General features: G+C 42.2%; 3 protein-coding genes across 6 annotated transcripts; 1 reads left to right on the top strand and 2 right to left on the bottom strand.

Moving 5' to 3' along the window:
• Positions 1-27692: 27692 nt before the first annotated feature.
• On the bottom strand, positions 27693-154049 carry LOC140727870 (transcription initiation factor TFIID subunit 4-like). 2 transcript variants are annotated; one of them, XM_073045749.1, is made up of 15 exons: positions 153437-154049; positions 150261-150415; positions 150055-150171; positions 146392-146508; positions 134092-134214; positions 129323-129412; positions 118436-118639; positions 116276-116411; positions 115500-115617; positions 98858-99026; positions 94162-94293; positions 85510-85635; positions 76140-76196; positions 72062-72181; positions 27693-31042 (listed from the first exon to the last, which is right to left on the bottom strand). In XM_073045749.1, the coding sequence occupies exons 1-15, from the start codon at positions 153810-153812 to the stop codon at positions 30884-30886; spliced, it is 2199 nt and encodes a 732-aa protein (XP_072901850.1). In that variant the 5' UTR covers positions 153813-154049; the 3' UTR covers positions 27693-30883. The 2 variants fall into 2 exon arrangements, with proteins under 2 accessions (XP_072901850.1, XP_072901860.1); XM_073045759.1 differs by lacking the exon at positions 146392-146508.
• A 4913-nt stretch (positions 154050-158962) lies between these two features.
• On the bottom strand, positions 158963-187902 carry LOC140727875 (proteasome subunit alpha type-7). Of its 2 annotated transcripts, XM_073045774.1 has the most exons (7): positions 187747-187902; positions 187097-187223; positions 180504-180628; positions 178707-178829; positions 174894-175013; positions 165785-165847; positions 158963-160361 (listed from the first exon to the last, which is right to left on the bottom strand). In XM_073045774.1, exons 1-7 carry the CDS (start codon positions 187846-187848, stop codon positions 160269-160271), a joined length of 753 nt encoding a protein of 250 aa, XP_072901875.1. In that variant the 5' UTR covers positions 187849-187902; the 3' UTR covers positions 158963-160268. The 2 variants fall into 2 exon arrangements, with proteins under 2 accessions (XP_072901875.1, XP_072901882.1); XM_073045781.1 differs by lacking the exon at positions 178707-178829.
• A 1086-nt stretch (positions 187903-188988) lies between these two features.
• ss18 (SS18 subunit of BAF chromatin remodeling complex) lies at positions 188989-242125 on the top strand. Of its 2 annotated transcripts, XM_073045726.1 has the most exons (11): positions 188989-189231; positions 200009-200085; positions 201544-201628; positions 202348-202501; positions 214748-214963; positions 217509-217673; positions 219561-219662; positions 226303-226395; positions 227101-227220; positions 234250-234380; positions 237962-242125. In XM_073045726.1, exons 1-11 carry the CDS (start codon positions 189163-189165, stop codon positions 237971-237973), a joined length of 1224 nt encoding a protein of 407 aa, XP_072901827.1. In that variant the 5' UTR covers positions 188989-189162; the 3' UTR covers positions 237974-242125. The 2 variants fall into 2 exon arrangements, with proteins under 2 accessions (XP_072901827.1, XP_072901818.1); XM_073045717.1 differs by lacking the exon at positions 226303-226395 and having other exon boundaries at positions 189001-189231.
• The last annotated feature ends 8568 nt before the right edge of the window (positions 242126-250693 follow it).

The raw sequence follows: 250693 nt of genomic DNA, 5'->3' as shown, positions 1-250693 counted from the left end.
TTTTGTTTACTTGGTTTTGAATTGTTTTGGGATGACTTCCATGAAAGATGTGATCAGAAATATAATTCTTTATTCAATCTTTCTCTGATCTCATTAAAGTCTTAAAGAAGATTATTATCCTCCCAGTTAAGCACAGAGTGGGACAAATCCACACTGCACAGAAGCACCATTAGGCAAAGAACACCTCCTACAACTTATTTATATTCTATAAGTTTATTTTTTGATTTATGTTGTTACGCTTTCCTAGGCATAGTTTAGAGTTGGCTTGCTCAGTCACCTGTTGAATGACTGTCATCTGGCTTTCAATTGAAGGCAACAGAATGAAATCAAAGTTCAAGTCAGGAGATGCTGAAACACTCAGCCAGTCCAGCAGCATCTGAAAAGACAGAAACCGAGTTGCTGTTTCAGGGCAAAGACATTCAATCAAAGCAGGTGAAGTTAAAGAACAAGCTTTTGCTGAGTTGCGGGGAGAGTTTCTGTGCCAGAATGGGATCAGGAGAGACTGACAGAAGTTGGAAATGCAGTGCGGTCTGAAGGAGGTGGGTGAAGAGATTGTGGAGCACTAGTAATGATCTTTCAAGAATTAGTAGTTTCTGGCATGGTTCCAGAGCACAGGAAAATTGCAGATTTCACTCCACTCTTCAAGAAGGGAGGGAAGCAGAAGAAAGGAAATTATAGGCCAGTTAGTCTGACTTCAGGGTGGTTAAAGATAAGGTGTCAGGATACTTGGAGGCACATGATAAAATTGGTCAAAGTCAGCCTGGTTTCCTTAAGGAGTAATCCCGCTTGGAATTGTTTTAATGTTGGAATTCTTTAAGGAAATAACAAGCAGGTTAGACAAAGGAGAATCAGCGGATGTTGTTTACTTGGACTTTCAGACAAGGTGCTGCACATGACTCTGCTTAACAAGATAAGAGCCCATGGTATTACAGGAAAGATACTAGCATGGATAGAGTAGTGGCTGATTGGTAGGAGGCAAAGAGTGTGAGTAAAAGGAGCTTTTGCTGGTTGGCTGCCAGTGACTAGTGGTGTTCCGTAGGGATCAGTGTTGGTACTGCTTCTTTTTACATTATATGTCAATGATTCAGATGATGGAATTGATGGCTTTGTTGGCAAGTTTGTGGACAATATGAAGATTGGTGGAGGGGCAGGTAGTATTGAGGGTGAAGGGAGGCTGCAGAAGGACTTAGACAAATTAGGAGAATGGGCAAAGAAGTGGCAGATGGAATACAATGTTGGGAGGTGTACGGTCATACACTGGTAGAAGGAATACATGCATAGTCTATTTTCTAAATGGGCAGGAAATTCAAAGCTCTGAAGTACAAAAGGGACTTGGGAGTCCAAGTGCAGGATTCCCCCAAAGGTTAACTTGTGGTGAGGAAGATGTGGTAAGGAAAGTAAATGTAATGCTGTGGCTTTATAAGGCACTGGTGAGGCCTTATTTGGAGTAATACAAGCAGTTTTGAGCCCCTTATATAAGGAAGGATGTGCTGACATTAGAGAAGGTTCAGAGGATGTTGATGAGAATGATTCCAGGAATGAAAGGGTTATCATATGAGGAGCGTTTGATGGCTCAGGGCCTGTAATCACTGGACTTTAGAAGAATGAGGGTGAATCTCATTGATACCCATCAGATATTGAAAGGCTTAGTTAGAGTGGATGTGGAGAGGATGTTTCCTATAGTGAGGGAATCTACAACCAGAGGGCACAGCCTCAAAATAGAGGGATGTCCATTTAGAACAGAGATGAGAAGGTATTTCTTTAGCGAAAGGGTGGTGAATCTGTGGAATTTGTTGCCACAGGGTGTATTTAAGGTGGAGGTTGACAGTCGGGGTGTGAAAGTTTATGGGCAATAGGACTGAGAGGGAAAATGGATTTGCCACAATGAAATGGTGGAGCAGACACCATGGCCAAATGACCTAATTCTGCTCCTATCTTTCTTACAGTCTTATGGAAACGGCAGCTTACCCATTTGGAGGAGAGGGGAAAAGAAGGAATGCTATTACTCAATTTAAGGATAAAGATTAGATTTTTTTGTCACATGTACTTATAGTGAAACACAGTGAAATGCTTCATTTGTGTCAATAACCAACATAATCCGAGGATGTGCTGGGGCAGCCCACATGAGTCACCATGCTTCCAGCACCAACATAGCTTGTCCACAGTTTACTAAACTGAACGTCTTTGGGATGCGAGAGGAAACTGGAGCACCTGAAGGAAACCCCGCAATTACGTGGAGAACGTACAAACTCCTTACAGACAGCAGCAGCAATTCAGTTTCAGTCATTGGGACTGTAAAGAGTTACATTAACGCTGCCACCCCAACACTACCGTGCCACCCCATTTCAAATCTGCTGGCGATCTGAAATAGGAACCAGAACTCTGTAGAAGGTTGTATCAGATATGTCTTATAAAACATTGGTTAGCTCACCGCTCGAGAAGTATGTTTACCTGGGGTCCACACGCTCTAGGGAGTAAGCGACCACACTGAAGAGTGTGCAGAGATCCACCAGGATGTTAGTTGGGATGGAGCTGTTCAATTAGACAGATTGGGTTTGTTTTATCTGGAGCAGAGGGGGCTGAGGGGAACCTGACACATGAAGGGTATAGATCATAAGAATCAGAATCAAGTTTATTATCACTGACATGGGTTGTGAAATTTGTTGTTTTGTGACAGAAGTACAGTGCAAGACATAAAAGTGACAATTTATATAAATAATTCAATAAATAGTGCAAAAAGCGAATAATGAGGTGGTGTTCATGGATCATACACAGATCTGATGGTGGATAAGAACAAGCAGTTCCTGAATCATTGACTCTGCATCTTCAGGCTCCTGTACCTCCTCCCCATTGGTGGTAGCACAAAGAGGGCAGGCAACACTTGGTGAGGGTCCTTAGTGATGGAAGCTGCCTTTTTGAGACATCGCCTCTTGAAGATGTCATTAATGGCAGGGATGGTTCTGCCTATGATGGAACTGTCTGAATCTACAAAGTTCTGTAGTCTCTTTTGATCTTGTGCATTTGAGGTTTCGTACCAGGCTGTGCTGCCACCGGTCAGAATGCTCTTCATTGGACATCTTAGAAATTTTGGCATAAGTGTTCCAGATCGGAGGGGATAGGCTGAAGGTGGGGTTTAAAGGAAATACAAGGAGGACCTCTTTCACCCAGAAATTGGTTGGAACATGGAACACACTGCCTTGAAGGAGTGGTGCAGGCAGAGACTCTCAACATTAGGATATATCTGACAAAGCACTTGAATCACCAACATACAGAAGGCTACAGACCCGATGGTGGTAAATGGAATTAATGTAGATGGTCAGTGGATAAAGTGGGCCGAAGGGATTGTTCCTCTTTCTGTGGCTCCATGATTTTAACTCTAGGTTAAGCAGCATCTAGATCATGGAACAGCATAGTACAGGAACAGGCCCTTCAGCTCACAATGCCTGTACTGACTATGATGCCAATCTAACTAATTCCATCTGCCTGTATATGCTCTGTGTGCTCCATCTGCCTCTATCTACCCTGCGTGTCTGTCCGTCTGTCCAAACATCTCTTGGGTGCTGCTAGCATATTTGTTTGTACTACTTCCCCTGGCAGCATATTCCGAGCACCTACCACTCTGTGAATATAAAAACTTGCCTGGTAAACTTCTCTCCCTCACCTTAAACCTATGCCCTCCACAATATGACATTTCCACCCAGGTGTCTGGCGAGAGGGGAAGGGAGCCCTGACTTCCAGCTCAATCTATACATAGAGTTGCCCCTTCATCTGCAATGCCAGAGAAACAAGTCAAATTTGCCCAATCTCTTCTTATAACTGAGGGTCCTGTGAGCAACTTCAGCACCCTCTCCAAGGAACCAACAACTTCCCTGAATTGCACACAGTACTTCAAATGTGGCCTAACCAGTCTTGGAGAAGAATATAGTTAGCATCTCAAGTTGGGGACCTTTCATAAGAACTGGCAATTCAACAAGAGATCAGTTTGATCCACGTCTACTATCCATCCCCATAACTATACAATGCTCTGTCTGGCAGAAATCTTATCCACAGCTGAATTTGTTTCCTAAAGATTACAGAGCTTCAGCATTTACCTTCACCTCCAATGATCACAACCCCATTCACAAGTAAGCTCACAAAATCAGCTGTGAATGAACTATCATAAGGTTAAGATCAAGACCATCCCTTTAGCAAAGTGCCCAATGCCTGTTCCTGTGTCGTCATCTTATGAATATATGTTTCAGAACCAGAAATATACATTTCATCTGCATTTGCACTGAGGATTTTACTCTGAGGAATGTCACATAAAGAAGGGGATAAATCTATCTTTGTCTGCTAGTCTGAAACTGAAGTCAATAGATCCGGACGCGCAGAGATGAACTCAACTTTGTAATCCTAAGTCATACACACCACAGAAACAGGCCCATTGGCACATGATGTCTATGCATTACTTCAAGTACTTAATTATACTGATCCTATATATTTTATTATAGGCCAGTGAGTTTTACATCAGTGATGAGTAAACTATTGGAGAGGATTCTTAGAGACAGGATTTCTGAGCATAGTCTGACTAGGGATAGTCTGTATGGCTTTGTGAGGAGAGTGTCATGCCTCACAAACCTAACTGAAATTTTTTGAGGATGTGACAAAGCACTTTGATGAAAGTAGAGCAATGGATGCTAGTAAGGTGTTTGATAGGGTTCCCCATAGTAGGCACATTTAGAAAGTCAGGAGGCATAGATCCAGGGAAGTTTGGCTGCGGAAGGCAGAGGGGAGTAGTAAATGGAGGGTACTCTGCCTGAAGGTTGGTGACCAGTGGTATCTGTTTTGGGACCCCTGCTCTTTGTGATTTTTACAGTTGATTTGGATGAGGAAGTGGTAGGGTGGGTTTGCAAGTTTGCAGATGACACATAGGTTGTCTTAGGTTATAACGGGACACTGACAGGAAGCAGAACTTGGCTGAGAAGTGACCAGTGGAGTTCAATGCAGAAGAGTCTGAAGTGATGTACTTTGGAAGGTTGAAACTTAGAAACATAGAAAGCCCGCAGCAAAATACAGGCCCTTTGGTCCACAAAGTTGTGCCGAACATGTTCCTACTTCAGAAATTACTAGGCTTACCTCTAGCCCTCTATTTTACTAAGCTCCATGTACCTATCCAAAAGCCTCTTAAAAGACACTATCGTATCCGCCTCCACCACCTTTGCCAGCAGCCCATTCCACACACTCACCACTCTCTGAGTAAAAAACTTACTTCTGACATCTCCTCTATACCTACTCCCCAGCACCTTAAACCTGTGTCCTCTTGTGGCAACCATTTCAGCCGTGGGAAAAAGCCTCTGACTATCAACACGATCAATGCCTCTCATCATCTTATACACCTCTATCAGGTCACCTCTCATCCTCTGTCACTCCAAGGAGAAAAGGCCGAGTTCACTCAACCTATTCTCATAAGGCATGCTGTCCAATCCAGGCAACATCCTTGTAAATCTCCTCTGCACCCTTTCCACAGCTTTCACATCCTTCCTATAATGAGACGACCGAAACTGAGCACAGTACTCCAACTGGGGTCTGACCAGGGTCCTATATAGCTGCAACATTACCTCTCGGCTCCTAAATTCAATTCCACGATTAATGAAGACCAACACACCATACGCCTCCTTAACTACAGTCAACCTGCGCAGCTGCTTTGAGCATCCTATGGACTTGGACCCCAAGATCCCTCTGATCCTCCACACTGCCAAGAGTCTTACCATTAATCATATATTCTGCCATCATATTTGACCTACCAAAATGAACCACTTCACACTTAATTGGGTTGAACTCCATCTGCCACTTCTCAGCCCGGTTTTGCACCCTATCAATGTCCCGCTGTAACCTCTGACAGCCCTCCACACTATCCACAAAACCTCCAACCTTTGTGTCATCAGCAAACTTACTAACCCATCCCTCCACTTCCTCATCCAGGTCATTTATAAAAATCACATAGAGTAGGGGTCCCAGAACAGATCCTCGAGGCACTCCACTGGTGACTGACCTCCATGCAGAATATGACCCGTCTACAACCACTCTTTGCCTTCTGTGGGCAAGCCAGTTCTGGATCCACAGAGCAATGTCCCCTTGGATCCCATGCCTCCCTACTTTCTCAATAAGCCTTGCATGGGGTACCTTATGAAATGCATTGCTGAGATCCATATACACTACATCTACTGCTCTTCCTTCATTAATGTGTTTACTCACATCCTCAAAAAATTCAATCAGGCTCACAGGGCACAACCTGCCCTTTACAAAGCCATGCTTACTACTCCTAATCATATTATACCTTTCCAAATGTTCATAAATCCTGCCTCCCAGGATCTTCTCCATCAATTTACCAACCACTGAAGTAAGACTCACCGGTCTATAATTTCCTGGGCTATCTCTACTCCCTTTCTTGAATAAAGGAACACCATCTGCAACCCTCCAATCCTTGGGAACTTCTCCTGTCCCCATTGATGATGCTAAAATCATCGCCAGAGTATCAGCAATCTCCTCCCTCACCTCCCACAGTAGTCTGGGGTACATCTCATCCAGTCCCGGCGACTTATCCAACTTGATGTTTTCCAATAGCTCCAGCACATCCTCTTTCTTAATATCTATATGCTCAAGCTTTTCAGTCTGCTGCAAGTCATCACTACAATCACCAAGATCCAGTGAATACTGAAGTAAAGCATTCATTAAGTACCTCTGCTATTTCCTCCAGTTCCAAACACACTTTCCCACTGTCACACTTGATAAGTCCTATTCTTTCATGTCTTATCCTCTTGCTCTTCACATACTTGTAAAATGCCTTGGGGTTTAACTTAATTCTGCCCACCAAGGCCTTCTCATGGCCCCTTCTGGCTCTCCTAATTTCCTTCTTAAGCTCCTTCCTAGTACCCTTATAATCTTCTAGATCTCTAACATTACCTAGCTCTCTGAACCTTTTGTAAGCTTTTCTTTTCTTCTTGACTAGGCTTATTACAACCTTTGTACACCATGGTTCCTGTACCCTACCATAACTTCCGTCTCATTGGAACGTACCTATACAGAGCTCCATACAAATATCCCCTAATATTTGCCACATTTCTTCCATACTTTTCCCTAAGAACATCTGTTTCCAATTTAAGCCTCCAATTTCCTGCCTGATAGCCTCATAATTCCTCTTACTCCAATTAAATGTTTTTCTAACTTGTCTGTTCCTATCTCTCTCCAATGCTATTGTAAAGAAGATAGAATTATGATCACTATCTCCAAAATGCTCTCCCACTGAGAGATCTGACACCTGACCAGGTTCATTTCCCAATACCAAATCAAGTACAGCCTCTCCTCTTGTAGGCTTATCTGCATACTGTGTCAAGAAACCTTCCTGAACACACCTAACAAACTCCACCCCATCTAAACCCCTTGCTCTAGGGAGATGCCAATCGATATTTGGGAAATTAAAATCTCCCATCACGACAACTCTTATTATTACAACTTTCCAGGATCTGTTTCCCTATCTGTTCCTCGATATCCCTGTTACTATTGAGCGGCCTATAAAATACACCCAGTAAAGTTATTGACCCATTCCTGTTCCTAACCTCCACCCAACGTAGACAATCCCTTCATGGCGTCCACCTTTTCTGCAGCCGTGGCACTATCTCTGATCAACAGTGCCACGGCCCCACCTCTTTTGCCTCCCTCCCTATCCCTTCTGAAACACCTAAAACCTGGCACGAAGTAATCATTCCTGTCCCTGAGCCATCCAAGTCTCTGTAATGGCCACCACATCAAAGCTCCAAGTACTGATCCACACTCTAAGCTCATCCGCCATGTTCACAACATTCCTTGCATTAAAATAGAGACATCTCAAGCCTTTGGTCTGAGTGTGTCCCTTCTCTATCACTTGCCTATCCTCCCTCTCATACTGTCTCCAAGCTTTCTCTATTTGTGAGCAAACCTCCTCTTCCCCAGTCTCCTCAGTTCAGTTCCCACCCCCCAACAATTCTATTTAAACTCTCCCCAGTAGCCTTAGCAAACAACCCCGCTAGGATATTGGTCCCCTTGGATTCAAGTGCAACCCGTCCTTTTTGTACGGGTCACACCTGTCCCAAAAGAAGTCCCAATGATCCAGAAATCTGAATCCTTTCCCCCTGCTCCAATGCCTCAGCCATGCATTTAACCTCCACCTCAACCTATTCTCATTGTCGCGTGGCACAGGCAGTAACCCCGAGATTACTACCTTTGCGGTCCTGCTTCTCAACTTTCTTCCTAACTCCCTGTAGTCTGTTTTCAGGACCTCTTCCCTTTCCCTACCTATGTCATTGGTACCAATATGTATCACAACCTCTGGCTCTTCTCCCTCCCACTGCAGGGTATCTTGGACGCAATTTGAAACATCCCTGGCACCTGGGAGGCAAACTACCATCCGAGTTTCTTTCCTGTGTCCACAGAATCACCTTGAACTTGAAGACAGAGTACAAAGTTAATTAGCAGTGTGGAGGAACAGAGGAACCTTGGGGTTCACATCCACAAATCCCTCAAATTGCCTCACTAGTTGACTGGGTATTTAGTAAGGTCAGCTGGCCTTCATTAGTTGGGGGATTGAGTTCAAAAGCTACAAAGTAATGTTGCAGCTCTATACAACTCTGCTTAGACCACACTTGGAAGAACTTCGTGACTGGAGTTTGTCTTCAGTTCTGGTCACTTTGGAGAGGGTGCAGAGAAAGTTTACCAGGATGCTGTCTGAATTAGAGAACATGTCTTATGAAGATAGGTTAAGCGAGATAGGGGTTTTCTCTCTGGAGTGAAGGAGGATGAGAGATACCTTGATGGAGGTGTACAAGATGTTAGGAGTCAGCCTGAGACTAATCCAGGATGGAAGTTACTAATACAAGCGAGTACCATTTTAGGTGATTAGAGGAAAGTATGGGGGGGATGGGGAGGTGGGAGGTGGAGAGAAGATGTCAGAAGTATCTTTTTTATACAGAGAGTGGTGAATATATAGAATGGCTGCCAGAAGTGGCAGTAGAGACAGATAAATTAGGGACATTTAAGATAGATTGGATGAAACAAAAATGAAGGGTAATGTGGGAGAAAAGGGTTAGAGTGATCCTGGAATTAACATAGAAACATAGAAAACCTACAGCACAATACAGGCCCTTCAGCTCACAAAGTTGTGCCGAACATGTCCCTACCTCAGAAATTACTAGGCTTACCTATAGCCCTCTATTTTACTAAGCTCCATGTACTTATCTAGAAACCTCTTAAAAGATCTTATTGTATCCGCCTCCACCACTATTGCCGGCAGCCCATTTTACGCACTCACCACCCTCTCAGTAAAAAAACTTACCCCTGACGTCTCCTCTGTACCTACCCCCCAGCACCTTAAACCTGTGTCCTCTTGTGGCAACCATTTCAGCCCTGGGAAAAAGCCTCTGACTATCACCATGATCAATGCCTCGCATCATCTTATACACCTCTATCAGGTCACCTCTCATCCTCCTTCGCTCCAAGGAGAAAAGGTCGAGTTCACTCAACCTATTCTCATAAGGCATGCTCCCCAATCCAGGCAACATCCTTGTATGCACCCTTCCAATGGCTTCCACATCCTTCCTGTAGTGAGGCGACCAAAACTGAGCACAGTACTCCAAGTGGGGTCTGACCAGGGTCCTATATAGCTGCAACATTACCTCTTGGCTCCTAAATTCAAATCCACGATTGATGAAGGCCAATACACCGTATGCCTTCTTAACCACAGTTGTTTAAAATGTTGGTCAACATTGTGGGCCAAAGGGCCAGTACTGTACTGTTCTATGTTTTCTTTGGACTGCAAGTTTCATGATTATACGGGCTCATCTAGATGCTTATAAAATATACTATATATTTAGGGCTAGTGACCAGAGAAACAATTTCTCCCCCAGGATGGGTGTAGTGGGTCACAGGTTCCAATCACTGTTTTGATCTTGTCATTGCTTTATTATTGGCTTATGTACTGAGATATAGTGAAAAGTTCTGTTTGCAAACCATCCATACAGATAATTTCAAAACATATGTACATTGAACTAGTACAAAGGGAAAAATACTAACAGAATTGTTAACACTTCTTGATTTTAAATCTCCCCTTTATCTCAAATGATCCAAGATGAACAACACCAGCTTCACAAGTCTTGAGATATTCACCTTCAAAACCTTTGTGCATATAGCTTTAACACTGAAAAATGCAAGCAGTAAGCATCATTGGCCCCAAAACCATGATGTATTGGAGCTCCAGCTTTGTAATACAGTGTGTTTCATTCAAGTGTCTCAGGGTCGTAAAGTACGTATGTTTTTATGAGTGGGAAGTAGGAATGAAGGAATGCTTACTCAAAGCAAAGGATCATGCTCAATGCAGCTTGGTTAGGCTTAATATAACGGATCTTTTCCAACAACGTCAGAGGTAGGGAATGGGGTCAATACTGAGGGCTCCAATTTCATATTCATCCATACATTAAAATGCAACCCTTGAATAAAATATATGATCTTTATGGTATTAAGTACAACATTCTTAAGTACTATTGTACTGTTCTTTGATCAAATCACCCAGGATCTTATGGAATAGCAGGAAGAGCTCGTGGCTGAAATTGAGTTAAAGAGAAAGCTGCTCCAGAAATATTACAAGGGAATGTAAAGGGAATGAAAAGGGATGAAAGGAAATTATTCACCCAGAGAGTGTTGAGTACCTGAAAAACACTGCCAGAGAGTGTGGTGAAAGCAGAGACAACATTTCAGAAGTGCTTAGAGGCGTTGAGGACAGAATCATGGAGGGAAGTTGAGCAAGTTGGGGTTTCTTTTCCCCCCCTTCAGAATGCAGGAGAATAAAGGGATCATCAGAATGTTGCTGGGATTCGAATATCAGTTACAGGGAGAAGTTGAATAAACTCAAGTTGCTTCCTGTGATACAGTGGATACCTGGTAATAGTTTATAGCATTATAAGATGCATAGACAGGGTAGACAGCCAGAATCTTTTTTTTTACCCCCCAGAGTAGAAATGTCAAATACTAGAGGGCAAAGGTTTAAGGTGAGAAGAGGAAAGTTTGAAGGAGATGTGTGAGGCAATATTTTTATTTTTGTTTATTGATTTATTTACACAGAGTGGTGGGGGTCTGGAATATGCTGTCAGGGAAGGGGGTGGAAGCAGATACAAAAACAACATTTAAGAGGTGGCAGACACATGAACAGACATGGAATGGAGGGAGTTGGGCCATGTTCAGACAGTTGGGATTAGTTTAAACTTGTATCATAGAGATACAGAGTAATACGACACATAATACTGGCCCCTCAACCCATATTCTGGTGTTATACTATTGTACTGTTCTTTGATCAAATCATCCATGCTCTTATGGAATGGCAGGAAGAACTCGTGGCTGAAAAGCCTCCACTAGCTCCTACATCTTATAGTTCTCACTGTAGCCAAAAAGTGGCAACTCAGGGTGCCAAGGTACTCCAGTGGCTAGTATCCTTCCACAATCTGCCACTCCAGTTGCAAAATCACCGTCAACAGGCAGACCACGGACAGACAAGTGTAGGATTGGAATTATTTTCCAAGCTGACAGATGATTTGTTGTCATAACTCTGTACAGATATATTGTTTTCTTCTCTTCTAAACAACACTAAAGCACTATCATATCTACTGTATAAATCTTGAATCTATAAAGGAAGTGGAAGTATTTCATTATCAGTCACTGAAGGTTTTATGCAACCTGTCACCATTAATGGGAGTGGGAATATGGAACCTACCCTAAACAACTTATTTTTCTATCACAAGCAATGCATATTTTAAATAAATGTTTAATTTGAATGTTTTGGGTGGTGACACCAGCACTACTTTTATATGCATTGGGTACAGATACAGATCCTTCGGCCCAACCGCTCCATGCTGAATGAATTGTCCACACACCTAGTTTAAATTTCCTGTTTGGCCCATATCCCTTCAAGCCCCACCTCTCCAAGTACCTTTCCAAGTGCTTGCACCTACCCCATCCTCTTCCTCTGGAAGCTCATTCCATATACTCACTACCCTCTGTGTGAAAATGTTGCTCTTCAGGTTCCCTTTAAATCTTTCTCCTCTTACCATAAATCTATGCCCCCTTCATTTGGACTCCCATGGCCTCAGGACAACAGTGTTGCCATCCATCTCTCATAATTTCAAACAGTTTTATAAGGCCACTGCTCATTGTCCTGCATTCCAAGGAATAGTATTGATTACCAAAAACGACACCTTGGCAATTGCAGGAATGACTTACAGCAGACTGAAAAGCTTGAGCATATAGACCATTAAGAAAGAGGATGTGCTGGAGCTTTTGAAAAGTATCAAGTTTAGACGAGTCACCAGGACCAGACAGGATGTACCCCAGGCTACTGTGGGAGGCGAGGGAGGAGATTGCTGAGCCTCTGGCAATGATCTTTGCATCAACGGGGATGGGAGAGGTTCCGGATGATTGGAGGTTTGTAGATATTGTTCCATTATTCAAGAAAGGGAGTAGAGATAGCCCAGGAAATTATAGACTTGTGAGTTTTACTTCAATGGTTGGTAAGCTGATGGAGAAGATCCTGAGAGGCAGGATTTATGAACATTTGGGGAGGTATAATATGATTAGAAGTAGACAACATGGCTTTGTAAAGGGCAGGTCGTGCCTTACGAGCCTGATTGAAATTTTTGAGGATGTGACTAAACACATTGATGAAGGAAGAGCAGCAGATGTAGTGTATATGGATTTCAGCAAGGCATTTGATAAGGTACCCCATGCAAGGTTTATTGAGAAAGTAAGGAGGCATGGGATCCAAGGGGACATTGCTTTATTGATCCAGAATTGGCTTTCCCACAAAAGGCAAAGAGTGGTTGTAGACGGGTCATACTCTACATGGAGTTCGGTGACCAGTGGTTTGCTTCAGGGATCTGTTCTGGGCCCCCTTCTCTTCATAATTTTTATAAATGACCTGGATGAGAAAGTGGAGGGATGGGTTAGTAAATTTGCTGATGACACAAAAGTTGGGGATGTTGTGGCGAGTGTGGAAGGCTGTCAGAGGTTACAGTGGGACATCGATAGGATGCAAAACTGGGCTGAGCATATTTGTGTGGCTCCAGATTTCCAGCACCTACAGGCTCCAGTGTCTCCAGACCAGTCAATTCCTCAGAAGCTCTCCTTTTTCTGATTTAACTCCTCTCCATCGAAATTCCAATGAATCATAGGTCCAATCTGCTCAACCTCTTCTCACAAGGCAACAGCATCATAGAAGGCTCACCAGGTTAATCCCTTCAATGCACTACATCAAATGTGTCCTTCCTTAAAGTTCAAAGCAAATTTATTATCCAAGTACATACATGTTACCATATATAACCCGGAGATTCATTTTCTTGCAGGCATTTATCGTAAATAGAAGAAATACAACAGAATCAAAGAATGATTGCCCAATCCAACTTGCAAAAGACAACAAACTGTGCAAATACAAAATAGAAAAAAAAGGTAATAATAAATAAATAAATAGATAGATAAATAAATAAATAAGCAATAAACATGGAGAATATGAGATAAAGAATCTTGAAAGTGAGTCCATAGGTTGTGTGAACTGTTCAGTGATGGGGTGAGTGAGATTATCTCCTCTGGTTCAAGAGCCCAATGGTTGAGGGTAAGAACTGTTCCTGACCCTGATGGCGCGAGTCCAGAGGCTCCTTTACCTTCTTCCTGATGGCAGCAGCAAGGAGAGAACACGTCCTAGATGTTGGATACTTTCCTGCAACAGCGCTGGGTAGATGTGCTCAATTATGGGGAAGGCTTTATCCATGATGGACTGGGCCATATCCACTCCCTTTTGTAGGCTCTTCCATTCAAGGACGTTCAAAAAGTAGTGGATATGAACCATGAAGTATCCACGATATGATCCATAAGCAATGGAACCGGAGCAGCCTCACAATGTTGTGTAAATTTGTAGCAAGATTTCCTTTCTTATACTTCATAAGATATAGGAACAGAATTATGCCTTTTGGCCCATCTGGACTGATCTGCCATTCAGACATGGCTGATTTATTTTCCCTTTCAACCCCATTCTACTACCTTTTACCCGTAACCTTCAATAGCCTTACTAATCAAGAACATATCAACTTCCACTTCAAATATACCCAATGACTTAGCCTCCATAGCTGTCTGTAGCAATGAATTCTACAGATTCATCACCCTTTGGCTAAAGAAATTACTCCTCATCTCTATCCTAAAGGAACATAGAATTCTGAGGCTGTGCCAACTGGTCCTAGACTCTCCCATTATTTGAAACATCTTCTCCATACCCACTCTATCTAAGCTACTCAATATTCAAGACGTTTTAATGAGATTCCCCATTCTTCATTCTTCTAAACTCCAGTGAGTACTGTACAGGCCCAGAACCATCAAAATGCTCGTCATATGTTAACCCTTTCACTCCCAGGATCATTCTTGCAAGCCTCCTCTGAACCATTTCCAATGGTAGCTCATCCATTCTTGGATACAGGGTCCAAAACTGCACACAAACTCCATATGGCCTCTGACCAATGCCTAATAAAGTCTCAACATTGCACCCTTGCTTTTATATTCTAGTAATCTGGAAATGAGGGACTGCCTTCCTTACTGACAACTCAACCTGCATTAACCTTTAGGAAATCCTACACTAGGACTTCCAAGACCCTTTGCAACTGAATTTGCTCCACAGTTAGAAAATAGTCTGATACCATGACACAGTGGTGCCAAAAGAACAACCTCTCCCTCAATGTTGAAAAAACAAGGGAGTTTTCAAGTCAAGTCAGCTTGCTTTTTATTGTCATTTCGACTATAAACTGCTGGTACAGTACACAGTAAAAACGAAACAATGTTCCTCCAGGACCCTGGTGCTACATGAAACAACACAAAACTACACTAGACTTAGTGAGACAACTCAAAGCAGTACAATAATTAATAAACAGGACAATAGGTGCAGTAGAGGACAAATTTCAATATAATAATAAATGATGTAAATGTCAGTCTAGACTCTGAGTATTGAGGAATCTGATGGCTTGGGGGAAGAAACTGTTGCACAGTCTGGTCGTGAGAGCCTGAATGATTCAGTACCTTTTGCCAGATGGCAGGAGGGAGAAGAGTTTGTATGAGGGGTGTGTGGAGTCCTTCATAATGCTGTTAGATTGCAGGAGGAACGGAGACAGGCTAGCCCCTGTTGACATCAATGGGACTGTAGTTGAGAGCGTAAGAAGTGTTAAGTTCCTCATTATACACATTACTGAAGATCTCACCTAGTCTGTACATACTGGCTGTGTGGTGAAAAAAGCACAACAGTGTCTCTTTCCCCTCAGACAGCTGAAGACGTTCAGCAAGAGTCCCCAGATCCTTAGGATTTTCTACAGGAGACCATCAAGAGCATCCTGATTGGCTGCATCACTGTACTTCCCTCAATCACAGAGCACTACAGAGTGTGGTGCAGAGAGCCCAGCACGTCTGTGGATGTGAACTTTCCTCTATTCAGGATATTTGGATATTTACAGTAGCAGGTGCGATAAAAGGGCCCAAAGGATTGTCAGGGACTCCAGCCACCCCAACCACAAACTCTTTCAGCTACTTCCATCTGGCAAACTGTACTGCAGCATTAAGGCCAGGACCAACAGGCTCCGGGACAGCTTTCACCAGGCCATCAGATTTATCAATACACATTGATTGTATGTCTGACTGTACACACGTGTATACAAAACATTTATGTATACAATCTTAGTGTTTGGGCAATATCCTCAAACATTTCCCTTCCTTATTGCTTGTACATTGCGACAGAGATGCAACATAAAGATTTTTACTTCCTCATGTTGTGAGATGAATGTATGAAATGAAATTTTAATACTAATTCTAAATAGTCTGTTTTAATTCCTTCTATTCAAGTGCATGACAATACACTTTGCCCATTATCGTAATCTTTTTAAATCCTTCTGCAAACTCCTTTCTTCCTAAACATTGCCTGCCCCTTCATTTATCTTTGCATCATCTGCAAATCTGACCACAAAGCCATCAATTCCATTAACATAATGTGAAACGTAGCAGACCCAACTCAACCCCTACTTCATCCCCCTTGCAATAAAAGCCAATGTCTCATTGGCCAGCCTAATGCCCTACTGTACTTGCATGCCAACACTTTGTGTCTCATGTAATCCTGACCTTGTGCCACAATGTTCCATAGCTTTGCTCTGTGTAAGAACAATTTGCTTTTTCATCCTTCCTTTCAAAGTGGACAACCTTATACATCATCTCACTTAACCTATCCATATCTTTTTGTGGCTCTTTGTGTTCTCAAAGCTGATTTTGTATTTGAAAGAAATTTAGCTATAGTGCAGTCAGTCCCTTCTCCAACCTATTGCATGATAAGATATATCCTTGACTTCACAATCAGCTTCATCTTGGCCTTGCACTGTATTTGTCTGCCTGGACCCCTCTCTTTGTAACTGGAAATCCGTATTCTGCATTGTTATTGCTTTTACTTTGCAATACCTCAATGTACTCATGTTTTCAAATTATCTGCATGGATAGCATGCAAAACCAAATTTTTCATTGCATCTCAGTAGATTTGACAATAATAAACCAATTACACTGGACGACAAATGTTTTTGAAAGTGTTGCTTTCTCAGAATTATTTTTTTATGATAGACTGCTTGAAGCTGAACACAAATATACAGTGCCTATAAAAGCATTCAACCACCCCTCCAGAAGATTTCATGTTCTACTGTTTTGCAACATTGAATCACAGTGGATTTAATTTGGCCTTTTTGACACTGATCAACAGAAAATACTCTAGTGTCAAAGTGACACCAAATTTCTACTAATTGGTCTAAATTTATTACAATTAGTAAGCACAAAATAATTGATTGCATAGTTACTCACCCCGTTCAAGTCAGTATTTAGTAGAAGCACCTTTGACAGCAATTACAGCCTTGAGTCTGTGTGGATAGATCTCTATCAGCTTTGAACATCTGGACACTGCAAATTTTCCCCATTCTTCTTTACAAAACTGCTCAAGCACTGACAGATTGCACGGGAATTGTGAGTGAACAGTGCTTGTCAAGTCTAGCTACAGATTCTCAATTGGATTGAAGTCTGGACTCTGACTTGGTCACTCTAGGACATCAACTTTGTTGTTTTTAAGCCATTCCTCTGTAGCTTTGGCTTTACGGTTGGGATCATTGTCTTGCTGGAAAACAAATCTTCCCCCGAGTTGCAGTTCTCTTACTTCACAGTAGGGACGGTGTGTACAGCAACATAGCATTTAGTCTGATATCCAAAAAGCTCAATTTTGGTTTTGTCAGATCATAGAACCTTTTTCTAGCTGACTTCAGAGTCTCCCATATGCCTCCTGGCAAACTGTAGCTGAGATTTCATGTGAACTTTCTTCAACAGTTGTTTTCTCTTTGCCACTCTCCCATAAATCTGCAACTGGTGAAGCACCCGGACAACAGTTGTTGTATGCACAGTCTCTCCCATCTCAGCCACTGAAGCTTGTAACTCCTCCAGAGCTGTCATAGGTCTCTTGGTGACCTCTCTCACTAATCCACTTTTTTTGCACAGTCTTTCAGGTTTTGAGGATGGCCTGCTCTAGGCAAATTTACAGCTGTGCCATATTCTTTCCAATTGATGATTGACTTAACTATACTCCAAGGGATATTCGGTGACTTGGAAATGTTCTTGTATCCATCTCCTCGCTTGTGCTTTTCAATAACCTTTTCACAGACTTGCTTGGAGTGTTCTTTTGCTTTCATGGTGTAATTTTTGCAAGGATTCTGACTCACCAGCAGTTGAACCTTTCAGATACATGTGCTTTTTTTCCCCAACTAGAATCAATTGAAACACCTTGACTGCACACAGATGATCTCCATTTAACTGATTATGTGATTTCTAAACCAATTGGCTGCACCAGTGATGATTTGGTGTGTCATATTAAAGGAGGTGAATACTTATGTAATCAATTATTTTGTGTTTTATATTTGTAATTAATTTAGATCATTTGGTAGAGATCCGTTTTCACTTTGACACAAAAGAGTCTTTTTCTGTTGATCAGTGTCAAAAAACCCAAATTAAATCCACTGTGATTAAACAACAAAATATGTAAACTTCCAAGGTGGGTGAATACTTTTTATAAGCACTGTAATTTCAGACTGCTTGTATCACATAGGAATTTGGAGAAACAAGAAATTGATATTTACTGAATATAATGTGTTTAATTGCATAACAGTGCTGAAACTTTGCAATAATTCAACTAAGCTAAAAATGTTCTGTTGATGATTTTCATGTGTACTCAGTATCTTAGGCTTCTCGCTTAAGTGTCCAACAATAATCAGCCGGCCTTGATGGATCCAGTTGCCCTGATACCCTTTCTACATGACTGCAATGTTCTGGTGAAACCTTTCAGCCAAGATTTGTAGGGAAGAAGTCTAAATGGGAATGCAGGAAATGAATCTTTAGTGACATGTTGCGCGTCATGGTTTTATGTGCTTGAAGAAGGTTCTCGACCAGCTGTACATAGTTGGTGCTCTATAGTTGCCAAGAAAATGTTCAACAACCTTGAATGCCTTCCAAGCAATTTTTTCTAGTCCCACTAGAAGTTCTTCATATTGCCTGTCATTGATGACCTGTTTGATTTTTGTACCGACAAAAATGCCTTCCTTAATTTATGTCAGAAGTAATGATGCCAAGATTATGAATTAAAATAACAAATATAGGCAGTTAAAATGGTGCAATAGGGAAATATCATGATTTACATTGTTCAACAGCCCAAATTCCATTAGACACACCTACAAGTATTCAGGAAGCAAAATTGTTGTTGTCCAGTGTTACCCTGGAACACCACTGATCACGAGTTCCATACAGAATCTACTACAGTACCACCCTCAGCCTTCTAATGGCAAGTCAATTCTGAAGCCACGCAGCCAATTTTCTCTAGATCCCGTACCTCCTGACTTTCTGAATGAGCCTAATGTGGTGAACCTTGTCAAACTCCTTACTAAAATCTATATACACTGTATCTGCTGTTCTACCTTCAATTTTATTTTGTCACTTTCTCAATGAATTCAATCAGGCTTGTGAGGCATGAACTTGCCCTCACAAAGCTATGCTGACTACCCCTAATTAGACTATGCTTCCCCAGTGCTCATAAATCCTAATAGTTTGCCCACTGCTTACGTAGGAGTCACTGTTCTATAATTCCGAGGGTTTTTGCTATTACCTGTTTAGAACAAAGAAATAACATTTGCCAGCCTTCATTCATCTGGTACTATACCCGTGGCTAGTGAGGGACACAAAGATCATTGCCAAAAGCACAATTTCTTCCGTTTCTTCTCATTGTAACCCAGGGTAACCTGTCCGGCCCTGGGACTTAACTATCGTAATGTCTTTCAGAAGTTCCAGCACATCCTCTTTTGTAATATCAACATGTTCCAGTATATTAACTTGTTCTACACAGTCCGCACATTCATCAAAATCCCTCTCACTGGTGAATACTGAAGCAAAGTATTCGTTAAAAGTCTCCCTACCTCCTCCGACTCCAGGCATATTTCTCTTTTATCCTTGCTTGGTCCTCTCTCACTCTAGTCATCCTCCTATCATATATATGTAGAACACCTTGGGGTTTTCCAGCCTTCTCATGACCCTGCCAGCTTTCCTAAGTCTGTTCCTAAGCTCCTTCCTGGTTACCTTACAACTCTAGAGAATCCTGTCTGATCCTTGTTTTCTAAACCTTAAGTATGCTTCCTTCTTCCACCCGATTAGGCGTTCTACTTCTCTTGTCAACCATGGTTCCTTTACCCTACAATCCTTTCCTTGCCTCAGTGGGATAAATCTATCCAGACGCCCATGTACGTGCTCCCTAAACAATTTCCCCCATTTCCATTGTTCATTTTCCTGAGTACATTCGTTTCCAATTTACATTCCCAAGTTCCTGCTTTAACTGTGTCATAATTTGGCCATCCCCAATTAAATACCTGCCCATACTGCATCTATCCCTGCTCAAGACTATGGTAAAGGTCAGGGAATTGTGAGCACTGTCTCTGAAAGGCTCACCCACCGAGACTTGTCACCTAACCAGGCTCTTTGCCTAGTACCAGATCCAGTAAGGCCACTCCTCTAGTCAGCCTTTCTACATATTGTGTCAGGATTCCTTCCTGAACACACCAAGTAAGTTCTGCACCACCTGAACCTTTTGCACTAAGGAGGAGCCAATATTCGGGAGGTTCATGTCTTAGGAGACATGTCATAGGTGACAGCAACCTTTCCAAAATCGGCATCCTAATCCACTCATCAGTCTCTCAGTTGCTATTGGGAGTGGTGAATAGAATATTCCCAGTGGAGTGATTGCTCCCTTCCAGTTTCTGACTTTCACCCACTTTGACTTAGCAGACAATTCCTCCAGGATGTCCTCCCTTTCTATAGCTGTGATTTATCCCTGATTAGCAATGCCATTCACCCACCTCTTTTACCTCCCTCCCTGTTGCTTTTGAAACATCTAAACCCCGGAATGTTCAGCACCATTCCTGGGCTAATGATACCAAGTTTCTGTAATAATCACATAATATTTCCATGTACTGATCTATGCTCTAAGTTCAAGGTGTAAAGATCACAGGGCACAGGGTTCAGAATCAGAGAAGGTGATGAATTTGATGATTTGTGGTAGCAGTATAGTGAAAATAAATAAATAATGCAAAGGAGGAATAGCAAGGTCATGTTCATGGGTTTCATAGACCATTCAGATATCTGATGGCAGAGGGGAAGCTGTGCCTGAATTGTTGAGTGTGGGTCTTCGGGCTCCTGCATCTCTTCCCTGATGGTAGTAATGTCTCGAATGATGGAGGCCTTTAATGATGAATGTCACCTTCTTGAGGCACCGTCTCTTGAAGGTGTCCTCAAAGGTGAGGAGGGTTGTGCCCGTGATGGACCTGGCTGAGTCTACAATCCTCTGCAGCCTCTTGCGATTCTGTGTATTGGAACCTCCATACCAGGCTGTGATGCAATGTCAGAAGAGTTTAGAGAGGAGAGAGGCAGTGAAGTTTCAGGACAGATTACAAGAGAAAAACAGAAGAGGTCAGAAAGTGAGAGGTCAAACTTATTTAAAAAGCAGGACCGCTGATCCCCTGACCAATTACAGTGATTAGGGGTTACACAGCCTCAATATTCTGCCTGGTCTGTTTAATTTTCCTATTTATCTCTTGCAAGGAATGGAACAAATGAGATCACGGAGGTCAAAAGGACACCATATGAATAATAATTCTAATCTTTAGCCCCAAGGTGTGTAATAACAGTAAATGGGCAATGAATAAATTGAAAGAAATACCTAGCCCAGCGATGTACACAGTACGTTTGCAGTACGTACTACAGTGGGAGAAGAACATCAGTTTTAGAAAAATGAAATGGAGAAATCTATTCTGGCAAAATGATACTGTGATCTCCTAGTTTTAATCTCTTTGAACTTAGTTTTAATTTGGGGAGAAGCTCCGAGAAGTTACAAATCGGAGCAAGTCTTGAAAATGCCATCTTGATGGAGTCTTCAAGAGGTGCTGCTTCAAGAAGCCAACAGCCATTATCAAAAAAAAAACTCCCAGCATCTTGGCCATGCCATTGTCTAACAGTTACTACTGGGCAGGAAGTACAGAAACCAGAAGTCCCACAGTTCCAGGTTCAAGAACAATTCAACCATTCAATTCTTGCAGCAGTCGGCCCAATCCTGATCACTACCATCTCACAAAACTTTGATCAGTGGTCTAATTGTGTTCTTTCCTGTAAAAATTGTCTATTATTTATGCTACATTTGTTTTTTTTCTTGTGTATGTTGCTACCAGTAAGTTTATCATTGCACCTGTGTATATCTTTACTGTCCAGATGCTTCAGCGATGAGGGTAGGATCAGGGGAATGGTACCTGCGAATTGATGTGGGTTGAGGTTGCCTGGGAGGCTGGAGTTAATGCACGTCATGACCAACCTCATGCTACTGCAAAACGACAGATTTCACATCATGACACAGCGATGATCTGACAGCTGCGAGGTATCACGGTACTGGTAGGATGGACATAGACATGGGAAGATTACAAATATAAGTGTCATTTAGTAAAAACATCCAAGCAAGAAACCTTCCCCCAATGGTTCACTCAAACCTCTTCAGATGCGCTATTGGAAACATCTTGATGGGTTACAACTCACTCTGATGTGGCAACCGCTTGGCTCTGCACCAGTAAAACCTGCATGGAGTGGGACGTACTGACAGTCCAACACAGGTTTATAACTGCCTTCCATCCAGCCCATCTCCATGGTGCACTGCTGCCCTGCTCATTCCCTTCACTCTCTTTTGCCTTCTGGGAGAAGATACAGGAGCCTGAATGCCTGGACAACTACACTCAAGAACAGCTTTACCCCACTGCTATCAGACTTTGCAACCATAAGACATAGGAACAGAATTAGGCCATTCAGCCCATTGAGTCTGCTCTGCCTTTCCACGGCTGATTTATTATCCCTGTCAACCCCATTCTCCTGCCTTCACTCCGTAATTCCCTGCTTTTGATGCCAACTAACCACGAACCTATCAACCTCCACTTTAAATATGCTCAGTGACTTGGCCTCCACAGCTATCCATGGCAATGAGATTCACCACTCTCTGGCTAAAGAAATTCCTCATCTCTCTATTCTGAGGCTGTTCCTTCCAGTCTTAGACCCACCCACTATCGAAAACATTCTCTCTCTAGGTCTTTCAACATTTGACAGGTTTCGATGAGATCCCCTCTCATTCCACTAAATTCCAGTGAGTACAGGCCATTGAAAACTAATACATTAACCCTTTCATTCCTGAAATAATTCTCGTAAACCTCCTCTGGACCCTCTCTAAAGCCAGCACATTCAGCATTACATCCTTGCTCATGTATTTTAGTCCTCTTGAAGTGAGTGCTAACATTGCATTTGCCTTCCTTAGCACTAATTCAACTTGCACAAGGACTCCCAAGTCCCTTTGCATCCCATTTAGAAAATAGTCTATGCCTATACTCCTTCCACCAAAGTGCATGACCATACATTTCCCGACACCATATTCCATCTGCCACTTCTTTACCCATTTGCCCAATCTAAGTCCTTCTGCAAACTTCCTTCCTCAACACTACCGATCACCTCTTTCACATCTCCTTCCCAGTGTTGCTGCCACACTCCTAACTCTACCTCTTCTGTTATTGTCACTTCATTTCTTTTTGCACTTTTCTGTTGTTTCAGAATCATCGCTATACTTACCGTTACCATGTACACTGCTTACTCTGTGAGCTTCATGTGACCAAGAAATTTTGTTGCACCCTGGTGTACATGACTGACCTGACCTGAGATCTGAGAGGTGGAAATTTAGTGCTCCCTCCCCCAAAATTGACTGAGGTGAATATCAGAGATGGATTTAATTGGAATCTGGTTGAAGATGAATTCGGTGGGGGGGGGGGGGGGGGAGTTGCAAGAGATGGGTGTGAAGGAAACACAAAATTCTAGGATCAGAGCACACAGCCTCAGAATAGCAGAACATCCCTTTAGAATAGAGATAAGAAAGAATTTCTTTAGTCAGAGGATGGTGAATTCATTGCCACATATGGCTGTGGAGGGAAAGTTAAAGCAGAGGATATATTTAAAGCAGAGGCATCAAAGGTTATGGGGGAGAAGGCGAGAGAAAGGGGTTGAAAGGGAAAATAAGCTAAGGAGGAGTAGATTTGATGGGCCAAATGGCCTAATTCTACTCCTATGCCTTACAGTCTTCTTGAATTTATGTCAAGAAATAGTTTTAGGCATAGACTTAAATTAAATGGAGGGATAGATTTAAATGGGAGGGGAGTTACTTTTTGTACACAGCCAGCGATGGGTTTATGGAATGAGTTGCCAGAAGTGGTCGGGGCAGGTACAATTAAAATATTAAAAGACTTTAGGACATGGATAGGAAAGGTCTCGAGGTATATGGGCCAAATGCAGGTAAATGAAACTAACTCAGATAAGTATCTTAGTCAGTGAAGTTGAACTGGGCTGAAGAGACATGCAACACAGAAAACAGGAACTGTGGCTCTACCTGCTTCAGTTGCCCTGCTGGGATTTTCAGATTGAAGTTCTTCAGATTTTATACCATTGGGAATCACCTTGGGTGGGATACTGGACATAGATTTTATTGGGGACCAACATTTCTCCATTCTAGTAGCAGTCTGGAACCCGGGAGTTCTAAAACCAGGGATAAAGGGTGCTGTCAAAATACTCTGATCTTACCTCAATGCTTTACTGTAATGAGAAGTGATTCAGATGTGTTTGACTTCATTTTGGGACTTGTATCCAAAGCTAGCTCTTTGCACCTGACCTTGACATTTATGATGCAATAAAGAATCAATTCTATGTCTAATCATAAAACAGACCAACTGGATCTCAAACTATCCTTTGGGACCATTGTCTAAGAAAAGATGTGCTGGCATTGGAGAGTCCAGAGGAGCATTTGACATCTCTGGGTGGATACTTGAGTTTGCGGGGGGGAGAGAGACTAGGAAATCATTGAAACCTAACAAATACAGAAAAGCCTGGCAAGAGTGGATGTGGAGTTGATGCTTCCATTAGTGGGAAAATCTAGGATCCGAGGGCACAGTCTCAGAATAAAGGGACATCCTTTAGAACCAATGAGAAGGAATTTTTATGCCACGGACTAATACCATTAAGCAAGGGCAACATACAGCTCGAATCATCAAGTTCACCGATGACACAACCGTGGTGGGTCTCATCAGCAAGAACGACGAGTCCGCATACAGAGAGGAGGTGCAGCGGCTAATGGACTGGTGCAGAGCCAACAACCTGTCTCTGAATGAGAACAAAAGAGATGGTTGTTGACTTCAGGAGGGCACGGAATGATCACTCTCCACTGAACATCGACGGCTCCCCTGTAGAGATCGTTAAGAGCACCAAATTTCTTGGTGTTCACTTGGCGGAGAATCTCACCTGGTCCCTCAACACCAGCTCCATGGCAAAGAAAGCCCAGCAGCGTCTCTACTTTCTGAGAAGGCTGAGGGAAGTCCATCTCCCACCCTCAATCCTCATCACATTCTACAGAGGTTGCATTGAGAGCATCCTGAGCAGCTGTATCACTGCCTGGTTCGAAAATTGCACCATCTCGGATCGCAAGACCCTGCAGCTGAGAAGATCATCGGGGTCTCTCTTCCTGCATTACAGACATTTACATCACACTCTGCATCTGCAAACAGCATTATGAAGGACTCCACGCACCCCTCATACAAACTCTTTTCCCTCCTGCCATCTGGGAAAAGGCTCCGAAGCATTCGGGCTCTCACAACCAGACTATGTAACAGTTTCTTCCCCCAAGCCATCAGACTCCTCAATACCCAGAGTCTGGACTGACACCAACTTACTGCCCTCTACTATGCCTATTGTCTTGTTTATTATTTATTGTAATGCCCTGCACTGTTTTGTGCACTTTATGCAGACCTGGGTAGGTCTGTAGTCTAGTGTAGTTTTTTTTCTGTGTTGCTTTTTACGTAGTTCAGTCTAGTTTTTGTACTGTGTCATGTAACACCATGGTCCTGAAAAACATTGTCTTGTTTTTACTGTGTACTGTACCAGCAGTTACGGTCGAAATGACAATAAAAAGTGACTTGACTTGACATGGAATCCAAGTTTGGAACCCCTGAGCCAGAGGGTGAGTGGTGAATCTGTGCAATCTGCTCTCACAGACGACTGTGAAGGCCAAGCCTTTGAGTGTACCTAAGGCAGCGATTGCTGGGTTCTTGACAGGTAAAGGGATTAGCTTATGGGAAGAAGGCAGGAAAATGGGATTGGAAAATAAAAGCAGCCATGATTGAATGGCAGATAACACTATCAACAAGATGGTGCTGGGAGTGTGGAGATTCATCGCAAGATGCTCTCTGCAGATTCCCTCATTAGTTACATTATAATCATTCTACATTACCTTCTACTATTTCAATGCTTATTGTAACAAATTGATCTGTACGAACACTACCCATGAGGAACTTTCACTATGCCTTGATACATGTGACAATAACAAACCAATTTATGGCAGAGAAGGCTCGATGGGCTGAATGGCCTAATTCTGCTCCTATAATTTATGGTCTCAGCACATCCATGTGTTTCTGGGACCAAAGAGAGTTTAAAATCAAATCTGCATTTGCGGGGAGGCTGAAATAAAAACAAAAGATACTAGAAATGCTCAAGTGGCTGAGAGCACCTGTAGAAAGAGAAACAATTGGTCAGGTCAAAGATCCTTTGTCAGAGGTGCTCTAAAGAGTGAGGGTGAGGAAGTTACCACTGATGGAAAGACGTTGGATGATAAAGGGTCAAGGAATTAGCACAAGCATCAAAGTGTTTTCACTCGGGGGGGTTCAGAGCCTGAAAGCTAGCCAGCAAGGTGGTGGTGGGTGGAAACTGATTCAACTGAGGCCTCTTGCAAAAACGAATTGGACAAGCAAGCGTGTGAACTATCAGGGAGGAGTGGAGGGTTTCAAGGGGCTTCCACAGGCTACACATATTCAAAATCCTAGAAAATAAGATGGATGTGGAAGGAAGGAGCAATTTGTCTTGATGTATGACATTAGTTCATAGACACATGCACAACTACTCAGTTTCATGTTGTACTTGTTTTGCTTTAAAGAATTATTTCACTGAGGATGGTGTAGGCAAATGCAAGTATGGGATGGGGCAGGATGGTATACCCCAGAATGGTAGCTTCGGCAGCAGCTTTTGCAAGTACTCCAGTGTCTGTTCCTAAAGGTCACAGGTGCAGACTGGAGGAGCTTTCTCTCTGTTTGGACAGCAGACGTACCTCTGCCTTGTGGTTGAAATGGGTTAGACTGCCTGTATCCCATGTGGAAAAGACCTCTTTTTTGAGTTTTTAATTGATTCATTCTTGCAGGTATCATGAGGCAGGAGGTACAGAAGCCTGAAATCCCACACCACCAGGTTCAATAACAGTTACTTCCTTTCAACCATTTAGTTTCTGAACCAACCAGTATAATCCTAATCACAATTTAACACCACTTTGCACTACAATGACTTCTGCTTTGTTCTAATTGTCCTTTTTTGTAAAAATGTCTGTTTTGCTTGTGAATGCTTACATGATAAAATGTGTATTGCACCTGTGCATATATATGTATACACATACAGACAACTCAATTTTGACTTTAAGAAAACCTTTTAAATTTTCAGGCAACTGCCTTTGAAGACGAGCATGAGTATTGAAAGCTGTAAGGCAGCAGGAGATGAAGGGCGTTGGGGAGCTCTGGTGAATTAAGGCCAATTTTTGGTCCCTCAATTGCTAGTTTGCAGAGAGCGACAGCAGCTGGAATGGGGTGACCCAAATCCATTTTATTCTCACCAATATTTATACACTAGGGGCAATTTACAAACCTGCACAGTTTTTGGGATGTGGGTGGAAACCAGAGCACCTGGGGGAAGCCCATCTAGTCATAAAGGAACATGCAAACTCCATCCAGACAGCACCCGAGATCAGGATTAAACCAATGCTGCTAAACAGGTGAGGCAGCAGCTCCACCAGCTGCCCATTGTGCAAGTGAATGTACATCATACAAATGAAATGGTGAGAAGCATATTGGGAGTCCACTGTAGTAAAAAGAATACAAGTACAATTATATTCATCTTCATTTTTAATTTTTAACTTTGATATGCAAAATCAAATATATATATCCTCAACATTCTTCCAAATACTCAACAGAGGACACTTTAAATATAGGCACATCAGAATCAAAATGTCATTCAAAATGGGTACAAAGCTCTAACATAGCTCCAAAAAAATGCATCTTATATACAGATTATTTAATAAAAATAATGTTTTCGTAGCATGTGCATCAGCTTATATACAAATGAGAACCTGATATCACAATGCACATGGGTCCAAATTTTTCTTTTAATATATATTTAAATATTTCTATGTCTTGCATTTTATGTTATTATTTATACCTGGGTCCAATACTAGGCTTTGTCAGATTCAAGGAGTTGTGTGTTGTATAAAACACAGATAATATTATATTGCCTACCACACACTGTGATGCATCTCTTTTTTAACCCCAAGTGTTTAAATTAACCACTTCACATAAGGCTACCCATCCTCATTATAGGCAACAAAAATCAGTTTACTTTATATATTACTGAAAATGGCATCAAAATTATACTTTTATTGCTGAATACCCCCCAGGAGGTTTTTAAATATGTATATAACATCCACTAGCTTGACAGAAAACCTCAGAACTCTGCCAAAGCAAGCAGAAAATATTTCAAATGTTAGGTTACCAGCAGACTTCAATGCGATTGCTGCAACTATTTCTTCTGTCAAGTTCATTTGAAGGGAATTTAGGTGGCGAGAGAAAGAAAGTGGAAAAAGAACATGTCAAGATGGATGACACTTAGGGTAACCTTTAAATCCTCAATTAAGCACATTCCACAAACATTTCTGTGAATGGAGTTGAAGTGAGAGGGAGGAAGGGAGGGACAGGGGAAGGTCACACCTAACAAAGGCTTCCCCTCCTGCCACTTTATTCTGTGGTGGACCAGTCTGATACAGACTTGTAAACAATACTTCCTCCATCCATGAGGAGATATGCAGTGTGCTATCAGTAACACTGGTAATTTGAGTTCTCCCAAATAGCAAATGGAAAAACTAATCATTCAAAGAAAAATAATCAGTACACACTGTTAGGTCAGGAGTGGTGCAGTCTTCCAATGGTTATAAGCAGGAGTATCCCATGCTTCTGTATCTCCAATGTAGTAATTCTTTTTTTGTTCACCCACCCAACTTGGGGCACAGATTTTGGTAAATCCCATTTTCAAATGTTTGGAAAGTCTTATTCATTTTGCCCCACCTCAGTTTTAAAGAATGGGGTTGGAATCAAGCACAGTATAGCCTCACTAAATACTGGGCAATGAAGGCAGTCAGTTTCTGCGAGTAATTAAAGCCTTTGGCATTTCCAAAGACAGAAGGCTTCACCACCTGCTCAGGGAAATACAAATCCTTCCATATTTGGTATGACTGCCTAACATGCCAGAATTTCCTGTTTGAGAGTAGAGTAAACCTCCACTTAATTTCTTTCTCAGAATTATGTTAAAGCTATACTTGGCCTTGTCCACAAAATCTCACCCCAACACTGCACCACTCACTCACTAGAGATATCCAAAAGCATTCCAATCTGCACTAGTGTTATGGAATCACTGATGCTTCTTATACAAAGTCCCACCAGCAATAACCCCCACAGTGCACAGTCAAGCAGTTTGAAAATAGTCAACCATTAGACGAACATCAACCTCACACCTATACCCTCTGAATGACTCCATAAGTAATGCAGTTTCAATCTGTGTTGGATCCCATTTGCGCACAGATGTGGCAACAAACACATGTCTATACTGATGATCCCATTTTTGACTTGCCCCTGTAGGAACTGACAATATGAGAAAATGATAAACATAAAACACAGAAAATTCTCTACACAAATCCAGAAGCAGTAATGCATTCTGATCCAACAACTTCACACACGCTTATACCTTCATTGGCAGAGTCCAGCACCTGACTTGAGCCCAATGAGACCCAACCGCATGCTACTGTATCAGCATGGGTTTACATTCTTAGGTTCAGTTTAGGTTGGCTGGCTCAGTGTACAATAAATAAATATATTATCAAAGATTTTTGGCAAATCAGTGTGTCCTAAGGTCTCTCAAAATTATTTCCAGTTAGCTTCATTATTACCGCAGACAATGAAAGGCCAAGAGCCTGAGAGGGGTCTCCAATTGCATGTTTGAGGTATCTACAGTGATTAGTGGGTTGAGAATAAAACAGACAAATTCTTGGTCTAGGATTGGGCAGGGTTTTAATTCTATATCTGAGCAGACCTGGTGTTGGTGTTAACCCTTGCATCATTATTGCTGATTTAATTCAGAGTTAAAGATGTGATTATTTTTGAAAGTGGGGGGGTGGAATGGGGGTTGTAGCGGAGGGAAGAATTCAGCATGAGTGACAAGTTGGTCAGGTCAAGACATTTGTTTAATCTAATGATGTCCAGCAGTGACAACAAGGTCACTGCCAACTTAGCTCATTCTGGAGGAACTTGGTGGATAAAAGACTGTAATTCCTAAAAAATTCATAGCTCTCCAGAAAGCTTAAATTCCACTTCTCAGGAGGTGAAATTGTGACTGAGACCCTGAAAAATAAGTGAACAATACAGGAACAGCTGCAGATAAGTTGATGCCATGTTTGCTGTTGATAGAGGAAGAAAAGTGACAGATAACTTGAATTATTAAATGATTCATAGAAAATCAACAACTGAATTCAACAAAACATATTTGCCACAGTGGCTGAATTTTCTGACAAACAAGTGCGGCAACTTTAGCACAAAGAAACAAATTGTTTAAGCACAAACACTGAAGGAGATGCAAGTTTAACCTGATGAATGAGGAATGTACACCACAGATGCATTTAATGAAAAAAAACATTCATGCCATTTACATTTCACAGTATCAGAAGGGGTTGCTAACTTAGAGATGGATCAGATTTTTGAAAATATATACAAACCATGAAGCATCGTGGTTTTCCACATCTTCGAACTGGAGGGAACTCAGTTTCACAAGATATACTGCGAGGTCAACTGAATCGAGCTCTTGCCTTCTCAAGAATTGCAACAAAACAAAAACTGTACCCGTCAATATTGGTTTTTTTAAAGTCATAACAGTAAACAAGGATGATAGTGTTGAGAGTCTTGCTTGATGAAGCAATGCATCAGTTATGGTACTGCTTATGCAACCATTTTTCTTTGGGTTCAGTGCACGGATCCAGTTCGTACCACTTACTTCATTTGAGATAGGCTCGGTACAGGAGCAGGGAATGACTAGCTGCTTGGTCCTGCTCCAGGCAGAGGAGGAGATCCCTGAGATTGACTCGTGTTACTTTCTGTCGCAGGAAGGGTCGAGGCCGTGTAACACCAAGTGCGTTCCCACCACTGTTAAATCCCTGGAAAGAGAAAAAAAAAGGGATTTAAGCTTGAAGTGAGACTAAACTCTGCAGTCCATGTCCCAACTCACTCAAGCTCTATTTACTCATTGCCACTATGTTCCCAAACTTCTAAATCTTAAAAATCTTTGTTTGCCAATTCATCCATTGCTTCCATCCTCCTTACTCCAACATCTGTGCAGGTCTTTTCATTATACCTTCAGCACTGAGTTGCCAACGATGTGTTATTCTTTCTGTTGGCTTGGACATCAAGCCTGACACAACCTTAGTCAACATAAATTTGACCAGAACCCAAGGACCAATGCTTTGCTGACCTGACCAGGAGAGGTTTGCAATAAAGAGCAGTGGAAGTCTCGTGTTGGCGCTAGTTATTGATCAAAAGGACCCATTGGTCTGAGCTGGGTATGATATCGAGCAGGAGCCACAAAGCCTGACCTTAAGTACTGCACTAAAACCTAGCTCATCAGGCTTAGCACTATCCTGTAACAACACTGAGCTTCCTTAAGTAATACCACAATAGTATTAAACTAAACAAGCATCAAAATGCAATATCAAAGTTGCTCAAAGACATCAGTCTGAGTGATCTAGTGAACCCAGTTCAATGCTGACCTCAAGTGCTGTTTGTGTGAAGTTTCCCGTGCTCCCTTAGATCGCGCGGCTTTGCTCTGGGTGCTCCAGTTTCTTTCCTCATCCCAAAGATGTGCAGGTTGATCAGCTAATTAGTCAATTTACAGAAAATTGCCTGCAATGTGTCAGTGAGTGGCAGAAAGTGGGAACTGTGAAGGGGAACGTAGGGGAGATCAAAATGGGATTATTGTAACTAAATGCTTGGACAAAAGGGTCTGATTCCATGCTGTGCGACTCTGTGAAACAATCTGGAACTCCAATGAATACAACTGCTCAATGAATTAGTTTCCCTTAAGCAGCTGAACTCCAGGATTCAACAGCCGAAGAACTGAAGTGAAGCAAAGGATGTACACTGAGGAAAAGAGCCATGAGCCACCAAGCTAAAATATTTCACTGATAAACTTCACACTTAGAATGTTTCGAATAGAAAAGGTTTCAATTTAAGCAATCTTAAAACTGCAACCACATCAGTTCCTTGGATCGAAACATTAAACTACATGAAGGGCTTTATCCAAGTGTGAGGTGCAACAATACAATTTTTATAGATGGCATGCAAAACAAAGCTTTTTCCACTGTTCCTCAGCACAAGTGGCAAAAGTAAACAGACTTACCAATCAAGGTAACATCCCCAAAAATATACAAATTTGATTTTTTAAAAATCAATTCACAGAAGTCATCCATCAACAAATGAAGGCTTGATGTCCCTTGCAGTAGGAAGCTACACAGGTCCAATATTCTTGAAAACCTCCTTTTTCACCCAGTAAACATATATGCATCAAGTGTTACAAATGTATACAACTAGGCTTTACAAATGTAAATCAGCACATTTTACAATCAAAGCTTAAAGAACCTGTACAAAGCATTAACTGTTGAGCTTAGGCTATAGTGACACTGTTAATTCAATACGGGATGCTGCAATGTTTGCATTGGTACGCAATTGGTAACTGAATGGTCTACTTTTATTTGCCAGACCAAACTCTACAGATTAGTGGGTGTTGGATTGAAAGTGGTGTCTGAAGTGATAGAGAAGCCACACTAAACTCTTTGAACTCATTCCCTTAAGGGTGGTATGGTAGCCCTTATTTGTACATGTGACAAAAAAAGCTAATTTTTCAATCATTAAGTGAGCTGTGGTATAATCAGTTTGGAGTTGTGATGAGTGAAGTAGGACAATCACTGCTCCTGAGCCTGGCAGTGTATTTCTATAGCTATACGATCAGGCTCAACTATCAGTGGTACATGATAGCTGAATATTAGCATTAATATGACCTCCCTGTGAAAAAAAAATCTTAAGATGGTCTTTAGTTCTTAACTTCTAAAGTGGTGTTTTGGGTAGTCTAGTGTATCACTGCTGTCCCCTTATCCTGAGAGAAATTATTACCAGGTTTAATGGCTGCATTTAGAAGAGGCACTACTGTCAGGTCCCTCTCATTCAGGCAGTGACTGAATTGTTACAGGACAGTCCTGATGGGTTGTTGAAAATCCCCAATGGTTGTGCTTCATTTATAACATTGCCCCAGGCACCCCACTCCATCCTGTTAGATTGACCTCCTTTTCAACCCTGCACCGACTGTTGTGCAGAGCGCAATTTTCTTTTGACTGCTTTCTAGTTAGCTGTGTCATTCCCCAGCACCCCCGACAGAACCATAACCTTTTAAAATTCTGTCTGTTGAGCCAGCTTGGTGCTAGATATACACAGGTATACGTGTGAGTGTGTATGGCAGCCTTCCTCTTGTGATGACCCTGTGTTGTTTGAGAGGCTTGGAATAACGTTTTCATAGAAGATGGAGCAATACAGCACTGGAACAAGCCCTTCAGCCCACGATGTTATGCTGAAATAATTAAACTAATGCTTTCTGCCTAAACAATTAGAATCAGATTTATTATCAATGACTCGAGGCACGACTGTGCAAGCGCATGGATGCTAGCAAGTTAGACTGGCGGGAAGGATTTAAAAGAAGACAGTTTTTTCCTCAGCAGTTTGATCGAGGCACGACTGTGCAAGCACGTGGATGTCAGCAAGTTAGACCGACGGGAAGGATTTAAAAGAAAACAACTTTATAGAGGGCAATGGAAGAGCAGGCGACAGAGTAGGAGGGCTTTGGTTCAATGGGGCTTAAGCAATAATGGATCGAGGCGAGGTACGTTACCCGTGTAGAATAGAACCAGGAAGAATGTCTGTGAGGCCGGTGCTCTGTACAGGGTGTCAGATGTGGGAAGTCCGGGAGACTCCCAGCCTCCCAGACAGCCACATCTGCGTCGAGCTGCAGCTCCTTAGAGACCAGGTTAGGGAATTGGAACTGCAGCTCGATGACCTTCGTCTGGTCAGGGAAAGTGAGGAGGTGATAGAGAGGAGTTGTAGGCAAGTAGTCACACTGGGGCCTTGGGAGACAGATAAGTGGGTTAACAGTCAGGAGAGGGAAGGGCAAGAGTCAGATACTAGAGAGTACCCTTGTGGCTGTCCCCTGAACAGCAAGTACTCCTGTTTAAGTACTGTTGGTGGGGGGGAGGGATGACCTACCGGGGGAAAACAAGAGGATGGCAGCAGTGATAGGGGAATCTATAGTTTGGGAGTCAGACAGGCGATTTCTGTGGACGGAGGAAAGATACACAGATGGTAGCTTGCCTCACAGGTGCCAGGGTCCAGGATGCTTTTGATCGCGTCCACAATATCCTGAAGTGGGAAGGTGAACAGGCAGAGGTTGTGGTACATATTGGTACCATTGACATAGGTAGGAAAAGACAGGAAGTCCTGAAAGCAGACTACAGGGAGTTAGGAAGGAAGTTGAAAAGCACGGCCTCAAAGGTAGTGATCTCAGGATTACTGCCTGTGCTATGCGACAGTGAGTATAGGAATAGAGTGAGCTGGAGGATAAATGGAGCAGGGGGTAGGGATTCAGATTTCTGGATCACTGGGACCTCTTTTGGTTCAGACACGACCTGTACAAAATGGACGGGTTGTACTGAATCCGAGGGGGACCAATATCCCGGCAGGGAGGTTTGGTAAAGCTACTGAGGAGAGTTTAAACTAGAATTGCTAGGGGGTGGGAACTGAACTGAATGGGCGGTTGGCTCACAAATAGAGAAAGCTTGAAGGCAGTGTGAGAGGGAGGATAGGCAGGTGATGGAAAAGGGATGTGCTCAGACTGATGGTGTGACGTGTCTATTTTAATGCAAGAAGCATCATGAACAAAGCGGATGTGCTTACAGCGTGGATCAGTACTTGGAACTATGATGTTGTGGCCAATACAGAGACCTGGATGGCTCAAGAACAGGAATGGTTACTTTGAGTGCCAGGCTTTAAATGTTTCAGAAAACAGGGAGGAGGCAAAAGAGGTGGGGGCGTGGCACTGTTGATCAGGAATAGTGTCACAGCTGCAGAAAAGGAGTAAGTAATGGAGGGATTGTCTACGGAATCTTTGTGGGTGGAAGTTAGGAACAGGAGGGGGCAATAACTCTACTGGGTGTTTTTTTTATATATATATAGACCACCCAACAGTAACAGGGACATTGAGGAGCAGATAGGGAGACAGATTCTGGAAAGGTGTAATAATAACAGGGTCATCATGGTGGGAGATTTTAATTTCCCCAATATCGATTAGCATCTTCCTAGAGCAAGGGGTTTAAATGGGGTGGAGTTTGTTAGGTGTGTTCAGGAAGGTTTCCTGACACAATATGTAGATAAGCCTACAAGAGGAGAGGCCGTACTTGATCTGATATTGGGAAATGAACCTGGTCAGGTGTCAGGTCTCTCAATGGGAGAGCATTTTGGAGATATGGATCATAATTTCTATCTCCTTTACCGTAGCATTGGAGAGGGATAGGAACAGACAAGTTAGGAAAGTGTTTAATTGGAGTAAGGGAAAATATGAAGCTATCAGGCAAGAACTTGGAAGCATAAATCAGGAACAGATGTTCGCAGGGAAATGTATGGCAGAAATGTGGCAAATGTTCAGGGGATATTTGCGAGCTGTTTTGCATAGGTACATTCCAATGCGACAGAGAAAGGATAGTAGGGTACAGGAACCTTGGGGTACAAAGGCTGTTGAAAATCTAGTCAAGAAGAAAAGAAAGGTTCCAAAAACTAGGTAATGATAGAGATCTAGAAAATTATAAGGCTAGTTGGAAGGAGCTTAAGAATGAAATTAGGAGAGCCAGAAGGGGCCATGAGAAGGCCTTGGTGAGCAGGATTAAGGAAAACCCCCAAGGCATTCTACGAGTATGTGAAGAGCAAAAGGATAAGACGTCAGAGAATAGGACCAATCAAGTGTGACAGTGGTAAAGTGTGTATGGAACCGGGAGATAGCCAAGATACTTAATGAATACTTTGCTTCAGTATTCACTATGGAAAAGGACAATGGCGATTGCAGGGATGACTTACAGCGGACTGAAAAGCTTGAGCATATAGACCATTAAGAAAGAGGATGTGCTGGAGCTTTTGGAAAGCATCAAGTTGGATGAGTCACCGGGACTGGACAAGATGTACCCCAGGCTACTGTGGGAGGTGAGGGAGGAGATTGTTGAGCCTCTGGCAATGATCTTTGCATCAACGGGGACAGGAGAGGTTCTGGAAGATTGGAGGGTTGCAGATGTTGTTCCCTTATTCAAGAAAGGGAGTAGAGATAGCCCAGGAAATTATAGACCGGTGAGTCTTACTTCAGAGGTTGGTAAATTGATGGAGAAGATCCTGAGAGGCGGGATTTATGAACATTTGGAAAGGCATAATTTGATAAGGAATTGTCAGCATGGCTTTGTCAAAGGCAGGTCGTGTTTTACAAGACTGATTGAATTTCTTGAGGATGTGACTAAACACATTGATGAAGGTAGAGCAGTAGATGTAGTGTATATGGATTTCAGCAAGGCATTTGATAAGGTACCCCATGCAAGGCTTATTGAGAAAGTAAGGAGGCATGGGATCCAAGGGGACCTTGCTTTGTGAATCCAGAATTGGTTTTCCCACAGAAAACAAAGAATGGTTGTAGATGGGTCATATTCTGCATGGAGGTCAGTAACCAGTGGTGTTCCTCAGGGATCTGTTCTGGGATCCCTTCTCTTTGTGATTTTTATAAATGATCTAGATGAGGGAGTGGTGGGATGGGTTAGTAAACTGCTGATGACACAAAGGTTGGGGGTGTTGTGGATAGTGTGGAGGGCTGTCAGAGGTTACAGTGTGACGTCAATAGGATGCAAAACTGGACTGAAAAGTGGCAGATGGAATTCAACCCAGATAAGTGTGAGGTGGTTCATTTTGGTAGGTCAAATATGATGGCAGAGTATACTATTAATGGTAAGACTCTTGGCAATGTGGAAGATCAGCAGGATCTTGAGGTCCGAGTCCATAGGACACTCAAATCTGCTCCCGCAGGTTGACTGTGTGGTTAAGAAGGCATACGGTGCATTGGCCTTCATCAACCGTGGAACTGAGTTTAAGAGCTGAGAGGTAATGCTACAGCTTTATAGGACCCTGGTCAGACCCCACTTGGAGTACTGTGCTCAGTTTTGGTCACCTCACTACAGGAAGCATGTGGAAGCTACAGAAAGGGTGCAGAGGAGATTTATCAGGATGTTGCCTGGAATGGGGAGCATGCCCTATGAGAATAGGTTAAGTGATCTTGGCCTTTTGTCCTTGGAGCCACGGAGGATGAGAGGTGACCTGATGGAGGTATACAAGATGATGAGAGGCATTGATTGTGTGCATAGTCAGAGGCTTTTTTGCCAAGACTGAAATGGCTAACATGAGAGGGTACAGTTTTAAGGTGCTTGGAAGTAGGTACAGAGGAGATGTCTGGGGTAAGTTTTTAAAACAAAAACGCAGAGGGTGGTGAATGCGGGGAATGGGCTGCCTACGATGGTGGTGGAAGTGGATACAATAGGGTCTTTTAAGAGACTCCTGGATAGGTACACAGAGCTTAGAAAAATAGAGGGCTATGTGTAACCCTAGGCAATTTCTAAAGTAAGTACATGTTTGGCACAACATTGTGGGCCGTAGGGCCTATATTGTGCTGTAGGTTTTCTATGTTTCTATGACTCAGCATTTAGAATTTGTTGTTTTACAGCATAGGCAATGCCCATATCTCTCCACTCTCAGCATAAACATGAGACCATCTAAGAGCCTCTTTAACACCTCCATCGTATTTGCCACCATTGCCACCCCTGGCGCCCACTACTCATGTTTTCTAAAAAAAAACTTGCCCAACCATATTTTGAACTTAACCCTTCTCATTTTTAAGATGAACTTACATCCCTCTAGTTTTCAGGTTTATGGTTCTGAAGTTCAAAGTTACCATATACTTTCCTGAGATTCTTTTTCTTGCAGACACTTAATGGCAAAATAAAGAAATACTAATGGATTTATGAGAAACAATACAAAATGAGAGAAAGATTGACAAACAACTGATGTAAAAGACAATCTGCAAATAAATAAAAATAATACTGAGAACACGAGTTGTAAAGAGTCAGAGGCTAGTATAATGCTTTACAGAACCAGTGATCTGGGTTTAATTCCCACCACTGGCTGTAAGAATTTTGTATGTTCTCACTATGGCTACATGGGCTTCCTCCAGGGGCTCTGGTTTCCTCTCATGCTCCAAAGACGTAGGGGTTGGTGTTAATATGTACTGGGCATGCTATGTTAGCACCGGAAGCATGGCAACATTTGCCAGCTGCCCGTAGCACATATTTGGATGGTGTTGGTTGATGTTGCAAACAACACATTTCACTGTATGTTTTGATAATTTGATGAACATGTGACAAATAAAACTAATCTTTAGTCACCACTGTATTTGTTCAGAAGCTGCTGAAAGCTAAAAGAATCTGAGTAATTTTAGCATGGAAGGAAGTTATACAGTTCAAGCAAGTCTGTATTTGCTCAATGCTCACTCTGGTCCCCCAGCCCTTTCCCCAGAGCCCTGAAAATTCTTTTCTTTCAGATAATTATACAGCTCCCTATTGAACAGTGCAATTGAATCCACCACAGCTCTTGCCCCCTGGCATTGCATTCCAGTCATGAACCCAATCAATGCAGGAATTACTACATAGCAGAATACATTCAGTGCCGCATAGAGAAAGGTACTACAGGTCAGTCTGTTCAACCTCTGAGGTGGGGATTGTTCTAGAAACAAGCAAAGACAGAGTTAGCAGTCATTTGGATTTGGAGTCATAAGTTATACAGTGAATAAACAAGCCCGAGCAACACACACAAAATGCTGGAGGAACTCAGCTGGCCATGCAGTATCTACGTTTCAGGCCAAAACCCTTCGGCAGGACTGGAGAAAAAAACTGAGTAGATTGTAAAGGTGGAGGGAGGGGGGAGAGAGAAACACAAGGTGATAGTTGAAACCTGGGGGGGGGGAAGGATGATGTAAAGAGCTGGGAAGTTGAGTGGTGAAAAAGACAGAAGGCCATGGAAGACAGAAAAAGTGGGAAGGAGCACCCGAGGGAGGTAATGTCCACCTCCCTTCCTTCACCATTTCCCATCTCCTTGCCCACCCATCGCCTCCCTCTGGTGCTCCTCCCCCCTTTTCTTTCTTCCATGACCTCCTGTCTCTTTCACTAATCAACTTCCCAGATCTTTATTCCTCCCTCCAGGTTTCAGCCATCACCTTGTTTCCCTCTCCCCTCCCCCAACTTTTAAATCTACTCTTCAGCTTTTTTACTGCAGTCCTGCTGAAGGGCTTCAGCCCGGAATGTTCAGCCTGCTGAGTTCCTCCGGCATTTTGTGTGCGTTGCTTGGATTTCCAGCAGCTGCAGATTTTCTGGTTTGTGATTGAATAAACAAGCCCTTAGGCCTGATTTGTCCATGCTGACCAAGCTGCCTATCTGAACAACACACACGCAAAATGCTGGAGGACATTATCAAGTCAAGCAGCATCTATGAAGGGAAATAATCTGTTGACATTTTGGGCAAAGATCCTTCATGAGGACTGGACAGGAAGGGGAGCAGTTGCGAGAATAAGGTGACGGAAGGGTCGGGTGGGTGGGAAACTACTGGAAGCTGGAGAAATTGATGTTCTTGCCATCAGGTTGGAGACAACCCAGATGGAGTAAGATCTTGCTCCTCCGGCCTGTGTTTGGTCTCATCATGGCAGCAGAGGCAGCCAAGGAGCTGGAAATGGAAACTCAATGACATACAAGATATGAGAGAGTGGTTGCATTATTGAATGGTATGGAAGCTGCAAGATATTGGATTGCAAGACCCTACATTAGATAGTAAAAAACTGCTGACAGAATCACTGGGGTCTCCCTCCCTCCTATTTGTGACATTTACCTGGAGCATTGTAGATGATGGGCCTAAAGCATTAACGATTCCTATCACCAAAGGGAAGGAAATCAAAAGCATCAGGGCTAGGACTGCCAGAATGGGTAACAAGCTTCTTCCCTCAGGCTGTGAGACTAATGAATGCTCTGCCACCACCAAGGATAGTGAGCTATTTACTGGACTATCATAAACACAAGAACGTCTGTAGATGCTGGAAATCCAAAGTAACACACACAAAAGTCAGGCAGCAAATGAATAAACAGTTGACATTTCGAGCCGGGACCCTTCTTCAGTCCTGAAGAAAGGTCTTGGCCTGAAACATTGATTATCTATTCATTTCCATAGATGCTGTTTGACCTGCTTAGCTCCTCCAGCATTTTGTGTGTGTGTTACTTTGTTTACCTTTATATTTGTTTTGGATTATTTTCATTAACTTACTTATGGTAATATTTTATTTTATGGCAGGGAGTTTGGTACTCTTATAGCCCGGGGGAAGAGGATGTTTCCCATCCTAATGCTATGATACCTCCTTCCTGATGGTAGGGAGTCAAAGACTGTTAGACAGATGGGAGGGACACTGACAATCCTAAGGGCCCTGTGTTTGCAGTGCTGTGGATAAATATCTCTGATGGGCAGAAGAGAGATCCTGATAATCCTCTTAGCAATTCTCGCAATCCTTTGTGGAGACTTGCAGTCAGATGCCTTGTAATTCCTGTACCAGACAGCAGTGCAACTGGTACTCCTGTAAAAATTGGTTAGATGGTGGGAGGCGCAGGAAGGGGGAGAAGGGAGTCTCCTTCGCCCCCATCTCCACAGGAAGTGGAGAGACTGCTGTGCCTTCTTGACCAGAGAGCTGGTGTTGAGGGACCAGGTGAGATCATCCACTATGGCACTACCAGAAACCTGATGCTCCTAACTCTCCCCATGGAGTTCATGTGCAGTGAGGAGTGGTCAGCTTGCACATTCCTAAAGCCAACAGTTATCTCATCAGTACTGTCTACATTGAGACTTGTGTGCTCGCACCATTCTACTAGCTGCTCCACCTCCTCTCTGTACACTGTCTCACTGTCATTGTTAACAAGGTCAATCACTGTTGCATCATCAGTGAACCTGATGATTCAGTTGAATTGGATCTAACAATGCAGTCATGCATCAGCAGCATTTGGGGTTGCCAGTGCTCAGCACAATAGAACTAGAGATGTTTCTGCGAACATGGACAGACTGACCTTTGCTAGGAAGTCCAAGATCCAGCTATAAAGAATGTTTCCTTCCATGGTAAAAACCTGAACTAGGGATCACAGTCTTATAAAAAAACAACCTCCACCCCACTTCAGATGGTTGAGACAATTCTGAGGTTTGTGCAAGTTTTGGAATCCTTCCACTGAATACCTTAAAGCATGGGGAACCAGACAGATTCTTGATAAGGATGGACAGATGGGTATATAGACATAACACGAGTCACCAGTGACAAAAATGGCAGAGTAAGTTGGAGATGTGGAATTCCCGTAGGTAGAATTAAGGATAAAAAGAACCTGATGCGAGTTATATACAGACCTCCAAACAATAGCCAGGATATGGGATACAAAATATAATGAGGAATAGAAAATACACGTAAAAAGGGCAACATTAAGATAGTTGTGGGGAATTACAAGTGCAGGTAGATTGAGAAAAATCAGGTTGATGCCTACGAGATGGCTTTTTAAAGCAGTGTGTGGTTGAGCCCACTAGGAGAAAGGCAATTCTGGATTGGGTGTTGTGTAATGAACCAGATTTGATTAGTGAGCTTAAGATAAAGCAACCCTTAGAGGGCAGTGATCATTATATGATGGAATTCACCCTGCAATTTGAGAGGGAGAAGATAAAGTCAAGTGTATCAGTATAACAGTGGAGTCAAGGGAACTACAGAGGCATGAAATTTAAGAGACTACTAGACAGGTATATGGAGGAATTTAAGGTGGAGGGTTACATGGGAGGCAGGGTTTAAGTGTCGGCACAACATTGTGGGCCAAATGGCCTGTACTGTATTGTTCTTTATGAGAGGGGAGCTGGCCAAAGTTGATTAGAAGGGGACACTAACAGGGATGACAGCAAAACAGCAATAGCTGGAGTTTCTGAGGGACATTCAGAAGGCACAGGATAGATACATCCCAATGATGAGAATTTTTTTTTAAAGGCAGCATGGCATAACCGTGGCTGAGAAGGGAATTCAGAGACAGCATGAGAGCAAAAGAGTGGGTGTATAATATAGCAAAACAAAAGACAATTAAAAAAACCATAAGGAGAGAAAAGGTGAAATACAAAGTTAAGCTAGCCAATAATATAAAAGAGGATACCAAAAGTTTTTTCCCAGATAATATAAAGAGTAAAACGAGGATTTGATTGCTCTGGTCCTTTACTTGCTGGAATTTAGACGAATTAAAAGGATCTCACTGAAACCTATGAAATATTGAAAGGCCTAAATAGAATGGATGTAGTGAGGATGTTTCTGATAGAGTCTAGGATCAGAGGGCACAGCCTCAGTATAAGGTATGACCATTTAAAACAGAGATGATGAGGAATTTCTTTAAAAATAAGAGAAAATCTGCAGATGCTGGAAATCAAAGTAATACACACAAAATGCTGGAGGAACCTAGCAAGCCAGGCTGCACTTATAGAAAAGAGTAAGCAGTTGATGTTTCAGGCCAAAACTTTTCATCAGGAATTTCTTTAGCCAGGGGATAATGAATCTGTGGAATTCATTGCCACAGTCAGTTGTGGAAGCCAAGTCATTGGGTACAATTAAATCAGAGGTTGATAGGTTTTTAATTAGTCAGGACATCAAAGGTTACAGGGAGAAGGCAGAAGAATGGGGTTGAGAGGGATAATAAATCGGCCATGATATCATATGGAGCAGACTACATAGGCTGAATGGCCTAAGCTTGCTCCTACGTCTTATGGTCTTACAGTTGATCCGCAGTTTGGACAATTTAAACACTGGCCCAGATAGACTGAAAAAGCAGGGTGTTGAGAGTCGAGCAAGGTTGAATCAATCCGGGCACCAAGCCGATTTGGAGAGGTCAAGAACTGCTTGTTTTGCAGTGATATCTAGGCCTGGAGTGATTTGCCGAGGCAGAGTCCAGGTCCTAGTGCAAGGTTTGATCCGCAGTTCGGACAATTTAAACGCCGGCCCAGATGGTCCGGGGGGCTCCTCGCTCTGAGATGCTAAGGCTGTGAGACTGTCCCCGGGTGCTGTGCTTCATGTCTGCAAACTTTGCAGCAATTTGCCCCACTAATATGATGAACTGAATACAAAGGCTTTGGGCCTAGTCTGGGCTGCTCTGGGGATTTGGAACTAAGGACTCAATTTAGTTCATAGTGGTGTTGTTGTTGCTGCTCACTTCTATTGCTTGCATGATTTGTGTTTATTTTTCTGTTTCTTTGTGTGCAGGGAGGGCTGGGGATTGGTCTTTCTTTTTCTTTTAATTGGGTTCTTTCGGCTTCTTGATTTGTGGTTTTCTGTAAGCAAACAAATGAAGGTTGTACAATTTATACATTCTTTGATAATAACTGTACTTTGAATCTTCCATCTCCTAATTTCTATGTTAAACTACATTCAACATTTTGTTTATCAATAAAAAAAATCAAAAAGTTGAATAAAGGAAAGCATTACCTCAATTCTGAGAACATGCTAGAAATGGGATCAATGATGTATCTTTATCCACGCAGTGCAAATTGGCAAAAGAACATGGAATACAGGCTAACAAACAATAGAGGTCTAGCCACATCACAAGGTTATCATACAATATCCATCTTGGACTATTCTTGCTGGGCTTATTCAATTAGATAAATATTTCAGACAAGAATTAAGAATATTTTTGCAGGAAACCTATCCTTTGGGCAAACTGGAATCCATTAGCAACAAAAAGTTGGATGTTCTCAGTTACCTGGAAATCCAACTTCACAGCCACACCATCTACACCCAAAGGGAATCAACAACCACTTACAGAAATTTTTAAAAAAACAGATAAGGTAGACTGCTCAGGGTAGGGGAGTCCAAAACCAGGGGGATTAAATACAGCTTGAGAGGGGAAAGATTTAAAAGGGACCTGAGGGGCAATTTTTTCAAGCAGAGTATGTTGCACATATGGAACAAGCTGCTAAAAGAAGTGGTTGAGGCAGGAGTAATAGCATAATTTAAAAAGCATTTGAACAGATACATGATGGGGGCTTAAAGGGATATTAGTGCAGCAAATTGGACTAACTAGATGGGACTGTGGTTGACATGGAACTGTTGGGCTGAAGGACCTGCATTTGTGCTGTATTGCTCTACAGCTCTATAGGAGATGCAAGCCCTATGTTCAATGAACTTTAAACTTTAAAATGGTTTTTCATGTAATGTCAAGTTCCAGTAATTTTCCATACCGCTATATGGAAATTCCACACTCCTGGACTCATTAGAGAATTTATTATATCATAGTGTAGCATCTTACACAAGTAAATTATAAGTGTGTTGAGGTATTAATAGGAACAACACCCAGTAGTGCAAATAATCTGCTGTCTGGTATGCAGGCTATTGGAGTTTTTACTGTAACAGGAGATTTTAACCCTTTGGATCAATAATCAGTTTGCATTAGAACAATCCCAATCATTCCTCTGCAAATAATTCTCCCTCAAGTGAATCTTATAAAGCACAAGAAAGGAAATCTAATCGGGTGCTTTAATTACTTACAACATCTTTCTGCATTTCACCTGAACCAAAGGTCCTAACTTTTACCAAGTTTATCCTTGCACCTCTGTAGTCATTGGTCTTTAAAACATCATTTCAATAAAATAGAGGAGCTTAAGTTGTTAAACTGTACAAGGATTAAACACTGGAAATTACTATGTTCAGGCCAGTGTCTAATCCCAAGGTACTACTTCTGAAGTGCAATCATCACCCAAATGCTGGAAACAGAAGATGCCAATTTGTGTATGGAAAGCTTCCACAAACAGCAACATGACAACAACTTGTTTCAGTAACACAGGCCAATCCACATTGAACAGTACAGCTAGGGCATGCCATTCAACACACAATATTTTGTTGATTTGATGCCTATTTATACTAAATGTCTTCCTTTTTTGTATTATCTATATTCCTCCATTTTCTTCATATTCATGTGTCAACCTAAAAGCCTCATAACTCCACCAAACTGTCTGCTCCCACTATTATGCCTAATCCAATCCAGGCACCTGTTACTCTATGACAAAGACTTGCCCTTCCCATCACCTTCATACTTCCCCTCTCTAACCTTAAAAGTATGTTCTCTGGTGTTTGACATTTTACCCAGGGAAAAGATTCTGAGCATCTGGCCTATCTACATCTTTATGATTTTAAAACCTCCATCAGGTCTTCCATTAGCCTCCAATGTCCTTGGCAGAATAACTCAATTTTGTCCAACCTCTTCTTACAGCTCACATCCTCTAATGCAGGCAGCATCCCAGTAAACCCCTTCTGCCCCTTTCCACAGCTTCCTCCAGTTTACTGTAATGGCGTGACAAGAACTGCACACAATACTCCTAGTGCAGTCTGACCAAAATTTTATAGAGCTGCAGCACGACTTCCTTATTCTTACACTTAAAGGAGCCCCAAGGGTATCAATATCCAAGTGTTAAGAAACCACCCTGAATAACTCTTTCTTCACTTCCAGTGTTTAAAATCTAGCTTGCTGCCTGCTCAATGAATAACGTGTTGATCTTCTTCCTGTACCTATTTGGTAACACCTTGTCCAAAAATACTTCCTTCAAGTCAATTTTCACCACATCTACAAAGTTTCTCTCAGCCATCACCTCATAAGATAACCTTATTATTTGGATTGGACAATAGATGCCTGCATTGCCTGACATTTGCACATTCCATGAAGAAAAATAGGCAAGTCCCATCTTCTTTCCAAATCATGTCATGGGCTCTTTGAAATCAAACAGTGACACTAACTGTGTTATTAGCTTAACTATTCACACAATGATACTTCACTGACTACAACTCTGAACTGATTCTATGAATTACAGGCTCATTTTCAAGGACTCTTTTACAGCTTATACTGTCTTTTTTTAATTGCACAATTTGTCTTCTTTTGACCCTTGGTTGTTTTCAGTCTTTATGTATGATTATTTGTAGATTCTACTGTATTTCTTTATTTTTTTTCTGTAAATGCCTGCAAGAGGATCAATCTCAAGATAGCATATGGCAACAGATACATAGTTTGATAATATATTTACTTTGAACTTGGAGCTAACAAAATTGTGAGCTCAAAGATAACTCTGGAGATGAACTTTGTAAATCTGCTTCTTGAATCCTTCAGATTTAGTACTTGAATCTATTATATTGTAATATGAATAGCTTTTCTAAATAAAATAACAATCACAACTTCCATATTGGGATGAAAAATGGTAAGGGGTTGAATCGCTTTTGTACTCTTAAACAGTAGAACCTTGAAACACACATACCAAACAGATGTCCTTGAGTGTTTAAAACATTTCAGAATTTACAGGATGATAAATAACAGGAGCTCTACCAACTGAATTTTTAAGTCAACATTAACGTAAATACTAAGTTTTCCAGTGCAAATGTCCTCTATTAAAGTATATTACATGAATGACAAATAATCAGCAAAGCTGCAACTATAATTCCCAAAGTTACCGAAATCATCATCTAACATTCTGAAACAGAATAACTTGAAAATTTTACAGATTGATCCATTTCAAAACATATGATGTTGCAATGATGTTGTGCCATAGCCAGCAACAACACAAATTCTACACCTGTACCCCCACTTAACATCAACCACCTCTGCTAGATTGCCCAAGCAAATACTCTAAGCCCATCCTACAAATCAAAACTGAGTGAAAACAAAACAGTAATTCAGTCAGCAGAACCGCACACCTATCTATCCAAGGTCAGATGCTTTATTTACTGACTGCTTAATTAGAATGGTTGCTCATGACTGATTCAATAAAAACTTAATAGTTGCTCATTCCTCCCACCTCCCCAAACTCCAATAAATCACCAGAAACCAGTGAGCAGGTGGAGACACAAGAGATTGTAGCTGCTGGAATTTTGGTTAGGAAGACAGCATTGTGCTATGGCAGAACAATCTCTTCACGATCTTTTCAAATTTACTAAAGGATACTGTGGAGGCCCAGTTGAACAATTATTCAGCATAGAACACAGTACAGGAAGAGGCCCTTAGGCTTATCATGTTTGTGCTGAACACAGTACCAAATTAATCTAAACTTTTGCCTGCACATGACCCATATCCCTCCACTCTCTGTCTATTCACGTGTCTATCCAAAAGCCTCAAATGCCACTATCATATCTGTATCCATCACTATTCTTGGCAGCATGTTTGAGGTACTTGTGTATATAAAAGATGCTTGCCCTTCTCCTTTCAACTTACTCCTTCTCATCTTAAATGCATGCCCACTAGTACTTGACATTTCTACCTCTAGATAAAGATTACAACTGTCTGTCCCATATGCCTCAATTGCATAAATGTATCAAGTTGACTTTCAGTCTCTTTGACACTGCAGAGAGATATGTTTTAACTTTCTTTTATAGCTTAGATCTTCTAATCCAGGTAGTATTCTGGTAAACCTGTTCAGCACCCATTCCAAAGCCTTCACACCCTTCCTCTAATAGGTGACTAGAACTACACGTAGAACTCCAAGTGTAGTCTAACAAAGGTTTTATTTCGTTTAAGATAGAGTTTTACAGACACATTTTAGGAGAGCAACATTGTGCAGCTGATGAGTTAAATATCCCCAAACCCTACCCCAAGTTTGCCAATGTGTGGCCAGGTACAACTGATCAATGAAAAAGCACACAATAGGCGTTAAAATCTTGGCTGTACTTTCTGCGTCTTTTTCTCACCACTGTTGCCAATTAAAACAGCCCTCTCTATAAATGCAGGTTTCAATTATCTTTTCAACTGGTTAGCTTCACTGTCATGTAAATTGATAGATCTGTAAAATTGAAATAACAAGAACTTCAAAAACTAGCTGACAAAGTCAAGGGAGCTGACAGCACAAGGAGTACTTTGAACATATGATGAAAAAAAAGACAAATTGAAGCCTCTGTGGGTCAACCTCAATTTTACATCTTTCTTATCAAATTTTGAGATAATTACTTAGAAGGAACATGGGAATAGGAGGACATTCAGCCCCTTGAGCTTGTTCTGCCAATTAGATCTCAGCAGATATGTTACTCAAACTTTGTGTCTATTAATACCCCAATAAAATAGACCATAGTACCAAGTTGTGTCAAACTCCATTCACAACAGGTTAATGGGAAATTCAAGCCTTCAATTCCCTTAGGGAATGCATTGCCCAATTTCACATGGGAATTGCAGATAATACTCCCAGTTGATGATCCCCAGAGGAAGCAACTTAATCCTATTTGAAAATTCTTACATCAATTAATCATGTAAATTCAAATACCAGTCATCAAGCTTAGGTAATCTGTTAAATTAGACTTTAAAAATGAACACACTAAGTTGACTTTCAGTCAGTATTCAGTAATTTTCAGGGGTAATATCATGAACCTTAATTATTTAAAATGAATCACTTCTCATATTTTGAGTGCTTTCTCTCTGAAAGGTGTTCAAGTGAAATTCACCATCATGTCCTTCGGTCAATTAAGAAAATGGGAGTTTGAAAATCAAGATCTCAAACCTGGCACAAAACTCAAGTCTCTGGGTAAGTACAAATGAGACCTGGATACCTATGGCAGGCACTTCAATGCACTGAAGAAAATACGAACAAAGATCTCATTGGAAAGACAGGCTAACATCATAGGCATCAAGACTGTACTTCAACTCTATTATCAGAATGGTCAGGCTGTGTATTTACATGCCCAAAGGCAAACTACCAAATTATATCTGAGATGTCAGGGGAAGAAACTACCAGACGGACAAGATTTTCTCAAATCCTTCTTGGTAAATATTCTGAGTTGCACTATTCATGACAACTCTTGATAACTGGAGACACAAGTAAATGCAAATAATGCAATCTGGAGAGAGGAAAAAAAAAGAAAATGCTGGAGAAGCTCAGCAGGTCAGGCAGCATCTGCTGAGGAACAGAGATAGCTGATGAATCAGGTCAAGGTCTTTTGGGAATTCTTTTTGCCCATAATTGTGCCAAGTGGAGAATGAGCATTTGGAATGGTATTGAGAACTTTGCTTCCTTTGGTTTCTACACCAGGAAACACATCGAAGTCGTACATAAACAAGAGTGCACCTCACAGACTACCTCCTGTCCCATATCATCCTCGATCCTAATAGGCTGCACATAGTTCAGCAAGAACTGAGGCACCAATTTGAATTCCAAACCCATGAGATAAGAGCATCAGTCTTTATCTTAGAATCATAAAATAATACAGCATAGAAATATGTTCTTTTGCCCAACTGATTATGCTGACCAGTTATCCGTGTTTTCCCATAAGTCTCCAAGTCCTCCCCCTCTATCTAACTATTCAAATGCCTCTTGGATGTTGCAGTTGTACCCACTTTGACCACTTCCACTGACAGCTTTTTTCAGGTACTCATTACACACTGTGTAAAGTTGTCTCTCAAGTCCCTTAAATCTCTCCCCTCACAATTTTATCTGTGCAAAAGCCCAGAAAAGCAAATAATAACACAAAATGCTGGCAGAACTCAGCAGGCCAGACAGCATCTATGGGGGGAGGTAGTGACGATGTTTCGGGCCGAAACCCTTCATCAGGAAGGGTAGGTGACGGAAACCCTCCTGATGAAGGGTTTCGGCCCGAAACGTCGTCACTACCTCCCCCCATAGATGCTGTCTGGCCTGCTGAGTTCTGCCAGCATTTTGTGTTTTTATTTATTTCCAGCATCTGCAGATTCACTCGTGTTGCCCAGAAAAGCAAACAAGTTTGATCACTCTGTCACTGACATTGGAGCCTTAGCTGCTGAAAACACTTCAGTTTGGGAAGTTGAATGCCTTTCTGCCATCTTTAAGAAATTATCCAAAGTCCACCTTCCCAAGCAAGCTTTTAGTCACCTTTTTCCCAAATACCATAGCATGCCTTTGAACGCTCATGCAAAATGTCTTAGGATAATTTTCTATATTAAGGCATAATACAAAGTAGAATACAATATTAGAACAGACAATAAAGGGGAACATCAGGAGGAACTTCTTCACTTAAAGAGTTGTGAGTGTGGAACGAACTGTCAGCACAAGTGGTGCATGTTTGCTCAATTTCAATGTTCAGGATGTTTGGATAGGTACATGGATAGTAGGGGTATGGATGGCTATAGTTCACAGTGCAGGCCAATAGAACTAAGCAGTTTAAATGGTTTGGCAAGGACCAGATGGGCCACAGGGCCTATTTCTGTGAACCACAGAACATTACAGCACAGAAACAGGCCTTTTGGCCCTTCTTGGCTGTGCCGAACCATTTTTCTGCCTAGTCCCACTGACCTGCACCTGGGCCATACCTCTCCAAACCCATCTTATCCATATACCTGTCCAAGTTTTTCTTAAATGTCAAAAGTGAGCCCACATTCGCCACTTTATCTGGCAGCTCATTCCACACTCCCACCACTCTCTGCATGAAGAAGCAACCCCCCCATGTTCCCTTTAAACTTTTCCCCCTTCACCCTTAACCTACGACCTCTGTTTTTTTTCTCCCCTAGTCTCAGTGGAAAAAGCCTGCTTGCATTCACTCTATCTATACCCATCATTATTTTATACACCTCTATCAAGTCTCCCCTCATTCTCCTATGCTCCAGGGAATGAAGTCCTAACCTATTCAACCTTTCTCTGTAACTCAGTTTCTCAAGACCCGGCAACACCCTTGTAAACCTTCTCTGCACTCTTCCAACCTTATTAATATCCTTCCTGTAATTAGGTGACCAAAACTGCACACAATACTCCAAATTCGGTCTCACCAATGTCTTATACAACCTCACCATTACATTCCAACTCTTATACTCAATACTTTGATTTATAAAGGCCAATGTACCAAAAGCTCTCTTTACGACCCTATCTACTTGTGACGCCACTTTTAGGGAATTAAGTATCTGTACTCCCAGATCCCTCTGCTCTACTGCACTCCTTAGTGCCCTACCATTTACCTTGTATGTTCTACCTTGGTTTGACCTTCCGAAGTGCAATACCTCACACCTGTCCGCATTAAACTCCATCTGCCATTTTTCAGCCCATTCCTCCAACTGGTCCAAATCCCTCTGCAAGCTTTGAAAACCTTCCTCACTGTCCACTACGCCCCCAATCTTTGTATCATCAGCAAATTTGCTGATCCAATTTGCCACATTATCATCCAGATCACTGATATAGATGATAAATAACAATGGACCCAGCACTGATCCCTATGGCACACCACTAGTCACAGGCCTCCACTCAGAATAGCAATCCTCCACTACCACTCTCTGGCTTCTTTCATTGAGCCAATGTCTAATCCAATTTACTACCTCTCCATGTATACCTAGTGACTGAATCTTCCTAACTAACATCCCATTTGGGACCTTGTCAAAGGCCTTACTGAAGTCCATGTATACAACATCCACTGCCTTCCCTTCGTCCACTTTCCTGGTAACTTCCTCGAAAACTCTAATAGATTGGTTAAACATGACCTACCACGCACAAAGCCATACTGACTGTTTCTAATAAGTCCCTGTCTATCCAAATACTTGTAGATCCTATCTCTTAGTATTCCTTCCAATAATTTACCTACTACTGATGTCAAACTTACCGGCCCATAATTTCCCGGCTTACTTTTTGAGCCTTTTTTAAACAACGGAACTACATGAGCTATCCTCCAATCCTCCGGCACCTGACCCGTGGATATCAACATTTTAAATATTTCTGCCAGGGCCCGTGCAATTTCAACACTAGTCTCCTTCAAGGTCTGAGGGAATACCGTCAGGTCCTGGGGATTTATGGCCTCAGTAGACAAGCCCTCTAATCTGTCCTGCCGAAGCACTGCTGTAATATTTTCCCTGACTAGCAAAGCCACCCCCCACCCTTCATCCCTCTGCCTCTATCACGTCTGAAACATTTGAACCCTGGAACATTGAGCTGCCAGTCCTGCCCCTCCCGTAGCCAAGTTTCAGTAATGGCTATGATGTCATAATTCCATATGTCAATCTAAGCCCTCAGCTCGTCTGCCTTTCCCACAATACTCCTCGCATTGAAATATACACACCTCGGAAGATTATTACCACCACACACAACCTTACTATTTGTGTCTTTGCATGAACTACTAACATCATTTATTTTTACCCCCGTTCCACTATCTACTCTGGCACTCTGGTTCCCATACCCCTGCAAATCTAGTTTAAACCCTCCCCAATAATACTAGCAAACCTTCCTGCAAGTATATCGGTCCCCTTGTAGTTCAGGTGTAACCCGTCTCTCTTATACAGGTCCCACCTGTCCCAGAAGAGGTCCCAATGATCTAGAAATCTGAAACCCTGCCCCCTACACCAGTTTCTCAGCCACGTGTTCATCTGCCAGAGCATCCTACTTTTACCCACACTGGTACATGGCACAGGCAGCAATCCAGAGATTACTACCCTCGAGGTCCTGTTTTTCAACTTCCTACCAAGCTCTCTGTACTCACTCTTCGGGACCTCCTGACTCTTTCTACCCATGTCATTGGGACCGATGTGTACCACAACATCTGGCTGATCACCCTCCCACCTCAGAATGCTGTGCATGCGATCAGAGACATCCCTGACCCTGGCACCCAGGAGGCAACAAACCATCCGGGAGTCTCTGTCACGACCACAGACTCTCCTGTTTGTACCCCGACTATGGAGTCTCCTATCACTACCGCTCTCCTCTTCTTCCTCCCTCCCTTCTGCACTGCAGAACCAGTCTCAGTGCCAGAGATCTGGCTGCCACAGCTTGTCCCAGGTAAGCCACCACCATCCCCCCCCCCACAACAGTATCCAAATCAGTATACTTGTTTTGGAGGGGAATGGCCACAGGGGAACCCAGCACTACCTGCCCTTTCCCCTTCCCTCGCCTGACGGTAACCCAGTTACCTGTGCCCTGTTCCTTAGGTGCAACTACCTCCCGGAAGCTACTCAGTCTCCATAATGATCCAGAGGTCATCAGATCCTGCTCCAGTTCCCTAACGTGGTCTGTTAGGAGCTGCAGCTGGATGCACTTCTTGCAGGTATTGTTGTCAGATAGACCTCCGGTCTCCCTGACTTCCCACATCCTGCAAGAGGAGCATTCCAACATCCTGCCTGGCATATTCTCTAGTCTGAACAAGAAAAAAAAGAAAAACAGAAACTTACCAGAACCTACCCTCGCCTCTACCTGTTTCTCGCCGAAGCCGTCCCACTCTGACTCAGTCCACTCCAACAATGGCCGCTGTATATGGTGGTCTTTCTTTTAAACCTTGGCGCGCTACGTCACATGCCTGTGCAGTCTAGCCTCTTTTCCCTGAGCTGTTAAAGAAAAACGACCTTCTCTCCACGATGCCTTCAGTCTTCCACTCTCAGTCTCTTGCTTCAATTGAAAAATATTGTGCTTATATTTTTCTATGACTCCTTGACTCTAAAGCATAGGTACATGCCCCTTGGCCCATGATGTTGTGCCAAACTAATTAAATTACTCATCAAATGCCCACTAAGCTAATCCTTTCTGTCTACACAACGTTCATATCCTTCTATTTCCTGTACATTCATGTGTCTATCTAAGAACCTCCTGAATGCCTCCATCACCCTTAGTAGTGCATTCCAGGCACCCATCACTCTCTGTGTACGAATACTTGCCCAGCACATCTCCTTTGAACTTACTCCCTCTCACCTCAAAAGCACCCCTTCTGGTATCATGCAATATTCTTACACTATTGGCCAACTCAATTTGAGGAATGTTATCAAGCAATCTCTAATAAAATAAAGCGGATGAAGAGTGTACCAAGTGTGAAATGGGATCTTTATTGCTCAGAAGGGTGTCACTTCAGTTCATGCCATGCCAACTTTCTGTAGGTAGAAACTATTTCACCCCATTTTCTCATAGCATTGATGTCAACAGGGAACCATTTATAGAACACAAACTGACAGAAGTTTCACATTTGATGATAAAATGAAAGAGGACTGCAGCAATGATAAATGATACTCAATTGCAGCAAGTGAATCCAACCAAAGCACAATGCACTGCCAATTTTCTAAACCAAGCCCTTCACCAACAAACACAGTCCTATTCAATGTCAGTAAACCATTTCTTTTGTTGGCATGACAGCAAGCTACAAAAGAGTTAAAGCAAGGTTACTGGCACATCAACATTGTCTATATAACAGACATGTGTTATAAGGAGCAGACAAGAGGAATAACATACATACATTTGAAGGGAGGCTAAACACAAAGGACAAAGAATTTGGATAGGTGGTTAGGAATGGATAAAGATAGCCTAACACTATTTATTAGTATTATTACATTGAGTGAATTCACAATGTGGCCACCACTGGCAATACAAGCATATACTGTATATCCTGGTTGACCTTTGATCCGAGGCAGCATTTGAAAATTGGCCGCATTTCTAGCTTTTGAATCAAAGGCCAGACTAGGCAAGAAAACCAGATTTTTTTTTAAATGACAATGCAGGAATTCCCCCTTTACCAATAGGAAAATCAGTCAAATCATTACAGTATAGAATTGGCTTTTCGGTTAACAACCAAAAATAGGTGTGTTCCAGTGTTCAAGGGAACCTTGATCAGCTGGGTATGTGGGCCGAGGATTGGCAACTGGCTTTCAATCCAGATAAATGTAAAGTATTACACTTTGGAAGATCAAACTAGGGTAACCTTGAAGTGCACGTGCATAGCTTATTGAAGTGTTGTCACAGGTAGATAGGGCGGTGAAGAAGGTGTCTGGAATGCTAGCCTTCATCAATCACGGCAATGAATATAGGAGCGAGGAAGTTATGTTGCAGTCACACAAAACATTGCTGAGGCTGCACATAGACTATTGTGTAGAGTTTTGGTCACCCTGCTATAGGAAAGATGTAGTAAATTAGAAAGAGTCCAGACATGATATTCCGGGATATTGCTTGGACTTGGAGGTCTGAATTACAAGAAGAATATGTAGTCTACGACTTTATTGCCTTGAATGTAGATTGAATGGTGACCTGATAGAGATATACAAGATCATGAGAGGCATAAACAGGGTGAAAGCAGACAGACTTTTTCCCATAGGGATGGAACAGGAACACAGGGACTTCGACAAAGGCGTGGAATTTTAAAAAAGGACATCAAGGCAGCTTCACACAAAGGGGGATGCGTATTTGGAATCATCTACCAAAATCAGTGACTGAGGTGGGCACATTAACATATTTTAAAGCCATCTAGGCCAGTATGTCGATGAGAGGTTTAGAGGGCTTTGACTCAAATAGGCAGATGGTACTAGCTCACTTGGCAACACAGTTGGCATGGACAAGTTGGGCTAGAGTCTGATTCCATGTTGTATGACTTTATAACCATTTATATTAACCCTATTTGCCTACATTGGACCACAAAACCATAAAATATGGGACATTAGGTCTGTTACTTTCCATTGCTTGGCTATTCAAGGGATTGTCCAGATGCCTTAGGTGGTAGAGATTATGAATGTACTCTCTTCTATCACCACTTTTGGCAGTAAATTCCAGATACCAATTACAGCTCAAGAATTTTTTTTAAAGAAAAATCTTAGCATTTGAATTTAAAATTTTTCTCCTGTTAATGGTGGGAATCAAACCTTTACCATTTGACAAACTTGAGTAGAAAGAAAAAAAATTGTAGTGCATAGTAAACCTAGTCCTATAAATACAATCTAATAGATTTTATTATCATGTTATGGGTGAGTGAAACATATATATGTCCCACAAGGAGGCAAAGAACAAAGGAGTCAAATACTTAAGATTTTTTTTTGTTAATGTTCACCTATTGGTTGTTAAGTACATGGTATCACCAAGCTCTGATTGCTCGTAATTTTATTAAAAAAATGTTATTACACTGCAGGGGAAGCTGCAGTAATTTATTCCTATTGAACATCAAAGGTAGTACTATCTAGTGGAATGTATCCTTGATCGCTGTATCATAGCTTGCAATAACGAAACAGGCAGCTGGATATTTGAGTCAATCTTAAAATACTGAGAGAGTTATCAGTGTCAAGTTATGTGCAGTTAAATTGCTGTTCTGGAAAACCATCAAGGAATTTAATCATTAAAAAGACGAGCACTAGTTATGAATGCTGGATGGAAATGATCCATAAATGCAGTCAGTAATTCTCCATCTTAATGGGATGGAATTAAGGATTTATGAAATACTAAAATGGGCTTGAAGAAACAGCATCTGGTTGGTCAAAGTATGATTCCAATATATTTTGTAGCGCAACATCTATAAACCAAGTACAATTGCCAAGAAGAATGGAAAACAATTTAAATTAAAATGGCTGCTGTGTTTCCATTCTTTATTCTACGGCCCATTGTCTTGTATTAGATATTTTTCCTTCAGCCCTTTACCTCATCAACCCATCCCCTCCCAGCTTCTCACATTAGCCCCATCCACCATCCCCCTCATCTGGTCTCATCTTTCACCTGCCAACTTGCGCTCCTCACCCCTCCCCATCATCATCTTATTCTGTCTTCTGCCCCCTTCCTTTCCAGTCCTGATGATGGGTCTCAGCCAGAAATGTTGACTATTTATTCCCTCCATGGTCCCTGCCTGACCTGCCGAGTTCCTCCAGCATTTTATTTATTATTCAAAATTTCCAGCATCTGCAGAATCTCTTGCAGATTAATTAAAATGATTATGGTGTCAATTTACATTTAGACTATCCATGCACTAATCATAGGCAAATGAAGTAAATAATATCACCTCTGTGCAGAATCACCATACTTAGTGCGAAAGAATTAAAGGCAACATGTCCAGAGTCCATTTCACAATGGCTTCGTTTGTAATTTTATTTTAATGGACGAGCACTATGCTGAATCCACGCGGATGAAGTGATCTGTAGGCATACCCTGTTGTAGCCTCCCACCATTTCACAGATCCTCAGTCTCTTTCCAGCACTTGTTGTTTGAGCATTGTTCGCCTCGCGTCTCATTTGTTTGTTACTTGTGCTGTGAGCAAGAGGAAGGAGTTTAAGGCTAGTAAGGGACGGCTGGCTAGCTATGTAAAGCACTAAAGCCTCAAGAACTTAAAAGATCACAGGAGAATCGGCATCGGCTGATGCTGAGGTAGCATCAGCTTTCCCAGAAGAGCTACGATGGTTGCGTCTGTACTGAACATGTACAGACATTTTTTATCATTATTCCCTAAACAATACAGTATAACAACTATTTACATAGCATTTACATTGTATTAGGTATTATAAGTAATCTAAAGATGATTTAAAGTATATGGGAGCATGTACGTAGGTTATATGCAAACATTACGCCATTTTGTATAAGGGTCTTGAACATCCACGGAGTTTGGTATCTGTGGGGGGTCCTGGAACCAATCCCCCGCGGACACTGAGGGACGGCGGTATTTTATACCTCTTTTCTTTTGGCATATTAAATCAGAAATGTGCCAAGCTCCAGCAACAAATCAAACTGGAATCAATCACGATATGTTGGAGCAACACACACACAATGCTGGAAGAACTTAGTGGATCAAGTAGTATCTACGGAGGAAAATGAACACTTTACATTTCTTGGCCAAGACACTTCATCAAGCATCTGTAATCTCTATGGTTGGTAAACAAGTTTTTCCAGAAGTATGAAGAACTAGACGATAGAAGTAGCTTAACATTTGATAAACGCTTAACAAACATAGTCTGGTAAATTGACAAAGAAATCTCATTAAGTGTAAATATTGCATCCACACCTAACCACAGGATTCTTAGTCACATAATCATACTCTATCAGACTATTTGAGGTAAATTGCTTTGTACAGTAAACTGGATGGTTGGCTGCATCTTCGCTTGCAGAGATCCAGAGGGAAGATTGTTTCGCCTTCTCCATTGCTGTAGGGTTTTTTTCTTTTCACCTGCACTGCATGGGTTTATAGTGAGGATCAGTGCGCGTGGACAGATTCCACTCTTTAGGCCTAGGGATGTTCCACAATGGCACAACAAACTGTGCCAACTTTAGGTTGAGCATCGTAGTTTTCCTTCATCTAGACAGACGGCCTGGCAAGGCCATGACTTCCATCTACCTGGGCCTGGAATCAGAGTTGTTGTCCTCCTTGGCTAGTTGCCAACCAAGGCTAATAAGCCCAGCTTGCTCGTGCAGTTATACCACTGGACACTCTGTCGCGCCATGACATAGAAAACTCAGTAAGAATAGGGACGCTACAGCAAACTAAACACCAAATATCAGCATGCCATTAACTTTTACCTGCATTTTTAAGCACAAAAATATGCCCAGGAGGGCAGGGAAGACGCAAGAAGGACCAAAACTTGGGTCGGAAGTTGGCTTTGATGAACTTGGGACAGTGGTAAGAACAAATTATGGGGAAGATTCAAGCTTTCGTAGGGGTGCTAGTATGAATGTCAGCAGTTATGATAATAGGTCTTCTACATATGGAAAAACATTTTTGGAATCAGTATTACATTCAAGGAACTATTATCAGTGGGGCTAGAACTATTGCCTCACACCACAACAGCAACAACATTGCTTCAATTGCAACCTCTCATGCCATCTGCATAGTTTGCTTGTTCTCCCTGTAGCTGTGTGGGGTTTCTCTTCTGTATTCAGGTTTCTTTCCACAATGTAAGGATAGTGCTAAAAAGGTAATTGGTCACTGCAAACTAGTGCTTAGTGCTGTTAAATAGGAAATAATCCAAGTAAAGTTGATGGCTATGTGAAAGAATTAGTATCAGTGACACAGGGAAATGAGCAGCAATAGGGATTGTTTTGGTGGGAACCAGCATGGATCAGGTGGGACGCACGGCTTCCTTCTGTACTGCAGTAAGAAAGAGGCAGTGGTGCGGAGTAGCGAACTGGCCTTTCTTTTAAATGCTAAAGTGTAAAATTAGAATGTATGCAATTAGGTAACAGCAGAATGCTACGACAGGAGTGCAAGCTTAAAAAGAGGGGGAAAAAATAAACTATAGCTATTATAGCTGTGGCACAATGTTTCTAAAAGCAAACAACATTATCACTGACATACAGCAATGTGCACACAGCAAAGTCAAACAGACAGCAGCGAAGGAAAAACTGGTTATTGTGTGCAACAAAGGGAAACGTCCCTGTTCATTTTCTTGCATGAGAACAGTAGCTGTGTTTCAAAAGTACCTGATTGGCTGCTAAGTGCTTTACAAACTTCCCAAAGTTGTTTATCACACCAAGAATTTAAAATCTTCATCAAATAGTAGCGTGGATCATTGAATGGAACCCTTAAAGATGGAAAAAAAACTAGTAGCAGGAAACACAAAGTAGTCATATAGATTTCAAAGGGAAAGTCACACTTGGTCAGTATCAGCACATTCTTTGAAAAGGGATCAAGGATGAGACATTAGAAGATTACTATTAGGCCCTGGACATGGCATTAAGTCACAGATTCATGACAAGGCTCAAAAAGTAGAATCAGGGGACCAATAACAAATGAATATAAAGTTGATTACAAACAGAACACAGAAGGTAGTAATGACAGTTGAAGTTCCACAGAAAGGAGAGATTTTATGTGTGGAACCTCATTCAGGCAACCCCTGCCATTGGACATCTTGGACATAACTGTCCGAGGGACTGATGATACAGAACTGCTTTGCTGGAATAAAAGCAGTGAATGCTGGGTGTTCCCTGCATCTTTTGTTATTTCACAGTTCCATCCTTAACAGGATTTTTTGGTTTGTGATTTACTCCAAGTTCAAAGTAAATTTATTATCAAAGTACATATATGTCACCATATACTATCATGAGATTCATTTTCTTGCAGGCATTCACAGTAAATATGAAGAAACACAACAGAATCAATGAAAAACCTCACACAAAAGAGATGGACAAACAACCAATGTGCAAAAGGCAACTAACTATGCAAATACAAACAGAAAAGAGAAAATAATCAGGATAAAAAAATAAATAAGTAATAAAAATCAAGAACAGGAGATGAAGATTCCTTGAAAGTGAGTCCATTGGTTGTGGGAACATTTCAATGATGGGGCAAGTGAAGCTGAGTGAAGTTATCTCCTTTGATTCAAGAGCCTGATGATTGAGGGGTAGTAACCCTTCCTGAACACGGTGGTGTGAGTCCCGAGGCTCCTGTACTTTCTTCCTGGTGGCAGCAGTGAGAAGAGAGCATGTCCTGGTTGTGGCTGTCCCTGATTACTGCAACAGCATTCCATGTAGACGTGATCAATGGTTGGGAGGGCTTTACCCATGGTAACTGGGCCACTACTTTTTGTAGGATTTTCTGTTCAAGGGCATTGGTGTTTAATATATTCTCCAGTTCACATCTACAGAAGTTTGTCAAAGTTTTAGATGTCATGCCAAATCTCGATAAACTCCTAACTAGAGGCGCAGCTGTGCTTTCTTCATAATTTCACTTGCGTTCTGGACCAAGTCAGGTCTTCCAAAATAATAACTTAAGAATTTAAAGTTGCTGACCCTCTCCACCTATGATCCTCCGATGAGGACTGGCTTATGAACCTCAGGTTTCCTCCTCCTAAAGTGAATAATCAGCTCCTTGGTCTTGCTGACACTGAGTAAGAGTTTGTCGTTATGACACCACTCAGCCCAATTTTCAATCTCCCTCCTATATGCTGATTCATCACCACCTTTGATTGGGCCAACAACAGTGGTGTCATCAAACTTTAATATGGGATTGCAACTGTACTTAGACACAAAGTCATAAGTTTAAAGTGAGAAGAGCAGGGGACTAAGCACACAGCTTTGTGGTGCACTAGCACTGATAGAGATTGTGGAGGGGATGTTGTTTCAAATCCAAACTGACTGGGACCTGCAAATGAGGAAATCCAGGATCTAACTGCACAAGGAGGTATAGAGGCCAAGGTCTTGGAGCTTATTGACAAGTTTTGAGGGGATGATGGTATTGAATGTTCAGCTGTAGTCGATAAAGAGCATTCTGATATATGCATCTTTGCTGCCCAGATATTCAAGGGTTGAGTGGAGAGCCAATGAGATGGCATATGCTCTGGACCTGTTGCTCCAGTAAACAAACTGAAGCAGATCTAAGTCGCTTCTCAAGCAGGAGTTGATGTGCTTCATCACCAACCTCTGAAAACACCTCATCACTCTGGATCTAAGTGTTACTGGATTACAGTCATCGAGGCAGATTAGCATGTCCTGCTTGGGCACTAGTATAATTAAATCCTGTTTGAAGCATGTTGGTACCTCAAACTGCCAAAGTGAGAGGTTAAAAATATCAATGAACACACCAGCCACTATCAGCAGAGATACACACCACCAGGTTCAAGAACAGTTACTTCCTTTCAATCATTTGGTTCTTGAATCAGTGTACACAAGCCTAACCACTACCTCATCATTGCAACATTATGACCATTTTGCAAGACTGTTGGGTACCTAGATTATGACCAAAGAACAAAAAATGGCTGAAGTCACTTAGCACTTTAGTACAACAGTGCTTATTAGATGTGTCAAAGATCAAACTAGCAAAAATAGCAAAAAGAAAACTGGCAATATTTACAAAAGATCTCTTTCAAAAAACACAATAATAACTCTGTACTATTTTGACCAGTTTGAACTCCTAGCAGTCCTGATCCCTCTCTGCTATTGAGGCACCAGGTCATACCATCTTAAATTACCCACAAAGTTAACTTAACACTACACGTGAAATTAGAATATGATGCACCCCAAAATGTAGTTACAATCATATTACAAAACAAACAGAAGTATTTACCTTGAATACAGTATACAAACATATACACATCTCTGTTACAAAGAAATGAGATATTCTGAAGTGTATGGCGGGAAAGGCACCATAAAGATTAGAATAGAAAGTTTATTAGAATATACCAGCGAGAAGACATTGAAGTGTGTATACTCAGCGTGGCGACAGCAGAATGACAAGGCAATGTGTGGTGTATAACGAATGTGTTACTGAGTGCTCTCTGTCACAATTATAGAAACACAGAAAACCTACAGGCACAATACAGGCCCTTCCACCCACAAAGTTGTGCCAAACATGTCCCTACCTTAGAAGTTACTGGGCTTACCCATAGCCCTCTAATTTTCTAAGCTCCATGTACCTATCCAAAAGTCTCTTAAAAGACCCTATCGTATCCGCCTCCACCACTGTTGCCGGCAACCAATTCCACGCACTCACCGCTCTCTGCATAAAAAACTCACCCCTGACATCTCCTCCGTACCTACTCCTCAGCACCTTAAACCTGTGTCCTCTTGTGGCAACCATTTCAACCCTGGGAAAAAGCCTCTGACTATCCACACGATCAATGCCTCTCATCATCTTGTACACCTCTATCAGGTCACCTCTCATCCTCCACTGCTCCAAGGAGAAAAGGCCAAGTTCACTCAACCTATTCTCATAAGGCATGCTGTCCAATCCAGGCAACATCCTTGTAAATCTCCTCTGCACACTTTCCACAGCTTTCACATCCTTCCTGTAATGAGACGACCTGAACTGAGCACAGTACTCCAACTGGGGTCTGACCAGGGTCCTATACAGCTGCAACATTACCTCTCGGCTCCTAAATTCAATTCCACTATTAATGAAGACCAATACACTGTATGCGTTCTTAACCACAGAGTCAACCTGCACAGCTGCTTTGAGCATCCTATGGACTCTGACCCCAAGATCCCTCTGATCCTCCATCTGCCAAGAGTCTTACCATTAATAGTATACTCTGTCATCATATTTGACCTACCAAAATGAACCACTTCACACTTATCTGGGTTGAACTCCATCTGCCACTTCTCAGCCCAGTTTTGCACCCTACCAATGTCCCGCTGTAACCTCTGACAGCCCTCCACACTATCCACAACACCTCCAACCTTTGTGTCATCAGCAAATTTATTAACCCATCCCTCCACTTCCTCATCCAGATCATTTATAAAAATCACGATCAGATCCCTGAGGCACACCACTAGTCACCGACAAAGCCATGCTGATTATTCCTAATCATATTATACCTCTCCAAATGTTCATAAATCCTGCCTCTCAGGATCTTCTCCATCAACTTACCAACCACTGAAGTAAGACTCACTGGCCTATAATTTCCTGAACTTTTTTTATTACTATAATGAACTTCTTTTTATTCTGTGTTTTTCCTTGTATAATTTGTATTAATGTTTTTCTTGTGAATGTTGTGTCTCTAATCATATGTGCCTGGGATAGAAGAATGAGGGATAACTCTATAGAGCTTTATAAAATCATGAGAAGTATAAGGTGGGCAATAAAGCTTTCCCCCAAGATAAGAAGATCTAAAACAAGGGGGTACAGATTTAGAAGAGAAAGATTTAAAGAGGATCTGAGAAGCAATTTTTTTCCATGCAGAATGTGGTGAGTAAATGGAAACAGCTGCTGAAGAAGTGGGTGAGGCAAGTACATTAATAATCATTAAAGAAACACTTGGATAGGCACATGGACGAGTGAGGGTTAGAACGAAATGTGAAAGCTGTGGAAAGTGTGCAGTGTTATATTGTTCTATATGATGTTGCTGTAAGCTTTTCATCCTGTGTTATTACCATCAGTACAGGAGTTTGAAGACCCACACACAACACTTTAAGAGCAGCTTTAAGCCCTTCATCAGATTTCTGAACAGTCCATGAACATTACCTCATTTCGCAGTATTTAATCATTTTTGTAACTTAGAGCAATTTTCGTGACTTGCACTGTACTGCTTCCACAAAACAATAAATTTCATGACATATGTTAGTGATAATATCCCGATTTTGATGCATGTACTTGTGCACAGACAAACTTGACTGACTTTTAGGTGGCTAGGTGCTTTTAAACCAAGTGAATGAACAGTAGTGAGCTGGCAAAGCTTATTCTGGAAGAGGACAACTTATTCATTTAATCTATTATGACACAGAAGGCCATTCAGCTCAACATGCCAATGTTGTCCTCAGAGCAATCTGTTCTTTTTCCTGCCCATTAACATCCAAGCCTTCTACCATGCACTACACACAAGGGGCAATTTACAGTAACCAATTAACTTCCAAACGAATATTCCTTTGGAAGTAAATCTAATATAAGGTCAGACAAATACCAGTCACTAATGAATAGTGAAAGATGTAGAACAAACACACGATTTGTTCTCAGAATACAAGATTTAGATCCTGTTTGCAAAAGGCAGTAAAAAAAGAGGCAGCGATTGAATTATGATCCTCAAAAGCATTCTCTTCAACACAATCCCAGTAGGAAAGCTAACTGGGATAAGAGGTCATGCTAAAGCAAGTTATTCTATCCTTTGTCATCTCTGCTAACGGTAATGATACTTACTTTGTAGCAACCTTGCTTTTAAAAGCTCTCTGTTCCCACAACACCAACCATCCATCTGCCAATCAGGATAAAAATAATTCCAAGATTTTGGTCCCATTTCATGGTAAGGAAATAGACTGTTGGAACTAATGGTTTTCCCTTTAGATTTTGGAAAAAAAAGCTGGTGGGGGTGGGAGAAAGAGAAGATGATCGAGGTCTTTTAAATGCTGAGGGGCATGGATAATGTAGATGTAAGCAGGTTATTTCATTTGGACTGAGCACACAGAACTAGAGGACGAATATAAAATTAGTTGGCCTTGGGCAAGCGAAGAGATTAGAAAAAAATATATTTTTCCCACAGAGCAGTGGAAATGTGGAACAGACCTCTGGCTAAAGCAGTTAATGGTTTCTCGATTAACTCTTTCACAATGAAGAGAATTTGCACATGGTTCAGTATTGACTCGAACTTGAGAGGGGAGCAAATGATCAGCGCTGTGCAGTTGCTCCTAAATTTATGATGCATCCAAGAATTATGATACTGGAAGCAACACTATTTTAAATGTTGAAAATTCAAACAAGATTTCCCTGCAGTATGCTATCCATTCAGTAATAATGCTTCATATTTCACAATTATTTCATTTCTAAGGCTAGATAAAGAGTGACACTAGCAGGTAGATTATAGAAAGGACAGCTTTCAGTTTGTAATCAGTAGAGTTGTCAAATCTCCAAGAATCTTAAGACTGACATTGAACTAAAGATTTCTTTTTTCATTTTCAATAAACAACTTTGTCCATTATGTAAACTACGAAGGGAGACATTGTTCTTATTTAGGCACATGAATGCATAGAGAATGGAGACAGAAAGCATTCATTGAGTTAGGTAGTTAATTAGCTCTGCACAACGTCGCGGGCCAAAGGCCCTGTTTCGGTGCTGTACTGTTCCGTATTCCATGTAGTCATATGATCACTCACGTGATGAAAGTTTTAGGTGGTGGTCCAATGAGAGTTGGCAGACATTTAGATTCAGATTAATATTCTGACATTTGAATATTTACTGGCCATGGAGAGAAGATAAAGAACTTAACTGTCATTGTTGAACTAATCAATGACCAGAAGAACAAAAGGAAGACTAAATCCGTGTAAACTAGTCCCAAGACTCTAAAGAGCTATCACAGGGCATAGGCATCCAAGAGAGTCAAAAGCTGAAATGCAAAGAGTGCTTGTTAGATGAAACATTAGATAAAGGTAATTTATGTGGAAATTGAAACAGGAACATCTGTAAATAAATCAGCAGGCAAGAGTGCATGAGAGAACTCTGATTAAAAAGCTACAAAGTAAGCAGCTAGGTTAATCTCAGAGAGCAAGGCAACATCTAAGGTGACTGGTGTCTCTCTGCATGAGGTAGCAGTAAGGAGCTGGGAATGACTTTACTGAGCCCAGTAAGAAGAATATGAGTTGTCCCAAGTTATAACAGCGATGAATGTTTTCAACTGACTACTATTCAGTTACCTGACCCAGAGAAGGAAGGAGGTATTAAACAAATAGGTCATTGGGAAAAAGCCATTATGTTGGCTACGGCCCATGATGTGTCAAATATTGTGGAAGGTACAGACTGAATTACTTCTTTGATCTATCCTTCATGTGAAGCAGCAACTGGTGTAGAATTTACCATAGCAGAAGGCAAATTTATTTAAAATGATTCTTTGGGAGTTCTTTAAACAACCAAGGAAGGAGATAAACACACTGAGAACATGAGCAAAAGAAATCAGGTCACACAAATCCAGTTACCATGTTAGCACAAGTCTTTCTTCAAAATAGAGAACAAGGTATACCAATTTAGCTATTTTTAGCGAAATGCTGTTCAAAACTGGTCAGAAATAGAGTGGGAATTGGAACAAAAGCCTAAAAAAAATTCACAAAAGGTCAAGTGTAAAATGAAAGATTTCAATCAGAGAAAGAAACTTCCTTTAATTTTGTTGGCCAATCTATTAAGTTTTGGTTAAGGTGTTTTAACTTGAAATTAGCTTGACTATTTCAAAGCGCTGTTTTAAGAGATTCTAAGAAGGACCTAGCCATGAAAACATAGACATATAAAATAAACACAATATATACAATATCCTGAAAAGGGAGGGTGAGCAGCAAGAAATCATGGTACATATGGATACCAACAACGTATGTAGAAAAACAGAGGAGGTCCTGAAAAAAGACCATGGGGGGTGAGGAAGGAAGCTGAGAAGCAGGACCTGAAGGGTAGAAATCTCAGGATTACTGCCTGTGCCATGTGGCAGTGAGGATAGAGTGAGGTGGCAAGATAAATGCGTGGCTGAAGAATTGGAGTGGGGATAGGGATTCAGATTTCTGGATAATTGGGACAGGTGTGACCAATACAAATGGGATGAGTTGCACTGGAATCCAAGGAGGACCGAAATTCTTGCGGGCAGGTTTACTACAGTTGTTGGGAGTGGTTTAAGCTAATATGGTGGAGCTGAGTTAGCAGGTTTACGAATAGATGATAGATGTAACATGAATGTAAGGAAGGACAAGCCAAAGATTGGGTACAAATGCAGACAGAGCAAAGAGTAAAACTGTACCACAGAGGGAACATTCAGAAGGGCAAATAATGCAGGACTGAAGGTGCTGTATTTATATATGCGTAGCATTTGGAATAAGGTGGATGAACTCATGGTGCAATTAGAGATTGGTTGGTATGACGTTGTGGGCATCACTGAAATGTGGTTGAAAGAAGGCCATAGTTGGTGGTGTGCCTCTGTTGGTAAGAGATGGAATTGCATCTTTAGAAAGAAGTGACATATGGTCAAGAATGTTGAATTTTTTTGGGTGGAGGTAAAAAAAGATTATGGGAATCAAATAGAAGCCAAGATGTGGGGTTGAGATTGCAAAGGGAGCTGGAAAAACAAGTAATAAGGGTAATGACACAATTCTAAAGGAGGACTTCAATATACAAGAGGATTGGGAAAATCAGGTTGGTGTCAGATCGCAAGAGAGGGAGTTTCTTTAATATCTACAAGATGGCTTTTTAAGAGCAGCTTGCACTTGAGCCTACTTAGGGAAAGGCTATCTTAGATTGGGTGTTGTGTAATAACCCAGATCTTATTAGGGAGCTTAATGTAAAGGAACCCTCAGGAGGCAGTGAACATATGATTGAATTCAGACTGCAATTTGAGAGGGAGAAGCACAAGTCACACGTATCTGTATCGCAATGGAATAAAAGGAATTACAGAGGCACGAGAGAGGAGTTTGCCCAGGTAGATTGGAGGAGGATACTGGCAGGGATGATGGCAGAGCAGAGATAGCTGAAGTTTCTGGGAATAGTTCACAAGGCACAAGATAGTTATGTCCCACAGAAGAAGTTGTTCTCAAATGGCAGAAGAAGGCAATCGTAGCTGACAAGGGAAATTGAGGACTGCATTAAAGCTATGTAAAGGGCATATAAGGTAGCAAAAGTGTGTGGGAAGTTGGATGATTGGGAAGCTTTTCAAATCCAACAAAAGGCAACTAAAAAAAAGCCATAAGAGAAAAGATGAAATATGACGGCAAGCTAGCCAATAATATAAAGCAGAATACTAGAAGTTTTTTCAGTTATATAAAGACTAAAAGGGAGGTAAAGGTTAATATTGGATCACTGGAAAATGATGCTGGTGAGGTAGTAATCGGGGACAAAGAAATGGTAGATGAACTTGATGGGTACTTTACATCTGTCTTCTCTGTGGAGGACACTAGCAGTGTGCCAGTGGTCTGTGAGCGTCAGGGAGCTGGCGTGAGTGCCATTGCTACTACAAAGGAAAAAGTGCTCGGCAATCTCAGAGGTCTTAAGGTGGATAAGTCACCTGGACCAGATGGACTACATCCCAGAGTCCTGAGAGAGGTTACTGAAGAGATAACGGATGCATCTGGTCATGATCTTTCAAGAATCACTTGATTCTGGCATGGTCCTGGAGGTCTAGAGGATTGCAAATGTCACTCCACTCTTTCAGAAGAGAGGAAGACAAAAGAAGGGAAATTATAGGCCAGTTAGCCTAACCTCAGTGGTTGGGAAAGTGTTGGAGTCTATTATTAAGGATGAGGTTTTGGGGTACTTGGAGACCAATGATAAAATAAGTCAAAGTCAGCATGGTTTTTGTAAAGGGAAATCTTGCCTGACAAACCTGTTAGAGTTCTTCGAGGAAGTAACAAGCAGGATGGACAGAGGAGAGTCAGTGGATGCCAAGGCATTTGATCATGTGCCACATGAGGCTGCTTAACAAGATCAAAGCCTATGGTGTTGCATGAAAGATACTGACATGGATAGAGGAATGGCTGACAAGCAGGAGGCAGTGAGTGGGAATAAAGGGGTCCCTCTCTGGTTTGGCTGCCAGTGCCTGTGGTGTTCCTCAGGGGTCAGTACTGGGACAACTACTTTTTAAATTATTTGTCAACGATTTGGATAATGGAATTGATGGCGTAGTGCCAAAGTTTGCAGATGTTACAAAGATAGGTGGAGGGGTAGGTAGCGCTGAGGAAGCAATGCGATTGCAGCAGGACTTAGACAAATTGGAAGAATAGGCAAAAAAAGTGGCAGATGGAATACAGTGTTGGGAAATGTATGATCATGCATTTGGTAAAAGGATCAATAGTGCGGACTATTATTTAAATGGGGAGAAGGTTCAAACACTAAAGGTCCAGAGGGATTTAGGAGTCCTCATGCAAGACTCCCAGAAGGTTAATTTACAGGTTGACTCTGGTAAAGAAAGCAGATACACTGTTGGCATTCATTTCAAGGGGAACAGAACATAAAAGCAAGGGGATACTGCTGAGGTTTGACAAGACACTAGTCCCACACTTGGAGTACTGTCAACAGTTTTGGGCCCCATATCTCAGAAAGGATGTGTTGTCATTACAGAGTGTCCAGAGGAGGTTCACCGGGATGATTCCGGGAATGAAGGGGTTAACATATGAGAAGCGTTTGGCAGCTTTGGGCCTGTACTCGCAGGAACTTAGAAGAATGCGGGGGGGATCTCACTGAAACTTACTGAATGTGGAGAGGATGTTTCCTATGGCGGGGTTATCCAGAATTAAAGGGCACAGCCTCAAAATTGAGGGGCAACATTTAGAACAGAAATAAGGAGGATTTTTTTTTTAGCCAGAGAGTAGTGAATCTGTGGAATGCTCTGCCACAGACAGCGGTAGAGGCTAAGTCGATGGGTATATTTCATTGATACTTTCCTGATTGGTAAGGGCATCAAAAAATATGGCAAGAAGGGAGGTGCACGGGGTTGAGTGGGATCTGGGATCCTTCATGATGGAATGGTGGAGCAGACTCGATGGGCTCAATGGCCTAATTCTGCTCCCATGTCTTATGGTCTAAGATGCATTTTCACAAATAACACTGTTGAGGAAGATCACATTTGAATAACTGCAAGTTGTCAAATATTTAGGGCAGTGAATGAGCTATATTCTCAGAGAGGTCTATAATGTAAATTAATAACTAATGACACCCAACATGAACAATTCATTTCTGAAACATTTCTAATGCCATTATTCCTTCAGGAAAGCCTTATATGAGGTAAACCACTGAAAAAACTGGAAGAGGAATTGATTTCTAAATGCCACATCAACTCCAATTTTATTCCTATCTGAGGCGTATGCTGTACACTGCAAGACCAGTCTGTTGAGAAGCCAACAACAGAACAAGCTAGTGCCTAGATTGAGAGCTATACAATGCAAAGGGATTAATTAATAAACTTCTTGTGCAGGTTGCTTTAGGGATGAGTGATTCTAAAAAAATACATATATACAGTGGAAGATGCCTGGAGCAAAAAACAATAGATAGGTACGCCACAAGCAGGGAATGGAGGGATATGGATCACACACAGACAGATGGAACTAGTTTAACTTGGCATAAAGCTGTCTGATCCAAGACTGAGGTCTGTGGATTTAAAGAAAAGAAGCTGAAGGAACCAAGACCATGTTATCTATGGCAGGCTGGAGAGCTTCATTGAAAAGGCATTATGACAATTGCTAACAATTGAGGAAAGAATTATTTGCTGAAGTGAAAATATAAAAGGAACAACCACCCAATTTTAGCTTTCAAAAAAGTTAAGGGCTGTGTTATTGGAAAGGATGCAGAGAAATAAGCGTGGAATTGCTAGCAGACCAATCGCCAAAGACTTGAGTTTAATTCTAATCTCAGGCACACTGTGCAACAAATTTGCATGGTTATCCTGAATGGGTTTCTTCCCATGTCCCAAAGATGTGCAGGTAGGAGGGTTAATTAGTTGCTCCAAATTGCCCCTAAAAGTGAGGGCAAGTAGCAGAATATGGGTGGGAGGAAATAGTGGATAAGGTGGACAAAATAAAATGGGATTTGGTAGTGTTAGTGCAAATGGGTGGTTGATGCAAACTTTGTGGGCCAAAGGACCCATTACAGTGCTGTCTATCTAAATCAGATCCAAAGACGAAGTATTGCAAGATTACTGAATAAGAAGGTTCCATACATCTTTTAGAATTCCCCTAAAAGGTACATGTTTGAGAGGGGAAACAGACAAGAGTAAATTTGCACTGACCATAAAAGTGTATTGTAAAAACTTGTACATGTGAAAAGAAAAACAGAACTTCGAACATAGAAATTTACAACACTTTACAGGCACTTCAGCCCACAATGTTTTGCCAACCATGTAACCTCCTCTAGAGACTGCCTAGAGGAGTCTGCCTAGAGACTACCACATACCTATGCACCTACCTAAGAGGCTCTTAAACAACCCTATTGTATCTGCTTCCACCGCTACTACCGGCAGTACATTCCATGCACCCACCACTCTGTGTGAAAACCTTACCCCTGACATCCCCTCGGTACCTATTTCCAAGCACCTTAAAACTATTCCCGTTCATGTTAGCCATTTAAGCCCTGGGAAAAAGCCTCTGACTATCCACATGATCAATGCCCATCATCATCATCTTATATACCCCTATCAGGTCACCTCTCATTTTCTGTCACTCCAAGAAGGCCAAGTACACTCAACCTATTCTAATAAGGTACACACTTCAATTCAGGCAACATCCTTGTAAATCTTCTCTGCACTCTGTCTATAGTATCTACATCCTTCCTGTAGAGGTGACCAGAAATGACACAGTACCCCAAGTGGGGTCTGACCAAGGTCTTGTACAGCTGTAACCATTACCTCATGGCTCTTGAACTCAATCCCATGGTTGAAGAACGCCAATACACCTTACGCCTTCTTAACAACTCTGTCAACCTGCGTAGCAGCTTTGAGTGTCCTATCGACACTGATTCCAAGATCTCTCAGATCCTCCACATTTTACCATTTACCTCCTCCATCTTACCATTTATATTATATTCTGCCTTCAAAGACTAATGAAGACAAATATAGGTCCCTTGCAGTCAGGAAAATAATAATGGGGTAAAAAGAAATAACTGAACAATTAAAGAAATGCAGTCTTTGACTAGAGGAAAAATGATATAATAGAACCCAGAAACAGTAGTAAACCAAGAACTTAATGAGAAAGAGGAATTAAAGGAAATTAGTATGGGAAGGGGGGAGAAAGAGTGCTGGTGAAATGAATGGGATTAAAAGCTGATAAAACCCCTGTGCCCAATAATCTGCATCCCAGTGAACTAAACGAGGTAAGCCTCGGAAATAGTAGCTGAAGGCCCTGTACCGTATTGTACGTGATTCTGATCACAAGGGATGTATCCCAGTGGAAAAATGGTGACAAATTCTGTTCTGTACCTCATTTCCTGTTCCGAGACTTGGTGAATCTGGGGTTTTCCTTTTCCTTGGTCCAATGGCTGCAAGTGCTGCGAGATTTGCTTCCCGCTGTGCCAACTGTGCAAGTTCCAATTGTTGCATCTAGTCAAAAGGCAAGAATTGATTTAACATCAGAAACTGTCAGTTTTTTAAAATGCAACACAGAATTAGCTCATTTGGCAAAATGATCCATATCATCTTAATGCACCAAGGATATCTCCTAGCCTCCTTTATCCAATGGCATTCTCACTTCACTCTCTCCTTCGAGTTTATCCTCTTTGAACTTTGCTACTCACCTGGAATGATAAACTGCGGAAGTGTGCGTTACATTCTCTCAGTCTGTTTCTGAATTCTCCATTAGATTTATTTATGACCTTTTATGGTCCCTAGCTTTACTAAGTCCTTTCCCCTAATGTGAAAATGTCACCACCATGCCACATCAGTCCTCTTGATTTTAAAGGTCACTCACATTACCTCAAGCTTTGGAGCTCCACCTTCTTCAGTCCCTCTCATGAATAACAGAATAACACTCCTCTGCACCTCCCAAACAGTTGACAATGTGACAGGGAAATAACCTGCTTTGGAGAATGTTGTGCATAGATCCATGTACTTGCAAGGTCAGCCTAAGGTCACAATTTTCCCCCCAAGAAAAATAAAAGTACACTTTCACACTGAGGAGACAATCACTGTCTGTATAAATACAGCAACCCATTTCCCAACAAGTTGAGCCAGGCCGTTTCCTGTTCTGCACCTTTCTAACAGAGGGCAGCCTCAGTATACATAGCTGCATCTTGCGATTCAAAGTCACCACGGGTTTCAATGTTAGTTAATGCCATTTCCAATCAGGTAGTTAAATGTTTGGCATTCAACACCACTGTACTAATCACCAAGCTTCTAAACTTGGGCCTCTATCTCCTGCTGCAACTGGATTCCTGAGTTCTTCATTGGAAGACCATAGTCAGTTCAGATCAGTGATAACATCTCCTTCTTGCTGACAATAAAAAAAATGCGTAACACAAGGATGTGTGCTTAACCCACCACTCAACTCTCTCTACACTCAAGGCTGCTCAGCTCAGATACCATTTAAAAATTTGCACATATTACCACTGCTGCTCGTAAAATCTCAGATACCAAAGACGTTTTGTATAGGAGTGAGATAGACTGGCTGGTTGAATGGTTTGCTTTCACAACAACCTCATATTCAAAGTCAAAAAGACCAAGGAATTGATTGTAGACTTCAGGAAGGTGAAGTTGGGAGAACATACACCAATCCTCAGTGAGGGGTCAGTGGTGGAAAGGGTGACAATCTGTCTTGGGCTCAGCACCTTGATGCAACTATGAAAAAGACATACCAGTTGCTCAACTTTGTTAGGAGTTTGAGATTAAGGAGATTGGTATGAAGGGATATGAAGAGGTTAAAAAAGATCTGGAATGCTAACTGCAGACACAGAAATCTGAAATAAAAACAGAAAATGCTGGGACAACTCATTCAGGCAACATCCGTGGAAAATAAAAGCAATTAACTTTTGAGGTGAGAAATACTTTTCATCATCTACATTTCACTGCTCACAGCAGTGAGATACAATTACTACCTCAGAAGGTAATTGGTCTATAGAATTATTTGGAAGGTTGTTGGAAAAGTGTGAAAATGCAATTGCTTTACTCTGAGCTGGTACCATATTTGATTGGGTGAACAACTGCTTCAGGAGCCGTGGTAATTCTGATTTATGGAAATGGAATTATACTGCCCCCATTTTAATGGGAAAGCGGTCTAGTTCAGTCCTTCCAGTGTGCAGCCTGCAACAAAAAAAGACAAGGAAGATTGAAAGGAGAGCAGTAGTGCAACTAATTGATATTGTCTCAGATCCAGTGACCTGAGCTCAACCCTGACCTGTGGTTCTGTCTATGTGGAGTTTGTATGTTCTGTGGGGTAAAGTAGGTTTCTAACAGGTGCTTCATTTCCCTCCTGCATCCTAAAAGGTTTATAGGTTACCTTAAATTGCTGCATGTTAGTTGGTGGTAGAATCAGGAAAAAGTCAGTGGATACAAGAGAGAGAGAATAGGCTGAATAGGAAAGGTGGGGACTGGGATTATTCCAAGAACTTTCATAGGTTTGATGGATTGAATTACTCAAATTTTGAGAGAACTGAGAGAAACAATATTGGAGTAATAAAAATCACAGCATATCAGGATGCCATTCATGTCTATACTCTATCCTTGAAACAGTAGCAGGGTTAGTCCTACAGCAGGGGTGGCACGGTAGAGTAATATTTTACAGCGCCAGTGATTGGGGTTCAATTCCCTCCTCTGTCTAAGAAGTTTGTACTCTGGTTTCCTCTCACATACATTCCAAAGATGTACAGGTAGTAAGTTGTGGGCACTGGAAACATGCTGACACTTGCAGGTTGCCACCAGCACATCCTTGGACAGTGTTGGTCGCTGAACAAACAACACATTTCAGTGTATGTTTCAATGTACATGTGCTAATCTAATTACTTATACATATCTCCACAGCAAATCTTGCATGATATATGCAAATGTTTTTTTAAAAAGACTTATGCAATTAACTTCTCAGGAGTGCTCAAGATACTTGGACAATATGGGGCAGAAAAGGCCTTTGCAAATCTGTAACCACTGGTGTTACAGGTTTGGATACAAAAAGAGTAGTCCGCACCTTGAAGGCATCAAAGTCATCACTTGACCTTCAGCAGCCCTGAAAGTATAGTCCTAACTTCCCCTTCTTTCTATTTGTCAGAGTCACAAGTTTTAGAGGAAAACTCAACAACATCCAATTAGTGTGGAGATAAAATGACCAGCCTTCCAGATGTGCCGATGGTTTTGTGGGAGATGATTCTCAGAAACATGCAGAGAGAGCAAGCAGCCCTTGAATAAAGAGACAAATGTCTGAGCTACTCAAATGAAGAATCCGTTTAAAAAAAAAAGAAACCTCTTCATCTGAGACATGCACTTCCCATGGAGAATATCAAAACAGAAACAGCTACTTAAAAAGTTGCTTTATTAGCTGCAGGGCTGGTGTTAGTGATGGAGGTGGTGTCCATGGAAACTAATTTTTTCAGTTCCTTGGCTTTCATCAAACACTTGTATTGTCTTTATTAGCATCTGTCGTCAAATCTTTAATCATGAAACGCGAATAGGCTTGATGATTTATTCAGCAGGGAAAAGAATCTGTAGGTCAAGTGAAAAATTTCACACACAGCATGAATGTTGGGTACTTTCATTTGTTTCCATTCCCTGACTGCCAGAAGCAAACACAAGTGAGCTCTAATATTAAGGCTCAATTAAAATTGGGTCCAATTAGTGGAGGTTTTCCTCCCGGCAACCAGTGCCAGGAAATGGATATTGGGAAAAAGTAAAAGTGGGCTACTGTGCATCAGCAACAGCAGACATGAAATGAACTTATTTGTTGGTTTCTTCAGTTGCCGTGCAGGACCCTCTGGGAGTAAAAGCTTAAACCAGTCTAAGCTATAAAATAAAAAGCCCTGGAGCTAAACATGAACTGTGTGAAACAAGGGCTCCATCACAGAACAGAAAAAAAAACTGCTGGGCTTAGAAAATTAAAAGCCAGAGGCGTTTTCCATTTACAACTAAATCCCAGTTCCACCTCTAAGCGAACGAATTATAAACAGCAACAGATTTACAAAATGAGTATTTATCCAAAAATATGTAACCCATTGTGATATTCCCAAATAACAAATCCTAAACTTTAATGCAAGAAATAAATTCATCTCTCAATTATACATGCAGCTGGAATTCTTAAGATAACTTTTTTAAAAAGACAAAACCAAGTAACCCTGGGGCTGCAAAGAAATTCCCACTCCCTCCTGCTTGATGTGATATTACTTCGCGAGTCGCCCTTGCCTTCAGCAGTTCCTGTCCTTGCCCAAGGCCTATGACCTCCACACAGAAAAAGGCACACAATGACTATACAAATCATGACCTAAATACCAGGAGATTGATGGTCCCACCCTGCAAAGAAAGGTCCATGTGCAAAAACAAAAGGAAAAGAAAAAGTGAAGAGGATAGTTGCACTAAAATTCACCTCTTTGGCTCTTTGTTTCAATCGAAGTTGTTCTGGATCTTCATGCTTGGCTCGACTCTGGTGATTGAAAGGAGAGGGAAGATGAATCAGATAAGCAGTTAATTTTCTCCTTATATTCAATGTATCACCTCAATATTAACCATTAACATTTAGTACCTTCAGACTGCAAAGTAAAATAGATTGGTAGACTAATACTTATTTTTATCACATGTATAGTGAAAACCTTGTCTTGCATACCATCCATACACATCATTTCATTACAGTAGCGCATTGAGGAAGTACGAATAAAACAATAACATAACACAGAATAAAGTGTCACAGAGAAAGTGCAGTGTAGGTAGACAATAAGATACAAGACTGCAATGAGGTAGATTGGGTGGTCAGGAGACTATTTTATTGTACAAGAGGTCAGTTCAATAGTCTTATAAAATCAGGAGAGAAGCTGTCCTTCAGCAACAAATTTTTATTTAGAGATACAGCACAGAATAGGCTCTTCCAGCCCAGCAAGCTGCACTGCCCAGCAACACACCTATTTAACCCTAGCCCAATCACAGGACAATCAGGTACCTGATTTACCTGCTAACCTGTAAGTGTAATATGGGAGGATACCCGGAGCATCTGGAGGAAACCTATGTGCTTCATGGGAAGGATGTACAAACTTCTTGCAGAATGTGTCAGAATTGAACTCAGACACCCCGAGCTGTAATAGCATAGCACTAGCTGCTATGCTACCATGATGGTAGTGTGACCACTACCATCAAGGCAAGATTCAACGAGAAAGTTACATATTAACAAGTATTCTCCGCAAGATTCATAAGGATTTTGCGTGGACTCACGTTCCAAGGATAGACCGATTCCGCTGCTACCTTTCTTCCCATGGAGTTTAGGGGGACATATATATAAAACCATAAGGGACACAAACAGGTGGATAGTCACATCTTTCTCCCCAGGGTAGGGGAGTCTAAAACTAGAGTGGACTCAAGGGGGTGCGTTTTCTACCACACATTCCCTTCTTAACACACGCACACAGAATGGTGAGTATATGGAACAATCTGCCAGTGGAAGTGGCAGAGGAGGGTACAATTACAATGTTTAAAAGAGATTCCAACAGTACACAGATAGGACAAGTTACAAGGAAATAAGCCAAATGCGATTAGTTGAGATAGGCATCTTCCTTGGCATAGACAAGTTGGGCTGAAGGGCCCATCTCCATGCTGTATAACTTTATGAATCTATACACATTCACACAAAAATTGAAGTTAAACAATAACAAAGGATAAATTAAATTTTCACTATAGTTCATAATTATACTGACAGCACAGACTCTTATTGATCTTGTAGTTATTTGAAATGCAGCATTAGTGCCCACAATTTGACCATTAAGGCTATAAAGGCTTGTTCAAAGCTTTTCTTTTGGGATCTAGATTCCCTTCTGAAAATTCACGAATCTGTTGCCACTGTCCCTTCAGGCAGAGCATTCCAGATCTTAAAATGGGTAAATTGGTTTATTATTGCCGTATGTATTGAGACGCAGTGAAAAACTTGCCTTACATACCATTCACACAGATCAATTTATTACAACAGGACATTGAGTTAGGACAGGGTAAAACAATAACAGAATGAAGAATAAAGTGTTACATTTATTGCAAAACTGAAGTGCAGGTACATAGTAAGGTCCTAGAGCCAAAATGAGGGAGATTGGAAGGTCAGGAGTTCATTTTATCATAAAGGAAGCATTCAATAGACTCATATGTCCTTGGGCTAAGTGGTATGTGCTTTCAGCTTTTTTATCTTCTGCCTGATGGGAGAGGGAAAAAAGAAAAATGTCCAGGATAGGTAGGCTCTTTGGTTATGCTGGCTGCCTTATTAAGGTAGCTATAAGTATTGACAGAATCTATGGAGGGAAGTGTGGTTTCCATGATGTGCTGAGTTGTATCTACAACTCTGTAGTTTCTTGCATATTTGGGGGGGGGGGGGAAATCCCAATCACCTATCTGGTTCTTCCACACAGGACCATGAATCCTTATCTTGGGTCACTAGCCTCTGCCCTGAAATGATAGTAGAGTATTTTACTTAGTTCAAAACCTTTCATGATTTGGAAATAACTTAGAAAATCTCTTTTCCCCAAGTCTGGCAATGGTCAGATGTGCTGGCATTTGTGCAACATGGGTACAAATAGCTCAGAGTATGTAGAAGATGGTATGTTTACTAGCACTGATAGGTTGACAGACTTTCCTGTACCAGAGTCTTACAGTTTTAAGTCACCAACAGCCTCTAAGCTGTTGTTATAGCCACTGTATCTCTAAGATACGTCCAGCTAGATTTCTGGTCATTAGTGACCATCAGGATTTGATGACAATGGCAATGCCACTAAATGTCCAGGGTAAGTGGCTAGACTCTCTCTTATGGAAATAAGAAAAGCCAGGCACTTTGTTACTTGCAGTCCACCGTCAAATGCTCCATAATCATGCTGTATACAGGAATGAGTTACTTTATTTTTGAGGATCACTTTGGACTAACAATGGAAGATTACTGAAGCTGCTGAAGGTGGTTGGTCCATGGATGTTCCCGAGGTTCTCCTATGGTGATGTCTTGAAAGTAAGATGATTGACCAACCACAACCATCTTTCTTAGAGGAGGTTACAATCCAAGATTTTTCCCTGATGCTCATCTGGTTCATTTTTACCAGTAATGTAAACTCCAGGATTTCAAGTAGAACAGGGTAATGAGATTGATCCACAAGTTGAAAAATTAAGATGTAGTTATTTTAAGCAATTTCATGCAACTGATCATTGTCCAAAGCAATAGTCCAAACAAGGAGATTTTTTTCTTTTATTCTGCAATGGTAGAAACATGGAAGAGACCACCAGCAAGAGTAATTCACCTATTCTAATTCTACACAATGAAGAAAACCTGGAGAACTTTGGAATTAGTTTATTATCACATGTATCAAGGTAGTGTAAAGATTGTCTTGCATACTGTTCATACAGAGTAATTAATTAATAGTGCATTGAGGTAGAACATGGAAAAACAATAAGAGAATGTGGACTGAAGTCAATCAAATTATCGACAACATTAAATAACTCAAATTTATGAGCTTGCCATTGAAGAGGTTAGAAACAATGCCATTTTAAACATGTAAATTTCCAGTTGTTTAACCTAGTAATATACCATTCATTCCACCAATACAGATGATTAAAACAAGCAGCTTCCAATTCTTTCATGTAGAGCTGCTAACTTGTCTTGGATTGCATGCAAATCATTAGGAACCAAGACTAAATATTTAGAGCAGTAAGGCAAGAAAATTAAAACTGACAGTCAAAGAATATTTTTTCTTTTTTTAAAAAAAATAAACAACTTCATTTTTTAGAATCAGTGTCATAACTCAGAAATAGATATTTCTGGCCCACTATAATCCATGCTGACCATAAATGTTCCATTTACACCACTGCAATTTGCCAGTTCTTCGTTCATAACATTCAATGCCCTGACAATTCAAGTATTTGACAAGACACTGAGATGTTGAGAGTACCTGTCTCCACTACTTCCTCAGGTATAGAGTTCCAGATTGAAAGCACCTGCTAAATGAAAAACAATCCACTTTAAACTTTTCCCTCACCCTAAACCCATGTCTTCTGACATACATGATGGAAAGTTACTAAATAACTTGTCTCTTATGCCCCTCAATTTTGACCACATCAGCATGGAAAGAAAACAGATCAAGAACAAGCTTGCACGTTGATAAGTACAAATAAACATTATGTGTATTTGTGATTGCTCAGTTGGTAGGACAAGGCAAAAGTTGTGGATTAAGAATGGAAGTTCCAAGTCTACTTTAGTGATCTTGGTGCAAGAAACTGCAAAGAAATTCCAGGGCAGCTCAATGCTATGCTATGTTATTGATGGTTGTCTTCCCTGTAGTTGCAATAAGAGTTCCTACTGTAACATTTTATCCCTCCTGGTCAATAGTTATCCCTTGAACAATATTAGTAGGAATAAATTACCTGTAGAAAATTGTTGGATTCAACTTGGCTGTTGTGTTTCCTTCATTAAGTCAAAAAAGCAATGTTTCAAAAGTATTTCATTGGTTAGCAGAACTGTAGACAACTAGATTTCATTAAGGGTACTATAGAATTCCAAACACACATTGACCTTATTCTTTACCTTGCTGCAAAACCATAAAACAACAGAGCACAAGAACGAGCCCTACAGCACACCAAGTTGTGGCAAACTAATTAAGCTAATGATACTTAACTAAACTAATCCCTTCTGGCTGCACATGGCACAAATCTCCATCAGCACAGGTACACCACAAGGTTGTGTGCTTAGCCCCCGCTCTACTTGCTTTACACTTATTACTGTGGGGCTAAGCACAGCTCCAATGCCATATTCAAGTCTGCTGATGACACCACTGTTGTAGGCTGAATCAAAGGTGGTGATGAATCAGCATATAGGTGGGAGACTGAAAATCTGGGATAAGTTATACAAGTAGCTTGAAATGAGGAGGGAAGAGGAGTGAACAAAAAGGTCGGCAATTGGTGAAGGAGAGGGGACAGCAACACCAAGAGAGGGTGGAACAAGCATATAAAAGGCCTAAGAAGCATAAATAGGACCAGCAGCATTATCAGACTTAAGAATGGAATTGTTGGGATTCTAAAAAACAGAAAACACTGAAAGTGCTGATTAGCTGAACCATATTGAATTCAATGCTGAAAAATATGATTGCCCAATCAGATGCTGACTACGTTGAGTTCCTGTGAATTGCCAGCTCTGTTAAATGCCTCATGCATATTTTATTTTATTTAGTGATACAGCACAAAGTAGACCGTTCCAGTCCATCGAGCAGTGACACCCCAGCAACACTCCACAACCCCAGTTTAACCCAAACCTAATCATGGGACCATTTACAATGACCAATTAACCTACCAGGTAGATCTTTAGACTGTGGGAGGAAACTGCAGCAGTCAGGGAAAACTCACACATTTCACAAGGGTAACGTAGAGACACCTTAGAGGATTTTGGTATTGAACTCTGAACTTCCAAGCCCAAGCTGTAACAGATTTTCGCTAACCACTACACTACTATGGCTCCCATTTGGAGAATGGTGCCATCAGCTCCCCCAAAGGTAACCTAGTTCACTCATACACTCTTAGTTCTAACCTGTTCCTAATACTGTCTTCAACATACTTAAAAATGCTATATGCAGGAAGTAGAAACAGAAACAAAAGGAATTTGCAAGAATTAAATAATACCTTGCAGCCAGATTTTAAAATCACTGCAGCTCTTTCAAGATAGTCAGCAGTTATTTTTGTTCAAAAATAATAGAATTGGCTTTTACTCACTAGCCTCAAGGCAGGAAGAGGAACAAAAACTACAGATGCATTTTGGATTCACATTGAACAAAGACAACAAACAGTCCAGTGCTATGGCGGCAAGAAGCACTAGTAATGAGGCACAGAGCCCATGGAACTCCACTACTGAGATATGCCAAACCACATCAGGACATTATCTAGACATGCAGATACTGCAATTAGAATCAAATAGTTAGATGCTTTAAAATTGCTCACTGTTTTTGCCCTAGTACTAATGGCTTCTTGAACACAAGTTATTTTGAAAGGCGCACACACACACAAACAGAGTCAACCATGTTGCCAAAGAGTGTGTGAGTGTGTGTGTGTGTGTGTGTGTGTGTGTGTGTGTGTGTGTGTGTGTGTGTGCGTGCGTGCGTGCGTGTATCTTCTCCTGCACTAGAAAAAGGATTAAAGTTACAGAAATCAGATTGATGCAGAATTCAAAAGTCAGGTAAGGTGAACTACTTCAGTTGAAGTAGTTTGCTGTGGGATCTGTCCCATTATTTTACAGATTATCCATCTTGGACTTAAAATACAGAGCTGGATCAGTCATGACCTATTTTCCAGGATTTAAACCCAGTATTGAAGTGCCATGTTTTAGTTCCCACGTCATGTGAGGAGAATATGCAGAGTTTAATCTTTTTATCTAGGGTCATGCCTGTAAGTTTGTTTTTAAGATGACAGTGAGCATTGTGTAGTTTGGAACATTGATCTCTAACCCCTCTTCTCAGGCTCTGGCAAAAATCGATGATGCTAGTGAGGCAAACCTTTTGGGGGAAAAATATTTGAAATGCACAAGGATCAATGTACATTCACTCTGGAAGGTATGTGCCTTCAGAGACCAAGTATGCATCACAATGACTGGTAGCACTTGTTCCAAACTACTTCAGTCAACATTAGGTAATAGTGTAGAAAACACAGCTGTCCAATTCTGCACAGGCCATAACTGGGGTAATCCAAGTTGCTCACTCTAGAATACTGCCATTCTCAAAATCACACAAACATCTTGTGGCTTGGGAATCTATTGCCCAAATCTTTACAGCATTGTAGAAGAACCTTCATGTTGATGGCTGTGATTCAAGCCAACAGTTTATTATAACCTTAAATGGCAACATGCAAGAATGATAGGTTGGAATAAAATATTGCACACACAGTGATCCACAACTTGAATATTTGAATCATAGTCTAGAGTAGTGCAGCACAGAAACAGGCTCATCTAGTCTGCGCCAGACTGGACTTCTGCCTAGTTCCATCTATCTGCACCATATCCCTCCATATCTCTCTCATCGTGTCCCTATCCAAAATTCTCTTGTGTAACGATTGAAATCACATTTACCACCTCTGCTGGCAACTTGCTCCACACACAACCCCCTCAGAGTGAAGTTATCCCTCAAGTATCTCACCTTTTACTTTAAACCTATACCTATAAGTTTAAAGGGAAAGGTGACACATTTACAGGAAGCTAAGTGGAAAAAATATTAAAACATTCATGGTATGTCCCTCATAATCTTGTATACCTTAATAAGATTTCCTCTCTTTCTTTTATGCTTATTCTTCCCTGTAACTCAGGTGTTAAGTCCCAGCAATATCCTTGTAAATTTTCTCCGCACTCTTTCAAGCTTATTGATATCTTGATTTCATTGTGTAAAAACCCTGTTATTTTCTTTTTCAATATTTTTATTAATTTTCACATAGAAGAATACAGAGTACATGAAGTTATATTATGAATCAAAAAAGATAGACTAGTACTGAATACATTATATTTTAATCACACTTGCAATCGCAGTACCCTATATTCATAATCAAACACGTACATTACCGTAGATTCCGGACTACAGAGCGCACCTGATTAAAAGCCGCAGGCTCTAATTTTAGAAATAAAATCAATTTTTTAATTGTAAAGGCCGCACCGGATTTTAGGCCGCACCGCTACTTTTAAATATACATACGTATCGGTAACACAAATTACGTTGCATATACTTTTTTACTGAACAGCACGAACAACATTCCAATATCTCCTAGCGACTGGTAAAAATATATATACTGCAGCCTACCAGGAAAAGTTATTGATCGACTTTAACTTAAAAGCAGCGTTTTCGCACGGGTCTAATCGGGTCTGACGCGCTTGCGCAATGCGATCGGGTCTAATCGGGTCTGACGCGCTTGCGCAATGCGATCGGGTCTGACGCGCTTGCGCAATGCGATCGGGTCTAATCGGGTCTGACGCGCTTGCGCATTGCGATCGGGTCTAATCGGGTCTGACGCGCTTGCGCAATGCGATCGGGTCTAATCGGGTCTGACGCGCTTGCGCATTGCGATCGGGTCTAATCGGGTCTGACGCGCTTGCGCAATGCGATCGGGTCTAATCGGGTCTGACGCGCTTGCGCAATGCGATCGGGTCTAATCGGGTCTGACGCGCTTGCGCATTGCGATCGGGTCTAATCGGGTCTGACGCGCTTGCGCAATGCGATCGGGTCTAATCGGGTCTGACGCGCTTGCGCAATGCGATCGGGTCTAATCGGGTCTGACGCGCTCGGGTCTTGCTTTTCTTCGAGTATTTTCCATGTTGATGAGGGTGAGTACAAATGACTGATTTACAATAATTTAATTGTGAAAGTGCGCTTGATTTATCGTACAATTTCATTGGACCTCTGTGAACTACTCATCAATTTTATTGGTCTACTGTTACGAGGCAAAATGTTTACGAGGCGGCATGAAAAAAAACCATGTATTAGCCGCTCTGGATTATAGGCCGCAGAGTTCAAAGCTGTTCAAAATGTGGGAAAAAAGTAGCGGCTTATAATCCGGAATCTACGGTAATTAAATTGTAACTTGAATTGTAATAATTTTATTATAAAAAAATCTAAACCCACTCCCAAGACTGAAGCTGTTTGGTAAAGAAAGAAAGACAGAAAAAATTCCTTATCAGGTAGTGATATATGTTATTAGCCAACATCTGTACGTTAACACCAAATCAAAGGTTTTGAAAGTAGTTCAAAAATGGTCCCCACAATGTTTACCTGTCATTTTCAAAATAGATACCTACAGCAATTACCAGATCTATTGTCATAATACAGCTCAACACCATTTTTACCACTGCACTGTATTTTTTATTCCCAACTTCAGCAATCAGTCCTCCAGCTATTTTCTTTCATCTACTGCCATCACATTACATGAGAACAGAGACTTCTGGCCAGGTACATTCTCTGAGATTCTGCCTTCAGTCCATTGGTCTGCAAAGTTATTACAAACCCCTTAAGGCTCCTGGGTTGTGACCATGAGTCTGCATTAATTTTGCTTCAGAGCTGTGTATAAAGATATATTTGCATCTGGTTCAGCTGATCTCAAAGTGCTTCACATACTTCTGAAGTGCAACCAGTGCAGAGATCCAAGAAACAAGGCAGCCAATTTTCACACAGCAATCTCCCACAAACTACGTTAAAGATGAGATCATCCATTTTTGTGATGTAGATTAACACTCAAGCATTGGACAGAGTTCCTAGATAAGAACATGGAAAGGAGATGCTTAGAAGGTTCTGGGCAGATAGGACTAGCTTGCAGGGCAAGGTATTTGGATGAGTTGAGCTGAAAAGCCCATTTCATGCTTTATAACCATGGCCAAAGCTCCAATTAATTACTGGCATTTGATTCTGTGTTCAGCTGGGCCCATGGTTTAATTGCTTCAGTGGAAAGCAACATATGTGGCCAGCATAGTCAACAAGTAAGCACACATTTCAAGAGTGGGGCCCCTTGTCAGGACTGGAAAGGAAGTGGGGGGGGGGGTACAGAAGCCAGAATAAAGACCCTTTAGTCCTGATGCAGGTTCTCTGCTTGAAACATTAACTATCCCTCTGCTCCCACAGATGCTGCCTGACCTGCCAAGTTTCTCCAGCAGTTTTTAGCATTTCTAAACTCACATGGCGAAGGCAGACAACACAGGATGTAGAATGTGTACAGATGCTTCATGGCACCATTAAGCTTCTTGAAAACATCTGAAGTTAATTTCTAAAAATCCTTACCTTTGCCAATCGCAGCATTGTTTCTCTCTCATCCTCATCTTTCCGCTGCTTCTCCAGCCGATCCAACTGCTCAAAGAACTTCAGCTGTGATCGGGTGTCGCTTAATAAGCTGTATTGGTCATTGTCCTGCAGAATGGGAATGAACAGACTGAGAGCCAAGCTGGAAAATGCAGCCCTGGTCAAAACTGGCTACGTCAAACACTTCACCAACGAATTCCACCAAAATGTTTTAATAAGTTTCCAGAATTAAGTGGCAATTGATTTAACAGCTGCCCACCACACTGAATTTACCCAACTGTTTTTACTAATGAACTGGACTTAATTGGATATTGTTTTTGGAACATGTTCTATATCTAATGCATTGTACAATAACTTCATTTCAGACTCACAGACTCTTGCTTATGACACTAATTTTGGTTCCACAAGTCTTACCAATAATGTGAAGGGAAGTTTTTGAAAAACCAGATTGTTATTCATTCAGAAATTTGGGAAAGGGAACATCATTTATTCCCAAACCAGCTCAAGTGCTTTGAAGGTTATGCTTGAGATGCAAATTATCCTACCAATTTTGGATCTACACAAAGGGAAGTAAAAGCATAAATCAATCCCATTTTAAAATTCTTCAGCTAGCTATCAAAAAGGCCCCACACAGAATTAGCAACCATGGAATGGATGGGTTTCCAAATACAAAATGTCCTGGCTCTGACTTTCAGATAATTTTAGGTAATATTTCCTTGCCCTAGATTCCACCAACAATAGTTCTCCCCTCCATCTATCCCAGAAACTCATTTCAATATTCTATAACATCACCTTAAGATTCTATTCTCAGATCTAATAAAGTCATGGAATTACACAGCACAAACACAGGATTTCTGGCCCAACTCATCCATGCTGGCCAGGATGACCACTGTTTGAGTTAGTCCCATTTGCAAGTGTTTGCCTGTATACCCTTAGGCCTCACCTTTTCCTGTACCTGTCCAAATGTCTTTTAATATTGCACCTCTATCACTCTCTGGCAGCTTGTACCATATATCCACCACACTGTACTCCTCAGTTCCAATTTCCCTCTCACTTTAATCTATGCCTTCGAACATTAGATCTTCCTACACTGGGAAAAATAACACTATCATCCACTACCTAAAACCCTTGTGATTTTATGCATACAGTAGTTATAAAGGCTGCCTCTTACAGTTCAGTGAAAAAAGTCCCAGCTTATCCAGTCGCTCCTTATAACTCAAGCCATTCAGTAACAATCTCGTGAATCTTTCCTGCACCCTTTCCAGATTAATGGCATCCCGCCCAAAGCGAGGTGACCAGCGAGTCATTGGACGCCACTGCACAGAAACAGGGCCTTCAGCCCACCTAGTCCATGCTAACCTAATCATTTCCCTAGTCCCATCTACCTACACCCAAGCTATATTACTCCAAACCCCTCCTGTCTGCTGTTAAATGATGGAATAATTAAACCAGTACCTCCAACTTCCTCTAGTAGCTCATTCCATACTTGCACCACCTTCTGAGTGAAGAAGTTTTCCGTTAGATTCTCCTTAAATGCTTCACTTTTCACCCTAAACCTATGACTCTAGTTCTACTTTCACCCAACCAAAGGAGAAAAAGCTGCATGCATTCACACTATCTACAACCTTCAATTTTGTATATCTCCTCATTTTCATGCATTTGTTCCAGGGAATGAAGTCCTAAGCTATCCGATCTTTTTTCTGTATTTTGGGTCCTCATGTCCTAGCGACATCGCTGTAAATTTCCTATGCACTCTTTCAAGCTTATTGATACATTTCCTATTGGGAGGTGATGGGAACTGCACATAATACTCCAAATTCAGCCTCCCCAAGTCTTGTACAACTTGAACATTACATTCCATCTCCTGGAAGTCTTGATATGAAGGCCAATGTGCTAGCTCTTTTTATGACCAGAAATGCATGCAACACAATCCTACATTATTGAGCCTTTCCACATAAGACAACCTGCCTTTGTGTTCTCTCACCTATGACTTGAAAGTTTTTAACAATTCCCATTCATTATTTCTCAACCAGTTCATTCCCAGGATGTGAGTGTCACTGGTAAAGACAACATTTATTATTCAACAGTTATCACTGAACAGACCAGGTATTTAAGAGTCAAGAATATTGCTTGACCACAAGTTCTACTGTGCAGAGTGGGCAAGTTTGGCAAACTTCATTCTTGGAATGGCATTAGTGAACCAGACAACCTTAGACAAAAAACTCAATATTCATGAATAACATTATCAAGTACTTTTAAAAAAAAAATTCCAGAGTAATTACTTACATTTGCATTTCCCATTTGCCATGAGAAGATTTGCACACTAGTACCTGGACCACTGATCCAGAACTCAACCTGTGAACTATTTATTATCAATTGACATTTCTTCCTTGGCGATGTCTTGCAACTTGTTTGTGTGTGATTGCTTTCTTCAAAACTGATTATACTGGAGATTTAATTATAAGCAACACACACAAAATGCTGGAGGAATGCAGAAGGCCAGGCAGCATCAATGGAAAAGAGTACTGAAGTTTTGGGCCGAGACCCTTCAACAGGAATGTCGACTGTACTCTTTTCTATTGATGCTGCCTGGCCTGCTGAGTTCCTTGGAATTTTGTATCTGTTCCTTGGATTTTCAGCATCTGCAGATTTTGTCTTGTTTGAGATTTAATTTTAAAACTATTACTACACAGAATTATTTAATACCAGTGCAACGCTCTTCAATTTATATTTTAATCTACAATGTAGAAGTAGGAAACTTGACTGTTCAGGTAGTTCAACAAACAACAAAATTACTTTCAAAGTGTAATGACTTTTGTATAATCTTCAAAGTGCCAGTCTCATGCAGCAGAGTCCAAATGACTCACAATACAAGATCCTGTTGCTGTTCTCTAAACTTATAAACAATATAAGCACAGAGGCAGATGACAGCATTGGATCCCCTTGCCTGCATATCATACCTCTTGATTCCCATCACAAATCTAAGAGTCCACCTACCTTTGCCTTGAATACATGCAGCAATTTCAGGAATTATACATTCAGAATTTATACATTTGGTATAAATTTTGAGAATGCACTATTTAGCCTCTAAACACCTCTTGGATAAAGAACTCCAAAGATTGATCACTGGGTGAAAAAGAAATCTTTAGATTTTTGTCCAAATATTTTGTGACTGTAACTTACACAAAATGCTAAAGGAACTCAGCAGGCTAGGCAGCATCTATGGAAAAAAGTACCGTCAACGTTTCCGGCCGAAAAGACTGGAGAAACAAAGCTGAGTAGATTTAAAAGGTGGGGGGAGAGGAGAAAGAACCACCAAGTAATAGGTGAAACCTGGAGGGGAGGCTGGTGGTGTGGTAGGTGAGGACAAGAGCATCCCCTTCGCTTCAGAATGAAAAGCCTCATCCTGAGAGCAGATGCGGCAGAGACGGAGGAATTGAGTAAAGGGGATGGTGTTTTTACAAGTAGTAGGGTGGAATGAGATGTAGTCTAGGTAGCTGTGAGAGTCTGTGGGTTTGTAATAGACATTGGTGGATAAGCTGTCTCCAGAGATTGAGATAGTGAAATTGAGAAATGGGAGGTGTCAGAAATGGACCAAGTGAATTTGAGGGCAGGGTGGAAGTTGGAAGTGGATGAAGTTGACGAGTTCAGCACGGATGCAGGAAGCAGCACCAATGCAGTCGTCAATGTAGTGCAAGAAGAGTGCGGGACAGTCATCAGTGGAGCCTCCACGCCCAGACATAACTCTCTGAAACCTCCACCACCTCCAACGGGATCCCGCCACCAAGCACATCTTTCCCTACCCCCACTTTCTAATTTCCAAAGGGATCGCTCCCTACTCAGCTCCCTTGTCCATTTGTCCCTCTCCAATGATCTCCCTCCTGGCACTTTTCCTTGCAAGTGGAACAAGCGGAACCTCCTCCCTCACTACCATTCTGGGCCTCAAACAGTCCTTCCAGGTTGAGCAACACTTCACCCGTGAGTCTGTTGGGGTCATTTAGAAGTTTTGGTGCTCCTGGTGTGGCCTCCTGTACATCAGTGAGACCCAACGTAGATTGGGAGACCAGTTCACTGAGCATCTACACTCAGTCTGCTAGAAAAAGCGGGATCATCCATTTTAATTCCTCTTCCCATTCCATTGTGTCCATCCATGGCCTCCTTCACTGTTGTGATGAGGCCACATTTAGGTTGGAGAAACAACACCTTATATTCTGTCTGGGTAGCCTCCAACATAATAGCATGAACATCGATTCCTCAAACTTCTGGTGATGCCCTCCAACCACACCCCCCACCCCTTCTCCATTACCCATCCTCTTTTCCCAGTGTCACCTCATCTCACCAATCAATTTCCTAGCTCTTCACTTCATCCCTCCCCCTCCAGGTTTCACCTATTACCTGGTGGTTCTCTCTCCCATCCCCCAATCTTTTAAATCTACTCCCCAGCTTTTTTTCTCCTGCCCTGCCAAAGGGTTTCGGCCTGAAATGTCGACTCTATTCCCCCCCCCCCCCCCATAGTTGCTGCCTGGTCTGCTGAGTTCTTCCAGCATTTTCTGTGTGTTGCGTGGATTTCTAGCATCTGCAGATTTTCTCTTGTTTGCCACTGCAACTGTTGGCTTTGGACAACTAATAAAGCACCACCGCACCCATTAATATTTTGCCACCTCATTCTTCTAATCATAAAATAAAGCCTAATTTGTTCATTCTCTCAGCAACACAGGGTTTCCTGCTACATTCTAAAAGACTGAGGGTTCTCAGTTAATTGACCACTGTGCATTGTGTACAAGAGAGTAAGAGAACCTGGGGGGAAGTTTATGAGTAAGTGGGAAAAATGAAGACAAATGCAGAATTAGTTGGCGTACATATGTGGTTCATGGTATGGGTGGTGAGCTGAATGGACTGTTTTAGTGCAGTATGACCAACTCCTACAAGCTACACTCATGACTTTATCTTTTGCTGTCCTCACTCTTTTGTACATAGATCCTTCTTCATACAGGGAGGCCACTCCTGTGCACAATGTCAAGGATACAGTTTCACCAAGGTACTATACAATTAGAACTTTACCTCTACTATTGTAATTAAGTTGTGCAATATATACCAACTTACTGTTTGCCTCACTGTTAACTTTGTGTACGAGGGTATCACTGTTCTTAATTCTCACCATTTATAGAAAAAAAAATTCTATGCTTTTCTTTATTGTTCTACTAAACAAGACGGCTTCACATTTAAAAATCAAAATCAATTCCATTAATGGTCAGGACTTTGAAAATCAAACCCAACAACAAAGTGGAGCAACAAAATCTGGTAGAAGAACTCAGCAGGTCAAGAACATCTGCGGAAGGAATTGTCAATGTCGTGGGTCCTAATTTAATGCATTAAAAAAAACACATCTCTAAATGCCCTCAAAGTGGTGGCAAAAACAACATCGTGAACAGTTACATACTGTGCACAAGGCTATTCCTCAATCTTGTTGCTGAGGGTTACAGGTCATTGGTTTGCATCCAACCAATTAGTCCTGAATATTGACAGCTTTGCTCCAGGTCATCATTGGAAGCAAATGCCATTAACTCCAAATTTCTCTCCTCTTCCCTTACATTCATTGTCTCTATGGCCTTCATTACCAATACTTGCCTCCATTCCACTCCATTTGCCTTTAAGGCAGGCTGATAAACTCCCCCAACTCAGGTAACTTAATATTTAACCACAGGTCTTGCACACACTAATTTCACTTCACTCTACAGAAAAGTGAGCATAAATCGCACACCATTTGTGCTTCACGTCCTGTGTGGGCTGAGAGTTCCAATCAGATTGGGGAAGTGAGGCCAGATCAGCTGCTAATTATTCAGGCGCCTCATGATCAAACATATCATTGATGATGAATTTCATAGCACAGAACCAGCCTTTCTCTTCACCCAATTTAATCTGATGCCACTGACAGATCTTCCTGTACTTTCTCTTATATTTATCCAGCTTCTCCTTAAATGCATTCCTGTGGGAGCAGGATGCATAATCTCCCCACTAAAGCTCCTCCTGAATTCCCAATTGGATTAATTAGTGTGTCTTATATATATATGGCCCCAAGTGCTGCTATCCCTCACAAAATGGATATATCATCTCTACATGTACCCTATTGAACTTCACAATCATTTTGACAAATTAGTGTCATTCCATTATAAACAAGAGCTCATATTTATTTATCCTTTTCCTGGGAAGGTCAGTCTGCACAGGAGACAAAAACAAATGTATGACCAGCCCTGGTGACATGTGGCAGTATTCATGAGCTGCTTTAAAGGCACTTGAAATAAATAGCTCCTTTTCTTAAATTTTAGTGATCCTTTCCTCTTTGTAAATTATTTCAGCAAGCTATCATTGTCACTTTAGAGTTAGGCAGTTAAACTTAATGCAAATTAGTTTTGAATTTGAGATCTAGATTGGTGATGGAAATACTCAATACATTACTCTGAAACATCAAAATATAGGCTTTAAAGACAAGCTGAGAAACTTGGAATATGAATATCAAATGAATTCCAGTCTTTCCATTTATAGCTGTAAATGCTAGTAAGATGCTTCATAGAATCAAAAATTTACAGTGTAGGAAAGGGATCATCCAGCCAAGCCCATTGCATCCATAGCTGGCCTAAACTGAATTCATCTGCTAATTCAGCCCCCAATTAAACAAGAATCATTGTTCTACACCTTGTATCAACACCTCGGGCTTCCTGAACCACAATTTACACTTCCTCAGTGGGGAAAGCCACGTCCTCAGCTGTTGGCACTTCATACTCAGGAAACAGTTCTTTTCATCTCCTTTCTCATTTACCACATTGCTCAAAAAACTGTTTAGTGAAACATTGTTCCAATTTCTGTACAAAAAAAATTAACCTCCAATCCTTCATAAAGTACTTATCTAATAACACAACAGCCCTTGCAAGACTAAGAGCAGCAGCTTGAGTACTCTCTTAAGTATCTCCCACAAGCTAAAGAAGGGCTTCTGACCTCCTAATCTACTTCACACTTTATCTATCTGTTCTACACTCTCTCTAATTGCAACATTCTATTCTGCATTCTACTTTCTTATTACTAACTCCATGTCACAATCTCTCTAGAGGGTTTGCAAAACAAGCACCTTGATACGTGCGACAATAATGTGACAAGACTATAAAACACAGGAGCAGAATTTGATCATTCGGACCCATTGATTCTGCTCTGTCATTCAATCATGGCTGATTTATTTTTCCTCTTACTACACAGCTTGACACTAATTTGTCAAAAAGATTGTGAAGTTCAATAGGGTAAATTGAGATAACTTGCCTAAACCACATAGTATTGGCAATGATCAAACAAGTAGATGATGGGGATATTTATGATACAGCTTCAAATAAACATTTGGCAAAGCCAAAGAGCTGGATACAAGTACTAGGAGATGTACACATCATATTTTGCTGCAAGGGCCTTCACTATTGTGGTCACAGAAAGGCAAATAGGACATCATAGGCATCAAAATACAGGCTGGTGCGGTAAAGTAGCAAGTACAGATCAGAAGTGCTATCTACACCAGTTAATATTTTTATACCAGTGCTACTGGTAAGAAATGAAATGCAAGATAAAGTTTAAAACAAAACAGACAAAAATCTAATTTGAGCTGCAATTTGGAAATGTAAAAAAGCCAATTTTTGAGGCAACAAAAACTATACAAGTTAACAATCATAAGGCAACAAGACATAGGAACAGAATTAGGCCATTCAGCCCATCGTCTACCCCCATTCCATCATGACTGATATATTGTCTCTCTCAAATGCATTCTCCCTCCTCCTCCCTATAATCTCTGGCGCCTTTACTCATCAAGAACTAATCAACCTCCACCTTAAATATATCTAATGATTTGGCCTCCACAGCCATCTGTGGCAATGAATTCCACAGATTCACCACCCCTCTGGCTGAAGAAATTTCTCATCTCCGTTCTAAAAGAATATCGTTATATTCTGAGACTGTGCCTTCTTGTTCTAGACTCTCCCATTATTGCAAACATCCTCTTCATGTCCACCCCTAACCAGGCCTTTCAATATTTGGAAAGTTTCAATGAGATCGATTCCACCAACTCCCCCCCCCCCCCCCCACCCCCCGACCCCCCTCTAAACTCCAACGAGCATGGGCCTAGAAACATCAAATGCTCCTCATAAATTAAACTCTTTCATTCCTGAGGTTATTCTCATATACCTCCTCTAGGCCCTTTCCAATGGCAACACACCTTTTCTTAGACATGGGGTCAAAACTGCTCAAAATACTCTGAATGCAGTCTGACCAATGCTTAATAAATCTTCAGCAATATACCAATAAGAATTCCCATGAAGAAAACATGCTGAAATTACAGGCATAAACAAGAGGCATCCCGAAAGTGAACCACCATTTCAGAGGACAAGTGAAAACCATTCTGAGAAGCCTGCACTGGCACCAAATTACCCAAAAGCCACCTACACCAATTAATTTCGGTAAATTAATTTTAGCCCAGCCTACCCCAGCCTCTTTATGATTTTAATGTCATTCAGTCTCTTCATGGGTTTCCTTTTCTCCCCCAATCACCTTCTAATATCATATTATCTGCAATCCTCAAATTCAACTTTAGATAGCATGACAAACCTTGTACATCATCATTCGATGCTGTGCAGTCACAGTTAGCTTTTCCACAAGTTCCCGCAAGTGTTCTTGTGTCGCACGTGATATGGTGCTCAACACATCAGAATTTACCTCCGTCACACCATGTTTCTTACCAGAAGAGAAGCAATGACTAATTTATCACTGACCCTGCACAATTCCAAATAGCCCCAATAGTTTCAGCACGTTAATATGTTGTAGCCTCCCAAGCTTCACGTACAGTGAAAGTTGGGGTGGCTAACCTCTGGCTGAATTATTTGCTATGTGCCACAGATGTGAGATTCTGTTAAGTGACATTTGTTTCATCAATGCCATCATGCTGTGATTAAAACCAAGTTCAGGCTCTAATCCAAGATGCTATAAATTAAGTAGCAACACACAAAAACTAGGTGTACTCAATAAGTTGAGCAACATCTGGACAGTTGACCCCTAGTCCAGGTGAAACACAGACTACACTTCCCTCCATCGACGTTTCCCGAATCCTCAAATTTCTCCAGCATTTTGCAGCCTTGTGCCTCCAGGGTGGGAATTTAGCTTGGCTGCAATGCCATTTTAGTTCAAATACTTTTAATGCAGTTTTAACAACCACAGATCTATAATAACTGTACAAATGCCTAATACCTCTATTAACATTCTAAGTTGAACCCCACCTAAAATAGATAATACATTTAAAATACGCAAAAACTCTTGCCAGGAACATTGTTAGAGAAAATGTGACACGGCTCCAAAGTAATAACAGGAGATAAGACAAAAGTTAGTCATAGATTGGCCTAAAACCAGTGAGTTTAAAGAAACAAGATACTCAAACCTTAAAAATCTGAGTCTAACAAGGCACAGCTAGTGGCTAAAACTGAGACGATAATTTGTCTAAATCACATCGTATTGCAATGATCATACAGGCAGAGGTTAGGGATTTTTTGGTACAGCTTCAAATAAAAAATCTGGCAAAGCCAAGGAGCAGGACACATGGGCACTCACTATTGTGATCACAGAAAGGCAAGTGGACATGACAGACAGCAAAATACAGGTTGGTGCAGAAAAGCAGCACCTATTCAGCAGAAGTGCTATTTACAAGAGTTATTTTTTTACACCACAGAACACTTAACTTGTTACTGTCAAGACATGAATTGCAAGGTAAATTTTAAAGCAGAGCCAACAAAATCTAATTTGGAAATGCAAAAAAAAGTCAGTTTTTGAGTAAACAAACATTTTATAAATTAACAGCCGTAAGACCACAAGGCATAAAAGCAGAAATAGGCCATTTGGCCCATCAAGGCTACTCCATCCTGGCTGATTTATTATCCCTTTCAAACCCATTCTCCTACCTTCTACCTGTCACCTTTGATGCCCTGACTAAAAAAGAACCTATCGACTTAGCTTTAAATATACTCAATGCCTTGCATTCCACAGCTTTCCATGGACATGAATTCCACAGATTTACCATCCTCTAGAACAAAGATGAGGAATTTCTTTAGCCAAAGGGACATCCTCTATGCTGAGGCTGCGCCCTCTGGTCCTAGACCCCCCCCCCCCCCCCCACTATTGAAAACACCCTCTCCATGACCACTCAAAATGAATGCTAACATTGCATTTATTTTCCTTACTGCCAACTCAACCTATACCTTTATTCCTTCTACCAAGGTACATAATGATTTACTTAACGACATTGTATTCTATATGCCACTTCCTCCACCCATTCTCCCTATGTCGTTCTGCAGACTCTCTGCCTTTGCAACACCATGTGTCCCTCCACCCATTTTTGTATCATCTGCAAATTTGGGCACAAAGTCATCAATTCCATCATCCAAATCACTGACAACATAGTGTGAAAATAAGTGGTTCCAACGCCGACCCCGGAGGAACACCACTGGTAACTAGCTAGTGTAGATGATGCAAGGTGTAAACAATTTTCTAATTGGGGAGCAAATTCAGAAATTCTCGGTGCAAGGAAATTTAGGAATCCTTGTGCAGAATTTCCTTAAGCTTAACTGTAGGTTGAGTCTATGAGAAGGAAGGTAAATGCAATGTTAGCATTCATTTCAAGTGGACATGGAGAAGATGTTTTCAATAGTGGGGGGGGGGGGGGGGGGGGGGGGGGGGGGGGGGGGGGGGGAGTCTAGGACCAGAGGGCACAGCCTCAGAATAGAGGATGTCCCTTTAGAACAAAGATGAGGAGGAATTTCTTTAGCTAGAAGATGGTGAAAAGACCCCCTTTAATTCCAACTCTTTGCCTTCTGCCAGTCAGTCAATCTTCTATCCATGCTAGTATCTTTCCTGTAATACCGTGGGTTTTTGTTCAGCAGCCTCATGGGCAGCACCTTCTCAAAGGCCTTCTGGAAGTCCACAGAAACAACATTTACCCAAAGCTCCGTTGTCTATCCTTTGTTATATCCTCAAATAATTCCAACAGATTTGTGAGGCAAGATTTTCCTTTTAGAAAACCATGCTGACTTCGGCCTATTATATCAGACACCTCCAAGTACGCTGAAACTTTATTCTTAATAATGGATTCCAATGTCTTACCAACCTCTTAAGTCAGATTAACTGGCCTACAATTTCCTATCTTTTACCTCTCTCCCCTTCTTAAAGAGTGGAGTGACATTTGCAATATCATGACAACATCATAATATTATAGTATGCATTTAACTATCAATAGGATGTTTTATTAAATCCTAGTTTCACTTACTACTGTCAAAACTGATGTTTTAAAGGTGTAAAAGTATTAACAATTAAAAGGAAGAGAGGGGGGAGAACTTCAGACCCGAGTTGCTGAAACATTAGAAACCAATAGTGGTCAATTAAATTTGAGAGGAACAATGTTGCAAGCCAGAATGAGGAGATCAAAAGGGATCTTGGATGGTTACCTGACAGCAAAGAGACCAAGAAGTCACTTAAGTCATCTAAAACAAAAGGCAAGAATATTAAAGTTGAGGGAAACTGTGTATCTGGAATCCATGCAAGGCAGGAGAGAGGCAATAAATCAGCCATGATTGAATGGTAGAGCAGTCCTCAATGGGCTGAATGGCCTGTTTCTTCTGCACCTATATCTTGTTATAGAAAAGGTCCAAACTTCTTTATCAATCAAAATGGAAAAAGACTGTTAGATTGCCTTTAAATTGAAAAGTACACACGTAATATTTGTTCTTTGCACATGGTTCAAGATGCCATCATACAAATTTGTGAGAGTATGTACCTCCAACCAATGTTCAATAGTTGAAAAATTTTGCAGATGCTTACGAACTATACAGGACCAAATCTGTTGATCTGAATGGGTCAGAAGGAACATTGTGACAAAGATAGAAAAGAATACAAAGCGCTGCAAATAAATTGTAATCACTTTGTATTGCAAATATTATTCAAACTAATGCAAATTAGATTTCAAAGTATACTGAAAATAGGCTAATACTAGAAAGTTTACTTTTCTTTTCCAAATCAGTTACATGGTTTTGCAATTACTTGAGAAATGGTGTGAAAATGAGAACAGTAGACAGGAGGGAGTCATGGTGAAGGGGAGAGAAATGCGACTCATTAATCAAGCACCTCAGGCATTTTGCTGTTTTTCCAGTCTCCAGAAACTTGCTCAAGGGGAGAAAGAAAGATCAAGCTAGAGTCATAGAAAAAAAGTCACAGAATATACCAGATGAAATCAGATCTTTCTACTCTGTTATTTCCTTTGCCAAATCCAACAATACGAGTTTAAAAACTCAGTACACTTTATGACCTTCCATGTCTGATGAGAAAGAAATAAAAAAGTCAAAGTGTCAATTTAACTTGTGTCTACAACTGTCCTTTAAAGAGACCTATTTTTGGATAATTCAAAAACAGGAGACAAATGATTGCAGCAAATCAAACTAACCATTTACAGAGGGGAAAAAAATGAAGCCAGAAACAGTTTTAAAGTGAAGAAAACATAAATACTCAAACATTTTAAAATTAGTGGTTTTAAAAAGCACTGTTAGATTTTATGAACAGATTGTTCATTGGAAGAATTCAGTTTAAAGTAAATTAGCTTCCATTACAAGACCACTTTCAAAGCACTAACTCGAAGCTTGGAAAGAACGCAGAGATGCTACACTCACACCCTTGGGTATTAATCAATGTCAGTTTGATGATACACACTGTAGCTCACTATACTACTGACTGAAGGCTCTGCACTAGCATTTCAGAGTGTACTCAATGTGCACAACAAATTCTATACCTTTGGAACATCACAACATTTGGAAATTGATGAGTGGAGGAAAACCTAAGCAGCAAAGAGGTACAAGGCAAGGTGCCGAACAGATTTACAAGAACCAAAGAGATTATGTGCCAGCATTCTTTGTGGTCAACACCAAACTCCTGAGAGCACTCTCTCACGATGTATGAAGTGCAGCTGCCAATTTGAACACTTTGATTTTCTTTAAACCACAACACAACCTTGTCCAGGTAATTTTGTACATTTTTTGTGACAGCAGGAGGATAAGAATCAGCATGATCCAAAGAACTTACAGCTGATTTATTCACATCTCTTTGCCCCACACTGACTTGCAGAGGGTGGAAAATGAAGTTCATCCACAGTAAATGAATTTGTTGGACCACCTCATTTCTGATGAAGGCAGTTAGGTTGGAACTCCTCTCAATCTACCAGACTAGAACTTTCCTTTAAAAATTAAACTGTGTACACTGGGACTTGACACCTACCTATTTCTAAAGTTTTTTTCTGTAGGGATACAGAGGACAGGAATGTTTCTTCATTACAAGACCGGATTACATCACCCACCAACTCCGAATTTGTAGCAAGGATGCGGGTATTCTCTTCATTGAAGCTGACCCCAGCCATAGAGGCCACATCACTGATGTTGTTCTCAACCCTAGAGAATCAGAATAACCATTTAGTAGTGAAGGGGGAACACAATTTACTAAGCACGTAGTAGACATCAGAACAATTTTGAACTTAGCAGTGAAAATAAAATTAAATCAATTTGAAAAACTGAAGGCCATTCTGCACATTTAGTCTGTATTGGAGATTATGCAGTCATGTCTCACCCTATCACCCCATTTTAGTCTTTCAGCACATTTTTCTACCCCAGTAACTTACTTACCTACTGCCTGTTATGCCTGCTGGCGTTTAAAGCAGCAGCCACCTTCCCTATTGTTTCCCCATGTGGCTCATTCTGCCTCTACAGTACAACACCAAGTTGCCTTTGGTGTCCCACATTTCCTCTACCCTCCAGGAATCCAGTGAACCATGCAAGTCCTGGTTGGAGAGAGGAAAACTACAGATTCTTCACAACTGCATCCATAACAGTTTTGTCTGACTAGTAAAGGCATTTGTCCTGAGCTGACCCCCTCAAAAAACCAGTAGACCACTGTTAATCTGGCCGATACCCTTTGACCTGTTGGCACAGGTGGCCCTGAATCCAACCAGAATAGCTCTCTGGGTCATTGAGACACACAAGCCTCCAAACCACAAAGTTGTGGTCCGTGGTTTGAATCCCATTTTCAATCAGGAAATTAAGCAAATTTGGAACTAAAGGCTAGTCTCAGTGATGGCGATTAGAAAAGCATGAGACTATCACAGAATCATAGATGAATCATTAATTTCTTTCAATGAAGGAAATCTACTAGTCTGTAAAATACAATCCTAGACTCACCAACACGATATTCTGCAGATGATGGAAATCCAAAGCAACATACACAAAATGATGGAGGAACTCAGCAGATCAGGCTCTGATGAAGGGTCTTGGCCTGAAACGTCAAATGTTTATTTCCACAGAAGCTGCCTGATCTGCTGAGTTCCTCTAGCATTTTGTGTGATATCCTGGATTCACCACTGTGATCAACTAAGAGGCTGTTTGAAGAGACCCAGCAAACCAGTGTTCCAAGAGTAGTAAGGGATAGATAATTAATACCAGTAATATACACATGCCAATTATAATTAGCCTTGTTGTTAAAGCAACCTCAATATCAGGGCAGCAGAGTAATAGTTAACACATCACTTTACAGTGCCAGCGCCCCAGGGTTCAGTTCCTGTTATTGTTTGTAAGCCGTTTGTACATTTTCCCCATGATCCCGTGCTGCCCTCTGAATGCTTCTGCTTCCCTCCACATTCCAAAGATGTATGGGTTAGTAGCTTAATTGGTCACGGATGTGACTGGAAGGTGCGAACTCATTGGACCAAAAAAGCCCGTTACTATGCTATATTACAAAATCAATTGCCATCTACCGGGATAGTATGTGCCACATCTTCACAATCACTAAAGACAACTTGTTATTTCTCTATTTAATAGTAACAATCTTGTACTTAGAGTTAATATACATTTTGTTTTTCACCCAAGACAACACTCCTAAGTTTTGACCAGGACAGACCATAAAATCATGCCTATACAGGAGGTTTAAGATATTTCTGCTCTTCATGTTGCACTGAGTGCTTCCAGATTAGGTGACAGCTTAACTTTCCCCCACTAATCTGACAGTTCCTTCAAGAAAATGTCACATTTTAAATGTACCAACTGACACACACCAAGGCTGTTCAGAGTCCCAAGAGTAGTGGAGCTCAGAATGGTACCCACTTGATCTTGTGGTCCCTGCCCATTGCCAAATCAACAGTCCCGGGAAGACAGGTATATACAGAATCAGGATTATTATCACTGGCATGTGCCGTAAAATTTGTTAACTTAGCAGCAGCAGTACAATGCAATACATAATATAGAAAAAAAATCAATTACAGTAAGTAGAATATAGAAAACCTACAGCACAATACAGGCCTTTCGGACCACAATGCTGTGCCGAACATATACTTACTTTAGAAATTACCTAGGGTGACACATAGCCCTCTATTTTTCTGAGCTCCATGTACCTATCCCAAGAGTCTCTCAAAAGACCCTACTGTATCTGCCTCCACCACCGTCACCAGCAGCCCATTCCACGCACTCCCTATCTTCTGTGTAAAAAATTTACCCCTGACATCTACTTCCAAGCACCTTAAAACTGTGCCCTCTTGTGTTAGCCATTTCAGCACTGGAAAAAAGCCTCTGACTATCCACACCATCAATGCCTCTCATCGTCTTTTACACCTCTATCAGGTCGCTTCGCATCCTCTGTCGCTCGAAGGAGAAAAGGTCAAGTTCACTCAACCTATTTTCATAGGGCATGCTCCCCAATCCAGGCAACAACCTTGTAAACCTCCTCTACACCCTTCCTATAGTTTCCACATCTTTCTGGTAGTGAGGTGACCAGAACTGAGCACAGTACTCCAAGTGGGGTCTGACCAGGGTCCTATATAGCTGTAATATTACTTCTTGGCTCTTGAACTCAATCCCAGTTGATGAAGGCCAATACATTGCATGCCTTCTTAATCACAGTCATCCTGCGCAGCAGCTTTTGAGTGTCCTAAGGACTCTGACCCCTTCACACTGCCAAGAGTCTTACATTAAAACTATATACTGCCATCATATTTGACCTACCAAAATGAACCACCTCACACTTATCTGGGCTGAACTCTATCTGCCACTTCTCAGCCCAGTTTTGCATCCTATCGATGTCCCGCTGTAACCTCTGACAGCCCTCCACACTATCCACAACATCTCCAACATTTGTGTCATCAGCAAATTTACTAACCCATCCCTCAACTTCCTCATCCAAGTCATTTATAAAAATCACAAAGAGAAGGGGTCCCAGAACAGATCCCATTCAGAATATGACCCGTCTACAACCACTCTTTGCCTTCTGTGGGCAAGCCACTTCTGGACCCACAAAGCAAGGTTCCCTTGGATTCCATGCCTCCTTGCTTTCCCAATAAACCTTATCAAATGCCATATACACTACATCTACTTCAATGTGTTTAGTCACATCCTCAAAAAATTCAATCAGGCTCATAAGGCACAACCTGCCTTTGAAAAAGCCATGCTGACTATTTCTAATCATATTATGCCTCTCCAAATGTTCATAAATTCTGCCTCTCAGGATCTTCTCCATCAACTACTGAAGGCAGGCTCACTGGTCTATAATTTCCTGAGCTATCTCTACTCCCTTTCTTGAATAAGGGAACAACATCTGCAAACTCCAATCCTCCAGAAACTCTCCCATCCCCATTGATGATGCAAAGATCATCGCCAAAGGCTCAGCAATCTCCTCCTTCACCTCCCACAGTAGCCTGGGGTATATCATGTCCGGTCCTAGTGACTTATCTAACTTGATGCTTTCCAAAAGCTCCAGGACATCCTCTTTCTTAATGTCTATATGCTCAAGCTTTTCAGTCTGCTGCAAGTCATCCCTACAATTGCCAAGGTCCTTTTCCGCAGTGAATACTGAAGCAAAGTATTCATTACATACCTTCGCTACCTCCTCCAGTTTCATACCCATTTTTCTACTGTTCCACTTGATTGGTCACATCTGATTCTCTTACTCTTCACATGTAGAATGCCTTGGGGTTTTCCTTAATCCTGGTCACCAAGGCTTTCTCATTGCCCTTTCTGTCTCTCCTAATTTCATTCTTAAGCTCCTTCCTGCTAGCCTTTTATTTTCTAGCTCCCTATCATTACCCAGTTTCTTGAACCTTTTGTAATCATTTCTTTTCTTCTTGACTAGATTTTCAACAGCATTTGTACACTATGGTTCCTGTACCCTACCATCCTTTCCCTGTCTCATTGGAATGCAGAACGCCACGCAAATATCCCCTGAACATTTTCCACATTTATGCCGTACATTTCCAAGAATATCTGTTCCCAATTTATACTTCCAAGTTCCTGCATGATAGCTTCATATTTCCCCTTACTCCAATTAAACAACTTCCTAACTTGTCTGCTCCTAACCCTCTCCAATGTTCATTGTGATCACCATCTCCAAAATGCTCTCCCACTGACACCTGACCAGGTTTATTTCCCAATACCAGATCAAGTACAGCCTCTCCTCTTGTAGGCTATCTACATATTGTGTCAGGAAACCTTCCTGAACACATCTAACAAACTCTACCCCATCTAAACCCCTTGTTCTAGGGAGATGCCAATCAATATTGGCAAAATTAAAACCTCCCATCACGACAACCCTGTTAATATTGCACCGTCTCCCTATCTGCTCCTCATTGTCTCTGTTACTATTGGGTAGCTTATAAATACTCCCAGTAGAGTTACTGACCCCTTCCTGTTCCTAACTTCCACCCACAGAGACTAAGTAGGCAATCCCTCCTGACTTCCTCCTTTTCTGCAGCAGATCTCTGATCAGCAGTGCCATGCCCCTCCCTCTTTTGCTCCCCCTCCCTGTCCTTTCTGAAACATCTAAAGTTGCCATTCCTGCCCGAGCTATCCAAGTCTCTGAATTGGCCACAATATCATAGCTCCAAGTACTGATCCGTGCTCTAAGCTCATCCTTTTTGTTCATGATACTCCTTGCATTAAAATAGACACATCTCAAACCATCAGTCTGAGCACATCCCCTCTCTATCCCCTTTCTTCTCAAACTACCTACATGTTTCTCTATTTGTGAACAAACCACCCCTTCTTCCATCTCTTCAGTTCGGTTCCCACACCCCAGCACTTCTAGCTTAAACTCTCCCCAGTAGCCTTAGCAAACCTCCCTGCCAGGATATTAGTCTCCCTTGGATTCAAGTGCAACCCATCCTTATTGTACAAGCTATGCCTGCCCCAAAAGAGGTCCCAATGATTCAGAAATCTGAATCCCTGCCCTTTGCTCCAATCTCTCAGCCACGCATTTATTCTCCACCTCACTCTATTCTTAAACTTACTGTCACATGGCACAGGCAGTAATCCTGAACTTACTACCCTTGTGGGCCTGCTTCTCAGCTTTTTTCCCAACTCCCTGTAGCCTGTTTTCAGGACCTCCTCCCTTTTCCTATCTATGTCGTTGGTACCATTACATACTGCAACCTCTGGCTGTTCACCTTCCCACTTCAGGATATCATGGACGTGGTCAAAAACATCCTGGACCCTGGCAACTGGGAGGCAAACTACCATCCGTGTTTCTTTCTTGCGTCCACAGAAGTATATGTATATTACATAACTAGATTAAAAATAGTGCAAAACAAAAACATTTTTTAAAAAGTGAGCTAGTGTTCATGGGTTCAATGTCCATTTAGCAAATTCGATAGCAGAGGGGAAGAAGCTGTTCCTGAATTGCCAAGCGTGTGTCTTCAGGCTTCTTTACCTCCTTCTTGATGGCAAAAATGAGAAGAGGGTATGTCCTGTGTAATGGGGGTCCTTAATAATAGACATCGCCTTTCTGAAGCACTGCTCTCTGAAGAAGTCTTGGATACCATAGCTGCAAATCCTCTTATTGTTCAGGATGGAGTTACATTTTAGTAAGGAACATGCAATCCTGTTTGTTTATTCTGTGAAGTATATGGAGTACAGGTGGCCCCCGTTTTTCGAACTTTCGCTTTATGACAGCTCGCTGTTATGGAAGACCTACATTAGTACCTGTTTTCACTAACCAGAGAGGATTTTCGCTTTTACGAAAAAAAGACACCCACTTTATACGTGTGTTTACCCTGAGAAAGACTACAGTGACTGTGAAGCCTTGTGTGGGCAGTTGTTCGCGCATGTGTGTACGTGCCGATATTTTTTCTCCAAATCAATTTTGGCTCGCTGTCTCCCCGAGTTTGATAAGTGAAACTACACTGTACATACACTATTTCTACATTATATAGGGTGTATATTTATCATATCATTCTTGCTTTTACTATATGTTAGTGTTATTTTAGGTTTTATGTGTTATTTGGTTTGATTTGGTCGGTTCTTTTTTGGGGTCTGGGAACGCTCAAAAAATTTTCCCATATAAATTAATGGTAATTGCTTCTTCACTTTACGACATTTCAGCTTACAAATAGTTTCATAGGAACGCTCTACCTTCGGATTGCGGGGGAAACCTGTATTATTATGGATTATTGTGAGCAGTTTTGAACCCCTCATTTAAGAAAGGATGGTTCTGACATTGGAGAGAAGGACGCTCAGAGAATGATTCAGGATTGAAAGCCTTATTATATGAGGAGCAACTGATGGCTCTGGGGCTTACTTGGTGGAATTTAGAAGAATGAGTGGGGATCTCACAGAAAACTATCAAATGTTGAAAGGCCTTGTAGATGTGGAGACCTACAGTGGGTGAGTCCAGGACCAGAGGGCACCACCTCAGAATAGAGGGACGTCCACTTAGAATGGAAATGAGGAGGAATTTCTTTCCGCAGAGGATGGAGAATCTGTGGAATTCATTACCACAGGTGGCTATGGAGGCCAGGTCATTGAGTGTATTTAAGGATGAGGTTGACAGATTTTTGATTGGTCAGACATGAAAGGTTATGGGGAGAGGGCAGGACAATGGAGTTGAGGGGGAAATGCATCAGCCATGATGAAATGGCAGAGCAATAAATAATGAGTATGAATTAACATGAAATGAAAGAGCATGAAATAACAAGATAAAATGAGACCAGCAGTTGTGGGAACACCAGAAATAGAATGTGTAGTTATCCCCTTTTGTTCAAGAGCCTGATGGTTGAAGGGTAGTAACTGTTCTTGAATCTGGTGATGCGAGTCCTGAGGCACTTGTACCTTCCATCTGATGGCAGCAGTGAGAAAAGAGCATGGTCTGGTATTAACTGTCTGCATCACAGCCTGGTATGGAAACACCAATGCCCTTGAACAGAAAATTCTACAAAAAGTAGTAAATGTGGCCCAGTCCATCACAGGTAAAGCTTTCCCACCACTGCACACATCTACATGGAGTGCTGTTGCAGGAAAGCAGTATCTATCATAGAGGACACACACCATCCACACTATGCTCTCTTCTTGCTGTTGCCATAGGGAAGGTAGTACAGGAGCTTTAGGACCTACAACTCCAGGCTCATGATCAGTTATTACACTTCACCCTCACCATCACTGTACTGTTCCCACAACCTAGGGACTCACTTTCAAGGACTCATCTCGTCTCAATATTTATTGTTTGTCTATTATTAATTTTTCTTCTTTTGTATTTGCAGAGTTTGTCTTTTGCAGATTGGTTTTTTGCCTGTCCTGTTGGATGGGTCTCTCATTGATTCTATTGTGTTTTTTGGATTTACTGTGTATGCCTGCAAGGAAATGAATTTCAGGGTTGCATATGGTGACACACATGTACTTTGATAATACATTTACTTTGAAGTTTTAATGTTTTCCAACAGGGAGCCCATTACATGACAGATGAAAGTCTCCATGACAGTTGTCTATCCTCATATCTCCATCTGGGTACATAGCACATCATTAAAATGCCACTTACAAATGATTAGAAAGATTGAACTGTTAGACATGAAATATTCAAAATAAAAATATCGATTGTACTATTGTTGTGTATTTGAGGATCAACAGAAGAATCATAGGGTTATACAGGAAGGCAACAGGCCCTTCAGCTCAACTTGTCCATTCTAACTGTGGGCCGCCCAGTGAGCTAGTCTCACGTGCACGTGTTTGGCCAATGGCTTTCTAAACCTCCCTCCTCCATAGAAGGATTTTAAATTTTGCTGAAGTATCACCATAACCACTATTTCTGGCAGCTCATTCCAAATACACACCACCCTTTGAGTGAAGAAGCTGCCTCGATATCCTTTAATTTTCAACCTCAGATCTTAAATCAATGCCCTCCTGATTTTACCATTCCTTCTCTGGGAAAAGGATGATGTGCTTTCACCCTGTCCACACCATTCATGATCTTGTATACATCTATCAAGTTGCCCCTCGATCTCCAATGTTGCGGGGAATAAGTCTAAGACTACACAAGAGTCTGAAGTTTAATAATGCAGCACAGGAAACCACCCAAGTCTGTGACAATTCTGAGAAAGATGCCTTGTTATATCCTGAAATGAGCTCTCACTTCCAGTCACTCGGGGAAAAAAAACTGTCCTCAAGTATCCTTTGAGCATTATTATTGAATGTTCATTTTGATATTCTCAGGCACTGCATTACAAATTGTAGTTCAGTACTTTCAAAGAACACGCTCGCCCTGTGGCTCTGAACAGACCAAAAGCATTGCTTCTCAAAGTCGAAGTGGCCTCTTGTTTCACAGCTGCAGTTATATGCAAAAGCCAATGCTTTATCAGTACTGCATGCTGTGGCACCCCTTGCTGGATTATTATGGTAAAACATTACTCGACAGCAGGAACTACTGCTATACCTGTACATCCTTATTTCCCACAGAACATTGAACTATGTGCATGGATAATTAGAATGCAAAAGGGGAAAATATACAATAAATGCATTTACCATACCTCAATGATATAGAATTAGTGGGTGCTAGTATATTGCCTCCTTTTGCATTCTGCTAATTATCCATGCACATAGTTCAATGTTCTGTGGGAAATAAAGGATGTGCAAGTTTAGCAGTAGCTCCTGCTTAACAACGTGGACATGCTATGTTAGCACTGGAATGTGTGGACTTTCCCAGCTCATCCTTAGGTTTGTTGGTTGTTAACTCCAACAATGCATTTCACTGGAATACATTCCAAGATACAACACAATAGATCAATATTCAGTGAGGTACCATCTTGCAATGGCAGAGAAGTGTTTCCTATGGTGTATACCCCTAAAAGCCAAGACTGTGCAAAACCAAACCAAAACAATCAAGTAATACAGTGTTCATTAACTAGTTAAGATGGTTTAAAGGTGGATTCAGTTCATGTTGTGTCACAAGAAGAAAAACTACAATTGCATGGTCTATAGTCTATCAGTTTATTTTTATTTGTTACAAAAATGGCATCAATCAAGACAGGAGAACCACTCTGCCTATTGAGCCTTGGCCCACTTCGTGAGAAACTGTCCTATTAGTTGTTCATCTCTTTCATCGCGTTTTACAGTCTGTCATTTTTAATTCCCTGCCCCTCCCAACTTGAAGCAGAATACCGCATTTCATAATTCAGCATGTTGAAGAAAATAATGTTTTATGTTGCCCCAATTCTTTTGTTGATAAGCATTAATTGGCATATTACCATCATTGATTATTTTGCCAATAGAAGTAAAACTTAAATTTATCCACACCCTACACATCTTTGAAGCCCTTTACTTATTTTTTCTAGTTTAAAGGATACAAAACCTCAATTCATTTTCAATTTTCCTTTTAACATAGCAGAACCTTGGTTCCATTTTGTAACATCTGCTCTGTAACTTTGTCAAAAGCAATACCAACTCTCTTAAAGGAATAGTATCTAAACGAGACACAACCAGTGATTTATCAAGGTTTAGCAGAGTTCTTCACTGTTGGATATTGAGCTATAATTTTTGAATCGTTTGACCCCAAGTGTTTTTTTAAACAGTCAATTACCCCAATTTTTCATATATGGGAAGCATTCTACATACTTAACACTACCACATCTGAGTGCCATGCCAGCCGTTAGTTGTGCAAAGGCTTGTATGCTCCAACAGGTTGCAAAACAAAGTTGGGCAGCATCACTATCAACAATACATCCATGCCCAATGAGAAAAATTCATTTTATGTTTGGAACAGCAGGTCAATGAAATGACACACTCACACCAAAAAGCCCCCTAACATATCTATACATTTTAAACTCTCCCTACTTCAGTGAGCTTTCCCATTAAAATCACTATCAGCTCAGTGTCAAAGAAAAGGTAATCTGTCTACGAAGCAATGGCCATGACATCCACTATCATGAAGTTCTTCAAGAAGCAAGTTATGGCATACATCAACTCCAGCATCCCATACAACCTTGGCCTACTGCAATTCACCTACTGCTGAAACAATAGTGGATGCCATCTCTCTTGCCCTACATCTCTGGATCATCTAGATAGTAAAGACAATATCAGACTGATTGACTTGGTGTAGCTCTGCCTGCAATACCACAATTCCATCTCCCATCTCCTAGAAGTTGGACTTGGTATTCCATATGCAACTAAAACCCTTGACTTTCTGTCCAACAGCCTACAATCGGCAGTGATAAAAAGCACATGTCCACCACAATTATCCTCGTCACTGATGCCCTGCAAAGCTGCATCCCTGTCACCTTACTTTACTCCCTACACTCACGACCGCTGGCCAGATTCTACACTAATTTCAGCTACAAGAACACAAGTGATACCATTATGGTGGGCCAGATTTCAAATAACAATGAAATGGAGTACACAAGGGAAATCGAGAGTCTAATGGCATCCTGTCAAGGCAATAACTTTTCCTTTAACATCAGAAAAACAAAATAGCTGGTCATAGAGTTTAGAAAGATGGGTCATGCACACGTTACTATATGTATCAATGATGTTAAGGCAGAGATGGTTGAGAGCTTCAGGTTCCTATAAGTAAACATCACTTTGCCTTGGTCCAACCACATAGACAATACAGCCAAGTACACCAACTCTGCTTCACCAGAAGCCCTAAGGAAGTTCAGCATATTGCCATTGATGCCAAATTATTGTCATTTCGGAGGATCTGTCCTGGGCCCAACACGGATGCAATTATGAAGGAAGTACGACAGTGCCTCTATTTCCTTAGAAGTTTGTGAAGATTTGGCATAAAACTTTGACAAACTTCTATAGATGAGTAGTGAGAGGAAATTGACTGGTTGCATCAGCTGAGATGGAAACACCACTGCCCAGAAAATCCTACAAGAGGTAGTGGATATGGCCCAATCACGGGTAAAGTCCTCCCCACCACTGTGCACATGTACACGGTGTGCTCTTGCTGGAAAGCAACATCCATCTTTAAGGATCCCCACAACCCAGGACATGCTCTCGTTTCGCGGTTGAAATTAGGAAGGTGGTACAAAAGCCTCATGACTCACAGCACCAGGTTCAGGAACAGTTATTACCCCTTAACCATCAAGCTCTTGTACCAGAGGGGATAACTTCACTCACCCCATCACTGAACTGTTCCCTCAACCTACAGACTCACTTTCAGGACTCATCTCATGTTCTCGTTATTTATTGTTTATTTATTATATTTCCTTCCCCTTCTTTTGTATTTGCAGTTTGTTGTCTTTTGCACATTGGTTGTTTGTCTGTCCTGTTGGGAACTGTCTTTCATTGATACTATTATATTTCTTGAGTTTATTGTGTGTGCCTGCAGGAAATTAATCTCAGGATTGTATATGGTGACATTTATGTTCTTTGATAATAAATTTACTTTGAACATTTTTAAAAATGTAGATGCACCATAGTAATCACAGACACAAACACACACAGATGCATCACAGCTTGGTATAGCAATTGCTTTGCCCAAGATGGCAAGAAACAGCAGTTGTTATGTAGCTCAACACATCACAGAAACCAGTCTGCCCTCTACCAAATGTTTAAACTTCTTAATGTCTCATGAAAGCAGCCAGCATTATCAATGACTTCACTCACTCCAGACATTCTCCCTTCTCTCCCCACCATTTGGTAGACGATACAAAAGCCTGTAAAACAGGCTTACGGACAGCTTTTGTCTGACTGTTAAAGGAATCTTGCAATCAGTCTCGCATCCAGCACATAATTCTCCGGAACTTCCGACATTTCCAACAGGATCCCACCTTTCCCTTCCCCCCACTTTCTGCAGGGATCGCTCCCTACGCCACTTCCTTATCTATTTGTCCCTCCCCACTGTTCTCCCTCCTGGCACTTTTCCTTGCAAGTGGACCAAGTGCCACACCTGCCCCTACATCTCCGCTCTCACTACCATTCAGAGCTCCAAGTAGATCTTCCAGGTGAGGCGACACTTCACCTGTGAGTCTGCTGGGGTCATATACTGTGTCCAGTGTTCCCAGTGTGACCTCCTGTACATCAGTGAGACACAACATAGATTAGGAGACTGCTTTGCTGAGCACCTACGCTCCATCTGCCAGAAGAAGTGAGATCTCCCAGTGGTCACCCATTTTAATTCAACTTCCCATTCCCATATGTCAATCCATGGTTACCTCTACTGTTGCGACGAGGCCACACTCAAGTTGGAGGAACACCACCTTATATTCCCTCTGGGTAGCCTCCAACCTGATGCCATGAACATTGACCTCTCAAATCTCTGGCCATGGCCCCCCCTCACTATTCCCCATTCCTTTTCCCTCTGTCACCTGCCCATCTCCTCCCTCCTCCTCTTTCTTCCATGGCCTTCTGTCCTCTCCTATTAGACTCCCCCCTTCTCCAGCCCTGTATCTCTTTCACCAATCAACCTCCCAGCTTTTTACATCATCGCTCCCCCTCCTAGTTTCACTTATCACCTTGTGTTCGTCTCTCCATCTCCCAACTTTTAAATCTACTTATCTATTTTTTCCTCCAGTCCTGTCAAAGGATCTCAGCCCGAAATGTTGATAGTACTTTTTTTCCCTTAGATGCTGCTTGGCCTGCTGAGTTCCTCCAGCGTTTTGAGTGTCGCTTGGATTCAAACAAGAGCAGGACAGCTCTGTCAAGTGTCGTACCCAAGAATTCTTCTGGTCATTATTACAATTTTTTCTTAGGCAGTTTGTATACAAATTTTTTCCTATATCAGTAATAGGACAGTGAAGTGAAATGCCCTTTCCATACGGAGTCTTTCTGTGACTATTCTATTTCATTTGTTGTAAGCCTCTTTGAATCTCACTAAATGTGGTATCACAATGTATTTTTCAAAGCTTGAAACAACTGAACAATTATTGACAGAATTCTTAATTTGCATGAATATTGTTATTAAGTTAATAATGTGATTTGGAATTCAATTTGTAAAACTTGGAGATAGTCACACTTGAAGTTTTACAAGTGGTCTCCAGAAGTGGCTACTGATCATAAAAATAATAGCTGTAAATGTGCTGCTTACAGTGGTATAGTTTGTGAGAACCACTGACAACATCATGAATATGGGTTCTGACCTTTCTCCTCTGCATGGAGAATATGCACTCTCCCTGGGACTAGGTTCCTCCAGCATTTTGTGTGTGTGTTGCTTTCTCAACTACCGACTGTTACAGCAGCATTTGACATATCTTTCCCCACTCTATCCAGACCATTCAATATTCAATAAGTTTCAATGAGATTACCGTTCAATCCTCTGAACTCCAACAAGTACAGACCCAGAACCAGAAAAAGATAAACATATGTTAACCTATTCTTTCCTAAATTCATTCTCATGAAGCTCCTCAGATCCTCTCCCATGCCAGCATATCTCAGATTAAGGGCCCAAAACTGCTCACAATACTCTAAGTGTAGTTTGACCAGTACCTACAACCTCAGCATTACATCCTTATATTCCAGTCCTCTTGAAATGAAAGCTAACATTCAAGTCCCTTAGCACCTCTAATTTTTAATTTGTTTCCCCCATGTAGAAAACTTTTATTCCTTCTACTGAAGTGTATGACCATTTACTTCCTTACATTGTATTCCATCTGCCACTTCCTTGCCGATTCTCACAATGAGTCCAAGTTCTTCTGCAGACACTCTGATTCCTGAACACCTCCTGCCTCTCCACCTATCTTTGTGTTGTCCACAAATCTGGCCACAAAGCCATCAATTGTCTCATCCAAATCATTCACATATAACGTGAAAAGAAGTCACCAGCAGCCTATCAGAAATGACCCTTTATTTCCACGCTTAGTCTCCTGCCAGTCAGTCACTCTTCAATCCACGCCAGTATCTTTCCTGTAATACCATGGTCTCTTATCTTGTTAATCAATCTCATGTGTGCAACTTGTCAAAGGCTTTCTGAAAATCCAAGTAAACTTCATCCACTGACTCTCCTGCCTGTTACTTCCTCCAAGTTCCAGTTCAGACACTGCCCAGACTTGGGAACACAACCATTGTATTACCATAGTCAGGTTACAATTCCTCAACAGATTTGCCAGGCAAGATTTCCCCTTAAGGAAACCATGCTGACTTTGGCCTATTTTGTCAAGTGCCCCCAAGTACTCCTAAATAATGGACACCACCATTTCCCCAACCACTGAAATCAGGCTAAATGGCTTATAATTTCCTTTCTTATGCCTCCCGTCCTTCTTGAAGAGTGGAGTGACATTTGCAATTTTCCAGTCTTCCAGAACCATGCCAGAATCTAATGATTCCTGAAAGATTATTACTAATGCCTTTACAATCTCTTCAGCTAACTCCTTCAGAACCTTGGGGTGTAGTCCATTTGGCCTAGGGTAATTTATCTACCTTCAAATGTTTCATCTTCCCAAGCACCTTTTTCTTAGTAATACCCCTGCACTCTTGAATTCCAGCTTCTACAGTTTTGTTTTAACTTTCATTATATTAATGCATGTTGCTAATGAACTCCCAAGGTTTATGGAATTGAACTTTGAACTTTCCAATCCTCCCCTCCAGTTCAGACACTGCCCAGACCTGGGAGAACACAACCACTGTATTCCTATAGCCGGGTTAAAAGATAGCAACTTGCTATACAATGGCAATATGGGAGCACATGCACCACAAGGACTACAGTATTTCAACTTGAGGAACCATCACCTTCCCAGAGAAGAGGATTAAATACTGGGATTATGAGCATTACTGGTAATGCAAATTAATTACAAAAGCAGTTTGGTCTTCACATACATTTCATTGGTTTCCAGCCCTTGAATAAGCAAATAAGGTCATAAAGTCAATCCAAAAACAACTAAGACTGGAGGCTCCATTGATTACACGGTCAAACTGCCATTTTCTTCCTGTCAAGCCAATTCCCCCTAGTCTTATTCCTTCCAGGTAGCCTCCAACCTGACGGCATGAACATCGATTTCTCTAACTTGCAGTAATTTCTCTCCCCTCCTCTTCAATCTCTTTATTCCTCATTCTGGCTCCCCCTCTTACCCATTCTATTCTCCTCATCTGCCTATCACCTCTTTCTGGTGTTCCTCTTCCTTCCTTTCCTCCTAAGGTCCACTCTCCATTCCTATTAGATTCCTTCTTCAGCCTTTGACCTTTCTGACTTATCACCTCCCAGCCTCTCATCTACCTGTCTTCCCCCTCACCTGCCAGCTTGTACACCTTGCCCTCTCCCCACCATTTTATTCTGGCTTTTTCCCATTTCTTTTTCAGTCGTGATGAAGAGTCTCGGCCCAAAACATTGACTGTTTATTCTCCTCCGTAGGTGCTGCCTGACCTGCTGAGCTCCCCCAGCATTTCGTGTGTGTTGCTCAATCAAGTCTGCCTGGTAAGACTTGTTGTCGTTATCATCATAAGCAGGAGATACAGAAGACTGGAATCTTGCACCATGTTCAAGAACAGCTTCAACCATTCAATTTCTGATCCAACATACACAACATGGATGCAACATCCAACATATACTACCTCAGTATAGCAACACTATGACCACTTTTCTCTACAATGGACTTCATACTGTTGTTCTAACTGTGTTCTTTCTTATATAATTGGCTTTTCTTCTGTATGCATTGGCTCTACGTAGTGCCACAACCTGGAAAACTCAGCAAGACATTCACTTCCTCGGGAGGCTAAAGCAAATGGGCACGTCCCCTTTGACTGTCACTGTTCTTTTTTAAACGATGCAGCTCAGAAAGTATCCTATCTGGATGTATCATGGCTTAGTATGTCAACGGCTCTGCCCATGATTGCAAGAAACAGCAGAGTTGTGGGCATAGCTCAGTATATCACAGAAACCAAGTCTCACTTCCATGGACTCTGACAACACTTCTCATTCCTCAATCAAGCAGCCAGCATAATCAAAGACCCCACTCACGATGACATTCTCTCTTTTCTCCATTCCCAATGGGCAGAAAATACAAAAGCATGATATCAAACCATACTCAAGCACAGCTTCTATCTCGTTGATATAGGACTACTATATGACAAGATAGATTCTTGACCTCAGATCTACCTCATCATGACCTTGAACCTTATTGACCACCTGAACTGCACTTTCTCTGTAATTGTGTCACAGTATTCTGCACTCTTATTGTTTTCCCTTATACTACTTCAATACACCATGGTTATAAATTGAACTGTATGATCGGTACTCAAGACAAGTTTTTCACCGCACTTCTGTAGACGTGACAATAATAAACCAATTTACCAACTAATACTATGTACCTGTTATGCTGCTGCTTCTGAGGTGTTCACTGGACCAGTGAATACATGTACCCGTGCTAATGACAAGAAGCTCGATGTGGAAAAGGAAAACGAAATGGCTTACAGGACTGCAATGCACCATTTTCACTGGGTTCTCAAAGGTTGCTCATACCTTGCTTCTTCTTAGTCTAGAGCAGGGGCTCCAACCTGGGGTCCACGGACCCCTTGGTTAATAGTAGGGGTTGGAAACCCCTGGTCTAGGGTGACCATGTTTTAATGCCATCTGTCCTGATGTTTATTCAAGTAAGTAAAATTAGAAATGTGAGTTACAAATCAGAAACGAAATCAAAAAGATGCAGGATTCCATATAGAGATAATTTCTGCAGCAGTTGTGTTAACAGCTTTTACCTGAAGGTCGTCCCTGTGACCTCCCGTTTGAATCTTTCATCAGTTGAGGCATGTACAAGGACAGTTGAATTCCCATTTCCTTGTACAGCTGGGACTTTTACCACTGAAGTCACAGGAGCTGAATGAAGAAAGCAAAGTTTTCTTTTAAACCCCAGTTCATTCAAACAACATTAATACCAACAAAGCACATCATGGACAGCATTTATTCTGGTCATACAGAAAACACAGGACAGAGGTGCAGTCAGTGGCAATGGCAACAACTACTGGGCACGTGGGACAGCATACACACCGAGGAGCAAATACTCACCAATTACACTAGATTGACTAGTAGATTTTCCTCAGAGGATTTTAGCAAACAAAATTAGATTAGTTTTGCCATACATACATTAAAGCATACAGTGAAATGTGTTGTTTGCATCAGCAACCAACATAGTTCAAGTATGTGCTGGGGAAGTCCACAAGTGTTGCCATGCTACTGGCATTAACAAAGCATGCCTACAACTGACTAACCTCTGGTCAGTAAGTTGAGAGTCAATACTGGACACCAAGACAATATCGGAGCACAGTATAGAACAAAAGAAGATCCAATCACAATTTCATTTCACTTCATTCTGACTCCACACACTTAGATTTTAGAAACTTGTACAAATAGCTATCAGTATAGAACGTAGCAGGCAGAAAGCCTCAAGAGAACAACCTGATCTCTGACATCACCAACAGGCACACATCGTGATTTGGTTAAATTATTTCTGAACAACAACTGCATGCATCCATACCTCCTTGAACTGTTTTGACCTGTATTTGCGATACAGGCACAGTGATGTGGTTTAGAGGTCTTTGCAATGTCACTGCTTGTGTCCTTGGCAGTATGCTTTCTTGTATTTTGGCAGGTGCTCCAGACTGTTGGACTACCTGAAAATGAATTGAATCAGGGTGAAACAACTGCAGTGTGTTCTGAAGAATGACAAAACTATGTTGGAAACTCTGGCTTCTATATAGAAAATTTTTATCTCCAATTATTTTTCTATTTAATCAACAGACATTCGCACTATTCCTGTTGCTTGAAACGTGATTACATTTAACTCTGCCCAGTACTAAAAGTAAAAATACAGATCCAAATTGATGATCAATAGAATACTTCACAGCAGACTATTCTAGGGGTACAACACCTAACAGCCTAGACTAATATCCGAGATTGAGATTAAATTCAACACTTCAGTGACATAGAGCACAATCAGGCATACCATCTGTGCCAACCATGGTGCCAATCTAAACTAGTTATATCTGCCTACATATGGTTCCTCTATTCGCTGCTTGTTCATTTATCTGTCTAAATGCCTTGAACTTTGCCATTAGATCTATTTCTACAACCTCTCCTGGCAGCGTATTTCAGGCACCTAACACTGTGCAAGAGAATCAGTATTCAGTGAAATAATCCAGCATTAAGATCAGCTAATTAATTATAGAATTATTATAATTTAGCTAATATTGGGATATCATTTAATGGCCATCCCCAATTGTATTTGGGATGACTCAGTTGCTGAAATTCTTCAAGGTGCTACCACCTTTTTTATTAGGGTGGCAATCAGTATTAACTTGTTATCATCAAGTACCTTACCTTGGTCATTTCAAAAGTCAGTTAGGAGTCAAGTACAACAATGTAGCCTTAGACATGAGCCCAGGCAAATGAAATCTAAGGGCATTAATGAGATAAGTGTAATGCCCTGGTTCATTTTTTTCCCCACTGTTATGCTATTTAGTATTTGATTTTGTGGTGTTCGGTGCAAGCTGCTTGTTTGGGTTACTGTTGAAGATAAGAGATAGCAGAATTGTGTGCCATCCATTTAGGATGGCTGAATTAAAGGGAGGGTTCTCTGGTGAGGGACACTAAGGTTGGGCTTGGGGCTTTTGTTAAGAGGATGAAGAGAGAAGATATCAGAGAGAAGAGGCTGTAGGATTCAACCTGGAACGGGGCTGTGATTCGATGGAACCAGAGTGTTTCAAAAGTTTCACAAAAATTTGATAGGTTCCTTGTCACCCATACTATTATAAACTTTTGAGTTCCCATTTTATTCTATTAACTGAATTTAAACTCTCCAGATACCATAATGGGACTAATACATTCAGACCTCAATCCTTTTCCATTGTTACCGTGACGTTCAAATTAACTTGTCATTGATTCACTTGCATCTGTCAGGGAAGGACATCAAATTTGACTTATTTACTCCGTATGTGCCTATAAGCACCTTCAGACCCATATTTAAACATGGTTGACCCTTAAATGTCTGTTAAAATAGCCAACAAGTTGCTCCTGTACAAAAGGTTAAGAACTTTAAAAGTTGGAGGGTATTTGTAAAGATGTCTTACAGTGTTTATATAGCAGTCATGAGACTATACCTGGAATATTCCACTTCAAACTAACATGGAGGCCAAGCAAAAAAGTAGACCAGCCATGAAAGGTTTGCCTTATCAAACGTGCAGCAGCTGCAAGGTCAAACCATCCTGGTCAATTGTATGTGCTTTTAATCTTAAACACTGACCTGACTAACACCATTTTCCAAAGAAGAATAGCCAAGTCCACTTGGCCTACAATATGAACACATACATTAAGAGCTAGTGTCAACCACTTGGCCCATCAAGCCAGTTTCACCACAAATATGTCTAATCTAATTGTAATTTGATGATTGCTCTTTGAAGCCAACTAGCTGTACTCTTCCTTGTCACTCCTCTCCATGTGTGTATCACATTCTCTTCGATTGGCCTTTAGGCAAAGCATTCCAGGTCACGTATTAAAACTGCCTTCTCCTCACTTCTTCAGTCAATTACCTTGAAAGGTATGAGATTTCAGTCACATATTATCCTGCTTAATAACAGTGCTTTATAAATAACATTGCTTACAATTCCTTATTTGCAACAGTGGTGTGGGAAATTCTTACCATCTGGGCCCTGGCCTGCAGGGGTTTAGCCTGCTGTGCAGTACTAGCTGCCTTGACTGTTCTTGTAGCCTGCTCTGGGTGGGGAGGCTTGGATACTCCAGATGCAGCTGCAAGCGTCGTTGCTGGAGTTTCAGGTTTCTGTAGGCACTGCTGAATGAAGGCCTGTGAATTTGGCATCAGCTTGCGTAAGGCAGGTAAACTTCGCTGTAGAATGAAAAGTTTACACAAGATATTGAGATTGCTGGTTTAAGTTTCCAAACTGTAAATAGCTTCTAGACTGCTAATTGAGGTCCAGACCAATGATCCGCATAAACAAATTTATATCCTTTAAATTCAGTTAATTAAGTAAATCTGAAACGTAATAAAAAAAAATGATGTGACCATGCAACTATGAGATTATTAGAAATCCCATCTGGTTCATCGATGGAGCTTCAGGGAAGGAAATATGCTCTTTATGCACTGTGCCCTACTTGCAACTTCAGACATACAAACTGAAGTGGTTCAGCCAGTTGCAACAGAAATGCAGAGCACAGCCAGAGCTCACCATCGTGCAAACCACAATAGCAGGTAAGGTACTGGCAGAAATCTCAATACAATTCAGGATGGGCAGCAATTGCCTGCTTTGCAAGGTATTCACAACCAGTGTGTGAATAAGCATGAAGCCTTTTGACACAAGATTGTTTCCACTTAACTCAAGATAAATTGAAACTATAAAATCTCTGCTAGCTGCAAGATTATGCAGCAGAGATTAAGTTGACACACCAACTTCAGTTATTCAGTTTTCAGCTTTAGAATGAGTGAACAAAAGTTGACCTTTGACCTGTTAAATTTTATTTCTTTCAAGGGATATTGTCCAATCTGTCCAGTATTTCTAACTAAGTTTTGCTACACCAGTGGGTGTAATTTGTTATCTTTATCCAATTTATTGAAAGTCTTTGAAGTAATATCTATGATGAATAAAGGGGCAGTATATGTACAAAGAATACCCCATGATGTCTGTGATAAACATGGTGCTGAATTCAGTTGAAACTATTTTGCTGATTAATGCCCTGGTTAAGATTTTTATTGCTAATGTTGTCACGTACTTCATTTAGTAGTTTTCTGTAAAAGCAGTGAATCCTGCTGGTAGAATGTTTTGGTTTCAGCTAAGATAAAGGGCAATGATGTTCGACTCAGGAATGCTGTGTCAGCCAATCAGGATGGTGGAATTGAAGGAACATTCTAGAGGGAGCTGGGCAGAGAGAGATTTGTGACAAACTCCGGTGGGGTTTGTGGTCTTTTTTGGCAGGAGATGAAGAGAGAAGATCGGGAGAGACGGCCAAAGGATTTGATCCAACGGGAAGATGCAATTGCAAGCAGTGCTCCACAAGAACAAGGTGTCCAAGATAGGAAGTTCTGCTAATGATTGGTGAGAATTCAGCACTGTGAGTAATGGTCATAATTAGCTTTCGGAAAATACGAGCTCCAATGCATTTAGATTGGTTTAACTGTAATGGACCCTACTTTTCTTTTAATAACTGTCAATAAAGCTGAAATTAGTAAATACACTTTCTTTATAATTGTACGCTGTGTACTGTTATTTCTTGCCAACTGATAATTGTGTATGGCTGTATTTACAACTTTCCTGTTTGACTGAACCCAAATCATACCGACCCGAGACGTATATTATTTTTAAAAGGTGGGCTTCTCACGACTGTTAGCAGAGTTTGCTATCAAGCCAAGTTTGTATACAAGCCCAGTGGTGCTGTTACAATCCATATCTCTCCATCCCGGCATATTCATGTGTCTACCTAGCAGCTTCTTAAAGACCATTATCCCATTTGCTTCGACCACTATACTTGCAGACTGATCCAGACAGCTACCACTCCAAAATAAAGCTTGTCCTGCACATCTCCCTTAAAAGTTTCCTGTATACACCATAAGAGCATGCCCTGATACTTGAAATATCTGACTTCCTAACCTATCTATCAGGTCTTCTCCAGCATCTGATACTCAATACTACAGAAAAACCAACCAGAGTATGTCCAACCTCTCCTTTTAGCTCATGTTCTCTAATCCAAGCAGCATCCTGTTATGTCCTCCCAAGCCTCCACGTCTTGCTGTGGAGTAACCAGAAGAGAACACAATACTCCGTCTGACCTGAATGAAATTTATTCTAGCTGCAATATGAAGTGTAGGTGCTATATTCAGTCTTTTTTTAAAAAGGTCATTTGATAAAGTGCAAATAAATATGATATGATAAATGAAATACTATGTTTCAGGACATGATAATTTAAGCTGGAGAAATGATTAGTTGGTTAACAGGAAACAACATGCAGAAATGTGTCTTTTTCTGTTTGGCAAAAGCAACAATCAGTGTGCAACACAGGAATCAGTACTGAGCCTTCATTATTACTTCATAGTTTATAAAAACACTTGAAGACACCAGGGTACAGATGTTAAATTTGCTAATGACACAAATATAGGTAGTTGCAAATAGGAATAAAGAGACTACTGGTACATTAAGTGAATGAGAAGAGATCTGGAAAATGCTATACTGCAAGGTAAAAGGTAAAATTGTTCTTTTTGGCACAAAAAGAAAGCAAATTAGCCAAATAGCAAGTGATTGTAGCACTCTGAGAAAAGGAACATGGTGTGAATCAATTATTCAGGAAAGATTAGTATACAGGTAATTAGGCAAAAAATTGATACAGCAAGGTAACATGCCCTTCCTACCCAACAGCTTGCACCACCCAGCTTCACCTATGTGACCAACCAGCCTTCTAACCCAAACGTCTTTGCACCCAGAGGAAACCCACGTGGTCATGGAGAGCATGCACAAACTCTTTATAATAAAGATAGTGGCAGAATTGAACTGAGGCTGCTAGCACTGTAATAGTATTAGGCTAACCACTACTCTACCATGTCTTGCCCAATTACAAATGTTATTGTTTAATGAGACAAGAACTGAATACAGTAGAAGATAATACCAGTTTTATGGAGAATTAGCGAGACCACATCTATAAAACTATAAATACCACTAATTCACTAAGTGTAGTTTGGGCAAGGTTTATTAGATCAGTACCTGAAATGAGCAAGTTACTGTTGTAGAGAGGTTGCAGAATCTTATCCACTGGAGTTACTGTTTAAAATAAAGAACTGACCATTTAAGAAATGATGGAAATAAGTTTTATGAACAGCTTTTTCTACTGTGCTATCAGATTTCTGAAGTCTATGAACACTACCCTATTACTCCTTTTTATTGCAGAACTTATTATTTTTGTAATTTATAAATCCGTCTCTTTGCAATATACTGCTGCTGCAAAACAATGAACTTCACATTACATGTCAGTAATTTGGGTGGTGATACATCGCCACCAAAGGAGGTACAAGGCTAACCTTCTCTCCACTAGCCTGCAGTAAGGAGTAGCACCTACTTAGCCCCCTGATCAGGGTCACTTGCCTTTCACAAGTCCTCATTATGTGACCACTGATGCCAGGCAGAATATCTGTGAAGTGTATTGATAATTGCTGGCATTACCTGTCCGGTAATGACACCGTCCAGAAGGCAATGGCAAACCATTTCTGCAGAAAATTTGCCAAGAACAATTACAGTCACAAGACCATGATCAGCCAAGTCATATAACACAGCACATAATAATAATGATGCGGTCAGTAATAATAAATCTGATTCTCTCTAATGGTTGCAAGTCCATGGAAATCTCCCCAAAGGAAACCAAAAGTGATCATCAAAATATTTTTTTTGAGGCAGAAGCGGATAAACTCTTGATAAACAAGAAATTTAGAGGTAAGAGGTAGAGAATGCTAAATTTGCATAAACAAGGCTATAATTAAGGCAGCTATGGTCTTATTAAAAGAAAACACAAGCTCAAGAAACATTACTATTCTGAGTTACTATTTTGCAAGATCTTTCAAACAGGACTTGATTTTATTGTGACTCCAGTTTCTTGAACAATCTTTCCTGCTATTGCCCAAATAGCTAATCAATAGTTCCATCCCCAGCTCAACACTATATTCAAGTCTTTTGAAGCTTCTATTAAAGATGTGTTCATTACTTTTTCAGGCAGCACATTCCTGATAACATCCTTCAAATAATCAACAGAAGAAAGAGAACAAATCTCTCTCCAGTTGACCTGAGTACAAATGCTCTTCAGATCACTGAAAGTCTTGTGAGCAAGGCAGCACACTTCAAGGACTACTGAAGCTTTGAGGAGATTAATGTTGCAGCCAAGTAAAAATGGTCAAACTATTGCTTTGAAATGCCAACTATAAATGAATGGTCATCTGAAATCCAATACATTCAACCAAATGGAAATCAAAGTAAAAGGGATTGCAAAAACTGAAGGAACTGAGTGATTAGACTGTCATGTGTTCATCTCAATGAAACAAATCTGATGACTATAGAGATTCAGCAAGAAGATTTAACTGTTTTCCAAAATTAATACTGAGTGCAAGTAATGTTTTCCTACCAGGAGGATACAAGTGTAAAGGGATAAGGGTCGGTAACACAGCATGGAAAAGGGCCCTTCACCAAAGCTGACTCCACGGCAATACCCCATTTTCCTGTATTTTGGACCAAATCCCAATTCCTTTCTTATCTAAGTATCTGCCCAAAAACCTTTCAATCATTATAGTTGCACTTGTCTTTGCCACTTCCTCTGGCCATTCATTCAATATAACCACCACCCTGTCTGGAAAAACTTCGTCCCATTCAATTTTTCCCCTCTGACCTCAAACCTAAGCATTATAGCTTTAAAATACTGTAGCCTGGGAGAAATACTGTCTGTCTACCCCATCTAAGCCCCTAATTTTAAAAAAAACCTTCATTCCCTCAATGTCTGCACTCTGGGGAGACTAATCTTTCCTTGTAACTAAGATCTTTCTTTCCTGCCAACATCCTGTTCAATCTCTTCTGTACTCCTCCTGGTGTCACCACATCCTTTCTATAGTATGGTGACCACAACTGAACACAATATTCCAAGTGTGGCCACACCATATGATGTCCCATTTCTTGCACTCAAAGCCTCAGCCTATGAAGGCAATCAAACTAATTACCTACACTCACTTATTTACCCATGTCATGGAGCTATGTACTTGTACCCTAAGTTTCCTCTGTGCATCAAAATTTCTGAGGACTTCACTATTTATTGTGTATGTTTTTGTAATTTTAGAGAACCAAAATGCAATACCTCAGAGGTTTAGAATAATATAGAAACATAGAAAACCTACAGCACAATACAGGCCCTTCAGCCCACAAGGTTGTGCTGAACATGTCTCTACCCTAGAAATTACTAGACTTACCTATAGCCCTCTATTTTTCTAAGTTCCATGTACCTATCCAAAAGTCTCTTAAAAGACCCTATCGTATCCGCCTCCACCACCATTGCCAGCAGCTCATTCCACGCACTCACCAATCTGAGTAAAAAAAACTCACCCCTGACATCTCCTCCGTACCTACTCCTCAGCACCTTAAACCTGTGTCCTTTTGCGGCAACCATGTCAGCCCTGGGAAAAAGCCTGACTATCCACACGATCAATGCCTCTCAACATCTTATACACCTCTATCAGGTCATCTCTCATCCTCTGTTGCTCGAAGGAGAAAAGGCTGAGTTCACTCAACCTATCCTCATAAGACATGTTTCCCATCCAGGCAACATCCTTGTAAATCTCCTCTGCACCCTTTCTATGGCTTCCACATCCTTCCTGTAGTGAGGCAACCAAAACTGAGCACAGTACTCCAAGTGGGGTCTGACCAGGGACCTATATAGAGGCAACATTATCTCTCGGCTCCTAAATTCAATTCCATGATTGATGAAGGCCAACACACTGTACGCCTTCTTAACCACTGAGTCAACGTGTGCAGCTGCTTCGAGCATCCTATGGACTCGGACTCCAAGATCCCTCTGATCCTCCATCTGCCAAGAGTCTTACCATTAATACTATATTCTGCCATCATATTTGACCTACCAAAATGAACCACTTCACACTTATCTGGGTTGAACTCCATCTGCCACTTCTCAGTCCAGTTTTGCATCCTATCAATGTCCCGATGTAACCTCTGACAGCCCTCCACACTATCCACAACATCTCCAACATTTGTGTCATCAGCAAACTTACTAACCCATCCCTCAACTTCCTCATCCAAGTCATTTATAAAAATCACAAAGAGAAGGGGTCCCAGAACAGATCCCATTCAGAATATGACCCGTCTACAACCACTCTTTGCCTTCTGTGGGCAAGCCACTTCTGGACCCACAAAGCAAGGTTCCCTTGGATTCCATGCCTCCTTGCTTTCCCAATAAACCTTATCAAATGCCATATACACTACATCTACTTCAATGTGTTTAGTCACATCCTCAAAAAATTCAATCAGGCTCATAAGGCACAACCTGCCTTTGAAAAAGCCATGCTGACTGTTTCTAATCATATTATGCCTCTCCAAATGTTCATAAATCCTGCCTCTCAAGATCTTCTCCACCAACTTACGAAACACTGAGGTAAGACTCACTGGTCTATAAATTCCTGGTGTATCTCTACTCCCTTTCTTGAATAAGGGAACAACATTCGCAACCCTCCAATCCTCCAGAACCTTGCCCGTCCCTATTGATGATGCAAAGATAACTGCCCGAGGCTCAGCAATCTCCTCCCTCACCTCCCACAGTAGCCTGGGGTACATCTCATCCAGGCCCGGCAACTTATCCAACTTGACTTATCTAACAAAAGCTCCAGCACATTCTCTTTCTTAATATCTACATGCTCAAGCTTTTCAATCTGCTGCAAGTCATCACTATTATCACCAAGGGCCTTTGCCATAGTGAATACTGAAGTAAAGTATTCATTAAATACCTCTGCTATTTCCTCCGATATCATACACACTTTCCTACTGTCACATTTGATAGGTCCTATTCTTTCACGTCTTATCCTCCTTCACATATTTGTAGAATGTCTTGGGGTTTTCCTTAATCCTGCCCGCCAAGGCCTTCTTATGGCTCCTTCTGGCTCTCCTGATTTCCTTCTTAAGCTCGTTCCTAGTAGCCTTATAATCTTCTAAATCTCTAACATTACCTAGCTCTCTGAGCCTTCTGTAAGCATTTCTTTTCTTCTTGACCAGATTTATTACAGCCTTTGTACACCACGGTTCCTACACCCTACCATAACTTCCCTGTCTCATTGAAACACACATATGCAGAACGTCACACAAATATTCCCTGAACATTTGCCACATTTCTACTATACTTTTCCTTGAGAACATCTGTTTCCAATTTAAGCTTCCAATTTCCTGCCTGATAGCCTCATAATTCCCCTTACTCCAATTAAACACTTTTCTAACTTGTCTGTTCCTCTCTCTCCAATGCTATGGTAAAGGAGATAGAATTATGATCACTATCTCCAAAATGCTCTCCCACCGAGAGATATGACACCTGACCAGGTTCATTTCCCATCTGCCATTACTCTGCCCAATTTTCCAACTGATCTTTGAGTTTATGCTGTCAGCATTCTCCCTGCTAGTCCCAGTTGCCCACGTTCAGCCCAAAACACTCCTAGCCTCTCCCCTCTCTGTATCTGTCCAAAAGACTCTTAAATGATGTTGTGAAATGATCTGTACAGATGGCATGCAAAACAAAGCTTTTCGCATTACACGCAACAACATTAAACCAATCACCAATGACCAGTCACCACTGGGTCTGAATCCTGGAACTCCCTCCCCAATAACACCGTGATCCGCAACAAGAATTAAGCTGTCTCTCTTGAGGCACATTTGGTACACAAATGCTAGAATATATTTTTATTTAAAATTAAAATCACTCATGTACAGTACTGCATTCAAGTACTTAACTTGCATCTACACCAGGGAAATAAACTAGTCTTAGTCTCAACATCAGCTAGCACTTTAAATAAATCAGTACTCATCAATACCATACTACAGAACTGGATTTGCACCACTGTTCTCAGTAGATGCCATTAGTGCTCTCTAGTGGCACTGAAGTACTATTTCAGATTGTAATGGTTTTAGTGTGTTTGACTCTTAAGAACGAAGCAACACTTGCATCTTCCAAAACAGGTTTAGACTAAGGATTAAATCCTTTGTTTAAGGATTGGAGACAAGAGAGTGCAGATGTTGAAATCTGGAGTACGTTTCTTTCTTTATTGGTGCCGAGCTAGAACAGTGAGAATAGATCCCAGGTCAGTGGTGTGTTCCTCTTACAAGATGTGGGAAATCTGGAAGACCTCCAGCGGGAGGGAGAGGAGCTGTGGGGGGGGGGGGGGGGTGGACTTTGGGGTTCTAACATTTAACTGTTGTTCATTCTTGGGGCACTCCTCTGGTTGCAAAGAAAAAGCATTTCAAGATGTATATTGCATACCTTTTTCTGACATTAAATTGTACCTTGAACCTTTGAATGCGGCTGCTTATAGTGTTAGGGAACCGCAGCTATAAGAACTATGACTCATTCAGGAGAACAAGGAATTGACAGATAGAAGCCACAGGGAGGCAGTCTCCCCGAAGCTGCAGGATGCAGATAGCTGGCTGACTATCAGGAGAGGGAAAGGAAATATAGTGCAGTGTACCCATGGCCATTCCCATTATTAACAAATATAACACCCTGGACACTGTTGCAGGAGAACAACCAACCGGGGAAAGCTGCAGAAACCACATTTCTGGCACCAGGTCTGACTCTGGCTCAGAAGGGAGTGGGGAGAAGAGGAGAGCAATAGTGATAGGGGATTCAATAGTCAGAGGAACAGACAGGAGACTATGGACATGAAAGAGACACATGGATGTTACGTTGCCTTCCAGATGTCAGGGTCAGTGACATCTCAAGTTTAGTCCACGGCATTCTTAAGGGAGAGGGTGAGCAGCCAGAAGTTGTACACCCTGGTACCAACAACATAGGTGCGAAAAGGAATGAGGTTATGAAGAACAAAGATGGGGAGCTAGGGTGGAAGTAAAAAGCAGGACCTCAAAATCTTTGGCTTGCTGCTTGGGCTGAGCACCAGCGAGGGTATAAATAGAATGATATAGCAGATGAATGTGCAGCTGAAGAACTGGGGCAGGGGACAGCACTTCAGATTTGTGGATTGTTGGATCTCTTCTTGGTAAGGTATGACCTGTACAAAATGGACAGGAACACATGAATTCATAAAAGACCAATATCCTTGCGGACAGGTGTGCGACAGCTGTGGGGAGGGGTTAAAACTAGGTTGGCAGGGGATGGAAACAAAAAACAGGTCAGGGGATTGAGCAGTTGGTATACAGGAGAATGTAGAGAGTTGGTACAGAAGGATAAATAATGGATAAATGCAGTCAGTTGGATGGGTTAAAATGTGCCCACTTTAATGCAAAAAATATCAGGAACAAGGTGAACTTAGAACATGGATCAGTACATGGAACTATGCCATTGTGGCCATTACTTACACTTGGCTGTCCCAAGTTCAGCAATGGTTACTGGATGTTCTGGGGTTTAGATGTTTCAAAAGTGACAGAGAAGGTAAGAGGCAGGGGAGCAGCATTGCTTATTAGGGATTTTATCAGAGTTGCAGAACAGTAGGATGTTGTGGAGTATTGTCTACTGAGTCAGTGTGGGTGGAAGTCAGAAACATGAAGAAAGCTATCACTCTAATGGGAGAGCAGAAGGCAGAGGGTGCTAGTAGATGTAGAGTATTCTGCCTGGAGGTAGGCGACGAGTGGTGTCCCACAGGGATCTGTTCTAGGACTCCTACTCTGTGATTTTAATTAATGACTTGGCTGAGGAAATGGAAGGGTGGATTAGTAAGTTTGCAGATAACACAAGATTGGTAGTGTTGTGGATAATGTAGAAAATTATTTTAGGTCACAACAGGATATTGAGAAGATGCAGACCTGGGCTGAGAAGCAGCAGATAGGGGTTCCATCCAGAGAAGTGTGAAGTGCTACACTTTGAAAGATCAGACTTGAAGGTAAAGTACAGGTTAATGGCAGGATTCTTAGCAGTGTTGAAGAACAGTGGGACCTTGGGGACCACATGCATAGATCCCGGAAAGCTGCTGTGTAAGTTGATAGAGCAGTTAAGAAAGTGTCTGGTGTATTAGACAGGGGATTGAGTTCAAGTGCCGTCTATAAAACTCTGGTTAGACCACACTTGGAGTATTGTGTTCATTTCAGGTCGCTACATTTTAGAAAGAATGTGGATGCTCCAGAGATTACCAAGGTGCTGCCTGGATTAGAGAGCATGTCTTATGAGGATACGTTGAGCAATCTATAGTTTTGCTCTTTGGAGTGAAGGAGGATGAGAAGATACTTCATAGAGGTGTATAGAGGGACGCCAATGAGAAAGACAAGAGGGCATAATTTTAAGATGATTGGACTAAGTATAGGGTGATAGTTAGAGGTAGTATTTTTTTCCTTAGAGAGGTAAGTGCATGGAGTGCATTGCCAGGGGTGCTGATAGAGGCAGATACATTAGGAGCACTTAAGAGACTCTTGGATAGGCACACAGATGAATGAAAAATGAAGCGCTATGGAGGGCAGGGTTAGATTAATAGTGGAGTAGGTTAAAACGTTGGCAAAACATTGTAGGCCAAAAACCTGTATGTGTATGTTCAAATGATCTACTGGAGAAAATCTGTGGGTTTTAAGGGATTGACTGAAAAGTGACCTGACAGTCACAAGGAACACATAAAAGGACAAAATATATAAAGCAAGCCAAAATTATCCTGCCTGAGAAATTTCACCAAGCAAGAACTATGAGGGTAGATTATATCAGGTGCCAGCCTTTTACATTCTATAACATAAATAATTAATTTTCTCAACCCAATCACTAACGTAGTTGCAGTGAAAAAGCACCTCCATATGTGGAAAAGTCCTAGTTTTTGTATATACTAATGGTTCCAAACTCATGCAGTGGTTACCTTGAGAAAAGGCACAAGGTAAGGCTGTGGGGAAGACTTGAGCTCTTGGTACAGCTGGTTTGTGAATTCCTCTGCTTCTAACTTCCCATCCTGAAGGAAGAAAAAGGAGTATTTCAAAACTAGAATTAAAAGCCAAAATACTTAATAAAATCACTAAAAGATCATTCAGTGCAGGATCAACCCAGCTATATGTTTCACTCCTACCAATAAAAGGTCATCAATAAATTAGAAAACCAATTACACAGCAAACTGCACTTAGCATGCTGAAAGCTCTGAAGGATCGGTCAAGAACAACTGAGACTTCTGGGGGGAACTAAATAAACACAAGGAGGGAATTGTAAGATATCTTATTAGGCAAAGACAAAAAAGGCATTGTGACTATTATAGAATACAACTACTACCTTAATTGGAACAACAGGCAAGTTTCCATGATGTACCACCTGCTGTAATTCACTTTAAAATTACATTAACACAAAAGGCTCTGAACAACAGGTTTTCTTTTGCTCAAAAAACAATTAAGATGGTACCGCACGAAGAGGGGAAAGCCAGATGTACCTTATGAATAAAATGGCAGATTAACTTACTGCTCAAGAAAACAATGCTAAAGAAATTACTCCTTTACCAAATCAGAGTAAACGAAGGGGAGAGCATACTGGTGCGATGTCACGACGACTTCTCCCTCAATGTCAGGAAAGTGAAAAATCTATTTTAGACCTGTTAGCCAAACATCCATAATAGGTAAGATGCTGGAAAGCTTTCCAACAAATAATATATACTTACATTTGAAAAGGAAAGGGTTGATTAGAAGTTGCCAGCATGGCTTTGGCACAGCAGATCTTGTTTTACAAATTTGATAGTTCTTTTTTTTTTTTAAAAAAGGTTGGGCAATAGATGTAGCATATATGGATTTCAGTAATGGTTCCATATAGTAAGCTGCTCTGGATAGTTAAATCATTTGACATCCAAGGAGAGCTAGCAAACTGAATACAAAATCGGCTGGAAGGTAGGACACTGAAGATGATGGTGGAAGGATGTTTCTCTGACTGGAGATAAGGAAGTATTGGTGTACCCCAGGGGTCAGTGCTAAGCCCATTGGTTATTTGTCATGTATATCAACAATTTGTATGTGAACATACAAGGATTAATTATCAAGCTCGCAGACTAAAACAGGTGGTATTATAGGTAGTGAAGTATCAATAATTACAATAGGATCTTGATCAGCTGCAAGGGTGGGCTGAGGAATGGCAAATTGAATTTAATTCAAATAAGTGCAAAAAATTATAATTCAATAGGACAAATCATGGTAGGGTACTTACATTGCAAGGAAAAGCCCTGGATACTGCTGTAGAGTAGAGGGACTTTGTAGTACAGATGCAGAATTCTCATAAAGTGGAATGAAAGAAAGATGGGGTGGGCAGAAGATACAAAAAGCACAAAGCCTGGTATGGAAACATCAATGTTTGATCTTTGTGAACAGCTTTTTACTGTTTCTTGGTACACGTGGCAATAATAATAAATCAATTTCCAAACCAACAGCTTTCAGCACAGAATCGCAGTTTATGGCACAAATGAAAGCCACTCAAAACACTCCATCCCATCAATGTGAAGAATCATTCTGACCACTCCGTCCACAGCCTTCTGAGTTGCAGTCTGTTAAGTATCAGAATATCAGTCATGTTTAATTTCACTCACAGGTCATGAAATTTATTGTTTTATGGCAGCAGTACAATACATAAAAAATTACTGTAGATTATACAGTCGGCCCTCCTTATCCCCAAGGGATCGGTTCCGGGACCCCTTGCGGATACCAAAAAATGCAGATGCTCAAGTCCCTTATTCAACCTGTCACAATGCAGTGGACCTTAGTATCCAGCGGAACCCCAGACCTTATTTAACCTGTCTCAGTGTGGTGGACATTAGGACCCCGGTGGTCGAGATCTGAATCCGCAGTGTTTCTGTTCATGAAAATAATCATGATCATGATTGAAAATAAAGTGGAAATAATAAAGCGATGGGAAAGAGGTGAAATGCCATCGGTCATTGGAAAAGTGTTAGGCTACAGTCGGTCAACGATCGGAACAATTTTAAAGGATAAAGTGAGGAAGGCCCTGCCCCGATGAAAGCTACAATTATTACTGAGCAACGCAGTGGTTTAATTATTGGGTTTTGGGTTTTTGATCCTCCACATCAACCAGGCATGGAAGGAGACTGCACTCGGAAGTGGTCTGTCACTGGATCGAACTCAGGAACTTCCCGAGCCCGGAGCTAAAACATATGTTCTTAAGTGTCTTATATGCATAGAAAGGTAAAATATATACTATATACAAAGACAAACGTTTGACTAACTGACGCTAAATAATACTGGATGTATTATTTACATATGACTTACATAGTAAGAGGACTTCCAATTTTTTTCGATCCCGATCCACGGTAACCTACGCACATCCTCCCGTATACTTTAAATCATCTCTAGATTACTTATAATACCTAATACAATGTAAATGCTATGTAAACTGGTTGTTATACTGCATTGTTTAGGGAATAATGACAAGAAAAAAGCCTGTACATGCTCGAACAACAAATGCTGGAATAGCACTTCCGGGTTTTCTTGATTCGCGGTTGGTTGAATTTGCACATGCAGAACTCGTGGATAAGGAGGGCCAACTGTATTAATAAATTATCTGAAAAAACAAATTAGTAGGGCAAAAGGAGAGCAAAATAGTGAAGAAGCATACATGGGTCATTCAGAAATCTAATGGCAGTGGGGAAGAGGCTTTTCCTAAAACATTGAGTGAGTGTCTTCAGGCTCCTATACCTCTTCTCTGATGGTAGCAATGAAAATTGGGCATGCCCTGAGTGGTGGGGTTTCTTAATGACTGATGCCACCTTCTTGAGGCATCACCTTTTGAAGATGTCCTCGAAGGTATGGAGGCTTGTACTCATGATGGAGCTGGCTGAGTTCACAATCCACCGCACAAAGACAAGAAAATCTGCGGATGCTGGAAATCCAAGTAACACACAAAAACTGCTGGAGGAACTCAGCAGGCCATGCAGCATCTATGGAAAAGAGTAAACTGTTGACATTTCAGGCTGAGATCCTTCATCAGGACTGGAAAACAAGATGAGATGTGAGAGCAAAAAAGGTGGGGGGGGGGGAGAGAGGAGGAAAAAGTACAAGGTGGTAGGTGATAGGCGAGGGGGAGGAGTGAAATAAAGAACTGGGTGAAAGCTGATCGGTTAAAGAGAAAGGGCAAGGGCCGGAGAAGGGGGTATCTGATCGGAGAGGGTAGAAGACCATGGAAGTAAGGGGGGGAGGAACACCAGAGGGAAGTGACGGCAGTTAAGGAGATAAGGTGAGAGAGGTAAATGGGAATGCTGCGGGGGGTGGGGGGGCAATTACCGGAAGTTCGAGAAACCGATGTTCTTGCCAACAGGCTGCAGCCTACCCAAACGGAACACAAGGCGTTTTTCCTTCAACCTGAGTGTGGCCTTATCGCAGCAGTAGAGGCAGCCATTGACTGACATGTTAAAATGGGAATGGGAATAGGAATGGAAAGTAAAACTGAAGTTCATGGCCACTGGGAGATCCCGTTTTCTTTGGCAGATGAAGCGTAGGTGCTCTGCAAAGCAGTCGGGTCTCACCGATATATAGGAGGCCACACCGGGAGCATTGGTTACAGTAGATGACACCCCCAACAGACTCACAGGTGAAGGGCCTCAGATGGAAGGACTGATTGGTGGCCCTGAATGTTAGTGAGGGAGGTGGTGTAGGGACAGGTTTGGCACTTGTTCTACTTGCAAGGATAAGTACCAGGAGGGACATCAGTAGGAAGTGATGAAAAGACAAGGGAGTCACATGGGGAGTGATTCCTCTATAAAGTGGAAGGTGGGGGGGGGGGGGGGGCAAGGGAAAGATGTGCTTGGTGGTGGGATAATGTTGGAGATGGCAAAAGATATGATGAATTATGCGCTGGACACAGAGGCTACTGGAGTGGTAGGCGAGGACAAGAGGAACAATATCCCTGGTGGTGTGGCAGGAGGATGGGTGAGGACAGAAGTGCACGAAATGGAAGATATGCGGGTGAGGGTAGTGTTGATGGAGGAGGAAAGAAAGCCCCTTTCTTTGAAAAGGTGGACATCTCTGGCTGGAGGAGCAGCACCTTATATTCTGTCTGGGTAGTCTCCAATCTGATGGCATGAACATCGATTTCTCAAACTTCAGGTAATTACACCATCACCTTCATCATTCCCATTCACCTCTCTCACTTCATCTCCTTACCTGCACATCACCTCTCTCACTTCATCTCCTTACCTGCACATCACCTCTCTCACTTCATCTCCTTACTTGCACATCACCTCTCTCTAGTACTCCTCCCTTCTTTTTCTTTCATGGTCTTCTACCCTCTATCAGCTTCCCCCTTCTCCAGCCCTTTATCTCTTGCACCTACCAACTTTCAAGCTCTTTACTTCATCCTTCCGCCTCTCCCGGTTTCACTTATCACCTACCACGTACTTCTTCCACCCCTCCTCCCGCCATCTCTGCCCAAAACGTCACCTGTTTACTCATTTCCATAGATGCTGCTTTTGAAAACTATTTGCTCAACTCATACCATCTTGCTCATTAGTTTAAATCTACAGTCCTTGAAATTTTGACATAGCAAATAACTTACAATGCACAAATACATTCCTGCACAAATACAATTACTTTGTCACAAAGCTTTGAGGATTTCTTTGAAAGATGTACAATATTTAAAGAAAATAAATCTTACCAGTAGCTTCTGCACCAAGGTTTTCACATTGTTGGACATCTGCACTGACTGGGTTCCACTGGAAGCCAGTTTAATTAATGTTGCAAGGAAGTTCTTGCATTTCTTCACATTTTCCAAAGTTTCCTACAATAGAATTATAAACAATATTAACATAAGTTACAGAAAAAAAATAAGATCATTAGCAAAATACCTAGTCTTGGTTCCCCCATCAGTGGGAAGTATCCGTCCATCAGACACTGCCTATCATAAACACCAACTGAAACACCAACTTCTGCATTCCACACAACAGAATACAAGTCAGCATAACCTTTCTGCAGACTAAACTGGGTGTAATCATCTGGTCCTGGTTCAACCACATTGATGTCACGGCCAAGAAAGCTCACCAACACTTCTACTTCCTCAAGAGACTAAAGAAATTTGCCTTGTCCCCATCGAATCTTACCAATTTTTAGCGAAACACCATAGAAAGCATTCTGACTGTATGTATCGTGGCCTGGTATGGTAACTGCCATGCATGTGACCACAAGAAACTGCAGAGAGTGCAGACACAGCACAGTATAGCACAGGAATCAGCGTTCCGTCTAAACTTCTTGCTGCCTCAGTAAAGCTTTGATTAAAGCATAATCAAAGACCCCACCCAACCTGACATTCTCTCCTCCCCTCTTCCATTGGGCAGAAGATTCAAAAGGCTGAAAGCAGGTACCAGCAGGCTCAAGACAGCTTCTATCTCACTGTTAACACCCTTTGAACAGACTTCTAGTATAGGAGACTCTTGATCTTCCACTTTATTGCATATATGCATTGCATTCTTTCAGTAGCTTTTCCATTTTATTCTGCATTATTGTTTTACCTATTGCAGCTCAATGCATTCTATAATGATTTGAATTTGTATAAACAGTATGCAAGACAAATTTTTCACTGTATTGTAGTACATATGACAATAAACCAATACTAAACTTGAGCTCTTGCTATTCTGCTGTATTAAAGGAAACTATATATTCCAATAAGCAGACCAGAAATCACTCCATCTTTATTTTAAATCAATGAAACAATGTTCTGCCAAGCTATGAGATAGGAAAGCATCCATGAAAAAGAAACTTTTAGATAATACTTACTAGGAATAAACACAAGGACAAGTGGGAGAAGGGACAATTGTTTCAAAACAGCAAAGACCATCACCAATGTCATCTTGGTGTTATCATTGTTACACAGCCCTCTGTACCTTCATCCAAGTCTCAAACATCTGCTGGCTGAGGTGCCAATAATAGAAGATTAATCAGCATCTGTGTTGTGTCTTACCACCGAGGCAATTCTCTACCAAGAAAAGTTTGCCTGCCACTCCATGCTTTCTCATTTGTCACAAATGTCAGAACTGAATAGACTACAACAGATAGGTTATGGCAGCTGGTTTACATAGGAGCCAAAGAAAGTAGTGTCAGCCATACAGACCTTCCCTGGCCTGCTCTGTTATAGAGCCAATCAGAACTCAGACGTATTTTTCATGTAACCCCAACACCCTGACACAACCTCTCCCTCAAAGTTACAAAAAACAAAAGAGCTGGTTGCGGACTACAGGAGGAATGGACATGATCAAACTGGATTTATTAAAAATAGGTATTTACACTTTAATATTTGAAGATTATTAAATATTATTTACTCCCCCTTAGTTAAAGAATCTGAATGTGGTGTTTCTCTTGATGCAGAGAAAGCTTTTGATAGGGTGGAATGGCCTTATTTGTTTCAGGTTTTGAAGGGGTTTAATTTCGGTCTGGGATTTATTTCCTGGATCAAACTGATTTATCAAGCCCCAGTGGGGGCGGTTATAACTAATAATCAAAAATCTCCTTATTTTAGATCATACTGAGGAACCCGTCAGGGTTGTCTTCTCAGTCCTTTATTATTTAATTTGGTTTTAGAACCACTTGCCATTGCTCTTAGGGGTTCTAATTCTGTGCAGGGTACTAAGAGAGGGGATAAACTACATAAGGTTTCGTTATACGCAAATGACTTATTTAGTTTACATTTCAGACCCTAGAAAATCTATTCCTTTTATGCTATCCATGTTTACTGAATTTAGTATTTTCTCTGGATATAAACTAAACATACATAAAAGTGAATTATTTCCCATTAATAACTACTCTGATTATTATGATCAAATACCCTTTAATATTGCTAAAAATTATTTTATTTATCTTGGTATTGAAATTACTAAAAATTTTAAAGACTTATATAAGTATAATTTCCTTCCTCTGATTGAATATACACAACAAATGTTTTCCAAATGGTCGCCTATGACGATGTCATTAATTGGTCGAATAAATGCTATAAAAATGGTAATTTTATCGAAATTTTTATATACATTTCAAGCAGTTCCATCCTTTGTCCCGAAAATGTTCTTTGATAGAATAGATTCCATGATCCTATCATACATTTGGAATAATAAAAGCTCTAGAGTGAATAAATCTTTATTGCAAAAATCAAAAAAAGATGGAGGACTGGTGCTATCAAACTTTAGATTTTATTATTGGGCAATTAATATTCGTTATATCACCTTTTGGATTCATAGTATAGATAATCAGGACTGTCCTTCATGGTTAGAATTGGAGGAGAACTCAGTAAGGAGGTTTTCTTTGGCTTCTTTACGGGGGGCTCTTCTTCCTTTTTTGTTCTCTAGGATAGGTAGACAAGGTCTTAGTCCTATTGTTAAACATACATTAAAAATTTGGTTTTAGTTTTGCAGATTTTTTGATTTAAATAACTTTGTTCTCTCTAGTGATATCTATTTTAACTTTTTTTTAAGCCATCAACTCTGGATAAGGCTTTTTTAACATGGAAAACTAAGGGAATAAAAACTTTTTTAGATTTGTTTTTAGAGGATTGTTTAATGTCTTTTTCGCAGTTAATGGATAAATATGACATATCTAATGCACAATTTTTAAGATACTTACAAGTTAGGAATTTTTTACTTGATTTCTTACCGAATTATCCATTTGTTCAATTACCAAATATGATAGATGCTATTTTTCAGCTCAAACCATTTCAAAAAGGATTGATAGCTATTATATATAAACACTTAATGAATTCACGTATGATGCCTAATGATAAGCTTAAATGTGCTTGGGAAATAGAACTTCAGGACTCACTTTCAGATGATCAATGGAATAAAATTTATTATTTAGTTAACAATTCATCTATCTGCACCTGTCACTCATTGATTCAGTTCAAGGTAGTGCACAGGGCACATATGTCAAAAGATAAATTAGTGCATATTTTTTCTAATACAAATCCTGCCTGCGATAGATGCAACGGTGAGGTGGCTACTCTAACTCATATGTTTTGGTCTTGTATAAAGTTAAATAATTTTTGGAGAGATGTTTTTAGAACGTTATCAAAAGTCATAGGTATGGACTTGCAACCTAATTCACTTATGGCAATCTTTGAGATTACTCCAAAGGAAGCAGGAAATGTTTCTGCTTCCACTCAACATGTGATAGCCTTTTCAACTTTATTAGCTAGGATAGCTATTTTGTTGCATTGGAAGGATCCTAATCCACCTACTGTTTGTTTCTGGCTCTCCTCCATTATGTCGTGTTTAAGCTTGGAGAAAATTGGAAGTCGGACATTTGATACATCTTTCAAATTTGAGCAAACCTTTTATTCAATATTTTCATATGATTTACTATTTTTTTCCTTTTTTTTTTTAAAAAGGTAAATTTTTTCCTTTTTTTTTCTTCTCCCTCCACAAAGTTTCAGATCTGACCAGATGTTTTCTTTTTCTTTGTAATTTATCCTCAAATGGACTGTCCAGTCCCTTTTTATTTTGTTTTAGGTTAGTTTAGTGGGGCTTTTTTTCTTCCTAAAAATAGAAATTTCCAGTCTTTTTTTTTTTACATGAATTGTCAAGAGGAGTCGTGGTTCTCTGTTTATATACACTTAGCCTAATATTATATTATACATGATTTTGACAGTGTATATCCTTTTCTTTGTACATTTATTGTACTATGTATTTGATATAACTTCTCTGATTTGTATCTATTCATATAATTTCTTTTTTAAAAAACAATAAAAAAGATTGAAAATGAAAAGGAGGAATGGACACAGGCCAACCCCTATTGGCATCAATGGATCTGGGGTTGAGAGGGTGAACAGCTTTAAGTTCTTCGGCATAAACATCACCGAGGATCTCACGTGGTCTGTACATACCAGCTGTGTGTTGAAAAAGGCACAACAGAGCCTCTTTCACCTCAGACGGGTGAGGAAGTTTGGTATGGGCCCCCAAATCCTAAGAACTTTCTACAGGGGCACAATTGAGAGCATCTGGACTGGCTGTATCACTGCCTGGGAACTGTACTTCCCTCAATCTCAGGACTCTGCATAAAGTTGGTGTAGAGAGCCCAGTGCTTCTGTAGATGTGAACTTCCCACTATTTGGGACATTTACAAAGACAGGTATGTAAAAAGGGCCTGAAGGATCATTGGGGATTCGAGTCACCCCAACTATAAACTGTTCCAGCTGCTCCCATCTGGGAAACGGTCCCGCAGCGTAAAAGCTAAAATCAACAGGCTCCAGGACAGCTTCTTCCACCAGGCCATGAGACTTATTAAATAATGCTGGCATAACTGTATTTCTATGTTACAGTGGCATGCAAAATTTTGGGCACCTCTGGTCAAAATTTCTGTTACTGTGAGTAGTTAAGTGAGTAGAAGATGAACTGATCTCCAAAAGTCATGAAGTTAAAGATGTAACATTCTTTTCAACATTTTAAGCAAGATTAGTGTATTATTTTTGTTATATACAATTTTAGAGTGAAATAAAGGAAAGGAACACCATGCAAAAGTTTGGGCACCCCAAGAGATTTGAGCTCTCAGATAAGGTCTCAAACCTTACTTACCTTGTTAGGGCTATGACTTGTTCACAGTCATTGTTAGGAAAGGCCAGGTGATGCAAATGTCAAGGCTTTATAAATACCCTGACTCCTCAAACCTTGTCCCAACAATCAGCAGCCACGGCCTCCTCTAAGCAGCTGCCAAGCACTCTGAAAATGAAAAGAAATGATGCCCACAAAGCAGGAGAAGGCTATAAGAAGATAGCAAAGCGTTTTCAGGTAGCCGTTTCCTCAGTTTGTAATGTAATTAAGAAATGGCAGTTAACAGGAATGGTGGAGGTCAAGTTGAGGTCTGGAAGACCAAGAAAACTTTCCGAGAGAACTGCTCATAGAATTGCTAGAAAGGCAAATCAAAACCCCCGTTTGACTGCAAAAGACCTTCAGGAAGATTTAGCAGACTCTGGAGTGGTGGTGCACTGTTCTACTGTGCAGCAACACCTGCACAAATATGACCTTCCTGGAAGAGTCATCAGAAGAAAACCTTTCCTGCATCCTCACCACAAAATTTAGCATCAGAAGTTTGCAAAGGAACATCTAAACAAGCCTGATGCATTTTGGAAACAAGTCCTGTGGACTGATGAAGTTAAAATAGAGCTTTTTGGCCGCAATGAGCAAAGGTATGTTTGAAGAAAAAAGGGTGCAGAATTTCATGAAAAGAACACTTCTCCAACTGTTAAGCACGGGAGAAGATCGATCATGCTTTGGGCTTGTGTTGCAGCCAGTTGCACAGGGAACATTTCACTGGTAGAGGGAAGAATGAAATAAATTAAATACCAGCAAATTCTGGAAGCAAACATCACACTGTCTGTAAAAAAAAACTGAAGATGAAAAGAGGATGGCTTCTACAACAGGATAATGATCCTAAACACACCTCAAAATCCACAATGGACTACCTCAAGAGGCACAAGCTGAAGGTTTTGCCATGGCCCTCACAGTCGCCCGACCTAAACATCATCAAGAATCTGTGGATAGACCTCAAAAGAGCAGTGCATGCAAGATGGCCCAAGAATCTCACAGAACTAGAAGCCTTTTGCAAGGAAGAATGGGCGAAAATCCCCCAGACAAGAATTGAAAGACTCTTAGCTGGCTACAGAAAGCGCTTATAAGCTGTGATACTTGACAAAGGGGGTGTTACTAAGTACTGACCATGCAGGGTGCCCAAACTTTTGCTTCGGGCCCTTTTCCTTTTTTGTTATTTTGAAACTGTAAAAGATGGAAATAAAAAAGTAATCTTGCTTAAAATATTAAAGAAATGTGTCATCTTTAACTTTATGCCTTTTGGAAACCAGGTCATCTTTTACTCACTTAGCTATTCACAGTAACAGAAATTTTGACCAGGAGTGGCCAAACTTTTGCATGCCACTGTATATTGTTGTACATACTACTTATTATAAATTGCTATAAATTGTACTTTGCATATTTAGATGGAGAGATAACAAAGATTTTTACTCCTCATGGATTCAGAACAAGAAGGCAATGGGAGAGCACCTATGATTTCCAGCAGGAAGACATTTTGAATTTTTGGGGGAAGGAGAGGCCAGACTGCGCAGGTATGTGACGTCAGCCAGTTGAGCACAAACAGATTAAAAAGGCAGCCATATCCAGTGGGCAGCGGAGTGAAAGGGCTTTGGCTCCACGGGCTCCGGCGGTAACGGGACGAGGTGAGGCAGTTGTTGATTGCTAAAGGAGGCCAGCTTTCTGTGGTCAGTGTCAGATGTGGGAGGTCCTGGGGTCTCCCGGCATCCCGGACGGCCACATTGGCACCTGGTGCATCGAGATGCAACTCCTAAGGGACCGTGTTAGGGAACTGGAGCTGCAGCTCGATGACCTTCGTCTGGTCAGGGAGAGTGAGGAGGTGATAGAGAGGAGTTACAGACAGGTGGTCACTCCGGGGCCACGAGGGACAGAGAAATGGGTCACAGTCAGGAGAGGGAAGGGGGAGAGTCAGGTACTAGAGAGTACCCCTGTGGCTGTACCCCTTGACAATAAGTACTCCTGTTTGAGTACTGTTTGGGGGGGGGGGGGGGGGGGGAGACAGCCTACCTGGGGGAAGCAACAGTTGCCGTGCCTCTGGCACAGAGTCTTGCCCTGTGGCTCAGAAGGGTAGGGAAAGGAAGAGGAAGGCAATAGTGATAGGGGACTCTATCGTCAGGGGTTCAGGGTCAGGTGCCAGTGTCCGGGATGTTTCTGATCGCATCCAAGATATCCTGCAGTGGGAGGGAGAACAGTCAGAGGTCGTGGTACATATTGGTACCAATGAAATAGGTAGGAAAAGGGAAGAGATCCTGAAAGAAGACGACAGGGAATTAGGAAGGAAGTTGAAAAGCAGGACCTCAAAGGTAGTAATCTCTGGATTACTGTCTGTGCCACGCGACAGTGAGAATAGGAATAGAATGAGGTGGAGGATAAATGCATGGCTGAGGGATTGGAGCAGGAGGCAGGGATTCAGATTTCTGGATCATTGGGACCTCTTTTGGGGCGGGTGTGACCTGTACAAAAACGACGGGTTGCACTTGAATCCCAGGGGGACCAATATCCTGGCGGGCAGGTTTGATAGAGCTGTTGGGGAGGGTTTAAACTAGTTTGGCAGTAGGGTGGGAATCAGAATGTGAGTGCAGGGATTAAGGTAGAAGGACAAGGTCATGATGCTAAGAGTTCTGAGTTGATGAGGAAGGACAGGCAGGGGACAGAACATAATTGTAGCCAGTTAAAGGGGTTGAAATGTGCCTATTTCAATGCTAGAGTTTTAGGAACAAGGAGGGTGAACTTAAGAGCATGGATTAGTACGTGGAAATACGATATTATGGCTGTAACTGAAACTTGGTTGGAGGAAGGGCAGGATTGGATGATGCAGGTCCCCGGGTTCAGGTTTTTCAAAAGGAACAGGGATGGGAGGTAGAAAAGGGGGGCGGGAGTGACATTGCTGGTCAGGGATAGTATCACGGCTATAGAAAGGAGGACGCTGCAGAAGGAGTGTCCACGGAGTCAGTCTGGGTGGAAGTCAGAAATAGGAAGGGATCAATCACTGTGCTGGGAGTAGTCTGTAGGCCCCCAAATAGCCCTCGGGACACCGAGAAGCAGATAAGCAGTCAGATTTTAGAATGGTGCAGGAAATACAGTATAGTAGTTATGGGTGATTTCAACTTCCCTCATATTGACTGGCACCTCCTGAGTGCAAGGGGGATAGATAGGGCTGAATTTGTCAGGTGTGTTCAAGAAGGATTCCTGACACAGCACGTGGACCGGCCGACCAGAGGAGAGGATCTAGTTCTGGGTAATGAACCTGGTCAGGTGACAGACCTCTTGGTGGGGGAGCATTTTGGTGAGAGTGACCACAACTCCCTTAGCTTCAGCATAGCTATGGAAAGGGATAAAATCAGGTGAAGTGGTAAAGTGCTTAACTGGGAAAGGCTAACTTTGAAGGGATCAAGAAGGAACTAGCGAGAGTAAATTGGAAACAGATGTTCAAAGGGGAAAGCACAGAAGTAATGTGGGAGAAGTTTAGGGACCACTTGAGCTGGGTTCAAGATAGGTTTGTCCCAGAGGCAAGGAAAAAATGGTAGGAAAAGGGAACCGTGGCTGACGAAACATGTGAGGCAACTCGTCAAGAGGAAAAAGGAAGCATTTGTTAGATATAAGAAGCAGGAAGTAGGAAGGGCTTATGTGAAATATAGGGTAGCCAGGAAGGAGCTAAGAAAGGACTTAGGAGAGCTCGAAGGGGGCATGAGAAGGCCTTGGCATGTAGGATTAAGGAGAACCCCAAGGTGTTCTATGCGTATGTGAAGAACAGGAGGATGACGAGAACGAAGGTAGGACCGCTAAAGGATAAAGAGGGCAACATGTGCCTGGAGGCAGGAGGTGGTTGGGGAGGTCCTAAATGAATACTTTGCTTCAGTACTTACAAGTGAAAAGGATCTTGATCAGGATGAGGTCGAAGTAGAGCGGGCCTGTGTGCTGGACAATGTGGAGATTAAGGAAGAAGTAGTGCTGGATTGTATGTAATTAGTTTTGCTACAACAAGTGTATGGGACATTGGAAAAAAGTTGAATTTCCCCATGGGGATGAATAAAGTATCTATCTATCTAAAAACATTAAGATTGATAAATCCCAAGGGACAGATATGATACACCCCAGGTTGTTGTGGGAATTGAAAGAAGAGATCGCAGGAGCATTAGCTATGATCTTTGAATCAGGGGAAGTGCCGGAGGACTGGAGAATGGCAAATGTAGTTCCCTTGTTTAAAAAAGGTAATAGGGAGAAACCTGGGAACTATAGACTGGTGAGTCTTATGTCGGTGGTATGCAAACTACTGGAAAGGATTCTTAAGGATAGGATCTATGAGCATTGGAGAAGTATAGTCTACTCATGGATAGTCAACGTGGCTTTGTGAAGGGAAGATCGTGCCTCACGAGACTGATTGAGTTTTTTGAAGAGGTAACAAAAGAAACTGATGAGGGTAGAGCAGTGGATGTGGTCTACATGGACTTTAGCAAAGCATTTGACAAAGTCCCTCATGAGAGACTCATCCAGAAAGTCATGAGGCATGGGATCAGTAGAACCTTGGCTGCTTGGATAAAAAATTGGCTTAAAGGAAGAAAGCAGAGGGTAGTTGTGGAAGGAAAGTATTCTGCCTGGAGGTTGGTGACTAGTGGAGTGCCGCAGGGATCTGTCCTGGGACCCCTGCTATTTGTGATTTTTATAAATGACCTGGATGTAGAGGCGGATAGGTGAGTAAGTTTGCAGATGACATGAAGATTGGAGGAGTTGTGGATGGAGCTGTAGGTGGTCGAAGGTTACAAGAGGATATAGACAGGCTGCAGAGTTGGGCAGAAAAATGGCAGGTGGAGTTCAATCTGGACAAGTGTGAGGTGATGCATTTTGGAAGGACAAACCAGAAGACTGAATACAGGATTAATGGTCAGTTACTTAACAGTGTTGATGAACAAAGGGACCTTGGGGTTCAAATCCATACATCCCTCAAGGTCACTGCACACGTTGATAGGGTGGTTAAGAAGGCCTATGGGATGCTAGGCTTCATTAACAGGGGGATTGAGTTCAAGAGTAGAGAGGTGATGTTGTAACTATACAAATCTCTGGTGAGACCACACTTAAGAGTATTGTGTTCATTTCTGGTCACCTCATTATAGGAAGGATGTGGAAGCTATGGAGAGGGTGCAGAGGAGATTTACCAGGATGTTGCCTGGTTTGGAGAACAAGTCATATGAAGGAAGGTTAGCAGAGCTGGGACTTTTCTTTTTGGAGCGTAGAAGAATGAGAGGGGACTTGACAGAGGTCTACAAGATTATGAGAGACATAGATAGGGTGGATAGTCAGTACCTGTTTCCCAGGGCACCAATAGCAAACACCAGAAGGCATATGTACAAAATTAAGGGAGGAAAGTTTAGGGGAGACATCAGGGGTAAGATTTTTTTTTATTTTTTATTTTTTAAATAAACACAGAGGGTTGTGAGTGCCTGGAATGACTTGCCAGGGATGGTGGTGGAGTCTAAAACATTAGGGGTATTTATGAGCCTCTTGGACAGGCACATGGATGAAAGAAAAATGGAGGGTTATGGGGTAGTATGGGTTTAGTACTTGGATTATATGAGTGGAGGGCTGAAGGGCCTGTGCTGTGCTGTAGTGTTCTATGTTCTATGTATATGAAGGGTGTAAGTAAGAGAGTCAATTCAACTCAACCCATAGACAAAATTATTCAATCTCAGCCTTGAATGGCTTAGGCTTGAGACTCTGGGACAGAGAATTTCAAACAATTACAAATCTCAGAAGAATTTATTAAAGTTAAAGTTGAGTTTATTATTGTATGGACAAGTACAGGTACTGTTATGTGCAGGTGCAATGAGAAACTTAATTGCAGCAATACTGACATACTTGCACATAGTATCATATAAGCAGCATCTCTACCTTCAGAGGAGAATCACTTATTCACTACACCTCCAATCCGACATTCATCTACAGTGGCAAAGATCTAAACATTTAGGAGTGCAGTGGTATTGCCCTTCATTATAAAGTAGGTAGGCCTCCATTAGTCTCGATAGACCATGGATATGAGCCTTGGAAAGTTACCAGGGTGCAAGCCTGGGCAAGGTTTTTTTAATATATGGAAGACCAGCAGTTGCCCAAGCTGCAAGTCTCCCAACAACGCCACCGATGTTGTCAAGGGAAGGGCATTAGGACCCATACAGCTTGGCACCGGTGTCGTCGCAGAGCAATATGTGGTTAAGTGACTTGCTCAAGGACACACTTGCAGCCTCCGCCAAGGCTTGAACTAGCGACCTTCAGATCACTAGATGAACACCTTAACCACTTGGCCATGCGCCAACACATTTTAAAATACTTCTCTGTGGATCTAGGAAAAAGGGCAAAGTGCCCAAGTGATGCAGCAAACAAAAGGGGTAGAATTCTAAGCACGATGCTAATCCCACACACGTTAAAGACAATGCTACGTTTATAAATTTGAGTGGGTGCCAATGATAAATGGTGACAAGAGATCTAGATGCTAGAATCTGCGAAAGGAATTCAACAGGTTATGCAACTTCTGTGGAGGGGAGGGGGACTGGAATGTGGGGTGAATACTTATGCAATTATTTTGTGTTTTATATTTGTAAATAATTTTGATCACTTTGAAGAGATCTGTTTTCACTTTGACACATTAGTCTTTTTCTGTCAAAAAAGCCAAATTAAAAACACTGTAATTCAATTATGTAAAACAATAAAACATGAAAACTTCAGGGGGTGGGGTGAGTACTATTTATCGGCACTGTGGAAGATTGAGGGGATATGTGAAAGAGGTATACAAAATTATGAGGGATATAAATAAGGTAAATGCAAACAGAATTTTTCCAGAGTTTGGGTGGGACTACAACTCGAGGTCAAGGGTTAAGGGTGAAAGGTGAAAAGTTTAAGGCAAACATAAGGGAAAACTTCTTCACTGAGAGTGCGGATTGAGCTTCTAGTGCAAGTGGTGCATGAGAGTTCAGTTTCATTGTTTAAGAGAAGCTTGGATAAGTACATGGATATGGAGGGCTATGGCCCAGGTGCAGATCGATGGGAGTACGCAGGTTAAATAGTTTGGCACAGACTACATGTACCTAAGAGCCTGTTTCTGTCCTGTACTTCTCTGACTTTGTCTAATTGGAAAATTTTCAATGACAAATCATGGGAACAAAAGGCTGAATGGCCCATGTATCTGTCACAAACCAGTGCATCTTCTGTCAAGTGTAATGTGCTGTAAACAAGGTAACATCAGTTAATAGCCAGAAAAATATAGGTAAAACTGAACAGGGGCAAATGGGAAGAGCAATACAAGACAGTGACGATAAATCTGCTTCTGAAGAGATCCACAGATCTCTATAACCCCCTGGATCCCCCAACCAAACATAGCTTGATTGTCTTACCGGTGAAGTGGTGGTTTGTACAACTTGCACAGCAGCTGACGAATTTACCGGTGTTGATGGCTTCAGAGCAACAGTTGTTATGGATTTTGCTGTAATGGCCCCACTCACAGGCTGTGACTTAATGACATGAAAAAGAACAGTTATGGGATGCTGCAGTTGGCTTGTCATGTATGTAATGTTTTTTTAAAAATTTGAGCTGAATAGCCATGCTGTACAATCACTATCACTGTCATTTAAGTAGTGTACGCTGGTTAAATGAGCCACCGATTTATCGGTGCAGTTGCTCATTTTAGAAAACACTTAAAGAACAATAAAGTAATCAAGCATATAGCCAGGATTCCCTTCATTCATTTGGAACAGCATGCCATTTAACCGGGACAGGAAACTGTTGCTGAAGTTTTTAACTAGCTCTAGTAGCGTGCACTTGTGGGGAAGTTAGACATTACAATATGCTTAGAGTGAACAATTTTTAAAATAGTGTCAGTTGTGTGTGCATGCATTGTATTATGTTTGGACTGATGGATGCCAATTCAAAAAGCAATGATTTTTTGATAATTTTGTTTTTTATTTTGACATTTAAAAAGTTTCAGGCCTTTGCCAAGATACCACAAAAAGATTTGATACTAACTGAAAAAAATTACACTATTGGATCAGAATCAGATTTAATTTCACTGGCATATTTCGCGAAATTTTTTCTTACGCGGCAGCAGTACATTGCAGCACATAACCACAAAAAAGCTGTAAATTATATTAAATGTCTGTGAAAAAAATATAAAAACTAGTGCAGAAAGAGGAAATAAAGTATAAGATAGTGTTCATGGGTTCAATGTTCATTCAGAAATCTAATGGCAGAGGGGAAGAAGCTGTTTCTTGTTTGTAGAGTGTGTGCATTCAGGCTTCAATAACTACTCCTGGATGGTAGTAATGAGAAGAGGGCATGTCCTGGGTGATAGGGATCCTTAATGATGAATGACACCTTTTTGAGGTATCGTTCCTTGAAGATGTCTTGGATGCTGGGGAGGTTAGTGCCCATGATGGAGTTGACTGAGTTTACAACTTTCTGCAGTTTATTTGAATCCTGTGCAGTGCCCCCCCCCCCCCCATTCTAGACAGTGATACGCCAGTTAGAATGTTCTCCATAGTACATCTGTGGAAATTCATGAGTGTTTTTGGATTCATATTCTCAAACTCGGAATGAAAAAATAGCTCTGCTGTCCCTGCTTTGTAACTGCACTGATAATGTTGGGCTCAGGATAGATCCTCAGTGACATTGACACCCAAGATCTTGAAATTGCTCACTTTCCACTTCTGATCCCTCAATGAGGACTGGTGTGTGTTCCCTTGTCTTACCTTTTCTAAAGTCCACAATCAATTCTTTGGTCTTATAGTCACTGAAACACCACACAACTACAGCAGCTGATCTACCCCACTCCTGTACGCCTTCTTGTCACCATTTGAAATTCTGCCAACAATAGCAAATTTATAGATGGCATTTGAGCTGTGCCTAGTCACACAGTTATGGGTGTAGAGTGTGGAACAGTGGGCGAAGCACTCTTCCTTGTGACGCGTCAGTTTTGATTGTCAGGATGTGGAGATGTTATTTCTGACCCACATAGGCTGTGGCCATCTGTTGAGGATCCAGCTGCACAGGGAGGTAGAGGCCCAGGTTTTGGAGCTTTTTCATCAGAACTATTGGAATAATTGTGTTAATCACCAAGTCAATAACAGCAGTCTGACATAAGTATTAGTACTGTCAAGGTGCTACATGCATAGCCAATGAAATTGTATCCACTGTAGATCTATTATAGCGATAGGCAAATTGTAGTGGGTCCAGGTCCTTGCTTAGGCAGGAGTTGATACTAGCCATAACTAATCTCTCAAAGCACTTCATCACCCTAGATGTGACTGCTACTGGACAGAAGTCTTTAAGGTAGTTCATCTTGCTCTTCATGGGTACTGGTATGATTGCTGCCCTTTTGAAGCAGATAGCAATGAGATGTTGAAAGTGTCTTTGAACACATCTGCCAGTTCGTTGGCAAAAGTTTTCAGAGCCCTACCAGGCACACCATTGGAGCTGGTCATCTTGCAAAGATCCACCCTTTTGAAAAACTTTCTCACATCGGCCTCTAAGACATCTGACAGGGTTACCAGATGATGCACGTATCCTTATAGCTGTCATTTTATTCTCTCTTTTGAAGCATGCATAAATGGCAGTGAGCTCTGGGAGCATCTGGGAGTGAAGCATCATCACCGTTCCTGCAAACCCTGCCAGAGTGGACATGCATCCAATTCTGTCTCTAACCTCAGTTAGAATTATTCTTTTGCTCTTGAGATAGACGTCCATTAAATTCAAGCAAGCACACAGCAAGAAAGGTAGTGCTGATACTGCAAGTGCAGAAACATCAAAATCTTCAAAACTCCCTGAATTGCTTCAAAGATTTTGTGCAGATGATATCTACAAATCCAACGAAACAGGCCTTTTTAAAAAGAAATCCTACCATGCAGGACAGTTCCTTTGGCTACACACATGCGATACTATCAGGTTCAAAGAAAGCTATGAATCGCAAAATGGAGCTGCACGAGGTGTCTGCATTGATTCTGCCCATTTTCCAGTCTATCAAATGGCAGCATATACTGGATGAATTCCTCTGACGATTAATTTTTGGAACTACCGGTAATACTCAGTTTTATAGTATTGCTAGTGTTCTTATTTTTTCTGTATTTCATTTAAATACACAACTTGTTGCTTAATTAAATGGTAGTTTATATCTTATACCTTTTTAATTATCTCCATGATACTTAGCTAATTGTGCCAAAATGTACTGGTCCTGATGTCTCCGAATTAACAGGAATACACTGTATACATTGTATCCAGTTCCCTACATTCCTGCTCAAATTGTAGAAACATGCCTTTCAGACAATATGGCCTTATTTAAATGCATGAACTTATTTATCTGCACATGCTTGAAACTTTCACCCAAAAAACTACACCTCCACTGCCTTAGCAGCATAAAACAGGTGAGGAAATGGATCTCAAATCCAAGATGTTCTGGCTCAAGCCAAATGGGACCCCTTACCTGTCAAAGGCACAAATCAGAACTAATTATTGAAAGCTGAAAATAACAGAGGGCTTAGGTAGAATTCAAGAGCTTACACACTTTACTACAATTTTAAAGAAAGTGGTCAAGTTTCAACTTTATTCATCATATACACATATGTATTAGGAAATTGTTGTGGTGTGTTGGAGAGGTGTAACATTAAACAAAAGACAATATTCAACAATTATAATGTACAAAAAGTAAAAATAAAGAGAGGTTAAAGTACAGATATAGAATAAATGTACAAATATATTCTATATAGAATACCAATGTAATTTACAAGGTAAACATTATAAAAAGTGGTTTAAAGTGTTCACAGTGCAGTACACCGACAGGGATAATCGATAGATGGGGTTGGGGGAGGCTAACTGGAATGGTTGACCGGAATTAAGTGCCTGGGTTGACCAGATCAAAATCACAAACTGGAGTTAGCTTATTGGCTTTGGTCCACCATGTCCACGTCATATATACTAATCACACTTGCCTGCATAGGGACTGCACACTTTTAAGCTTTTCATATTCAAATGTAAAGAATATCTGCTATTCAGCAAAGTACTCTTCTCACCTGCATAAGAGTGATGCGCTGTGGAACAGTATTTGTCTGAACTGGGGTTTGCAACGGATTCACCTGCTGAACACCCGATGCCTTCACTTGATTAGTAACTATCTGGGTTTTATTTGTCTGGCAGAAGACAGAGAAGGAAACAAAATATTAAAATAGTCATTAACAACAGCAGTTGACACTGCATCACTAAGATCTTCAATCCCTACCTGTATATTAGAAATTCGGACAGTGTGTGTACTGTTAGATGCAGCAGCTGTGGTGTTGCCCTGTGCTTGTACTCGAGCTTTGGCCTGTGCTTGAGCAAAGGCTTTCTGTGGAACCAGCACCAGCTGTCCACTATCACTCCGAACAAGGACCATACCTGCAATGACATAGTAACACCTTAAAGACATAGACACAGAATTAGCCCACCAAGTCTGCTCTGCCATTCAATTATAGAGGAATTATTTTCCCTCTAAACCCCATTCTTCTACTTGCTCCCTGTAACCATTCACACCCTTACCAATTAAGAACACATCAACCTCACTTTGATGTACCCAATGATTTGGCCTTCACATCCATAGTGGCAATAAATTCCACAGCTTCACCACCTTCTGTGGCTAAAGAAATTCCTCCTCATCACAATATAAAATACCACTCTGGTGCTGCCTGTCCAAAAGTCAGCTTCAAGCATGCAAATAATTAATCACAGGTTTTAAAATGGTGTGTGACATTATATACCACCCAAACAAAACACACATTTAACAGAGGCAATTAAACAAGGTTATCTGAGAGTTAAAATTAAAGCTGGAGAATTCCTCTAATCCAATTGTGAATGAAAGTAATGAATCCCCTGCACTTTCTACAGGGGCAGTTACTGCTTCAATTGGGATTAGGTTGATCTCCCAAATGAAGCAATTCACTGTCTATGCGGCATGGAGCTGGAACTCAAAGCAATGATACGCCACCCTCTAAGATAAGTAAGATCTCCTTAATATGGTGGATTGCTTCATCTTTAACTCACTAAAAGGACACAAATTAAGCGCACAATGCACAAGCAGCAAGCTGTTGTATCATCCAATGTATGATACTATCACATTCACTTCTGCCTTCCCTATTATAGGAAGGATGTTGAAGTTTTGAAGAAGGTACAGAGAAGGTTTACCAGGATGCTACTTGGACAAAAGATAAAAGAAGTTGGGAAAATTTGATTATTTTCTCTGGAGTAATGAAGACTGAGGAAATTTAAGATGAGGTTTCTAAGGTTATGAGAAGCATAGAGCAGGCAGTCACTATCAAGTTCCCAGGGTAGTAATGTCTTATACCAGAAGGCATGGGCAGGAATGAATTCAAAGGAGATACATAGAGCAATACTTTTTTTTAATATACACAGGTACGTGTCTGGAAAGCACGCTAGATTGATGGTAAAAGCAAATAGGATAGGTGCATTCAAGAAGTTCTCAGATAGACAGGCTAGTGTGCAGGAAAAGGGAGAATATGGACATTATGTAGAAAAATAGTAAACAGACAGCACACTACAGGCCCTTCAGCCCACAAAACTGTGCCGAACATGTCCTTACCTTAGAAATTACCTAGGGTTACCCATAGCCCTCTATTTTTCTAAGCTTTTGTTGTTTTACAACATTGAAACATGGCGGATAATTTGGCTTTTTTGACCTGATCAACAGAAAAAGACTCTTGCATGTCAAAGTGAAAACAGATCTCTATAAAGTGATCTAAATTAATTACAAATATAAAACACAAAATAATTGATTGCATAAGTATTCACCCCCTTTAATATGACACACCAAATCATCACTGGGAGTCAAGGTGTTTCAATTGATTGTAGTAAAAATACACCTGTATCAGGAAGGTCCAACTGCTGGTGAGTCAGTATCCTGGCAAAAACTACACCATGAATTCAAAAAAGAACACTCCAAGTAACTCCATGAAAAGGTTATTGAAAAACAGAAGTCAGGAGGTGGATACAAGAAAACCTCCAAGTCACTGAACGTCCCTTGGAGTACAATTAAATCAATTGTTAAGAAATGGGAAGAATATGGCACAGATGTAAATCTGCCTATAGCAGGCCGTTCTCAGAAACTGAGTGACCGTGCAAGAAGGGGACTAGGGAGGGAGGTCACCAAGAGACCTATGACAACTCTGGAGGAGTTACAAGCTTCAGTGGCTGAGATGGGAGAATCCCAGGTGCTTCATCAGTCACAGCTTTATGGGAGAGTGGCAAAGGGAAAGCCACTGTTGAAAAAAAACCTCACACATGAAATCTTGGCTAGAGTTTGCCAGAAGGTGTGTGGGACTCTGAACTTAGTCTGAAGAAACCAAAATTGAGCTTTTTGGCCATCAGACTAAACACTGATTGGCGTGAGCCAAACACCACACATCATCAACAAGACACCATCCCTACAGTGAAGAATGGTGGTGACTGCATCATGCTGTGTGGATGCTTCACTGCAGAAGGCCTTGGAAGGCTTGTGAAGGTATAGGGTAAATTATATAGACAGCAGGGATTACTTTAGTTGGGACAACATTGTGGGTTGAAGGGTCTGTTCCTGTGAAGTAATGTCTTATGTTCTGTGTAACATTCCAAAAATGTAAGCAGAGCTAACAACCTAATCAATAAATGCATCTACTGGGTGACTATTTTCAGCTTCTGGTAGACGTGCTATTCACAAGACCAAGGAAACCAAACGTCCATCTTATCATACAAGTGGTCTGTTCAACAGTCTGATAATATTGTGAAGGCAGAAGGAATTAGGTAGTAAATTAATAGCTAATTTAATTAGTTCAGAATAACATCACGGGTCGAAAGGCCTGATCCTGTGCTGTAGCATTTTAAAACTTGTAAGCTATACTGGGTACTCCCTTGGGTTAGAAAGGGCAAGCGTAGAAGTCTTACAGGATAGGTTGATTGGAGCACAGAACACAGTGCTTCTGGAGAGATTGTGTAATAAGGGGATACTGGATCTACTGGGTTTGTTCAGCTTGGAATGAATGAGGATCACCTAGCAGCCCTGTTCACTGCAAGGAAAATTATAACCCCAACTATAAGCAACAAAATTCGAGCAAACATCGGAAGTAAGCAACAGGAGATTCAGGGAAGACTTAAATTTCAACTAGAGGGCATTTGAAGCCCGGAACACAGTCTGATTGCGTGGATTAGGCTAGAGGCGCTCAAATTTAAATAATGTTTAGGAGAGCGCAGGAAAGGCGAAGGCCGGGTGCTGGAAGCTCAGCTTCCCAGGAAGGAGAGGATGAAAGGTTTGGTTCTCGTGCTGTTTTGTCGCTGGAAGACGCCCGGCCGCCCACCACTCTCTCCCTCCCCATCCGGCGGCCACGTGCGACCGACACACACACCCCTCCCCGGAGCCGCCCCCCTCCTTACCCGTTGGCACTTGGATATTTTGCAAGAGGGGCAGCGACGTCTGGGCGAGCCGGTGGGGTCTCAGTTGTAGAGAGGAGGCACTCATATTCGGGATGGTGGCGGAGGCGACAGGAGGCGGCGGGTTGGTAGCGACAATTGCAGTAGAAGCGGCAGGGAACTGAAGGCCGCTTCGGGGCTGTGGACCCGCGCCCGGGTTCGACCGTAGGACAACGGTGATGGGAGGGATGTCGGAGGCGCTGCTCATGCTGCCTTGTGAGCAGGCGGCTAATCCCACGGCCCCGCCGTTCACGAGCGCTGATTGCTGCCCGAAGGTTGCAGGGGCGGCGGGCGAGGACGGAGGCTGTGTAGCCGGGCTGGGAGAGTCGGGAGCGGGCATGGCTGTGGTGGCGACAGCGCCCCGCACCCGGTCTTGACAGTGTCCTCAGGCCATCGGCTTCTGAGCCATGCAGTAGAATCCGTGCCCCTTATGTCACTGGGGCGGGGCCTGCTTCTCTGTCCATAGCCTCGGTCTCTCGTAGTCGACTTCTCGAAATGAGTGCGGGGGTTTGGCCTACCGGCGCCCGATTCTTGATAATGACGCACGGTTCCTGACCACGCATGCGCTGCCGTCTCCGCTGACGGTCACAGATCTAAAGCGCACGCGTGCGTGTACACGGGGCGGTCTTCCACGAACGCGCATGCGCGGCTATATCATCGCCTCGTGCGAGACTGATGCGCGCGCACTCGGTTGTCCTCGCGAGGAGGATTTTACGCGCATGCGTTGCTGGTTTTCGCTATATCATCCAGTCACAAACGAGGAAGTTTGTAAATGCTGGAAATCCGAGCAACACACTCAAAATGCTGGAGGAACTCAGCAGCCCGACACCCTTCGGAAGAAGATGTTGTAATGTTCCTTTTTCAACTGGGGAATAATGCAGGGGGGGGGGGGAACGTTTGGAGCAGGGTTACAAAGGTTTTCCCAATAATCTGCACTAAGTAACACTTTTTAGTGCTATAGCACAAAGCCCTGAGATTTCAGCCAGCTGTAGGCTTCATTATTATTTCTGTATTAAAATCAGATTGTCACTGACGTCTTGACTTCTTGTTGTATCGCAGAAGTGCAAGACAAATACTTTTAAATACAGTAATAAGTGAATGTTCTAAAGAATGAATGAATAAAATGCAAAAAGGAAAAGCGAGATAACGTTTATCAATCTTTTAGAAATTTGATGGCAGAGCTGAACACGCTGTTTCTAAAAAGTTTAAGTGTGGCTCCTGTACCTCCTCACAGATGGTAATGATAAGGAAAAGGCATGTCCCGAGTGGTGGGTGGTTTTTCCATCGGAACTGGGAGAGATAAAGTAGTTTTAAGGTTCCCAGAAAACGGAAATAGAGAGACGAATTTATAGATGCAGTTTGAGCTATGCCTAGTCGGTGTAGAGTGAGTAGAGCAGTGGGCTAAGCGTGCGTCCTTGAAGTTCGCCGATGTTGTTTGTCAGCGAGATGATGTTTATTTCCGATCCGATTACTGGTTTCCTGCTGAGGAAGTCAAGGATCCAGCTGCGTAGGGACGTACAGAGGCCCAGGTTTTGGAGCTTGCTGATTAAACTGAGGTATGGTTGTATTGAACACTGAGCTGTAATCAATAAATAACAGCCTGATACAGGTATTACTATTGTCCAGGTGATCCAAGGAGAGCAAGTGTGATTGCATCTGCTGTACACCTATTGTGGCGATAGGGAAATTGCAGCGGGTCCAGGTCCTTGCTCACCTGGGAATTGATTCCAACCATGACCAACCTCTCAAAGCATTTCATCGGAGTAGTTGTTGAGGCAGCTCACCCTACTGTTCTTGGACACTGGTATGATGGTTGTCCTTTTGAAGAAGGTGGGAAGCTTCAACTGCAGTAGTGAGAGTTTGAGGATGCCCTTGAACTCTCCTGCCAGTTGGTTAGCACAGATTTTCAGAGCTCCACTAGGTACACCATCAAAACACGACGCCTTGCGAGAGTTCATCCTCCTACAAGGTGCTCTGATGCTGGCTCTGAAACAGATACCATAAGGATTTGCACATGTGTAGTTCTATTCTCCCTTTCAAAGCATGCATAAAAGGCATTGAGCTCATCTGGGAGTGAAGCATCACAGCTGCTTATATTAGGTTTTGCTTGTAGGAAGTAATGGCCTGTAAACCCAGCCAGAGCTGATGTGCATCCGATTCAGCCTCTAACCTTAATTGGAATTGTTTGTTTGCTCTTAAAATAACCTTCAGTCATATCTAGACTTCTTGTGTATTTCTGTATCACTGGTCTTGAATCCAATAGATCTAGTGCTGAGCAGACGTTTAAGATTTTAAATGGCAGATGACAGCTTACTAGCAGTTTGTAAAGCAAGAAATACAACTAAATACTTTATTAAATAACACTTTTACTGTGGAAAATTGTGGTAAATTGTCAATGGAAACTATGAAGACGCGAGCGAAGGTGAGGCTCACTCAGGGGCTGAGGTCAAGTCACTTTTATTGTCATTTCAACCATAACTGCTATGTACAGTATATAGTAAAAATGAGACAACGTTTTTCAGGACCGTGGTGTTACATGACACAGTACAAAAACTAGACTGAACTACGTTAGAAACGACACAGAGAAAAAAAACACTAGACTACAAACCTACCCAGGACTGCACAAAGTGCACAAAACAGTGCAGGCATTACAATAAATAATAAACAGGATCATAGGGCGGTAAGGTGTCAGGTGGAATCAGTGAGGTCGAGGTATGTTCGAGATGAAGTGGTGGGAATGAGTTCCAGACGTTGTCGAGATGGAGTTGGGACATGCCAAGCGGAGAAACATCGGAGTGAAGGAGATTCTGAGCCCATCCACCTAAATTGAGACCGACTTGTAAAGGTAGTGTACAGGCCGAAGGTGTATCAAAGCGACAGGGCCCTGGTCCTAGTGCAGATGGATTGAAAAGACAAGGTGTTAGGACCAGAGGCGAGGGTTGGGCCAGTTCTGCTTGCTGCTTCGCAACATTTGCTTTGCTCTTTGCTGCACCGAAACAGAGGCTGTGGCCTGCTGCGGGCTTTGTTTCTATGGACTTGCTTTCATTCTGAATTCTGTTGCTTGCATTTATTGTTTGCATGATGTGTGTTTTTCCTCTGTGGTTTGGGTGTGTGTTGGTTTTTTTTTCTAATGGGTTCTTTCAGGTTTCTGCTGTCTGTAAGCAGGAGAATCTCAAGATTGTATAATTTATACAGACTTTGACACTAAATGTATTTTAAAGTTTGAATCTCAGCTTTTGGTTTGTGTACAGCATGGCCGGTATGTTTTCAAAGGCACACAGGTCTTCATGAAGTCAGTGACAACTGTGGCATATTCATTTAGATTTCAAGACGAATCCGTGCATATTGTCCAGTTCACAGACTCAAAACAGTTTTGTAGGCATTCCTCCGCCTCCCTTGACCATTCCTTCATGGTCCTCACAACTGGTGCTGTGGTCTTTAATTTTATATACTGGGAGTAGAAGTACAGCCAGGTTATCAGACTTTCCGAAGTGTGGGCGTGGGTTGGCACAGTAAGCATTCTTGATGGTGGTATAACAGTGGTCAAGTGTGTTGGCTCCTCTGGTGATATCTTGATGGCAGTTGCTCAGACTTCATGCTGGCCCCCACAATAATAGGGAAGGCATCAGGGAGCACTGTTGATTACAGTGCTCCACCCCCCCCCCCCCCCCCCGTGCCTGCCTGCAGTTGGCCTTATGTGGAAAGTACCACCAACCTCTACCTGGATGATGACAGAAAACTCCCTCAACAAATTAAAAAGGACATTTGACTGTTCAATGTTCCAGGTCAAGTGAGCAGGACCAAGACAGAACCCACACATCTGTGCACAATGAGTTTATCATAAAGCATTATTCCATCTCCTCTGCCTTTAAAAGATTGAGCTGTACTGTCTTTGCGGAGAATGGTGAACCTATTGGGCTGCAGTACTGTGTCCAAAATGGAGGGAGGGATTCAGCAAGTTTCTGTGAAGCTATGTACACAGCAGTCCCTGATATCCCTCTGGTACAGCAATCTTGCTGAGGTCTTTGTATTTTCCAGAGACTACTTTCGCCAGCAGGATAGTCAGGAGTAAAGGTGGGTTCAAAGGCCCCAACATTTCAATCATACCCATAAACCGGTGCACTTCCCCTGCTTCCATTTTCTTAAAGGTAACTACACTCATGACCTGAGTCTGCAGTCTGGGATCCATTGATTTTAAGTATAGATTTTTTTTAATGTCTTACATGGTGCTGCTTACTGGAGTACTCATGGCTGTGACTGTACATTTCAGCTGTAATCCTAAAGGGGAATATTTGATGATTCCCATCGGATTTTGGCAAGTTGGTAGGAAATAATATAGCAGTACAACAGGATTAAAATGTTAAAGAATCAGTCAAAACCACTGGGCAGAGCAGACTAACACAGATTAGGGTACATGTGTGGGCTGGCAGGATCAAGTCAAGTTTATAGTCATATACACATGAATGCACAGGTGCAATGATAAGCTTACTTAAAGCGTCACAGGGACATAGCATCAGATACACAACATTCACACAAAATAGGTGAATTATGCATAAACACTTTAAGAATAGCTAAAAATGCCCAGTGGTCAGTGCTGCTTAACTGCAGTGATTAACACGGTGCCAGTTGGTTTAAAAAGCAAATGGCTGAAGGGATGTAGTTACTCTCAGACCTAGTGGTGTTGGACTTGGGCTTCTCTACTGTATCTCCTGCCCAATAAAGAGGGTGGCATGACCCAGATCTTTTGTTGGTGGATGTTGACTGTTTTTCTGAAAAGTCATTAGTTCTGGTGCTCAGTCTGTCAATCATCAGTTCTTTCTGTGCTACTTCAGTTTGTATGGCTAGATTTGGAACCATTTTATTGTTGTATTTATTATTAGTGTATTATTACTTACTGAGTTTCACACAAACAAGGAACTTCATGTGCGCTGGTATATATGACACCAAACTGATCTGATCTCAGACACCCATGCAGCTAAGTGTTGTTTCAAACTGAAATGCAAAATTTGGACCGAGCCCATGGAGGATGGTGTGTTAGTTTAAAGAGAATAGTGCATCCCTCTGCCCATATACAGTTAGGTTAGAAGAAACTATATGTAAGAAGGGGCTAGATTTCTGCTTAGTCCAACTCCTCTTTGGAAGTGGCTCATTTCCCAGTATCCAGTGTGACCCTCAATCAGGACTGTTTTTGGCTGCTGTAATATTGCCTGCTTTGAGCACATTGCAGACTTGAAACTTTATTCCAATTGCACACACACCCTCCACTGACAGCTTTATGCTCAGATGCATATACTAACAGCTTCAAGCAAGAAATTCATCCCCCCAACAAAATAAATGCTTGAGTCAAGAATCACACCTTACCTTCGGGTACTTGAGACTTCCCTTCAAAGTTAGCAGTCATTCAGAACATGCAGCAGATTTCACATTGCTTACCCATTCATCATTTATCAAACTGCACAAAGGACTTTAAAGAACACAAACAAAGAGAAATTTCAAAATCTGCCCCAGAGTTTATTTGGTATTCTCAAGCAGAATTCTTTTTTTTCCAAACCAAGGCACAACTGTAACAATAACCTCAACTGTGCAAAGGAAAAAGTCTAACTAAATTAACATCTCAGGAAAGATAACTAAGAACACATGAAATCAAACAGCTTATTTGCAAGATACAAAATACTAAATACTTTTGTAAACAACTTTGTACTTTGTCTTGACATGCTTCAGTGTTGTCATAGTGTTGTTCTACATGTCTCACAGTTAATGACAGTGCTTTGGGCAAGCACTGATTATCCTGCCATTGGTGACTTTTTTGTGCCATGTAAACGTACTTCGAAACAGACTGCTGGTTGCCCATTTGTGCAGCACCTTCTATCATAAGCAGTTGTGTCACAGCTTTAGACCTGTGCTTCTGAATCTTCCTATTCACTTTCATGTAACTTCTTAAAACCCATTTCAATCAAGCTTTAGTTCATCTTGCATAATATTTCAAGGGGCACAACATTAGTTTTGGTTTAATTATATTCTTGTGAAACTTATTATTTAATGGGTTATTGTGAATGTAATGGGCCAGTTTTTCTCCCTCAGTTTGAAATTGGTTTGTGCCAAACTCGCCTACAATTCACTCAAGGAAATATTTAGACCACTTATTCTTGACAGGCTACTTAACTGCAAAAGCACCATTTCTTTCCAGGACAATCCTGGACTCACCTTTCTTCCTCATGTAAAGGTTTGTAAGAGGAGCTCAGCATGGAACCTCTGCTCTGCCTAACTCAGAGACAGAGCTTCAAAATGCAATGCATCCACCACCTCCTCCCAAATCAAACCATGAGCCATTCACAAGACAGTAACAATTCATTCCCCCACCTTTCATTTCTGTTCAAGACATTTCATGCAAACCTAGGGAAAACTGTACCCATATCATATCTTGGCATTGCCAATGAAAGCAAATAAATATAATTAACATTAACTATGATATCCTGGTAACTATACAGTTAAGCTATCTTGCCGTACCTTTCAATTCCAACTTCACAACTGAGTAAATGTGGGTCCCAGTGTAGTTTAGATGAAGGAAGGTTCACTGCTGACCAGGTTCTTAAAGCACTTCTGTTAGTACCTTGGTGGCAGCTTCACTCATTGCTCCAGTCAGAGCACAAGGAAAGGTGGATCAGGGAAGTGGGAAAACCCATCAAGAGGGAACATTCAGCCTTTTAATACTTTGTATCCCGCCATGGAGCTTTAAGTGGTTGTAAACTAATGTCTATTTGCAGCATCAATATTACTGTTTGCACACATTCCACAATTAGGTTTTCTTCTGTTTCTTTTTCTCAGTCTCCTCCTCTTTTTCCTTCTCAATTTCCACAACAAGTGACTCGATTTCTTTCGCATCTAGGAGCTGTAACAAAGGTAAATTGATGTTTCAGTGGCAAATGGACAGAGCATCTTTTATTTTGTAACATTATATACAGTTTCGCTGTTTCCGTAAGTACCAAATCACATCTGTAAACCTCCACATATTAACCTCTAAAGTGCTGGCACGGCAAAAAATTAGGAGTCAGGTCCAGTAATACAGCATGGAACAGGCCCTCCCGCCCAACTTGGCCATGCTGACCATATGGTGCTCAACAAGCTTTGTTCCTGTTTGGCCCATATTCCTTAATCATTATCCAAAATAGATTGCATCTACCTCAACCACTTTCTCTGGCAGCTCGTTCCATATGCACTACCTCTGCATAAATAACTGCCCTTCAGGTCATTTTTACATCTTTCACGTTAATCTTTGCCCTCTAGTTTTTAATTCTTCTCTGAGAAAGACTGCATTCACCTCTCTACAGGTCTCATGATTTCATACACCCTCAGTCTCCTGTGTATCATGGAATAAAGTCCAAGCCCGTACAACCTCTCCCTGGCTTCATTAATTTCAAATCAAGCATAAGAAAATAGATGGCAGAAATTAACCGTACACCCTCATTATGATCAGAGATAACCCTCTACTGCAAATCTAAATTCCTTTAGACCATAAGGCACAGAAGCAGAATTAGGCCATTCAACCCATCAAGTCTGCTCTGCCAATCCATTATGGCTGATCCCGGATCCCAATCAACCCCATACACCTGCCTTCTCACCTTACCCTTTGATGCCCTAACCAATCGGGAAACTATCAACTTCCCTCTTAAATATACCCACAGACTTGGCCTCTACTGCAGTCCGTGGCAGAACATTCCAGAGATTCACAACTCTGTCTAAAAAAAATTCCTCCTTTCCTCTCTTCTAAAAGGTCACCCCTTCAGAAACATCCTCTCCACATCCACCTTATTTATGTCTTTCAACATTCAGTAGGTTTCCATGAGATCCCCACACATTCTGCTAAATTCCAGTGAGTACAGGCCTAAAGCTGCCAAACACTCCATATGTGTTAACCCCTTCATTCCCAGAATAATCCTCGTGAACCTCCTCTGTACTTTCTCCAATGACAGTACATCCTTTCTGAGATAAGTGGCCCAAAATTGTCGACAACATTCTAAGTGCAGCCTGACTAGTGTCTTATTAAGCTTCAGCATTATCTCCCCCTTGAAATAAATGTCAACATTGCATTTGCTCCCTAGCAGTCTGCCCAGATCAATAGCTAACCCTCTGGTTAGACACACTTTGCGTATATGGGCTCAGTTCAGGAAATGCTATGGTTTCCAGGGGTTTTCCGTTTCTAGCCCTGTCGCACATAATCACCTTTTTTTACCTACTACGTACGATTCAGCATTCCATGTTTGGTATAGGAAGGGCATTAGACATTTTGAAGATCTCTTCATTGATAATCGCTTCGCTTCTTTTCAGCAGCTCTCCGTTAAGTTCAACCTGCCTAACGCTCACTTTTTCAGATATCTCCAAATCCGACACTTTACTGCTCCTTTAATTCCTAACTTTCCTGAAATGCCTGTGAAAAATGCTATGGACCTATTTCTTACCATTAATCCACTAGGTAAAGGTTTAATTTCAATTATCCGAGATAAACTAGCAGCCTTACGACGGGCCCCTGTGGATAAAATTAAAATGGCCTGGGAGCAGGATTTAAATATCTCCTTATCCGAGGAGAGCTGGGACTCAGTTCTCAAATCGGTTAACTCAACCTCCCTTTGTGCTCGCCATTGCCTCTTACAGTTTAAGATTGTTCATAGAGCCCATATGTCTAAATCTAAACTATCTCGATTCTACCCTGGCATTAGTCTGCTCTGTGATAAATGCAAGAGGGGCGTGGCCTCTCTCATCCATATGTACTGGTTCTGTCCTAGCTTGGAGAAATTTTGGAAAGATGTCTTCACTACATTATTGGGTATTCTGAATCAGCACCTAGAACCTAACCCCTTAATTGCTCTGTTCGGTTTTTGGGGCGAGACAGATTTATGTCTGGGTCCGACCAAATGCCGAATACTATCCTTTGCCTCTCTCCTGGCGAGACGCTTGATCCTCCTTAGATGGAGAGATGTTGCCCCGCCCACTCATGCGCAATGGCTTAACGACATATGGCCTGCTTGGACCTCGAAAATATTCATTATTCAGTTCTTAATTCGGATCTAAAGTTCCATAAGGTCTGGGGACCTTTTATCGAGTACTTTCATAACCTTCCTCTTGACTAGGGTTTTTTTTCTTTTCTCTTTTTTTTCTTCTTTTCGGTCCCTTGCTTTCAGCTCCCTTTTTTTTTCTGGTAGTAGGCATTTTTATCCTCTGTTGCTAAGTGTATTCACAGTCTGGGAGTTTGACTGTCCGGACATACTCTTTATACTGTGTGGTGGTTGGTCTGGAGTTGTTGTTGTTTTTTTCTTGTGTTGTGGGGCTTAGGGAGGACACTAAGCTCACTTGTCTTTAATTTAGGTGCTTTTTTGTTAAATTCTCTTCCTTTGTAGCACATTGTTATTGTATGCTTAATCTTGCACTGTATTAATGCTCCTCATTGGGATTTGGGGTTTTTAATTTTGTAAAATGTTTTGAAAAACTAATTAAATTTTTTTTTTAAAAAAAACAAAACATTGCATTTGCCTTCTTTACCACACACTCAACCTGCAAACTAACCTTCTGGAAGTCTTGCATGAGAGCTTCCAATTCCCTCTGCACCTCTGTTTGAACTTTCTCCCCATTTAAATAATTGTCTTCACTATTAATACTTCTACGAAAATGAATTATCATACATTTCCCAACACTACATTCCATCTGCCACTTTTTTGCCCATTCTTCCAATTTGTCTAAGAGCTGCTATAATTGCATTGCTTCCTCGGCACTATTTATCCCTCCATCCATCTTCGTATCATCTGCAAACTTTGCCATAGGGCCATCAATTCCATTATCCAAATCATTGACAAACAATGTGAAAAGTAGTGGTCCTGTGGCGACCCACTTCCTAGCGCACTCGAACCGGCTCACAAATAGCCAGCGCACCAGGTCTGCTTCACCAACAAAGGGAAAGCCTGCGGGGGTTTGTGAGTACGTGCCCCTTACAGCATCTGCGCCCGGGGAGGGCGGGATGAGGGAGGCTTTAAAGCAAGGCTGTGAAGTTCGAATAAAATCTTCTTTAATTGCAGTTTACCGACTCCGTGTCGTTATTTTAGCGCTGTGTGTAGCACACCACTACTGTCCCAATACTGACCCCTGAGGAACACCACTAGTCACTGGCAGCCAACCAGAAAAGGGCCTGTTTATACCCACTTGCTGCCTCTTGCCTGTCAGCCATTCCTCTATCCATGTCAGTATCTTTCATGTAATGCCATAGTACCTGATCTTGTTAAGCAGCCTCATGTGTGGCACCTTATCAAATGTCTTCTGAAAATCCAAGTGCAATCCACTGCCTCTCCTTTGTCCACCCTGCTTGTTACTTCAAGGTACTCTAACAAATTTGTCAGGCAAGATTTCCCTTCACAGAAACCATGCTGACATTGACTTATTTTACCATTAGTCTCCAAGTACCCCCAAAACCTCATCCTTAATAATAGACTCCAACACATTCCCAACCACTGAGGTTACACTAACTGGCCTATACTGTACTTTCTTTTGCTTTCCTCTCTTCTTAAGAAGTGGAGTAACGTTTGTAATCTTCCAGTCCCATGTCAGAATCAAGTGATTCTTGAAAGATCATGACCCAATGCATCCATTATCTCTTCAGCATCCTCCCTCTGGATTCCATTCATCTGGTCCAGGTGACTTATCCACCTTATGACCTTTGAGTTTGCCGAGCACTTTTTCCTTTGAAATAACAATGGCACCCACTCCTGCTCCCTGGCACTCACAGACCTCTGGCACACTGCTAGTGTCTTCCACAGTGAAAACAGATGCAAAGTACCCATTAAGCTCATCCACCATTTCTTTGTCCCCCATTACTACCTCATCAGCATTATTTTCCAGTGGTCCAGTATCAACTCTCACCTCCCTTTTATTCTTAACTGAAAAAAACTTTTAGTATCCTCTTTTATATTATTGGCTTGTTTGCCCTCATATTTCATCTTTTCTCTTCTTATAGTTTTTTTAGTTCCCTTTTGTAAGATTTTAAAAGCTTCCCAATTATCCACTTCCCACTCACTTTTGCTACCTGATATGCCCTTTCCTTGGCTTTTATACAGTCCTTAACATCCGTTGTCAGCTGTGGTTGTCCGCCTTGTCATTTGAGAACAACTGCTTCTGTGGGACATACCTCTCCTGCGTCTTGTCAACTATTCCCAGGAACTTCAGCCACATCTGATCTGCCTTCATCCCCGCCAGTACCCTCTTCCAATCCAACTGGGCAAGCTCCTTTCTCATGCCTCTGTACTTCCCTTTATTTCACTGTGTCTGACTTAAGCTTTTCCCTCTCAAATTGCAGTACAAATTCAATCATTATAATCACTGCCTCCTAAGGATTCCTTTACATTAAGCTCCCTGATAAGATCTGGGTTATTACACAACACCCAATCCAAGACAGATTTTCCCTGAGTAGAATCAAGCACGTTGCACTAAAAAGCCATCTTGTATGCATTTAACAAATTCCCTTTCTTGCAATCCAACACCAAACTGATTTTTCCCAATCCCTTCCAATACCTTTATAACATGCCTTTTCCAGCTTCCTTTGCGATGTCAACCCCACTTCTTGGTTACTCATTGGAGGCCTATATAAGTTTTGCATAATGTTATTTTTTTTATATCCTTGCAGTTTCTCAACTCTACCCACAAAGATTCAACATTCTTACTGTTTTGCATTACCATCTGATATAGAAGGACTGCTGTACAGGATCAGAAAAAGCTGCAGGAAGTTGCAAATTCAGCAAAAGCTACCAAAGGCACCAGCCTACCCCCCCACCCCCCAGCATCGAAGACATCTTAAAGAGGCGATACTTTAAAATGGCAGCATTCATCATTAAGGATCCCCATCACCCAGGACGCGCCTTCTTCTTATTGTCATCATCAAGGTGGTGGCACAGGAGCCTGAAGAGACACACTCCACAGTTTATGAACAGCTTCTTCCCTTTCACCGTCAGATTACTAAAATGAAAATGAATCCATATCCATTTTTTCCTCTTTTTGCACTATTTATTTAATGTTTTATATGTATTTCTCATTGTATTTTATTACGTATTGCAATATATTACTGCTGCAGAACAACAAATTTCAATACACATGCCAGTGATATTAAACCTGATTCCGATCTGCAAAATCTTGTGATCTAAGCTAAGCATTTCCGCTTCCAGACTGCAGTGTTCATCTGTATAAACAAAACTCCAAAATAGCAAATTCATTTTTGTTTCTTTGCACAGATAATGCAGAACCTAAACACACCAACAACAAACTACTTTTTAAACTTACCTTCAAAACCTGATTCCTTCGAATTATGGCCAGCTCAATGTTTTTCCCACCAGACTGTACCACCTAAAAAGATATTACAAACAGGTCACAAAAAAACAATGCCACAGAGACCATTCGACTCAAGTCAATGCTGGCTCCCTGTACAGCAATACTCTCAGCCCTGTTTTGTTCTATTCCCACATGTTTATTTCCTTCAACTGCTGGCCCAATTTTCTTTAAAATAATAGATCATCTCTGCTTCCACCAGTCTCACAGGCAAGTGCCAGAGTATCACTCAATGAGTTAAGTAATTTTCCTCTGCCACATCTCAACCAAAAACACAAGTGGAGCTTTTATCCCATGAGCTAGATAAAGGCTGGGATGCAATCCTGACCTTGGATTGAGTGTGTGTGGAGTATGCACGTTCTCCCTGTTACCACAGGTTTCCTCCTGGGTACCCCAGTTCACTTCTACATCCCAACAACATGGGGGTTTGTGGGTTATAAATTGTCTCTAGTGTGTAGGTGGGTGATGGAATCCAGGGAGGGTTGATGAGAACATGGGGAAAATTAAAGCAGTATTAATGTAGGAGTAGTGTAAATGGATGGTTGACAGCACTGACTTGGATCATGGTGACAGATCCTGTGCTGCGTTTCTCTTGATCTACCAGTTCAGTCAATTTCTATCATCAGCTAATGGAAACAACTTGGTCCATCATGTCTGCACCTTATACGTCTATCAAAAATCTGCACACAGCCACAGCTCCAAGCAACAAAAATCTCAGCATTTCCAAGCCAATGTTGCAGTTAAAATCTGTCAGCACTACATCCAATTCTGGTGGATCTCCTCTCAACTCTGAAAAAGTCCATCATATATCAAGTTTAGTGATCCTAACTGGACACAACACCCAAGTTCTCTAAAGCCTCGCTCTCAGTAACCTTCATTCAGCAACTTGTATTTGCTCCACCATTCCATTCTATCATGAACGTTTTTTTAGTTCAATGCCATTGGTCACACCGTATTAGAAGCAGATTTTGGCCCCATATCCAAGAAAGGGTATGCCGGCATTGAAGAAGGTGAAGAGCAGGGAGGATCACGGGATGGAAAAAAATTAGTGTATGAGGAGCATTTGATTACTCTAGATCATATATGTCAAACTCAAGGCCTGCGAGCCAAATCCGGCCCGCGGTGGAATTATCTTTGGCCCGCGAGATAATATCTAATTACTATTAAAGCTGGCCCCAGTAATCGAAGCGCCTATGGCGTATGATATGGCTAATGCTGAGTTTATTCAGGTACCAGGTTTTCAGGGTTTTTAGTGTTTATTCGGCAGTCTTCTTCATAAGAAACAGAATTTGTAAAGTGAAACACTTTGTAGTTATAGCAGAGACTGAGACACATGAGAGCAGGCTGAAAAAACGGAGGCAACGAAAGCTGCGTTCGCACGCGTCCGACTGATCCGGCCCGCATGAAGCTGCATTTTGCTCAATCCGGCCCGTGACCTAAAATGAGTTTGACACCCCTGCTCTAGATTGAATTGAATTGCATTGAATTTATTTCTTACATCCTCCACATATGAGGAGTCAAAATATTTATGTTATGTCTCCATCTAAATGTGCAATCAGTAATTTATAATAAATAGAACAGTCAATGTAATATAGAGTACACTGAAATCAGCACGAATTCATCAGTCTGATAGCCTGGTGGAAGAAGCTGGCCCGGAGCTTGTTGGTCCTGGCTTTTGTGCTGCGGTACAACTTCCCAGATGGTAGCAGCTGGAATAGATTGCGGTTGGGATGACTTGGGACCCCAATGATCCTACAGGCCCTTTTTACACACCTGTCCTTGTAAATGTCCTGAATCATGGGAAGTTCACAGCTACAGGTGCGCTAGGCTGTCTGGACCACTCTCTGCAATGTCCCGCGATTAAGGGAGGTACAGTTCCCATACCAGGCAGTGATGCAGCCAGTCAGGATGCTCTCAATTGTGCCCCTGTAGAACGTTCTTAGAATTTGGGGGCCCGTCCAAACTTCCTCAACCGTCTGAGATGAAAGAACAACATTCTCACATATGCATCCTTCTCCAGATGTGTAAGAATGGTATATAGAGCAGTGGCTATTGCATCATCTGCCAATCAGTTGTGTCAGTAGGCGAATTGTAGGGGGTCCAGATTGGGTGGTAGCATGCTACAGATGTAATCCTTGACCAGCCTCTCAAAGCATTTGCTTGCTATTAAGGTGAGTGCAACAGGACACCAGTCGTTCAGGCACGTTTTCTTGGTCTTTTTTGGTACAGGAACAATGGTGTAAGTTCTGAAGCAGGAGGACACTCTACACCGGGAGAGGGAGAGATTAAAAATGCCAGTCGACACACCTGCCAGTTGTGCTGCAAACACCGAGTACTCGCACTGGGATGCCGTCCGGTCCTGCAGCCTTGCAACTGTCCACTCATTGAAAACATCTGCATACCTCAGCCTCAGGGGGCTTCAAAGGTTGCAGGGAGATGATAGGAGAATGGGTTTGCAAGGGAAAATATATCAGCCTTGATCAAATGGCGGAGCAGACTTGATGGACCGCATGACAAATTCTGCTCCTGTGTTATGGTTCCCAGCATCCAAACATTTTTGGATCCCTGTCTTGGATACATTCAGGGTCCACAGCCTGCTGGTTAAGAAATTTATTTTTAGTTCTATCCTTTATGCCAACTTACCTTGAGATTATGACCCATGCTCTTGAGACCCTAGCCAGGGGTATCATCTACCCCCATCAACGCCCTTTAGAACAGAGACAAGGAGGAATTTCTTTAGCCAGTAGGTGGTGAATCTGTGAAATTCATTGCCACAGTTTCTATGATGAGACCACTCATCATTCTAAATAAACGTTGACCCTGACCATTTGAACTCTCCTCACAGGATGAGCTCCACCCCAGGAATCAGTGAACCTTTACCTCTATTGAGATGAATATTGTTGACTCAACAACCTCAGCATTCAAGAACCCAGCTCACCACCACATTCTCAAGGACAACTAGGGAAGGACAATTAAATGCTGGCTCAGCCTGGGAACCCCACAGTGCTTGAATAAGTTTTTAAAAAATTCTTGATCCTCAAACATGTCAAAAATGGGTCAACTCAAAACCTAGGATAATTGAGAAAAGAACCAAAAGCAGAATCATGGAGTCATGGCTCAGAAAATCTTGTAACCATGCCAAAAAGCTTCAAAAGAAATGATCTAACGGAGTCATAGCACGAAAACAATACTCTACGACCCAACTCATCCATGGTGACCAAAACTGAGATAGTCCCACTTAGCTGTGTGTACAATGTCCGGTGTATGTTACTAAAAAGGGCTTCTTTGGTTTGTTACGAGTAGGAATGTTTCTTTGTCTGTTAAATGTTTCTCTCGCCGTTGTTTCGCTTTAGAATGGCTGATATGGTAATTGTATTCATTTGTTAATCAATGGGGAATGTTATTGTGTTTTGTGAGGCTGGGAACTTGGGGGAGGGGTTGCGCGGGCTTGGGGGTGAAGGGAGTCGGCAGGAGAGACGGACGAGGAAGGTAGACGGGCGCTGGATGGCTTGTAGGACCACCGTGACTGGCGCTAGACGGCTCGTAAGACCACCGGGTGGTCCCAGGGGTGACGACGTGGCTGTCGGATGATTCGTTGATTGAGCTCCTACGATGTGCACTCCACTGACTGAACTTTGATAAGTTGGCGCCTTTTGTTTTTTTCTTTCCTTGTATATATATATTGTATTGCCTAATACTTCTTTAGTTAATGTTAGTAAATTCTATAAAGTGTATGTCATAACGGTATTTGGTGTGAAGTTGATACGGTGAGCGGCGCGAGGCATAAACTCGATTCTCACAGCACCTGCGTGTACGGGAGGTGGGTTGGTGTGTGGCTGGATCTCTTTTTCCCCTAGACATATACCAGCCTGTTGGGTAAGTGTTACATGTGTTTGGAATACTTCCGGGGTGCCTAGGTGCGACTCAAATAGCAGCAGTACCCTCAATCGATACTATTAAATATTCCTGTTTCAGCCTGATAAAGCTAAAAAGCAGAACTGCTTCCAAGGTCAGTACAGTCAACAAAGATGTCTTAATGCATTTAAACAAACTATGGCTGCTTAAAACTGATAGAAACAACACCGACTTTGGTCGGAAGTGCCCATGTAGGATACTACAGAGGAAGTGCAGATGCAGAGCGGGGGTTACAAGTTAGTTTAAGGAACTGGTATATTCCTATACCGATTATCTTGCTGGCAAACGTGCAGTCTCTGGTGAATAAAATAGATGATCTCAGAGCTAGGGGGCTAAATCAGAGGGACACTAGGACTGTGTGTTTCCTTTGTTTCATGGAATTCTGGTTAACCCCTTCAGTACTGGATGCAGAGATTCAGATCGATGGGTTTACTATACACTGTCAGGATGGATCTATATAGTCTCTCAAAAGCAGAGGTGGAGGAGTATGACTCATGATCAACTCTTCTTGGTGCACAAATATATCAGTGCTGTTGCAATTCTGCTCGCCAGACCTGGAATATCTAGCAGTTAAGTGCTGTCCTTTTTACCAACCATGGGAGTTCTCCAGGGTCATTCTGGTAGCAGTTTATGTTCCACCTCAGGCCAATATCAGTCAGGCTTTAGATGATCTGAGCAATGGGATCAACATGCCCGAAACAGCGCACCCTAATGCCTTCACCATTGTTTTGGGAGATTTTAACCAGGCCAGTCTGAAAAAAAAAATCACTAAGCAATTACCATCAACAGATCACTTGCAATACCAGAGGAAACAACACACTGGACCATTGCTACATCACCATCAAGAATGCCTACCATGCTATTCCATGCCCTCACTTCGGGAAGTCTGATCACCTGGCTGTACTTCTACTCACTGAGTATAGGCAGAGACTGAAGACTGCAGCGCCAGTAGTGAGGACCAAAAAGGTATGGACAAGGGAAGCACAGGAGCGCCTACAGGACTGCTTCGAAACAGTGCACTGGACTGTATTCAGGGATTCATCTTCGAACCCGGTTGAGTATGCTTCAGTTGTTACTGACTTCATTAAAACTTGTGTGGTTGAGTGTGTGCCCATGAAGACTTACTGTACATTCCCAAATCAAAAGCTGTGGATGAACCAGGAGGTACATTGTCTGCTGAAGGCTAGTTCTGTGGCATTCAAGTCTGGCGACCCAGGCCTGTACCAGAAAACCAGGTATGATTTGCAGAAGGCTATTTCAAGGGCAAAGAGACAATTTTGAACAAGGTTGGAAGAGACATTGGATTCACGGAAACTCTGGCAGGGGCTGCAAGACATTACTTCCTACAAAGCGAAACCCAATAGCATGAACGGCAGCGATGCTTCACTACCAAATGAACTCAATGCCTTCAACGCACACTTTGAAAGGGAGAACACAACTACAGCTGTGAAAATCCCTGCTGCACCTGATGACCCCGTGATCTCCGTCTCAGAGGCCCATGTTAGACTGTCTTTAAAGAGAGTGAAACCTCGCAAGACAGAAGGTCTCGATGGAGTACCTGGTAAGGCTCTGAAAACCTGTGCCAATCAACGAGAAGCAGTATTCAAGGACATTTTCAACCTCTCACTGCTACGGGTTCAAGTTCCCACTTGCTTCAAAAGGGCAACAATTATACCAGTGCTTAAGAAGAATAATGTGGGCTGCCTTAAAAAATATCACCCGGTAGCATTCACATCGACAATGATGAAATGCTTTGAGAGGTTGGTCATGACTAGACTGAACTCCTGCCTCAGCAAGGACCTGGACCCATTGCAATTTGCCTATCACCACAATAGGTCAACGGCAGACGCAATCTCAATGGCTCTCCACACGGCCTTTGACCACCTGGACAATACAGACCTATCTCAGGATGATGTTCATCGACTATAGCTCAGTGTTTAATTCCATCATTCCCACAATCCCGATTAAGAAGTTGCAGAACCTAGGCCTCTGTACCTCCCTCTGCAATTGGATCCTTGACTTCCTAACCAGAAAACCACAATCTGTGCGGTAACACATCCTCCTTGCTAACGATCAAAACTGGCACACCTCAGTGGTGTGTGCTTAGCCCACTGCTCTACTCTCTGTATACACATGACTGTGTGGCTAGGCATAGCTCAAATACCATCTATAAATATGCTGACGATACAACCATTCTATGTACAAACGTAGAAACTCAAGTGGTGACGAGAGGGCGTACAGGGGTGAGATATGCCAACTAGTGGAGTGGTGCTGCAGCAACAACCTGGCACGTAGTACAAAAGAGCTAACTGTGGACTTCAGGAAGGGTAAGACAAAGGAACACATACCATTCCTCATAGAGGGATCAGAAGTGGAGAGAGTGAGCAGTTTCAAGTTCCCGGGTGTGAAGAGGTCCTGACATATCGATGTAGTTATAAAGAAGGTAAGACAGAGGCTATACTTTATTAGGAGTTTGAAGAGATTTGGCATGTCAACAAATACACTCAAAAACTTCTATAGATGTACCATGGAGAGCATTCTGACAGGCTGCATCACTGTCTGGTATGGGGGTATGGAGGGGGGGGGGATGGCTACTGCACAGGACCAAAAGAAGCTGCAAAGGGTTGTAAATCTAGTCAGCTCCATCTTGGGTACCAGCCTACAAAGTACCCAGGACATCTTCAAGGAGTGGTGTCTCAGAAAGGCAGCGTCCATTATTAAGGACCTCAAGCACCCAGGGCATGCCCTTTTCTCATTGTTACCATCAGGTAGGAGATACAGAAGCCTGAAGGCACACACTCAGCGATTCAGGAACAGCTTCTTCCCCTCTGCCATCCAATTCCTAAATGGACATTGAACCACTGGACACTACCTCACTTTTTTTTAATATCGTATTTCTGTTTTTTGCACATTTTTAATCTATTCAATTTATGTGTACTGTAATGATTTATTTATTATTATTATTATTTTTATTTTATTTTTTCCTCTTCTATATTATGTATTGTATTGAACTGTTGCTTCTAAGTTAACAAATTTCACGTCACATGCCGGTGATAATAAACCTGATTCTGATATCCCTCTAAACATTACCTTATCTGTGAACCTGCCCAAAACAAGTCCCAATAAAGGTTTCAGCCTGAAACATTGACTGATTACTTCCTTCGATAGATGTTCCCTGACCTGCTGAGTTCCTCTAGCATTTTGTACATATTGCTCAAGCCATGACAAATGTTAACCATCTGGCAAGGTGGGCAACCTTGCAGCACCAAAGACGGAATGCCAACAGCTCACACACCTTAACATGAAATGCAACCAGACGGAGGGAACTGGTGCGGTAGAGACAACGAGGCTCAGTCGTATTGAATGACAGGTGGCTGAGAAGCTTACTCTGGCTCCTATTTTCTTCTGTTATATCAGTAATACAGCAAATTTCAATTACAGAAATTCTGGTGCAGTTTTTCAGAAATTAAAAATGCCTTCAATTTTCCCGAGTTTAATGGAAGACAATGGTCACAGGTGCCCAGTTTTTGCTATTAAATTCAAGCATTTCTGCTAGGTTATGTGGAACCTTCTGACTGTTATAGGCATAAAACAGTACAGGTTCTTCAGCCCATGATGTTGTGCCAGCTTTTAACCAAGATCAATCTAAGCCTTCACTTCCACATAACACTCAAATCCATGTGCCTATCTTAAGAGTCTCTTAAATGTCTCCAACGTTTGTCTCCACCACCACTGCTGGCAGTGCACACATCACTCTATAAAAACTACTTTTGACACTTGCCCTATACTTTCTTACAATCATCTTAAAATTATGCCCCTTGAATTAGCCCATTTTCACTCTAGCTAAAAGGTGCTGGCTGCCACTATCAACGCCTCTCATCATAAGACTATTTGGCCCATCAAGTCTGCTCTGCCATTTCATCATGGCTGATCTACTTCACATCTCAGCCCCAATCTCCTGACTTCTCCCCAAAACTCTTTCATGCTCTAATTATTAATCAACTTCTGTCTTAAATATACCCAATCACTTGGCTTCCACAACAGCCACTCTCTGGCTAAATAAATTCCTCTCACCTCCATTCTAAAAGGACATCCCTCTACTCTGAGGCTGTCCCCTCTGGTCTCAGATTCTCCCACCATAGGAAACATTCTTTCCACATCTACTCTATCAAAGCCTTTCAATATTCAATAGGTTTCAATGAGATTACCCCTCATTCTTCTGAATTCCAGTCAGTAGAGGCTCAGAGACATCAAGCATTCCTGACACGGCAAGCTTTTCAATCCCCAAAATAATTTTCATCTTAGACACCTCTGTCACCTCATTCTCCTTCACTCCAAAGTGAAAAGTCCTACCTCAGCTTTATCTCATAAGACATGCTCTCTATTTTTTTTTTAAATTTGAGATACAGCACTGCAACAGGCCCTTCCAGACCAAAGCCCCAGTGCCACCCAATACACCTATGTGATCCATTAACTTACTAAGCCGTAAATCTTTGGCATGTGGTCGGAAACCAAAGCACCCGAAGGAAATCCACGTGGTCATGGAGAGAACGTACAAACTCCTTACAGACAGCAGCGAAAGTGATCCCAGGTCATGGGGTGCTCCAATAGTTACATTAACACTATGTTACTGTGCCGCTCCCTGGTAAATCTCCTCCATATCCTCTTTAAGTTTCCACATCCTTCCTATAATGAGGCAACCAAAGCTGAACACAATACTCCAAGTATGGTCTAACCACAGTTTTATCAAAACTATATTACCTTGTAGCTTTTGAACTCAATGCCCCAACTGAAGGTCACACATCATATGCCTTTATAACAACCACAGCAACACACACATACTGTAGGAACTCAGCAGGCCAGGGAGCACCTATAGAAGAGTACAGTTGACTTCTCAGCCCAAAATGTCGATTGTACTCTTCCATAGAAGCTGCCTGGCCTATTGAGTTCCTCCAGGATTCTGTGCGGTGCTTGGATTTCCAGCATCTGCAAATTTTCTCGTTTGCTATCAACATGCACAGCAACTTGGAGGGACCAACAGATTTGCAGCCCAAAATCCTTCTGTTCTACATAGTGCTAAGAATCCTACCATTAACTCCGCGTTATGTGAAGAACAAACACTGCCTTGGCAATAATGAATTTCACTCACTTCCAGCAAAGCCTTAATTGCGAGCTTGATAGTGTCATTGTCTGTTGCGATTGCCTCATCGGTGTAGTTTTTTTCCAGGAACTCTCGGACTGTCTTGGCGCTGCGGCCAATGGCATTTGCCTGTTTGTACACACAAATTATATCTTAAGACATGCCTTCCCATATGCACAGAATATCCATTAATATCACATTTTCACATCAATAATTATCATAATTGGTCAGGGTTCAGTTTCCAAGCAATCCTTTGGTTTCCAGGATTAGTAATTGTAAATCACAGCAGAATCTTTGTATACAAGCAACAAAAAAAACTCTGCAATAAATAATGCTCCGCAAGTTGACGTATATCATATTCTGGTGGCACTGAAGCAAGACTGGGAGGTTATGAGGTTTAATTCAGAGAATTCCACATATAATTTCAAAGGTGATAATGGATGAATGCTGACATTCCAAGTGATGAGCAGAATCCAAAAAATTCTTCAAAAGCCTTAATTTTTTTGCTTGCACTTTTTCAATCAATCCCCAATAAAGTGTGGCTGCCTGGATAAGTTCATGATGCATGAGAACCCAACTGGGCTCAGTATAAAGCAGCCTCTTCTCAGATGCTGAGGGACTGAAATCAGAATAAGGATGTGGAAATTCAACCCTTTGAGTCCTCTCCTGCAATCAAGATGATCATCTAAATTCAGTGCCGTGTTCTAACCTTCTCCCCACATCCTTTCATTGATTAGTTAATTCCTCGACCTTATTCTGAATACATCACAAGTGGAGTCACAATGCCTTCAGGAGTCCAGAGGTTTGAGGCCAGTCTGGGGTCACAGTCTGTTGGTCAGATGCCCATAGACAGCCTATCTGGGCTTGGAGGCCCTGCTATGTGTGTGGGTGGGGGTGGAAAAGCAGCTTCTGCTGAACATTATGGGCATGCCACACTGGCACCATAATGTGTGGCAACACTTGCAGGCAGCCCCAGCACATCCTCAGATTGCTTTGGTTGCTAATGCAAATGATGAATTTTACTGTATGTTGAGCTACATGGGATTAATAACTCTAATCAATCCTCCTTCCGCATTCTTGGTTATCCTATTATGTTGCTCCATGGTCCTACTTGTCTCTTATCCTTTTTGCTTAATTTTGGGTCTTTCATTCCTATCCTTGTTTCCTATTCCTCAGTCTCTTCCCCTCCCCACTCATGCTGTTCTACTTCAAATCTGCAGTTCCCCCCCCCCCCCAATAAAGAAACAGAAAATTTGTAGCAAAATAAACAGAATTAACCTCTCAGGTTGGAACAAAAGATCCACAGCCTAAAACTTAGATTGCTTCTACCCACAGATGCTGTTTGATCTACCGAGTGTTTTATCTGTTCTTGCCGCGCAAGTTGATTTGGTGCATAAGGTGGTATGTTGCCCTTCATTAATCAGGAGATTAAGTTTACGAGGTATGAGGTAATGTTGCAGCTCTAGAAAACTTCAGTTCAACCACATTTGGAATATTGTATTAAGCTCTGGTCACCTCATTGTAGACGGGATGTGGAAACCTTTTGAGGGTGCAGAGATTTACCTGGATTCTGCCTTTTGAGGAATGCTTGAGCAAGCTAGAGCCTTTCTCTATGGGGCAAAGGAGGATGGGAGGTGACTTGATAGAGCTGTTTAAGATGATACGAGACATCAATTTCCCAGGGCAGAAATGGCTAATGTGAGGAACTAATTTGAAGGTGATTAGAGAAGTATAGGGGGTTGTCAGACGTAGTTTTTTTCTTAAAAACTCAGAGATATTAGTACATGGAATACACTGCCAGGTGTGGTGGTAGAAGTAGATATGCTCGGAATATTTAAGGGATTCTTAGACAGCTCTACATTTTTCTTTCATCCATGTGTCTATGGGGGAGAGAGGAGTTCAATTCATCTTACAGTAGGTTAAAAGGTTGGCACATCGTGGGCTAAAGGGCTTGTACAGTACTATACTGTTCTATATTCTAGATCTGCAGCTGACTGTTATTTTTCAGAAAGTGAAAGCTGTTTGTGTTCAAAGGGACTTGGGTATGAATTACTGGGTTCACTAAGCAATGTGGAAGGTAAACTTTGGCCTTTATTACAAGGGTAAGAACACAAGAAAAATATCTAGCTCCAATTATACAGAGAGCTGGACGGGCCTCATTTACAAGTCTGTTCTGCCTATGGAAGAATAAACTTGTGACAGAGGAAGTGCATCAAAGCTTACCAGTGACTCCTGGAATAGAATATTTTTCAAATATCGAGGGATTAAGCAGACTGGGCCTCTTTACTCATTAGAGCTGAGAAGAATGAAAAATGCTCATTGACTCAAAATTCCTACAAGCCTTAACAAGACAAATGCAACAATGAAACAATGACTCTTCTTGACTGTAGTATAAAGAACGAGGAGACAGAATCTAAGATGTCTACCATTGAGGACAATTTTTTGTTTAATTCTTCAAAAGATGCAGAGAATATTTTTAATTTTCAACCCAAGAAGGCTACCGGGGGGGGGGGGGCATCTGTTGAATATATTCATGGTTGAAGTCATGAATATATTCAGAATCAAAGGATATAGGATATGGCAGGTAAGTGGCACTCAGATAAAGATCTGCAGTGTTGAAAGTGGGAGCAAACAAGGGAAAAAATGCCCTATTCCAACAGTGATAGTATGTCAGCTCAGAGCCAACATAGTTCTGTTGATATGATAAACTGCAGTGATTAGAATCCCAACCTCTGATGGTGATGAGGAAGCCTACAGGAGTGAGATAGATCGGCTGGTTGAGTGGTATAACAACCTTGCACTCAACAGCAGCAAGACCAAGGAATTGATTATGAACTTCAGGAAGAGCAAGTTGGAAGAACACACACTAGTCCACGTTGAGGGGCCAGCACTGGAAAGGTGAACAGCTTTGTGTTCCGGGATGTCAACATCTCAGTAGATCCCTCCTGGGCACAACACAATGATGTAATTATGAAGAAGGTATGCTGGTGTCTCTGCTTCATTAGGAGTTTGAGGAGTCTGGGTTTGTCACAAAAGACTCTTGCAAATTTCTAATAGCTGTATGGTAGAAAACATTCTGACGGGTTGCATCACAGCTGAGTATGGTGGGTACAACGCACAGAAAGGGAAAAAGCTGCAGAGGTTTGGAGACTCAGCCAGCTCGACCATGGGCTCAACCTTCCATGCAATCGAGGGCTTCTTCTAGAGGTAGTGCCTCAATAAGGTGGTACTCATCATTACAGACCCTCACCATCCAGGCTAAGCACTCTTCATTTCTACCATTGGGCAGGTGGTACAGGAGCCTGAAAACCCACACTCAGTGATTCAGGAACAGCTACTTCTCTGCCATCAGATTTCTGAATGATCTACGAATACTATCTCACTATTGATCTTTTGCAACTTATGGAAATTTTTATGTGTTGCACTGTAAAGCTATCACAGCAACAAATTTCCTGAAATATGTCAGTGATAATAAATCTGATTCTGAAAGCTCCAGTGCAACAGGAAGGGGGTCTACTTATAGATCCCAAAGCAGAGATCCATCTGGTCTCCAAGCCTGACGCAAACAATCCTTTGAAATTTTTTTTTTAAAAAAAGGAAATGGGAAGCTTATTCCTGGTGTCCTGGCAACCATTTACACCTCACTGAGCACAACAAAAAAGATAGATCCCAGAATCACATATGACCAAATAAAGTCAGCAAATCTCTTTAATTGAAGTAAAGGAGGCAGTATCCACAGTAAAACGTAGCTCAAATCACCTTTAGAGCTGGTGAGTACATATCCTTATTCCGTCAGTCATCGAGAGGAAGGGAAACACCTACCTTCCAAGCTTGGTATGTCCCTGATGGGTCAGTTTGGTACAAACGTGGAGTGCCATCATAATCAAACCCCACAATCAGAGCAGAGATTCCAAAGGGTCTCCGACCATTGCTTTGTGTGTAACGCTAGATAAAACAAACATACACAACAATTCTCACTGGTTGCAAGTAACACACAACTGTTCTCACTGTGGAGTCAGCTTTGGAATAAGAGAGCAGATTCAAGCTCCTGGACCACTGTAGCATTGTAGTTAGCACAATGCTATTACTGCTTGGGACCGTCCAGAGTTTGGATTTCAATTCCATCATCATCCGTAAGGAGTCGGTATGCCCTCCCCATGGAATGTGTGGGTACTCCAGTTTCTTCCCACCATCCAAAGACTATGATTACGTTAATTGGTCATTGTAAATTTGTCCTGTTTCAGCAGTTTCAGTGACAGGTTGCTATCGATGCAATGCTCCTCAGACAGGATGAAGAGGTCAATACTCCCCAATGCCATTAGGCTTTACAATTCAACCGCCAGGAGTAAGATATGTTAAAGTGCCGGGGTTGATTGTATTTAATGTATTTAAGTAAACTACTTAAGAACTTTTTAAAAGCTATTATTAATGCTTTTTGAGAGAGTGATTTAGATGCATATCATATTTTTACTGAGTTAAGTATTGTATGTAATTAGTTTTGCTACAACAAGTGTATGGGACATTGGAAAAAATGTTGAATTTCCCCATGGGGATGAATAAAGTATCTATCTATCTATCTGTGGGGGAGAAGTGGCTTATTCTGTATGTTGAAAGTCATTTCATTATGATTGGCTAGTTTAGAAACTGCAGCTGCTTTTCCCATTGGTTAGCCACCTGGTGTCCAGTTTCAAATATCCTGGGTATAAAATAGCACGTAGAAGTGGTTTGCTTTCTCTTCCTTTGTTTAAGGCAACTGGTGCACATAACCATTTGGAAGGTATGCTCTGTGTGCGCTTTTAACTATATATGCTTGCTGAATATTCAACACTGTCGTTTCTGTAACTAGGGAACATGAATGTTTGATCGAATTTTACTGTTTGTAAATAAATGATCAGTACACTTATTCGCAGTCAATGTTTTCTCTCACTCCCAAGACCCATGAACCTGATTCTAGATCAATGTCTCTTTGGGGTGGGGGGCGGGGGTGCTTTTGCTATTGCTTGCATGGTGGGAAAAGGGGCAGTGCTTCTGCTTGTGCAATGGGAGAGGGGTTTACAGATACTGATGTTTCTATCACACTCTATGGGGTTTCTTGTTTCATGGATGTCTGTGAAGAGTAAGAATTTCGGCTTGTATTTTGTATACTTTCTCTGATATTAAATTGATCCATTTGATTTGATCTTAGTGGGGTTTTTTTGCACAGCTTGCCTTCTTTTGCACATTGGCATTTGTCTGTTAAGGTATGGTATTTTTCATAAATTCTATTGTTTTGTCCTGCAAGTGCTTGTTAGAAAATGATTCTCAGGATAGTATAAGGTAATAAATTTAGTTTGAATCTATATCCCTCATTATTTTATACACCTTTGTAAGATCACCTCTCAGTCTCCTACACTCCAAGGAATAAAGTACTTGCCTGTCCAACCTCTTCCCAGATAGAAGTCTGCCTAAATTGTGGCAACATCCTTGTAAATATTGTCTGCACTCTTTAATAATAACTTTCTTATAGCAGAGTAAACACAATGCAGTGCTATCAATTACTTTCAAGACTCAGTGACGTTTTTCATAAATTTCATCTCAACTTGCACTTTATTTTGAGGCAGAAGCAGAATGAACCTCTACCTGCTTCAAAGTTGCAATGAATCGTGTTATGTATTCTACAGTGACTGGGTCTTCCACAGTGAGTTTGTGGCTCTGACATTCCACGCGAGCTCTGTTGATTACTATTCGAGCATCAGCTGTCAGACCTAAAAATGAAAGCAGATGCAGTCAGGCAAACTTCTTGTTTGCATGGTAATCTCAACAGTAACACAGGCAGCATAACAAAGAACCCACCCACCCTGAACATTCTCTATTCTCCTCTCTCATTGGGCAGAAGATACAAAAGCTGAAAGCACGTAACACCGGGCTCAAGCACAGCTTCAATCCCACTGCTATTAGACTCTTGAACAGATCTCTTGTACGAATTAATGGAATCGGCCTTACAATCTACTTCGTTAAAATCTTGCACTTTATCACTTACCAGCACCGCACTCTTTCAATAGCTTTTAGGTTATTCGACATTATTTTATATGCGGAGTGAGAGGGCTTTGGTGGTAACGGGACGAGGCGAGGTAGGTTTACCTGTGTTAATTGTGGAAAGGAAGAATGTGGGTGAGGCCAGTTTTCTGTGCTCGGTGTCACATGTGGGAAGTCCTGGAGTCTCCCAGCCTCCCGGACATATTTGCACCCAGTGTGTCAAGCTGTGGTTCCTAAGGGACCGCATTAGGGAAATGGCGTGGCAGCTCAATGACCTTCGTCTGGTCAGGGAGAGCAAGGAGGTGATAGAAAGGAGTTATAGGCAGGTGGTCACACCGGGGCCACGGGAGACAGACAAGTGGGTAACAGTCAGGAGAGGGAAGGGCAAGAGTCAGGTACCAGAGAGTACCCCTGTGGCTGTCCCCCTGAACAATAAGTACACCTGTTTGAGTACTGTTGGGGGGGGGGAGAGAGGACATCCTAGCTGGGGAAAGTGGCAGTGGCCGTGCCTCTGGCCCTGTGGCTCAGAAGGGTAGGGAAATGAAGAGAAAGGCAGTAATGATAGGGACTCTATAGTTAGGGGGTCAGACAGGCGATTCTGTGGACGCAGGAAAGAAACTCGGATTGTAGTTTGCCTCCCAGGTGCCAGGGTCCAGGATGTTTCAGATCATGTCCACGATATTCTGCAGTAGGAGGGAGAACAGTCAGAGGTCATGTTACATATTGGTACCAGTGACATAGGTAGGAAAAGAGAAGAGGTCCTGAAAAAAGACTACAGGGAGTTAGGAAGGAAGTCGAGAAGCAGGACCGCAAGGATAGTGATCTCAGGATTACTGCCTGTGCCATGTGACTGTGAGTATAGGAATAGAATCAGGTGGAGGATAAATACGTGGTTAGCGAGTATCACAAAGGGATTGGAGCAGGGGGCAGGGATTCATATTTCTGGATCACTGGGACCTCTTTTGGGACAGGTGTGACCTGTACAAAAAGGATGGGTTGCACTTGAATCCCAGGGGGACCAATATCCTGGTGGGGAGGTTTGCTAAGGCTACTGGGGAGAGTTTAAACTAGAAATGTTGGGGGGTGGGGACTGAACTGAAGAGGCTGGGGAAGAGGCAGCTGGCTCACAAATAGAGAAAGCTTGGAGACAGTGTGTGAAGGAAGATAGGCAGGTGATAAAGAAGGGATGCGCTCAAACCAATGGTTTGAGATGTGTCTACTTTAACGCAAGGAGTACTGTGAACAAAGCGGATGAGCTTAGAGTGTGGATCAGTACTTGGAGCTTTGATGTGGTGGCCATTACAGAGACTTGGATGGCTCAGGGACAGGAATGGTTACTTCAGTGCTGGGTTTTAGATGTTTCAGAAGGGACAGGGAAGGAGACAAAAGAGGTGGGGCCATGGCACTGTTGATCAGAGATAGTCTCACGGCTGCAGAAAAAGTGGATGTCATGGATGGATTGTCTATGGAGTCTCTGTGGGTGGAGGTTAGGAACAGGAAGGGTTCAATAACTCGACTGGGTGCTTTTTATAGGCCGCCCAATAGTGACAGGGATATCGAGGAGCAGACAGGGAAACAGATCCTGGAAAGGTGTAATAATTAGAGTTGTCATGGTGGGAGATTTAAATTTTCCAAATATCGATTGGCATCTCCCTGGAGCAAGGGGTTTAGATGGGGTGGAGTTTGTTAGGTGTGTTCAGGAAGGTTTCTTGATACAATATGTAAATAAGCCTACAAGAGGAGAGACTGTACTTGATTAGGTATTGGGAAATGAACCTGGTCAGGTGTCAGATCTCTCAGTGGGACAGCATTTTGGAGATAGTGATCATAATTCTTTCTCCTTTACAATAGCAATGGAGAGAGATAGGAACAGACAAGTTAGAAAAGCATTTAATTGGAGTAAGGGGAAATATCAGGCTATCAGGCAGGAACTTGGAAGCTTAAATTGGGAATAGATGTTCTCAGGGAAAGGTACGGAAGAAATGTGGCAAATATTCAGGGGATATTTGTGTGAAGTTCTGCATAGGTACGTTCCAATCAGACAGGGAAGTTATGGTAGGGTACAGGAATCATGGTGTACAAAGGATGTAATAAATCTAGTCAAGAAGAAAAGCTTACAAAAGGTTCAGAGAGCTAGGTAATGTTAGAGATCTATAAGTAACAGGAAGGAGCTTAAGAAGGAAATTAGGAGAGCCACAAGGGGCCATGAGAAGGCCTTGGCAGGCAGGATTAAGGAAAACCCCAAGGCATTTTACAAGTACGTGAAGAGCAAGAGGATAAGACGTGAAAGAATAGGACCTATCAAGTGTGACAGTGAGAAAGTGTGTATGGAACCGGAGGAAATAGCAGAGGTACTTAATGGACAGGAATACTTAATGGAATACCTCAGTATTCACTGTGGAAAAGGATCTTGGTGATTGTAGTGATGACTTGCAGCAGACTGAAAAGCTTGAGCATGTAGATATTATAAAAGAGGATATGCTGGAGGTTTTGGAAAGCATCAATTTCAATAAATCGCCGGGACTGGATGAGATGTACCCCAGATTACTGTGGGAGGCGAGGGAGGAGATTGCTGAGCTTCTGGCAATTATCTTGGCATCATCAATGGGGACAGGAGAGGTTCCGTAGGATTGGAGGGTTGCGGATGTTGTTCCCTTATTCAAGAAAGGGAGTAGAGATACACCAGGAAATTATAGACCAGTGATTCTTACTTCAGTGGTTGGTAAGTTGATGGAGAAGATCTTGAGAGGCAGGATTTATGAACATTTGGAGAGGTATAATATGATTAGGAATAGTCAGCACGGCTTTGTCAAAGGCAGGTTGTGTCTTACGAGCCTGATTGAATCTTTTGAGGATGTGACTAAACATATTGATGAAGGAAGAGCAGTAGATGTAATGTATATGGATTTCAGCAAGGCATTTGATAGGTACCTCATACAAGGCTTATTGAGAAAGTAAGGAGGCATGGGAACCAAAGGGACATTGCTTTGTGGATCCAGAACTGGCTTGCCCACAGAAGGCAAAGAGTGGTTGTAGATGGGTCATATTCTGCATGGAGATCGATCATAAGTGGTGTGCCTCAGGGATCTTTTCTGGGACCCTTACTCTTCGTGATTTTTATAAATGACCTGGATGAGGAAGTGGTGGGATGGGTTAATAAGTTTGCCAAAGACACTAAGGTTGGAGATGTTGTGAATAGAGTGGAGGGCTGTCAGAGGTTACATCGGGACATTGATAGGATGCAAAACTGGACTGAGAAGTGGCAGATGGAGTTCAACCCAGATAAGTGTGAAGTGGTTCATTTTGGTAGGTCAAATATGATGGCAGAATATAGTATTAATGGTAAGACTCTTGGCAGATGGAGGATCAGAGGGATCTTGGGGTCCGAGTCCATAGGATGCTCGAAGCAGCTGCACACGTTGACTCAGTGGTTAAGAAGGCGTACAGTGTATTGGCCTTCATCAATCGTGGAATTGAATTTAGGAGCCGAGAGATAATGTTGCCTCTATATAGGTCCCTGGTCAGACCCCACTTGGAGTACTGTGCTCAGTTTTGGTTGCCTCATTACAGGAAGGATGTGGAAGCCATAGAAAGGGTGCAGAGGAGATTTACAAGGATGTTGCCTGGATGGGGAACATGTCTTATGAGGATAGGTTGAGTGAATTCAGCCTTTTCTCCTTCGAGCAACAGAGGATGAGAGATGACCTGATAGAGGTGTATAAGATGTTGAGAGGCATTGATCGTGTGGATAGTCAGAGGCTTTTTCGCAGGGCTGAAATGGCTGCCACTAGAGGGCACAGGTTTAAGGTGCTTGGGAGTAGATACAGAGGAGATGTCGGGGGTAAGTGTTTTTTTTTTTTTTACGCAGAGTGGTGAGTGCGTGGAATGGGCTGCCGGCAAAGGTGGTGGAGGTAGATACGACAGGGTCTTTTAAGAGACTTTTGGATAGGTACATGGAGCTTAGAAAAACAGAGTTCTATGGGTAACCCAAGTAATTTCTAAGGTAGGGACATGTTTGGCACAACTTTGTGGGTTGAAGGGCCTATATTGTGCTGTAGGTTTTCTATGTTTCTAACTTATTCTTGCTCAGTGAACTGTGTCATTATTTGATCTGTATAAACAGCCTGCAAGGCAAAAATTTTACTGTTTCTTGGTGAATGTTACATTAACAAACCAATACCAATATCATGAAATAAGTATCTGCCTTGGGAACAACTGCTAATCTGTGCAGCACTGGGCTGGTTCTGAAGAGTGGTATTCCTCCAGTCAAATTCCCACCAAAAGCAAACATTACAGATGTTGGAAATATCAGTAATTGTTTTGGAAACACATTGGCCAGATAATATCCTTGAGAAATAAAGTTTGCATTGCAGGTTAATGCCATGAAATAATCCAGCATTTACTTTATTCCCACACATACCACCTGCTCTCAACTCATGTAATTAATGCCATTTAACTGGTGTTTGATTAATGAGGTTGAACTGTATAGAATCTGAGGTGATCTTCTGGATTTACATTTTGTCTTCAAATCTTAATCCTTGTTTTGTCTTTCTAATACCTCAACCCTCCCACATTTCTGCAGATGTAATTCTCCCCCACTCTCAAGTTGCTTCATGCACCTCGCTAATATTCATCACAACCTCTGGTGGTCATGCCAAGGTTCTAAGATATTCCTTGAGCCTCAGCCCCTTCATCTCTGTCCTTTAAGTCATCTCAGGCAAGTTATCTCCTTGATGAATCATTTGGTCATCTACCCCATATTTCTAAGCTACAGACAATGCAAAATGCAGGATATTGTGCAGGTATCACGAGTGCAATTCCAGAGCTTCAGCCATTGGTTATTACAGCTCAATACTACGATGAGAACATGGAACTGAATAGTGCAGGAACAGGCCTCTGGCCCACCATTTCTGTGATGACTACAATGTCAATCTAAACTAATTCCATTCTAATGTTGAATGGCTTGAAAAACATGAGAAATAAAAACAGAAACAGAATACCATTCAGTGCTTCAAACCATTTATTATGCTGAATCTTTGAGAATGCAAATGTTACTTTCTTGCACCATACAGTCGGCCCTCCTTATTCGCGGGGGATTGGTTCCGAGACCCCCTGCGGACACCAAAAAACGTGGATGCGCAAGTCCCTTATTGAACCTGTTTAAGTGAGGTGGTCTTTAGGACCCAGTGGAACCCCGGACTTTATTTAACATGTCCCAGTGCAGTGGACATTAAGACCTGGCGGCGCAGCTCTGAATCTGCGGTGTTTCTGTTCACAAAAATAATCACGATTGAAAATAAGGTGGAAGTAATAAAGCGATCGGAAAAAGGTGAAATGCCATCGGTCATTGGAAAAGCGTTAGGCTACAGTCGGTCAACAATCGGAACAATTTTAATGGAGCATGTGAAAGGCCCTGCCCCGATGAAAGCTACAATTATTACTAAGCAACGCAGTGGTTGAATTATTGAAATACTTATGTTTCTTAAGTGTTTTATATGCATAGAAAGGTAAAATATGTACTATATACTAAGAAAAACCTTTGACTGATGCTAAATAATACCGGATGTACCTGTTCCAACTTAAAGACAGACTCAGGAATGGAACTCATTCATAACCCGGGGACTGCCTGTAATTTTAAGTCATTTCTAGATTACTTATAATACCTAATACAATGTAAATGCTATGTAAATAGTTGTTATACTGTACTGTTTAGGGAATAATGACAAGAAAAAAAGTCTCAAACGAGTGCTGGAGAGAGAACTTCCGGGTTTTCCCGATCAACGGTTGGTTGAATCTGTGCAAGCGGAACCCGCAGATAAGGAGGGCCGCTAATACATACAGACCTATCTCTAATTGAATACAATCATATCTGAGACTCCACAGCCCTCCAAGATAGAGATTACCAAGAATAATGGCATTGAGTGAATACATTTTTCTACATTTGAGTCTGATATGTTCTTGGGGCCATTTTGAGAACATGACCACTAATGGAAATTCAAATAGTCCTTTGAGAGAGATTTATTTTTCAAATAGATAAAGACGACCAAACAAGATAAAGGATACATATGAATGATGACAGACCATACACAAGCAAAAACTGCCATGCAGTTCATATTTTTATAATTGTATTTACAAAAATTTAAAATACTCCAGGCAATTATTTTGTACACAAAAGCAAAATAAATTTAAGCACTCACCTGCAAATGCCATGCAGACATGATCATCAAGGGCACAGATTTTTCGCACCGTTCTCTCTTCCTGTAGTTTTGCAACAGACTTTTTCTCCACACCCAAGACAACTATATCTTTACCTCGTATCCCAACCTTGAAAGAAAAATTGTATCTTTTATTGTAAAAATGGTTGAAGGAAAATATTGTTCAGTGACACACAAAAGAACTGGAATTGGTTTATTATTGTTACATGTATTGAGATAGTGAAAAGTTTGTCTTGCACACTGTTCATACAGATCAAATCATTACACAATGCAATGAGGTAATACAAGGTAAAACTACAAGAGTACAGAATAAAGTGTAACAGCTACATAGCAGGTAAACAATAAGGTGCAAGGTTATGAAAAGGCAGGCAATCTCATAGTAAGAAACCATTCAATAGTCAACAGTGGGGTCTTTGAGCCGAGTGTTAAGTGCTTTTGTATCCTCTGCCCTATAGGAGCGTGCAGAAGAGATTAGAATGACCGAGGTGGGGGAGCCTGGTCGAGACTGGGGCGATGATGGGGGAGGAGCGTGGTGGGTGGGAGGCGGGGAGCGGAGAGGAAAAACAGTTAGAGCCTTAGCGGGGTCTGTGCACGAATCCAATCATCAAGGCCATTTGAAACCGAACACTTACCGCTGTGGATCCCTTCTTCACCGCCTCCTGCGCGTATTCCACCTGAAAGAGGTGGCCATCAGGAGAAAAAACAGTGATGGCACGGTCATACCTGGCCGCCATAGTGCAGCCCGCGACTGCACATGCGCCTGTCCGGCTCACTCACTATCAATATTGCGCACGCGTCTGGTACCGGCTCCCTTCTCCCCACCCCCACCGCCGTTGCGCACGCGTCTGGTACCGGCTCCCTTCTCCCCACCCCCACCCCCACCGCCGTTACGCACGCGTCTGGTACCGGCTCCCTTCTCCCCACCCCCACCGCCGTTGCGCACGCGTCTGGTACCGGCTCCCTTTCGCCTTCCGCCGTTGCGCATGCGTTCGGCACCGATTCCTTACTTCTGTCACTATTACGCACGCGTTTGTGTCCGGCTTCCTAACCCTGTCATTGAGTGGTAGGGATAAATAACTGTAAACTTTGGACCATTCCTGCTATTTTAAAGTAGTCAATAACATGATTCGCCCCATTGTTCGCATCGAGAATGATATTTCTTGGTTTCCGAATGGAGTTAATCCCTACCCCCTTTCTACAGGTTCGCTCTGGCCCCACCACGCTGGTTGGTAGGAACCATATGCAGGAGATAGGGAGGTATTTAGAGGCGAAACTTTTATAAAAGCAACATGGGTGCCAAACCATGGCCACTTATATCAACATTCAAATATTGTATAATCCACTCAGAATATATTGATTGTAAATAGCCGAGACAGTAGACGAATCGGAGTGAAGTCGGCTAACGTCTGGTCTTCTCCCCTGCCGCTTCCTGAGCTGAGGCTCGACCACTCGGTCAGATCTATGGGGTGGCAGGAAGAGGGTTGCCCTCTGCACTCTGCCTGCCTCTTGCGTCCAAAGAGTCACAAATGAATTCAAACCATGCACCGGAACGTTATCACCCTCCTCTGGTTTTGGAGTGACTTTTTTTCGGGCTGAAATTCAGAGCACCCCTTTACAAAGGGTTTGCATGTGGAGGGAAATTTCATTTCTCTTATCCATTCAGAGGCAGGAGGCAGCAACTAACTGATTTAACCAGCATAAACCGGGCTCAGCACTCTCACGCTGTAAATGCAGAATGCACACGGTCTCTTCTGTATTAGCCCGAATCTACTTGCTGGAGCTGGAGTCTGCTCTGCATCACACACACACGCCACAATTTTCTGGGGGCGGGGAAAAAACCTTTCCGTTCCTCTTCCCCCTCTTTGCACAGTTGTCACCAATGTGAGTTTGGCAAACCTCCTCCCCCATCCAGTATCAAAAGAAGGGGAGGAGTTAAAAGATATTTGTGTTCTCCTGAATTGTGCGCGTGTGTGGTGTTGCAAAAAAAAGAGGGGGGGTGGTATTCATTAAAAGGAAAGGGGAAATTCCACACACACACACTCAAGACGATGTCCGTGGCTTTTGCTACTCCGCGGCAGCGCGGGAAAGGTGAAATTACACCTGCCGCCATTCAGAAGGTAAAGTAGCTAGTGTTTGTAACATTGTATCTGTTCCAAGTGTTACATATAGCGGGAGTTGTAAAGCTTCAGAGGCCTGTCCGTTCATTTTAATTGTTCGCATTGCATTTCTGATTCATATTTTAAACTTCAATCCAGAGGCGGTTTTTAAAATTCCGCGTATTTTTATTTTAAAACACATCTTGTTGGGTTCTTCGTATTGAATGTGTTCTTTGTACAAAGAGGGGGGGGGGGAATTAACCACAGCGGCCATGATGAGAGTTGGCTGTTGTAGAAAATTTCTTCTCTTTATGCTGAAGCTTCAGTACATTTCCCAAACTGTAGTCTTTTTTTCTCTCTGTCTCTCGCTGTCTCTCTGTATTTTCCTCAGTAGTCCACTATTGGCGCGAGTAAAGATTATCGTCTGAGTAACAGAGTTGGACTTGTAACTTTTAATCCAACGCTAGTTTCGTATTGTATAATGGCTTGGTTTTAATGTGAAGTATTCCTCTTGCGCGCTTTTGATGGCGTGGAGTGTCTGGATTTTAAAGAAGAAATTTACTCTTTTAAATATTTATGCATGATACAGTAAAACGTGAGATTTTTGCTGCTTTTAACTGTAAGTCTGAATTGAGTTATCTTCATATTGTAGGGGGTTTTCCCAAATGTATTTTAAACACTAAAAACGCAAGTAGGGACTTATTTTTCAGCGATTGGTTTCCTGTGAAGTTCTCTCCTCGTCTAACTGGTGAAAATCCGCTATGCGATTTGATGACTTTGTGTCAAATCTTAGGACTATTCTCAGTAAATATGCTCACGTTGACTAAACTCTGCTCCCAGGAATTTCGCAGGAGGGTTTATAGTTGTCAGCTTCTCCATTGGCATTCAGCAGTTGCAGTTCCTTTTGCATTTCTCACTTTTGATAAAGGCCGCCAATTTCAGAACAAAGTGTGTGTCTGGGGGCGGGGGAGGGGGTTGCTTTTGCGGGCAAAATGGAAAGCAAGTTGGGCCAGAATATGGGTGTAATAGCGCAAGATCTTCGCGATATTCTCTAAATTCAGATGTACAATGTGGGAAAATGGACCTATGATGCAACAATGACTCCAGTGAATTTGGCTGCCTTCTTGGGGCCATTGAAATGACTTTTTTTTCTTAATTTAAGAATTTTGTGTAATCCAATATTTTGCAAAAAGGGTTCGAGTTTTGCTTTTGAGAAGGCAATACAGCAGCCATTTTGTGTGCAGCAAGATCCCAGGAATACTTGTATGAAAGTGAAGAAATTTAGTTACAATTATTAGTCCGTCAAAATAACCGTCATAATCTTTTGGTTGACGAATCGCTAACTACATGTAATTAGTAAAATACTTGAAAAAGCCTTCATTCCATCCATTTCCTTGCCCTGTCTATAAACCTAAAGCCAGAGTTGGTGAATATGATGTATTTTTTTTTCACTCTTCCACAATATTCTTCACTATTTTCTAATGAATTCCAAGACAAGTCATTGGTAATTCAAGTTACTGAATATTGCTCAGCAGGTGCATGAAGTATACATGGGGAGCATCAAAGCAAGAGTGATCACAGTGTAAGATGACGTAACATAGCTAGCATTAAGATTAAAGTAATAAGTTAATCTGTGGATGCATCTGGGAGCTCTACAGGACAACTACTTTGCCAAAGAGAACAGCTGTAAAGATCAAAATAATTGCTAACACTTTGCTTGTGTCTGTAAATTTGAGTCTTGAATATACAGTGTAATAGACAAATGAAATGAGTTGATATGAAGAACAAAACAGTAATTCGGCTGACAATGTTGTGACAAACTAATTAAAATCATGATTAAATACCTAACTAAACTGATTGCTGCCGCCTTACCCAATGTCCTTATTTGTGCATTAAAGTGCCTGTCTTAGAGCCCACTTAAATGCCGCTCACATGTGCTTTCCAGGCACTCACCATTCTGTATGCGTGTGTATATAATGCCCCACATGTCTGGTTTGAACTTGTCTCCCTCACCTTAAATGCTTGCCCTCTGGTATTTATTTAAACCAGAGTGGTCTATCTGTGTCTCTCATAAGCTTTTAATCTACTTACAGGTCCCAAGTTTGTCCACTCACTCAAATAGCAAATAGCGTTCAGAACTGAAATCGACAGAGTCCACAGACACATAGTTCAGAGCAGAGCAGTGAGCACTCTCTCTGTCGTCCCTCACCTTGGACTCTGACACCCTGACCTTTTCAATCTGGCCCTGCACCCAAATTGTCATCCAAACTTTGGGTACAGTCGGTTGGATACTCTCTAGGGCCGATATTTAGCCCCTTATTACAGTAGCAACAAATTCTGAATTAGAAGTGATTAAATGGCAGTGCCTGAATTAGAGCATGTCTGACAATGTGAAGCAGAACAACTCCATGGCGATTCAGAGGCAGGTATAAGTGGGACATTAGAAGTAGGCTTTTTACACAGGTGCTGGTGGGCTTGTGGAACGCTTTGCCAGGATGGATGATGGAGGCAGATATACCAGGGTGATTTAAGATGCTCTTGTGACACTTACCCAACAGAAGATACCCCCTTTACACTCTTATCTAAGAACATTGATGATAGGAAAGAATGGAAGATTATATAGGGGAGAAGGAATAGATTGATCATGGAGTAGGTTAAAATGTCAGCACATTGTGGGCCAAAGGGCCTTTATACACCCATGACTTTGTGGCTAGGCAACACTCAAATGTCATCGATAAATTTACTGATGACACATCTATTGTTGGCAGAATTTCAGATGGTGGTGAGGACGTGTACAGGAGGAAAATATATCAGCTAGTTCAGTGGTGTCACAGAAATATCCTCGCTCTCAACGTTAGTAAGCTCAATGAGTTAATTGTTGACTTCAGAAGGTTAAGTCGAGGGCACACACACCAGTCCTTATTGAGAGATCGGTAGTGGAAAGGGTGAGCAATTTTAAGTTCCTGGGTGTCAACGTCTCTGAAGGTCCAAGATATTGATGCAATTACAAAGGCGTAGCAGAGGCTATATTTCATAAGGAGTTTGAGGAGAAGTTTTGTGTCAAAGACAAATTTGTACAGATGTTCTGTGGAGAGCATTCTAATTGGCTGTATCACCATTTGGGGTGGGGGAGGCGCCACTGTGCAGGATCGAAATGAGCTGCAGAGAGTTGTTAAACTCAGTCAGCTCCATCGTGGGCGCTAACCTCCCCACCCAACTTCCAGGGCATCTTTAAGGAGCAATACCTCAAAAAAGGCAACATCCATCATTAAGGCCCCCTATCACCCAGGACTTTCCCTCTGCCAGCAGACTTCCAAATGTACATTGAACCCATGAACAATACCCGACTACTTTTTTTGTTCCTCTTTTTGCACTACTTAATTAATTTAACTTTAAAAAAAATCTTTAATATATTCAGAAATCTGGCAGAGGGAAAAAAGCAATTGCAATAAATGTACATTTACTGTAATTTAAAGTTTTTATTAGTGTGTATTGCAATGTACTGCTGCTGTGTAACAAGTTTCATGGAATATTCCAGTGAGATTAAACCTGATTCTGAATCAGAGTACTGAAATCTTTTATTTGGATTTGCAGTAGAAAGTTCAAAAATCCAAAGTGTTAAGAAATGTGAAGGATTATAGGAGGATGTGGAGGCTTTGCAGAGTGCAAAATAGGTTCACCATGATGATGCCAAGATGAGTGGCCAAATGCTAAATAGAGAGGATTGTCAAACTTAAATTGTTTTATCTGGAGTAACAGAGACTGAGGGGAGAGCTTTGAGAAGTTGTTAAACTTCTGAGAGGCACTGGATACAGCATTGGGTAGGCACATGAATATGCATAGAATGGACCACCTACAAGCAGAGGATTAGTTTAATTAGGGTATGTCCTGGTGCTGTACTGTTCTGTGTTCTAGTAAGCCATTTCTTTGGGAAAAAGATGAGCTTTTCCACTATTATTGAATTCTTTAAAATGGAGAGAGAGGCTAATGCACTGGACAGAAGTTGAGTTCTCCTCTAATAAAAGGTTAGGTCCAGGTGAACAAGTTTGGATGGATTTGGACAGTGTCAAGAGGGGGAAAGCACTGGAGGTAGTTCACAACCATCAGGTAAGCTTTTGCAAGTGTAATTACTTTCTGAAACTTGTGAGGAGTGGAAATAGTTGAGCAGAATCCTGCAAGAGAAGGTGCAGGGGTTAATTCAATGTGGAGTAAGATGTTGACGAACCAGCCCAACTTTACATTTTGGCAAATGAATTTCATGCCTTAATGACTTTGGTTTCAATCAAGCCACTCTTAAATCAATGGGAGCATAAGATGATATTGGTAACCATTATCGTAGGCCAAAGCACAGTAAGCTACAGGCCTGTCATGGGTAAAGGAAGTTGGTATAAAGGACAGTATAGATTACGTGGGCTGACATGCTTGTACAATTCAAGGAATCGAAGTACTAAGTGTTCTGAGAAACATAGTTTTTCAGGAACTGGAGCTGAAATGTTCAGTTAAGCTTGTGAAGCTCTCCATCAGCAGACCATCTCTGGAGGGGCTGCTCCGTAGGTCAAACAGCATGTGCGGTACCTCGTACTTGTGTCAAGTTAGGTCATACTTAGATTGTGCTATTTTAATCACTTTTTGTGGAGGGTGGGTGGAGTGAAGCTAAGAAGGTTTGCAAAGAAAAGCAAGATTGTAAGAACTTGGGTTATAATCATTAGATGAGGTTGCTCTGTCCATGAGTCCCAAAAATTATGAGGAAATTTGTCATGACATAAGTAAAAGTTTAAAAAAAAATGGTGTCAACACTTGGGTCAGGCAGAATCTGTGGAGGGAGGGAAAAGTTTCCTTGTTCTCTGAGAAGGTCACTAATAAAAGTTTAACACTTTTTTTTGTCTTGTGAACATATTCTGCTGATCAGACTGTCTTTGTTGGTGTTATTAAAACTTTTGTAGATTTTTTTCTTTGAGGATGGACACTTGTGGAGCTATGAATAGATGATGGAGAATTTGGAGAAAAATGTTTTCTTGCAGTATCTCCTGAAGAGAGCTAGCTATGGAGGGTGGGAGGAGGGAGTTCAAGAGGCCAGTTTTGGGTCTGAGTTTTGATATAGTGAACTGTAGAACACAGAGCAGACCCTTTGGCCCACAGTGTTTTGCAGATCTAATTAAACTACTTAAAATGCCCAATGATATTCATCCCTACTCACTACACTATGTCCACACGCCTCCAGTCTTGACACAAGATTGTTACACAGTCTGTCTAACAAGCTCTTCAGCACCTCTATTGTATTTGTCTTCACCACCACCCCAAACATCCACAACTCTCTGTATTGTATTTGTCTTCACCACCACCCCAAACATCCACTACTCTCTGTATTGTATTTGTCTTCACCACCACCCCAAACATCCACTACTCTCTGTATTGTATTTGTCTTCACCACCACCCCAAACATCCACTACTCTCTGTATTGTATTTGTCTTCACCACCACCCCAAACATCCACTACTCTCTGTATTGTATTTGTCTTCACCACCTCCCCAAACATCCACAACTCTCTGTATTGTATTTGTCTTCACCACCACCCCAAACATCCACTACTCTCTGTATTGTATTTGTCTTCACCACCACCCCAAACATCCACTACTCTCTGTATTGTATTTGTCTTCACCACCACCCCAAACATCCACTACTCTCTGTATTTAAAAAAACACTTGCCTCAAACAGTTTGAACTTTCCTTTCTCCCTCCCTCCCCTCCTTCCACAAAAAAAACTTTAAAAGATACCAGATGTTTACTTTGTCTGTGCCTCTCATAACCTTCTGAGTGCTCTGGAATCTCTTCTTGCCTTTGCATCTTCTGGAGCCCCCTGGAATTGCCCCTGTACCAGCATTGTTTACACTGTATGTCCCATTTTCTGATGAGTTGCTGCTGTGAAGATGTGCTGGATTGGTCCAGGTATGGTACCTTTTCTGTACAAGAAGGGATTAAGTCAGAAAGAATCAATTTTATTATTACTGATAAGTGCTGCAAATCATGTTTCTGCAGCAGCAGTATAGTGCAATAGAAGCTTTTTCTAAAACATTGTGTGTCTTCAGGCTTATGTGCCACTCCCTAGTGGTGAAAAGGGGACATCTCCTGAATGATGAGGGTCCTTAATGATGCAAGGTGCCTTCCCGAGGTGCAGCATTTTGAAGATGTTCTTGGTGATGGGGAGGCTAGTGCCCACCATCTTTTGTCTCAGTGACATACTAAATCTCTAAAACTCCTGATGAAGTACAATTGATGGAAGCTCCTAATGAAGTATAGTCGATGCGATCGGTATTTTGTTGCATTTAGAACAATAGGAGGAATTGACTACAAAATTCTTACAGGCATGAGGGCTGGATGTAGGGAGGATGCTTCCTCTGGCTGAGGAGTCTAGAACTGGGTGAGCAGTTTCAGACTGAGATGAGGAGTGTGTGTTGGAATGAACTGCCAGGAGCAGTGGCTGAGGCAGGCAGATTGGCAACATTTAAAAGCCATCTCAGAAAATATACAGATAGGTGAGGTTTGGAAAGCTATGAGCCAAATGGCCTAGCTTGTTGGGCGACGGAGTCAGCATGGATAGGTTGGGCCAAAGAACCGGTTTCCATGCTGTACATGACTGTGGAGAAATGTCTTTATGTGAGAGTGGTGAACCTTCAGAATTTGGAAGGACAAGTGTGGAGTGGTGCCTCCATTTTCCACACCAAATCAGAGTTCAGCCCCTGTGCAATACGGACAATGATTAACAGAATAGGAAAGTCTGCTTTATTTGTCTGCAGTCTCAGCAGAGTGAGTCATCGCCAAACAAGATCCAGAGCGGGACTGACCGAGGCTGGCGGGAGTCTGGAATCAGGGGACATTGGCTCAGATGTTTCAGACTGAGACAAGGAGGAATTTGTTCTCTTGCAGTGCTGTTTGTGTGGGATGGGGGGCTATGGTGGGGAAGGAAGTTGAGGGTGGTAGGAGTGCAAAAGTGATATTGGTATGTGTGTAGGTGCTATTGGTTAGTACACACATAGTGGAGTGACGAGCACATTCACATGATGTGACTTGCTGAGCTCAGAAACGTCTCTCAGCTCCATGATTCACTCACAACCATTAAGCACCCAGTTATGCAAACCTCATTTTATTCTTCCCTCCTTTCCCAGATTCTACAACTTGCCTGCACACTAGGGGGCAATTAACAGTGGACTATTAACCCAGCAACCCACACACATGCCTTTATGATGTGGGAGGAAGCTGGAGCAGTCGGGGGCTGGAAACCCGCACAGTCACGGGGAGAACGTGCAAACTCCATAGATACAGCAACTGAATTTGGGGGGGGGGGGGTTTGGGGGAGCTGTGAGGCAGGGGCTCCACCAACTGTGCCACCTCATTTTGTTTAATTTAGTGACGTATTCCAGATACCACAAAGATGCCTATGATTTCTGGTTCCATCTTAGATCAGTTATCTGCTGCTCCTAGTCATTTGGCCATCGGAAGTAATTCCATGTACCACCAGGCTCCAGGGCAGCTTCTGTCCCACAGTTATCAGACTCCTGAATTATCCTCGAGTGATATGATGGACTCTTGAACACACAGTCTACCTTGTTTTCATCTTGTACTTTATTGCTTGCCTACACTGCACTTTCTCTGTAGCTGTTACACTTTATTCTGTGTTGTTATTGTCCTATCTCAATGCACTGTAATGAATTGATCTGTATGAATGGTATGCAAGGCAATGTATGTATTTCACTTTAATACATTGAGTCACCGGTGCATGGGACAATAATAAAGCAATGCCATGGCATTGGTGATGTTGGGCCATTCTTGTAAATGCTCCTTGAACCACCCTGGCCTTTTCAGATCCATGATACCAACCTTCATCCCTGGAAATGTCCACCTCTCTGGTAACGTTCCATGGTCATCAGAGTAAACAGGAAGGAGTAGAGCAAGGAGCCCGTGAGCCAGCGACTGAAGTTCGATTAGATCACGGCAGATTGTGGAACAGGATGCCAGAGGGTGGTGGTGAAGGCAGATACTCTTACATCAGCGTGCAGAGAGTTGGAGGAGTGTGGGCCAAGTGCAGGCAGAGATGATGAGGAATCGTTAGCTTAATTAGTGTGGTACAACATTGTGGGTTGAAGGGCCTGTTGTATTGTTCTATGCTCAGTATTAAATAGTGACTAACAGATCTCTGGCCATTACACAAGTTGAGTGTTGAGGGCAGAAGAATGGGATTGAAGTAAAGATTGAGTTTGAGATGAGGTTTAGCAGTGAAACACAGTGTGGTCTTGTGCTGCTGTAGCCTATCTACTTCAACATTCAACATGTTGTGCATGCAGAGATGCTCTTCTGCACAGCTCTGTTGTGACATGTGGTCATCTGAGTACTCTCATCTTCCTGTCAGCTTGAACCAGTCTGATCATTCCCCTCTGAACTCTCTCATTAATAAGGCATTTCGCTTACAGAATTACAGCTCATTGGATGTTTTTTCTTGCACCCTTTTCTGTAAACACTAGAGACTGTTGTGTGTGAAAGTCCCAGCAGATCAGCTGTTTCTGAGATACTCAGACCACCCTGTCTGGCACCAGCAATCATTCCATGGTCAAAATCACTTGGATCACATTTCATCCCCATTTTGATATCTGAACAACTGAACCCCTTGACACTGTTTGCATACTTTTATGCATTGAGTTGCTGCCACATGATTGGCTAGTTAGATATTAGCATTAATGAGCAGGTGTACCTAACAAAGTGGTCACAAAGTATATATTTATTGGGATACCAAGTGGAATAGCCCCTTCTGGGCCATCGAGCTGTACCACCCAGCAACCCCCGATTTAACCCTAGCCTAATTATGGGGCAATTTACAATTAACCTTACTGACTGGTACATCTTTGGACAGTGGCAGGAAACTAGGGAATCTGGAGGAAACGCACATGGTCACAGGGAGAATGTACCAACTCCTTACAGAGAGTGGCAGGAATTGAACTGTAGAGCCTTGTCCTAAACTCTACACTACCACGCAGCCCCTGATGCTTTCTTTCCAGTATTTACTTACTGGCAAGAAAGCTCAAGGAACTGAATGATGACCTTGTATTCCTTGTGTCCTTAAATTTATCAGTCCATTTTTTTCCCCAATTTCTCTGCTACAGCTGGGACTGTTGCTGCCTCAAAGCACCAGGGACCCGCGCTGGATTCCGACCTCGGCTGCTGCCCGTGTTCAATTTTGCAATCGGAATCAGATTTTTTACCACTGATGGAGATGAGGTGAAATTTGGTGTTTGGTGGCAGTACAGTGCAAGACACAATGATTAATATAAATGAAAATATAATTTTCGTGGAATGGGCTGCTGGTAACGGTGGTGGAGGCGGGTACGATAGGATCCTTTAAGAGACTTTTGAATAGGTACATGGAGCTTAGAAATATAAAGGGCTATGGGTAAGCCTAGTAATTTCTAAGCTAGGGACATGTTCGGCACAACTTTGTGGGCCAAATGGCCTGTATTGTGCTGTAGGTTTTCTATGTTTCTATATTTTGTTTGGTGTCATACAGAAAAGAATGGTGATGTGGTGCTCCTGGGTTTATGGAGCTTTTAGAAATCTGATGGTAGAGATGAAGAAGCTGTTTTTAAATCATTAAGTTGGGTCTTCTGGCTCTTGTACCTCCTCAATGGTAGTAATGTATTGAAGGCATATCCCGGATGGTGAGGGTCCTTAATGATGGATGCTTCTGTCATAAGGCACCCCCAGTCTTGAAGATGTAGATTCTCCCTGTAATCATGTGGGTTTCCCTTATGTTTTGCAGTTTCTTTCCATAGAACCTGGGGGAGTTGATGGGAATGTGAGTGTCAGGTTAGTATAAAATGGGTGTTCGGTGGCTGGTGACTGCTGTAAATTTTATTCATCACCCACCTACATTCAGTACCAGAAGAAAGGTTATGTTCATGTAGGGAGAATAGTCAGAGTAATACAAGATGGAAGCAGGCCCTGTGGCCCAATTCGTCCATGGTGCCTAGCAAACTAACCCCAGTAAATTATTTCTGAATAGGTCGCAAGGAAAGAAATTGAATAGACCTGACAGCCCACATAGACTTGCTGGGCTGAATGGCCATTTCTTGCAGTGAAATTTGGAAATCTGACTCTGATTTGAAAATCCTTTGATTCCATTCATGGGCTCACCTTCCCTCTCTCTGTCACTTTTTACTGTGTGTTCAGGTCATGTGTGTTCCCCTTTCATGGGCTGATCTGAAGCAGCATTTACTCTGTTTCTTTCTCCACAGATGCTGCCTGACTTGCTGAGTATTTTCAGCATGTGGTGGTGTTTTTATACCGAATCATAAAAAGTTCCTATATATATATATATATATATATAGTAAAGCAAAGCACATTCTGATCTTTCCTTGCTTCTGTTCTACTCCTTGTTAATCTGAAATCAGTCAGCAACCTTCTTGCTGCCAAACAGTTTCTTTTATTTACTTTGTGTTAGTTAGCCCTAATTTTGATGAAATTTCTTTTGGGCTTCTATACTCTTTCTTTCCAGTCCTGATGAAGAATCGCTGCCTTAGACATCAGTTGTCCATTTCCTTCCATAGGTGCTGCCTGACCTACTGAGTTCCTCCACCATTGTGTGTGTGTGTGTGTGTGAGAGTGAGACCAGATTTTCGGATTGTGCAGTCTGTCTTGTGTCATTAATAGCTATGGTACCTTGACTGCACAACTTAATTTATCAGCAAGTGAGCTGTGTGTATTTACTCTGAAGCTCTGCACAGTTGCCATAACTTTCTCTCTTTCTTTTCTTAGTTACTGGATGAAAACAACCAGCTTATCCAATGTATCATGGACTTTCAGAGCAAAGGGAAATCCGCTGAATGTTCTCAGTAAGTTGACATCTCAACTGTGTCTTACACCTTGTAAATATATTGATATGCAGACTAAGGTACAGATGCTTGTATCTATGCTGCAGCAATTAATTGGTGCCTGGCAGCACAATCTAATTATTAGTAAACTTGTAAAAAAAGAAGAAAAAAAAATTGGTAATGCAATCACTATTTGTTCCTCCTGGAAACAAAACACAGAGGGTGAGGCTCTGAGAAAAGAGAATGAGGTGTGGTTCTCATTGGTCAGAGTAGAATCCCCTCTTGAACTTTGTGGGGGTTTATGTGGGAATATGGGCAAGTGACAGGAGATGGAAGAGATCTGTTGTAAAATTTGAGAGGAACATACTTTACCATATTTCCTGAATCTCTTTCTGAAATAGAAGGAAGGCATTTCAGCTCATTGCTTCTATGCCAATTCACAGTGCAATCCTACTCCTCATTAATTGTTTTTTATTGTCACACATACCGAGATACCATGAACAGCTTTGTTTTGCATGCCATCCATACAGATTATTTCATCATATCAGTGTATTGAGGTAGTACAAGGAAAAAGCATTAACGGAATGCAGAATAAAGTGCTGTAGTTGCAGAGAAAGTACAGGCAGGCAGTAAGGTGCAAGCCTGTGACAAGGTCGACTGAGTGATCAAGTGCATATTATTATATAAGAGCAAAGATTTAACAGTGGGATAGAAGTTGCTCTGGAGTCTGGTTGTACACATTCTCAAGCCTATGTGTCTTTGGCCTGACAGGTAAGTGGAGAAGAGTTAATGATCAATGCTGCTCTGAGTCAAAATCAGATTTATCACCACTGACTTGTGTTGTAAAATTTGTTTGTGGCAGCAGTACAGTGCAAGGCATAAGAATTACTACAAGTTACAGAAGTACATAGGTAGTTCAAATGATGAATAGTGAGGTAGCGTTCATGGGTTCATACCACCTCGATGGTAGTAATGAGAGAGGGCATATCCCAGATGTTGAGAATTTTAATGCTGGACACTGTCTTCTTGAGGTACAGTCTCTTGAAAATGTTTTCTATGGTCTAGAGTGGATATCTGCGAGAGGTGGTGCCTTAAAAATTAGTATCATTGGAAACTTATAACAGAGGAGGCAGCCTTTTGACTCATTGTGTTAGTGCAGGTCAGATTATGTATTATTTCAGATTCATTTCCTTATCACATGTACATTGAAACATAGAGTGAAATGCATCCTTTGTGTTAACAACGTAAAGATGTGCTGGGACAGCCCACAAGTGTCACCACTTAGCATGCCCACCATGTCTCCATGTCTGCAGAGCAACACAAGCAGCATTAACAACACCACAAGAGTAAGGGAACGCCAATCTTGGGTTGGTGGGGGGGGGTAAAACAATCGGGTAATAACAGTCCAGTTATGATATTACAGTAAAAGTGCAAAATAAGTAACAAAGTACATGGGTAATGTTTTGTGTTCACTCCTAGGTACCAGCAAATGCTTCACAGAAACTTGGTCTACTTGGCAACAATAGCGGATTCCAATCAGAATATGCAGTCGCTGTTGCCAGCTGTAAGTGTCCCTGCTAAATTAAGCAAGGCCTCAGAGGAAGTGACGGCCATGGTGATTTCACTCGAGTGTGGCAATAAGTTAGTGACTTAAATTAAGGTCGGGAGCCTGACGCTAGTCTCTTGCATTGCTTGATTTGATGTTCTTAAATTAGGAAATAGTTTGGCCATGTTCTCCTGTTTTATTGTCACATGTACTGGGACACAGTTGGAAAAACTTGTCTTGCATACTGTTCATACAGATTAGATCATTACACAGTGCACTGAGGTCGAACAGTGAAAAACAATAACAGGTTGCAGAATGAAGTGTAGCAGCTACAGAGAAAGGGCACTGCATGTAAACAATAAAGTGCAAGGTCATATACAAGGTAGATTGTGAGGTCAAGAGTCCATCTTATCACACTGGGAACTGTTAAACAGTTGGGCAGAAGCTGCCTTGGAGCCTAGTGGAAAGTGCTTTCGGGCTTTTGTTTCTTTGGCCAAATGGAAAGGGGTGAAGAGAGAATGTCTGGAGCAGGTGGGGTCTTTCATTATGCTGACTGTTTTACTGAGGCACTGAGGTGTGGACAGTGTCCATATTTTCCACAATCTGCTGGCAATCCCATTGTCTGCTGGGTTCACGGTTCTGTGATTGAACTGTTATGATATTGGAACAGCAGTGAGGATCGAGGGGGAGGTGCTGGGAAGGCTGCTGTTAATTTTGTTTCTGCCCTTGTGTTGCAGCCTCCGTCACAGACCATGCCAATGGGACCAGGATCAATGAACCAGAGTGGAATGAACCAGCTTCCCCACACACACAACATGTCAGCAGAGGGCATGGGTGGAGGGAGTGCCCCTGCACCTCACATGCAGAATCAGATGAATGGGCAGATGCCTGGTGAGTTGCTCCCTGGTGTGATTGGGCCTTGGTATGACTTTAGCACTTGAGTAACTCAGAGGACTGAACAATGTGACAAAGCTGTTGACACTTCCGTTTGACAGCTCCAGCCATCTGGGTTTCAGCTCCATTGCTCTGTCCCTCTCTCTCTTCCCCGGTGCACTAGTTTCCTCCCATATTGGTTAATTTACTGCTGTATGTTTCCCCTTGGTGTATTTAAGTGGCTAAAGAACACAAAGGGTGTTACTGGATGTGTGATATTTACAGGGAAATGGTCTTGATATCATAAAGAGCAGAAAAAGGCCTTTTAGTCAAGTCAAGTCACTTTTTATTGTCATTTCAACCATAACTGCTAGTACAGTACACAATAAAAATGAGATAACATTTTTCAGGACCATAGTGCTACATGAAACGATAGAAAACTACACTGAACTACGTAAAACAACACAAAAACTACACCAGACTACAGACCTACCCAGGACTGCATAAAGTGCACAAAACAGTACAGGCATTACAATAAATAATAAACAAGACAATAGGCACAGTAGAGGGCAGTAAGTTGGTGTCAGTCCAGACTCTGGGTATTGAGGAGTCTGATGGCTTGGGGGAAGAAACTGTGAGTTTGTATGAGGGGTGCATAGGGTCCTTCATAATGCTGTTTGCTTTGCGGATGCAGCATGTGCTGTAAATGTCTGTAATGGTGGGAAGAGAGACCCCAATGATCTTCTCAGCTGACCTCAGTATCCGTTGCAGGGTCTTGCAACCTGAGATGGTGCAATTTCCAAACCAGGCAGTGATGCAGCTGCTCAGGATGCTCTCAATACAACCCCTGTAGAACATGATGAAGATGGGAGGTGGGAGATGGACTTCCCTCAGCCTTTGCAGAAAGTAGAGATGCTGCTGGGCTTTCTTTGCTATGGAGCTGGTGTTGAGGGACCAGATGAGATTCTCCACCAGGTGAACACCAAGAAATTTGGTGCTCTTTACGATCTCTACTGAGGAGCCGTCGATGTTCAGCGGAGAGTGGTCGCTCCGTGCCCTCCTGAAGTCAACAACCATCTCTTTTGTTTTGTTCACATTCAGAGACAGATTGTTGGCTCTGCACCAGTCCGTTAGCCACTGCACCTCCTCTCTGAATGCTGACTCGTTCTTGCTGATGAGACCCACCATTGTCATTGGCAAACTTGATGATGTCGTTCAAGCTGTGTGTTGCAACACAGTCATGGGTCAGCAGAGTGAACAGCAGTGGACTGAGCACACAGCCCTGGGGAGCCCCCGTGCTCAGTGTGATGGTGTTGGAGATGCTGCTCCCAATCTGGACTGACTGAGGTCTCCCAGTCAGGAAGTCTAGGATCCAGTTGCAGAGGGAGGTGTTCAGGCCCTGTAGGCTCAGCTTTCCAATCAGGTGCTGAGGAATGATTGTGTTGAATGCTGAACTGAAGTCTATGAACAGCATTCGAACATACATGTCTTTTTTTTTGTCCAGGTAGGTGAGGGCCAGGTGGAGGGTGGTGGCGATGGCGTCATCGTTTGAACAGTTGGGACAGTACATGAACTGCAGGGGGTCCAGTGAGAGAGGTAGCAGGGTCTTGACGAGCCTCTTGAAATACGTCATGATGATGGATGTGAGTGCAATGGGATGGTAGTCATTGAGGCAGGACTCTGAAGACTTCTTCGGCACGGGGACGATGGTGGTGGCCTTGAAGCACGTTGGAACGATGATACTGCTAAGCAAGATGTTGAAGATGTCAGTGAGAACATCTGCCAGCTGGTCTGCACATCCTCTAAGCACTCCGCAAAGAATATCGTCTGCTAGTATGCATAGGAGAATTGCCCTGCTAATTCATGCTGACCAAGATCCCCACTTGCCCAAGTTTGACCCATATCCTTAAATCTTTCCTGTGCATGTACCTGATCATGTATTTTAAATGCTGTTATGTTGAAGCTGGGGAATGGATTTTTTTTCCGTTGAAAACTGCCTCTCAACTGTTGGGTCAACTTGTTTATTATTGTCACATACCAAGGTAGAGTGTGAACTTTGTTTTACATACCACTCATAGAGATCATCACATCTGTACATTGATGTCATACTAGATAAAACAATAACAGCACAGAATAAAGCAGTAACAGAAAAAATGCAGTATGGACATAGGCCTCTGTCTCTGTGGCTCCCTCTCGTATCTTGGAGCAAAAAGCAATGCAGCAGACTGTAACAGCGACTGTCGGTCTCCCTTTCCACTGTGAAAAGAGGTGATATCTCTCTGTCCCTTAGTGAGAGCGAGCCTGTGGCATGTTGAACTGTCGGGTAAGCAGGTATTTTATGATTAGATCATGGTCTCTCTTTGGGTGCTTTGGCTGGTGAACGCTGATGCTTTTTGGTGAAATGGGTGGGGGGGGGTTGATGCTTGCAACTGGTTGTACAGGAGAGGGGGACTTTGGAGTTCTAACACTGTCTTTTGGGGTTCTGTTTGTTGTGGATGTCTGTGAAGACAAGTATTTCAGGTTGTATACTGTATACATTCTCTGATAATAAACGGAAAGGTTTGGAAAAAGGTGCAAGACGATGACAAGGTACATTATAAGGTCAAGAGCCCATCTTGTCATTCTAGGAGACTGTTCAATAGTCTGATAACAGTGGGACTGAAGCTGTCCTTCAGCCTAGTGAAAAGTGCTTTCAGGCTTTTTTGTCTTCTACCCAATGGGGGGGGGAGAGAAAATGTGAGGGGTATTTGATAATGTTGCTGCTTTACTGAAGCATTGAGAACAGTTTAAAAACACATGAACCAAACTGTAATAATAAAGGCATATACCCAAGTGCAAGTCTTGTGTTTGCAGAACCTTCTGACCTTTGATGGGTGGTGATTAAACTATCCTGTAAACCTTCCGCTTTACTGAGCCTTGGAGAGTTTTAGGACAGAAACCAAGACGTGCTTCTCCCCAGAACTGTACATTGTCTAGACTGCAGGGAAAACATCCCACACTGGAGAAAGACCACTTCCTCTGGCAAGCAGCAGCTGCAACATGATTGGGCGGTGGGGGAAAGGAGTAACCATAATTGAAACCAGTCAGTTTGTGAAGCTTTCACTGCAGGATGGTGGGGATAGGGAGTTCAGATAGTCCTAGAGTAGCACAGCATGGAAACAGACCCTCTTCCCTGCTGGCATTTGGCCCATAACCCCCCAAGCTCCTCCCCTCCGTGTACCTATCTAATCAGGCAGAAGATACAAAAGCCTAGAAGTCCATACCACCAAGCTCAAAAACGGCTTCTATCCCATTGTTATCAGACTCTTGAACAGACCTCTTGTACGATAACATGGACTCTTAGCCTTACAATCTACCTCGTTATGATCTTGCTCTTTGTTTACCTACATAGCACTTTCTCAGCAGCTTTACACTTTATTCTGTGCTATTGTTGCTTTCCCTGATTCTAGTTAAATGCAATCTGTACAAACGTTATACAAGACAGCGTTTTCGCTCTGTCTTGGTACATGTGACAATAATAAAGCAATTCCAATTGTTCCCACCTAGACCACTTCCTCTGGCAGCTCATTGCCTTTGTATAAAGAAGTTATCTCTCTGGTCTCTTTTAAAATCCTGGTAAATGGGTTCACTCTGCCTTATGCCAGTGATATTAAACCTGATTCTGATGAGATATGAAAGGAAACAATTTTTTTTCTGGGCGAAAAGGTCAATGATGGGGACTGGTCAAAGGAGTAAAGGAAAGATTCAATAAATTGCTGTAATGGGACTGTGCTGTTGGAAAGGAAGGCTTAGGAGAAGGGCTTTCAGAAGGAACCAGATAACTGGATGTAATGAGCTGAATTGTCACCACTTTTTTTGATATGAAGACGTACTTAGCCTTGGAATGTGCACCAGCCAGTTTTTAGACCATAACACCATAAGACACAGGAGCAGAATTAGGCCCTTTGGCCTATCAAGTCTGCTCCACCATTCAATCATGGCTGAATCTTTTTTATCTCCTCCTCAACCCGTTACTGGCCTTCTCCTCGTAACCTTTGATGCCATGTCCAATCTAGAACCTATCAATCTCTGCCTTAAATACACCCAACAACCTGGCCTCCACAGGTGCATGTGGCAACAAATTCACCACCCTTTGGCTAAATAAATTTATCGGCATTTCTGTTTTGAAAGGGTGCCTCTCTATCCTGAGGCTGTACTTCTTGTGGTAGACTATCCTATCATGGGAAACATTCTTTCCACATCTACTTTTTGCATCAACTTCATTGAACGTAGAATAATAGCCACCTCCACGAGTTCCAGAGCCCATTTGGTACTTCTGTGTACACACATACACAACCCACGGTGGCCAGGTAGTGATAGACAACAGATCTTGTTCCTCTGAATTGTAATCTCCGATGCTCTGTGTGTGGCTCGTGTTCTCTCTGTAATGGTGTCAGTTTCCCCTGAGTGCTCTTGGTTCCTCCCTATCCTGCACACACTAAAGCTGCAAGATTAGTTGAGAGCTGCAGATGGGTGGTAGAATCTTGGGGAGAATGGAATGGAGTCAGTATACGTGGGTGCTTGGTGGGGACTTGAATGGATCAGGGCTAATTTCCGTGCTTTATGACTCTTGTCTAGGCTCCACACAGCCAAGGACCAGACACAACATGTTCCCTGTCGAACTCGATTGCCAAAACAGTACATTTGTATAGCACCCTTTCATGGACAACTTCCCAGCATGCTTCACAGCAGCATTATTAAAGAAAGTGTGACCAGAGGCACATTAGATTTGCTATAAAGTTAAAACTCACACTTTGAAAGGGAGAATAAAACTACACCTGTGTGAATCCCTGCAGCATCTGGTGACCCTGTAATCTCTGTCTCAGAGTCTGATGTCAAGGTCATCTTTCAAGAGGGTGAACCCTTGCAAGGTGTCAGGCCCTGTTGATGCACCTGGGTGGGGCTCTGAAAATCTGCCAGATAACTGGCAGGAGTTCAAGGACATTTTCAATCCCTCATTGCTACAGTCAGAGATGCATACCTACTTCAAAAGGGATACAATCATATCAGTGGCCAAGAAGGGTGAGCTGCCTCCATGACTGTCGCCCAGTGGTGTTTATAACTACCGTAGATTTCGCACTACAGAGCGCACCTGATTAAAAGCCGCTGGCTCTAATTTTAGAAAGAAAATCAATTTTGTACTTGTACAAGCCGCACCGGATTTTAGGCCGCAGGTGTCCCACGTTGTAATATGAGATATTTACACAGAAAGATATTACACGTGAGGATTTTTTAACTTTTAATTAAATCCATATGGTAACATAAACAAATACATATTTCAAATGCTTTTTTTCGAACCGTGCCTGTAACACGGCTACTTTTAAATATACATACGTATCGGTAACACACAAATTACGTTGCGTATACATTCCAATATCTCCTAACGACTGGTAAAAAAATATATACTGCAGCCTACCAGGAAAAGTTATTGATCGCCTTTAACTTAAAAGCAGCGTTCTCGCGCGGGTCTAATGCCCCCACCTTCCCATTTATCGCAAACCGGTATTTCCCACAAGACGCGCCGAAACCAGATGTGACGTCATAGTATCCCGGGATGTAGTACTTCTAACTTTAACTAGAAAATACTAACAAATGAATTACTAAGCGAAAATATTGTAAACTAAATAACTGCCATAAAGGCAGCACAATGCTTTTCTTCGAGTGTTTTCCATGTTGATGAGGGTGAGTACAAATGACTGATTTACAATAATTTAATTGTGAAAGTGCGCTTGATTTATCGTACAATTTCATTGGACCTCTGTGAACTACTCATCAATTTTATTGGTCTACTGTTACGAGGCAAAATGTTTTTGGCGGCATGAAAAAAAATCATGCATTAGCCTCACCGTAGTAAAGGCCGCAGTGTTCAAAGCTGTTCAAAGCGTGGGAAAAAAGTAGCGGCTTATAATCCGACATCTACGGTACTTTGATCAGTGCTTTGAGAGGGTGATCATGGCAAGAAACAACTCCTGCCTAAGCAAGGACCTAAATCCACTGCAATTTGCTTATCGCCACAATAGCTCTACAGTGGATACAATCTCACTGGCTCTCCATTCAGCCTTGATGATAGCAATTGTTACATCAGGCTGCTGTTCAGCATCAGCATCAGGCACTCAGTACTCAACACAACTATACCCTAATCAATAAGCTCCAAAACCTGGTCCTCTGAACTTCCCTCTGCAACTGGATCCTTGACTTCCTCTTTTGGAAACCACGGTCTGTGCAGATCGGAAATTACACCTCCTCCTTGCTGACTATCAACAGTGGTGCACATGAAGGATGTGTGCATAGGCCACTGCTCTACTCTACACCCAAGATTGTAGCTAGGCATAGCTCAAATACCATCTATAAATTTACTGATGATACAGCTATTGTTGGCAGAATTTCAGATGGTGACAAGGAGGTGTACAGAGTGAAATAGATCAGTTGGTTGAGTGGTGTCACAACAACATCAGTACTCATCCTCAGTGAGACCAAGGAACTGTGTTGACTTCAGGAAGGGGAAGTAAAGGGAACACAGTCTTTCTCAGAAGTGGAAAGGATGGGCATTTTCAAGTTCCTGGGTGCCTAACAATCAATCCTCGGGGTCCAACATACTGATGCAATTACGAAGTGGGCATGGCAATGGTTATACTTCATTAGGAGTTTGAGGTGAGACTTCCTTGTCTCATCTCACACATTGAACTCAGCTAGCTAGTCGGAAGCCATTCCCACTCTGAGTAGAAGCTGCATCCACAGCCCCATTAGAAGCTGCTTCTCCAGCTTTCTGCTGACCATATGCCTGGTAACTTCCTCACCCTCATCAGGTATTGAGGAGATGGCAGAAGCACTGGGATGAGAGTGAAACGGAGACAACTGTACAAAATACAAAGGCAAGTCAGATACCAAAGAATATCAGGTGGGCATAGAAAGATAGAAGTGATCATCAGTCGTTTAAGACTTGATCACACAAGTCTTAATTACACATTATACAAAATAGGGAAACATCCAACTGGGTTGTGTGAATACTGTAATCAACCAGAAACAGTTGAACATGTATTGATAAAATGTAAGAAGTATGAAAGAGAAAGAGTGAAGATGATAAGGAGCGCTTCAGATAAACAAAAAAAACTGCTGTGGGTATAGAAGACATTTTAGATAGATAGATAGATAGATACTTTATTCATCCCCATGGGGAAATTCAACTTTTTTTCCAATGTCCCATACACTTGTTGTAGCAAAACTAATTACATACAATACTTAACTCAGTAAAAAATATGATATGCATCTAAATCACTATCTCAAAAAGCATTAATAATAGCTTTTAAAAAGTTCTTAAGTCCTGGCGGTTGAATTGTAAAGCCTAATGGCATTGGGGAGTATTGACCTCTTCATCCTGTCTGAGGAGCATTGCATCGATAGTAACCTGTCGCTGAAACTGCTTCTCTGTCTCTGGATGGTGCTATGTAGAGGATGTTCAGAGTTTTCCATAATTGACCGTAGCCTACTCAGCGCCCTTCGCTCAGCTACCGATGTTAAACTCTCCAGTACTTTGCCCACGACAGAGCCCGCCTTCCTTACCAATTATAAAGACGTGAGGCGTCCCTCTTCTTAATGCTTCCTCCCCAACATGGGAGTTCAAGAGAAATATGGACCTATATCATTGAGTATCTGAAAGACTCTGGTTTATTATATAGAATTTAGGGAATGCAATTCTTTTCATTCCTCCTGTTTATCAAACGATCCACACTCCAGTCTAGTAGGTGGTGGTAATGCACCTTAAAGCTGGTTTGCCAACTGCCATAAAACAACACAAGGAGAAGAAGGAGTTTGAGGTGAATTGTTAAATCACCAAAGAAACTTCTGAATTTCTACAGATGAACCATGCACAGTATTTTAACAGTTTGTATCACTGTTTGGTATGGAAGGGCCATTACAGAGCATTGAAATAAGCTGCAGAATGTTGTAAATTCAGCCAGCTCCATCATAGGCAATAGCCTGCTCAGCATCCAGGAAATCTTCCAAAGTTTCAAAGGTCGAATTTAATGTCAGAGAAATGTATACAATATACATCCAAAATGCTTTTTTTCTTCGCAAACATCCATGAAAACAGAGAAGTGCCCCAAAGAATGAATGACAGTTAAACATGAGAACCCCAAAGTCCCCCCCCAGCTCCCCCCTCCCGTGTGTAAGTGGCAGCAAGCAATGATCCCCCCCTCCACCAGCAAAAAAAAGTGCATTGGTATCATCACCAAGCCCAAGTGTGTGCTAAGCAATAGCAAAGACACAGACCAAAGTTACCTCAAAGGCTTTGCATTTCATCTGACATTTGACAAACCAAAGGTTCTCTCTCTCCCTGGCAAGGGAGAGGGAGGTGTCCCCCATTTTCACAGCGGGCAGGAGACATAACAACAACCCACTGACTTACGATGTTAAAAGTCCATTTCGTCACTTTTTTCGAGTTTGGTGACTGAAGATTGTGAAGACCTCGGGTCTTTGGACCCACAGCAAAAGATTTTCCAGCCTCCCTGATGACACACGAGTCTCCTGCCGTGACACTGACCCTCGATCCACCCATCTCCAGAGCCCCGAGATCTTAGGCTTCCGAACATGATCGAGACTCTCAGGCCGAACTCTTGGCATGTCGAATAATGGCCAGTCGTGGAACCCTGAGAACGGGTCCCATTCCCTCAGAGAACTGGTCTGCGTGTCACTTCAGGTCAGGGTCTTCAAAAGAACCCTGACAGGGAAAAATAGAGATATTAAAGGTGGAAATAGAGCTGTTTCTCAAGATGCAAGCAAAGGAGTCACCATTAGGCACCATTATCCCTCCTAAGCAATGTTCCCTCCAATTTTTAGTAGTCAGTGTGCACAAAAATCTTATGTTGTGCAAATTTTTTTCCTGTGACAAAAGTATGTGCGCACTGAATGCACACATGGCACAGTTTATGTAGGTTTACAAAATATTTGACATAAAACTGCACAGAATAACAACAAAATAACACACATATTTAAATCACTCAGTTATTTTTTCTCTCTCCTGTCTTTGGCATTTACCCATTCTTTGTAAACTCTATCTAGACTAGTAAACTTCCATCCAATTGATAGCTTTTGATTCTCATTAACATATCCAAATGACATTCACCTAAACCGTTTCTCAGCTTGTTTTTGAGTTGATTCATTAGGCTAAAGCTTTGCTCACAGTCCACACTAGCCTTTTGTGCGCACATTAATTTCCTCTGTGTGCTGGTTGAAAAACGTGTGTGTGCGCGCACACATGCACAGCTTAGAGGGAACATAACCTTTGACAAGGTCCATTTGGGAGGCTGGTCAAGAATGTTCAGTCGCTTGGCATTCAAGATGAGGTAGTAATTTACATTAGACATTGGCTTCCTGGGAGAAGCCAGAGAAGGGTAGTAGATTATTGCCTCTCTGACTGGAGGCCTGTGACTTGTGGTGTGCTGCATCGATCAGTGCTGAGGCTGTTGTAGTTTGTCATCCAAATCAATATCCAGATGATAATGTGGTAAACTGGATCAGCAATTTTGTGGATGACTCCAAAACTGGAGGGGAGTGGACAGCGAGGAAGACTATCATGGTTTGCAGCAGGGTCTGGACTGGCTGGAAAAACAGGCTGAAAAATGGCAGATGGAAATTAATGCAGATAAATGTGAGGTGCTTCACTTTGGGAGGATCAATCAGAGTACTATAGGTCTTGCACAGTAAGCGGTAGGGCACTGGGGAGTGGAACAGAGGGATCTGGATATATAGATCCATAATTCCTTGAAAGTGGCGTCACAGATAAACAAGGATGTAAAGAAAGCTTTCGGCACATTGGCCTTCATAAATCATTGTACTGAATATAGGAGTTGGGATGTTATGTTGAAACTGTATAAGACTGTGAGGTCTAATTTGAAGTATTGTGTGCAGTTTGAGTCACCTACCTACAGGGAAGATATAAATAAGATTGAAAAAGTGCAAAGAAAATTTACAAGGTTATTGCTGGGACTTGAAGACCTGAGTTATAGGGAAAGATTGAACAGGTTAGGAATGTATTCTTTAGAACAGAGAAGATTGACAGGAGATTTGATGGAGGTATACAAATTTTTGAGGGATATAGATAGGGTAAATGCAAGCAGGTTGTTTACACTGAGGGTGGGTGAGATGACAACTAAAGGTCATGGGTTAGAGGCAAAGCTGAAATGTTTAATGAGAACACAAAGGGAAACTTCTTCACTCAGAGGGAGGTGAGAGTGGAATAAGCTGCCAGCACAAGTGGTTGATGTGGGTTTGGTTTTAACATTTGAGAGAACTTTGGATAGGTACATGGATGGGAGGTGTTTGGAGGGCTATGGCCTGGGTGCAGGTCGATGGGACTGGGTAGATTTGGCACAGACTAAAGGGCCTGTTTTTGTGCAGTAGTGTTCTATGACTCTAGGACCTTAGAGTATGGAATGAAGTGCAGAAATCAGCAGCCAGTGGACCAGATAATGAAACATTGAGATTACCAACTATCAACACAGAGAATTATCAGATTATTACTGTACAATAAAAAATGCGAAGACCCAGTCCTTAGTGGAGCTGAAGCAGAGAATTTAGAAAGTAAAAAGAAGATTGTTGTAATCACACAATATGAAAATATGCCCTTCGGCCCACTGAGCACCCAGCACCCATTTACAATCAATCTTCATTAATCCCAGTTTATACTACCCACTTTCCCCATCAACTCCTCTCGATTTTATCACTCACATACACTCTTGGGGCAAATTTCAGCTATAAATTAATCTACCAATATGGAAGACAGGCAGTCACAGGGAGAACTTACAAATTCCACACAGACAGCACCTGAGATTCGAATCTAGTTACTAGATTTGTGGGGCAGCTGCTCTCACTATCTGTTCCACAGAATGGGCGTAGTCAGCATGGATCTAGGAAAGTGTGTTTAGATAAATCAATTAACTTTCTTTTGAGATGTTGTGAGGCAGACAAGAAAAAGAGGAGGCAGTGATTAAGTGCATTTGACATTCAGGATCCTTTAATGGAGATCCACACAAGAGGTTGTTAAACAAAATTAGAGCACATGGAATTGGGCTAATATACAATTAATAAGCAGAGCAGGACTAAATGGGTTATTTTAGGTGGGGAGGCTGTGACAAGGTGGGTTTCCATGGGATCAGAGGGAGGAGAGACAGCTCTTGAGGGATCAAGCCTGCTCTATCATGAAGGCCACTGAGTGGGTGGCAGCATGCCAGCTGTGGTGTACAGGCAGCAGGCGTCCTGTCCTGGGCAGTCCTGACTGAACGATTAGAGTTGGGCTCCCGGAGGAATCTGCTGAGTCTGTGTATGAGCAAATTGGGCAAATAGAGTGACTTCAGGGGAACAGAATGTCTACCCCTTGCAGACGTTCTCACATTACATTCTAATGCACTAATCTAATCTGGAGGGTGATGTGGGTTGGATTTTTACTTCCACACTGTTGAACATCTACTGTAACGTATTTGTAATGGAAAATTTGGAAGCATCATGGCTTGGTACGGCACCTGTTCTGTAAGGATCTGCAGACTTGTGGACAACATTCAGCACACTGCAGAAACTAGCCCTTCCTCCATGGACTCTATAAACTGCTTGCTACCTCAATCAAGCAGCCAGCCAGCATAATCCCACATAACCCCACATTCCTTTTTCTCTCTCGTCCTATTGAGCTGGAGATGCAAAAGAACATTCCACTAGGCTCAAGAACATCTTCTACCCTGCTGTATAAGACCATTGGACAGTCCCCTAGTATGATAAGGTGGACTGTTAGCCTCACAGTCTACCTTGCTATGATATTGAACCTTATTGTTTCACTGCAGTGCACTTTCTCTATAACTGTAACACTTTGTTCTGCATTCTGTTGTTTTCCTTTGTAAGTGATCTCTGTGATGGAGTTAGCGGTGTGGTTAGATGGCATCCAAGTGTTTTTCACTGCACCTCAGTACATGTAAAAAAATAAACCAGTTACGATACCTCTCTCTCATAAGGTGAATATTTGCGTAGGCACCAAGTGAATCCTTTTCATAACATATCCACAATGAGAAGGGAGAGTATTATTAAGCAGTGGTGCTCCTAAGCAACTGGGTAAAATTTGGATTAAGTTCCAATCTGTCTTTGCCAAGTTCTGGTAGTAAAGTGTTTACTGCACTGAGGAGCCATCAAAGGTCAGAGAATATGCTTGGTAATAGCTGTTTGTTTTATTTCTGATGCCAGGTTCTAACCACATGCCAGTTCAAGGGCCGGGCCAAACAGGAATGGCCAATTCCTCGGTCAACATGCCAACGAGTAGCCACAGCTCAATGGGAGGTTTCAGTCACTCAGTGCCATCATCACAAGGGATGCCAGTGCAGAATCAAATGAGCATGAACCAAGGGCAATCGATGGGGAACTATGGACCTCGACCAAACATGAACATGCAGCCAAGCCAAGGTATTTCAAATCCTGATAGAAGTTTATAGAATTGAATGGCATAGATATAGTTGATGTTCAATCTTTTTCCACCAGGATAGAAATGTTAAATACTAGAGGATCTGCTTGTAAGATGAAGTGGCGAAAAATTTTTTTCTCTCTGCCTCTCTGAAGAGTGGTGGGTGCCTGATGGAGTTCAGAAGGACAAGGGTGGGGTGGGGGGAGTGTGGAATCTCATTGAAATTTACTGAATATTGAAAGGCTTGGGTGGAGTGGAGGTGGAGAGGACATTTCCAGTAGTGGGAGAGTCCAGAGAACCCAGATTCAGGGTTGAAGGGTGTCCCTCCACAACAATGTTGATGAGGAATTTCTTTAACCAGAGAATGATGAACCTGTTGAATCCATTGCCATAGCTGGCTGTGGAGGCCAAGTCATTGGATATATTTGAAGTGGAGGTTGATGTATTCTTGATTAGTAATGGGCATCAAAGGTTATGGAAGATGTAAGAGAATGGGGTTGAGAGGGAAAAATAAATCAGCTATAATTGAATGGTAAAGCGGATTCAGTGGGCTAAATGGCCTAATTCTGTTCCTATGTTTTATGGTCTCGAATGAACAGAGTGTCAGAGAGGGAATTGCAGAGTGAGTAGAACCATTGCCTCAAAGTTCCAGAGACTCACAAGTCCCATCCTGAGCTAGAGTGCTATCTGTGGGGAGTTCGTACATGCTCTCTGCAACCACACGGCTTTCTTCTGGGATTTTGATTTCATCCTATATCCCATTGACATGGGTTGATAAGTGAGTTGAATATCATAAGCTGTCTGTAGTGTGTAGGTGATTGGTGTAATCTGGGCGCATTTGATGGAAGTTAATAAATTGGGATTGATGTGTCTGTAAATCAGTGAGTGTGTGCACAGTGATGTTGAAATTATGTTGTGACAGTATGTTGAAATTTTGGAGTGGGGAATATTTCAGAGAGGTGGTCATGTGCTGGAGGAGGCACAAGATGCCTGAGCCATGAGAACACAGGAGCAGGAGCAGGCCATTCGGTCCCTCAAACCTACACACACATTCAGTAAGATCCTGGCTGATTTACATTGGCCTCATCTCGTGTGCCAGTTCCCCAGAGCCCTCAATTCTCTGATCTTTCCAAAATTCTCCCAATGATCCAGCCTCAAAACCTTTGCAGTAGAGATTTCCCGGGCTTCCCCACCTTTGAGAGGCCATGTAGCTGAACACGATAATTATGACAGTCAATGAGGAAGCAGAGGGCAGGGGATGCTTTGGTTGAAGTTGGCTGAAGATGTTGTATTGTGGAATGGTTCAGGAGCAGTCAGCAACCTTGATATTCAAGGATCTGAGATGAGGCAGCCTGCTTGGCATCCCAACTGATCTATCCTAATCTCCACTCCCCCTTCTGATCAGAGCATCTGCACTCAATACCCTGTCCCATAAAGAGAGTTTGCCAACTACCATCTTCACTACTCTGTCTACCTGTGTCACTGCTTTCAGGCAAGTTGAGTGCAGCATTAACGCTGTCATTGAGTACCGGGCTGAATGGCCAGCCCGTGTGCTGCTTTTCTATGCAATGCATGATCCACTGGGAGAGATTAGGAAGTACTTTTGGATTTTCTTGTTTGTGGGATGTTGCAGAACTAGTTTGAAACCAGTTCCATGTCACTGAGGGGATGGACAGAATAGATGAGGATATAAGTACTTCCAATTGCACAGGGCACGGATTTCAACTAATTTACTAAGAAATTCAAGGTGGGGAGGAAAATGTAAGTTTTTGACAACATTTTCTGAGCTGGGAGGAGGCAGATTCCAAGGACAATGGACAAGTATTGGAATAGGATCAAAGTCATAAGTCCAGCCAGGAAGTAAGTTGTGAAATGCTGCTTTAGTCTGAGACTCTTAAGTCACTTTCTTGAAATACAGGTTGGGACATGAGAGACTGCAGATGTTGGAAACTTGGAGGAAATCAATGGGTCAGTCAACAACCACTGAGGGAAATGGCCGTCAATCCTGATCAAAGCCCTTGACAAGAAGCAGCATCAACAGGCCATTTCCCCCCAAGAGTGCTACCTGACCTGTTGAGTTCTTCCAGTATTTTGTATGTTGCTCCTGAATTAAGTGCTGGGGTTTGACAATCAGCATCAGTGGGGAAGGCAAAGAGTTAATGACTTACATTGGTGATGCTTCATCCTTGAAGTAAGCAGGAATGGAAATACTGAATAATGGAGAAGGACCTGAAAGGGGTGTGGAAGGTGGCTAGAGGAAAATAGATCTACTGGAATGGAGCAGAGGAGCCAAATGACTTGTCTGCAAATTCCACATTGGGGCAAACAATGTTGAAGATGCAGATGCTGGAATTGGGAGCAACAAACAATTGGCTGGAGGAACTCAATAGGTTGAGAGGCAGCATCTGTGGGACAGGGCTGGGGAGAGGGAAAGAATTGTTAACCGTTCCTTTCCCTGCTGCCTGATCTGCTGAGTTCCTCCAGCAGATGGTCTGTTGGATTGGCTGAGTTGTGTTGTACTTTGTTACCTACTGAACTGCCTTTCAGGTCCAATGATGCACCAACAGCCTCCTGCCTCACAGTTCAATATGCCTCAGGGAGGAGGACAACATTATCCGAACCAGCCCCCTATGGCCATGATGAATCCTGTTAACCAGGCAAATCACATGATGGGACAGAGACAGATGCCCCCATACAGACCAGCACAACAAGGTGAGTCTATAAGCATGATAGACTCCCAGCTTTCATCACTGCGTGTACACACATGTTTTCATGGGTTACGTTTTCTTATATGAATTGTTAATTGATTAGTGGAACTTGAAAGCATGGGATGAAACCTTGTAGGAAAAGCTCAAGCAAATATGTACTTCTGTCAGCTTGCATCCGTTGTACTTGTTTAAAATCATCTGCATATTTGAGGCTGTCAAGCATTTCTGTGACATCTCTGATTTTCCCTTCCATCTCCCAGAGAGCTCCATAATGTTTTGAGGTATAGTTGTTGTTACCAAGCAGTTAATATTGGACTGCACTAGGTGCACAATGGGCTCCCACAATTACCTTTGTGATCAAGAGCACATCATTTAGTTTTGTTATGAATGATTGTGGGGACAGGAATGTCAAAGTGACGACAAACACGAGATTCTGCAGGTGCTGGAAATCTTGAGCAACACACATGTAATGTTGGAGGAACTCGGCAAATCAGGCAGCATCTTTGGAGGGAAATAAACAGTCAACGTTTCAGTCCAAAATGCCTACTGTCTATTCCACTCCATAGATGCTGTCTGACTTGCTGAGCTCCTCCAGTATTTTTATGTGTGTTGCTAGAGTGAGTATTCCTGCTTTTACTCCAAATACATTACCATAGGATCTTTCACGTTCATCTGGAAGAGATGAGAAGGCCTCGGTTAAAATTTCAACTAAAAGACAGCATCTCCAATTGGATAGCAGTTTGCACTACACTGAAAGTCAGCCTAGCTTTTCTGCCTAAGTGTGGGACTGGTTTCCTTTGGGTGCTTTCCTCCCGCAGTCTAAAAGATGTACTGGTTAGTAGGTTAATTGGTCATTGTAAATGGTCCTGTGATTAGGCTACTGTGAAATTGGTGGGTTGCTAGGCACTGTGATTCGAAGAACCTGTTCTGCGCTGTGGCTCTTCATTGGGTTGAAATCTTGCACTATTCAGAGTGCAGACTCCAGTGTGGCAAAGTTGGTGTGTCTAATGATCTGATCTCACAAAAGTTCCTCCTTGTGGTATTAAGTTTTTCTCTTGCAAACAGCTTTGGTGGAAAATTCTACTGTTTTAGTAGTTTTATTTGGCTGGTGTCTGTTCTTTCGAAAAATAATAACAAATACCAAGTCAGCACAGTACTGTTTTGGCTAGCGAAACACTTCATAGCACCTGCAATCAGGGTTCAATTCCCACCACTCTCTGTAAGGAGTTTGTATGTTCTCCTTGTGACCACCTGGGTTTCCTCCCATACTTCAAAGACGTGTGGGAAGTTGTGGGCATACAATGTTGGTTCTAGAAGCTGGGCAACACTTGCAGGTAGCCAGTCTCCAGCACATCCTTAGATCTGTGTTGGTCATTGACGCAAATGACGCATTTCGTTGTGCATGTGACAAATAAAGCTAATCCTTAATATACAATTATCTGGTTAAACTCTGCTCATTAGAATCTCTAATACAGCACTTCCATTCAGTTGATGTCAAGACACAAACATTAAGAGATGAAACCACTAACACAAATGCAGGGCATTGCAATGAAAGGAACCTTGTGTGTGCGTGTGCGTGTGCGTGTGCGTGTGCGTGTGTGTGTGTGTGCGCGCTATACGTGGAAGTCCTCCTGTATATTAACGGTCACATTGCATTTTTTCAGGAGTGGTACCAGTATTACAATCAAATGTTTTTGTCTCTATGACATTGAGCAGAAGACAAATGTAATCCTACATTATGTCTAAATGATCCTTTTTTTTAAAACCAGTCATATGTATGCCGTTAACTGTTTATAAAAAATATAGTTTGTGTTATGTGTAAATATATTGATCTATAAACAAATTCCAAACAGCAAAGGCTACACTTAATGTGAGACTATTGCTTTTCTAGGTCCTCTCCAACAGTTTGCAGGTCAGGAGGAGTACTACAGTGATCAGTTCAATCATGGACAGGGCACCCCAGAGAGCATGAACCAGCCATATTATCCTGATGGTAATACATGCCTATGATATTTTTTGTTGCTCCATTCTGTTGCAGCTACTGTTAAGCCTAATCACAGACCATTGCTCACTCATCCATTTTGGCATGATTGTGTTATGTCGAAGGGCCTTTTTCCATGCAGTGTACATGACGATTCAATAATAATGTAAAAGAATTCAAGAATTCTGTGATTCTATAACACTTCCAAAGTACTTCATCGGCTATTTGTTACTTCAGGCACTCTCAAGAGTACAAGAGAGAGATTACTTTTATCTACAAGATATCACTCACAGCCATGGGACCAACTTACTGCCCCCAACTTCAGTTGAGCCAACTTCAAGGCTGTGACTTGGTTGAGTCAAGAGATGGTTGTTCTAAAGGGAAATCTGAAGGACAAGAGACTGGTGGATATCTAGTACACCATGCCTGAGAAGGTGATAGAATCAGATACAATTATTTGGGAATTTAGTGACAAACAGGCAAAGTTGTAGAGGGATATAGACCTATTGTGGGCAAATAAGTCAGCATGGACTACAGGCCGAAGGGCTGTTCCTGTGCTGTGCAACTCTTTGACCTCAAGGGCCAATAGGGTTGGGCATAAGTAGCAGTCCTTCCAACAGTGGAAACCCCCCGAACACCCCTAATAATGATCAACGTAAAAATAATTCATGTACAATAGACAGTCGACAGAACACTTCTATGAAGCAATTTCTCTATGAAAAGTGCCTCACTGTAGCCTACAGTTCGATTGATTTCTCTTCCACTCCCCCTCCTCATCCCCACCCGCTATCCTGAGAAGATCATAGATATTTAGCAAGAAAGGCAGTTGGCTCATTTCAGAAAAGTTTGAAAATGCTTATAGCTTTGCTTCCCTGATGATCACCTGTGGGGCTTTTTAACCTCGTGTTCACAGACGTGCAAAGTAAATGAGGGGGAAGTGGAGCGTGTGGAAAGAGAGCACATAGGGCCACTTGTGGAGCAGGATTCCAAGCAAACCTGAATTAATCCTCACAAACAAGCCAGAAAGGTCAAACTCACTCATCACCAAAGGCTTCAACCCTGTCCCAGATTTATAAGCTCTTGAGAACACAGACACAGTTGATCCCATCTCCACATATTCTAGGAGTTGGTCTGGTGTGCTTTCACTGTATTTCCTCTCTGGTAACATGATCCTTGGATAAGAAAACTAAAATGGCATGCACAATTCCAGATGGGGCTCATGAAGACTGTTTAGTTAAGGCAAGATGTACATGCTCCTGTTCTCAGAGCCCTTTGAAATCAAGACAAAGAACTTCATGCAATCATAACCTCAGAGAAGCAATCCTTGTGATGACACAGATGGAAGTCATTTCACTCACTGGATGCATAGCCAGTTCCCAGGGGAACCATCCCATCCATTCCATTTGGTAATTACTTTATTATTGCCACATATACAGTGAAAAGCTTTTGTGTGTCATCCAGACAAATCATTTCATAGAGAAGTACATCAGCATTGTACAATAAGTAAAAATGCAAAATGTAGTGTTACTGTGAGAAAGAAAGAGCAGCTAGACAAATAAATTGTAAGGTTGAAGTTCACTTATTCTTGACCTCACACCTTACCTCCTGATGATTTTGCACCTTATTATCTATTCTACCTGCACTGCACTTTCTCTGTAGCTGTTACACTTTATTCTGCATTGCTATTGGTTTGCTTTGCTCTACCTCAGTGCACTGTGTAATGAATTGATCTGAGTGAACAGTATGCAAGCCAAGCTTTTCACTGTATCTTGGTACATGTGGCAGTAATAATAAACTAATTCCAATTCCCTTTCTACTGATGAGTCTGACAGCAGGATCGGAGTTGTTGAGCCTGGAGGGGAGGTTGGTTTGGGTGATGGACTGGCTGTGTTCACAACACTGCAATTTCTCGTGGTCTTGGGCAGAGCAGTCGTTGTTCAGAGCTTTGGTGCACCTTTGTATTTCCCTGTAGCCTCTTTTTCCTTTCTCAATTTCTGTCTCCATCTCTGGACACAAACTGTCTACAGATATCTTGTAAACCTACCGAATACCAATTGTACCTCTTCCCGCCCTGTCTTCTGTTTAAAAAGAAAACTGGTCGAACCAGTCCTTCCAGATGAGGCAGCACTTCATTTGCGAATCTTTTGTGGTTGGCTATTGTGTCGGGTGCTCCAAATGCGGCCTCCTCTACATTGCTGAGACCCGGCATAGATTGGGGTACTACTCTGTTGAGCACCTCAGCTCCATCCACAAAAAGCGAAATTTCCTGGTGGCAACCATTTTAATTCCAATCCCCATTCCCATTCTAACATACTAGTCTTTGGCTTCCTCTTCTGCCACAATGAGGCCCCTCTCAGGCTGGAGGAGCAACACTTCATGTTCCATCAAGGTAGTCTCCAACCTGATGGCATGAACATCAATTTCTCCAACTTTCAGGAAATATTTTTCCCCTCCTCCTTTCCTCTTCTTCGATTCCCCACTATGGTCTCTTACATCTTCTCCTCACCAGCCTTTCCTCCCTCTGGTGTCCATTTTCTATCCCTTTCTCCCATGGTCCACTCATCTTTCTAATCAGATTACTCCTTCTCCAGCCATTGCCCTTTCCATCTGTCACCACCACATTTTCATCAACTCCCATTTTACAGTGGCTAACTAACCTACCAACCTGCCTGTCTTTGCACTCTTGACACAGACTGAACCCAAGTCTCTATGGCTGTGCCACTGAACATTTCTCTTTTAATCTACATTCTGCTTCTCAAAATTGGACAGTGAGCTGTTAGTTGCTTTTGGGTTCATATCCATCCATAAATTTGAAAGTAGTTTATAAAAGAATATTCAGTGGTATAAACAGCTATTGGGTGGTGGGGATGGAGGCACTATAGCACTTGGTGTTGAAACCCTGCATTGTGATTCTCAACAGAGGTGAGATGACCTGATAAAGAGGAGAAAGAGAATAGTGAGAAAGAATCGGAAGTGATTAGTAGACTGAGGAGGGGTGCAAGAACATATTTGTTCCAGATTTCAGCATCTGCAGTTTTTTGTGTCTCTGATTAGAATTGCTTTTTCCTTGAGTTGGAAGCCAACCTGATTTAAGAACTAAGATTATGCTTATTGATAATTGCGCCAATACACAGACAGGAGGGCAGTTTATTCTGCAGTCAGATTAAAAGCCATTTTAGCGTGCAAAGTTTGCATTTAACACAGAAGTATTTCAGGTGGAGGTTGAATAGTTTTTGAAAGATTAAGGAATTGAGGATAGTGAGGAATTGGTATCACAGAAGTTGAAGTGTCAGGCAGATCAGCCACAATCGTGTTGAATGATGGAACAAGATTGAGGGGCCAAGTGGCCTATGCTCTTTTGTATTCAAATCTCTGCTTTCTTAGTGGGCTCATAGCCAGTCCACATGCTCAGCTGTTTTTTTCTGTTCTTTACTCTGTACTCCTACAAAGGTTATTAATTAACAGGAAACTTTTAAGTTGTAAAATTCTCAACCTTGTTTTCAAGGTCAACACTTACCTTGCCCCCCCCCCCCCCCCCCCCCCCCCCCCCCCGCCGGATCTGCAATCCATTGATTCTGGCCTTTCTGGCCTCTTTGTTGCCAATTTTAATCATTGCACCTTCAGTTGCCTTGGAAACAGCAGTCTTCTCTGAAACTATCTGTCCGCCTCCCACCTCTAAAAGATCTTTATTGTTGCCTGCCTCCGAGCTTTCTCCCATCCACTAGAGCACATGCATTTAAGGTGAGAGGAGGGAAGTTTAAAGAAGATGTGTAGGGCAAGTTAATTTTACATGGTGGTGAGTACCTGGAAGGGACTTGTTACACATATGACTATGCAGGGAATGGAGGAATGTGGATCATTGCAGGCAGAAGGCATTTAATTTAATTTGTCACTGTGTTCAGCACAGACATCATGGGCCATGGTTCTATGTACCCTAATACACAAGGCTCACGGTGAAATTTAATGTGATAGATTCCTGTTTATTTTGGCATGTTAAAGCTGGTATCTAAATGCAAGGTGTTTTTGCTGTACTCTTTCCACCTTCCTTGGCTTTCTTGTGACCTACTGAATTCTCCACACACTTTCCAGCCAGCAACCCTCCTGTCTTCCTCTCACTTGGACTGCCTCCATCGCGTTCGTGGCTGTTTACTCGGTTCCTAATTCCTGCAAAAGCTCCCAGGGGACAGTCGATTGTAACCCGTTAGACTTTGGCAGAGTGACACAACAGTTATTCCAGTGCATTGTTGGTCTAGAACCTTTTTTTTAAACAAAAAGCAAGCAAGAATGAACAAGAAGACCCTCACCTCAGATTCAGATTTACTTACGTTGAGACGTACAGTGAGATGCATCGTTTGCTTCAACAATGAGCATAGCCTAAGGATGTGTTGGAGGCAGCCACACATTCCAGTGCTGACATGATGTGCCTCAAATGTTCAGCAAGGCAATAATAGAACAACAACAGCAAAAAAAAAAGTCCCTTTCTCGCCCTCCTACTCACACACGCAGGCAGACTTCCAATCCCAGGGCAGGCTGCCTCCGGGCCTCCAACTTCCAGACCTTGCCCCCTGACTCGCAGGCTTCTGACCTCCAGACAAGCCAATCCAGGGACTCCAGTCTCCAGACTCGCCCGTCTTCAGGACTTCAACCTCTGCCTCCAGCTCAGCTGTACCTCAAAGTTCAATGGCAGCCATTCGCTGTTCTAACATGTGATGCAGATTTCTGCATGGAGTTATAAAGTACAGAAGAGGAAAGGCTTTTAACGTAACCCAAGAAAGAGCTTTTCCCACAGTCAGGGCAGTGGGCATGTAGAATGAGCAGCTCGGGGAAGTGATTGGGGCAAGTACAATAACCTGCATTGCGGGAGGTTCATCGAGAAGATTAAGATGCATGGGATCCAACTAAATTGGCTGGTCCGTGGAAGACAGGATGGTGTTCAGTAAGGCTTCTTCTAACTAGAGGCCCCTGACTAATCATGTTCCGCAGGGACCTGTAATAGGACCTCAGCAGTTTGTGAGATATATCAGTTACCTGAATGAAAATGTAGATGGGTGAGTTAAAAAGTTTGCAGACGATACAAAGCTTAGAATATAGAAACAAGAATTTAACACTGAGGCTTTATAAGGCATTGGTCAGATGGCAGTTGGAGTATTATGAGCTGTTTTGGGCCGCTTATCTAAGAAAGGATCAGCTGGCAATGGAGAGGGTCCAGAGGAAGCTCACAAGAATGATCCCGGGAAGGACAGGGTTAATATATGAGTAGCGTTTGATAGCCCTGGGCCTGTAGTCACTGGAGTTTAGAAGAATGGGAGGTGGGGGGGGGAAGGATCTCACTGAAACCTACTGTATAAACCTATTGAAAGGCCTAGATAGAGTGGACACGGTGTGGACGTTTCCTATAGCACCAGAGGGCACAGCCTCAGAATAAAAGGATGTCCCTTCAGAACAGATGCAGAATTTCTTAAACCAGAGGGTGTGAACCTGTGGAGTTCATTGCCACAGGTGGCCATGGAGTCCGAGTCGTTGGGTGGATTTCAAATGGATCTTGATAGGTTATTGATTCGTAAGGGTGGTAAAGGTTACAGGAAGTAGACCAGAAAATGGGGTTGAGAGGGATAATAAATCAGCCATGATGGAATGGCAGAACAGACGATGCACCGAATGGTCTAATTCTGCAATGTCTTATATCGTACAGACTCTTTCTGGATTTCCTGTTTCCATGTAAGCTGGTCACAAAAATTTGATTGAAGTCTACAGACTTCCACAGCTATCTTGACTGAACTTCCTCGTACCCTGCTCCCTGTAAGGACTCCATTCCACATTCCCTTTTCCTCCCTCTCAGCCACTTTTGCTGTGTGATGTGTTGTATTTTCTGATCAGCTGACAAGTTTTCTTGCTGCTACTCTGACTACATTAATCATACTGTCACCATGTTTCATTGCATGCTTTCTACAAAATGCAATGAAGTTGCTCAATCTCCTGCAGCAACACTCTGTCAGACCCACCAACTCTCTGTAACTGAAAAGGACAAAGCCTTCAGCTGAATGATTATTACCCTGCCACCAACAGCTTCCCTTCCAAGTCACTCAGTATTTCAGCCTGGAAATATGTGGCCATTCCTGTATGGTCACTGTGTCCGTGTTCCAGAAATCTCTCCCCAGCAGCACACAGTGACTCCGGCAGTTCATTGGGTTAGCTCGACTGCACACCTCTCAAGGGGCATTTGGGGCAAGGGCTTTAAATGTTGACTTGCAGACCACACTCTTATCCCATGAATGATTGAGAACCAGATGGGGTATCGTATGGGACAGGAGAAATATCAGTCATGACCAAAGCAGGAGTACATCTCTGTACCAACAGAAACCCTGAAGGGCATCAGAGGAATGGGTCTGAACACTTTGGGATTTGCACTTTGCCTTCATTAATTAACATTGCTCTGTTCATCAGTACAGTACCTGTAGATCAGGGACAAACAGTGGTAACTGAATGGCTTTTGACATAGTTTACATTTCATTGGAAACCTGACTGCACAGGAATCTTCAGAAAAAAGCGCTTGCTAAATTTTCACGTGTTTTTTTTTGTTCTCCAGATTTACTTTTGAAATATTGTGGGCTTGTAGTTGAAAAGCCATTAACTGTTTTCCTGTTTGATGTAGGCAGTAATGACTACAGTTACCAGCATCCATCGTATCCTGAGCAGGCCTTTGAAAGGCCTTACGAGGATCCCTTACAACATTACTACGAAGGAGGTATATAAAAAAAATATACCTTCACGTTACACACACATGGTTTGCCCTAAACTGCTTAATCAAACCTCACCTTCAACCTTCCCCACCCGACCCCTCACCTTGCAAAGCTCTGGTAGAGCATTAGGTGCTGATTGATCTAAGGACTATGTAGCTTCAGAATTAATTCTTTTTACCAACGCTTATAATGGGTAGTTTTAACACTTCTAACTTCAATACTGCTTTGAAAACCTAAATACATATTGTGCTTTTAATACAAAATCTTTAAAAAGATTAACACTCACACAGATGTTGAGTCAGTAACTCAGTACACAGCACCAACGTGAAATCTGCTTGTTGACTTTATTTTATTTAGCTAGTCTGTGCTCTGTACTGGTCTTTTATGGTGTTTATTTTCCCCTTTAGTGTAGCTTTTCTAACTGTTCGGTTGCAGCAAGTGTAAAATTTGGTTGCAACTTGCAGGGTTAATGCAAAATGCAAAATGTTGCTTGGCCTGCAAATTTGTATGGCCTCCTTTTGGTTTGGTTTGGAAGCTTTCTCATTTTCCTGACTTTTTTGCATTCCTGCTCCCACTTCTCCCTCCTCTCCCACACCCAACTCTCACTGCTAAAGGTCCTTGTCTCTGCTTCACCCATGGAGCTGAGCTCCCTGATGTGTACTGGTGCACTGTCGGTGGATATTCATGCTTGTGCCACGTGTCTCTTGCAGGTAACCCACAGTATGGGCAGCAGCAAGATGCCTACCAGCAAGGGCCCCCACAGCAGCAGAGTTACCCCCAGCAGCAGTATGCAACACAGCAAGGTTACCCTCCACAGCAGCAGGGCTATGGTAAGTAATTCGGACCAGCTTAATGACATCTTTCTTTTTGCATAGTGACCAAAATTGAATACGCTGTTCTAAATGCGGCCTCACCAGTGTCTCGTACCAGTTATAGTGTGCATTCGATAGTCGATAGAGAATGGAGCACAAGATATTTTAGCTGTACAGCATGGAATCCAGTCCTTCAGCCCAAAACATTTATTTCAATCCATTAGTGTCGCCTAACCTGCCGAGTTCCTGCAGCATTTTGTGTGTGTCGCTCATGATTTCCAGCATCTGCAGAATTTCGTGGCCGGTATTTGGCAAGTACCCCTTTCAGCCTTTCCCATCCATGTAACTGTACAAAAACCATTAAAATATTATAACTTGTATCTGCCTCTGCTGGCATTTCTTTGTAGAAACCCACCACCCTCTGTGTGGAAAAACTTGCCCCTCAAGTCCTCTTAAATCTTTTCCTTCTTACCTTAATCCTCTGCCCTCTGATTCTCGAATCTGCTGTCCTGTAGGGGGGGGGGGGCAGTGGAGAAACAGAATATCCCATAATGTCACCCCTCTACCTCCTTTGCTCTGAGGAAACCAGTCCCAGCCTATTTAATCTCCCCTTATAACTCAAACCCCAACAGTAGAGACTGCATTCCTGATGCTTAATCACTTTCTTCCTATAGCACAACAAGCAGAACTACACACAAGGAGTTGAATCAGCCAGAGGAGTATTTAAACTGGCAGTGACCATAAATCTGTCCCAGCATGCGATGGCAAAGCATGGAACCTTAAAACAAAAGTCAGTGATCTGAACAATCTGTCACTCTTTTTCACCCATAAACAACACTAACCCAAGGCCACAATCTGCATTGTTCAGTCTCTACAAAGAGTGTATCTGAGGGATTTTAAAAATTGGCGATTTTTGAGCTATGGATTTGAGTGTGCTCTTCAGATAAGAACAAGAACATTTATTTATTATGTGTACATCAAAATATACAGTGAAATACTTCATTTGCATTAACGACCAACAACCTAAGGATGTGCTTGGACAGCCTGCAAGTGTCACCACATATTCTGGCGCTAATATTCCTATGCTCAATATGTTCAGCAGAGCAACGTGAGCAGCAGCAACAAAACAAGCTTCTTTCCCACTCACCTTCTCACAGTCAAACCTCTGACCCCAGGACAGGCCGCCTCCAGGCCCCTGATCACTAGTCCTTGGCTCCAGACTCTCAGACATTGGACCTCCGTCAATGGTCTCTTGCTCGGACTTGCAGACATCTGACTGGCTCAAGGGCTTTGACCTTCAGGCCTCGACTTCTGGGCTTGCAGAGTTTAGTCTTCGACCTTTGGACTTGCCAATTACTGGAGCCAGCATAGTACAGACCTTGTGGCCCATGATGTTGTACAAACCTTTTAATCCATTCCATAATCAATCCAATCCTTCCCTCATACCCAACCCATAACCCTCCAATCTTTTTCATCCATTTGCCTATATAAAACTCTCACTTAAGTATATACTTAAGTACAGGCAGTCCCTGGGTTACGAACCAGATCCATTCCTAAGTCTGTCTTTAAGTCGAATTTGTAGGTAAGTCGGAACAGGTACATACGGTTCTTATTTAGTGTCAGTTAAAACGATTGAACCAACCCCTACTTGCAACAAATTCTACTTCACAATCACCTTCACTTGCGCCACTGTGAAGATGAGTTATTAACTTCAACCTTTCTGCATAATCACTCAAAAGAGATGACATGCATGTGCATGTAACGGGAACTGTATAACTCATCTCCTTCTACCTTAGGCCATGAACTTATCAATCACCCCTGCTGTGGACACTTTCTGGAGGTCCAAGATCCGTACGCTCCACGACTGCTGGACTAAGTGTGTAAATGTAGGAGGGGACTATGTTGAAAAATAAATGTGCTAGGTTTTTTCTAAAATTGACTTCTACCTTTAGGCCACAAACTTATCAATCACCCCTTGTTATGTATCTATTGAGATCCAGCATGGAGTAGGCCTTTCCGGCCCCTTGAACCTCACTGGCCAGCAACCCCCAATTTAACCCTAGCCTAATCATGGGACAGCTTGCAACAACCAACTAACCTACCAACTGGTATGTCTTTGGGACTGTCAGGGGAAACCTATGCGGTCACGGGGAGAATGTACAAACTCCTTACAAGCAGCGGCAGGAATTGACCACCAGTACCAGTACTGTAAAGCATTGTTTAGCTCAGTCAAAAACAGATGCTAGGTGCAGGGAACATGACTGTTGGGAATGCCCCACTACAGAGGTCTTATCTGGTCAGTGTGAGGGGCAGGGTGGGTACAATAGCGGCAGGGGTCTGCAAGTCTTCAGTTACGATGCTATAACTACTAGGCACAGTGAAGATTTGGCCTCATTTTGCCAGGAACCAGAAAACCACTGAGCCATTGAATTTGAATTGAATTAGATCCAAGAGTTTTTCAAAGGAAGTACCTGTATTGGTGACCCTGAATATCCTGTTCTTTTAAGAAACCCATCTGGTTTTCGTTTTCTAATTCTTTAGAGAAGGAGGGTTGATGCCCTTGCCCAGTCTGTCATTTTGTAAGTCTAGACAAAAAGCAATGTGTAATTATGGAGTTGCATTTTTGATTAGTTACATATACATCAGTGAAATACATTGCTTACATCAAAAATCAACAAAGTCTGAGGACTTGCCCGTTAGTGTCACCCTACTTCCAGCGTCAACGTTGCACGCCTACAACTCACTAACTCTAACCCATACCATCTTTGGAATGTGGAAGGGAACCAGTGCACCCAGAGGAAACCCATGTGGTCATGTGGAGAACATACATATTTCTACAGCATTGGGGGGAATTGAACCCCTGTGCTGGTACTGTAACATTCTTACACAAGCCTCTAAGATCACTGTCCACAAAATAATTGGGTCACTTGCTTGAGTGATGGACAGCAGATCCCAACCAGTGAGTAAATGCAAACTGCAAAGCTCACAGAGGTATCCTGTGCACGAACTGGATTTTCCGGTCTATTGTCCAGTACAATCCCTGCCATTCTCTCACAAGATGGTAGTCAAGGCACTGGTGAAATAAACTGGAAGCTGAAAGCAAATACTGAGAGTTTTTTTCCAGGGTGGAGAGCTTTAAACTGTCGGGGGTAAGGTGGGAGTGAGGATTGTGACCTTGGGGGTGAACAACTACGACTACTTTTTTAAAGGGTATTTTTGAACTTATTAGAACATACAATAGCAGAGGAACAGGTCCCTTGACCTACAATTTTGTGCCAAACTAATTAAACAAATAGTTGGGTTCAGAGACCAAAGAGATTCTCCAGATGCTGCAAATTTTGAGAGACACAGACACCCAGCAGGTCAGGCAGCATCTGTGGAAGGAAATAAAGAGTTGCCATTTCAGCTGATAAAGGGTCTCAACCCAGAAGATTAACTATTTCCTCCTTGGATGCTACTTGACCTGCTCAGGTCCTCCAGCATTATGTGTGTGGTTCGAATTAAGTTTGTCTCTTCAATTACATGAGATCTGTATCCCTCCATTCTCTGCATTTACGTTCTTAAACATGTCTTTAGTACCTGCCTCCACCACAACCCCAGCAGCAAAATCCAGGCACCCAACACTCTGTGTACTTAATAATAAAAAAAAAACTTGTCCTGTGCATCTCCTTTGAGCCTACACCCTCTCACCTGAAATGCATGTAGACTACAAGATACAAGAGCAGAATTCAGTCATTTGGCCTATAGAGTCTGCTCTGCCATTTCATCATGGCTGATCAATAGTTCTCTCAGCCCCGATCTCCTGTCTTTTCCCCACAACCCTTCATGCCCTGACTAATCAAGAACCTAGCAACCCATAGCTTAAAGGTACCAAATTACTTGGCCTCCACAGCCACCTGTGGCAATGGATTCCACAGATTTATAACCCCCGGCTAAAGAAATTCCTCCTCGTCTCCGTTCTAAATGGACATCCCTCTAGTTTGAGGCTGTGTCCTGTGGTCTTGGACTCCCCCACCATAGAAAACATCCACTCTATTGAGGCCTTGCAACATTTGATAGGTTTCAATGAGATCCCTGCCCCCTCATTCTTCTGAATTCCAGTGAGTACAGCCCCAGATCCATCAAACACTCCTCATACGATAAGCCTTCCATTTCCAGGATCGTTCTCTTGAATCTCCTTTGAAACTTCTCCAATGTCAGCACATCCCCTCTTAGATGAGGGGCCCAAAAAGGCAACTCAAGTTTGTCCAACCTTTCCCTAATGTTCATACCCTCTAATTCTGGCAGGATCCTGGTGAACTACTTCTGCACCCTCTTCAAAGTCTCCACATCCTTCTTAGAAGCGAGCAACTAGAATTGAATACAATACCCTAATACGGCCTAGTCAGACTTTTATAAAACTGCAACATAACTTCCTGACTCTTGACCTTGATGTCTCAACTAATAAAGGCAAGCCCACTCCCAAGTGTGGTCTATGATGTCTACTGTTCCATCCCACGACCTCACTTTGGAAAATCGGACTGTCAGGCCGTACTCCTCCTCCCAGCTTACAAACAGAAACTGAAGCGGGAGGTCACGGTGTCAAAAGTGGGGTCGCGTTGGACGGAGGAAACGGGTGAGGTCCTCCGTGACTGCTTTGAATCGGTGGACTGGTTAGTATTCAAGGACTCGGCAGCTAACCTCGATATGTATGCCTCAGCTGTCAGGGACTTTATCTGGAAATGCACAGAGGACTGTATGTCTCGCAAGACGATCCGGGTATTCCCTAACCAGAAACCTTGGATGAATTATGAGGTCCAGTCCCTTTTGAAGGCTAGAGCTGCGGCTTTTAGGTCCGGGGATACCAGTCACTACATGGAATCCAGACGTGAACTCTGGAAAGCCATTAAGGGTGCCAAGAGGCAATATTGAGCCAAATTGGAAGCCCAAGCTAACCAGAGGGATGCCAGTAGACTATGGCAGGGTCTAAATGAGATCACTGGGTGCAAAGAAAAGGCTGGGAATATCAATAACTGTAGCACTTCTCTTCCTGACGAACTTAACGTATTCTACGCAAGATTCAAACAGAAGAGGAACGTCCTGCCCCCTCCGGATGAACCAGACCTGGTGGCTTCGAGATTCATCATCAACGAGGAAGACGTTAGAAGAGCCTTCCTGAAGATAAATCCAAGGAAGGCGACAGGCCCAGATGATGTCCCGGGACGGGTTCTCCGGGCCTGTGCAAGTGAGCTAGTTGGAGTGTTTGCTGACATCTTCAACTGCTCCCTGTTTCAGTCTAAGATCCCCTCGTGTTTTAAGAAGGCAACGATAATCCAGGTGCTGAAGAAAAGCAAGGTGGCATGCCTGAATGACTACCAACCTGTGGTTCTAACATCAATTGCTATGAAGTGCTTTGAGCGATTGGTTACGGCACACATCAGCCATAGCCTACTGGTCAACCTCGACGCTTTGCAATTCGCCTACCGGAGCAACAGGTCAACGGCAGATGCCATCTCTCTGGAACTACATTCCTCCTTGGAACACCTGGAGAATAAAGACGCATATGTAAGGCTCCTTTTCATTGACTACAGCTCTGCCTTTAATACCATCATTCTAAATAAACTGATTCCTAAGCTCCGGAACCTGGGTCTTCGCACTCAGATCTGCAGCTGGATCTTCAACTTCCTCACAGACAGGACCCAGGCTGTAAAAATAGGAGACAAGCTCTTCTCTACAATCACTCTGAGCACCGGTGCCCCACAAGGCTGTGTTCTCAGCCCCCTGCTGTACTCACTGTACAGCCATGATTGTGTAGCCAAATTTCCATCGAACTCAATATATAAGTTTGCTGATGACACCACAATTGTAGGCCGTATCTTGGGTAATGATGAGTCTGAGTACAGAGAGGAAATTAAGAACCTGGTGGCATGGTTCAAAGACAATAACCTATCCCTCAATGTCAGCAAGACGAAGGAATTGGTTGTTGACTTCAGAAGGAGTAGCGGACCACACGACTCCATCTACATCGGTGGTGCGCAGGTGGAACAGGTCAAAAGCTTTAAGTTCCTCAGGATGAATATCACAAATGACCTGCCTTGGTCTAACCAAGCAGAGTCCACTGCCAAGAAGGCCCACCAGCACCTTTACTTCCTGAGAAAGCTGAAGAAATTTGGCCTGTCCCCTAAAACCCTCACTAATTTTTATAGATGCACCGTAGAAAGCATTCTTCTAGGGTGCATCACAACCTGGTATGGAAGTTGTCCTGTCCAAAACCGGAAAAAGCTGCAGAAGATCGTGAACATAGCCCAGCAGATCACACACACCAATCTTCCATCCTTGGACTCACTTCACACCGCACGCTGTAAGAGCAGTGCTGCCAGGATAATCAAGGACACGACCCACCAAGCCAACACACTTTTTGTCCCTCTTCCCTCAGGGAGAAGGTTCAGGAGCATGAAGATTCATACGGCCAGATTTGGGAACAGCTTCTTTCCAACTGTGATAAGACTGCTAAACGGATCCTGACCCGGATCTGGGCCGTACCTTCCAAATATCCGGAGCTGACTTGCACTACCTTACTTTCCCTTTTCTATTTTCTAATTATGATTTAAAATTTAAATTTTTATTATATTTACTTCGATTTGTACTTCAGGGAGCGCGAAGAAGCGCAGAAACAAATATCACTGTGATGATTGTACGCTCTAGTATCAATTGTTTGGTGACAATAAAGTAAAGTAAAAGGAAAGCAAAAATAACCCAAGGAAAAGCTTACTATTGCAGTGAAGAGTTGAGGTTGGGCATCTGCAGAGGAGGGTTCCACAACTTAGCAACTAAGCGTTGAAGAGAAAGCTGGTAAGGAAAGAACCTGCAGATCGGTAGGGAAAGGACAGGGGAGTGGGGCTTATTGGGTTGCTTCTCAATTGAGCCAGTGTAGACACATTGTGATGAACAGCCTCCTTTCATGGTGTAAGTTCTCTGACAGGCAGGGCTGGAGGGTTTAGTCTCCAAGTAGACTCGTCAGGCCAGGGTAGTATGCGATAAATATTTGATTGCTTCTTCTGTTTCCAGGTCCTTCACAAGGAGCTCCTGGCCAGTACGCCAGCTATCCCCAGGGTCAGGGGCAGCAGTATGGAGGGTACAGACCACCCCAACCTGGTCCACCGCAGCAGCAGCAGCAGCGACCATATGGATATGATCAGGTACGGGATAAATGCTGTGTTCATGTGGATTGGCTGAGCCAGACCTAGTTCACTTTCACATCAGATTCTCTTTACAAAAGTGAAGATAAAGATTAACTGTATTTGTCACATGGACATGGAAACATGCAGTGAAATGCATCGTTTGCATCAACAACCAACACAGTCCAAGGTTTGCTGGGGGCAGCCCACAAGTGTTGCCATTCTTCCAGTGCCAACATAGCATGGCCACAACTTTCTAACCCTTATTTCCCATATGACTTTGGAATGTGCCAGAGTTCGAAATCTACACTGGTATCCGGGGAACTTAAATTTAAATATTTAAATAAATGCAAACATGAAAGGGTGGGGAGGTGAGAAGAAGCTCATTGAAATCTTCCAAGTATTGAAAGAGCAGACAAGAGCACGTTTTCAATTGTGGCAGAGTCTAGGACCAAAGGGAGCAGCCTCAGAAGAGAAGGCTGTTTCATTAGAACAGAGATGAGGAATTTCTTTAGCCAGAGGGTAGTGAATCTGTAGAATTCATTGCCACAAATGGCTGTGGAGGCCAAGTCATTGGGCATATTTAAAGTGGAGGTGATAGGTTCTTGATTAATGAGGTTGTCCAAGGTTACGGGTAGAAGACAGAATGGGGTTGAGAGCGAAAGTAATTCAGCCATGGAGGAGACTCAATGGGCCACATGGCCTAATTCTGTTCCTGTGTATTATAGTCTCTTTGTCTTGATGTCAATGGACCAGCCAGTGTAAACCTTGCTCACACCATTTGGAAATGAAAGCCCTGACAGGGTTCAGGGTTTGCAAAACATGAAATATAAACAGAAAATGCTGGGCACACTCAGCAGAATAAGCAGCATCTGGGGGGGGGGGGGGGGGGGGAGGGGGAGGGGGAAGAGACAGTTAATGTTTCATGCCCAGGATCCCCCATTAGATCAGAGAGGAGAAAGTAAAAACAAGTTAATTTGTAGTAGAAGGTGTTTTATTTTGTAACTTCAAAATTTTAAACATTTTGGACACAGGAGTCTGAATGTGAGTGTAACTTTGTGTTTTACTTTAAACAAGGCATGCACGTATCATGGTAATGTGATGACATGCAATTTGCTTATAAGTAATGAATTAAACAGAAATGCTTAATCATCTATGTATACAAGATGACTCAAATATAACTGAGATATTAAATACTCAACAGGAGGGATGGAAAAAAATGAAAGAAATATCTTTAGGTTGAAAACCGATGAGTTAATAGGTCAAGTTACAAAGCAGTTTTTGCTAATTTGCGTAGCATTGTTAATAGCAGTAGTTATGGGGCGAGTCCTACAGGCCACCATATTAGTAGTGGGTACTGGTTGTCACAAGCACTAAGGTACAGTGGAAGGAGAAAATTGTTTTGCATACTGCTCATACAGATCAATTCATTACACAGTGCATTGAGGTGGAACAAGTTAAAACAATAACAGAATGCAGAGTAAAGTGTAAAAGCTACAGATGAGGTACAGTGCAGGTAGTCAATGCTTCCAAGAGGACTGCAACCTTGTTGGGTTTGGAGGCTTGCATGCCTCAATGACCCAGGGAGCCATATTCATTGGAGTCATGGCTTTTTGCTTTGGCTTTTGGTAGTGTCACCCATGCCAAACAGATCAAAGAGCAGAGGCCAGACTAAGACTGGTCCTCTGGGTTCAGGGATTCAGCTCAGAGCTGACAACCCGAACTGGTAAAAAAAAAATCGTCACTGAAACAGCAACAAAGAATCCTACATCCTGAGTGTGATGGCATTCCTGAGTCTCCACCTAGGACTTCAGTGACTGACAGTAGCGAAAACCGAGTAGAAGCTACTGACATGATGAAGGAAGTCCTGCACACCACCAGAGATGGAGAACCTTCATTGCTGCCCTGAACAGCAGTGGCACAGTGTGCAGTAAGTAAGGTAGACTATAGGTGCAAGATCATAACAAGGTAGATTGAGGTGAAGAATCTATCTTGTCATACAAGAGGACTGTTCAAGAGCTTGCTAATAGTGGGATTGAAGTTAGTGGATATATGCTTTCAAGCTTTTCTCTCTTCTGCCCAATGGGAGGAGGGCAAAGAGAGAATTCCTGGGGTGACACACACACAAAGTGCTGGAGGAACTCGGCAGGCCAGGCAGCACCTTGCTAAAGAGTACAGTCAACATTGCAGGCCAAAACTCTTTTCCTAGATGCTGCCTGGCCTACCAAGTCCCTCCAGCATTTTGTGGGTGTTGCTCAGATTTCCAGCATCTGCAGATTTTCTCTTGTTTGTGACTGGATTTCTGGGGTGTGTGGGTTCCTTGATAAAATAAGGAAAAAAAGAGTCCAGATGGAATGTCTCAGAAATAAAGTTAGAAATTAAGCAAGTTGGGGAGAAATTGGAGAGGGGCTGCAGGGACAAAAGGCGAGTGACGGAGGGGAGACCGGGGAAGGCGAGTGACGGAGGGGAGACAGGGGAAGGTGAGTGACGGAGGGGAGACCGGGGAAGGCCTGAACATTGGTTAGAAAGTGCTTGGAATACTGTGTGCAGTTCTGGTTGTCAAAAGTGATTTACCAGGATTACCGTGTATAAGATTAAGACCTAGTGGATTTATTAAGCAAAACAGTAATGCAGTCACTTAGTAACTAACGAGAGGGGAGTGAGATTTGTATTCCTATAGCACCTTTCCCCTCCCCTTTCAGACATTCCAATCAATGTTGTCATAGTTCACAAAACACGGCAATCTTGATACTGACCTGAAACAATATTGGGTGAGTGTTTAACCACTGTTCAGGATAACAGGGAGAATTATCGAGGATATCTTTGAAAGGTGGTGCCTCAGGATGACCGAATCCATCATTAAGGCCCTTGACCATCCAGGACATCCCCTCTTCTGACTGATACATCAGGGAGCAATTACAAGAGCCTCAGGGGAGACTCAATGTTTTAGGAACAGCTTCTTGCCCTCTACCATCAGATTTTTGAATGATCCATTAATTCATGAACACTACCTCACTACGTCATTCCTCTTACAATATTTATTTATTTAATATTATATCTTAGAGTATATTTTTAATTTTGTGCTGTACTGTTGCCACAATGCCACAAATTTGATGGCATACGTAAGTGATAATAAACCTAAGTCTGACATTTTACACCTATCTGCTACTGCATCTGGGAGATGGTGCAAACTCCGTACAGACAGCAGCAGGAACTGAAGCCTGATCACTGGCGTTGAAATAGCATTATGCTACACTGCTCACCCCCCAATCATGGATCAAGGACCATTCAGTAATCTGATGGCAGAGGGGAAAGATCTATTCCTAAATGACTGAGCAGCGGTCTTTAGGCTCCCAATCCTCCTTCCTGATGGTAGTAATGACAAGATGGCATATCCCAGATGGTGAGGGTCTTTAGTGATGGATGTGCCTTCTTGAGGCACCACCTCCTTGAAGTCTTTAATAAAAGGGAAGCTTGTACCTGTTCTTGTTCCTGTTCTGTGAAATTAATGTGTATCTGCTAGAAGAAGAAACATTACATTACAATGGAAACTAAATCAGTTTTGGCTCTGTCTAATACTTGGGTGGACTTTATCTCTGCAGAACCTTCAATGAACCAGCCACCAAGCTATGGAAAAGAACTCCTCCAAAGATTGTGCCTCCTACTGGGGTGCACCAGTCACAAATGACTCCGTTACCAACCTTTTAAATAATGGTGAGGAAGACAGGAAGGTTGGCTTGCTTGGACCCTGAAGGAAGAGTATCTTTGGTTGTTCTCCACCAGTTTGAGCTAGAAGAAACTGAAACCTTTCTCCCTTCCCACAAATGTGTACTGTTTTTTGACAGTTATTCAGTCCTCTGCAACGTTACAAGAGTGCACAGAAGCAAAGTTTCAAGAACATCGGGAATAATTTAAGGAAAGTAGACAAAATGTCTTCTTCCATTTGCTGTCAATGTATTGTGAGTGTTGGAAGACCAGCTCTCCTGTGAGTTTGTCCTGTTCATCCAAGGCTGCCAACCGGATCTGTTCCTGCTGGAGAGCTGCTGGACCTAGGTCTGCTGGGCTTTCAATCTGCTCCATCCCCAATCTCCCCATTAGCCCATCCTCCACATGACTGGACTGGGATTGTATCCGAGGAGCTGAAATACTGAAGAGTCATCGGTTGGAGATGTACTTCTGCTAGGCTAGATAGTTCCAGAGAAAGCAACATACAATGTTTGGGGGTCCAAATGCAAAACAATTGAGGATGTAAGACAAGATTTTACTGAGTATTATTGGCAAAGCTATAAAGGTCATTTTCCAAAGTCAAACTAAGTGACTCCCACGCCTAACGGGGAGTGTGCTCAACTGTGTTTTCCATTATTTATATCAAAGGTTTTTTTTAATAACAGTATTGCTTAAAACCCTTTGTTCCTCACTCTTTAGGGAAAGTTGCTTTTTTTCAAATGGCTGATTCCCAAACCGTTAATGTAAGTCAAACTTCTGCTGTGAAGAGGAAAGGAGTACTGCAACTTGTTAGATGCACTGAATGATATTCCCCAACCTCACTCCCATTTTGCTAGTTGCTGTTAGTATGGGTCCGATGTCTGATTTACAGACCTTACTGGCATTTAATTTTGAATTATCAGTTCCTCATCCTACTAATCTCCAGACAGCGAGCATGCATTCTCTGGAAGCACATCATCCCTGACATCTGCAGCATAAATTGTTGGCTTTTGTGTTACAAGAGGTGACTGAGAAACGTTTTCCATTTCATACCATAGAGGAGTCTTACTGAGATGCAGCAGAACAGCTTTCTTCAGAATTTGCTTTGCTCTCTAGTAGTCCTTAGCTGTAGGAGTTCTAAATCATTTAAAAGAAAAGGTTTTGTTATAGTGATGTTTTGTTCTGCTAATCTTGTTTCCAGGATGCATGTATCACTGGCTAGTACAAATCTTACTACCTTCCCACATTGGCTGTCAATCAGGTGTGGTTCTTCTGATCGGAAGGTTCCATGGTCTGTCTGACTACTTAAGGCAGGGTGAAGTACTGTGGCTTCCAAGCTGACTTCTGCCATTTTCTGTTCAGTCACTCAGACTCCCGGTGTTGGGTGAGCACAGCTGTTCATTACGGCAGTGGCTTTTGACAAGGACACAGTGTGCCAAGTTACATCAGTCCCTTTTAAAAGTGTGCAGACTCTGGAGCGTTCAAATGAATGCAGGAACTGATGGAAACCCTCAGTAGATCAGGCAATGAATGGGGTGCAAGAATCATTTCAGGTCATTGGCTCTCAGCCAGAGATCATCAACCTAAAATGTTAATCACAGTGGCCGCCTGGCCCACTGGCCATTTTCTTCTGGAGGACATTGTGATAACCTTATGATTAGGTGCAGTTTGTCTGGCCTTAGTTCTACAACACCTCAATCCCTGCTTCAGCCATCCCTGAGTTTTTTATTTCCATTATGTTGAACTGGCTTGATCCTGTTCTCCAACTTCTTTCTCCACCCCACAGTTCCTCTGTCCAACTGCAACACTCTGCTGTCTGCTCCCCTTGGCTACTTCCAACCTCCATCTCTGGCAGCATGCTTGTTTTATTTTAAATCTGCTTTCATGTAGACGATTCTTCCTTCTAATTTTTACCCTCTGTCTAACTTTGGTGCTGTCCCACGCAGAGGCTCTTCCCTCTTTATAGGGTCACTGTCTCATTCTAGCAAAGGAAGTATAATCTGGCTGTTGGTCAGTCATTTTCCCTTTAACTCTATGGCTTATTATTTCTCTCCTGAAGGATCTGATTTCCACAGTCAACAGGTCCCACACCTTGTAAACCTTTTCCCTGGATCTTTCATTCAAGATGCTAAGCCTGTTGCCCCTGCCTGCTCCATGGATGGGAGCAACTTTGCTCTCACTGCTTTCTCCAAGCCTCTTGTGTCCTATCTGACTTTTCCCATACCTAAAATTTACTTTCAGAACAATCAAAGCCCACACACATGTGTATATTCGTCTTGTATCATGTTGAGGTGCAAATTCTACCAGCAGAATGGGCAATTAATATTCTGTTAATCACACATGAAATTATGAATTTTAAAGTAAAAAGGTAGTGTTAGTAATGATAACTGTATAACTATCTGATTGTTTGAATATAATATGGGTGTGATGCATGAAACTCCACCAGGGAAGGCAGTTAGATGTTAGATGGGACATCTAACTACCTTCCCATGTGTGACTTGCAGTCAGCTTTGTTTCCAGCCACCCATTCACGTGAATCTTATTTTATTGTCCCTACCACTCCTCCCAGATTCTACCATCCACCCACACTGCAGAAACAATTTACAGTGGCAGTTAACTCACCAATCTGCAGGTCTTTTGACATGGAAGGAAACCAGAGCACCCAGAGGAAACACATGGGGTCACAGGAAGAACCCCACCGAGACATCTCCCGCAGTCAAGTTGCTGAAGTTGTGAGATCACTGCTCTACCGGCTGTGCTGTAGAGTTGAGTCCAGTCCTGCTGGTGAGCTGTTTGCTTCTGTTGAGGCACCACTTCACTATCTTCTGAAAGATGGGGGTGAGGCAACAAGCCTTGGTCTTACCAACGTCACCCTTGTCAAGAGAATTTAAAAACTTGCAAATAAGGGATGATTTTCAACAATGTTAAAGAAAGCTTTCATTTTTGCTGCAGTGGCAAATTTCCAGCAGCTCAGTCAGCCTCCACTAAGAGAGAAATATTGTTCATGCTTCACATTGTTGATTGTTCATTTAATATGACCTTTTTGTTTTGGGCTTTCAGAACCTTGCAAGTTCCTTGAAACACTTGAGTCAGTGTAGTGACTTAGAATTGCGGTCATTGTTGTAAGATAGGGGAATAGGGCAGCCTCTGTGCACAGTAAGATCCCTTGAGCAACCATATGATAATGACTGGGTTGACCTCAGAGATGTTGGTTTGAGAGATGACAGTAGGAATAGCCCCTCCTTGAAATGCTGCGCTGTTATGTACACTTGAACAGATGAGGGCCTCTATGTGATGTCTGATCTCTAGGTGGTAGCTCTAACATGGCAGTGCTCTCTGAGTATCATAACTTCACCTTCCTTTGTCCTCATCTTTCTGGAGCTGATGCTTCTGAAGATATTGAACAGGAAGAGACCATTCAGCCCATCAAGTGAGCTAATTTCTGCTCTGTGACCTGATTCCAATGACGCATCTTTTCCTTGCAATCCTTAGTAAACAAAACATTTCCCAGTCTGTTCTGGAATTGACAATTAACCCAACATTTGCCAGAGGGTTCCAAATTTCCCCCACCTCTCAGCATGGAGGTGCGACTCCCACCTGAAAACCTTGCTCAATTCTTTTTAGGCTCTTTCCAGATACCCAAACAGTTTAATTTGGAAGATGCCCACCACAGAGCATTATGTCCTAATCATGGCTCTTTCAGCAACAGTTACTAGTATCCCATTGCTGGTGGTCGTCTTTGTACAAATTCAAGTATTACTTTGGATGCTTCATCCAAAACTATTTGCAAACCTGACAGTTAACCTTATTCCTAGGACAGCATGCAAGAAGGCATTGATTGGAGTAAAATGTGCAGCTCTTGTCTTGCTGTAAAAGTGTTAATCAATAAGGTAATTCATTGCATACTTATCAGTATTGATTGTTAATGTGACACATAACCTCACTTTGTATAACATCCATTTGGTAGCTGAATTGTACATGTTTACAGTAAATGTGTTCACTTATTATTCTGCATATTTTCCTCTTTGGACAATTACATGCAAGGCATTGCACTTTTGTAACAGTGTGTTGAATATTTTTTGTCTCCCTTTTATGTGTCAGTGTTGGAGTTGTATGGGGGTTACCATCGGCTTGGCATTTTGCCACTTTTGTTGATGATGAATTCCATTTCCACCTCTGTATCCGCTCTCCCGGCTGCCTGCATCCTCTGAGTGGGATGGTGATGGAATCAGGTGACAGTATTACTGCTCTGGAGCTGGAATGTACTACGGGTGATTAGGGTGTGTGGCGTGATGGGCCAGCACCAGTCACAATCATGGTCCTAGAGTCATCAAGCACTACAGCACAGAAACAGGCCCTTTGGCCCATCTAGTCCATGCCAGCCAGGTCTGCTGCCTAGTCCTATCTACCTGAATCCCAACTATAGACCTCCATTCCACTCTCATCTGTGTATCTATTCAAACTTCTCTTAAACGTTTCCAGTTGAACCTGCATCTACCACTTCTGCTGGCAACTTGTTCCACACTCAGACCACCCTCTGAATGAAGTAGTTTCCCCTTAAATATTTAATCTTTCACGCAAAACCTGTGACCTCTAGTTCTAGTCTTACCCAACCTGAGGAGGAAAAGGCCTGCATTCATTCAGCCTATCTATATCTCTTGTAATTTTGTATACATGTATAAGCTCTCACCTAATTCTCCTACGCTCCAGGGAATAAAGTCCTAACCTATTCAACCTTTCCCTGTAACGCAGGTCCTCAAGTCCATGTAAATTTTCTCTGCACTTTTTGAGGCTTGATACCTTTCCTGTAAGGAGGTAACCAAACTGCACACGATACTCCAAATTTGCGTCACCAATTTTTTTAGACTTCAGCACCACATCCCAACTCCTGTACTCAGTACTCTGATTTATAAAGACCTCTCTCTATGATCCTATCTACATGTGATACCACTTTCATGGAATCGTGGATCTGCATTCCTAGGAGTTTTTGTCCTGCCAAAGTGCAACATATCGTACTTGTCTGAATTAAGTTCCATCTATCATTCTTCAGCCCATTCTCCCAGATCACTTTGCAAGCTTTGACAACGTTCCCCATTGCACACTGCTCCCCAGTCTTGGTAACATCCCTAAATTTGCTGATTCAGATTTCCACATTATCATGCATGTCATTAAAATAGATGATAAACAACAACAGACCCAGCACTGAACTTGTTAAGGCAGTCACTCAGGGCAAGTTACCAGAAAGAATCTGATGCTGGTTAACCCAAAACTTTGCATTTAATGATTGGTTACACTATTTCACTGATAGGGTAAATTGGTTTATTATTGTCACATGTACAGTTGAAAAATAGTTTTGTGTGCTATCTGAATAGAATATTACCCAGTGCATTGAGGAAAACAGTAACAGAATACAGAATTAAGTATTACAGTGACAGAGAAAGTGCAGGCAGACAGATGCAAGGACCATAATGAGGTAGATTATGGGATCCAGTGTCCATATAGGTTACTGTTCAATAGTTGTGTAATAATGGGATTGAAGCTGTCCTTGAACCTGGTGAGATTTTCAGAATTTTGTGTTGCTTATATTGCATCAACATAAATCGGAATGGGTAGACAAGGACATAACAAATTTCTTTAGCCTCCTGAGGAAGCAAAGCCTCTGATGAGCTTTCTTGGCTGGAGCCTACATGATTGGACCAGGAGAGGCGATTGGTGATGTTCACTCTTAAGACGTAGAAGCTTTCAATCCTCTCGACCTCAGCACCATTGATGCAAACAGGAGCATGCATTGGTCAGGGGATTGAGTTCAAGAGCCATGAGAGGTAATATGCAGCTTTTAAAAACTGGTTGATTCACACTTGGTGTGTTGTGTTCAGTTCTGGTTTCGTCATTAAAGGAATGCTGTGGAAGCTTTAGAGAGGGTGCAGAGGAGATTTACCAGAATGCTGGCAGATTAGAGAGCATGTTTTATGAGGAAAGATTGAGCGAGCTAGGACTTTACTCTTTGGAGCAAAGGATAGGGAGGAGGATTGGCGACTTGATAGAGGCGATTTGTTTTCTTTTATTCTGCCCCCCCCCCCCCCCCCCCGGGTGGCAAAAGGTTCCCATCTTGCTCAACTCCACCCAGCCTTCGATTTGTTGTGGTTTTGGAGAAGGGGTGGGGTGGGACAAAGAGGCAGGGTGAAATGTCCTATTTGTTCCCATGTGGCCGATGATGCCTGCCAACTGCAGCATTTGACAAACCAGTCCCCATCCCCATTCATCCCACTGGTCTCACAACATTCATTCATGTACACAGTGTTCACAAGTTAGGTGTTCATAACCCAGAGAGGACCTGTATGATGGTAAACTCATCGGCCAAGTTATGCAGAGGAATATGATGCTAATGAGATCATCTGTATCTGGGTTAAGGGGCAGATATTAACAAGGATTTCTCTGGAGTTTGGAAAGATGGAAGTGTTTAGAACTTGTTGAGGGAACAGGAGATTCTGTTCACTCTAAGGCACCACACCTTCTCAGTATGGTACTGGGTCTTCTCACCGATTACTAGAGTGGGGCGGGAGCTATCAGTTCTCTGGCTTTGAGGCAACTGATTTATCCCTCTCGGTGCAAGCAATGGATGCTGAGTACAAAATTCAAAGTACATATAATATCAACATAAGTGTTCTACACACACCCTTGAGATTCGTCTTCTTGCAGGTTGTTAGTTGCAGGCCACTGCCTCAGTTCAGCGCAGAGACGGGTAAACCTCGCAGAGCAGCAAGCTGAATATCAGCCTGTCCCTTGCCTCCAGCCCCAATACCCTGACCTGGCCCAACCAGACTGCAGTGGTTCTGCTCCTTTCCAACCACTCTCTTCAGAGGAAAAGCTGGGAGAATCCTAGGAACGGGTCTGGCCATTTGAGGAAAGCAAAGTATTGCAGATGCTGGAATACTGAGATAAAACTTAGAACGCTGGAGATATTTGTGGATCAAGAAGTGTCTCATGGAATTGAGTTAAGCAGCATAAAAACAGGACCTTCAGCCTACAGTGGTTATGCTGACCATCAGGTACCCATCTATACCAATCTTATTTACCAAGGAGAGGTTCAGCCAATGACCTTTCATTAGACTGGGGGAAAGTTGGAAAGAATAATGTAACTGTAAATTGCAGAGAAAAGGAGGTGGTGGAGAGAGTGAAAAGGAAGTTCTATGAGAGGGTGAAGACCAAGGGAAGTTGAATGACACTAATGGTGGTGTTAGCTGGGCTGGGAGCATTGAAGGGTGATGAACAGCAGTAGGTCTATGTGACGGAGGTGTAGCTAGAAGGACACAAATGAATGTCAGTGGTAATAATGAGTTATAGTATTGGGATAAAATAAGGAAATTCAGTGGGCCAAGCTGCATCTGTGGAGGGAAATGGAGAGTCATGGCTTCTTGTCGCCCATTCCTCCCGCACGCTACAGAAGTCCACACCAATCTGCATCTCACTGGAGACAAAAGGGATTGCAGCTAGAGCAATGCACAGGTAAACAAGAAGGTGCAAGATTGTAGATTGTGAGGTCAAGATTCCATCTTGTCATACTGAGGACCTATTCCATAGTCTTAGAACAGCGGGATAGAAGCTGTCCTTGAACCTGGTGGCCCACACGTATATCTTCTGCCCAAATGAAAGAGGGGAGAGTAGAGACTGTCTGAGGTGGGTAGAATCTTTGACTGTGCTGGGTGCTTTACCAAGGCAGAGGAAAGTATAGCCGGAGTTTGTGAAGGGGAGGCTGGTTTCTGTGATGTACAGAGCTCTGTCCACAACTCTGCAGTGTCTTGTGACAGGCAGAGCAGTTACCATACCAAGCCATAATGAACCCAGATAGGGTACATCCATAATATGCTCAGTAATTAATCACCTGGTTAAGATTTAGTCTGCATCCCATTTCTATTCCGGAAGGATGTGGGGTTTGTTGCTCATCCATGCGGTTGGTTCATCATCAATAGGACCTAGGACTATCATCCACCCCTACCTCCTTCACCCTTCTGAGTGCAGTTCAGAGACTGTCTGGTCGCTTTGGGTCTGGGATCCTGGTTTGGCTCATTGGGATAAAGACAGGAAACGTTCTACCATGAACAGCAGTAGTAAGCCAGTGGGTTTTCATACAATCAGACATAACTGGTCACTGGTGCAGATTCATTTAGTGAATGACATTTAAATACCCCTGCTGGGTGGTGGGATTTGAACTCGTGCCTCTGGATGAAGATCACTCTGTGACCCAGCTCTGGTCTCTTGTCTCTGCGTGTGGTTTTGTGTCAAAAGCTGTACAAGCTATTGCTCCAGTGAAGCAAATCACCACGCTTGACTGCATCAGGTCGGGCATTACTACTAGTTGTAGCAAGGGAAATCTATTCTGCCAATGTGTTTACTCAGTGATTCTGGGGGGAGGGGCTGGTGAAGGTTCCTCATCTGACTGGTATCTTTCCTCTTCTGTCTGTCTCCATCGCTCTCTTCTGACTGGGTGCATCACAATGCGTAGGATCGCAACAGGCAGCCGAGGTTTTCAGACTTGGCCAGCTTCATCACAGTCCATTGAGGGCATCGTCAAGAGGTGGTGCCCCAGGAAGATGGCATCCAGCAGTGAGGACCCTCACTGTCTGGGTTGTGCCCACTTGTTGCTACCACTGGGGAAGGAGGTACAGAAGCCTGAAGACCCACACACCACAATTCAGGCATAGCTTCTTCCCCTCCTGCCATCAGATTTCTGAATGGTCCATCAGCCTTTCAACATCGCCTTTTTGCACTTTTTGCTTATTTTGATGTCTATATAAATTACATATTATATAGCGCTGCTCCAAAGAGCACTACATGAGGTCATTCTTACCCTCGGCCATTAGGCTCTATAATGAGTCAGCCTATAGCCGGGGAAGTGACGACTCCCTCCTGTTAGACTGTTTTAATTCTTTCTACTTCTCTTCTGATATTTATATCTTTGCACTTGTAATGCTACTGTGACACTGTAATTTCCTTTGGGATCAATAAAGTATCCATCTATCTAATCATTTTATGTCTTTGCTCTCTACTGCAGCTGTAAAACAGCAAGTTTCAATTCGTGTGAGATGCTGATAATAAATGTGATTTTTGATTCTGATTCGGAATCCTCTGGGAGCAGAGGACGCTCCCAAGGTGCTGTCAGCGTTGGAGAATTGCAGTCTTGAGGAGAGACTAGGTTTGTTCGGAAAAGGAAACAGAGGAAATACAAAGTTATGAGGTGAAGGGAGGATTTAGTCCCTTTCACCAAGAGATAACAACTAGTGAGCACAAGAGATTCCCGATTTTTGAATCTGAGACGAGTGGGTAAAGAAAAAGCGGCTGGATGAACTCAGTGGGTCAGGCAACATTGGTGAAGGTAGAGAGATGGTTGATGTAACTGGATCTGCTTATTGTTAATGGTAGAACATGGAACATAGAGCAGAACGCACAGAAACAAGCTCTTTGGACCACAGTATTTGATGATAATTACCAGAAGTTGGAGAAATCAACGTTCATGTCATCAGGTTGGAGACTATGTAGATGGAATATGGGGAGCCGTTCCTCCAAGCTCACAGTGGCCTCGTTGTGACAGAAGAGGAGGCCATGGACTAGCATGTCGGAATGAAACTGGGGATGGGAATTAAAATGGTTGGTCACTGGGAAATCCTGCTTTTTTGCAGATGGAGCGAAGGTGCTCAACAAAGAAGACCCCTATTCCATGTTGGGTCTCACCAATGTAGAAGAGGCTGTATTGGGAGCACAGATGCTGTGAACAACCTCAAAAGTTTCACAGGTGAAGTGTTGCCTCACCTGGAAGGACTGTGTGGGGTCCTGAATAGAGGTGAGGGAGGAGATGCTTGGGCAGGTTTAGTACTTCTTCCACTTGCAAGGATAAGTGCCAGGAGGGAGATTAACGGGGAGGGCTGATCAACAAGAGAATCATAGAGGGGGCAATCATTGTGGGAAGCGGAGATTGGTTTGGGGGTGGGAGGCAACGATGTGTTTGGTGGTAGGGTCCTGTCGAAGATGGCGGAAGTTGAGGAGAATGATATGTTGGATGTGAAGGCTCAAGGGGTAATAGCTGAGGACAAGAGGAACACTAAGGCAGCAGGAAGATGGAGTGAGCATGGATGTCTGGGAAATGGAGAAGATGTGGGTGAGGGCAGTATCAATAGTGCAGGAGGGAAACCACATTTTCTGAAGAAGGAGAACACCTCTGATGCCCTGGAAAGGAAAGCCACATCCTGGGAACAGAAGTGGCAGAGACAAAGAAACTGAGAAAAGGGAATTGCATTTTTACAGCAGACAGAATGGGAAGAGGTATAGTCAAGACTGCTGTGGGAGTCAGTAGTTTTATAGAAGATGTCAGTAGACGGTTTGTCTCTAGAGATGGAGACGGAGAGATTGAGAAAGAGGAGAGAGGTAGCTGAAATGGATCAAGTAAACTTAAGGGCAGAATCAAGATTGGAGGCAAAGCAGATGGAATTGACAAACTTAACAAGGGTACTCAGGTTGGTGGCAATGGACGGGAAATCTCCAGAGTTGATGAGGTTGGTGATGGTGCTGGAGACAATGTCCTGATGCTCTTGAATGACATCCTTTTCAAAGGGTAAGTAAGAGGAACTGTCTGAGAGTTACCGCCGGGTAAAGTTAGGGTCAGTCTGCCAGCCTACAATAGCATCCCTTTTGTCTGGATTTGTTGGTGAGGCTGGGATTGGTGTGGAGAGAGTAGAGGACAGTGAGTTCAGAGGGATAAGGTTTGAAGAGGAGAAAGGGCTGCTGAAGTCAAGGTAGTTGATGTCTCATCAGCAATTAGAGATGAAAAGATCCAGAGCGGGGTGTCCAAAAACAGGAGTAGGGGGCATCGATGTGGAGTGGGGAATCCTTGGTTCAATACGCAGTTCAATTTAGTATCAGAAAATGTATACAGTATAGAACCTGAAATCCTTACTCTTCGCAGACATCCAAAAACAGAGGAAAAATAATCTAAAGTTTGAACCCCAAAGCCCCCATTCCCCTCGCAGCAGCAAAAGCATCAACCATCCCCATCCCTTTCTCCCCACCTGCTCCAGCTAAAGTATCAGCCCCCACCACCTACCATGCAAGCAATAGCAAAGTTGCCAGAGACCATCCAAAACTACTGTTTGTCCCAATACATCGACATCTCAGACAGTCTCCCTCTCCCCCCGGCAAGGGGGAGAGACGTATCACTCCTGCCACGGCGAGAGGGAGATCAACAACTTGCTGCTTCCAAGTTCCAATCTGCCACGTCACCTGTCCAAGCCCCCTGACTCGAAAGACCAGCAGACTCACCCACCATCAAGCGAGAGAGAGAGACATTGTTTAAGTGCAGGGGCCACCGATAGCTGTGAACACTTCCTGCTGTCTCGATGTTTCAATCTCTCGCGATGGTTCATTTGATGACACTGGCGAGGAATTGGGTTGTCCACGGGCCTGCCTTCCTGGCCATACCTGGAGATCCAAAATGCCAGGCTGCTCGGCGAGTTCCGAGAGTGAGAATACACCACCCGTGAAGAGCGTAGCTTGAGCACAGCTGTTGATCATGGACTCCGACAGGGCCCCAGCCAACTTGAGAAGGGAAAAGGAGACCTCAATTCAGAGTCTATAGAAGTGAGGCAAAGCGGCATCAACTTTATGGACCCTGTACAGATGACAGAGAAGAAGGTGTTTGCTACCCGGAGGCAAATCAGGGTGGATAAATTCCCAGGGCCTGACAAGGTGTTCCTTGGAACTCTGTGGAAGGCAAGTGTAGAAATTGCCATGGCCCAAGCAGAGATATTTAAATCAACTTGGCCACGGGAGAGGTACCAAAGGATTGGCAGAGAGCCAACGTTGTTCCACTGTTTTAAAAAGGCTCTAAACGGAAACCAGGCCAACAAGTCTGACATCAGTTGTGGAAGGTACTCTAAAAGGGACCAGATATACTAGTACTTGGATAGACATGGACTGACTAAAGATAGTCAGCATGGCTGTGTGCGTGATATGTCATGTCTAACCAAAGTTACAGAGTAAGTGGATCTTTTCTACGTGGATTTTAATAAGGTATTTGCCAATGTTCCACTTGGGAGGTCAAGCAGGCTCAGTTGCTCAGAATTCAGGGCAAGGTAGTAAGTTAGATTTGATATTCGCTTTGTGGGAGAAGCCAGATAGTTTGGATAGGTACATGGATAGTTGGGATATGGAGGGCTATGGTCCCGATGCAGGTCGATAGGAGTAGGCAGTATAAATAGACTTAGCATGGTCTAGATAGGCCCAAGGGCCTGTTTCTGTACTGTACTTCTCTATGACCTCTTGGTGACAAACAAAATCTCTTCAAATTCCTAACGAAGAAGAGCCTAAAGAGCAGCAAAGAATAGAGGGGCCAAATGGCCTGTCTGTGCTATAAAATCCATGCGTTAAGTTATGAATAAAGTTCTTATGAATGCATTAATATTTTCCACAGTTCTTGAGATTACCTTTCCTGATTTTTTTCCCCCTCTGGTCAGCAGGTAGGAAAGGCTGCCGCTCTGTGCTAATGTAACACACGTGTCTACATTAGAACAGCATTTGTGGTTCATCATAACTGTTGATCCGGTGAGACACCAGCAGTAGCAGATGCTCTGCAAAGGGGC

The sequence above is a fragment of the Hemitrygon akajei genome, chromosome 1, assembly GCF_048418815.1.
Source record: "Hemitrygon akajei chromosome 1, sHemAka1.3, whole genome shotgun sequence".
In the NCBI taxonomy this organism is placed as follows: Eukaryota; Metazoa; Chordata; class Chondrichthyes; order Myliobatiformes; family Dasyatidae; genus Hemitrygon; species Hemitrygon akajei.
This window is presented reverse-complemented; position numbering and strand designations above follow the sequence as displayed.

What these genes read in the sequence shown, in the direction of transcription:
- LOC140727870 (XM_073045749.1), bottom strand. Translation starts at nt 153,812, where the DNA reads ATGCCCGCTCCCGACTCTCCCAGCCCGGCTACACAGCCTCCGTCCTCG. An exon ending in ACCTTGTGCCTTTTCTCAAG is followed by an intron (nt 118,640 to 129,322) that starts GTAACCACTGCA and finishes TTCATTCTACAG; the next exon opens with CGAAGTTTACCTGCCTTACG. An exon ending in TGAAACAAAGAGCCAAAGAG is followed by an intron (nt 72,182 to 76,139) that starts GTGAATTTTAGT and finishes CCTTTTGACTAG; the next exon opens with ATGCAACAATTGGAACTTGC.
- LOC140727875 (XM_073045774.1), bottom strand. Translation starts at nt 187,848, where the DNA reads ATGGCGGCCAGGTATGACCGTGCCATCACTGTTTTTTCTCCTGATGGC. An exon ending in TGTCTGCATGGCATTTGCAG is followed by an intron (nt 180,629 to 187,096) that starts GTGAGTGCTTAA and finishes TTTCATTTTTAG; the next exon opens with GTCTGACAGCTGATGCTCGA. An exon ending in GGACATACCAAGCTTGGAAG is followed by an intron (nt 175,014 to 178,706) that starts GTAGGTGTTTCC and finishes GTGTACAAACAG; the next exon opens with GCAAATGCCATTGGCCGCAG.
- ss18 (XM_073045726.1), top strand. Translation starts at nt 189,163, where the DNA reads ATGTCCGTGGCTTTTGCTACTCCGCGGCAGCGCGGGAAAGGTGAAATT. An exon ending in ATACAGACCAGCACAACAAG is followed by an intron (nt 217,674 to 219,560) that starts GTGAGTCTATAA and finishes TTGCTTTTCTAG; the next exon opens with GTCCTCTCCAACAGTTTGCA. An exon ending in ACAACATTACTACGAAGGAG is followed by an intron (nt 226,396 to 227,100) that starts GTATATAAAAAA and finishes TGTCTCTTGCAG; the next exon opens with GTAACCCACAGTATGGGCAG.